Source organism: Melozone crissalis, unplaced genomic scaffold, assembly GCF_028551555.1.
Source record: "Melozone crissalis strain CALT ecotype California unplaced genomic scaffold, PUWL_Pcris_2 ptg000016l_1, whole genome shotgun sequence".
Classification (NCBI taxonomy): Eukaryota; Metazoa; Chordata; class Aves; order Passeriformes; family Passerellidae; genus Melozone; species Melozone crissalis.
Genome location: NW_026535794.1, coordinates 9,090,967 through 9,379,324, shown reverse-complemented (window position 1 = coordinate 9,379,324; position 288,358 = coordinate 9,090,967). Strand labels below are relative to the sequence as shown.

Here is a 288,358-nt window from a genome sequence, read left to right as displayed (position 1 = left end):
CTCGTGAGTTCAATTTACAGCAGAAGTTCCTCTGATGGCTCCCCTAAAGCAGGACACTTTTGCACAATGGAATTTGGAGCCAGTTTTTGATTCCAGCACTTTTTGTTATTCAGTACTTTCTTTGTCCTGGATATTCAGATCCCTTTCAGTATCAACAGTGCCTCTCAACTTTTTACTTTTGACAAATTCCTGATGTATGTGTCAGGGTCATTGAAAGAAAAATTGCACAAGAGGAGCCCCAGGCTGGACAGGTGCTAGAGAACATCTCTGGTGACCCCTCAGCTTAGACAATTTCTGCTTGACTGAAGTTTTTCTTCACTAAACTCTGATTACAGTAATCTTAAGGAAAATGCAATGTTGCAAAGCAGACAGATTATGTCAGACAACTTCCTCTTGATTTTTTCTTCACCATCCAAAATACTGTAAAGCCTAAACATGAGGGAAAGTTTAAACAAAAATAGAGTAAATATATACAGGTTAAGTGCAGTCAATTACTGTACTGCTTTTGCTATTTTCATTTGTTTGTGTGAAGCTTTTTAAATCGGGTTTGTTTCCAGGGTAGATTGTCTTTGGAAGGCTTCCTGGAAAAAGTATATTTAAAAGTTAACTTTCAGTGAATAGAAGGTCATGAATTTGTTTCAGAAGGAGACTGGCCCATGGAGCTGATCTCCTTATTGCTTAGAATTGGTGTTAATAATTTTCAGGTGAGTATGGTATTTATTGTTATTTATTTGGCAGCCACCAAAATCCCCTGTCTCTTTATTTATTCTTAAGTCACAATGACATGGCTTGTTTAACATGGTTGGGAGTCACCAGGTACTACACCACAGATAATCTTCAGATATTTACTTACCTGACTACAGAGATAGAATAATGAGGTCTTGAATATTAGCTAGTTGCTAGCTGTAATTACGTTATTTTTAGAAACTGCCATGATGATTTTTCTTCCTGACTCTGCACTAAACTGACACAATTCCTAAACAAATCTCCTGCCCTCAGGAGCCACAGAAGCAAACAAAACACCCTGGGATGCAAAAAATTACACAGCCTTTGAGATGCATTTGTTGGCCCTGCACTGTACACTACCTATCTAGTATGTCAAACTGACAAGGGAATCACATTTTTAGGGATATGTTTAACTTTTGAACTCAAGAAAAACTCTTTATTCAGTTTCAGACTGTTCCTGCTCAAATGACAGTTCTGCAGAGCAGTCTTATGCTGTACTTGATATGCTACAGCAAAGTGTCACTGCTGATTACTAATTTACTAAATAAAGTATCTCTGGCAACAATTTTCCAAGACATGACATCTTCTATAGATTGTGTTTTGATTTTGAGAACATTAATCTCAAGAAGTCCAATACCAAGGCCTGATGGAGAATAACATTTTCCATAGCATAACCTTGGTCTCTAGGAAAATAAAATAGCTGAGTGAATACAAGGAACATATAAGTATATTCAAAGAGCAATTATTGCTGTACTTGCATTAACCTTGCAAGTCTCCTGCCTACAATGCCTATATAATGTATTTTGCCTGGCATTTCATAATGAAATATGATGAGCAGATCTCTGTAGCAAAGGGTGATCAGGAAATGCTCATGGGTGACCAGCACTGCTGCAATATGGAAACAAAAAGTAAAAATATACAAAGTGACAGGTAAGGAAAAACAAGGCAAGAGGGAGAAATGTCAGGAATTCAGGTTATTTTGATTGTGGTAGATCATTCAGAGGCATCCTGAAATTGGTATTTTGTTTTTCAATGAAAAAAAAGCTTCAAAAAAGCTCTGGTTATTGGTGTCCAGGCAACCAAGTGGCAAACACTTTGGAATTAAAAGAAAATAGACAGGTGGCTGGTATTTACAGCAAAGCTAGGTGATGGCATCATTGAAATGTAGTTTCTAGTCATAGTCAAATCCACACAGAGAAACTTTTAATTTACAGGGATAATGTCTTGAACTCAAGTTGATTAGGCCACTGGGGTAAAGAGGCCAAGGCAGCCCAGTCCACACTCAGCTCTTACACAGCCACAAGGAAAAGTGAGCCCAGAGCAGTTCTGTTCAGCCAGGGCCTCCTTACAAATCCTCCAGGAGTCCAAACTGCTTCCATGCTCACTAGGAATGAAGTTGCTCAACAGATCAACTTTTACAAGTGCCATGAAACATAAAACTTGTCTCTGTTGGAGAAATGAATAAACGCAGAACAATATTGACACAATTTGAAGGTTAGTTCACAGAATAACTCAAGTGAAGCTAACTAAAAAAAACCAAACCTATTGTTTATAATAAAATCTGTTGCCTCTGTAGTGATGACAGTACTAAGATAAAATTAATTCAAAGCTGTTATGAACATTGGCTTCTCCTATTATCAGACCATAGCTGGCAAATGATGCAATTTTTCATCATCCAAAAGAAGTACCATGTTCATCTTCAATATTTAACATTAAAACTGGATTAATTAATTTAGCTATTCAAATTTAATTCCTTTACAGTTGATATTCTTCTTGTGCTGAAAAAAAAAATCAAAGACTTCATATTATTTGTCTTGTAAAATTGATTTCTATGACAAGATTACAAATGGAGTTTTGGAGGCAGCATTTAATTGTGAAACCACCAAAATGTTTCTCCACTGACAGTTGAATTGAGATATGACCTTAAAACAGGAACTTAGTTTTTTTTATGCTACAGAAAGTTGTAGCTAACTACAGTAAGTTTGCTGAAAATTTACAAATGTGCTTTTCTAGAAGCTTGTATAATATAAGAAAATCAAAATTTTATTCTGGAGGTTTCATTATTTTTCTCTTTATTTTTAGATGATTTGTATATAAAAATATTTTTTTTTTAAAGAGGGTTTGGACATGTTTACCCTGTACTGAAGCATCCATATGAAAAGGACTGTTAAAGGTACAAAAATATATTTCAGAGATTTACTGCTGTGAAATCTGGCTACTGTTCTGTAGCAAAACAAAGACTGAAGGTACATTCTGGTTGTCTGAATCTGCTAATGTAGCATCTCCAATTCCATGGATTTATTGTTCCTTTTTAATTATGTTCATGGCAATGGCAGCATGCTATTTTTAAATGTTGGCAGTTTCAAAATCTTATAAATTTGGAGAAAGATTGAAAATTCATTCACTAATATCTTTTTGGGCCTTGCCTCTGCAATCTGCAGATCATCATGTGGGTGTTGTCACTTAATGTTCCACTGATTACTATTTTAGAAAAGATGCTGTCTAATGTGACAGATAATCACAAATGGACCCAGGGTCTGGAGGATTAATGGATTTGATGACAAATATTTAAAAGGCAGCCCAGCACTTGGGTTTATATGGACATTTGTTTTTAAAATAGGAATGAAATTGTTTTCTAATACATGAATAATAAGATGTCACTGTCCCAAACTCTTAGTCATAGGAAGCTAAAAGCATTAGATGAAAATGTTAGATAAAGCCATTACATTATGTTCTAGCCATTTTTGAAACAGCTCCTTTGGAAAATTTTATTGGCAAAAAAAATTCTTCTTTGGATCTGTCTAAAGGTAGTTTGTGAAGTCTGTAGGTTGAAAAATGATCCATTTGTAAATTATTCTAAAGTGTAGGACAGGGACTATTTTAAGGTTTACTAATGTGTACATTTTGGCTTTCACAGAGTCACCACAGTTTCACATTCCAGAGCTTGCCATATAACAGCCTTCCCAAAATGTATCTGCTAAAAATTACTTCCAAAATTAGTTTGTAATAAAGTTTTTTCACGGCCAATAATGCATCACAAAGTTGGTTTTGTATTCATTACTTGTGAAGATAAGCTATGAACTGTATTCTTCCAGGACAAGCCACACGGGGAACAGCAGAGATAACAGATTTTATCAACTTGAGCTTTGCCAGTTGAGTGATTCAGCATTTCACTGAGTTTTAAACTCTTGGCCAAAGCAGCCCCTCTGCTACAGCCCCCTCACTGAGTCTGAGCCCCAGACTTGCCCTTTTTCTGTCTCCCTGCCCTGTCCTAGAGTGAGTGGCTCTGTGTGATTCCCATCTTTCAAAATTACAGCTCCCGCAGCACTGGAGAAAATTTGAAATTCAAATCAACAAAGGATGATCATTTTCTAGCAATAAGAAGTTCTCAACAGTTCATGGATTTGTTAGAATTTTTAAGCCATGCAAGGTCTTTCAAGAGATCTTTCTGAGTCACTCAGAGGAACATCTTCTGTTTCCATGGGGGGATCCTCCCACTGGGATTTGAGCCCATCATTGCTACAGCAACCTCATATAGCAGCTCCAGGGCCATGGTGAAGATGCTCAGCCACAGGTCTGAAGAAATGGATTTGACACCATGAGAAATGGATTTGACACCATGGAAATAAACCCAGGGAAATCCACCAGCAATCCCACTCCTTTCCATGAACAATCACTCCATGGTGCAGAGGGGCTGGTGCCAAAAATTCACATGGTCCCATCATGGCTTCTTCCAGTTAAGCTATTTTAGCTGTATTTGATATCTGACTATTGTACAAATCACTCTGTGGATGTGATTACCTGGCACATATGGAGGAAAAAAAGGAGGAAATGGTATAAAACAGTCTCAGTAAAGGCAAAGAATTATCCCTTTACACAAAGATTATCCCTTTACACAAAGATTTCCTGAAATTTTCTCTTTTAAAACTGAACTTGCATCCTTTTTTCATGACAAGGAAGGAAATCTCAGGCATTTATGCAATCTGAGAAAATTTTTTAGGGTATGCTATTATTTATTTTATTCAGACTACTTCAGCCAGCTCCTGGCTGGGTCAGCAACCCGTGGTGCCTTGCAGGTGGTGAGTCAGGACATCCCCAGAGGCAAGAGGCTGGCAACCATGGAGATGATCTGTCAGATGGCTCCGGGGACCCTTGGTGGGTTTGGTTTGCACAGTTGTTTTGTTGCAGTTTTAGGTGTTTGGTACTTGAAACATCAACTCTCTCTCTCTTGCAGACAGATTACACCCACCCTGGCACCTGTGATCAGAGAAATCACAGCACCCACCTTCCAAATTACCCAGCCCCATCTAGGAAAACCAGAAATGACCAATGATCTCTGCTAATTTTGAGGCAATAATGAAGTGGAAGGAACCTTTTATTAAAGAAACAAGACAAATTCTCTCAGTGCTCTTTAGCTGTTCTTAAGAGTAATTTTCACGTTGCTTCTAAAACACAAGATGGAGTAATTGGATGTTCTGGAAGCAGAGAAAACCCTGAAGAAATTATAGAGGTCATTTTAACAATCAAATTAGTTGTGATTAATAGTCCATACTTTTATGCTTTCTAATCCTCATAGAGGAAACTTCAAATGACAGAAATGTCTGATGAAAGATGGCCATCAGCTGGAGTTTCCTTCTCATCTACAAGATTTTACATGGAGGAGATTAAATTGGCCGGCTTCACAGCCCTATTTCCTCTTGAGCTCATTGCCCCATTCACTCACTCACTGCCCACCATTTGCTGCTGCTACAGCTGGGAAATTCCCTGCAAATTAACCAAAGATGGCATAGGAGAAACCCCCCAAGAGCCTTTCCTAAGAAAACCCCAACACCTAAGGTGTCACCCTGATTTTTTAAGATTTTCTAAGCCTTCTGATGTTTGCATTCTTGTAGCAAACTTTCTCACTCACTTTCTGTAAATAACTCATAGATTTGCATTCCTTTATAGAGGAGGAGAAAATTGATGGGCTGTTGGTCTGTCCAGTGTCATTGGAGAGGTGGCACTGTCACCCTCCAATCCACTGTCACTCTTGGAAAACTATAAATGTTGGAGTCAGAAAATAAACTTCCTTTTTCTTCACCTTGAGAGCAGTGGTGTGCGCTTGTGTTCTTTCATGTCCTATAGCGACACTAAAATACTTTTTAAAAGTATTAACTTTAAATTTTTAACTGGATTCCTCACTGATTCAAAAACATAAAAAACCAGCGATGAATGTCAGCATTCACCCAGAGCCCTCTGTCACTCTGGTGCTGACCCCAGGAGCAGAATTACACTGTAGTCTTGAATTACACAAGTGCTCTTGTGTTCCACTTGGTACCCACACCATGAAGCAGCAAAATGTGGGGCTTGGCCAGCATGAGGGGGAGATGTTCTGTCCTTCCAGACCTCAGATGTCCGTGAGATGAGATCCCCCTGTCCTTCAGGTGCCCATCCCCTTAATTCTCACTCCCCTGTGTTTAAAAACCCCTATGGCTAATCTGCACCCATGGGCATTTGCCCTGCATTTGCTGAGAAAAACTCATGCTGAGAGCTGTGGCCTTCCTCTCCCTATTTTATTTTGCCTTTCCAGGACCTGTCTCCAAAATCCTACAGCACTCAGCTGCTCCCTGTGTTGTCCTTGGGATCATGGGAAGCTGTAATAAGGAGCCAAAAGGAATGTTCCTGTTGCTCATGCTAGGTCTTGATAAGTTTGGTGGTTTTCCAATTGTTTTGGATTCCTTTGATCAATTTTGTGATAAAACAAGGCTTCTCAAATTTGGAGACTCTATTTGAGGCAACAGAGCCCCTTACAATGTAACACTGTCAAATGCAATAAGCAGGCTAAAGTTTACAAAATCTAAATTCATGGTTACAGCATTATGGTGGTCTGAGTTTCTTTTTTTCTGTTTCTTTCAGATCACATCTGGTACAGTTTCAAATTTTTTTTTCACCTGCAAACTATATGTGGAATTAGAATGATAATAAAGCTGCAGCTACAGAACTTGGGCTGATAATGAATAAACCAGAACAAGAATCCAAGAACCTGGGATGGAAAGCATTGTGACTTTGTTAGATGGGTTTTCTTCTGACTTAGTTCCCAAAAGTTTAGAAGTTGGGCCTCAGCTTAATCCAGCAGGATTTGGGTTCTTTATTATTTTTACTTCTTTTTAGGGTTGCTGGGGGTTTTTTTAAGGTTTTTACAGCTTGAAGCTGCCACTCAAGTCTCTGAGCAGTTTGCTTAACTCACACAGGAAGGGTGGAGGTATTCTGTCTGTCAGAAAACATCCCCAGCTTCAAAGAAGGTCTGTCTGGATCCTGATGGTCTGCTCTGCTTCTTTGTCAGAAAACCCTGTTTTTCACAAGGTTAAAGCACCACTTCACAAATCCTGTAGGTACATGATGATAGTACAAGAGGGCTGGATTAGCCAGCCAGGCTGGGCTGTGCTCAGAGTGCAGAAGGCAGGAGAACAAAGGAGACCTGGACACACTCATCCTAATCCTGGGGCACTCAGCTGTTCATGAATCCCAGCTGCCTGTGGCCCCCAGGATTTATGATTCACCATAACCCTGGGATTTTGGGCTCTATCCCTTTTCCTGGGAATTTATACAAAGGTCAGGCTAAAGCTGACTTCCAGGATCTTTGTGATGTTGAATTGCTAGAAAATAATTGCATATATTGCAAAATAAAATTAAATGTCTCCTCACAGCTCCCATTTGCTTTGATGCCTAGCGAAAACTTTGTGAAAGTTCTCATACCCTGGAACTGGTATTTTTTTGTGGTTCTTCCATCATGATTTTGTGCTTACCTACTTCTCCATATTCTCCTTCAAGTTTTGGGATTAAAACTGTCTTGTCTTGGGTTTGTGAAACACCCAGCACCTTGGGACTCAATAGACAATAAATAGCATTGCAATAATAATTAAAATCAGAGGCCAGTATCCAGTACAGATAGGGGGAAATATCAGGTGTTCCCATCCAAAGAATTCCTGAGAGAAAGCAAAAGCAAGGTCTTCTTTCTTGGCACTGAGTCACTGATTTGGCTTCAATTAGACTTTTCAGAAGCAACAAAGATCATGATATGAATGCAGTTTAATCAGTCATCTTACAGCAGCAACAGTGGCAATTAGAAGTGGTTTAGTACTTTTAGGTCAAGATTAAAAATGATGGAATTTATTGCTGCTGATTTAGATATAAGTGTGCCAATTAATCAATTACTCAACATAAAGAATTGACAATTCATTGACATTCTTTTTTCCAAAATGGCAAACTACTGTTTGATAGTTGAGAATTTAAAAATATATGGATCTGGTACAACAAGTCTTTTGGAAGAAGTGCAGGTGGGTAAAAATAGGCTAAATAAAAATAACATTGAGAACCTTGGCAATTTTCATCAACCTCTGTAGCCACAGGGTTATTGCAGAATGAAAAATGAGATGCAGCATTTGATTTTTGTGTGTAGGACACAAATATACTCTGCAGCAAACAGAGCTGAGATGCATAGGCAGCACAGGAGTCGCCTCCTCCCAGACCTGGTTCTGCTGTTGCCTTTCTTAAACAGCTGTCAGAAGGCATTTGGGGAAAGTGGAAGGAATGAATAAGATGCTAGGCAATCCCCCTTCAGTTTTCTCCTTGGGTTTGGCCATACCTTCCTTTCTTATTTATGAATAATCCAGCCTGCCTGTTAAAGCTGGGCTCCAAAACCAGCAGATGCCCTGTTGTGATGCCAGCAGTCAGAATTGCCTGGAAAGCTATTTCTGTTCTGCAAAAAAGCAGAGTCAAACTTTAAATGGTGCCTCCAAATTGGTGTTTGTGTTGGTGTTAGAGGAATTAGCACCAAAGGAGTTAGTGAGCCTTGGAATTTGTGTGAGAGGAATCTGCCCCTAAGTGCCAGTGTGATTCCCACCTCGCCCAGGAGGGATAGAGCTTGCAGTTTCCAAGGTGCTCAGAAATCACTGCCCAGTGGGTTGATGGGCTCACTCTGCTTTCTCTTGCCAGAAGATCCTGTCTCAGTAATCAGAACAATGGGGCTGCACAGTACTGTGCTACTCAGCCAGAAGAGTTGTCTTGGTTTGGAAAGACAGGAGTCTGCTAAGGAAGGCAGGAGCCTCCCCCGAAATGGAGAATGTAAACCCTCCCCACCCCTCAGAATTGCTATAAATTTTAAATTAAGGGACTTCTCAGGCAAAAATATGGGAGCAGGAAATAACAGTTCTTTAATAGGGAAAAGGAAAAAAAAAAGATAAAATAAACAATGCAATACACTAGAACAACACTGACAGAGTCAGAACACAACCTGACACCCTGTGGGTCAGGGTGTTGGTAGCAGTCCCATTGGAATTGTGGCTGCAGCCCTCCTGCAGTGTCAGGGGTGGTTCTGCTGGAGCAGGGATCCTGTAGAAGGATGTATTCTTCCTCTGAAGATCCAGTGGAAGAAGAGGCAGCTGCTGTTCCTCTGGGGAATCCAGTGGAGAAGCCGTGCTGGTGTCTCAAAACCTCTGGATTATGTCTGGGTAGGAATGCTTGTCTCCTCCCTCTGGGCTCACATCTCCCAATGGGATGCTGTAGTTCTTATCAGCCATGCAGTGACATTCAATAGCTGTTATCAGAGGTGTCCCCTCCTGAGGGAGGTGTGATTGTGGTCACTCAAAGAGAGAGATAAAGCAAACTGCCCACTTGACAAAGGTAATCTGCCATACAGATGGTAATGAAAAACAACTTGCATGCAATCTTCAACAAGAGTATACACCTGCATGTAAGGTGTAAATATTTGCATCTCTTTGTGTTGCAGGAAAGAGAGAAAAAGTCAAAGATCTCAAATATCCAAATTCCTTTTGATATGAGTATTCCTACATGCAGAGAAATGGTATAAATGCAACATGTTGTAGGGTTTTTTTGTTATTTGAATCAAATCTACCTGTAGGAAATGGATGAGCAAGAGAGAGCTTTTGCATTTAAATAACTTGTTAATGTCTAGAAACCAAAACAGTCACAGAACAGCAATAAAGAACCTCTTCAATTGTTACTGGAGGATGTCCATAAAGAGGATATAATGAAAAAGTCTGCCCAAATGTGCAAGGATAATATAGTTAATGTATTACTTCTTTTATTATTTTATCATCTTTCATTAATTGCTGGCATCTTTCCTGCAGAAGCTGGTTCCATGAAAAGGGCTTTTAGTCAAATGTCCTAAATGAAACAACCACTTAGAACCCAAGAACAAGGTTGAAATAAGGTTCACCTGACTTCTCTAAATCACACTGGAAGGGTGAGGGCAAGCCTCATCCTCATGGGTTTCATTTTTGGCATCCAAATGTCAAGACTGAACAGACCCTACAGAAAGGTGTCCCCAGGAGTACAGCTGTATCTGAATCCTGAAGTGACAACCAGGTCTGAGAGCATTAAGAGATGTTTCTACCCACCTGGGCTTGGGCTTACTTACTGTCTTTACTGAATTCTCACAGAATCAAGCCTGGGGTAGATGCTGGCCAGGTGGGCTGTAACATTTTTTACTCTTCCTAGCTCAATGGCCAGGCCACCACTGAGGCACTGAACAAGCTTGCTCTCTCCCCTGCAGCTCAGTTTTGACCAAACAAGAACAAGCTTTGCTCAATGCAAACATTTCCTCTCAGTCAAAAGCTACCAAAAGTCAACAGCTTTTCCAGAAACCCTCTGAGAACTTCACCAGGACAGGGGAAGCAGCCAGGAGGAGTGTCCCTGCTCCTACACACCTATAACAGGTAAATAGATCTCCAGGTGAAACATGGAGAGCAGAGGCTGCTGCTCACACTGGGAACATTCACTGAGGTCACTCCACCTCTCCCACCTTTCTCCAAAGCCAGCAGAGGCTGCTGTGCAAGGGTGCCCATGAAGAGCACAGGGCCTGGAATAAACCAGAGGCTCAGGAAATATTTGGAAAGGCCCATTGCAGTTCTGTGCCAAGAAGTTTCCACGTGTGGGCACTTCAGAAACAGAGCCCAAGGAAGGGCATGTCCTGCCTGCTCTGAGATCTGGGCCAAGTCCAGGGAAGTCTTCAGAAACATTCCCAGCCCAACTCAATGGGCTTTGAGTCAATACTTATCCAACCCCAGGAGGGTTTGGATAATTCTCTTCAGAAGCAGCAGTCACCACTCCTCTCCGTAGTTTTTAAGATCCACAAATACACTTCCAAGTCCAATGGTTACCCCCATTTCCTCACTAGAGAAAGGTCGTGGACTTGACTGCATCAGGGATACAGGAGTCACTGATCACATACAGATGTCACCATTTTTGACTGACTTATTTTTATTAAAACTCAGTGAGAGTCAGAGATTTCCCAGTGTTAAGCAAGGGTGCTTCCTCAATCACAAGCTGGCCATTTTTTGTTCCCATTGCAATTGTTCACTGTTCTTCTGCAGCAGAGACTTTTTTTCCAGCTACCAAACGTCCAGCTCACATTAAAAACATAAACCAGTAAGGATATTCTGAAATTTATGGAGAAAATGTCTAGAAAGAAACCCATTCACTGATACTGGAGTAGGCACCACAGAGACAACCCAGCAAATCAGAAGCAGCCAGGGACAAAAGAAATACTTTCTTTGTCAGACCAAATTTTATGAAAATCCTGAGCTTTTGACCTTTAGACCATAACAACTGATTTTAGTGGAATTGCTCCCAGGTTGCTTGACAATAGTTGGGAGGAGAATGAATCCATATGTCTTCACTTCATATTCATTTCTAACACTGTCAGGAGGACTAAAGGGCTGCTTTACCCCAGGCAGTGTGAGCAGAGCAAAAGAACAGCCCCTGACTCTTGCACAGGTTATGTTGCTGCTTTTGTTCAATGACTCTGATTAAGCTATACTCAGTTAACTGAATTTAACTACGCAGCTAAACTGATATAATTCATAAGGGAATTGATTATAACCATTGGGACTGCACCAGTTTGTAACCTTCTGGTTTGGGTCTGTCCATGCCCCAATTCTTGCTGAGTTTGGGGTCAGGATGCACCAGAAACAAACAGGAACTTTTCAATTAAATCCTTTCCAGTTAGCAAAGTCTTTGGCAGAAACACATCAGTTTAAAAGAAAATATTTCCTCGCTGCTGGTTGGAATTTTTGGCCAGAAAGAGGAACAAAAAAGATTAATTTCAGGACTCACCTGCCCCAAGAGAAAAGGGTCCTGGTCTCTCACCCAAGCAAGTGCTGGCAGCTGCCAGGTTTGGGTAACAAGGGCTGTGGAGAAGACCTGGTGCTTGTATCTGAGGCAACTGCTGTGCATAAATCACTGGTAAAGCAATTGCAATGTCACCTGAGGTAGCTTGAGGGCCATCAGGCATGTTAAGTTCATGGGATTCCGTCCAAACCCATTGAAAAATAGGAAAGTTAACTCAAGTCCCTTCAAATCAGGAAGCTGCTGTTGATCCACAGATAAGGCAAGTGAGATTTGCCTGCCACAGTCACAGGTAACATCCACTGTGCTTATAGAGGGTATTTCTGCAGAAGATAGAGGATTTGTAGACATCTTTTGCTGAACAAATTTAACTTTCTCTTTTAGTCTTTTGCAAGATCATTCAGAAATTACCTGGGAGCTGTCACTTCATAGGTCAGCAGTTTCAGCTCATGTTCACAAATTATAAAGTAATTTTTCATGGAGTATTTACTGTCTCTGACATGTGCCACATGGCTGACAGATAGGCAAGGTGAAATTTTGAGCAGGACAAATGTAATGATTTGCAGGAAAGGCCAGTTTTGGTAAAGAAAATGAAGCAAAAGTTGACCATTGTGTGGTGACTCTGAACAAGGGCAAAAATCAAACGTCCTCCTCACAGACACAAGCCACACACCATCCTGTCCCTGAAGAGCAAATTAAAAGTTTAAGTTGTTGAGATTAGAGATCCAGAAAAAGGTACTCTGGTTCCTTTTGCTCATTGACAGCAGCAACTCCCACTGTTAATCACACCAAACTGAAGCTTTTTCAATTCATCCTTTGGACTTGGTGAACAGGGCTGTGCAACCATCCTTCTCCAGGGATTTGATCTCAAAGCTTTTGCAGCTTTTTTCTTCATTGCATACTTTCAGTCATTGACAACTTTTCCTTCTTTTTCTCTCCACCTTTCCCATGTCTAGACCTGATGGGACATCAGACCTTCTTTACTGTTTAAGGGTTTGGCACAAAGCCCCCATTTTGATCCCTGTGGTTCCAGAGTAAATTCAGTGATCCTCCTCTGCCACAGCTTCTCTGTGCCAGTGTTCACAGGGGTCTTAAGCTGAGGGAAGATATGAAGATCTGACTCCATGTTTCAGAAGGCTTGATTTATTATTTTATGATATATACTACATTAAAACTATACTAAAAGAATAGAAGAAAAGGTTTCATCAGAAGGCTAGCTAAGAATAGAATAGCAAAGAATGATAACAAAGGTTTGTGTCTCAGACAGAGTCCGAGCCACCTGACTGTGATTGGCCATTAATTAGAAACAACCAACATGGGCCAATCACAGATGCACCTGTTGCATTCCACAGCAGCAGATAACCATTGTTTACATTTTGTTCCTGAGGCCTTTCAGCTTCTCAGGAGGAAAAATCCTAAGGAAAGGATTTTTCATAAAAGTTGTCTGTGACACTTCTCCTCTTCAGGAGTGGCTCCTTTTCACTGCTACTTTTTGCTGACTGTGTTGCTTGCTTTCTCAAGAGTTTAATAATAGTAGGGTTTGATGATTCTCTTTCCCTGCTTGCCAAAACCCAAAACATTTAAATGCTTACCTTGTCTTGCACAATGAAAAGAACCTAATGTGCTTAAACATGGGTTTGGGAGTCTGTAGGCAAGAGGAGATTGCCAGTGTTTTAAAGTCATTCATTTCCAAAACAGAGGGGAAAGCAATTCTGTCATGATCTGTATTTTATTATCTAGCTTATGATTTGTAAGCCAGGAGGACAGAAGGGACATTTTCTCTCTCTTGGATTGGCCAGAATAACTCATAGCTCATTTTAAAATCAATTATATTACATAGCAGATTTTCAGCAGTTCAGCCTGGAACTGCTCTCAGATCTTAGAAAATGGGATTGTCAAAGACCTTGAGAAGGCCTTGATTCAGCCCCCAGGGTGTCATCAAAAATATCTACATAATCTCTGATTGAACATTTGTTAGCCAGACCCACTAAAAAATATTTTACTGCATTAGATTTCAAACCCCTCCTGCTTCTGGATATATCCTGTATATATTTATATATCCTGCTGTACAGGCTGCTCATGCAGGAGAACTGACCTTCCTTATACAGCCCAGTCCAGGATCAGAGTTTGGATCTGTCCATCACCTTCAGTTCCCACTTTACTGCATGCCTGGTGTAGAAGGTTTATTCTTAAGGCTTTGGTTTCATTCAATAAAAGTGCAAGTCCCTGAAATATCTTTATTTGATGCTATGTAATTGTCTTTCCCCTATGGTTCAGTATTGGTACTGGAGGGTTCTGATGTATAAAGACTAGAGCTACTCTTAAATATTATTTAAACTTTTTTCAATATTTTTTTTTAATCAGAACAGATGATTTTGTTGAATCTGAAAGAACAACAGACAGCAAATCAGTAACCCTTTCAAAGACAAAATATCTGAACTCCTGGGTAAGCCTCCAGATCATTGCAACACTGCAGATGGAAAGTGGGGCCTGTTTTGCTCCCAACCTGGCTGTCTGCAAGCACATCCCATTCCCAGGAGCCACCTACAAAAGTTCTGACTGCAGGTTTAAGAAAAGGGCTGGCCTTAGTGATTATTAGTGATTATTACCTTTCCTGACCCTTTTATTCATATGGGTGGCATAGGAAGAGCTGACAGCAAAGACTGGAGAAGCATTGGCTGTCCGTCCCAAGTGAGGAGATTTGTTTGGGGTGAACAGTGAGGCCCTAGGAAATGAACCTAAAACCAGATATTTGGGCAGGAGGCAGTATTTCTGTGGGAGTGGGACAAGGGATATAGATATCCCAACCTCTACTTACTAACATCTCCCCTAAATAAAACTTCACCAGAAGCTTTGAGTGGCCATCTTTTTTTTTCCCTATTCCTTGCACAAGGCACAAAATTCCTGTGTTTAGTTAAATAAGGGTTCATTCAATTCCAGCAGTGAATGGCAGCAAAGGTGAAAATCTCAGCAGTGCCACTAAATGAAAACCAATCCTGCTCCAGGAGAGCTGCTCCCTTCAGCATCCCCATCTCTCAGTGTCCTGCAGAGGCAGCTAAAAACAGTGGTGGGGAGTTTTGCACAGGTGACTCTTCAGCTTTTCCCACCTGCACAACAGAGAATTTGCTCAAAAGTGGTTTGGTCACCAAGCCCAAAATACCTGTGTCTGTTTGTGTGTGAAATGGTCATTGCATTCCAGCCAGCAGTGCTGATAAAGGTTAATTACTTAGATAAATTGAAAAATCTATGTTCATTTACAAATGGATATAAAATGAAGTCTCAATTATTATAATTTATTTACACTGTCAGCTTAGATGACAACATATTCAAAAATATTGCTGAAAGCTGGGGCCCTGGGGCCTGATTCTTCAGTCTTACCCTCTGAGTAGCACCACTGGAGTCAAAATAGTTAAGAGAGAATAAGGTTTGTGTTTTGTGGAGAAATAGAATTTAACTTGTATGAGAGTGCATCAAGAATTTCTTCCTTGCCCAAAAGTCATGCATATTTGATTTGGATAGTCTGGAGCATTTTTGTGCTACAGTAAATTCATGGCAAGTATAAAAAGACACTTCCATGTATTTATTACTCCAGAGAGACTTGTAGATGGATTTCACCTCACTTACCATACCACAAGCAAATTATGTTGAAATCCTTCCAAGATCTGAAATGATATGTTTATAAATTCTCCTTATTGAACTCTTGGCCTCAAGTAACTTTATTATAATAAAACATTTAGGTGTTTATTTTATTTATTTATTTATTTTAATGTTTTCTGTTTACTGTGAGAGAGGTGGAAGCAGTTTGTAACTTCACATCCATCTGCTGAATTTTATGCTGCAAAACAATCATAAAGCAGAATGAACCAAATAAAAAAATAACACTCCAGCATATCAGATATGTAATGAATTTCTGTATGTGCTGTTGTTTTCATTATGCTGATTTACAGCCACTTTAATGTACCCAGCCTTCTTAAACAACTTAGAGCCGATTGTTCTGGAACTAGACTGTGATTCAAGATAGCACAGTGGCTCTTTGCCATCTTTTAGGAAAATTCTAAACCCCTCTGGGAGCAAACAGCCTTGTATTAAACACTTTGAGCTATTCAACATACAAATTATGTCCTAGCCACTAAAACTAATTGCTCAAATGGGGTGGAAGCAAAATCAACACCCCTGGAGGTGGAGACAAGCAAGCAGTGGAGGATTGGTGTCTGCAAATCACACATCAGTCCCTGGGTACTGAGAGTTCCCGGTGCACTCACAGTAATTTCACTTGAGGATTTGCCTTTAATGGCACAGGGCAGTTCTGGCACTGCTGTGTGTTATTTGTGTTCCCCTGCAGCAGCCTGGCAGGGTCCTTTTTGCCAGTGGCACTCTGGCTGGTGTGTGCAGGCAGGAAAATGCAGTGAGAGCCTCTGCAGAGGACAGAGCTCTCCAGCATGGTCAGCATTGCAGCCACTGCCCCCATCTCCAGAGGCTGCAGGAAGGAGATCAATCCTCTCTGGAATACAATACCAATGTACCTGCTGCACCTCCAGGAAATACCTGCATCCTTCAAACAGCAGAGAAAAGAAGGCAAGTCTGAATGTCCCAGAGACAAATCAATGGCACTACAAATGCTGCAGCTCTGTTAGGGGAAAGCATCATCCTGAGTTTTAATCTTCTGACCACTGCCAGTGGTTTAGCCCAAGGGTGGTTTCAATGTTGTTTCTCCATTTCCCATCCACCCCACCACAATGAGGTGTTGTAGATCCCCAGCTTTCCTGCTGTGGATGGGCTGTGCCAGCCCCAGCTCCTCCCTGCCTGCCTGGAGCCCAGGCTGACACAGCTGGAGCCTTCCTGCCCCACCAAGGGGCCCCTGCCCAGCCCCTGAGGAGGCAGGGAATAACACAATTCCAGGTTACAGGAATGCTCCTTCAGGGGCTGTACCTCCTCACCCAGATCAGCAAAGGCTGAGCCAAGACCTGCTGGTCACCACTGAGATTGAACCAAATTTGTGGGTTAATGGCAAGGCCTGGGAAGCCAGCTATGAAACTTAACTAGACAACAAAACAGAGACTTAGCTGGACCCCACAAAACCTTGTGAACCTCTCACTTGCAGGAGACCATGCCAGGAGGGGACTCTGTGTTTCCTTCCTTGAGCATTTCCCTCTATCATTGCTGTCACTGAGTTCCTCCCATCTCCCTCTGCTTTGTCAAGACAGCTCTGAGCAGCAGTCACTGATGTCACCAGCAACAAAATCTCTCTGGTTCATTCCCAAATCTGACTTTTCTTGCTCAGCACCCTCTGTTCCCCTTTACCACCCAACACCCTTGTGGGATCAGGCCCTGAGGCCACAGAGCCATGAATGCCAGCAGTGGCTGTAGCAGGAGTTTAACAAGAGCTGCACCAGAGCCTGCTGCCAGAAATGTCACTGAAATTACTACTACTCTTCTCTCTTTTAATCTTATCTCCTTTACAGGCCCTCTCATCAGCTTCTCAGTGAGCTATAAGCATTGTAAGAACATTAATTAGGTGTCCATTAGTATCACAGATATGACTTTTCATGCAGCATTACGGAGATACAGATTTATAAAATGTCAATATTTTCTTTCCCTGCATTATGTTAATCATGCTGTGAGTTGCCACATGAGCAGGCTCATGGAGGCTGGGATATTTATGCTGATTTAACATTTACAAGCCGCCAGTCTGCCTGGGCACTGTGCTCTGCACAAACACATGTGAAAGGCTAATGGGCTGCACTGAAATATGTGCCTGACTTCAGTAATTTTATAAACACTTTAAGCACATTAGGACACTTACACTGCTCTGCAGACACAGGGCCTGGTCCTATTCCCTGTCACACTGGTGGCAAAATTCCCACTGAATTCCCTGAGACCCAGGTCGCTGGGCCTCAGCTAAACAAATGTGCAATAAATGTGCAATAAATGTACAGTAAATGTACAGTAAATGTGGAAAATGCAGACTCACCTCCACCCAGAGCAGAGACCACCTGGAGTCCAAGATACACAGGGAATGTGCTGGGAGATGGGACCATGCACGGGCTGGGCTGAGCCTGCCATGTTGAGGAGGTGTTTACACAAGTGCAGTGTTTCAGCAGGGTTTATTCCTGCCCAAATTCCTTCCCAGAGTAGGTGCCTGCAGCAGCTGTGTCAGGTGAGAGCTGCCTCACAGATATTGGTGAGTTCTGCCATCCAGTTCCACATTTTGTGGTGCCTTTCTGGCTGGACTGAGTGGACATGGACAGAGCTCCTCAGCTGGGCTGCAGTGTTGGATGGACAGCTGGATCAGGACACAGCCAAAATTCTCCCCAAATGTCACACTGCCAGGAGACAGGATGATGGGATGTATCAACTCACCTCCCTTAAACATACTGATTACCTTCTTGAACACACACCTGGTTAGAAAAGGTCTTGGGTGGCTCCAACATCAGCTTTTCCTTCCCATCAGCATCACCTTGCAAACTCCCACTCCAGTCTCCAGACCCCTCCCCTTATTCCCTGTGACCCCATGAGTCCCCAGAGCATCACCCTCCTCATCCTTCACCTCTCTCCTTTGCACACAGAAAATCCAGCAAAGCAGAGGCTGCTGCCCCCACGTTGCCCATGTATCACTGAGATATTTTCTGAAAAATCCCTTTGCCGGGATTTTTCTCCTGAGAAGCTGAGAAGCCTCAGAAAAGAAATGTAAACAACAATTATCTGATTGCTTGGAATGTAATTTGAAAGTTGCTTACCAACAGGTGTATCTTTGATTAATTCCATGTGAATTATTTTTACTTAATGACCAATCTCAGCCCAGCTGTGTCAGACTCTCTGGTCAGTCATGAGTTTTTCTTATTCATTCTTGTCTAGCCTTCTCATGTATCCTTTCTCTTTCTTTAGTATAGTTTTAGTATATAATTTCATTTCATTTCATTTCATTTCATATAATATAATATAATATAACATTACATTACATAACATAACACAACACAACATAATAAATCAGCCTTCTGAGAACATGGAGTCAGATTCTCATCTCTCCCCTTATCCTGGGGACCCTCACAACACCACTACACCCATGTTGTCCTTTGGACTCTCCTTGCCATGTCCCCCTTACAGACACCTGCTGTCCCCCTCTGTGGCAGCTTTCTGAGCCAGGAGGGGTTGTGCAGGTCTGGGTTTGCTCAGCCCCAAATGCTGCAGGGATTGATCCACCCCAGGAGCTCCCAGGCCTGATGGAGCAGGAGCTGCTCCTGCTGCTGTCAGGGTTTGTGCTGGAGGAACCTTTCTTTCTTTCTTTCTTTCTTTGTTTTCATGAAAGCAGTTGCTGTTGGCATTGGTTGTTTTGAATGTCAGCATCACAATATCCTCATCTTGCAGCACTTATTTCATGTAGTCCTGACATGATAACTATATCCACTTAATCTTGCATGGAAATTTCTTTTCAGTGTCCATTGGCATGCACTGATTTATGCAGACACTGCTTTCTTGTGTCACTGTGAACTGCTCTCCATAGATTTTCTGTGTCATTGATTTGCCATCATCTCCACAATCCAATACAATTTTCCTCCACTTGCATTTGATATTCTTATGTTGACACCAAAGACCTGCATCACTAATATTGTATTAACATCATTTTGACATGGGAGGAAACCCTCACTCTAATAACATTTACTGATATTAACTCACCATAATGCAGTTACCAGTAATTTGCTTCCAGAGGATTGGAACATCTTTGGACTTGATGTTCACCCATCCTCTTCAAAGTGCTCCTGATGGTTGTACCCTGCAATGCACTTTCCTCTCTAAATTAGTATTAATAATGCAACAGCAATAATCTGATCAGATTTCCAAAGACACTGCAAGCATTTAATTCTCACAACAACCTAGGCAAGAAATACTCTTCCTGATGCATACAGCAACAAGCTGGAGAGGGTTTTAGGTTTGCTTTATGAAAACCCAGTAGATGATTGTTGGGTTAAGGAATAGCCCAAGGGCTTTGTGAGTTGTGTGAGAGACTCACAGCCCTTCAGCTCCTCTACCTGACCCAGACAGGCTCCAGATGGCTGCCCTGACCTGCTGGCCATTCCCCATCCGAAGATTGCATTTTTTGTTACAGTCAGAGATTCTGGCTCAGGCCCTAGCAATCTCTCTCAACAAAATTTAATCAGTGCTGATATGTTCCCATGAAAAGTTTCAGTTTTAATAAATCAGCATTTTCCAAGAGAAAAACATCTGGTTGGAGAACTCCCAGCCCACTCACATCTCTGCTATCAGCTACAGAAAGTCAATATTATTCTCCATCATCAGGACCACCTCTACACTCCAATTTTTTAAGAAACTAAGGTCCTGATAAAGAATATGATTTTTTTTAAAGGTGCCCAAATGATGGAAGACCCCAGCAATTTCATAGGACTCCTGTTCCAAAGTCACTCGTAAGCTTTTGAAAATCCCAGTTTAAATCTATCATTTTGAAGTGCAGCTTGATTTTTACAGTGTGGGGTTCAAAGACATGGCAAAAGCTAAACCAAGTTTTTTTGAGACCACAGAGCAAGATGACACAGTGCAGAGAGTGGTGAGAAGGGGAAGTTTTGAGCACTTCTCTCTCTCATGTGTGGATAGGGCAGCAAACCTGGGCTCTTTGCAGGTGGAGACAGCTCTTTTTTCTTTTTAATAGCCATGTTTGTCACCTGGCCTCAGTTCCACTCATTCACCAATATCATTTGAAGTGTCAAAAAAAAAAACAGCCAGAGCAGGGCCCCTGGCAAAAGGGAATATTGGAGCCATGACCCACAGGTACCTTTTTGAAAACTACACTGGGCTCAGCCAGCAGAAGCTGTGGATGAAACCATGTCAGAACCCAGCACATCCCTCTGGCTGTCCTGAGCAGCCAAGGCCCTGCCAGGGGGCTCAGAGACCCTGGCACAGAGCCCAAGATGCCCCTGTGGTTTTGATTATGACCCATGGAGCAAATTACCAACCTTAGATGAAGATCTGCAAGCCACGACAACTAAGTGCAATGATAGTGAATTTATAACAGGGTGGAAAAGTAGATTTTGGGGCTTTTAGAATGGGGGTTCAGGGGGCAAGATGGAGGGATCTGAGCGTGTCCAGCCTTTCTCCTCCTTCTTCTTGGCCTCCATCTTCTGCTGTGATGTTGGCACTCACAGATTGGTTTAGAGTAGCAGCTCACTGTCTAACATAGGTGATAGGTGTTGGAAAGTAATTGTAAACATTATACACGTAGTTTTTAGTATAAAGACATAACACTGCCCCAGGGGCAGGCAGAGTGCCTGGACTGTCCTGCTGAACAGACCTCAGCTGGACAGGAGAAAGAATTTTACAGATAAGGAACAATAAACAACCTCGAGACCGAGAACTGAAGAGCTCTGACTCCTCCTTCGAGCGCCAGGCTGGGAAAAGAGACTTTCTAACATTTCTCGGGGTCACTGTGACCAGCGAGAGGCCCCGAGACAAAACCAAAACCACTCCTCTTGTATTATCCATTGTCAGAGTCATGGAATCACAGAATCATCGAATGATTTGGGTTGGAAGGGACCTTAAAGATCATCCAGTCCCAACCCCTCAGCCACTGGCAGGGATTCCACCCCCTATCTCAGGTTGCCCAGGGCCCCATCCACCCCAGGCCTGAGCACACAAACAGCCCAGTTGTAACTCCCAGTAGCAATCCTGAGGCACTCACAGCCCACTGAGAAACTTTGGGGGAAACAAAAGGATTTTCCAAGTTGCCCACAGCCCCTCTTCTACTTGCTGAAACAATCTATTCAGCAGAGAGCTTTAGGAGAGCTCAGTATTAAATTGTCATTTTGTCAATAAAATGTCATTTCATCAATAGTACGTCCAGGTGGCCAAATGTTTCTGCATAATTAATTCAACTGATGCATTAAGGAATGTTATACACAACATTAATCAAAAACTACTGTCAATATAAGGACCATATATAAACCCAGCTAAGAAAACTACAAACCTGTTTGAAAGCTGAGCTTTTTTTCTCAAGGTGATCCTTCAATCTACAGAGATGGGGATTCTGTCATTGAAAATACCTTTAAGAAAATAGCATGACAGTCCATGGAAATATATTATTTAATTTCTCAACTGTTTTGTCATCAGAGGGGCATTACTGAGATCTGAATTTAATTGTACCATCTGATACCCAGGGATCACAGAGACAAGAGCCTTCAAGGAAGCAGCATTTGTGGTCCTTGGGAAACTCTATAATTTTGGCATTTGTGTTTGTTCTGAATAAAAGCAAACTGCAAATGTTGTATAGCTTTCTGAGAAAACAGAGCTTTGAGAATACTCTGTCAAGCCAAGAAAAAGCATTTTCTTGCAGTGTGGATTAAAAAGGTTTGCCATGTCAAATTTTTTTGCAAAGTTGATTCTGCAGTGAAAATGAGATTATTTAATCCCAGGACTGTCAGGAATTCACTCCTCTGTGAGCAGCTGCTGAGCACAGGGGTGGCTGATTGCAGAGAGCACTGATCATCACTGACCACCACTGACCACTACTGACTATCACTGACCATCACTGACCACTGCCAACTATCACTGACTACCACTGATCACCACTGACCACTGCTAACCATTGAACCACCACTGACCATCACTACTGACCATTGCTGTCCACTACTGACCATCACTGACCACTGCTGACCATCACTGACCACCACTCACCATCCCTGACCATCACTGACCATTGCTGACCATCACTGACCACTACTGAACATCAATGACCACTGCCAACCACCACTGACCACCACTGACCACCACTGACCAGTTCTGACCATCACTGCCCATCACTGACCACTGCCGACCATCACTGATCGTCACTGACCATCATTGACCACTGCTAACCATCACTAACCACCACTGACCATTGCCAACCACCACTGTTCACTACTGACCACCACCAACCATCACTCACCACTGCCAACCATCACTGACCACCGCTGACCACCACTGATCATCACTGACCACCACTGACCACCATTGACCATTGCCGACCATCACTGCCCATCACTGACCACCGCTGACCACCATTGACCATTGCCGACCATCACTGACCATTGATGACCATTACTGACCACTGCCAACCATCACTGACCATCCCTGACCATTGCTGATCATCACTGACCACTGCTGACCACCAGTGACCATCACTGCCCATCACTGACCACCGCTGACCATCACTGACCATTGCTGACCATTGCTGATCATCACTGACCACCACTGACCACCACTGCCCATCACTGACCTCTCCCTCTTTGCCTGGAGCTCTGCAGGCGCTGTCTCTCCCTGCCCCGCCACCCCTGCTGTCCCTCCTCACCTGCCACCACCTGTCCCTCCGTTCCCCCAGCTCCAGCTACTCCGTCTCTGTTGTCCCCCAGCTCTGTCTCTGGTGTCCCCCATCTCCAGCCCCTCTGTCTCTGTTGTCCCCCAGCTCTGTCTCTGTTGTCCCCCAGCTCTGTCTCTGGTGTCCCCAGCCCTGCAGCCCCGCAGGTACCGCAGCGCTCCGGAGCATCCCTGCCCCGGCTCCGCTGTCCCTCAATCCCGCGGGAGGCACAAAACCCAGCGGCAGGGAGGGAGATGCTGCTCGGAGCCGGGCCGGGAGCGAGGGCAGCCCCGGGAGCCGCTTTGGGAAGTTCTGTGGCTCGGCCAAGGGCTGGGTTTGTGCCGTCGGTGACCGGGGCTGGGTTTGTGCGTCGGTGACCGGGGCTGTGCCCGGTGCCAGCGGCCGATCCCGCCGGCCCCGCTGTAAATCAGGGCTCAGTGCGAGTACAAGCATCCTCACCGGGAGACCTTAACCCCGCTGGGGAAACGAGATTATTTCTTAAAATGGGTCCTTGAAATGGCTGAGGCATTTTAGTTTAAAAAAAAATGCAGGCAGATATTTCAGATATTCGGGGATTTCAGTCCACTCTGATCAAATGTGTGTAAACGGGAGCAAGAAAAAACAGGTCCTAGAAAGGGTATATTATATTTATGCCTAAATATTTAGGCATATTTATTTACAGACAAAGGCAGCAGCTCTGCTAACGTCAATAATAATTCAGACAGGGAAAATACAGTATTGTTCTCACTCTTAAGAGAGTCACCAGTGTGAGGCTCAATGAACAATGCAGCAGCATCTACGTGAGCTGTGTTGGATTTTATATTGACAATATATATTAATATTTTCAAAAAAAGTCAATAATTTTGTTTGCATCATTCCACCACAAAAATAGCTCCACTGTAATCAGCTGCAGAAGCAAAGCAATTTAATTCTGCTCTTATAATTAAGCATTTTATTCTGTAGTTAACAGTATGAACTTCAAACGATTTTCTTGCCTTCTATAAACAAGATCATGTTCTAGAAAATTTCATCAGAGCTGTTTTTAATTTCATTAGCTCCTTGTAATTATTTCCTATCCTTAACATGGGAAAATTTATTCGAGGTTGTTGTCTGTCCCCAGAAAATTTTAGGTGTCACAAGTTGAACAGTTCTGCACAAATAAGCCACTTAACCAAAAAAACCACTTAGATTTATCTATTTTATTTGTGTCTGATATTCTCAGTGTGTCTGCATTTTAAATGTATTTTAATGTAAAGGTTAATGGAGTTTTAATAAAGGGCAGATGGCTACTCTAATTGCAGAACACACAGCATACTCTCTTAAAAACCTCTTTAGCTGGCTAGACAGATATTAATAATTCTGAATGCCATTAGAAAAGCAGAGGTTTGAATCAAATTATTCTTCAAAATTACATTTATTATTAAACCAAAACTGCAATCATTGCATACATTTTGCAAAGAAAAAATTGTATTATCAATATATTTCCCATCAAGTAATTCTGTGAACTCTCTATTGTCTATTAAAATTATTTCTATTAAAACACCAAGTGTTCAACTTCCTATTACATATTGTTTTTCATCCAGATGTCAATTTTCAGCTTTTTTTCCTTTAATTCTCTAAACATTTTGCTAGTTTCTCAGTCTGCTTCCCACTCCACTAATTTGATTTTTTTTTTCTTTGCAAGAGCGTGATTCCTGGCTCAAATACCATTATGCATGCACATCGCAATCCCTGGTATGTGTCTTAAAAAAGAGAAGAGAAAAGGAAATAAAAAGCATGAGCTATTTTGTACTAGGCCCTGTGCCAAGGAGAGCCTCCTACCTCCAGAAAAAAACAGTGAAAGCAAACTGGATCTATGAATATCTTCAGAGCAGCCAGTTCACTGGGAGAGGAAGGTGGCCAAAAGCTATGCAGAAATCAAGAAGCCACAGGTAAAAATACTGTGGAGGCTATCACCAAAACAATTTGATTTTTTGAGCATTTAGAGACAGGCATTTCAAAGGGCTGATTAAATCCTCAGGAGCTCTGATGTGAATCTGAAGGCACAGCAGAATGGCCATATAACACCTAAAATAATTTAAACCGGACAGCAATTTTCTGCTTTGGAAATAATTCCTCTAACCTCTTCCTGCCCCTCCTGCAGACCCCTCAGCACAGGCCCATGTACACCATAACCATCCCCATCACCCTCTGAAATTAGCAGTTACATTAACAAGGTTTTGAATTATTGGCTGGGATGTGGTTTGGGGCTCTCCAATGGAAGAGAAGTAAGTTTTATATCATTTTATGAACAGGCATTAATCAATGCTAAATCACAATGAGAGTCTTATGGAATCACATATTACAATCTCCTGAATCACAGGAGGAGCTCGCTGTGATTGATGTGACTACAGTGGCATTTGGTGCCATCAATAGTGACAGCAGCTCACGTTCAGGTTTTACCACATTAGGGGCTCTTTTGAGCCCACCATGGATGGCAGGGACCTTTGGAGCCCTGGCCAGGAAACTATGGTATTTGCCACATTAATAATCTACCCTTATGATTCATCTTTTATCCTTCCTGGCATTTGTGTTGTTCCTCTGGATGCCCAAAGAGTGCCAGAGCTGAACAGCCTGAATGAAGGTGAAGAGAGGCTTCATGTAAATCCTGGAGAGGTGGCAGGTGTCCCACTCTCCATCCACATGGATCTCTTATTTCTCCAAATAATTCCTCTAAAATAATTACAAGAGGCTTTGCCTGGTTGGAGAGAGGGTCCTGTGGAGGCAGGGCTGGAGACGGGAACCACCTAAATATGGAAACCCAGGCAGCCTCCAAGATCTATGGACCCTGTTACATTCCCTTTTGGAGAGTGCAGTGACACCAGTGACAGCAAAGCCCAGCTCTGCCTGCTGCAGGAGGCACTCTGTGCACAGCTTTTCTTTGCCCAAGCTATCGTGGACAGGTCCAGAATCACCCCAGATGTGGGTGGGAGGCAAATTCTCCTAGGTGGTGTTTAAGCACAGATCAGTGAAGGTCCACGCAGGAGGTCCCAGTCACTGTGTGCAGGTGCCTGAGACACTCAGCCCCACTGTGGCCCTCAGGGGCTGGAGGGTGGGATGGGATGGGATGGCATGGCATGGCATGGAGCAGGGAGGAGGCATCAGCTGAGGGATGTAGCAGTAGGAGCCCCAGGGGGACAGGGGAGCAGGAAACAAAGCGTGTCCTCCACAGTCCCACGTTGTCACAGCCCGGCCATGCTCACCTGCCCGTGCAGTGTTCCTGGCAGACTCCCTGCACCCACTCCCTGCTCCTGGGGTCTGCTCCCTTGGCCTTGTGCCCCCATGGGCTCGTGGGGTCCCCTCAAGTGTCACAGCGTGGGGACAGAGCCAGCCCAGCTCATGGAGAAGTTGGGGCTGCCGAGAGCCTGTGGCTGTTCAGGGAGGGGGGACTGAACCAGGGGTAGGATGACCGTGGGAAGGACTTAAGATCACCCATGTTGCCCAGCCTGTGTTTTAGGGCAGCTCTTCAGGGTTTTTCCTGCACAGGAGAGGGGAGCAGAGAAGGTGAAAGCACCAGCCCCTCTCCAGCTGCTTCTGCCACGGGAGGGACACACATCCCCCTCCATCCCCATGCCCATCCCACCCCTTGGGCAGTGCTGTGGGGCAGGACCCTGCAGGTCACCCCAGCCAGGAGAGGGCTGGTTATTTAATACCCTATTACACACATTCGATGCATATTTAATTCCCACTGTAGCTCTCAGTGTTAGTGTTCAAAAACACATAATCACAGAGCGATTATATGCGGTGCTTTTTATTAAGAGCTCTGGGAATCGGGGCATATTCAACCCAAATCTGACTCCGACCATACATCCGAAATGATCATGTTTTATACTCTATCGTTACATAACTTTCAGGTTAATTATTAAAATTATATTGTTCTATTGTATACATAAATTTAGCCCCTCTCTGAATTTCCAACATAGTTTCTCATTATTCTTCTTATGGTTATATAATAATTACATTTAATTACTAAACAATCATCACATCTAACAATTATATTATTTATCATACTGCTTACGCAGGTGCAGTTGATCTGGGAAAGCACAAAGCCTAACATTTTACATTCTATCTTTAACTTTTTTCCAGGGCTCCACTATCATCAGGACAGGAGCAAGGGAAGGAGGTGTCCCTGCACATCCCTCAGCAGGGGAAGGAGGTGTCCCTGCACATCCCCTCAGCTGCCAGAGATGGGGGGACGGGGGGGGGGAGCCCCAAACGTGTTCTGCAGCTCCTGGAACTGCGCTGGAAAACAAAGCCAAACAAAGCAAAACTGAGCAAAACAAAGCAAAACACAGCAAAACAGAGCAAACCCTCAGCTTTCCCCCTCACAGCCCGGTTTGCCCCAGCGGCTGCGGAAGGAGCAGCGCAATTCCAAGCGATTTTCAGAGCCCCCGCGGCCACGGGCGGAGCGCGGAAGGGGCCGCGGGGCCGCCGCTCCCCGGCGCGCAAAACACGCGCGGTGTTTCCCAGCGATGCGCTCGGCCAGATGTTTAAGACGTATGAGAGAAGAGTAGTTAAAACGCACATTATATAGTTCTGCCTAGTCTAAAATCGCACGCGCTGACCCATATATTTTAAACTGCAAACGGACTCCAGTCACTTAAAATATTGCAACGTCGATAGGACTAATTAATTGGAAATAAGAAACGAAAGAATACAATTAAACGAGGAGAGAATCATTTTCTAATTTAATGGCGGGACATTTATAAAGATCACAAGCTAAAAGGCACGGAGTGATCCTATCGACGGGGGGTTAAATCAGCGCTGCTGGAGGCGGGGAGCGGCCCCGGCCCCGCTCCCATCACCGCCCCCGCGCAGAGCCGCGCCCCGGCCCGCGGAACCCCGCGCCGTGCCCTCAAACACGCGGGGATGTTTTATTAGCCCCCATTTCCTAACGATAATTTATTGCGATAAAACAGACACACGAGGTCCTCTTAAATTGTCTTTTTATAATGAATAAATTTAAACTGGCTAATTAATATATAAACTAAGCCGATTTGTCAGATTGATTTGTATTTTAGTTAATTGTGAAAGTAATTACCACACGGGCAAATTAACAGCTTTCTGGAAATGACCAAGGCAGGGTTTTTATTTCCTTCCTGGGTGAAGAAAATTCATTTTTCCCAGCTCTTGATGTGATGAATAAAAGTCATAAATCTGGGTGATTGGTGCAGGCAGAGTCTAAATGGCTTCATATTTCATTTTAGGTTTAATAGAAATATTCATGCTCTGTTTTAATGAAATTAAATTGAAGGGGGGTGGACTGAGAGGCTGTCGGTCGGGCTTAAAGGGGCAGCGCACTCTGGGTGGGCTTTTTGTTGTTTTCCTGTGGATGAACAAAACCTGTCCAGCCTTCGTTATTCCAGACAAACCGCGACTGATGCGGGAATTGCAGCGGTAGCAGGAATAAATTTTAAATTTTTGTTTCATATTATCTGAAGAGCAGGTCTAAAGCAATCCAGGCAAAACTTTGGAAGATGGCTTGTAGGGAATAAAAAAAGGAAACAACCAAAAAACATCTAGGTAAAGTACCCCGGGCTCCTAAGGCATGGCCAGGTTTTTTGTCCAGATGTGGGGTCTGAGGTGAAGGCAGGGCTTTGCAGACCGGCCCCTCTCTGCAGCTCGGAGATTTGGAGTGCATGAAATGCCCTTTCCCGGGAGGGACGGGCGGACACGATCGCCCCCCGAGCCCCCAGGAGGGGAAAGGCGCTGGTGGAGACCCAGAGCCTTTGGGACCTGCCCGGAGCCCTCCCGGCAACCCCAACTTCTTTGCCGGACGAAAGGAACAAGTTTGCTAAGGCAGAGGCATTTTCCAAGTGTCCGAGGATGCTGATCCAGCTGATCCCAGCCCCTCTCCCCACAGCAGGGCCCGGGGCAGCCCCGGCGCGGGAGCCGCCGGCAGCCGGGGCCGCTCCGTAATGGATCTGATCTGTGACTTGTTGATTTCCCCTGAGCAAATACGGCTTTGATGCAGTCCCGGCGAGAGTGGTTAGCTGATGAATTGACAAAAACTAATCAGCTTTATTGGGAAACAGGTTAAGGGCAGCAGAGTGTCAATAATTCTCCGCCTGACCCCCTCATCCATTAGGAGAGGCAGCTGATTAGACCGAGAAGACCCTATGCTTTTTGCACTGAAATTGCTTTCATAAACTCACCATTATTAGCAGCCAATGCAAGCGGCTAATTTAGAGGAGACATCCCGAGGATGTCACATTTATCAGGGAGGTTTATGTATCATTATCTCATTTACAGAATGTCGCAGTGTAATATGTGTTTTTGGCAATATCGCTGGCCCGCGCCTGCGGTTTGTAGCGGATCTGGGGAAATCGGGGGAGTTAATTCGGAAAAATTTGCGACACCCCCATGGCAGGGTCCGCTGTTCCCACCGGGATTTACCCCTGCGAGCACCGCCCCGGGTTTTCAAAAGGCGAGATAGGATCTGTTTGCCCTCGGCCGGGCAGCGGGGGCTCTGCTGAAAGGGACCACCCGGAGGTGTCGGGCAGCGAGCTCCTTGCGCTATCTCCGAGATAACCGCGCATTGTTGGCTCCCGGGCAATACACTGGATCAACACAGGTGCGGGAGCCGCGGGGAGTTCAGCGGGCCCGGATGCCCTGCGGCACCTGTGGGGACAAACACACGGAACGGAACGGTGCGGGGGAAGGAAAAAAAAGGCTTTAAAAATTGCGAAAGGAAAGGAAAGGAAAGGAAAGGAAAGGAAAGGAAAGGAAAGGAAAGGAAAGGAAAGGAAAGGAAAGGAAAGGAAAGGAAAGGAAAGGAAAGGGATTTAAAAATTGTACTCTTAGGAAAAAAAAAAAAAAAAGTCTGAAAATCGAAATTCTTCTCCAAACACTAAATATCCATCAGCCAAAAGATGCAACACCCGGCCCGAAGGCGCGGGGTGTCCAGACGGGGCGGCCGTCCCAATCGCGCCCCCGGGTCGGTGATGTACCGGGGTCAGGGGACCATGCGACCCCGGTGCTCGTTCCCCACCAGCCGGCCTCGCCTTCTGCCCCATCGCCGCCGGGAGAAGCGCTCACGGCACCGCCCACCCTCCAGCGCTGCCAGCCGCTCATCCCTCCGGGACCCCCGAGCGCAGCGCTGCGCCCACGGCTCCCTGCTCACACCGGATGGCTTCCCCTGTAGGTCGGGCCCTCGTCCCCAAAACTGTCCCGAGAAGGGGCTGCACGCTGTGCCCAGAGCAGTGTCCCTGCGTGCGGGACAATCCGCAGCCTCCACGGGCCCGACAACACCGACCCGGGCATCGGGAACCGGCACCGGCCCTGCCCGGGGCGCCCGCCGTTGACAGCCGCGCCCCCGTGCCCAGCGGGGACATTGGAGGGGGTGGCCCTCACCCCTGCGGGGCCGGGGCGCGGGAAGGAGGGGGTGCGGGTCCTCCACCCTCCTCCTCCTCCGGAATCTGTCCCAGGGTCAGGGGCCGGGCACTCGCTGCTCTGGGGCTGCCAGTGCGAGGGGCCAAAGTGACGCTCAATGGGAAACGCGGGGCCGGTGGGGATGCCAGGGGGGACGGCCGCGATCCCAGGTCCGGTCCCTGGGGCCTCCTCAGCCCCCGGACAAAACCGAAGCGGCTCATTTAAACCATCCTGCGACTCGATGTCCCCTCTCCATCCCAGCGAGCGGGGTGCACTGAGGTTTGTGCGGCTGCGGGTCTCGGCCTCAGCCCCCGCGGTGTGTGCGGGCTGTGCCCGCTCCTTGCTGGGCTCTCCCGGGCGGCGGCGGCTCTGCGGGAGCATCCCCGGGGCCCGCGGGCTCCGTGTGTGTGTGTGCGTGTGTGTGTGTGTGTGTGTGCGTGCGTGTGCGTGCGGCTCTGCCGTGCCACGCGTGTGCATTGTGCCAGGCCCGTGCACGGGTGTGCCCGTGTGCCTGCTGCAGTTGTGTCTGCATGTCTGTCCCGCTTGTGTCTGTGTGTCTGTCTGCCGTGCCAGTGTGTCCGGAGGCTCTAGCGAGGTCAAGGTGGGGGGAAAGTGCAAGGGAAAAGGGGAATATGAGGGCACTCAGCAAAGGGTTCCTTGTCTGTGTGAGTGCACACCCCTCAGATGCGCTCCGGGCCTCCCTCCCACGGAGCAGTGTCAAAGAGACAGAGCCAAAGTTGTCAGATATTTTGTTGGTTGTGTCTGACTCTGTTTCTCTTCTCCATTTTCCCCTTTCTCCTTTTCTTTCCCCCTTTTCCTCTCCTCTCTTCGTTGCTTTTACTTTTCCCACCCCAGGGGCAGGGGTCGGGAGGGACAGGACACCCTTGCTGTGGTGTCCCCGGCCCCCCTGGGGCACAGCCCCACTGCCCCCGGTGCGGAGCGGCCCCTCCCGGGGATGGAGCCGCGATTTGGGCATTTCCCGCGGACGAGACCCCTCTCCACGGGGGAGAACTTTGAAAGGAGAACGTGTTTGTCTTGGCAGCGCTTCGTGCCGTGGCCTGACCTTTCGCTCACACTGCCGGGCCCCCCCGGGGAAGCGGGACCCGGGTAAGGAGAGACCCCTCGCCCCGCTCTTTCCCTTTTCTGTCCCAGGCTGTTTGCCTTAGATAAGCAGGTGTAATAAGGCTGTTGACAGACCCGGGATTTGGTGGCAGGGTGACTCCCTGACCCGCAGGTGTTTATTCTTTCCGACTCGTTAAAAAGCGGCCGGCGGCGCGTTTACGGCAAATATTTACCGGGTGCGGGAACGGTGGGAAACTCTCATTGGACGCACGGCGGAGCCAGCGGAGAGCCGCACGTTGCCGTGCCTGGGAGGGTTCTCTCCGTGGGGAGCAGCCGGCTCCCCATGGGTGTCCCGGGCTGTGCCCCTCGGGTGTCCCAGGTTATCCTCATGGGTATCCCGGGCTGTCTCCTCGGGTATCCCAGGCTGTTCCCCACAGATATCCCAGGTTATTCCCTCGGGTGTCCCGGGCTGTGCCACTCAGGTGTGCCGGGCTGTTCCCCATGGGCATCCCAGGTTATCCCCTCGGCTGTCCCGTGCTGTCCCCCGTGAATGTCCCAGGCTACCCCCTCGAGTATCCCGTGCCGTCCCCCATGGGTATCCCGGGTTGCCCTCCATGGATATCCTAGGCTGTCCCCCATGGGTATCCCAGGCTGTTCCCTACAGCTGTCCCAGGTTATCCCCATGGGTATCCCGGGTTATCTCCTCGGGTATCCCAGGCTGTTCCCCACGGGTGTCCCAGGTTATCCCCCTCGGCTGTCCCGAGCTGTTCCCCTTGGGTATCCTAGGTTATCCCCTCGGCTGTCCCGTGCTATCCCCTCGGGTATTCCAGGTTATTCCCTCGGGTATCCCGGGTTATCCCCTCGGGTATCCCGGGCTGTTCCCCGGTGCCGCCGCCCGCAGCGCGGTTCTCGCGGAGGGGGCGGGCGCTCGGCGGTGACGGGTGTGCGGCGCAGCCAATGGCGAGCGAGGCCGCAGCGGCGCGGGGCCAATGGGAGCCGCCTGCGGCCCTTGAAGGGGCGCGCCGCGGAGCGCGGCCGCACTGCCGCCCGCCGCCGCCGGGAGACGCGGCCGGCCCGGGGCAGCCGCACGCTCCCATGGAAAAATCCAAAAATTTCCGCATCGACGCGCTGCTGGCTGTCGATCCCCCCAAGGCGGCGGCGGCGGGGCAGAGCGTGCCGCTGGCCCTGGTCACCTCGCTGGGCGGCAGCGGTAGTAGCAGCAGCGGGAGCGGCAGCCCTCCGTCCTCGTCCTCCTCTTCCTCGTCCTCTTCATCCTCCTCCGAGCACCCCTCCGGCGGCCCCGCCGACTGCCTGCGCACCGACAGCCCCTCTCCGCCGCGCCTCCTGGCCGCGCACTGCGCCCTGGTCCCCAAGCCCGGCTTCCTGCCCGGGGCGGGCTCGGGCTCGCACCCGCACCACCCCGCCTCGGCGGCCGGCATGGCCCTGGGACTGCACCCCGCGGCGCCCGGCGGGCCGGGCATGCCGGCGCAGGCGGCCCTCTACGGGCACCCGGTGTACGGCTACTCGGCGCTGGGCGGGCAGCACCCGGCGCTCTCGTACCCCTATTCGCAGGTGCAGGGAGCGCACCCCTCCCACCCCGCCGCCGACCCCATCAAGCTCAGCGCCGGCACCTTCCAGCTGGACCAGTGGCTGCGGGCCTCCACCGCGGGCATGATCCTGCCCAAGATGCCCGACTTCAACTGTGAGTATCTGCCTCCCTCCGCACCGCATCCCTCCATCCCCCGCCCTGCCGGCAGCTGCCTCCTTCCGAGGGCGTAGAAGCCCCTCCTGCCCCCCTAAACAAGCTGCGGATGTAAACCGGAAGAGACGCTTTTATTTTTTGGCAAAATTTATGTTAGAAGAAAGAAATAGCGCTCGGCGATGGGAAACGGGGGTGTGCGGTCACATCGCCATTCCCCGCCCTTGAGGAGTCCCGGACAGCCTGGGCAGGTTAAATGGGAAGGTGACAAATTGCTCCCTGCCTTTGCAAATGCCCTTTCCCGCTGTTCCTGGAGGGTAGAAGCCGCCGGGGAGGGGAGGTGGGAGTTGGTCAGGGGCCAGGGCAGGGGCAGGAGTCCTTACAGTGTCCCCAAAACCCCACTCTCAATGTAACCCCCCAAAAGAGAGGTGGCAGGTCGCACCACTCACTCACCGTTCTTAATTCTATTTCTTCTTTATCAGAAATGGGAGTATAATAACGATGCCAGGCCTCCCAGGCAAAGGGATGTTGGGAGGATCTGGGATCGGCCAAAAACTTGGGGTTCTGCGTTCCCTGGAGACAACGAATAGGAAAGAAGTGCGGTGGGAAGGGTTTAGATCTGGGCCCAGGAAAGGCCGGGAATGCTGGATGGAGCCCCGGAGTCCCAGCAAAGCGCCGTGCCGAGCTCTGGGCCTCGCGGCGATGGGGAACTTGCATCTGGTTTAAGCAAAGATCATTTTCGGAGGTGTGAGCTCTCGGTGGGAATGGCCGGTTTAACAATACCGGAGGTGTAGTTTTACGAAAATCATGCCAGGAAAAGAATTGCGATTTTTTTTTTTTTTCCTCCCCTTCTCCTGCTCGGCACACACATTCGCAGACAAAAAAGTCCATTGTTTTCTCTCGGATTGGGATTGTTTAGACTGGAACATTCAAGAAGAAAAAATAATTAGGGAAGCTGTTAGAATCCTGCCTCTCAAACAAGGGGCAGAGGGGAATAAATAACCAAGCAAAACGAGCCTCGGAAAATCGCACCGCGGTGACAAAATCTCCCGGGCGCTGCGGCCGGGAGCGGACACTGTCCTATTCTTCCTGCAGCTTTAGCGAGCTGTCTCCAACCGTGGCCGGGGAGCAGAAGCCGCCCTTTCTCAGATTTCTTTTATTTTTCTAAACCGAATAAGCCAAAGTACCCAAATAATTTGAGAAATGGGCAGTAGCGCTGCCGGGTCGCATGCCCAGGGCTGTCAGGGCCTTCAAAGAGGCTCAGTTCCCGCTTTCTCGTGGATGAAATTTTCTGTTTTGTTTTGCTATTTTTCCCCCTCTCTAATAAACTCTTAGTTTTAGTTATTTTTTTAATGCGGAAAACACGCTTTTTTTTTTTTTTTCTCCCCCCGCCCCCGTTTCCAATACACTTTTCTAGTCCTCGCTGATGATTTACGCTCCGAGGGGCAGCCGGTGCAGGGCACGGAGCGGCCCCGGTCTCGGTCCCGGTTCCGGCCTGCAATCCCGCTAATTAAACGGATATGGGCGGGCAGGGAGTGCGGCAGGTTTAACTAAAACATTAAATGGAGCAAATTGCCTCTCCCCGGAGAGCCCCGTGCCCCTGCGCCGCGATCCCTGCCTTGGGTTTATTGTCTCGCGTTTGTTGGGCTCTTGGGAAATCAAGAGACATATTTTCCTTTATTTAAAAGATTTAATTTAATTCCTTTTTTTTTTTGGTCCCTGTGGGCGATTCCCCTGACACGGCGGGAGCCGGGAAGCCCCGGAGTCAGGGAGGCGACCCCCGGTGGATGGTGCAGCCTCGCTCAGCCTTTCCCGCTTCCCGGGGGGATGCGCGGCCGGGGCTGGGCGGCTCCGCGCTCACCTCCCGCTCCCCCTTGTCCTTCCCAGCCCAGGCGCAGTCCAACCTCCTGGGGAAGTGCCGCAGACCCCGCACGGCCTTCACCAGCCAGCAGCTGCTGGAGCTGGAGCACCAGTTCAAGCTCAACAAGTACCTCTCCCGGCCCAAGCGCTTCGAGGTGGCCACGTCGCTCATGCTGACCGAGACGCAGGTGAGTGAATGTCCCCGGTGCCAGGCTGGCCGTGGGGGCAGCCCCGGCGGGCGGTGGATGAAGGGGAGTTTTGTGTCCCGTGTCCCCCAGGTGAAGATCTGGTTCCAGAACCGGCGCATGAAGTGGAAGCGCAGCAAGAAGGCGAAGGAGCAGGCGGCGCAGGAGGCCGAGAAGCCCAAGGCGGGCGGCGGCGAGGACAAGGGCGATGAGGAGCTGCTGCTGCCCGCCCCCGAGAAGAGCGCCGGCAGGAGGATGCGGGAGCTGCCCGACAGCGAACCTGAGGACGAGGAAGACGAGGAGGAGGAAGAGGAGGCGGCGGCCGGGAGATGCTGCCCGTACCACTCCTCCGACTGCTCCGAGGCGGACGAGGAGGACACGCAGCCCCGGGCCCGGCACGGAGCCCCGGCGCAGCCCCAGTGAGCCCCGCGGGTCCGGCTCCTCCGGCCGAGCCGCCGCTCCCGGCTGACACCGATCCCGCTCCCGCCTTGTTCTGATTTCTCCCTGCTTGGAGAGGGATGGAGAAGAAGATCCTCCGCATGCCGGGCGGGGAAGAGGATTTATCGTGAATACAGTGTTATTATTGACTGAAAACCAGACAAAACTTGAGCTCCCTCACCCCCCACCCTTGCCCCCTGGAAGCGCGTTCCTTTCGCTGAGTATTGGAAATGTTTTGTTCTTACTATATATCGGGAAATCTGTTTATGTCATGAACGTTAAAACTGCTGGGAATCTCAATACTGTCTTTATTTTTGTATATCATATTTATAAAAAAAAAAATTGCCTCTACTTATGCATGCTAAATTATTCCCCAGGTCCTCCCACCCGTGCGACGGTGGGGAGAAAATAAACGGCGTTTTTTACTGGAGGTGTCCGAGCGCTGTGTGAGGGGAGGATGCTCACAGGTCAGGGTCTCCTGGTGCTTTGGGAGGTGCCAAAAACGATCGGGAGGGAGCCGGGAACCGCTTCCTAATCGGAATTTAGCCCGGTGCCACAGCTGCCGTGTTATGCCTGATATTTAGAGGGTATTTCCGAGAGGAGCGCCTCAGAACAGGGTGAGCTGCCCCGGTTACAGCGCTGGGGGTGCCGGGGGTGCGGCGGCGCTCCTGCCCTGCGATGCTTTGGGAGCTCGGGGAATGGCCTAGGCATCCCCTCCCAAGGGAATGGGGCCTGGAAAAGGAGGGAGCAGCGCTGCTTTCCCGGGGAAGCTCGATTCCCAGAGGAGCGATGCTCTCCCGTGCCCGCCCCGGTACCGAGGACGGGAGCCCCGGCTCCCCGCCCCGCCGGCGCTGGAGCGCGGGGGTTTCGATGCCCGCGCCGTTTATCTCGCCAATAAATTCGCGGATCAATTAATCCCTGTCACCGCGGCTCTTCCCCAAATCAATTATAGCGAATTTAAATATAATCACTGGCTCATCCCCACCAGCTCAGGGCCACGGCTGGCAATTCATCCCCGTGAATGAATTACAGGGAGGCTCCGCTCTGCTCCCGCGTAGGGCCGCGCAGGGAAGGACGCGGATCCCGCATCCTAGCCCCGGAGGATGAGAATGAGGAGCTCTGAAACACAGAGCTTTCCCACCCCCGTGCATTTTAAAAATAAAACAATAATAATTTTAATAAAGATATTTTCTTCAAAATCGCGTTAACCTGTCCCGTGAGGCCACAGCGTGGCCCCTCCTCACGGCTTCTGTAAAAATCTGCCCAGTGAAACTCAGGCTGGGGGGATGCATGAGATTTTGGGATGAGATTCAGGAAGGAAAATTGTTATCCCTCACGGAGAGCTTCAGGTGCCTCGGCTGGAGGTGGCATCCAGGCATAACCAGCTCTCCGGCCCCGCACCCCCCGTGCCCCGGGGCGACACGTCAAAAATCACGGTACATCAAAAATCTGAACAGATCTCATGTGTCAAAAGACTTGATCGGGATATTCTTGATTTGAGCTTGACCGATACCTAACCCCTTGAAACGATCGCGTCGGAGGCTCTGATTTAAATTTCTAAACGATTTTCTTTTGGTCGCAGGCTGTGGAGACTTGAAGGCGATGGAAAAATAAAGGTGTTAGTGTCTCTGTGGTTTTTCACGCCGCTGGCTGTGGCTGCATCCTCGTGGGTGAGCGGCCGGGCAGGAGCGCGCAAAACCCGCGCGGGGCCGCGGTGGCTCCTCCGCCCCAATCCCGGCCACACGTCCGAGTTACGGTCAGCAGGATTTACCTCTTGCTTGTACCTTACAACGTCTGAACCGTATCAGTCTGGACGACACCTTATGATCTCAAAAAAAAAAAGAACAAATTAAATATAATGCATAGTTTTTATAACAGCACCAATAAAAACATTATTATTATTATTATTAGTAGTAGTAGTAGTAGTATTAATAATAATAATAATAATAATAGTAGTGCCCGAGATCACACCCCCACCAAACAAAAAAGATCCTCCCCCAGTCATTAATTTCCAATTAAACACCCGCTAATTAAGCTGGCAGACGTGCCCCACCGGGCCAGAAATATCCTGTATGCTCAAGAGGTGTGTGTCCAGACTCGCCCCAGCCCCACGGAAACCAGCCTTGCGGGTACAGGCAGCTATTCACGGCCCCGGTATCAAAGTCCTACCGGTGCATTGTGTCTGTCTCAATAAAATTAATCTCTTTAAAGCCCAGCGTCTCACAAGAATACCTTCAGTGTTCCAGACTAAAAGGGCAAATATGTTTTTCAGATTCTGTTTTTATGGACGGATTAAAGTTTATTTTCCATAATAGGGCACCTAATAAAACTCATAAAGCTCTGTCAGTCTTACAGCTGGTGGCCTCATTTAACACTTTCACTTCGTAAATCATTTTACAACTTACCAGGTGTTTCCAAAACTGAAAGGAAAGGAGGGGGAGAGAGAGAGAAAGAGGGAGGGGGAGAGAAATTAAACTCACTTAAAATATAGATACGCTCCTTTAGCGCTGGGTGCGTTCGCATTGTCGCTTGGAAGGGCTTCAAAGAAGGTGTCGGTCCCAACGGGGGAGAAAAACCTTTTAATCAGGATTTCCCACGCTCTTTTGAAGTGCGGAGGCTCGTCCCCACGTGCAGGGAAAATCAAAGGCTCGGGGCGATTAGCGGGGCCGACACCGTGTGCGACACGCTCCGAGCTCCGCGCAGGGAGCGCCCGGCCCGGGGGGCTCCGAGCTCCGGGCAGAGAGAGCCCGGCCCGGGGAGCTCCGAGCTCCGAGCTCCGCGCAGGGAGTGCCTGGCCCAGGGAGGCTCCGAGCTCCGCGCCCGCTCTCGAAGCGTCCCGGGCGGGGATGGCTCAACCGGGGGGCCCAGCCGGGAGGCACCGAAGGGGCCCCGATATCAGGCACGAGGCAGCTCTGCCAGCGGCTGGGGCGGAGTGGAGCTCCCTGGCTGAGCCTGCAACAGGGTCCCCCCGAACAGCTCCGGGGTGTCCCCGCACCCCCGCCCGCATCCCCCGGCCCCATTCCCGGCCCTCGCATCCCCGGCCTCATCTCCATCCCCGGCCCCCGCACCCCCGGCCCCATCCCCGGCACCCTCACCCTGCCCCAGGAGCCGCCCGCTCCCCGCCTGCCTCCCCCGCACCGACCTTCCCGCCCCCAGCCCGCGGTGCCCCGCCGGTGTGGGTGCGGTTGCTCTGCCTCAAGACCCAGCACATTTAGGGCTTTAATCTAAACTGCTGTTTGTAATTTCATTGTTCGGCCGGTTCCTTCCCCAGACGCAGTAGGTAAGAAACCTCTTAAAATTTTCATTGCCGTACTTGAGAAGTGGTAAGTATGAACGCGGAGCTTTGGTAGACATTTTGCTTTTAAAAGCAGCGTGGTTTTAGGCATGGATGTCATTAACTGGCAATTTCACAAGCATTAAGTGCTAAAACAAAAGAACCAAAACAGGATCCATATGTTCTAGGTAAACCTGCTAAAAGTCTTTCAAATGGGAAACCATAAATATATAATCTCCCCTAAACTCTCCGTGAAAGTGCTGAGAATGAAATACTCAGCTAGCACAAAGACTATTCATTATTTCGGGAGTCCAAAGTGTTAGGTCTATCCGAAACTAGGACATTCATGTTCGATTTCTCAGTGATTTCCCTGGCTCTCTAGCGGTTCTGTCTCACACTCTCACACATTCCCTTGGTGCCTGCTGCTCCCGTGGATCCTCCCAGCCTGGTTCCTGTCCCAGCTCCGAGTCCTCTGCTTTCCACCAAGGCCTGCCAGGTGTCACCAGAGATGCTCCAGGACAGAGAATCTTATCGTAGATGCCCTTCTTCCTTTCCCAAATTTCCCCTGGTGCTGAGATAACCACCCTGTGCTTCAGCTGTGAAAGCAGGAGCAGAATTTGTTAATTCATTGTTCCAGGGAGCTCCTTGGTCGGCTGTTTGAATCCCAGGAGCAACACACAGGACAAACAGTGGAAGGGATGAAGCTCCCAAGCTCCTTGGTCTCCCTTGGGTGTTGTGTAGTGACCAAATTACAATCTTTTCTGTCCCCCAAAAATGGTCAGGTCTGGTCTGGCCAGAGTTAAATACCAACTGCACATTTCTCTGAGAATTTCTCAGCAACTGTGACAAAGTTTTTATTTTTCACCAATACTCACGCAACCAGAATCACAGCAACAGTGGATTGAGGTTGCTCCATATTAAGAAGAGGTGGTTTTGTCTTTTCTGAGTATTTTTGCTCAATTTTTCTTGCCTTGAGGGTTGTGTAATATCTCTTCCAAACAGTTCTCTACAAGGGCAGTGGATCCAGGAGGTATTTACTGTCTTCTCCCTACTCTGAGGACAGAAGAACATTAATTTAACGAAGTCCTAGATGGAAATGGAGGTGCCTGTATGGAAATGGGATCACCTGCAACATCCAGGAAATCAGAATGGTTTTTCTCTCTTCACAAGCCACTATAAAATTTGGTTTTCCTCTTCCTTTTGGAGAAAAACCTGCATTTTGCTGAATTAGTCTAACTGGGACTGGTCTCTAAAATGAGTAAAGAAAAATGATGTTTTCCTCTAGTACAACTCAGCAGAGGCAGTGGTTTGCAATGGATTTTTTAGCTGCAAGGCTTAGCTCCATTTTACTACCTGCAGGATATTTGCAAGCAAATCACAATTTCCTCTAATTAATCCACTATTTTAAATTATTATTCACTGGACTTCTGTGAATGTTCTTGGCCAATGGAGCCCTTTGGCAGGTGGGACTCCTGTCTGGAGAGGCAGTATGGATGCACAATGCAGGAGTTCCTGGTCCAGCTCCCTCCTCTCTTCCCGCTCAGAGGAGATGGGGACAGAGAATTCCTGTCCCCATCCAGCCCTGCTTGGCTGTGGGTAATAATAACAATAAAATATCCATAAATAATGATAAAAAACCAGCAGCCAGCATGGATTTTGATATAAGGCTGGGGCAGGGGAGTGATCTCAATTTAGAACACCTCAAGGGATGGGGCAGATTGTCCATTGCTTGGTATCCCTGGATGGCCTTTCTGGAAAGGACGTGGAAGCCAAGCAGGAGCTGCTGAGCTGCCTCCAGGGCTGATTTCTGCAGTGTAATAGTGGCTGGCAGAGTGCTGGGGCCTGCCTGGACCATCTAATGATTCTTTCTGGACTTCAAAATGATAGATCTATAAAGCATGTATTGCTGTAGCAGCTAGGTGCAATTTTAGAAATGTTAATGAGTAATTACATAAAGGTTGTCCACAGTCATCGATGTTAATCACTGTTCTTTTGCCAGGGGTAATTAAGATGACACTCCAGCAGCATCAGCCAGTGGTTTCTGCTGTCTGGGCTGTCTCCTTTTCCCCTCCCAGCTCCTGCTGCAGCTCCCACCCTCCTTCAGGGATCTCCTCTCTCCCTTCATTCCTCCCTGGCTTTTCTGAAGGGCCTTCTCACCACAGCCTGAGGATTTTTAAGCTGTTTAACAGCATTTCACATGGTACTGTGAGGGTGAGCTGGGGGTGCTGGGGGAAGCAGATTTGGGTGATGTGAGCAGTGATCTGCTCCTGCTCAGAGCATCAGGGCACTCCCCTCCATAAATGATTTGCTCAGACAATGTGTGCAAGCTACTTCACCTTCCTTGAGCCTCCACCTCGGGAAATGGCTGGCCTTCACACCTGGCTTTGCCTATTTGTGTGTCTTGGAAACTTCAATAAATGGCAGTGGAGGAGATGGAATAACAGCTATCTAAGTGTGTGGTTTGCTGTAATAAACCCTGTGAATTTTATCCACATTTTCACTCTTCAGCCTGTGCTCAGATTCCCCTCAGTGTAACCCCTCAGGTTCCAGGTGATGGAAAGGCCATGGTGGAGGTTTGAGCAGAGGTGAGATGGTGGGGGTTTGAGCAGAGGTGTGATGGTGGAGGTTTGAGCAGAGGTGTGATGCCTTGTCTGTGCCTCTGAAATGTGCCATTCCTGCATCCAAAACCCCATGGGTTCCCCTGGCTTTGGGGTGGGAGGAAGAAATCTCTTTCATCAGCTATGGATGGCAAAGTACCTGAACCCTCCACTCCTTTATTCCTCCAGATCTTCATCTCTAGGACTGATAATTGCATCTACAGGTTAGATTAGAGGGCAGGTTTTGGTAGCAGAGGAAAAAGGGATGACATTGAAAAGTCATAAATGTGCTCTTCTGCAAAACCTGTAACTCCTGTGCCTCTGACAGCTCCACCTCAGCTCTGGCTCCTCCCTGGACGAGGCCACTTCAGGGAAGGTATCACTCAGCTTCAGACAGTGAGGGTGTCAAAAACCTGACCAGGAGTAAAGGTTTGCTTCTCCAGCTCTCGGCAGCCTGAAGGCTCCTTAAACTCACAGCCCCAGTGTGAGGCTTCTCAAGAAGCAGCCCAGAAGCATGGATGGGTCTAGGGTCCCTCCAGATCTGATTCTCACACAGGTTTCAGACCAGAGATAAGAGATTTGAACTGATTCAAAACCCACAGCAGCTTTTGATTTGATCTATTGCCTTCTGCTCAAGCTCTGGAGTGCTGGTGAAGAGCTCCCAGGAGCCTCCCTCCACAGCTTTTACCACCACAGGAACCATCCAGGATTCCCAGGTGCTGTCCCTGCCTTTCTGCACTGCTTCCTCATCCCTGACACACAGTACCTGCATCATCCCTGGCTTAATAAACATCCCCAAGGGACCTACACACAGTTTCAAACCATTTAGGTAGGGAAATTTGGAAAGTAAATACCATCTAGCCAATATTTTAAGGGTGATTTGAACTACAGAGTAAGGAAAAAAAATCCATTCAGAATCTAAGGCTTTGGCTGAAGAGGAAAGATAATGTTTTGAAGATACAGACCTAGAAAATGCAATCAAGGTGACTTATTTTTCCTCAAGGATGACACCAAGCATATCTTGGATTATTGTCCCTATATTAGAAAAAAGTACTGTTCTGTTCCCTGACTGTAACCAATGGCTGCCCTCCAGTGAACTTCAGTGCCTCCAACAATATTCCTGCTATTCCACACCAGAGCCATGAGGGCCTGTGCACCCAGGAGAGATTTGAGGGTACTCTTATCATCAGAACTGTAAAAGGTCCATAATGGAGTTTTTAATGAAAAATGTATAATGCTTGGAAATCTTTCACTTATGAAAATGAAACAACCATCTCACTGTAGCCGATAAAAGACTATTAAGGAACAATTCAAAAATGGTCTCTGCTTTAATTTTGCTCTGTACCTCTCATTCTAGTTCCATTACTCAGCCATTTTTAATTCACTTTGAAATGAATTCCACTCAATTCACACAAGGTGAGCTGGTTTTGGTGTGTTAACAGTTTTGTCCTAGGACACAAGTTTTAAGGATTTTTTGGTGCCAGCTGGCTCTTCCTAAGCTTATCCTTGATAGATGCTCATTCATTTCCTTAAAATGTTATTAGGGAAACCACGTGGTATCCAGTTTGGAATTGTGCATGCATCTAAATTAGGAGAAGGCTACTGTAATTAGCTTTAAAGCAAGGCTGCAGGTCACACCAGAATTTCGGGATGGATAGCACAGCTGTTTCAGACAGGCAGCTTTGCTGTCCATGCCTGCAATCCTCATGCTAAACTCTGCTTTACTGGAGGGTGAAGGAAAGTTCCTCCAGGAGATGAAATCACAAAAAGTGTCATATAGTAAAAGAGTCACAATCCCTGAAATCAGTCCAACACAAAAAGTCTTGGGTAAAACATACACTCAGCCTTTTAAAAGTGACCCTAAAGGATCAAATTGTCTCCTGAAAACAAAATTGCTTTATCAACCGCAGGAAAAAAAATCACAAACTGACTCACACACACGGGATGTAGCTGGGCACTAAGCTGCAATTACGATCAGTGCAACAAAAATTGGAGCATTAGAGTTGCCACTCACACATTTATTAAGCTGAAATCACTGTCGTGCACCGGCTGTGCCGCCGGGCTGTGGCTTTTCATGTGCGAAGTTCACGGGCAGAACAATGGGAATTGAACGATCCCAGATGTGCTGTGAGCCCCGTATTGGGTTGCACACCTTGGGCAGCAGCAGGCAGGGCAGCCCCGCTGCTCCGCACCTTGGGAGCACCCCTGACATCAGCCCCTCATCCCCGGCCTGCAGGACAATGGAAAAATGTCAAGTGAAAAAAAGCCCTGCAGATACTTGGCTCGTTCAGGTGCGGCGTTAAAACCCTGCCAAAAGGACTTGTGTGTGATTTATCAGCGCAGCACTCCGGCCAAAGCTAAAAACCAGACTTCACCGCCCTGTTCATTTTGATACAGAAAACAGAGAAAGTTTCAAACGTTGCTGTCCAGCTTGAAAGAAAACAAAAATCGAAGCTGCCATAATAGCTGTGAGTGGATCGTGCTGTTTAAAGGGGGAATTGAAATTTTCTGCTACACAGCTAAAAAATCAAACATCCGGCTTTTTGTTAAATGCATCTAAAGCAAATCACACCGGGTTTTCCACGGGTCTGCTGGGAGTAAGGATTAGTGTTGCAACTGTAGCTGCTTGGCTTTCCAGAATATTGTATTTTTACCAATCCAAAATCCTTTTCTTCTCATTAAGTAACTCTTCCAATCCTGCTGTATGGAAGAATTTGGGACATTTTAAGTGGCATCTCCATTACTGGAACAATCAGGGACTATTTCTCACAGGAGTTTGACAGGGGCTGCCAGACTAATACTCAACAGGAAGAAACCTCAATGGGCTGTATTTGCGTGTGTTATTGAACACTTATTCTGTGCAGACAAAGCAGAATGTGTCCCAGCCAGGTGTAACTTCCCCAGCAGCCTCTGCTGGCAGGCAGTGCTTAGTGTGCAGTCCTGGAGGAAGGCAACTGTTGCAGACACCTTTTATGGAAAATCCTTTCCTTAGGATTTTTCCTACTGAGAAGCTGAGAGGCCTCAGGAACAAAATGTAAACAATGGTTATCTGCTGCTGTGGAATGCAACAGGTGCATCTGTGATTGGCCCACGATTGTTGTTTCTAATTAATGGCCAATCACAGTCTGCTGGCTCGGACAGAAAGCCTGAGACACAAGCCTTTGTTATCATTCCTTCTTATTCTATTCTTAGCCAGCCTTCGGAGGAAATCCTTTCTTCTGTTCTTTTAGTTTTAATGTAATATATACATAATAAAATAATAAATCAAGCCTTCTGAAACATGGAGTCAGATCCTCGTCTCTTCCCTCAACCTGAGACCCCTGTGAATACGGCCACAGGCAACTGCCAGCATTTGCTCTTGCTGCTCTCACAGAGACCTCACAGCCCTGCTAGAAGGAGGAGAGACTCTGGCAGGGCCACCTCTGCTGGGACAAGTTCTTTTCTCCAGGGTTAGAAGTATGATACCTGCAAAAAATTCTTGTGTATACTTTTGTATACACATTGTGTATAATATATGTTTAGACAGGAAGCATACATGTAGAATACCTATAAAATACATTGTGCATATATATTTTAATATAAATACACATATAAATAAGTACAAAATCCTCTCTGCTTTCCTTTCCACACGTGCTTTATATCCTTGGAATGTAACAACAATTGAAACAACAGCTTGCAGATGCTTCTGTACAGCAACAGCAGAGTCTGCCAGGCCTGCACCTCTGTTGAGCTGTGGCAGTCTGGCCAGTAGGAGCATGGAAAGAGTTGTTAAATATGATAAGATCCAAGACTCAGGAATTCACACACATCTTGGAATTGTCAGATTTCTGTCAGACTCACTGAATCACAGTGAGAGGATGGGACTTGTGCAGAATCACCCACAAAACCCATCATTGATGTGACTACAGCACTGTGGCTGGCAGTGTATTTCTGCTGCTTTCCTTGGAAAGTGTTTTGTTTGTTTGTTTGTTTTTTTAATGATGTTTATACATAAATCTGCTGAATGCAAAATCCCAGGCAGGTAAGATCTGTTTTCTTCACAAACAAAACAATGGCTCTGATAACACTAATTTTGAACAAAACATATGAGCTCTTTGAGAAAAATAGTAATTCATGCAAGTCTCAGTGTGGGGGAAAAAAAAAGCAATTGTAATTCTCGACTGTAAGGTTAAAACCATCTCCTCTAATTGCACAGCAACACCTGCATTGCACCACCTCAGGCAGCTGCAGCAAGGGAATGCTCACACCCATCAAACACTTGGCAGTGCTGCCACAGCAGCAAAGCTGGTCAGCTCCCAGCACCAAGCACAGCCCTCACACCAGGCAGGGAGAGCCAGCCTGGCACCTCTGGGCTAAGGAAGATGATTCACAATTTATTTCCAGCAGAACAGTCCCCTCAACCTGCCTGCTAGAGCAACAGGTTTCCATTTGTGTGTTATTAAACCACCAACATGCTGAGATGTGGGTTTACCTAAACTCCTGCAAAAAGGGCAATTTAGTGGCTGCTGCAGTGTAGGGGGAACAATTTTTACTTAGAGAGTTCCATATGTTCCACAGCAGCTATTTCTAGGGGCTTGCACAGATTTTCTCCTGAGTCCATACTCCAAACTTCATACTCTAAGTTTGCCACGGCTGGCTGTAAGGGGAGATGTTTACACACACTCCCTAAAGTTGTGACTTTTAAAATAGCATCAGTTGTGTGTGTGTTTTAAAATAGCATCAATTCTGCTGCTGCCCACACTTTGTTAACTGGTATGAATTCTAGAAAATATTGGAATTAATTTTATCACAATGAATTTTTATGTTTTGTACACTTAAAAGCTGCCAGTGGTATGAAACAGGCTGAAAAAAACCAGGCTGAAAAAAGCATCTTGCTTTGTTATTTTGATAAAAACCTCTTCTGCTGTTACTTTGCTGTGTAACCCAGGATTCTGAAAGCAGGTCTCTCTGCTCCCAGGACACCTTTTTCCCTAAAGCTTGCCCTCTCCTCTCAAAGGAAATGTGAGAAAAAACCAAACAGCTCCCTGGCTGCTGGGGGAAGCACTTCTGCACCTGGAAACAGAACACCCGAGTAAGCAGAATTTACTACTTTTAACAATTTGATTAAAAAATAAATTTTGCCAACAGGGAAAAGGCAAATTGGGAGGCACCAGAAGTCACTGGCCCAATGGACATCAGAGGCAAGTCTGGCTACAGAAACAGGGCTGACAACTCCAACACAGGCAGATCACAGGTGCACATTCCACACAAGAAAGTACTTCCTTTCTCCACCCAATTTCAGGTCATTCCCTTCCTGGCAGGACAGCCAGAGTAAAGCTAACACAAACACCAAAGCATTTAGAAAAATGGCAGTTTAATGTGTAGTGGTAAGGTGACAAAAGAAACAAACCATTTATAGAGTGTTACAGAAAGAAATGTGCCTATTTTTTATTTAAGCATCCAAATGAAAAATGTGAGCAAACTCTTAAGGGAGGTATTCTCTTCTTAAGACTCATATTGATGATATTGTTTAAGTGTAGAAAAATCTGATTAACACACGTGATTTGGCAACTCCAATTCTAAAGCTGTGAAAAACAGGCTAAAAAAGCCATAAAAGTATGCTGCGATCTCTAAACCCAATATAATTGGGCAAAGACAGATCTTCAAGTTGCTTTGCTACAGCTTTGAATCCAACTGAAGATCTTTTCCTGACCCACAGTCAGGGAATCAATTCACAGAATTAGCAAATAACTTCCAACACTTTAAGAAAAAAGTCGATTTCTTCCCCAGCCGACTCACCAGTGCTTGTGCCATCTAGTGGCCCCTTTCTTCAGGTGAGTACCAGGGCTCCTTATCAAAAGCCTTTAGTTAGGCTGCTTCTTTTATTACTTTAAATGAAAGGCTAGAACATGCAATGCAGAACACCACTGCTGACCAAGTATCACAGAAGAGAAATTCACCCTCTTCTCCAGATACCAGCCACCAACATGAAGTACTTGTCCCAAAAAGGGACATGACAAAATGACATTTTCTTTTTCTTTAAAATGGCCTTGTATCCCCTTCAATTAAACCTCTAATTAGCACATAGAGAGAAGTAACTGTTTACATAAATAAAATGGATTCTTTAGAGTAAAACAGTTCTCCTCATTCCCAATTATTTAGGTCTGAAAGACCCCAGCTTGCTTTTTCTGTATGTTTTATTAGAAAAAAATATAACTATAGCTTCAATTTGGGTTCTTTTGCCTCTAAAGCCTTGGTTGCTAGTTCCACTCTCCCTTTTAACAAGCCAGCTTCTTCAGCACTCTTTTGGGCTTGGGCATGTTTCAGTAAGAAGTGGGTGAGGAAGAGTTTCAAGCCTTCCCGCAGCATTTGCAGCTTGGGGTTGTCAGATATCCTGTAAAGATACAGATCAAAAACATCATTTAGTCTTCTCCCATTTCAGAAGTTTATCATCTTCTTCAAATAGAGCTGCAGAAAAAAATCCAGCCTATAAAAGAAGTTTTATTGAAGAAGCTTTCAAATTACCAAGTCTACCTTGGTTTGGCAAGCAGCCCAAACACTCGACATACAACTGGCCTCACCAATAAAATGGAACATTGCAGCCCAAGGCTTGCTTTATGTAAACAATTACATTACAGCAAAGAACAAGGCAAACTCCATGTTCAAGCCTCCTTGTGCTGCTACATGACAGCTGAAACATCACCACCTGATTTTTTCAAACTTTATGTGATATTGCAAGTCTTACCCACTCAAGTCCTAAGCATCTCTAAGGATGGAAATTTCCCAGCCTCTCCAGGCAACTCTGTCCCATATCAAAAATAAGATTTTTCAGAGAACATTGATAACAAATCCATTAAAAACACCCCAAACATTTGCCTCTTTAGTACCACTTTCCTTTTGCTTTTTAAGATACATCCTAAAAATGTGAATCCCACCCAACACAGGTGGTAGAGCAAAAAGGGAAACAGGGAATTACAGAGCTCTGCTCATGAAAATCCTATGACCAAAATGATACACTGAATATCTGGAAGCCTTATTTTGTATTACACAGCTGCATCTCTGTCAGAACCTGTACCAACACACACAGGACACACTGGCCCCACTCAGCCAGGAAGAGCTCACACTTTAAGGGATGGAGGGCTGATATGTGGAAAAGGCACAGTGTAATTCCAAACAAAATACTTCTTATCTTCTTAATTACTATTCAACAAGGGCTCTCTGGAGATGCCAGTGATCACTTACCTCATAAAAATGTCAGTAATTTCTTCCTCATCTGCTTTGGTTAACAGTGTGCTTAATACTTGTCGTAGGAAACGGACTTTGGGTTTGTCCAGTTCACTGAATTCAATTACCTGGCAGACAGACAGGGACAATTAGATTAATTCAAGTATTTCAAACAGCTGCTCTTCTCCCCTAAATGAAGAACTTTAAGCACACCAACTGGCCTCTGCATACACTGAGCCTGGAGTTTAGCACAGAATAATTGCCTGAGAAGGCTGCCTCCAAAAGCCAATCAACAATGAAAGCAAAGAATCTTCTAAGGAATGGAAGGCTCCTGGTACCAGAATACCAGATGTCCTTTCTCAATTAGATAAATACTTTGTAAGTACCTGGCACAATCCATTTAATTGCCTGTTTAATACATTCCAGTTACTCTTCTAATAGAATTCTGTGGACTACCCATTCTGAAATCCAAGAAATCTACTCAGCACTTTCTTGTCTAATAAAAACAACATCAGCTAAAAACCATAGCACAAAAACCACTGGCAAAGCCTGCTAATGAAGGGGCCTCAGCTCTGAATACTCTAAAGGAAATAATCTCACAACTGCTCTTGATAAAGAAATGTAGAATTTCTCTATGCCTGGGTCACCACAGGTTCCCTTCCCCAAATGACAGCATTACCATAATCAATTGGAACAATTTAGTAATTTTAAAACAAGTTTGTCTTAGCATAATCAGCTAAAGCACCAGATAAGTAACAGAAAAAATATGCCTTGCATAGAACTAGCAAATGCAGGGAAAACACAGAAGGATTTGAAAAGAAAATACACCAACCTTGAGAACTGAAAGTGGCAGTGATTTTGTCCTTATTAAGTGAGCCAGCAGTGAAACCAAGTTGGAGATGGCAGCAGCTGACAGATTTTCTAAGTCTCTGATTTTGTCCCAAATACTAAACTGAAATGTCACCTAGGGGTCAAAGGTAAAAAAATAATCCTACAAATCAAGTGGCTGTTTAATTGAGTAACAACATAGCAAACCTTTTGACCTGGTATTCTTTATAAGCCCTCCTTTAATTAACAGAAATGCTTGATCAGACCGTTCCAATTATTTTAAAATGCATAAAACAGAAAAAATAAAACATTCAGCATTTCATTTCCTATTCAAATCTGACCATGAGTATGCCTTACTGAATGCTTAGCCATACCAGCAGAATTTTTCCTTGGGATCAAGATCCTAACAGGCATGCACCCACTCTCAGGTATTCAGTAAATCTTTTCCTAACCACAGTCATGACACAAAACCAATGAAGCAACAGATTTGTCCTTACCTGAAATCGTCTTTCATGCCCACAAAACTTGTTAGCCAAAAATGCATAGAAGGGGTTGAATGTCTTCTCCTGCAAGCAGCAGTAAAGGATGACATGAACTATTTCTCTCTCCTGCTGGTCTTTCAGTCCAAGCCTAAAATTCAGCAAGAAATTGAAAATCATTTTGTAAGGAAAAACTTGCTGACACAAAGAGCTACAGTCAACATCTGAGAGTAATACTTTAAAACCTCACCAAACATCACATTAAATTTTACTTTTTACAAAGTACCAAGTCTTTAAAACTCCTAACAGACTCCAACTTGTTGGCTAAACAAGTATCCTGGTATGGCACTGTGGAAATGCTGAAGCATTATGGGTAAAGGAGGAGATGCAAAAGCAAGACATCAAGAAACAGAAGTGGAATGATAAAAGTATTATCATTGCCCAGGGAAGGCAAGGAATCCCACTCCATGTTTGCAGCTCTCCATGAACAGAAGAGAGGGCACAGAGGTTCCAGCAGTAGCACTGCACCCACAGGCACCACTGCAAGGGTTAAACTGTGAAACAAAGGCTAAATAGTGAAACAAGAACTGCAGGGTCCCATTGTGATCATCTCATGCTTGTACTTATGGTCATGGGAGGAAAACCAGCCTTTGGATCAGTGCAAGCCTATTTGGAGAAACATTTCTAGGGACTTAGTAGGGATAAGAAAATATTCTTAGATGTTTTTCTTACTTGGTGATATGAATTTTTTAATCTCTGAGTCAAATCCATGCTACTTGATACTTGAAATTAATTTTTGTTTGATAGCAGCCTAAGAGGATACAGTCAGTGATTATAAAGCACCTTAAAAAAAAAGCCTGGAGAAAACAGCACCTATCTGTCTATGTATCTATCCATCTTATGCTGGCTTCTTCAGCATGAAGGCCAAGGACTGAGCAGCCTTCCCTCTCCAACAGCTGAGCAGTGTAGAAGAGGGCTGAGACACTCTAGCATGGAATGGTGACTAACTCACAATGCACCTGGTCTGTGAATAATATGATTTAACTTCCAAATGCTGCCAAATGCTTGGCAGCATTAAAACCAATTAAAATGAAAAATGCATCAAATTAGAATTTGAAAAATCTCAAACAAAATTCTTCTCATTGCTTCAAGTTCAAGTTTCACAGGGTATTAGTACAACTCAAGAGAACTTTCTAACCAAGTTTAACTCCACTGGAACTTGCCTTACTGTCTGTAGGGTATTTGGTCATTAAATGATGCCAATATCCCTCCTTTGTACACACCTACAGACATCTGCATTGCATGTGACCACAGACACCCCAGATTAACAGAGAAAATTGAGCCCAAACTCCCTAGAATTTAAATTTTACAGTAGGAAAATCTGGGATGATTTCTGGGCTAATGAGCAGTAAAAATTGAGAAGTCTGCTCTTCCAAAAGGGGTCAGTACTAGAAGTGCTGTGTCTGTGCCATAACCCACCTGCTCTCCCATCAGCCAAGTTCCACCTGATTTCAGAGCAACAAAAGGAATTTTTACAAATGTACAGGGTTTCAGCCATCAGATTTGTATTTAATAGATGACTTGGGAAATTACACTGCAATCACTGGTCTGGCACACTCTCCTTTTACTTGATCATCATCACTCCTATCATGACTTGCTTATTTAGGAAATACTCATATTGCCAGAGTTGTAAACAAGTGACAACACTTGGATATTCAAGTTTCTTCCTACCTTCACTTCTTCACAGAACTAGAACTCCTAAGCATCTAAAATTTAAGAGTCTGGACTCTTTCACTGCTGAGCTTCACCATAAACCTGTGTAGATTTAATAAGCCTGATATTCTTTGATAAAGGATGTGAAACCATTCACTGATTCAATTATTTATGAGTTACATTTACTTGTATATTTTGATCCTGCTGTAAACGGGATAACTGCCTCTGAAGCAGGTTATTTGTCACCAGCAGAAGCTGCCTCCAAGTAGGTTAGTTATCATCAGCTGAAGCCCAAGACTATCAATGCCTTCAGACCAAAAAGAGCAACTCTTAAATCCCCTTTTAAGTCAGTTCAAATTATATTAGTAGATACACTCACTTTGGTAGTGAGTATTTAGCAAGAAATTGAGAATCATTTTGTGAGGAAAAACTTGCTGACACAAAGTTATCCTGAATGACATATCTCACTCCAATAGGATAGCTGAGCCTTTCATGAGTGGCTCAGCTTTTCTGAGATGTGAAGTTTCTCAAGTTCTTTATTCTTCTACAAAATAACTTCAAAAATTGCTTCTCCATCAAACTTAAGCAGCACTCATTCTCTCTCCTGAGTGAAACTGTGGTTTGTGAAGAAGGTGTGGCCTTTCAACTGATGAAGAACATCCAGTCTCACTCTCTTTTCTGCCACCAGTGATGCTCCCAGCCCTCTTCACTGACACCTCTGCAATCACTGAGCCACTTCAGGGAGCTGTTCTGGCTCCAAACTAATACTTTCATCTGCAGTAAGGAGGAAAGGGACTAGAAAAACAGCCTAGATTTCAAATAGTTTCAATCATCCTTTAACTCTGCCACAGAACTAGCAGCAGATGAATCAACAAGAGCAGTTAAAATATTTCTTTATATGCTCTTCCTCATGAGACATCAAACATACAAATACAAACTCCCATACACTCTGGAGCACATGTTCACACTGAAGCTAGTTCCTTCACTGACAATTATGTGTATTTTCCATTACACTCTGCCAGATGTGGGCAGATTTAAGAATTCCTCTCTTTGAGTTTGCTGTATAAACATCAGCACCAACACACAGCAGGCAGCCTGCAGAGAGATGTTCTGCCAAGCCTGTATGTATTCAGATTTGTGTATTAGCCTAAATAGCACAGATGAGAGTCAAGTCCAATTTGCAAATTGAGCTGCCAGGTCTTGGCAAGAGCTGCAGCAGCAGCTAATTTCTTTTAATTGAACAGGCCATATTAAGATATTGGAATGACTCCATCACAGTCTCAAGTCCAAGTTGTGTTTTGCAAAAGTGGCATTTAATCAAATATTAGTTGACTTTATTACAAAGTCTGTTTTGGTTTGGTAAGCAGATTTAAAAATTGCATGCCATCCTGGTAAGACAATACCCTTGAGTTACAAGGCTGAGACAGAAAAGTTCAGACCTGATCTGTCCCCTCGCAGTTCTTACAGACTTACAAATCATATTCTGACAAACACAAGGAATAGCTTAGTTTGAGCTCTTCCCTGATCACATCTTCTTCTGAAGAGCTGCTTGTCAAGGGGTAAGGGAACTGGTCTTCATGTGAAGCAAACCCAAAGCTAATAAATTCTGTAAGAGGGAAGTGGAGGTGCTAGAGTACAACCAGGTCATGCAAGTATGGGCAGAGATGGCTTAAGAGGGTGGCAAGAAGTCAAAGAAGTGGCAGTAGCATAGAAACCACAGCAATCCAGCAAAAAACCCAAGAGATGTTCTGCAGGGGCTTCTGGTCTGCCTCTGTAAGGAAACAAGCCTGCAGCAGCCTTCCATCCACTCTGCTGGGACACACAGGCTCCTCACATCAGAAGATGCTGCAAATCACAGTTACAGCCAGGAGCAACAACAACAGGGGCTATTCCTTTCCTCTGACTGCCAGTCAGTTCTGCCTGCCCCCATTAATCCTTACACCAGGTTCTGGTTCCTTCTCCTGCCCTTTTACCCCGTGTGGATCCCTAGCTATGCACTTCTTTTAATTGCATTATCATCTGAATGTTCTTAAGCCCAGACCAGAAATGTTGCATTTACAACCTGATTTTAGTTCTGGGCTGATTTCTGTACTTACTTCAGAAGTTTTTCAAAGGCATCCATGAAGTCTTCACTTGTCATCAAGACACAAAAAATACTTCTCCTGATATCAGTGTTCATTCTCAGCTTACGAGCAAGCTCCATTATTTTTGAACTCACCTGAAAATAAAGTTATATGCTATTTTATTTTTGTTTGCCTTAAAAAAAAGCTATTTCTGTACAGCCTTAAATAACACCATCAGTGAAGCTCTCCAGTAAACCATGAATCACCAATCCAAAGGTCCTGAGCTTTTGTCCAGAGGCACAGGCATCATCAGGAGCTTTTTCAACTACGGAAATACATTTTAATCTACAATAATTGTGCCAATTAATTTTAAGACATGCTTCTTTAACATAAGTAATTCACCATGACCATCTCATCACATTACTTTTGGAATCACCCTGGAGATATGCCACAGACAGACACCACAACGTGTCAGAATTTCTTCTAGCAAATCCACTGTTGAATCAAGTCTCTTCTTTCACCTTAGCAATTCCACAGGGTAAGAAAAAACAAGCTATACCATATTTGTAGTAACAGCTCTTATGAAGCACATGAGTATATGTTTTAAAAAAACAGAGAGCAGAACTGACAGTCCAAAAGCTTGATCTTACAAGAGCATGTGAAGGATTTTTGCTGTGCTCTGAAATGAACTTCCTGACAAATCTTCAAGGGATCACAAACACTTAAGACTTTCAATTTGGATTTACCTTTCCTACATGCAGCTTTTGCTGAGCCTGGCTTTTGGTATCACTGATCATTGGTGCTCCACTCCACGATGAGCCCACGATCCACCAGCGCCCGACCTGGTCAGCGCTGAGCAGAGACTCCAGGGACACGCGCAGCTGGGTGTCCTTTCCTGAACCACTGCTGTGAACCTTGAATGGCAAACCAAAAGTAAAAACCAACACAAGAGCTTTCATTTCAAACCTTTTTTCCTCTCTTCTTACATAAACAACAAGTACTTTAATTACTTAAAATTGTTTTTAAACAAAAACTTCAAACATATAAATTCATATCTTCATAAATGTCTTCCTATGTTTCCTCCCTGACCTTTGTTTCAATCAGCAACCTGAAAAGAATTTACAAGTTTCCCATATGATGTAATTTTTAAATGCATAAAGTTGCATAAATCTACGTGTAGAAGCTCTTGGGCTTTTTATTTGAAAAAAGAGATACTAACCTAAAAAGTAGACATCTTCCAATCACAAAGTCTGATTAGAATTCAGAGGATGCTGACATTGCAGCATCCTCTAATCTGGTCATGATTTCCCTTTTGAACACTTGTGACTACAAATAATGACACAACAAACTGCCTTATGTGTTGTACAGCTCAAATAACAAAAATTTTAAACTCTGAACAAAGTAAGAATTTTCAACAACAGAGTCTAGAAGTGCATCAGAAAGACTGCAAAAATTTAAGAGAGGAAATCCTACAGAACTAGGTTACCTAGCTTGTTTTTGCCTGGCCTCTTAAGCTGATATGCACATCCTGCACTGACAAATTACTTTCATCCCTTTAATGCTGGGTTGTTCTAGACAAAGTTCCCATTCTGTCAAAAAAAACCCCAAAAAAGACACCAACAAAAAAATCCCCAAGAAAGCTGAAATGCAATACAAATAATTACTCCTGGATTAAGGATAACAAGGCTACACCAGCCAAGCAAGTTCTCACCAGAGCTCTCTGCAATTTGCGGAGTCTTTCAACTGGCTCAGGATCATAGCCAGGGATCTTCCTCATGTCATTGTTCCTGAGGGCCAGCATGGTCTCCAGCATGAACCGAACCTGTGGGGAAAAGAAAACAGTTCTGTCAATTGTAAGCTGTGGGTTTATTATATAAAGTACAAGAGTGCACTTTGAAATTCCTATTCTGTGAGAATAAGCAGCTCAGCTGCCAATGTACACCAAAATTTAAATACAACGTGTTTGCTTTTATCCCTATTACACTAATTTGTGTACAAGATTCATCTGCTAAACACCTGACTGTTTTTTGAAGTGTACAAACTATCATGAAACACAAAACCTGTCCACTACATAAGACACAAACCAGTCGTGTCCCACCCATCATGAGCATTTTGGCACCTGTGTCCTAAGAACTAATGAAGAAAAACAAACAAGAAGAATGCAAACAACTGAATGTCACACTAATGGTAATTTAGAACCTGAATAGAATGTAGCAGAAAATGTTCCTGTAAATTAAAATATGTATCCAAGTACTTATTGCAGGCTGTTCAGAATATGAAATCTTTAGAACAAACACATACCCTTGTCTGATCCTGGAATTTCTTCTCTGCTGTGCTTGCTTTCCTCTGGGCTTCAGTGATCAGTTCTTTCAAAGCCAATGCATCATCTTTTCTTAAGGAAAAGCCCACATTTTTCAGAAGAAACAAAATCAGCTCAATCTCTTTTTCAGTGAAAGTGCTAACAAGCTTTTTCAGAATATCAAAGATCAGCAGGCAATGAACCACATGGAAGTTATACAGATGAGCAATCAAGGCAAGCAGATTTTCACATTCCTTCCCTTCAGCATCACTTTTACAGAGTTCATCAAATTTCTTCACCACAGCTTCCAAAAAGTGAGCACCGACCTGGCAACAATTCCATTAGGGGAAAAAAAAATCCAGCAGTTAACTCTAAGCAGATTTTACAGACATCTGTAAAACTCATTTTTGGGTCACTGCCACTATTAATTTTAAAGAAATACTGTTGTTCCTTTCAACCAATAGGGATGTTGTACATTTACATACACAAATATTTAAGTGGTGTGACATTTTTGTAGAAGTCTATGTTATTTACACCTCACATTTGACATCCAGTTGCCTTTTAAAGCCTGTGCAAGAAAAACAAATATTATGAACCTACTGTACACATACACCAGCATTTATTTACATAATATTCATGGACACATATTAGCATCTTTCCAGCTGTCAGACTAGCATGCTGTTACTGCTAGTCATTCATCCAGGAAAAGCTGCATGTCAAAAAGCAAACACATTCCTGAGTGTGGCATTCCAGAACAAAATCCTTAACAGAAGGATAAAAAATAATATTGTGAAAAAAACCCCAAAATACCAAGTTTTCACAGTTGCTGAGCATAAGGTGCAGTGGTACAGCTGGGAAAAGAAATTTTGGAATATATTTATTTTTGAAGAGTGAACTGATGCTAAAGGCTGGGATTAGAAAGCCTACAGGCTCTAAAACACAGGGAGGCAATGAATACATTGCTGCTAAGTAAGACCCTCACCCATTATTATTGTGCTAAAATCTGCTGACCTTAAGAAAAACCAGAAATCCAGCAGCAGTACTGACCTGCATTACAAGCCCTGACCCAGCTGGGGTGTTAACTATCCAATGGTGCACAAATTTATAAACACAGGGCAACTTCTGCATTGCTCAACCTAATCTTCAGTGCAGCTGCACTGTCACACTTTCATGTAATGCATATTGTACATTTATTTTACAGAAACATTGTATTTGCAGTCAGAACTGCCTTTCAAGCAGCAAAGAGGGACAAAATAAAAGTTTAATGCCAAGGCTACATGGAGAAAGCTGCTTTAATTGCATCCATCTGATATTTAATATGGTTTCAGAGCCAGCATTCAGGTCACACTATGACAATTTGAAAAGCTTGCATTAATACATCTTTTGTATTGAGATGTAGGGGGAAGAAAAAAGAGTAATCTAATAGGAACACACTGCTGAAACAACTTTGTTTCCTCACAGACATTTCATTGCACTTAGCTAAAATATTCCCTTTGACATCAGGAGTTTCAGCATCAGTTTGGGTAAGAGGGATTTTACCTCATCCATCAGGCTTAAAAACACAAAACAAAATCCCCTCCAAGAATTGCCATGCCTTTTGAAGTTTTTAATATTCCATGTTATAACTACTTAATTTCACTAATGATTTGCATTATTTGCTTAGAAAAGAAGTTTATCCACCATTGTAAAAGGACTCCTGCATCTGCAACACTTTTCATATCTGGATATAGACAGTTGAAAAACAATACCCTCATGTATCCATGAAAACAGAAACAGATTAATGTATCTAAAGGGAAGAGAAGCAGAAGGTTAGAAACTCTGAAGGTTAGAAACTTTGAAGGTTAGAAACTTTTCTACTGGTTGCAGAAATATTGTGATGAAAAAAGGATGGGTTTATAACTGACTAGTGATAACTCATGGAGGAGATAAAATCAGATAAGCAATGGACTTAGACCCTTTCCTTGTGGAAGCCTTACAAATAAGCCACAAAATACTGATGAAACTCAACTAAAGATGCTTGTCAGCGCCACACAGTTAAAAATTACAAGGCAATTAACAGAATGTTAATGAAAACACTCTACAATGTGTATTATTGTAAAAAATTTGTCCCAAGCACAAGAATTACCTCAATTCCCACATTATGATGAAGGATGCTGACCAGGAGGACGTGCTCCATCAGGAGTCTTGCAGGCATGGCAACTGCAGCGACACAGGCATTCATGAGAATGTCTGTCAGGGTGTCATTCATGTCCTTTCTGCTGTTGGCCATGTACAGCTCTTCCATCTGCCCACTGATGGAGGACAAATTTGGTTCACTCAGCCTATGGAGAAACAAAATCCAGTGTTCACTTTTACTCTCCTTACATGGTTCCACAATTTTGAGTTCACCCAACAAACAGCTGTTCTTTTTAGAGAAACTAGCTTGACTTCAGGAGAAAAGACTGAAGATTGATAAGATGACAGGAAGGAACTTTTTGTATTTTTTTTTGTGTTTAGTAAACTAAAAAAGTATAGTACATTTAATTCTGGTGTAGTTAAATATATGTAAAAATGTGTTAACAACAGTATTTACAAAGCACTGTCAATCTGCTTACTGAACAGATTTATTACACAAAGAGACTGGTTTGAGCAGTTTTAACTGTGGCACATCACAGTCTTTGAAGAAGTTAAGTATGAAAATAATTCATACTTTAACATATGGTATATCAAATTTCAAATGACTGAACAAACTCTAGTCTATGTTTTACAGGTAACAGATGAAAATTGCCAATAGATTTCTGATTTTAAAAAAACTCTGAAATGAATATTAATTATTTTTTCTATTCTGCAGTACTTTAATCTACGAAGGGTTGCTCCCCTTCATTTGTAGTGTTGGAGAAATTTAATTTATTAAAAAAACTCAAAACAAACCGAAACCTGTTTTCTTCTGAGTTTTTTTTTAATAAGCATACTCCAACTGACACTTAGTGAATTATACCTAGCACTTGCAGGGAACTGCTGCGTGGAATCCAGCCCAATCTTAAATTTATTTGCTAGATTTCTCAACATCTATAATGACTAACTTTGAAGAATTTATACCAATAAAGATAATTATTCTTAACAATAACAGACATGATTGCCAACTTAAAATCAGTTTGTGAAGAGAAAAGTCACATCCTTGCCACCTGGGCTTGAATGATGAGCAGTGTCACATTGATCCAGAAAGATTAATTACTTTTTCCTCATTACACTACCTATTAATGAGGCCATTCACCATTTTCTTCAGTCTTCCCAATTCTTCTCTTTTCTTGTCATCTAGTGTCTCCTGTGCTTTCCTTATTTGAGGAGGAACATACTTAGTAGCACCATGATTATCACTCTTAGGAGGAAAACAAGAAAACAAGGAATCAGATGAGACCAGTATCTTAAACACTTGAACACAAATATCCATTTCTATTTAAGATTAAAGTACCAAACTTTTAGTTAAGGATATATCTTACCATCTAATAATCAACACCAAAGGAACAACATGAAGAAGTAGGCAAAAAATTACCCTTTATGACAAACTTGATGACAGCAAAGCCCCTCTTCCCTAACTTTCTTAAAGTTATGGTTGTTAAAACCTGGCATCTTAAGTCTTACTTGGTTTTACTCAAGTTTTATTTAGGTCCAGAAATGCCCTGTGTGACCTCCTCTCCTCCACCCATTCAACAAGACCTAATACTGGCAGAACCTCTAAGATCATTCACAAAGTAACATTCCAGTGTGTAACCACTGCTGATTTCAACACAAGCTCTCTCTGCAGAAGGGCTTGATCATATTCCTACACTCTAATGCCAGGGCAGCTCCTTTTATTGGTGGATTTCACACACAGCTCCCACATGCCTTGTGCTCTAGGGTATTCTCTGCCACCAGCCCGACTTGGTGTGGAAACCCAGGGCACTGGGAATATTTCTCTGTCTGCTCTGGGAATATTTCTGTGTCCTGACCCCCAGGGGAGCACTGACTTTGACCCTCATTCATGGAGAAAGTTTCCCAGACTTCAAGATAGACCAGAATCCACAAAAGTGTGAGATAGATTACAGAGAGTAGTGTAGGTGTATCACTTGGTGAAAGAGGTTTTGGGATTTTTAGTATGTTATGGATGGAAGCAAGATGGAGGGCACAGGTGTTGTCCTGGGTTTCTTCTTCATTCTTCTTCTTCATGGGTTTGGGTGGCATTTTGCAATTGGGCAGAAAAGTCCACACTGGGGGCTCTGTGGGATCAGTTATTGGGTTAAATGGGGAAATAATCTAAGTGTCAGTTCTTAATTGGATAGTTTAGTCTTAAAAGACCTTGGAACACGACATTGTTGGCCATTTTGTGCCTTCTAATGAAAAACTGCTGAACTCGCAGTATTGAGACTGTTTTACTGATAAGAAATAATAAACACTTGAGTCTGAACACGAACTACTGTTTCAAGTGCCTTCAATCCAGACCCAGAGAAACCCACGACTGATACCCCGGCAACTGGGACCCCCACAACTTGGGAACTCTCCCTCCACGTCTAACAAGTGTCTCCAGGACCTGGCAGACCCCTCAAGGCAACAGCGTCGCTTGGGCCCGGCTGTTTAGAACCAGGACAAGGCTCCACGTGGCCCGAGTGGACAGCGAACATCTGGGCTTAAAAGCGGCGACAGAACTCTGCTCTATGCTCAAGAGGTGCTTTGGAAAGCAGGTCTGTGCTATCCGAGGCGAACATCCTACCTCTGCCTCCTCCTCCTCGCTCGAGGGCTCGCTGGCCTCTGGCACTCCGCCGTCCTCGGGGAATGAGCTCTCGCTCTCCCAATGTCCTTCCACATCATCCGCCTCGGAGGGCTCTGAGGCGTCCTCACCATCCTCCTCGTCCTCATCTTCCTCGTTGTCGCCATCCTCCTCGTCCTCACCATCTTCCTCATCCTCGCCATTCTCCTCGTCCTCCCCATCCTCCTCCTTCCCTGGCGGGCGCTCCCGCGCTCCCGGCTCGGTGTCCTGCTGCTCGGTCTCGTCGTCGCTGCTGTCGCAGAGCTGGCTGAGCCCGGCCCGTGTGCCCAGCGCTCCCAGCACGTATCCCAGGCCGTCCCGCAGGAAGCTCTGCGGCAGCCGCTCGGCCGCGGGCCCCTCCTGCTTCTTGCGCCGCTTCCCGAGCCCCAGCTGCCGCTCCAGCCGCCGGATCTCCTTCTCCTCCTCCTCGTTGGCTTCCAGCAGGGCCCGTTTCCGCGCCGAGGTGGCTGCGGCGGCGGAGGGGGCCTCAAGGGCTGTCGGTGCCGGTGGCGACACCGGCTTGGGCCGCTGCTTCCCAGCGGAGGGCGAAGCGGGGGCTCCGGGGCGGGCGGGAGGAGCCGGCTTGGCCTGGGCCGGCTTGGCTGGAGCGGGCTTGGCCGAAGCGGGTTTGGCCTGGCTCGGCTTGGCCGGAGTGGACTTGGCCGAAGCGGGCTTGGCCGGGGCGGTGGGAGCCTCCACCAGCTCCCCGCGCTGGAGTCGGCGGCGGCGGCTCCGCTTTAGTCTGCGCTTCTCCTTCCTGGCTTCCCGGCGGCTCCGGCGATTGTACCTCTCCGAGTCTTTGAGCAGGGCTAGCGGTGGCTGGCCGCCGGCCGCCTGCACGTAGTCCTGCACCGCCTGCCGCAGCCGGTCCAGTTTCCCGCCGCGGCGGCCGCGGGCAGCCGCCCCCCGCCTCATCTTGCCCGCAGCCACACCGCGCCTGAGCGCCGCCATCTTGGAGAGGGGCCGGGCTGCCGCTTCCGGCGCGCGGCCGCCATGCCAGGCACAGCGCCCCCTGCTGGGCGCGGGCGGCCGTGGCGGCTCTGAGGGGACGGACCCTGGAGTGCCGCTTCTGAGGCGCTCGGTCGGTAGAGATGCCCTCGTTTGTGCGCATGTATTTAAGAATCACAGAACAAATTAGGTCGGAAAAGACCTCTGAGATCATCGAGTCCAACCTATGACCGAACACCGTCGCGGCAACTAGACCGCGGCATTAAGTACAATGCTTAAAAAACACCTCCAGGGACCGGGGCTCCACCACGTCCCTGGGCAATCCATTCCAGTCACCCTTTCTGTAAAGAAATTTCTCCTGATGTCCAACCTGAACATCCTCTGGTGCAGTTTGAGGCTGTGTCCCCATGTCCTATCACTTGTTACCTGGGAGAAGGTCCTGACCCCCACCTGGCTACAGCCTCCTTGCAGGTGGTTGTAGAGAGTGATAAGGTCACTCCTAAACCTCCTTTTCTCCAGGCTAAACAACCCCAGCTCCCTCAGCCACTGCTTACAGGATTTCTGCTACAGACCCTTCACCAGCTTTGTTGCCCATAAGAAACTCCAGAAAGAAAATACAAGGCTTGTCCCTCTTACACCAAGGACTGGAGCAATTTGTCCGACACAGCCCTGGCTGTGATCACAAGGCTCCTGTCACTATAGGATATGAAACAACACAAGTGCACACACTGCTGCTCTCAAGGTGAAGAAAAAGCAAGTTTATTTTCTGACTCCAACATTTGTAGTTTTCCAAAAGTGACAGTGGATTGGAGGGTGACAGTGCCACCACTCCAATGACACTGGACAAACCAACAGTCCATCAAATTTCTTCTCCTCCATAAAAGAATGCAAAACAATAAATTATTTACAGAAAGTGCATGAGAAAGTTTGCTGCAAGAATGTAAACATCAGAAGGCTTTGAAAATCTTAAAAAATCAGGGCAATAGGCTCCCATAGGGCACGAGGCTCTTGCTGATGCCTCTTGAGGAGCTGAGGGACACCAGCCCCTGGCCACCCCTCCACCTGCCAAGAGCCACATTTTAAACCCCTTCCAACACTGCCAAAAGCTCAGATGTCTCTTCCTGAGTGTGCCAGAGCCAATATCCACGTCCATGGTCTTCTGTAGAGGGGGTGCAGATGGATGAGAAGCTGTTCATGAGGCACCAGTGTTTCCTTGCGGCCAAGAAAGCCATGGGATCCTCAAGTGCATTTGGAAGGGCATTGTCAGCAGGTCAGGGAGGTGATGCTCCCTCTCTGCTCAGCTCTTGTGAGGCACATCTGGAATGCTGTGTGCAGTTCTGGGCTCCTCAGGACAAGACAGACATGGAGCTCTTGGAGCAAGTCCAGTGGAGGGTACAAAGAGGAAATAAAGGACTGGAGCATCTCTCTTATGAGAACAGGCTGAGGGAGCAGGGCCTGTTTGGTCTCTAAAAGAGATGAGTGAGAGGGGACCTCATTAATGTATATAAATGTCTATGGGAGGGTGTCGCAGACATCTTTTCATTGAAATCCTTTCTTAAGATTTTTCCTGCTGGAGCTGAGAAGTTTCAACAACAAATGTAAACAATTGTTATCTGCTGCTGTGGAATGCAACAGGTCTACCTGTGATTGGCCCATGTTAGATGTGTATAATTAAGGGGCAATCTAGGACCCAGCTGTCTCTGGGACAGAGTTGGAGAGAGGTCTTTTGTTATCATTCTTTTCTATTCTTAGCTTGCCTTCTGAGAACTTTTCCTTGTATTCCTTTTAGTATAGTTATAATGTAGTATATATATCATAAAATAATAAATCAAACCTTCTGATCATAGAGTCAACATTTTCGTCTCTCTCTCATCCTGCAAACCCTTGTGACCACGGTCACAGGAGGGTGCCAAAAGGATGGACCAGGCTCTTCTCAGTGGTACCAAGCAATAGCACAAGAGGCAATGGGCAGGAACTGATGCACAGAAGTTCCACCCTGTTTTGTGGGTGACCATGCTCTGGAACAGATTGCCCAGAGAGGATGTGGAGTCTCCCTTACTGCAGGAATTCCAGAAGCATCTGGATGCATTCCTGTGCTGTGTGCTCTGGGATGACCCTGCTTGAGCAGGGACATTGGCCCAGATGACCCACTGTGACCCATTCTGGCATTCTGTGACTGGTGCCAACTTCTCTTGGGGCATTTCCACTCTCACCAGAGCTCAGGACAAGGTGATGCCACTGCTGGGGCCTGTGCCTCTGCAACAGGCATGCATCCTCCTGGCTCTGCACAGCTGGTGACAGCTTGTCTGTCATCCATGTCATCAGAGGAAATTAAATGTCCCATGGCAGTTTACTGCTGTCAGCAGGACAACCAATTGGTCAAGCTTATTTTTAGTCTCTGCTGTGCTCCGGACTTACGGAACCTGCTGGGTGTGTGCCAGTCATGTCTGGCACATGATTGGAGTTCCCCAAAACACAGATTATTTTTCCCAAGTTTCATTGAAAACTGGGCAGAGGAAAGAATTTCTTGGCTGTACAAAGAGCCTCAAGATGAGCCTAGACATTAGCAGACATGAGAAAAACACAAATGAAAGCCAGCACACATGAGCCACTTTCAGAAAAGGAGTTGGTCTTGAACCTGCTGTGGGGGCCAAATCCAGAGGAAGCCAGGTTCCGTTTTGTTTGTTGTGGTACTCCTGGATCTCTTTTGGACAATGAACTACTGCACAGGACTTACATTTTGCCTGACAATTTATTATGGCTTTATTACTCAGAAGATTATTTTTGTCTTTCTATGCATGTTTCCATATTCTCTGATTACATCATATGTCCTAGGTGACCCATGCCTCAGAAATTCAGCTTTCTCAAGGCTGATGCATAATGAATCTTTCATCCTTACTGACAAAATATGTTGCATTGATTTGTCAAGGCATTCCTTTTGCTACATTTTAAACTATATATTATGTTGTAATTTATTGCCAGGCCACTCTTTATTCATGCACAGACAGCTCACATGCATTTTGCATCCAATTTTAGATTTATTGATAACAGTAATCCAGCAGCATGCCAGAATGCAAGATAAATACAGCTGAATATAATTTGAGAAAATATTAGGTGCTTTTAGAACCCTAAGATTTGCATCTTCCTTGTGTCTAATAATGTAATTTGTTAGTCAGGAAAAGAGAGCTTTCCAATAATGGGAAATTTCATGTATCTTCAAAGAGAGAAAATGCCATTATTTGCCTTCTTCAATAGTTCATGTCACAAAGCAAAATGTGAAGAGCATGTATTTTGCTAAACTGCATAATCCCAAATTTGGGCTAAAATAGGCATGTTACTTTTGCAAAATGTATGGATAGAATTATTATTACCTGTTTTTGAAGTAAAAATACTTTCAAAGAACTAAAACAATATTTTAGACAAAATATAAATATCATAGTGAAAAAAATGTAATATTTAAAGAAATACTAATCTGCTTAATAGACTAAGCCAGCATTCAAATCTAGTGATGCCTTATCAAAAGAAATACATTACAACAAATATTTCAGATCCTATCCCAGAATATTGTGGTTTATTATTTTACATTTACCAATTTGGCTTTGAGTAACTGGTAAATACAGTCTTCTTTAGGTCTAAAATGTGAATAAATTATAAACTCCTGCCAAGGACTCTTCCAACATTCCTGTGTTGTCTAAATACCAGAAAAGGGAGGAAATCCAGTTTCCATTTCACAAATTTCACTTTTAGATCTCTGCATCATGTGAGCATCACTTACCAAACAGGAATTTGGAGCTGAGGGAACATTTTGTAATTCTTCTTTGTTTTGACAGTGATCCCACACCAGAGAACAAGCCACGAGGGCAGGCTTCACATTTGCAATGAAATTGAGCATAATGGCATGATTCACTGGAAATGAAAGTTCATATAGAATTGTCGCTTCCTGCTGAGATAATCTTTGTTAGCAGGTTTCCTTTCCTATCACTTTATATTAATGGATTATTATTTCCCAGCCCTCAGCAGAATGAGCAGAATACAATTCCTTTAGCTGCCTGTCTGCTATTGTGTCCTGATCCCCTCCCACATGCCATGAAAATGTGCCTTAGTGACTACATAATGCACATAGGTGGGTTCTGGCTCTCTAGTAATTTGCAGCTATTGAGAATATTTATCACCACAGGAAATATCCAAGCAGCACCAGAAAGACTTTTAGACTGAGCTCATAAGGGTGGCTCTTTGTTCTCATCAATGGAGAAAACAACCTGACTAAGGTAAGAACATGGCTTTAAATGCAAAGCCTTTTTTGACTCTACAGAATAAAAACTTCTGGCCAGAATGAGTTTATTCTGAGGAGAAAGAGCCTCTGAAGAGTGCAAGTGACACTGCCATGAGTACCCAGCACAGCATCCATCTACTGCCCCTCCCCATGCCATACTGTCACCACTGGGATCAGCAGAACTGAAATTTGGTCCATGGAAGGGCACTTTTCTTCTGGAAAGCATTTTCCAGAGTCTCAAGGCAGTACAAAGTTGCTGGTTCTTCAGATGTGTTTCAGTCCCATCTATTGCAGAAGGTATTGGTAGGTGAAGAAAGTGGTTTCTGTAGTGTTTTAAAGATACATCCCTGTTGCTCAGAATCTTGGTGGGTTTTTTTTTTTTTTTGGTTGTTGGTTTGTTGGGGGTTTGTTTATTTGTTTGCTTCTGGGTTTTTTGTTGGTTTTTGGTTTGGTTTGTTTTTCATTTTTCCCCAGGGTGTATGTGCTAAGCAATTCCTGCAGTCTTGATCTGTAGACAGCTTAGCCAGGCATGCTGAAGATTGACTACACAAAGTCTAGAAAAATACCTGTTCTGGCACTTTCTCCCACATTTCCATCATCTTTGTACCCAACTTTGGGCTGGTCATTTATCTTCCTTCTGCTGCCTTTGAGTACAAAATGAGCTTCCTTCCATCATTCTGAGACTAAAGCCACACAAGTGGATCCTTGTGGATCTCCAGGTTTGTTGGCTGAGGAAGTTCCACCCACAGCACCTCTCCTTGAGGTGTAATTCCTGCCTCTTCTCTGAGGCTGCCCCAACAGATGTGCTGACTGAAAGATTTGCTGAGTTTTTAATGTAATTTCTTTCTTTTAGTCCCTGAAATCAATGGCATTTGAGTCGGTGCTCACTGGTGATACTCTTTAGAAGAGATCTGCCATTAGTTTGAGCTCATTTAGGCTGTTTAATTGAGACAAATTAGAAAGTAACCATGAGTATTTCACATGAGGATGTCTGGAGCTTTCCCTCTCCCCTCCAAAAAAGCAGAAGATGAAAGTGGAAACCTCAGCTGGCAAAACTCAAGTAGGGAGCAAATACATATTCACTGATTTAAATCATTCATATATTTTAGTTCATTGGAAGGAGGGAGTGGGTACTAAAGGTTATTATTTAGATAAATGATCCAAAAGACAAGCATAAAAAAGACAGATATGCTGAGTGAAAGCAGAAACCCATTTCCCCAATCCATTAGCATTTTTAGTTTTAAACTATAAGGAGATTATCTAATATGTTGCACAAGGATGACTGAAAAAATGCAATCAGATTACTTTCTTGCTATTGAAGGGAAGAGGTAAATTTCAACTAAAATGAGCTTATAAATTAGTGTTTTTGTGCCCATCACAGTTTAAAAATAAACAATTGTAAATCAGACTAGCACCATTGATCAAAGTCCCACATTATGGCACTTTGCATTTTTCACACAAAATTTATATAATCAAAGCTTCTGTGCCAAGAATTGTCTCTGTGGGAGACTTAGTGCTAAACACCAGCCTTATCTAATGAACACTTGTATTGTCATTTAGAAGGCAGCTTTCATCAAAAACCTGTACATACATACCAAGGGATCCTTTTCCCTCTGTTCTTTCTCCTTTGTTGTTAATTACTTAGCTTTAACATCCCAGCTGGAATTCTGTTCCCCGAAGATCAGTCTTTATTACCTATTTCTTTAATCCTGACAAGGCAACTTCAGAAAAAGAACACTTAGAGTGACACTCCAGAACAAATACCTGGGAAGGCTTGAATTCAACAGACAAATTCCCTAAACTTAACAGGTACTGTCACTTTGTTAAAGTCGCCTTTTACCTGTTTGTTTGTTTGTTTGTTTGTTTACTTATAAGAATGAAGACAGTGACAAGAGTAGGTGCTGTGCCACTGACACAGCAGCAGTGGCAGCAGTAGCAGTGTGCAGTGCTCCTGTTCATCCCCTGACGCTGGTCCATGGTGCAAGGTGATCATTTCCAGACAATGTGCAGCAGCTTTTCCAGCTCAGTGAGGTGCTCCTAGCTATTAACAAAACTCTTACTGCATTTTTCCTGAGGCTTTGCTAAACATGCAAAATATCATGTGTGTCTGAGTCAAATACAGTGAAGCATTTGGAGGTCTCTCCAGAGTGTACTGAGACAACGATATCAATTCATACATTTTGGCTGCCATTCTGTATTTTAATCCCAGTTGTTATAAAGCATGATGTTATTATGTATAATACAGTATTGATTTAAGGTACAGTTGATGACCAGGAGCTCTACTTACATGACCATAAGCAGAGTGCAGCAGTGGGCTGTGCCTGCCACATCTCTGGTTACAGACCCTTCTCTCAAAGTACTTTGAAACAGCCACACTGATCTAAACCTGACAGACAGCAGAGACCTTCTCCCTCAGTTTAGACAGACACCTGCAGCTGAGCCAGTCTCCTTGCTCTCTGTTTTTTAGAGAAATAATGACTTTTAGAGAAAAAAAAAACCTCATCTAATTCATCTTAGGCTTCTGCATCAGGACAAGAGGATCAGTGCCTTAGACTCCCTCAGCCCAGGGTGAAATTATACACAATATATTGTGCCTTCCCTGACTGGCTTAGCTGCAGGCAATGGCCCTGCAGATACCTCGTTAGGTGACTCATGCAAAGGTCAGGGCAGCAAAACAAAACCTCACATGACCTTAAACAACGTCGTGTTTACACAGTTTGTGTCTGGCAGTATGTAAAACTAGATACCACCCTGATCTACTCCTTCACTTGATGACTTCCCATCTTTCAAACCTGCAGTTTTGCAGCTACTTTAGGTCAACCTCAATCTGCCATGAATTTGCCCAGGTAATGCTTTTCCCCATGTTAACACCAGGAGTCACAGCATAATGCACCAAATTCAAGATTTGATCAGAATGAAGTGAAAAAGTTTTTAAATTGGACTGGCTTAATTTTGATATTCAGCTACACAGAGAAGTAGCTAGCTGTGAGAAAGGGAAGAGAACTTCTTCTGTAGCAGCACAGAGCAAGATCACTCATCATCAGTTAAGAAACAACACTATTAGCACATTACAGAAATTACTGTGTCAGAGTTACTTCCCATGCTGCTTTAAGGGAGAATTCATTATTCAACACCTACAGCTGGCCCTTCTGTTGGCCAGTCTGAAACAGGTTTTGAAAGAGAGGTGAAAACAGGAGCAATTACAAAAACCTTTTTTGTGTAATTACACTGTCATGAAAGAGTTTGTCTTCTTTGCTTTTCTTAATAATTTTCTAAAAAGCATAGCACACTAAAAGTAAGTTAATGTTAAGAATAAAGCCTACACAGCTGTGTGTGTATGCCTAGGGAGATGGCTGAGTCTGTACAGCTTGAATTTTTGTTTCCTCAGTGGAAATTTCCTCCTTGTTTACTGGTGGCAAAGGTAAGAAATCTATTTTTAGGACAACCCACATTTGTCTGGATGCACTTTCAGAATGGCAGTGTTAAACTTACTGCATCCTATTCCTCTAAGTAATCATGGGAAAACACACACTTAAAGTGAGGCACATGTTAGTATCATTTAGAATTTTATGATTACAGAAATCAGCTGAAGAGACAGTTTTATTCTTCATCTTATAATTGCAGTTGTAAATTCTTAACTGCAGGTGTGATATTTTCATTAAGTGTTTAAATAAATCCTCACAATGTGGGGCCCTCATCCCTGATGTGGGACTCCTGCAGCCCCATAATGAAGAAGAAACAACAAAACCAAGAATAAATAACTGTGCTTTTGCTTTTAAGGCACGTCAAGGTGTTGGTTTGAATTCTGAGCTCTCTAATTAGGCCTGAATCCTGCACTTGAGTGGTTCCACTTCTAAGATCTGTTACCTTTGAGGTGACACTTCTGGCTGGTTTTGAGCTCTGCAGATGAAAGAGGAAGCTTGAAAGGAAGAGAAGCATAGTAGCAATTTGGCCATATATAATTTTTTCTTTTCCTAGAAGAGGAGATAGTTAATGCATATTAATGCATGGCACTAGTAGTGATGATGATATCTGTCTATGGATGAGCTGCCCATATGCAGGACTTGTTTTCTCTTCTGGCATTCACAGAAGGAGACAGCACCAGCTATGTGATCCTAATGTTCCTTTTCTTGGTAAATTGATCATGGCTTCTTTCTGTTTCAATTTGGCTATTGAAAGAAACTTGATCTGCACAGGACCAAAGACCAGATGTAACTGAGTTTCAGTCCTGATGTAGTAACATCCTCTTTGTAACCTTGGGCAGGTCACTTGATCTTTGAATTTTACAGCTTCATATTTTGTTATGCAAATTAATGATAAAGATGTTGTGGTGTTAACTTGAGCTGCATTAGTGGTGGGAGAACTGTTCAGATGTTCTTCCTACAGAAAGGTGAAGAGGACGTTGTGCTACGCAAGAAGTGTTATGAGAGATACATCTGAGTAGCAAAATTCAGATACTGAACCTAAAGATGGGAAAGCACCGTGAGTTGGGGTTCAATATGACATTGACTATTTTTTAACTCACAGGATCAGGCAGTTGACCTGTTTTGTTAAAGATTGGAATTTTGTGTTTTCCATACCTTTCACATGCCTAATTTCAATTGCTTTCTTCCATCAGCAGGAAAGGTCATTGTCATTAGGAGACAAATAAGGCAAATTGGATGCATTCAATTTGCATGTTTGAATATGCGAATGAACACACTTCCCATTTTTCTTCCCAAGGACTGACCTCTCAGACAAACAGAATTTATTCTACTCTTAGCTGAAAGTGAACTTCCATACAATAAAGATGGCTGGGAGTCACAGGGCATCTGACATATTTTAGCTAATTATGATTCCAGATATTTGATGGCAGACAGAAAACCTGTGGCCGGATTTCACAAGAATGAAAAATTACAAGTCAGCCTAGATTCCAGTTTTTGTGTAGAAACAGAGGTGATTAAGTGAAATTATTAGACTTGTTCAAGGCCAACATCAAAAATAGTTTTAGAGACTCGTGTATAAGATTGATGTTATCAGCAGCCTCTTGATGCAGACTGGGAACACAGCCATGGAACAATCCCAACCTCCAGCAGTAAGGAAGCAGATTCAAGGTCACTTGCAAGCTGAGATGCTTTAAATAGCACATCTTAATGCTTGCTTACATTCTGCACTGACCAGGGGTTCTTGCAGTACCAAGGATTGTCCTTTTATTAGGTAATCACTATGAGTGATTATCAGATGAGAAAAACCTTGCCATCATTATCTGTGATGGACAATACACCATTATTCTGCAATAGAATTTCAAAGTATCACCACACTTTATTCTTTAGTAACTAGATTGAATAAGGGTGTGATCCAGGATTACTCTCCAGTTCCTTCAAAAATAATTACGCACTAAAAATTGTAATACATCAAAAATTTAATTACACTAAAAGTGCTTACTAATGTTTTGTTATTACTCTGTTTAATCTTGGCATCTGCATGCCATCCATTAATTTATTTCAGTAAAACTATAGGTCACATTGTGGAATTATTATTATATTTCTATATAGTCAAAACTCCCATTTTTTTCCAGAGCATAGTTTAAGTGAAGACATTGATTTGAGCTACATGACTTTGTGCATGCAGTGATGCATCTGACGGGGGAAGATAACAAAGACAATGCTTTAGTTTGTGTATATTTCAGATTTGTCTATAATAATTTATTTCAGTTTATAACACTTTAGCTTATTAGTTCTTGTTTTATATTAAGCAGCCATTTAAATATTTTGTCCATTTTAAAATAAAGAATTTATTTGGGGCACAAACTTCAATGCTTCTCTTAAGGAAATAAAATATAAACTGCAGAATAAAAGGAGAAGCTGAAGAGGGACTGCATAACAAAATGATAAGCTGAAGAGTCACTACATAACAAAATGATAAGCTAAAGAGGCCCTCCAACAGTAATTAACCTATATTTTTCTTTCATATAAATACTCATACAAACTCACATGAAAGAATAATATGAGCTGCTGCTTCATTTTAAAGGCAAAAATACCATTTTCAGAAAAGTCACTAGACCATGATTTTGTAAAGGCACCAAAAAGCTCATACCCATACCTTTCTTGATGTTAACTCAGCATACAAATTATGTAATTTGGCTCTTGTAAAGAAATTCTCTAGAGATCACTACCCAATGATCTCTTCTGTACAAACTTATTTTAGTACTATAGCAGAGTAACTATATTTTGGGGAATTTTAAATAAAAATAAGCACATACACCACATATAGAGACATAAATACACAGACTCACACTATGTGTGAGTATGCATACAATATATAAATTCATTCAATTATGTGAAAATGTACACTTTAAAATCCACTGCATGACTGAGTCTTTGAACAAACTCTTTAAAAATGCAATAAACTTGTCCTGCTGGCATTCTGCATATGTATTTCTTATTCCATAGCCCAGGACAGGAAGAACTGTGTGAAAATTATTGGTCTGTAGTTATATCTGGGCTCATAAATCCTTTATGAGGATTGTGATTACAGAGCAAAAGGACAATATAGTTTCTCATATTTTCTATTACTCTTAGTACTAGAAATGGCATTGGTCAAACAGAAAAACATATTTGTGGTTGTTTTACATGTACACTGAAGCTCCCAAGCATTTCTACAACAGTGATGGCTGGAGTAGCTCTCTGTGCTCAGTTTACATCACTCGTCCTGCTGTGTGAATGCAGAATGAACTGGCTCAGAGAATTCATTCTGATTAAATATTTTATTTTTGCTCAGTTATTTTCCCCAGGTCTGATCAGCCACATATGGCTGTGCCAGTGCTGCTGAGGGGTAGTGGGAATAAATTGAACAAGAACAGAGCTGGACAGGGTCAGCACTACAGCCCAAAAAGTACTTGTTTGAGTAGTTTTACAAAGTGCTCAAATGAAATCCTCACTTGGGTTTTTCAGAAGCTCTGTGGAGATTATTAGTCTGCAGTAATATAAAAGTCAATTAGATGTAGGGAACTTGGAGTTGTGCAGTGTCTGCTGCAGGATTCATTCCCAAGTGCTAAATTATGTGAAAATTTTAGAACTTGAATAGACAAAATAGTTTTTGATTCAGAATTTCTAGAAGGTGCTCTAGGGCACAGAGGATGAATCTGAGACTTCCTGCAAAGCTGTTGACAGGAAAGCTAATGTTCCCTCAAGCCTGGCATGACTCAAGGTCCATTGAGAAAATATGAAGGGATGCATCAGCAGATCCTGCTGGTGTTAAATATGGGAGTCATGTGGGGCTGCAAGACAGAGGAAGGCAAGGAGCAGGGCTGGAATTTCATCTCACCAGGGTGCTGCTGGTGATTTACTGTGGGCTGAGTAAACCTGGAAAGATAATGAGCTCACTGGGGTGGTATCTCTGTCACTACAACAAAAAATCCAAATGTATGTCATAGCCCATAGTGTTATTTAGGACAAGAGCAGTGTTCAATAATTAATTCCCTAACATTTGCTAGCAGCCTGAATGCATTCCAGACTAACTATCACATAGAGTTTAGTTGTTTTTTTACTTTGTTGATGTTTTCCAGGTGTTAATACACAATGAGACAGCAAATGGGTCTGAAAGTATATTCTAATTATGCCAATTTTGGGGCATGTGTATATAAATGCACCAAAGGATGCTGCAGGCTAGGATTTAAAGGTGGGGATGATGTCAGGCTGGCATATGCCCAGGGTGCTTGCACTTGGATACCCCCAGGGAAGGCAGGACAGAGTGTGGGGTAGGGAGATGGGATGTCAGGCTACAGAAACACACATGACTGCATAAACAGCAAAGCTGTCATGTGCTATGCAGCGTTAATGGTACTGCAATGAAAACTACTTCCTCTGCAATGCTTCACCAGTGACTACAAACTGCAGAGTTACTTCCCATGATTTGTTGCTTTTAATATTCAGGATGAAGTGACCCTTTTGTATTCAGGATTTTCCATGTGCCTTATAGTGACTTCTAATGTACTCTTTTAATTTATGTTTAGCTGTTGGCAAATTATAAACCATGCAAAAATATTGTGTAGAAGCAAGTAAGTTTTGAGGTATCAATACATATGATGTAAAACACTATGGATATATCCTATGAAACTTTGTTGACTTTGTACTACCTCTGCAATTTAAGTGACGTAATTACTCACTGTGTAAGATGAAGTATATGGACAATAGTCTTTAAACAAACCTTGGATTCAGAGATTTTGTAGGACAGCCAAATGCTTTTCTGTATGTTGTGTAGATTGACCTTTCCTCTTGCCCAGGCCAAGGGCTACAACTCAATGAAATGGGAAAATAATCAAGGGGCACAGTGTGGTAGTGATTTTCAAAGAAGTGCCTTATGGAATGGAATGAGGCTGTGTCAGGGGAAGTTCAGACTGGACTTCAGTTAGGAAAAGGTTCTCTACTGACAGGGTGGTTGGTCACTGGAACTGGCTTCCCAGAGAACTGATCATGGAAAAGCTTGTCAGAGTTCAGAGAATATCTGGACATTGCTCTTAGTCTCATGGTTTAGTTCCAGGTGGTCCTGCAAGGAGCAGGGAGTTGGGCTTGACAATCCTTATGGGTGCCTTTCAACTCAGAAGATTCTGGGATTCTGGGTGACACACCACATGTAAAATGTGGTCAAATATCACATAAGGGCCTTGTAGCACAGGCAGAGATGGAGGATCAGCATGCAGCATCTCTGCAGTTGCTATCACTGGCAGGGTGGGTATCATCTGAGTTCAATGTATGGTGTACAGGACCTAAAATTAGAAAGATGAAAATATTTCAAAGAGTTGGATGAATCACAACCTATTCCTTGTTCTGTCCTCCTACTGTCAAGTGGAATGAAATCTCTGGAGTCCTCCATTCAAATACTTAGATATACCCAAGTGACTAGAGATGGATTTTGCTTTTATATGAGGGCCAGAGGACTATCTATCATCCCAGGGACTGAGGAGCCTGCCATTTTTTTTTTCTTTCTTGCAGGTGTAATTACTGTAATGTAATATCTACTTGAGAAAGGAAATTAAACTCTCAAGAACAAATTAGCTAATTTCACATTAATGGCATGATTTTTGTTAAAAGGCCTGCTAGAGCTGAGTCCAGTTTCTGAAAATAAGTATTGTCTTATGTTATAAAATAACTTGCTCTCTTGATGTCAGCATTTTCTGATAGACCACTGGTGGAATGGATGGGTGCCATGTCTTCTGTGGATCAATTACTGGACACTGGAGCTCTATGAGGAGTGTAGCCTTTGATGGGATAACTGCATAAAATTCTCCTAGTTAGGAGATCACACCTGACAGATTTTTGGTTTTCCAGCCTCTGGTGGCTTTTACAATGGCAATAATCTTATACAGCAACTGGCAGATGCTGTAAAAGTGCATTTTATATGTGACTGTTGCAGGAAGGAATACCTGCTGAAATTTATTTGCTGTGTCCTTGAACAACATTGAATTCCCCAGATTAGGTGGTGCCTGTGGAGCAAACCTATTCATTTTGCTAATGAGACAGAGGAGGAAGATAAAGATTTAAAAAATGCCTGGCATCATATTTTATTAGTCACCCAATATAATTATTGACAGGGATCGAGGATGTTAAGTTCCAGAAAAGGACTACTTATTATCTTAACACTCCTGAGATGCATTAAACACATTTGAATTTAATTAGAAAGGAGTATCCATGATTTAAGAATAAATCTTGCACCTATTAATTTAAGAAATTAAGATGATTAATTTCCTTTAAAATTTCTAGCATTTTGGATAAAAGTCCTTCATAAAAGGTGCATGGCTTACTTTCAAAGACTAAATTTATACGATGCGATTTTTGTCACCCAGACTGAAAAACGGTTGTAGTTAATACTGGATAGATTTTTGAAATGCCTTCCATGTGGTATTTAACAGTGCAAGCATCTTAGTCATGATGAGTCAGATGCTGAATTTAGAGAAAAAAAATTAACTAATACCAAATGTTTTTTTTTTTTTTTTTATTATTATTGTTTAGGGACTTCACAGTGCAACCTCTCTTCTCCAAAAATGGCAAAATTCCATTTCTCAAAACTATGTAACTAACAAAAATATAGCTTGAGGATAGTTCAGAGTAAGCACAGATGGCCCAGCAGATTAATGATTTAATTTTTTTTAAAGGACGATGATTACAGCCGTGTTAAGTAGTCAGGAACTGATCATACGGGTGGATATTTGCAATTTCGTCATTTATAATACAGCTAATGCATGATCACATCTTTCAGAATCAATAGCAGATTGGCAGACTCAGATGTCTAATGCAAGCTGTTGACTGGCCCACAAATCAAAGGAGAATATTCTGAAAGGACAGAGAAAAGCTGTAAGTAACAAGGTGAGTGATCAGCAAAGCTGGTGCAGGAAGCCCAGGGGCAGAGTCTGCAGCTCTGTGTCATGGTGCCATGTACACAACAAACCAAAGGGCAGCAGGGCCTGGGGTCATCTGAAATGGGACCACGTGGGCTCTTCAAAAGTGGGCATTAAATTGAAAAGAAAGCAGAGTGAAGAGAGCATCTCTCCTGGAAGAACAGAAGAACCGTTTGTGACACTTGGGTTTCAGAGCCACATTGCTCTGAAAATTGCTCTGGTGCTGCAATTCAGCCAGTGGTAAAACCGCATTAAAGCTTCTAACAATTATTTGCTAACACAAATCATATTGACTTCACTCTCGGATAATTCTTTTAATCCCCTTATGGTGTTGCTATGGAACCAATCCATGATCTTGGCAAAGTCCTGTTACATATGGGCAAACATCACACTTGCAACCAGTACAATAATTATTTTATGTACTTAGTACATCAGGAACTTTCCAAAGATGAGGAAAAAAATAGTAAGAAAAACTTTAAAAAGCCCCACAGAGACAGTAATGACATTTTTTAAAGGATGTGTTTATTCTGGTTGACAAATCACTGCTAATGCTACTTGCAGATAACACAAAAATGCTGGCAAATACTGGAAATGGGAGTGGTAAATTACAAAGGATGATCTCATCATACAGAGCAATCTGAAATATTTGGGAAGCAGAAAACAGAAGAGGCTTGAATTCAGTCAAAAGCCCATGAATGCGCCAGGAACAAGGGGCTGAGGTCCTTTCTACAGAACTAGGGCTGTATCTGCAGGGCAGTGATTCAGAATAGAAATTACAGATTGCTGCTCATTGGTATGAGTGAAGTTCAGAGGAAACCACTAATTTCTGTGTCAAGGAAATGATTGCTATAGCATTTGGATTAAAATGTCCCTAAAATTGGCCTTACTCTCTGTGAGGAAGTAAGTGGACATGGCAATCAAAACCACAAGGCAGCCTTTTACCTACAGCCTCTGACAGTAGAGAGACAGGAGTAGATACAAGTGTCTTCAAATGCACATTCCATTTACTTCTGGGAAGCAATCGTGTGTTTCACCTCTGAATCTGTGTGCTGTTTTCCTCTGTAATGATTAAATGGTCTGTAACAAAGCATAAAATAAGGTGATTTTACATCTCTTCATAGAATTGCTGAAACTGAGCCTAGAATACTGCTTTCAGTTCTCGTGTCTGCATTTTAATGAGAAGGTTAAAAGTTTGGAGACAATTCAGGGATGAAAGGAAAAAAAAGAGTTCACGGTTAAGAAAAATCTTCAAAGGGTAAATTTACTTAGAGTAAATCTTTTTAACTGACTGAAAAGGAGATTTTGAGGAGAATTGTGATTAGCAGGAATTAAACAGTGAGCACACCATAAGGAGAAGTAATGAATTTTCACTGTTTTCATCCATCTGCTCTAGCTGAATGCCTTTCAGAGGCTGATTGAGTCTAACACTAATTTCTGAGCTAAAACCAGACATAGACTGGTGAAAGGGACACTTATTTTTTTTTTTTTTAATTTGATTTAGTTCTTTGGTTCTTCTGTAACAACACTGACCCAGACAGCAGTTCCAGAATTTTACCAATAAATACCTGTTTGAAGAATCAGCCCAAACAGCCATGGCCACAGAGCATGGAACAGATGACCCTGGCCTCATTCATATCTGCACAGCAAGTGAACTTTGGCTGGCAGATGCAGCCGCATATCCTTGAATATTACCTTTCATTTTATTCCTAATCAAGTTGAGGCTGCAATGTGGTGTGAGTTTTGCTTTGTTTTGATTTGAGGACATGAAAAACCCATTAAGGGTGAATGGAGGCAAAGTGAGCTTCCAGTCACTTCATGCTGCCTAGATATGGAAGAGAAACTGTTCTAGCTTCATGATGTGACTTATGCTTCCTTTACCTGACAGCACTGAACTCCTGCAGAGTTTATGCCTCCGACCTTAATAAACTCTGCAGGTTTTCTGACTCTAGGCTCCGGTCAGTGAAGGAAACTTAAGGATTCAAAGAGGTTTTATTCATTCCTAAATCCAGTTCCTTGTTATTGAAAGCAATCTCACTTAGTTTTTTACAAGTGAACCAACTTTAAGTTATAAATGGTGTATATTTTTACTAAAATGTTAATTTTAAAAGCTTGTTCAAAATGGGAATACTTTGACTGTGCTTTTTTCTTTTTTTGGGGGGAATATATATTCATCAATACATTTATGACTATATATATATAAAGTCCAGCGCATGCCTATGTGAGTCTATACCAAACTAGTTTATATCCTCTTTTTTCATGCCAACATTGTAATTCTTAATTTAAATTTCTTTCCCTTTGCTGTTTCAAAAAGTTAAAATAAATATATTGTGCTATAATACAACATTTATCTGGGGAGTTGTTGTTACTGGGTTGACTCAATGAAAATATGGGCTGGAAATATTTGGAACCAAAAAAAGCCCTCCTTTTTTGTTCTAAAAGACCCAAAGAAATAAAAAAGTATAAGATATTAATAGAAATGAAATGTCAGTCAGCAATATTTTAAGCTGAATCCAGATATAAGACTGAGTTGGATTTCTAAAGTTATAATGCAATTCTTGCTATGCTTTAGCTTACCACATATAAGACACTGAAAAAAAATCACCTAATAAGCTTAATGTACATAATTATGATAACATTTTGTTTATTTTATACCATGATCAACACCCTGGAGGACTTTTAACCACTCTCTGGTGTAAAGTACCACAGACTTGCTTTGGTAGTTTTACATCTAGTATGCTTCAAATTACTACTTTTGTACTCCCATCAGATCAATACATGCATCAGTTTGCAAGAGCTGCCTACTTTAGACTGAATTTCCTGTGGTATAAATAGATTTTGCTATGGTGGCTACTCTGACCTTCCTTTGTGATGTAGATACCTCAGAACTGAGCAGTAACTTCTGCCCAAGAAAGGATGGAAGCTATTTCCACCCCTCCCCTACCTTTTCAGTAAATATAAATGTGTATGTCGTTTCTGATGATTCATCTGCTAGAACTGGAAGAAAGAACTTGACAGTCTACAGTATGAAACAAATTATGTACTATATCTCCTCCTTACGTTTACTTCAAATTCAGTAAATTGAAAAGAACACATATTGCCCACATGGGAGTGGAAGCTTCAGGTGTTCTAAATTTCGATTTCTATAAGCTACCAAAATACAGTTAATTTTCCTTGCAATCTTCCAGTGTTGAATATGTCTGCAGGCAAAGTTAGAAATGCTTGAATTGCTGTTTCTTGGCAGTGGCTGAGTCATTTCCCAGGTAGCTCAGGAACTAACCCTCCCCTCAGGCTTGGACTGCTGGCTGAATCTCTGGTTGTTCCTGTTCTTCCTCTTTGGCTGGGCCATCTGCTCTCCCAAGTTCTTAGAGTGGCTTTGCTCTGGTGTCAGCATTTCTCTCTCCATCACAAATCCATTGAATCCATCCTGTTCCTAACAGCCTGACTCCAATACCATTGTCATTTATTGTGTAGGTTTTTATATGAGATGATGAGAGCTGGGATCCTGTCTATTCTATTCCAATACTTCTATAGGCAGCTCTAAGAGAATTTGGTTTCCCTGGGGTCAGGTTTGCACATGCCAGACAGTTGTCTGCTCTTGCCAGCTGTGTTTGTTATAATAAAAGAGATTTTGTCTACCTATAACCTTGCCCTGACTGCTCAGTCTGGACCAGCTCCTGAGCAGAGAACAGCACTAGCCTAATTCTAGTCAAAATTAGAACTAGGCTTCAACTAAAAGCTTAATCCTTTGTCAAATTCATCTTGGAAACTAGAGATGATTTCATCACTTTCAGCATGTGAAGAAGAAAAGGAGATTGAAGATAAATGGGAACAGGCAAAGAAGAAAACCCCAGACAAGTAATAATACCAGACAGAATCAAGTGCTGTGCAGAAAACAGCTGTAAAGTAGGACAGCTTTTCCCAAGAAGCAGCTCAGAGACTGCTCCCTGCTCCTTCCACTCTGTTTTTAATGGTATTCTGTTCCTACAGCCACAGTGAACACCTAAAGTCTCCTTCCCTGAGCAGTGAGCTTCAAGAGGAGAGAGCACAGGAACATTTCTGGCCTGTCACACCCCTGGTGTGATTGTGCCTGCAAATACCTTGTCTGTGCCTTCACAAGTGTCGAAAGAACAAGGGTGGGACTGTGGCCATACTGAAGCTGCAGGACCTTCTGCATCCATTCAGGACTACAAGGAATACATTAATCAAAGATTACTTTTTCTAACTCTAACATTTCATAAATAGTTTACCATCTGCTTTTAACCAAGAAAATGGGCCAGAGACTGGGGAATTAATATAATTGGAATTATAATTGGCGTTGACAACATGTATAATGTATCAATAGTTGTAAATAAGCCAAGAATTAAGAAAATTATGATCCTTATTTTTGAAACTTCTTTAGACTAATGATATATACCTGGATTGAAATAACAGTTTGAGTTGCTAAATCACAATCTATAATTTATAGTATGTCCTAGATTAATAGTCTTCCATGTGTATTTAGACAATTGATCTACTTGCAAACTCAGAAGATTTCCCGTGCATGTAGAGGGAACAGGGAATAATGAGATTACCCATTGGAATGGGCTGCCCAGGGAGCTGGGGGAGTCACCGTTCCTGGGAGTGTTTAAGGAAAGACACCGCGGTCCTTAGTGCCACGGGCTAGTTGACACGGTGATGTTGGGACATAGCGCGGACCCGATGATCCCGGGGGTCTTTCCTGCCTGAACAATTCCCTGATTCTGAAACCCGACCCTGCCGTTGAACCAGCCGCGCCCCAGGCCCCGCCCCCTCCCTCCAGCCACGCCCCTTTCCCGCCCAACTCCCGCCCCCCTCTCCCTTTGGCCCCGCCCCCGGGTGTGACTTCGCCCGCCCTTTACTTAATCCTAAGCCACGCCCCCCGCGGTCTGACCCCGCCCTCCCCTTGCCCGCCCCCGCCGGGGTCGCTGCGCGGTGACGCAGCAGGAGGAGCTGAGGCGGCACTTCCCGCCCTTCCTCCCTCCTCCTCCTCCTCCTCCTCCGCGCCCGCCGGACAGAGCAGCGGAGCCGGGGCTCCTCAGCCGCTGCCGGGGCCCGGGGGAGCAGCCGGGCTGCCTCCGGCCATGGTGGCCCGCTCGTCGCCGGCGGGGCAGGAGCAGGCGCGGCGGCGGCGGCCGCCATTGCTCGCGGGGGCCGCGGTACTATGAAGGATGGAAGCGGACGAGGTGACGATCCGGGAGCAGAACTTCCACAGCCAAGTGCGGGAGTACACGGTAGGTGCCGCCGCGGGCCGTCCCTGAGCTGTCACTGCCCTCTGCCCCAGCCCTGTCCCCGGGCGGGCTGTCCCCCTCTGCCCCGCTGTCCTTGCCCGCCCCTCGCCCGGTGTCCGGCGGCACTCGGGGGCCTGTCTCGGTGGGCAGAGCGGTGAGGGCACCTTCCCTGAGCTGCCCCGGGAGCTGGAGCATCCCAGCTCACCCCCTGGAGGGTTTTCCTCTCCGAGTGCCCTCAGCGGAAGATGGAGATGCGGTGTGTGAGGCAGGGCACCGTGTGTTCCATGGGAGGGCTCTCGGAACAGGTGCCGGTGCTGCAGCCTCCTGAGCAGTGCTCAGCTTCGGCAAGGGATGGCTGCGAGCGGACATCATTCGTGTGCACAAGGATCTAAAGGTGAGGCACCCAGAGGATGGACCAGGCTCTGCTCGGTGGTGCCAACCACCAGGAGATGAGGCAATGGAAAGAAACACCTGAACATGAGGAAGAATTTCTTTACTGTGCAGGTGACCGTGCACTGGAACAGCCTGCCCAGAGGAGCTGTGGCATCTCCCTTCCTGGAGGTATTCAAGAACGCCTGGATGCAATCCTGTGCTTTGGGATGACCCTGTTTGATCAGGGAGGTTGGCCCAGATGACCCACTGTGGTCCCTTCCACTGGGATTGTGTGAATGCCTCAGTCCTCAGGTGCAGCCTTGTTCCCATCAGGTGTGCATGGGATTTCAGGGTATCGCTTGTCCTACTGGGATTCTCCTGCCTTGCTGGGCTGTTTTCAGTGCTGTGTGTAACTCAGGTGTTTCCCTGACCCCTCATGCCCCGTGCTGTCCCAGTGGAGCACATGGCAGTGCCTGTGCTGTCCCCTCTCAGCCCTGCACAGGCAGGTTCAGCACTACACCCTGCGTGCAGACAGAGCAGTTCCAGTTTCCTCTCCGACAGCCTCTAATTGTTCTTAGGACTGTTCAGATCTGATAGAGGTGTTTTGATGGGGCTCATGTCTCTCCTGCTTCAATTCCAGGAAGGAAGCACAGGCTGAGCAAGGGAGATGTGCAGCAGGGTGTCCTGTGAATGTGCTGTTCTGGCTCAGCAAGTTTTCTTTGCCATCCCTGTTGTCTGGGAGGAAAAAACAGATTTCTTGAATTAAAATAAGATTTCACAATTCAGATTTAAGTGTTTTTTAGCCTTGTTGGGAGACTCTAAAAATACCATGGTTAACAGATTTATGTAGCACTGTGGCTAGGTCACTTGAAGCAGACTTGCTTGGAATGTGTTGATTACTCTTCTATAGTATACAAATCCATGTTAAGACCTTTCCTGTGAAATATTCTATTTCTGGGACCTTTTTTTCTGAAGAGTGGAAAACAAGGGTGTATGAGGAGAGCAGCTACTTTATGGGATTTTTTTGGAATTCTCTTCTGTGGGCATGGATGTAGTGGTGTATGTCCTGGAAGCCATGACTAGTGGAGGGGCACTAAAAGTAAAATACTTCTTTGTAAAGAGGACTCTAAGTATTATCTTAATCACCTTTGTGGTATGAAAACATGCATGTATGTACAAATCTTTCTTTTCCCTCATGTCTGTTTTTCCATTTGTATTCCATTGTGTGCTAATTATCTCCTAGTTACTTTCACCAGAGTCTTGTTCTGATAAATTGGATGTTACATATTGTGGTTTCATTCAGTAAGAAACAAGAGTTTTTCAGTCTGAAGGAATGGCTGTGTGCAGCCTCTCTGGGTACCATTACAAATAGTGAAGTCTATTAAATTCTTGAAGAACTACTTCATTTGTACTGCAGGTACTTCTCCACAGTTACAGGGACTTTTTCAGCCCCTCCAGAGCAATTGGTGAATTCCTACTGGTGTAGTCATGTGAGAAGTCACACATGAGAAACTCATATATTAGAGGTGCAGTGTTGTTTTGTTTGGACAGTGGACTCAGAGTATTCTTGCTCTTGAAACTTCACTTTGATGTTAATATTGATCACAGGCCAGCTTTGTTGTTGTTTAATCAGGAGGAATAATAATAACAATGTTGCCTTCTAAGTCACACCTTGGTGCAGTTGTGATCTTTAATTAATGTGGAGCACCACAGGGTTTTATGAGGGCATGGAGTGCTGCCACCCCCACCTGGGTGTGCAGCTTGCTGGGGCTCCCACGTGGCTGCAGGAGAATTTTGGAGCTGTGAGTGCATTTGTGGTTAGTCTGAGCGTGCTGGAGCACACAGAGCATGCTGCTTACATGTGCAATTATGTTCAGTCCTCTCCTTCCCAGTCCTGCCCTTGCTGCTCATGAAGTTACATGGTGAATAGAATTTCTTAAAATATGCAAATACATGGTTATTGTGTAGGCAGTGGGTGTAATCATCAGCCCTCAGCTGGAGCAGGGAACATGTTCCCCTCTGACACATGCACTAAACCCTGATTCCAGCTGCAGGTGGGCTGGGGGCAGCAGAGCAGTTCCAAGAAGCATTTGATATTTAAATATGTAGTGGTTCTAAACTGGGTTAGGGTAGGTTTAGATTAGATAGTAGGAAGAAGTTCTCTGATATGAGGGTGGTGAGGCCCTGGCACAGGCTGCCCAGAGAAGCTGTGGGTGCCCCATCCCTGGCAGTGCTCCAGGGGCTTTGAGGTACCTGCTCCAGGGGAAGGTGTCCCTGCCCATGGCTGGGGGGTGGGAACAGATGTTATTTAAGGTCCCTTCTGACCCAAACCATTCCATTCCAGTTGTGGAATATTACAGCAGAGGTGACCTCTCTATGCCTGGTAGGAGCAAGAGAATTTTATGTTGTCTATTAGAAGTTCCTTTGAAGAGCTAGTTGTGTGGCACAGCCTTTACTGGAAGCTAAAAGGATACAGTCATGAGAGAAGAGAAATCAAAGTAAGCTGATGTAGTTGAAAAGAAAATCCTTTTCACTGTTCTCTTACAAATATTCTTTGAATACATACAGAATTTCTATATTGTGCTCTCTGATGGAATCAGAGTCCTAAGGGCACACTGAGTTTAGCTGCAGTGCAATGCTTTATTTCTTTTTCATGTATTCTCTGAACTGGCAAGCTACAAAGTTTTCCATAAAGTTGTGTAACATTAAAAAAAAATTCAAGCCTTGTTATGCTTTTGCTGGTGGTGCCTGTCTCTTTCTGCAGGTGCCAACTTCTGCTAATTCCACCTTCAAAACCCAAATATTTCTGACACATGTTTATAGATTGAGCAAGGGTAGTAAAAGATTATTTTTTTAAAAAGACATCCTTCATCTGCTTTTGAAGTGACTCAGTGGTTTAATGCTTAATTTAACTCAGGCCTGTTTGCTCTTGACCTCATTTGGAGTGTCTGTATGGCACCTGTTTTTCAAGAGGGTGCTTGTTTGCAACAAAATCATCTGCCTTGGATTTTGTTGCTTCATGGGGATGATCTGTGCTGCTAGAAGGTGTTTAAGTCCCCAGGCAGGCATGGCTCTTCAAACATGAATCTGCTCTGCAGAGGAGCTGTTGTTTTGGGCAGTTGTTGAAAACACCAAGGCTCAGACTTAGTCTGGGTCTGAGCTTTAAAATTCAGATGCAATGAGGTGAATGTGGAGACTCTGAACTGGTGACCCAGTGCAAGAGATGGCAGAGCCAAGAGTTTTCTTGGAGTCAACTTTTCTTGACCTCAACAAAGCCAGAGCCACCTTAGTTCTGGCTAAAGGGAACATCTTTCTGCAGAGCAGTTTTAGCTGATGGCAAAGTACAGAAAAGGGTTTGTGTTCTGCACTTGGTCAGTATTTGTGTGAAGGAGTTGAAAATGCCAGACAATATTCTGTTAGTTTAACCTTCTTGGTCCTTTAGACTCATTTATAATTGCTGAGATCTTGCACATCCATGGAAAATGTTTGAACTTCTAGGGAGCTGCTTTTCCCTTGGGTCCTGTTGTTATGCCTGTTTATAAAGTGTTCCACGTTCAGCTGGTATTGTTGTGAACTATTTATTCAAATGGAAATGGAACAAGTGCAGTGTTTGAGCCTCTCTGTGGTCCCCTGGGTTTACTTTTTAGAATATTAACTTCCTTTTTTTTCAGTTTGAGTCTTCTATTCTGCAGTATTAGCTTGTATTTTTAAAAATACAAGCTAAATTTTTTGTTCATTTTCAGCTTAAAAAATGTAGGATTTTGAGTATTTAAAAATATACACATACACCTGGTGATGAGAGTTCTTTGGCAAAATAAACACAATCTGCTTGCATTTGTAATGTGGGGAAAACTGTGGGAGAACACAACAGAGCTACTAGCTTCTATTATTAGCACCATATAATTATTAGTTAGGAATAAACATAGTATATTTGGAAATAAGTTTATTATATTAAATATGTAATGAAAAGAAATCAGTCCTGGTAGAATAAATTCAAATACAAAAGTGCTGTTATAACTTCTGAGTGTTCCATGTGAGTTCAGGCAGATGCTGAAACTGGTGTAATATGGGGTTTTATGTTAAGTGTGATATGCTTCCATTTGAAGGACTAAATGTTTTCAGGGGTGCAGGCTTCAGATGCTAAATATTCTGAGAAACTTAGTTTCCTTATTTCCTCTCTTAATTCAGTGTGGCTACAGCTGGCATCTGTCCTCTGCCAGGCTGTAAAATGAGGGAGCTGTTTTGAGCACTTCTGTTGGTAGTGGGCTCTTGTCTGTGGCCAGTTGTGCATCCTTAACAAACTGAGATTTTCACAGTCCCTTTTTTCTGCCAGCAGTGATGTTCTTACAAATCACCCGTGCTTCTAATCAGAATAAACTCATTAAATACTGAAGTGGTTTTGTTTGAATGCTTATGCAAGTTTCTCTTTTATTGAAAAAATTGATGCCTTTCAATTTTTTTTTTCACCTGTACACTGAAAACTTGAGGACTACTTTATATCTTAAATGGCTTCTCGTATTTCAAAAAATAATTTTGCCTAGATTTCTCAGTATTGCTTCTTTTTTGTTCCCCTTAAATATCTTGGGAAAGATTTGTGACTGAATAAAGAAGTATTTGTAGCAGTGATGTGAGACGTGAAGCTGAAAGATTGGTGCACATTTAACATAATTAAATATATAAAATGTTGGCATAATTCTGTAATCTTAAAAGTTTAACTTCACTTGTAAACAAGGGTGCTGTAGTGAACTTTAGGAAGTGATGAATCATCTTCTGGCTGTTGGTCCTGGGGATCAGCACTGTGGATCCATCTGGAATCAATAGCATCTCAGAATACTTGGCATGGACAAGTGCAGAGAGATACTTACTCCCAAAACAGAAACAGCTTTTGGAGAGTTCCACTATTTCTGTTTACATAAAATAGGCATGACAGGCTGAAGTGTAAAAATTGGCAAATATTAACAGTTCAAAATAATTCCTTTTGAGTTACTGGTGTGTTCCTTTGGAGGGGCAACACACTCCATGGAGGGTACAGGCATATGTTCAAGAGAATTTTGTATTAAAGTGTAACTAGACTTGAGAAAATCTAATGAAAAGAGGAAGAATTGACAGCAAACAAAACCAGCTTTTTATAATGGGATCTAAACCAAGCATATCCATCTTGGGTTTTGTTTGAGTGACTGGGTGTGGGGTAGAGGGACTGGGTGAGATGTAATAACAGCTCAGTCTTTGCTGAGAGGAGGTTGCTGAGTGTTCCTGAGTTTATTGGCACAAGAGCCTCTGGAAATACCTGGAAACACAAAACACCTGGAAATGGGTGTTTTCAGAGGGGTTAAAGAGAGTTGAGAGATGGGTGAGCAGGTGACCAGAGTAGCAGAGGAGGTAAAGTCAGAGTGGAGAGAGAATCTGAAGCACCTTGCCAGTGACATTATGATAAATTCAGGGCTCAGTTATTTAGACATACATGGAATATTGGGTTGAAGAACACTAAAGAAAACATTCCATTCAGTGTAAGTTTACTACCTGTATTTGGAGATTATGCAAGTGTTTTTTTCTTTCTTCTAAACTGAAGCACTTTCTCCTTTCCTGTCTTTCAGCCTTTCCTATTTAATTGGGTATTTATTCTCATTTAGGAGGGCAGTCACAACTTTTATTGAGAAAATCTTAACTTCTGCATCACTCTCTACTCCCACTCTCCCCCTTCCCTTGAAAACCACTGACTCTTTCATGTGTGCTGTCAAATGACTCGGGGCCCTGCCTTCTTAAGAACAATCTTGCTCAAGAATTTAAACAACTTCTAACACAGGAAGAGGAGAGACTTTGAAAGTCATGACTGGAGTTTGTTTTTATGCCTGCAGTGACAAACAGCCTTGGTTGTTGTGTCACTCTGGAGGGTGACAGGCAGGTAGAGGTCACCTGGAAGGAGCTGCTGCTCTGACCCCTGATGAGGTGTGACAGGTGAGATTGCTTCAAGCTTTCAGCAGCTTTGACCTCTGCTCTTTGGGACCCAAATGACCCTCAGAAAGATGTTTCAAAACTCATGTTGCTGTTTTATCAGCTGGGTGTTGAATATTTGTGTATTATAGTGTTGCTCCCCATACGGAGGTTTTTAGTTTTTTGATTACCTAGATATAAAAGTTGTCTCACTACCATCAGCATGATTTCAAAAGAGAGCCCTGGGCTTTCTACTGTTCTAATATTTGAACATTAGAATAATTTTTGAAAATTTTGATTAACTGGAAAATACAGAACAATATTTCAGTTTCTCCATTTCCAAACCCTGTGTGCCCTGCAGCAGGCAGTGTGTACTGCACTGATGGCACTGAAGTTTGCACATGGCTGGGTTAATGTACAGAGGATTGAAGCAGTGTATTGTGTGTCATTTTTCCCCTTTTACCTTCTTGTGTGGTTTCCAGGATAGGCTTCACAATTGTCATCAAAGCATGGTGCTTCAGTTCTACTGTTGATTTTAAGTGCCTGTTTAGGCCTTGATTATCCAATTTTTTCATTATCTAACTGTAATTTCTGTTTTTAATGTGTTTATGGGGAAAATTGGTGCTGATGAGTTTTAGTTGAATTTGACAATAGGAACAGGTCTCAAATATTTGCTGAGTTTCAGACTGTGGTAACTTGTGGAGAGTCTGCATAATTGGTGAGAATTAGGAAAACACACAGCTATTGCAGTTAAAATATGTTTGTGTTTTGGTAGTGGAGGTGCCACTTAAAAATGTTCCAGGATATATGTGTGAGAAGACAAGGAAGAGTATTTTTGTGTTGGGGCAAGAAAGTTTATTAGCTCTGTCTTCTAAGATCTTCTGCATCTTGCCCTGAAAATTAATATTATCAAAGAGGCTGTCTCAAATAAATTGTTTACCAAATCTATATTAATGAAGCTTTTGAGGTTATTTTTACAAAAATGAATTTTTAATGTATGACTCTGGAGTTTAAATATCACTGATTATTACAGTGATATTTAAACTGACTTTCCAGTGTTGAATAATGCCTCATTCAGGGACAGAATGTTAGAATGATCTAGGTTGGTGCTATTGTGTTAATTCTAGAGAGTGTTTTTAAATCTTGGACCTGTGCTGAAAGATGTTTTTGAGTGAAGGGCTTGTAGAAACTGGTTTTTATCTTCAGCAGAATTTCTAGTACACAGAAATATATTTAGAACATATTTATAATTTATATTTATGTTTGTAATATATTTATATATATTTATAAAATATATTTTTTGAGTATTTCTTACTTTTCATTGGATCCTGGATGTTTATTTTGGATGAGCAAGTCTAGGCACCTGCCTCTGAACCATTTATAATTTCTTCATGACTTAGGAATCAAAAAAAGTGGGTCAACCTCTTGCAAATGTTTTAAGCCAGGGAGGAGTCCTGAGAAGAGGCCATACATGGAGGGAAATCCTAGGTATGGAGAGCAGTGTTAATGAGCAAAATTAATCTGTGGTCACAGACAGTCATAGAACATATTTGATATTTTCTCCTAAGATTAAATTTAGTGTGTCATGCCAAGTGTATGAGGCTGGCTGGTTTAGAGTGAACTTGATCTAACCACAGCAGAGTTCATGTCTCATTTGAGAAAAATGAGATTTCCAGAGCAGATGATACAATGAATGCCAAGGTCAAACTGAGACCACAGACAAAGATTTCACTTTTCTTTAGTGTATTTGTTGGTTTGTCACTTACTGTGCACACATCCAAAACAGGTGGAATGCCTTGTTTGCTTTTTAGGTGCCAGTTAAGTTATTAGAAATAGACCTATTTCTATTAGAAATAGAATTAAGTATCAATTGAGTTATTAGAAATAGACCAAACAGAGCTGCTTGTCTCCACCTGTACTTTCTTGCTGTTTATTCCTGCCATCTTTTCTATGAGTAAATAAAAGCAATTGCCAAGTAGGACAGTAGGAGGAAGCTTTTTAGTTGCCTTGTGGTATTTGAATGCACATTAAAATACTTCAGCAGCATTAAGAGATGGATGTGTAATGGTGTGTTTGTTGTTCTCTATTACAGAAATTAAAATCCAGAAGGGCAACACTGTTATTTTCTGTAGATAGTAATCACAGGCAAAATACTGACTGTTTCATTTTCAACACTTAAACATGTAAATAGACATATTCTACATGGGGATATTACCCAGAGTGATCTCTGCCTTCTCTTTTCTCTGTGCTGTTTTGTCTGTTTAGAGATAAGGACACATTCTGTAAAGTAGCAGCTAGAAGTGGAGATGTTGTGTCTGTAGCCTTGTTTTGTGTATCATTTGCATAGAAATGCTTGTGGATGTAATAGCAGTGACTTTACTTTAATACTGACACAGCCACTTCATTTTAAAGGTATTTCCTTTCTTCCCTTACATTTTGGAGCTACTTTTTGGAGTTTCTTGATCTTTCATTTCATACATGGCATAGTAAAATGTTGTTTGCTGCTTGTCCCTTGCTCCTCCAGATTTTCCCTGTTCTACATGCTAGCATGCAATCAAGTTGGAGGAAGCAATCACTTCTTTGCTTTGATGCTTTTCAAGTGGAAATGAACCTGTGTTGAATCTGTGTTTCGTGCTTGAAAGTGTTGTTAGGTTAAAGAACATTGCTAAGTGTGGGACATCTCTCTGTGAAGCAGTTCTATGGTGGTTCCTTGCTGCTAAAAGTTGCTCTGCAGGATGTCTGGCTCTTTCACAGTGGGAGGACATCCCTGACACAGCCCTACAGGGGCCTGTGCTTACACTTAATAACACATTCATAAATGACCTGGAGAAGGGTATAAATTATGAAGTGACTAAGTTTGTAATGATGCTTGTTTAGTCAGGAAAGTAGAAAATAAGGCTGAGTGCACTCCAGGCTCCTGCTTAGGGGAGGGTCAGCCATGGTATCAGACTACTTGGGGCTTAAAATCCTCCAGGAATGGAGATTTGTAGCCTTGCTGGGCAACTGATTCCACTGCTTGGCTCTCCTCATGGAGGGGATTTCCTCTTAACTCAGACTCATCACCATGGTCAAGAGCTCAGCTCTTTTTACTGACCTCCTCATAAGGAGTGGCAAGCTGCTGTCGGATCCTCCTGAAGCCTTGTTGTCCCCAGGCTGAACATGAGGACACCAGGCCAGTGTTCCAGCCTCCTGACCATTGGTGACCATCCTTTCTGTAATTGCCAACTCCTGAGCTGGTGGCTCAAAATAGGCAGGGTGAATGCTGCTTGGAGAGAAAGAGAATTACTGCCCATGATTATTTGCTTTGCTTCAGGTAATCCAGCCAGGGATGCCCTTTAAGGTGTGTGCTGCCAGGGCACACTGACTGAGAGGTGATGAACAATTACTGGAAAAGGCACCTAAATGCTTTTTTTCCAGTGTAAAATAAAGCTCCCTTACAACAGTTTGGAATAATTCCATGTTGTATAATGGATATTATATATAATGGAATCCTGTACATAGAAATGCAGCTTTTAATGCAGCACACTCACAAATTGCAGTTGTAAAAGATGGTTGAATCTTGTTTGTAAGAGGGGGAAAAAAGAGAACCTTAGACTTTTTTGAGCATAGTGTTTCTTAGCATGAAAGTGTAGCTCTTAGTCTTGTAACAGAAGATGCTGCTTTCCCAATCTGAGGCATGAATTCCAGTGCCAGAGTTTTAAAGATCTTCCACACAGACAAATGAGTGTCAGCTGATCTTCAGTAATTGCCACTGGGATAGCTACAACGTGATTTGACCTGGTTCAGGCTGTTACTGCTTGTGTAACCTTCAGTGCTGGCCCCTTAGAGGCACAGGGTGTGCAGGTAATTCTCACAGGAGCTGGGAGATGTGTGGCACAGATCCAAGAGTGTGGTGTGGATCATACTTGGATGCCTCTGGATGAGAGATCCAAGGGTCTGACAGTGTGGAAGAGTCTTGTGTCCCTACACAAGAGACACAAGAATGTAGTGCAGGCTCCAGAGGCAGATTCTCCAGGTGTGTCATCTAAGCAGGAGCAGAAGGCACTTCCTTTCCTGAATAAAGATTAAGGGCTTCAGGGGAAGACAGGTTGCTTTTTGCTTGTCCTACCAGAAGTTGTGTTTAGTTTGTGGGAAGAGATATAAATGAATTATTTGCTTGATGTTTGAAGATTCCTTAGTGTGCCATCTGTTAAAAAGGAGCTCTGGGATGTGGCACAGAGTCCATGTGTCTTGTTTGCAATTACTGAGTGCTGTGGAGGGGACATGCACACAAAGACATCACAAATTATAAAGAATTCCTTTGGATGACTGTTTGGCTATAACCATGAAAAAGTCTTGAGCTCCTTGTAATTTCTTATATATTTTGATCCACCTGGTTGAACATGGACAGTGCATTTCCCCTGTAAGATCAGAATATACTCTAGTTGTGTTTAAAGTAGCTTCCCTGTCTAATTATGGCAACAGGTCCACAACTATTTTGTCCCTCAAATTTGGAATGAACTTAAGGAAATAAACTTTAAGATAGAAAGGTATTATTTCTTGTGAAGTGGGGAATATCAGCAATCCTTATTCTTCACAGTTGGGTACATTGTCTGCACAGTGTCTTGACTGTCTGCCCAAGTAAAACCTGGAAAAGTTTCATTTGAGCTCTGGTGAAAAACTTGCAGAGAACTTGGGGATCTGAAGAATACAGCTCATCCTAGATTTGCTGTATTTGCAGCATCCTTTTGTGAGCTGTTATGATGGCATCATCATAACATCATCATATCACTGCTTTTTGGTTGGAAACAACTTGCAATATAATTTGGATTTAACATTGTATTCCAGTGTTGCCTCCAATACTGACACACAGAGTAGTTTCTGAAGGAAAGATGGAATTAACAGAATAAAGGCTCTTTTAAATTTTTGTTTTTACTGAAGATATCAATGTAGTTTTGTGTATTATGTTCTTTTGTGACTAGTGCCCTGTTTCAGTATGATTAACTGTGCTTTTTAATGAGTGGTTAGAAATGGCATTGAGAGATGATTGTATGCAGTGTGACATTAAGGTGTGGTTTAAAAAAAAAAAAAAAGAAAAGACATGGTGATGAACTTGAACCCTAAAACCAAATTTCTGCTGAAACTTGAGAGCTACTCTGCTGTAAGCAGTTGGGGAGAACAGTGCTGGATCCAGTGGCAGGAGGTTAATGCTGAGGTACCGGTGTGGCTCTCAGGCTGATGCCTTAAGCAGCTGGAACAGAGGCTAGACAGAGTTAAGGGGAATAAAGAGAATATTTACTGTAGAGCCTTCAAAGGCCACACCCTGGCAGTACCAGAGCCACAGCTGTGGCTCTGCCTGGATGGCTCCAAGTTGGAAGCAAGAGAGGGCTTGGTCACAAAATCTCACATTTTTAGAAGTTTTGGTCCATTAGCATATTGGACAAATTGTCCAGTTACAACCCCAGCCCATGAAGTCCCATCCTTCTTGTTTTTCTCTCCTCAGTCCACATTGTTTATACTCCTGGGCCTGAGATCCAGATTGGCTGTCCTTGGGTCCCCAGCTGGAGAAGGAATTGTTGTGTCTGCCTGCTCTGTGAAGAGAGCTCACCATCCCCTAATGTGAAACCCAGACCTGAATCTTGCCATCCCCTAGTATGAAACCCAGACCCCACCTTACCATCCCCTAGTATGAAACCCAGACCCCACCTTACCATCCCCTAATGTGAAACCCAGACCCCACCTTACCATCCCCTAATGTGAAACCCAGACCCCACCTTACCATCCCCTAGTATGAAACCCAGACCCCACCTTACCATCCCCTAATGTGAAACCCAGACCCACACAGCAAACCAGCACAAAATCAGAAAAAAGAAAGAAAAAAAGCTAAAACCTGAGGTATCAATGTGAGTGTGGAGAAGCATTTTCAGTGCAGCAAGGAGGACTCAGTGCTGTTACCTGCAGCTGTAAAATCTTACCTGGAGTGCTGCATACAAGCCCAGCCACACATAACTGAGAAACTTGAACTGAAACTACAGCAAATACAAACAAGGCTGGATGGTTTCTTTTCCTAATACAAAAATATCCTGAAACAAACAGCAGGATGAGGAATAGGAGCCCAGGGTTGCAGTGCTGACAGGACAGTGGAGCCTATTCTTCAGCTATCATAGGCAACACATTCCTTTTCCCCAGCTTAACTGAGTTCTACTCTAAAAATAGTTGGGATGCTGACTTGAGCTGCTTCCTTTAGAAAGCTGTTCAGAATGCATGGTTAGAAACAGTTCAGGATCAGAGGTTTCACTGACTGGAAATTGAGACTGCAGTAATGTTTCTGAGTTTGCTGTTTAACTTGTTTTGGTCAGTATGAAGGACTTTTCATCTGAGCTCTTTTTTAAGATCATAAAGCTTTCACTTAATAGAATTTATTTTTTTGCCAACAATTTTAAAATTTTGTGAATTTTCAATAGTAAACTGAATCAGACATTTAAAAAGTTGTTCTCAAATCTGACAGAAGTAAAGGGAGAATTACACCAGGCTGTAGAGTTAACCCTTATTGCTGGGTACAGAGTAGCTGTTATCTAAGACCAGAAATGCAGCATTTGACAGTTTGTGTTGCTGGACAGCTTTTGTCTGCTCTGCCCTCAAAATACCTCAGTTATCTCAGTGGTGCCTTGTAAGTACAGACCCACATTTTCATTGGAACCTTGCTATCACAGATAGAATAAAGGTCAGCTGCTCTATTTGGAGGTGTAAACAGGACCACAGTAATTTTTATTCTTGTTTGAAATAAAATTAAACAAAAAATGAGCTTAATTTTTTAACTATTTTTCTTTTACACAGGTTACACCGTGTTATTTGCATCTGTCAGATTTTTAAAGATTTCCCTTACCCTGTATATGTGATACCTGATTTTCAAAAGTGGGTGCCTAAAATTAGATGTCTCTAGCTGTAGCCTTGGTCTGGTTTTCAGAGGAACTGAAGCTTAGAGAAGGATTCTCTTTCAGCACTGGCAATGCATTTTCCAATACTGACAGGACGAGCTGTGTCAGAGGACTCTGAAAAACCAAGGCTGTTCTCAGCTTGTTTTCTTCTTCCTGTTTCAAAAATAAACCAACTTCTTTTTTATTTAATCTTAGTAACATTCTTTAGAATGACTTATATAAAGAACTGAATTCTTTATCAAAACAATTTCTTCTTTGAGGCATCATTAAAAAAGTTGGAGTGGTAAGCTCTATTCAGATTAAAGATTGGAGTTCAGAGATCTAGTTATGAAATCCCATTTTCAGTGCCTGTATTTTGGGTGTTGCTGCTGTGTTTCCTGCACAGAGAATGAGCTGGGTTGCCACTTTCAGACTTACAGCCCTGTTGTCCCAGGGAGGGACCTGGAAGTCACCCAAATGCCATACTCAGATACTTGGCTATACTTGTTTTTTAAAATCTGAAGTGTCTGACTACACCAGAAACCCTTTCACTTTATATTTATCAGTATTTCTTACAAAGTCTGTCTTTCATCATTCTCCACTGTGATTTGCTGGTTTGGATGCAGTATTGTTATTTAGATGCAGATTTATCTATATCTAGGGCTATGATCACTATCTTCACTTTCACTTTTCCCTTTCTGTTAGGGTAGCCTTTCTGCTTTTGATTTGTTTAAAGACAGTGAGTCTTAAAGGCAAAAAATCTACAAATGATAGCTTAAAGGAATAGGTCAGCTATTGTCCAGTGGAGTACATTTCCAAAACAGAATGGCATGTTTGCTTCTTGTTGCATTTCTGACTGACTCATGTGTTTAATAGGCATAGGCATCCAGGATTAAGGCAGCAGTGTTGAGCCACTGATGCTTTATTCAGGAGCAAATAAAATCTGTGGGGTTTGTTTTTGTTTTTTGGTTTTTTTTTTTAAACCCGTAAAGACTTGGAGGGCTAAAACTTTCCTGCTGTTCTATTCCCTTCCTATAGTTATTATTATTATTACAGTTATTATTTCCAGCATTTTTTAGGCATTTTGGTCTTATCTTATTGTACTGTTAATGTAGTGCTAAATCTTATAAACAGCTTGGTCCAAGGCGTTGTGGGCTGGAGGTTCATCTGACCTAAATAAACCACCAACCTTGGAGAAGGGAAGTTGTGCCCTTGGCTCCTGACTGTGAAGGAAACCTCATGTTTGATGAGCTCATGCTTGGACATCCACTGTAGGCACGAGTTTTCTGTGTGTGTTGTCACCTGGAATTTGTTTGATTCAAGGCAGGATGCACATAGTAAACATGTTTGTTTCTTTCCACATGTGCTGACAGCACAGCCCAAAATAGATCCTCAAGAACCCATTATGTAAAATACAACTCTCCTTAGGGTACTTTTGAAGGGGATACAAAGCCTGATAACTTTTACAAATCAAGTGGATTCAAAATTCAAAAATCAGTCCATCCCACTCCACTCACCTTCCCTCAAACAAAAATCAGACTGTGAATAAGTCTTTTCTCTTAATTTTAGAGTAAAACTTGGTGACCATGTAATTGATACAATACCTGTTGCTCTAATCAAGCTGTTTTAATGGGTTTAACTTTCTGTTAATAAGATATAACAGTCTTGAAATTTACATAAAATATGTTGATATTGATCTGAATTCCATTTTAAATTGTTTAAACTAGTTTTACTGCTTATTATAATCGAGGCATTTCTTCATAACCTAATAAATGCAATTTTATTTTTCCAGATCTGTTTTCTCCTGTTTGCTGTTCTCTACATTGTTTCCTACTTTATAATCACAAGATACAAAAGGAAAGCAGGTAAGCACAGAATTTTTAATATGTCAGAAAAAAAATTGTTTTTCACAGAAATAGATGATTTTTTTCCTGTCCATCTCCACAAGGAAAGTGGAAAAACAGAACTGTTTGTTAGGTGCTGGTCTATGGCAGCCTGGATTGACCTGGTTGTGTATGGCAGCCTGTGTGTTAATTGTTTTGAGATGGAAGAAAGGGGTTCATGTCAAAGTAGGTACTTCTGCCTCCCTTGCCTTGAGATCCTGTTGTTCTCCTTTCACATCAGCTTTTCCAGATAAGTATCTTCAGCTGTGTTTTAGCAGCAAAATCAGGTTCTGAACTTTTGCTGGGAAAGGGAAAGGTTCCCAGTCCTACAGAAAGGAAGTAGCATTATTTCTTCAAAAAGTCCTGGTCTGTTCAGGTACAGTTATTATTTCAGCTGTCTTAACCTGTTTGACTTCACCACTGAAGTTCAGAAAATACCTTGAGATAATATTCTGGTTTTTTTTTTCCCTTTGGGAGCACTGTCTAGTTTCCATTCTAAAATTAGTCTGTAGGAAGCTCTGTCATTCTCTTTGATATTTTTTCTAAAGGCAGGTAGCATAAAAATCGGTATAAAATCACAGAATCTTTGACTTTTGACAGCTTATCTGGGACCTTGCTACTTGATAATAGTCAGCCATTAGAAACATTTTTGTGTATGGTGATCTTGGTGCTTTGAACTTTATTTGGAAACTGTTTATTGAGTGACTTATGTTATGCCAGAGCTGCTGTCGTGGATGGATTTGTGTTTTAAAAAGTAAACTTTTCATGGAATTTAATTACTTGGAAAAAAGGTACATCTCTGTAAACACAGGGAGACAGGTACTATCTTCTGATCCTGATAGATATTTTGGACATTAAAAAGCTGCTGCCATTTGGAGATGGAAAGAACAGGAAGGGGAAACTGGTTTGGCAAACACTGTTGGATGCAAAGACACTTTTCCAACCTTTTGTTGGCAGTTATCTCCTCAGCTGTAAGAGGAACTGCTCTGCAGCTGCCCTGGCTTTGTGAAAGCTCTGTGAGCATGTACTTAGGCACACTTTGTAGCCTGCTATGATCTTCCTGATGAGAAATGTTTGAAGAGTTAACTCAGCTGCAACTCTTTCAGGACAAATTGTTCGCTGCTTTTCCAAGAAGCTTTTTAGCCAAAATGATTCATAAGAGACCTTTACTTAGTCTTTCAAAACACCATGAGGTATCCATCAAAAAACCAACACCTCCAGGTTCTTTCACAGAAGAATTTCAAAATAGCATGAGGTTATTGGCTATGTGTTCATTTCAACTGTGTGCATGACTCTTAAGAACTTAAATTTATTTCAAAATTTAAGAATAAAGTCAAAGTGTTCTATCTCCTAAGGAAAATAGAGAGAACTTTAGAATGCTGAGTGTAAAATTATTTCAAATTCAGAAATTTTTATTTCAAAATGCCTGCATTATTTCAAATTAAGAAATGCTTACATTCTTCTGCTTACATTCTACTGATGTGCTTAGAGAAGGGTGTAAAGAATAAATGATGTGTTAGTGATTCATCTGAGTTAAATGTTGATATTGTTTGAAAAATATTGTTTTAGTGAAGTATTAAGTGGAGGAGTAAGTGAATAAAAATGGTCTAAAATGTGAAGTATCAGAAGGAAGTCTTGGTATCTTAAATCCAAAACAAATAACAAGAATATAACCACCTCTCCTTCCTCCTCATCCCCAAATCCCAGGAGCTGGGAAGAGGGGTAAGTAAAGGGAAGCAACTGAGTAGTCATCACTGTTGTTCTGGGTATGCTTTCTTGTTTTTAAAAGACACTTATACTGCACATGATTTCTAGCAGTATGCTGACTTACATGGACTCTTGGACTTCCCTGCAGCTTGCCTGCTCTCTGTGGTTCCAGAGATGCCCAAAGGGGCAGTTTCTAGCAGAAGCTGTGGCTGTAGCAGTCTGAAAGCATGTTTGCCATTGAGCCCTCTGGAAGAGGTCTCCAAGAAGTTTTGATCTGCATATTTAAGTAAATAACTTTGTTACATTGAAAAGAGTTTGACTAGTGAAAAAACAGGGTGAGAGTATTCATTTTAGGAAGGAACCTTCTTAAAATATTGATGCTCATGAATTGTATCAGTACATCTGAATTTGAATTGTAAATTAAATTTGTTCCTATCTATATACACTTTAGCCTGAAGAAAGTGAGTATTGAATATAACCTGATGTCATTTAATTTTCAGATGAGCAAGAGGATGAAGATGCCATCGTTAACAGAATATCGTATGTACAGCTCTTCTTGGCACAGCTGCTTTTCCTGAATGTGTTATGAGAGGAATCTTCTGTGCTTCCAAATACATTTAAATATTTCAAATAGATTCTTGTTTATCTTAAATAGATTGCTAGAGGTTCAGGGAAAAAGATTTGGCATAGTGGCACCTTGAGTTACGAAAAGTGTTGTGAAAGTTTGGTCTAGGCCTTTTTTCACCTGTAGTTCTGCTGGCAGGTATGAAGTTGGCCAGAACATTGCATGAGGACCTGGTGCAAGAGATGGAATTGAGTGCCAGGCCTGCATTTAGGTCTCCAAACGTAGGTGTTTTGATGGGGAGGTGTTTTAAGTGGCTGCAGCAGTCGATGGAAGGGAGGCAATGGATCCTGTGAAGAAAATTAGCTCTCTCTGAAGGTGGTGTCTTTGATCAGTGTAAAAAAGCTGCAGAAAGGTTACAAGTGGCAGGCCAGCACTTGCCAGACCTACTGGTCTGCCAGCAGCTCTCTCCTTATCCTCTTGCTGTGTGAAGTTAGATATGAATATCTCCTGTTTGAGAATGCCTCAGGCTGTGCAGAGCTGCCCTGGCTGTTGCTGCCCTCTCAGTTGGCTGAGCTGTGTGAATTGGCTCCTTCTGTGTTCCAGTGTTCTTGGCTTCCCTGGTGCTGCTGGCATCCCCTTGGAAGGATGGGCTTGGAGAGCTTGGAGAAAAGTGTTGTTGTAAATAGAAAATGTTCTTTTTTCTTTCAGCCTAAGCTTCTTTAAATGTCTTTTTTTTTTTCTAAAAACAATAATTCTCAAACATATGTAAATAGATTTTTCTTCATGTGGCATAGTTGTCAGGATTTGAGTGTGGAGGGATGAGAAAACAAATGCCAAGGGCTGGAGCACTTTGCTGTAGTTTGTTAGGTTTCCCAGTTCTGGCTTAAAATGCTTAAACATCCTTAAATAAAAGAAAAAATCTCAGAAGCCAGCAACAACAATAACATAAGAATATTTTTAAAGTTAAAATTACTTACTCATACTTTCTAAGTATATTATGAATGAAAAATGGATTTGTAGACTATTAAGGAAAAGTAAGCTTACTGATGCTACTGTTGTAGGAATGTTCTATTTGTTTTGTCATGCAATTTTGCACTGAGAATTATTTCTAGTTTTATTATAGCATTGCATTAGTTCTGTAAGACAGTTTTGTTGATCCTATTTTTTTTAAGGACACAGTTCTTTTTAATGCCAGAAGATGGCATTTGGTGTAAGTTGTAGTTGGGATCTGAAAAGCGTAAGCCTGAATATTGAAAGATTTCTGACAATTTCTGTATGTTGAGTTTACATCTATGAGATGAGAAGTTGAATAACTCCCTTGTGAAAAAACCCAACTTTTTTTAGTTTGGTGTTCAAATATTTATTTATGATTGTACTCATGCTTTAGTTGTTAGAACGTTGCTCTGCTTTTAAAAATCGTGCTAAGAATGTAGAAACTGAATATTTTTTTGTGTATGTGTCTATGTGGGAAATTAAAACTGACAGAGGAGACTTGTGAAAAAATATTAAATGAAGTCCAGTAGTTTAACCTTTGTATTATAATGGAATTGAGTGCATGCATGTGCCAAGAGAGTAATCACAGTAGTTGGTAAAAAAAATTATTTATGTTGAGTTCTGTTAAGTATTTTAAATTTGCTTTTTGAAAGTCAAATGTTTTGGAAATCCCAGTTTCTCCTGCCCATTTACAATATAAGAATGTATTGCCTTTAGACACTGATTACCAGGTAGTTTAATTACTTTTTTCCTGCTGTTCAGAGCTTGTTGGTGGTAACAGTGGTACATTTCTTTAAATTTCAGGCTGTTCTTGAGCACCTTCACTCTAGCAGTTTCAGCTGGTGCAGTCCTGCTTCTACCTTTCTCAATAATCAGCAATGAGATCCTGCTTTCTTTTCCACAAAACTACTATATTCAGTGGTTAAATGGCTCACTAATTCATGGTTAGTACTCAGCATAATTCAATTAAAATGTCTTCATTATACGTGCACAGATATGTTCTTATTTTTAAACTGATAACTCATTTTCATTTAATATGCTAATTGTTAATGTGCTGTTGGCTAGTTGGTTTTGCTGCTGTGTGGTATATCACAAAAGTCTGTCTTAACTGTTCTGTTTTAAAGAATTATGCAGGCTTGATGGAATTAAACTAAATTCACTGCTTTGAATATTAATGTAAATAAGAGCTACTAGAAGCTAACTTGAAACATGCTGTTCACACTTCTTTATGTTAATGCAAGATTGTGCCTTTCTCTTTATGGTGATATCTATAAATTTATTCTCAAAATTAAAAAATGTTTTAAGAAACTTGCTAGCTGTTGTCAGCTCAGACGAGGTAGTTAAATTCAGCTGTTGGTGATTTATGTGCAAACAAGGAAAATTGTGTAATATAAGTATTGTCATAAAGATGTGCAATGAAATAACTGGGGAAAACAGGACATTCTTTTCTAGTTATTTCTGCAGAAAGTATGTTCACTGTATGAAAATATTTAATCTGGTACAAATAATTCACAGATTAACTGTGGAGTTCTCTTTAGTTGTGTGAAGAGAGCAATTTGGCTTTGGAGGAATTTTCTCTGAAAAGTGCATGCTTTTTGCAAAATGTCTAATAATATTCACACATAGCAAATTAATGAATTTCCAGATCCCTGACTTGCAAGGATCTTTTCTTTTTTAGTTTGGATTTTAGTTTTGTTTGGTTTTTTTGCGAAGTGAGAAGTGATTGTAGGACATAATGGAATAATTCTTCACAGCAGGGATGGTTGAACAGTGAAAAAGGCACTGGGAGATCCTGTAAGTTTTCCAAAAGTCAGGTGGCCAAAGCCCTGAGCAGCTGATGGCAGCTGCAGTTGGGCTCTTTAAGGGCAGGTCAGGCTAGGTGACTTCGCAGGCTCTTTCTAGTTGAGTTATTTTATGATGTGTTTTGTGACATGGCATGGAGAATTGCTAATTTGGTATGTCTCCTACATGGGAGAAAAAACCCAAGCTAAATAACTGTTGTTACATGGATTTACTTGCTCAGACATTTATATTCTTTATTCCCAAACATGAGGAAAAAATTATCAGAAGACAATCCTTCCTTCTGTGTCTGAATCATCTCTGGGAAAAGGGCAGTAAAATCCGTCAGAGACTGAAAATTATGTAGTAACCATTTAAGAAATTTTTGCTGTCACTTGTTACTTCAGAAAATTTGGGTCAGTGAGAAATCGGGGATAGGAAAGCCTTTGAATTTGCTTGCAGTGACCATCTCTTAGTGTGCTGATGTTTGAAAATACCGCTTCATGGACACACAGTATAATTTTTTTTGGTAAAATAGAAGTTCTACCAAATAGAAATTCTATCACTTGTTAGCAGTGGCTCACAGGGAGGGAAGTTGAGGATTTTGGCGTTTCCAGGTGCGCATTGCGGAGGGCAAGGTGCGGCGGGCTCCGTGAGCTTTGGGCGGGCTCGGCTCGGGGCCGTTTGCCGGGCTCGGGCTCCCCCTCGTGGCCGTGGCCGGGATCGCCGCGCTCGGGGCTCCGGTGGGAAACCTGCGCGGCTCTGAGGGATCCGGCAGCGGCACCTGAGCTCAGAAACGCGCACAGCCCCCTCAAACTCTGCTGCACAGCCTTCACCTATGGTGTGTGTACTGCCGTGAAAATCTTGTCAAATCGGAGCGCTTTTGTTGCATTAAAACACTTTATTTTTCTAAATTTCTTTTACACCTATCATCTGATGTACTTGAAGCTGACACCGGGAGTTTAATTCCGTAGATTGTTACATTCCATCTGGCAAATAAACCAGCAGAAAATACATGCCTGAAAGTTTTGAAGCTAGGCAGAAAGGCCAAACCTGGATCCAGTATAAACACACTTAGCTAATTAATACATGCTGAACTAATCCAGGATGAGTTCTGACAGCGGTGTTCCCTTGTGCTGCTTTTGGGTACAGCCACCAGGTGGGGGTAAAACGTAATGAAACTGCCATGAATAAGAAAAATGGAAAGTTGCTTAGGGTCTAATCTGTTTGTGAAAGACTGAGAAATTGTTAATTTTTATGTTTTATGAACTTGTTTTATGAGGGACAGTCTTAGGTCACTACAAATGCAAATGAAAAAATTCTAATTGACTGCTTAAAGCTTTTCTGTATGTTGATGTCAAGTGTCTTATGCAATTTTATGATGCAGTCTGTATAATAGAAAATAATTATTTTTCTGTGTCTATTTTAATTTGATTTCTGAACTATCAAATTCAATAAGAAATAGAGAAGATCCTTACTTTGAGGAAGGTGCACATGTCTGTCAGCAGCAGAACAGCACTGCTCTTCTTTCCTAACTGTATGTGCATATTGTAGCTCTTTAGTTTAATATTCTGTAAATGTATTTCCTATATACTACTAATATGTAAATTTCTGGATTTTAACTTTTTAAAAATTACCCTGGATGTGCACCAGTCTCCCCTCCTGTCAAATCCTTAATGTTCTCTGCAGTTCCTAATCACTGTTTTCTGTTGTAAGATTCTCATGTAATAGAGCTGCTGAAATTAGGAAAAGCAGGTATTCAGCTTTGCATTAGGTAACTGAATGCACTCTGTCTTCAGTGAGAGGAAACTGCTGAAATAAGACTCCTACCCCCATCAAGTTGTATTTCTGCTCTTCCTCTGGTGTCTTTTTTAGGGGGGAAAGAAAAAAAAGTGCAGACTGCTGGAGTTAATGTCCCCTTGTAAGGGCTGTTAATGACATTCCTGCTGATGTTGCCATGCCTGAATGTTTCTCGAATGGTAACAGGAGCTTCCTGGCAAAGCAAATTGAAAAGGAAAAATCCCCCTCTTTGTTAACTGGAGTTTAGCCACCTTTAGGCACTCTGTTTTCTTTAGCAAATGAGTGTTATATTTCACGCATCTTTTGGAATTTTCTTGTTTTGTTTTCTGTAGCCTGTTTGGCTGAGTTTGGTTGCTGGTGTCCCACTGCTGTCAATTGCTGAAGTTCACTTGGCCCCCTGTTCCCCTCCACCTTTTATTTCTCCTTCACATTTAAATGCTGTCATTTAAGTAAAAAGGAAGTTTATGGTAGAAGCATTTTTTCAAGAGGGTACAGGCAAAAATCACTGCTAAGTTTTTTACACTTGGATCTAATTAAGAAAGTTCTCTTGATAATGAATACTCTGGACATCCAGTAAATGTCTTTTTCCTTTCCTATTATTTACAAAATGTCCAGTTTCAAAGAGGAAAAGGAACAAGCGTGTACATGGGAAGAAGTAAACAAACAAGGCTGTTAGTTCAAATTTATTATGGGGGAATATTATTTTTTGAGTGATACTCAGGTTATACAATGCAGTCCTGCAGAATTATGGAAGCTTGTGTGGTTTGGGGAAGGAAACCTGTTTTTTTCTACAGACTTTTTTTTTTTAGGATTCAGCACATGTGACAGTGGTTAGACCTGTTAGCTACTAAATGACAGATAAACTTCTGCTTTTATAAAAAAGAAACACTGCATCCTGCATAACTTCTGATGGGATGATTGAGGATGGATTCATGTTTAGGCACCAGAAACTGGCTGTTTAGAAAGTGTTCAGCTTAGAAAATCTTAATGGAGCAGATAGCCTAACAGAGATTAGTTATCACTTCAGCTTGTTTTCTAAACCCTTTCTCTTCCTGCAGATGTCACATGTGTGTTACAGATGTCCTTGTTGTAGTCAGTTGTTGATTTTTCACATAAATCACAGAATGGTTGAGGCCAGAAAGACCTCTGGAAATAACCTGCTCCAGGCAGGGTCAGTCAGAGAAGCTGCTCAAGGCCCTCCACTTTTAGCTTTGAGTATGTTGAAGGATGGAGATGACAAAACCTGTGGGCAGTTTGTTACATTGCTTAAGTACAGTGGCAGTGGAAAATATTTGGGATTTTTAGTTTGTTTGGGTTTTTTCTTTCCTTTTATGAGTAAGTGAATTTTCCAGTTTTTCAATTCATGCTCATTGCCTCTCCTCAGTTCATTGGCTACCACTGTGAAGATCTGACTCTGCTTTCCCTTCTTCCTCCCTCATCAGATATTTATGTACATGGATAAAATCTCCCAAAGCCATCTCTTCTCTGCTCCCTGTCCTTTTGTCCTGCCTGTTGAGGTTCATCAGAGCTGCAGGACACTGCTCCCCATTTTGTCTCTTGAGCAGGTTTGCTGGGGTGTGCCATCACCCAGGTTCCTGATGGTGTTTGACCCACCAGCAGCTCCCCAGGGTGTCCATTCCACTCTGCCACAGCCCTGGGAGCCCAGAAGCTCAGCCACTGTTCAGTCCACCTCAGAGTCCCCTTACCTTGCCCTACCTCATTAATTAAGCTGTGAGGGGGGTTCATGGGAGGTGATGTTGAAAGCCTTATCAAATTGAGATAAGATCTGCTGCTCTTCTTTTGCCTACTGAGCCAGTCATCCCATTGTGGAAGGCTGCTGTTACCATGATGTCTTCTCATTTGGGGATGATGATGGCATTTATGTATTGCTCATGTTGAAATCCATGGTTTGCTTGGAGAAATATGGGAGAAAAGGAGTATACAGAGCTGGATTTTGTGAAATTCACTGAGAGTAGTAAAATACTTTTGTCCTGAGAACTTCTGCAGTGGTTCTCTAAAGAGCCTTCAGTGAGATTGTGGAAGTGGTACATCTGAGCTTGCAGACTGTCTCCCAAGGTTTCAGACATTGTTATTGAAAGGTAAGATGTGTCTAGGTTTTGTTGGAAGATCATTATGCAGAGAAATGGATATTTTTCAGCAGTGACCTTTAAATATCTATATCCATAACCCCCTGTCACTTATATTACATTGTTGTATGTGAAGGAGGAAGGTGTAATATATTTAACTGTGAAACTTACAATGTAAACTTCTTGTCTGTTGCAGGTTTGTGGAATCTTGCCTCTCTTTTTTCAAATCTATGTTTATTTGTGTTGATGCCCTTTGCATTTTTCTTCCTGGAATCAGAAGGATTTGCTGGCTTAAAAAAGGTAGGAAAACACTATTAAATACAGAGTAATTGCAGTGTACACTTAATTTTCAGCCCTTGTTTCTGATAAAACTGAAATTACTGATTGAGGACGACTTGGTGCTGGCATGTGTGTGCTTATTGAAGGTTAAATACAACTGCACATTCTGGCACAGGCCAGGTACAAAGGGAGAAAAAAGACTTCTTAAAAGCCATGTGTACTAAAATAAATAAAATTATTTTTTTTCTTTTTTAAATTAAATGATTCAATCAAGGTTTTATTTTTTGGATTCTGTTGTGATGTTAAGAGGAGAGAAAGTTCAAGAAATGCACTAGAAATAAAATAATAAGAAAAAGGACAGGTTTATTGCTAATGGGGAGGGTGGTTAAATAACAGATGACCCTGAGAATGCAAGCTTGATTTGTGAATTTTAAAGGTTACAGACATCCCAAAAAAGGTTCAAATATGGTCAATATTAAAAGTGATATGTTAAAAAATGTCTTAAAATATTCAACTTAGTTGAATATATTCAGGTTGAGAGGGCTGAGTATTTCAGTGAAGCAGGGAACTTGGCAAAGCAGTTTTTGAACAATAAGGTGATAATGATTGTAATAATACATGAACTAAAGAAATACAGTGAAAAATTACTATAATGGGACACACATCAAAATTAATTTCAAATCATAAATATCCAATAGATTAAACTGGAATGACTGTCTGGGGACCAGTTGTAGCACTTTTCCATTAAGCTTTATCATCCACATGATTACTCTTTTGTTTTTAATGATACTGCACTTGAGGGAATTCTGCTCCCTTTGGACGACAATTGTCACAAAGCAAAGGGGCTTGGAAAGTGATCTTGAAATCTGCAGAATAAAGTGAATTAAAGATGGATGCAAAAGACTATGAGTCACTGAAGCACGGCATGGAATGTAAAGGCACAAGGGGATAATTGTGTTTGGAAGGAAAACATCATTCCTGGTTGCAGTGACAGGAACTGGCATGAAGGCAGTGAAGTTACCATTTTGGTTCTTGGTGGGATTAGGGAAAACTCAACTGAAATGCTGCTTTCACGTTGGGATTTTTGGGCTCACTTGAGAAAAAAACAAGAGGACAGCAAAACAAACGAAAAACAACTTAGGAACTACTGTGTGAGGGAATATTTTAATTCACAGAGAATAATGTGGAGAAAGAGACTTTATTCCACAGCAGAAGGCACTGGTGGATTACAGCCATGCAGCTTTGTTAGAAAACACCTGTAGGGCTGGCCCAGGTGGTGTGTAAATGTGTTCTGCTGTCACCTGGGCTGAGCTGATGCTGCTGCAGCTTTGCTGTGCATTGCCCAAACTGCAGAAGTGGCCAGGTCACTTCACTTGTGAGTTTGGGTGACCAAACTAATGCATTCAGCTTCCAAGGAGTTGGTGATGGGCTCCTGTGTTCAACTCATCCATCTTGGCTGGAAAACACTTTCTGTTCTTCTTCATTCACTTCAGGTATCTACAGCTGAGAGGTTTTAGCCGCTCTGTCTTTGCAGTCTTCATGTGGAGGCCACTCCGTTTTCCTTTTGACACTTAAGTATCTAGCCACAGCTAATATTTATCTTAAAAAATATTAACTGATTTCTGTGGGGTTTGTGTTTCCTGCCATCCAACAAAACCAAGGATTCTCTCCATTAGCATACTGCTAAGGTCCTGCTGCTGATAGAGCTCTGTTGGCTCCAACACATGCTTTGTGTATCCCAGCTACATAAAATTTGCACTTTATATGAAACTTTTCATAGTTAATGTGTTACTTTCTTATGGTAGTGGCTATCAATAAATCCCATTCAAGATCAATCAGATCACCACTGCACATTTATGCTTGAGAGCATTTGTGAGATGAGATGAGTTAGATAGAACCATAATGATTTTTGGTACTTTGAAGCTTGCTTCTTCATGGGGGTAGATGAGATCAGATTTTTGTATCAAAATCCACCTATTGGAGGGGAGGAAATTCCTTTTGGAATGTCCTTTTTTTTTTTTTTTTAAACTTAGAGTTCTGGATGTTTTTGGAACATCCCAGAAGCCAAGTGTGATTCCTGCTACAAATACTCCAGGCCTTTATGTAATGTCTGTTCTATCTCACTGCTGTGTTTAAAATTATCCAGAATGGATGAAATTTTTTTGCCTGTTTGGAGTGAGCCTTGAAGCTGCTGGTCAAGATTCAGGCATGGTTGGATGTTGTAGTATGAGCATAGCTTGTCTTTGGTTGCTTTTCTTGGAAAGTAAGTGGCAGATGGCACTTCTGGACTAAGGTGATAGTTAAAATTAAATCTGCTGCTCTTTTCAGATGCTGATGTAGATAAAGGATTCTACTTGTAATAATTGCTAGCTATGTTTTAAAAAATTACATCACATAATTGGGTGATTAGAATCTGGGACAATTCATGATTAATCTAATTCATGATTACATGTAAAGTTTTTAGTTGTAGCATCTGTGAAGGAAGGATATTTCCCATCAAGTTTTACTTTCAGGAGATTTTTGGCATGTTTCTTACCTCTTTTCCAGGAAGATTTGGAGACCGTGATTACTTTGTAGAATTTTGCTACTTGAACAAATTATTTTGTGTACATTTTCAAAAAAGTCTTATTTTGTCATTCACCACATCAAAGTAATGGACCAGAGAGATAAAACATTGTTCAAATGCTATTACTGTTCACTGGAAAAATCAGATTTTAGTGATCTCAATTTGAAAGAACATTTCATACATTTGGCAAAACTTACAGCATTTGAGAGAAGAATGATCTACTGTAAATGTGAAGACATTCAGTAAAGAGGTTTGGCATAGATCTTTACTCTTTTGGTTGGGAGTTGGGAAAGCAGTTGGTTCTAGATACTCAGTTCAGATAAAAGTTTGGATAAAAAGACTGTTCCAGTGGAAGCTTTTATGCAGATCATTTTGTCATTGAATTGCCTTCATCATGATGATTAAATAGGTCACTTGGGATATAGGTATGTGCACTGAAGATGTCTATTTGAAGGTCTTAATATGTCAATTACTTGTTGGACTTCCATAAAAGTTTTGAAAGTGTGTAATTACAAGAGGTTCATTCCTGAAATTGAAAAGATTTTTTCATTTTTTAATGGATGTCTTTGCTCAGATTAAATAGCAACAGTAATTTTAGTCATTATCACATGTGGGTCTGACTCCTGAAGGTTTTAGCAATCTGTTTGTTTATCACAGACAGTGCTATGAAAGTTGATTTTGTGTATTGATTATAATGTGATTTTTTTTTTTTTGCAAGCTCTGATATTTCAGATAGCTCATAAGTTACTGTTGTGAGCTTTGTATAACTTTTCATTCCATGTTCCTGAGTGATAGCATTGCTCCTTTAACTGTTCTGAATCAGAATGGGCTTGATTAACCATCTTCCAATTTCCCATGGCCATTTTGCCATTTTCCCTGGCTGCTGGTGTACTTGCTAAATGGCTCATGGCCTCTTTTAGAGGCTCACTTGGCTTCCCCAGGGCAGCAGTTTAAAACAACCAAGGCCTTGCATATTGTGCAGAAGAGAGAAATAGGGAAATGAGTGATGGCCACGGATGGATGCAGTGCTGCACTGGAGCTCAGACTGATTCTCTGCTGGTTGTTCATGAAATCCACTGTGGGAACTCAGAAAGGGCATTTGGGGCCTGAGGGGGCTGGCCATGCCCTTCTAAAGAGCTTAAATGCTGTTCTTTGCTCATGTTCTTTTCCATTGAATGGCATTTCAACAATTCTGATGCCAGGATAATAATAATAATAACAATAATAATAGTAATCCAGCCAATACTGGAGGTGTATAATATACATATGTATAGATATGTATGTCTCTGTGTATCTGCCATGTGTGAATGCATGCACACACATTTTTGTGTGCACATGTGGATTGGATTTTTCAAGACTTTGAATCATAATACATTGCAGCTTAGCCAGTGCTGTTAACTGAGCTGTTGGTGTACCTGAAATCACTTAAATCTCTTGCATCAGTATTAAAAACTCTTTTACATCTTTCTCTGTTCTTCTTGTCTTCTTTTGTAGAGACTGTGCATTAAGTTATGCTTCCTGTTTAGGTAATCTTTTAGTTCTTTGTCACTGATATGCTCAGATTGTAGTTACGAACCAAAGTTGTCAACAGTGTTTCTTAATGTCAGAATTAACCTCATTCTTTATCATTCCCTCCAAAAAAGAAAAATTGTGCTATTTTCAGTTGAGTAGGTCACAGTGCTGATGTTTCCATGTGTGGTAACAGACTGCAACAGAAAATTACATGTGTGCTGCTGTGTGAAGGAGGCAAACATTTTTGAGGAGATAATTGCCATACCTTTTCTTGACCTTTAAAATATGACCTTTCTCTTGATGTAACTTCAATGGAAATTTGTATTTATTTGAAGTTGACAAAGAGAAGGATGTTTTGGAGTAATTTCCTTTTAAGAAAATACAAATAGTGCAATTTACTACTGTGAGAAACTGGAAAAACTAGGTATTGCATAATCACAAGTGTAGTTTTAAAAAGGCTTTATGAAGTATATTACCTTAATACTGATCTTTGAACTTGTACTCATAGCATAAAGTTTAACATGAGCGACAGCAACATCCTGACCAATTACCCAAATTATCCAGACATCCCAAAATGTTCAGAACACAACACACAGAGTCTGTGGATTAAGAGGTTAACTCCTGGAACATCAAAAGAAGTGCATGATAATAAAAACAAATAGTACAAAAATTTGAGGTAACTTCCTTGCTTAATTAATTAGGTAGGCCAGGTGGAAGCGAAGAGGCCAGAGCTGGTGCTCAGAACGTCTATAAAGCTGAGCAACATGACAGCACAATGGAGGAGGAACAAAGATTTTTTTAATATACTTCTATCCTGTGTCACAGTTTGAAATTGTCCTGGTTTATGTCCCTTTTGGCAAACTTACATAAAAGTGACCCTGTACTGTATTTTATGACCAGATGACTTTTTTCCCAGTGGCTAATTTGTATCAGACCCCCATCTTAAAGAGACGCAGAAATGAGTAGGAAGTCCAAGCCGGTTTGTCTCAATGAGCTTTCATTGCATGCTTTCATTATTTTTGCTCGTTTTTGCCACTGATCATCCATAAATTGTTGGAAATGAGTGATTAAGGAAGTGCTGCTTAGTGTTAGTGGCACATGCACGTTCTTGGTATGTTTTTTGTGGGTGAGAGGAAATCGTGTACTGCACAAACAAAAAGGAAAACTCCTGCTGGGAACCTTTCAAGGAAATTTAACTTGCGTAATGTTTTGATCTTGGTGTTTATTACAGAAAATAAGAGTAATATTTCACCAGCTATTGTTATGTGTCAGCTTGCCTCTCCATCTGCTTGCCTTTTCCTTGATGGCTCTTCCCAAATTCTCAGTTTATTTTAATAAAAACACCACTTAAAAATGTAGCAGTTTGTTGATATGCTGAAGGCAGGTGAGCTGGACCAGTGCTCAGAACATTTATTGTGTGGTGCTTGCTACTGTATAAAGATTTGGCTGTTGTGGCTGCAAAGCCCTGCCTGTGTCAGCAGCTGCAGCTTAAACTGAGCAGGGGATGCAGGTTCCTCACAAAATAGTGAAATGCAGGGGTTTCTGCTTTTAGAGGCAGATTTCTTCCCTTCATCTCTTTTAAAAATATGTTTTGTAAGTAAAATGGCTTATTTGGGGAGAGGGTGAAAGTTGAAGCATTGCAAAAACATTATTATTAACAATTTTCAAACTGCTTTTTTTGCTGTACTCTGTTGTTAGCTTGTGTATGTCTACCATCTCCCCAGTATTTTATTTTATCCACTTTATTAATAGCAATTACTTTTCCTAGTCATGGCACTATGAAATAGGGCTGAACTGAGCTTAAGTTTCTGATGTATTGTGTTGCAGTGCATTGTATGTGCAAATTCCAAGAAACTAAACACAGGAATAAATACAGTGAAAAGTGAACATGCTGCATTTTTATATCTTGGTGTGTATGAAAATTCTAATTTCTGTATTTTTCCTTACAGAAAATCTGTACTCCCAGCTTTGCTATTTGTACCAGTAGAACTTTGGTACAACTATAGGTGTAGACTACTGTAAAAGACATTTTACAGTGTGTGATGACAATGTAGGAAGTATGTTCAAAGTTAGTTTTGAATTATTTACATTTAGAACCTTTTTCACTTAAACAGATTTCCATGGAAAGGAATTGTTCCTGTATTGCAAAACACTAGAAAATACATGGCTTGGAAGTTCTTTCCAATATGAAATTATCTCTAATTAAGATTAGTTTTTAAAATTTGCCATGATTTTTCTGTGAAATGGATTTGGAGAGTTCAAGAATCTTGAACATTGTTTGCAAACAGTATTTGATTGTGCTTTATGCTTACTTCTACCCCTGATTGCAATACCCACAGGCCACTGTGTGTATGGCTCACCAAATAGTCTTGAGGTGCCCTGATGACAGTGGATGTTTATTTGGCATTTAAGCTCATATTTATTTGTCTATAAAATCATTTAGCATGAACTGAGACTTTAGTGCTCTGATCTCTATGAAATGTTTACTGGTATGCTACTGAATTATTGTACATTATGTTACAACCCATTTACTCATTCCATTAGTAATGCCAGAGACAAAAGTTGTTTTTTCAGTTACATCAAAAGCAGCTGTTTGGGTTTGTATTTTTGACATAAGTTAACATGTTAAGTTGAGATATGAAGTCCAGTTTTTAAACTGGAGCCCTTTAAAATGACACCACTTAAAATTTATTAGAGTTTGTTGTTGTTTAGAAGCAGATCCTGATGATTCTGGAATTTTGATTTGGAAAGTAGCATGATCATAGTTTTTACTTCTCCTAATTAAAATAAAAGTGCACTTAGCTGACAGTTGTACAAACCCATAACATAATCTGTAGGATGTAAGGTGCACAGTTAAGGACTGTATTTAACTTTAAATCTTGCATTAAGGATGGTGCCTATGCTGAACCTTTGTGTGGTTGCTGCTTCCACCAAAGTCTCAGAAACAGCTTGTGCATGGCTAAGTGTAGAATGTGTTTGTAATTTGTCATGTAGAGGGCAGCCCCATCTAATACTAACAATGAGAAGAGCTTATAGAACAGCTGGGAAGGGAAGATGAGAAGGTTTAGTATAACTTGTTAGCATGTAGCATTGACAAGTGTCACACTGAACTCTGAAAGCATGGTAAAATTACAGCTTTACCAAGTCCTTTGCTTGCACTTCTGCAGAGAAAAAAAAAATATTCTTACCTTACAGGTACATATATATTAGCAAATTAGAGCTTGGTGAGTGTTTGGCTTGCTTTTGTGAATCTGTGACTGGAATCTGTAACTCTACTGTAGATTAGTATGAAAATACCTTCCTAGAAGTGATGTCTGTTGTCCTTTCGCAATGGCTGTAAGAGCATGAAAATTACTACAGGTAAGTCAAAAGAGATTGGGAATCCTGGTTGTGTTATTTTTTTGTATTTCAAAATCTTGACTTCAAAACACATTCTTTTTTTTTTGGCCTAAATGTCTCTATTTAGACATTTAATATCAAAGGCTGTGCACGACAGGTAAATAACATCCATGTATTTGTCAGCTTAAGGCCATACCATGTTTCACTGAGAGTGAGATAAAAAGAAATTCAAGAAGCAGTGGCCAGGAGAGAGAAACTTGCTAGGTGAGGAATAATGGCTTAATGCGAATTTGGTTTTGTAGATATATAAAATATTTTATCAGGTTTTTATAAGATTTCTTGCTAAAGTCAGTATAGGCAAAAATCTGCCTTTTGTATATTAGCATAGGAGCTTGGTGGTTTGTTGAATATAAGTAACAGTTCTGTATCTGGGGACAGCTGAGGGGGAAATAAGGGAATGTTGGTTGTTGCACACATTGGATCAAGATGTGATGAGATGTGATCTGTGCTCAGTTTCATTGAAGTAGTTAAATGTCAGTTGGTTGCTTCCATAAATTAGATGGTACTTCGTTTAAAGAGGCCTCATGGAAGGTACAAAAAGTAGGCTACCAGGAGATAAAATGATGGTAAAGTTTATTTGGTGCAGCTTTTCTGCACTGGCTGCCTCACTGGCTTCGTTATCTGTGCAGGGGTTCAGCCTTTCTGCAGCTGTGAATGGGGTTGAGATTGTAATTACTTTTTGTGACCAATTCTGTAATGTAGATAGAAAATCAAAATGTGACAGGTTAGTTTGTGTTCTGGCAGTGTTTTAATGTACTTGAGCCATGGAAATTCATAGTTGAGCTGATGATGTGTTTTTATCCCAGTGCTACTAACAGCAAGATGAACCTAGTGTTGTTAGTAATATTGGGATAAAAATACTGCACAAAGAAAATGGTGGTATTTTGAGATGTGTTTTTCTGACTGACTTCTCTAGCATGCTGTGAGAACTGCATTAGGTGACACATTATGAGTAGATAGAGGCATCTGTAAAACAACTCACTTTTGGAAGCCTACACTGGAGCATTAGTTGTTCCACCTCACCCCAGGCAGGAAGGGGCTGCATTGCTGAACTTTTGTGCTTTCCCCACGCCTACATTGCCCTGAACTTGCACATTTGTGCTGTATGTAGCAAGTTTGTGCTTTGTAGAATTTCCACAGTGTCTGTTAACAGCCTTAACATGTAGCTGGAAGCCTGCAAATGGAATAAGAGGAGAATATTTTCCTCTGCTGTTCTCTTAGTGGATAAATTGAGGGTTTTTTTGCAGATTTTATTTGGTTTTAGGATAGCCTACAGAGTTCTGCACAAGCAAAAATGTTTAAACATGTTTAAACATGTTAAATACTTCTACTTGTAAAGTGTACAAATGGTACAGCTACCAATGCTAAGCTTGAATCTCTTATTTTATCACTGATGTAAACTGAAGCATGGCTTCTAAAATATTCTTCTTAAGATGCTTATTTTTAGGCAGAAATAAGTAGCTTTTAAATTTAGTTTGGATGGAGCATTCTTAATACCCTCTATAGACCCTTCTGTTTGTAGTAAATGATAGCTGTGTATCAAAAATCTAGAGATGTTTTTTTTTTTAAATTATTTTACTTATCAGTTTATAGTAAAATTCATGTAAGAATTTAATTCAAAACTGAAGTGTTTCATGGAAAATTTGTCATCCATTGGGAAGGAATTATTCACACATGCAAGATCCCTGAAATAGCTGTGATCCAGACCCCTTTCTTAGTCAATGGAAACAGGCAAAGAATTTGGCATGTCTGAGTTTGGCATATCTGAGAAGCACACTGCCTTCAAGAGGCAATGTGAGCATCTTCCCATCTCAGTGTGTTTGGATTAATTTCAATAAATGGTCAGAAACATTCAATTGATTGATTGATTCAATTTGCTGTTGGTTTTAGTTGGAGGATATAATTTATTTTATAAAAGTGGCTGGTTTATGCATGAGGACTGTCTTATTAAGAATTGAATATTTAAATGTTTCCACATTAGTCAGGGTCTTCATTTGAGTCTCCATTGACATCAAGTAGTGGCTGTTCAGAACAAGCAGAACTTTGTCTCTCTTTAAATCTATTTATGCACTTTTGTTGCTTTATAATAAAATCTAAAAATGCTTTACAGATTTACTATAATTGTAATTATAGTAGAAGAAAATTTCCAGGGAATTTTATATTAAAAGTTGAAAGGTTTAATATAATTGTCTTAATCATTGAAAGGCAATAAATGTTTTTCTAATGGATTTTCATTTATTAAATGAAACTTTACTAGACAGATACCACTTGTCATTCCTTCTCTGAAAGCAGTGGGTTTTTGATCCTTATAACCATGTGATATTTAGACCTGTAGTCTGTATTTTTTATTTAATATTACTAAAATTACTTCCTGTTATGGATTGCTCTGTATTAGGAATCACTTATTCTGAACTGACAAGGAAGGAGCTTACACATCTGTAGTTAAAATCTGTGAGGCAGACAAGAATTTTATTTACAAAGGAGGAGAGGGGGGAAAACCAGAGACTTTCTCCCATCCCTGTATTTTGTTTTTTTTTATACCTTTTTCAAGAGTTTCCCAGCTTATTAATGGGAACTTCCAGCATTCTGGTGCTTTGGCCAGTTCCTAGAAGTTCCTTTCTTCTTGGGCTTATTCACCCTCTCAGGGCATTAGTAATAGACATGACTTCAGGGGATTTACTTTTGTTTTCTTTATTTATTTTAGAACATTAAAAGTGACCTTTGTGCTTGTACATGTCATTTGCTTTTGGTAACTGTCTTCAGGGTTTCATTCTGCCAAAACACAATCACAAATTCCAAGTCTTAATGTTACTTATCTTAGTGCTCTGCCAAGCTACAAAGAAGTTGGAAAGCATCTATTTGTCTTCCTATCAGGCCAGTCTAGCAGGAAAGATTCTTTCTGATCCAAAAGTAAATGATTAGAGGGTGACTCACAGTGTCAGAAATCCCACAGCTCCATGTTGTTGTTGCAGGTGGCATTGGAAAGTCTGGGAAATTTGGAAGGTGGAGGGAGTGGATCATTTCAGAGCTAATTAGTGAGAGCTGGGCTAGTAAATGGAACAACAAAACAAATTCTGAGGGAAAGGGGTAACACTGGGACAGTGACCATTTTACTGTGATTATCTTTTCATTTCTCATTTCCCTTCTCCCCAGAAGGTTTGGGTTGGATGCTCACAGCTCTGCATCCATTCCTTTTAGGGTGGGCTGCAGCAGGGTAGTTGTGTGCATCTCACAGCCGCAGGTTGTGATTATTTTATTCCAGTTAGTGTCTGCTTGCATTTTGGCTGCTATTCTGTCTAATTTTTCCTCATTTTAAGAAATTGCTATGTATTTGTATTCTGGTATGTATTTGACACAAAATTTGTAAGCAATAAGACTTCAAATGTACTATTTCTCTGTTAAGTTTACAAGAGTGATGCCTAATGTGGAAGAGCATCTTTGCTTGAGTTATTTCAATCCATATATTTGAAACAGCACCTTAACTGCTAGGCAATAAATGAATTCCACCTAGTCATTCTCACTGGAGTCCATCTTGCATTGGATAATTAAATAGATCCTAGGGAAAAAAGTGAAAAAGTACTGGTTTTTATTCTGATCTCAAGGACTCAAGTCTGCAAGTAGTCCTTGGTTCTTAGGTTATTTCACTGAGTTATTTGTGTGCGGTGGTGTCAACAGGATAGTTTGGACCCCAAACTATGCTATAACATTGTGGTTTGGATGTTCCTCTGGGACACTGAAGAAGGGAGCATCAGTTTTTTTGGCAGAGGAGTCACTGCAGAGAGTGTACTGGATCCTGAATAGGTGGCCTCCTCCCCAGGCTATTAAGTAAAGAAATCTTTTTCTTGAGCTCTACTTGAGGAATTTTTGGTCCTTCACTTCCAACTTGGCAAGCATAACTCTAATGCTTATTGTTACATGTCTTTAGCCAGTACCCAAAGAGATAATTTTGGGTTTTTTTCCAACAAAACTTCAATTTTTCTGGATTTTCAGAATTATCTGGATTTTGTTACTTTTCCTGTGTGGCTGTTAAGTTTGATTCAGTTCAGTGTTTTGGCTGCCTATTCTTGCTCCATTGACAGCATGGTAACAACTCTGAAACCATTAGAGAAAGGATACTAACAGAAAAATCAGCTGAAAGTTACTGGGAATGTTTTATGACTGAATTTTTCATGTTTGTTTTGTGTAGAAAATAAATATAAGCTTTAAAATACACTTGTGATGAAAAGTGCTCATTTTAATCTTAAAATCCCTGTAGGCTGTGAAGATTCTGTGAGGGAAGAGGAGGTGTGGGGGAAGACACAGTCAGTGCTAGTTATAGTGTGAAGTATTTGGTTCTTGTATGGGCAAGGGAATGTTGGTTTTCTTTTCCCCTACTTGAATCTGATACCTGGATATATTATTTCTTGATTAAAATTTCTTAGCTTGCTTCATGAAGGTTCTAAGTCATTACCAGCTACATTTTTAAAATGAACTGATTTTTCTTAAAACTACAGCATCTGTTTTTGGCTTAGTAATTTGTGTAGTCTCATGAGGTAGTGACCCCTTGACTAAATATCAGTGTGCTAAATGTAGGATGTGTTTAATGCTTCCTGATGCAAAGTTGTTCTACTTTACTTATTAAAATCTTTGTGGACTGCCTTGAATAGGTCACAGCAAGGATTGCTCCAATTCTGGTGTCAAACCATAGAAAGGGGTGAAATGCTTGACACTCTTCACTAATGCTAACAAATTGAGAAAAAGGGGGTGTCACATGCTAAAAATGTAATTTGGGTTAATATATAACATCCCCATCCTCATACCCAGTGTAATCCTCCCTTCTTTAGTGCCTCCACTTCTCCTGCAGATGTTATCATGTGTGTTTGTTGCCATCAGCCCCTCACTGAACAAATCTGGAGGTTACTAAGGCTCCTCTCTTCACGTGAGAACAATGGGCCTCGTGTGTACTTTAAATGTGCCATGATTGCAGAAATGTTTCCCAGGCTTTCCCCATGGGTCAGGGCATGGTGTAAAAAGTGGTGTTTACCTACCTTGCAAGAGGTCAAGATGTCCAAGCAGAACTGTGTTCACATATTCAGCACCATAGAAACTTACTTAGCACTCTCTGGTTTTGTGTGTAACATGTAATTTTTGTTTCGTTGATGATAGGGTGTTTTTCTTTTCCTGCAGTTTGCAGCTAGGTTAAAATGTGGAATTAATAAAAGCCATTCCGTGTCCTGAATTAGCAATGTAGATCCAAAAATGTCCATTTTATAGGAGCTAATAATATGTTCATCAAAATCTCTATAGTCAGGTAATGGTCCAACAAAGAAATGCTTTTTCTTAAAGTAAGGATGGAGCTGGGGTTCTTTCACTTTACCAGGAATTTTGCCTCTTATAAAAAGAGATGGTAACATTCTGAAAGGTTTTCTAATAATTCATCAGCATTAAAACAACAGAACTCTTGGTAAATATCTCAATGTATATGTTAAAATCCATATAGCATTGGACAGCATTAAAAACTACGCTTAAAATTAGAATAATATTTTTAGAAGAAGAATATTTTTCCTCACCATATGTTTCTCCTCACAACTGGCAGAGCAAAAAATCAGCATCAAATGGCTCGATTGCTTTCATTTATTTAATAATTCTTTAATGAAAAGTAACATCTTGTGATTTTCTGGCCCAGGTTGTGCCACATTACCTTCCACAGTGTCTCTCCTGGAATATGGTGCATGTCATGTCTTAGCTTAGCATTGCTAGAATGGCAGTTGTCAGAGTTAAACTTTTAAACTTTTCAGAGTTTTCATGTGGCTCTTGATGGGGAGAGGGGCAGGCAGGAGGTTTCTTGCCCTGTGCCTGTGAGTCAGGAGAGATCCCTGTGCCCTGCTGGTTGTGAGGGGCCTGAACCTGGTGGACAACCAGTGTGCAAGGCAAGGTCTTCACTTGTTACTGGTGCCAGATTAATGGCAGAGCATTTTGTGTTGTTACATTTGTATAATTCAAAGTAATTACAGAATTTTAAATGGAGAAAAAAACACCCAACACTTTTGCCTCCGTTATCAAGAAATTTTTCTTTTCCTTATTGAAAAGCTCTAAGGACCTATCACCACATGTTATGTTCTAAAGTAAAAGCAGTCTCTAGGTGTTATGTGTTGACACATATAGCAGGAAAAGCCTTAATGTGTTATAAGTGGCATAATAATCATCCCTCAACACAAATGTACTGCAGGGAGAGGTGGTTTCCTTGGTAATTATGCTGAGTTGCTTGTCTGACATCTGTTATTCCTTCAGGACTGTTGTTGCCATTTGTACTTCATTGGGTTTTTCAGATGAAGAATTACCTTTTTTGGCCATGTGCTGTTTTTTAATATCTTTTGGCTATTTGTCATCTGGGATGATTTATCTGTGTTAATCAGAATAGAAAAGAAACATGGTATGATTTTGATGATTGAGAGTAGCAATTAAAAATTTGTCAGGACACTTCTAAAACAATTAAAATCTTTCCTGCTAAAATTAGACTTTTCTGGAAACATGAACCCTTAGGCCTGGTGCTCCAGGCAGCATAAGTAGCTCAGGATTAAACTATAAAAATTTCTGATTGTCTTGACAATTGAATTTTAAAGAATTAGAAGTCTGAGAGTCAGGTATCTCTAAGGCTGTACAAACCACAAGATCCTTAGGATGTGTTTGTAGGACAGCTTTTATTTGTTGGCAGGCCTTGAGAGCTTCAAATGCTTTTTTTTCCCCACTCCCCCCATTAGTGCAGAGAGAAGAGGACAGATATTAACAGAGCTCCTGGCAAGTTGCAGTCTGCTGGGATTGATGTGTTAAATATCTTTCCTTTAATAAAATACTTCACTTGCTTAAGTGCTCATGTTAAAGACCTTGGTGGATTTTGAAAATATGCCGTGAGTGAAAGTGTAGGTGAGCTGTGTGGACTCATAAGCTATGAAACTTTGAAGTTAAAAAAAAGAATTTGGGGGTTTGAGGGTATAATTTGTCAGTCCTTTCCCCCCAATTTTCTTGATAAATAGCTAAATTACAGTTTCTCTTGGATTAGAGTAATTTGCTTCCAAAAGTTTTTATCGTATTTCTTTTTATCTTCCACAAGACTCCTTTAATGTGTCAGCCTGGAAGGTGTCAGACTTCTGCTTAGGGACAGCAGGGAACCACACAGGGCATTGACTTGCAGGAGTGGCTTTTGCTTTATGGATGATCTGAAACTCAGCTGGAAGAATTTGTAAGGTGTTGAGTGTGTTTTGTTTTCCTGTTCAGAATTACCAGAGATGTTATAGGCTTGTAGTGCAATGATGGTTGATGCTTTATTCAAGACACTTTCATGGAAAAAGTCATTAAAGTGGAGAGCTACTAAAACCAAAAACACTGTTGAGAAAGAGAAGTATTGCCTTCCTTGAAACTGTCAGGTGTTCTTGCTTCCTAAACTCTGATCCTGAGTCCCTTTTGGGAATGTGTCCCTCTTATTTACTGACATGCAGGGAAGTTGATGTATGAACTGAAGACCAAAGATCAGACTCTTTTCAACACTTCTGCCTTTCCTTTTAGCACGCATTAGTTTTTTAATAATTTTGTTCTTTGTGATCCAGGTCATCTCTCTCTCCCTCTTGGTGTACACAGCCTTCACTCTTCTCTGCATGTCCCTGGAGAGTAGGAATAACCCCAGTGTGTACAAAAGTGAGGGTGCTTTCTGAAACTCTTCTCTCTGTTCATGTCACTCTTCCTTTTTTTTTTTTTCCCCTCTGATACCTTCAGGGAGTGTTTGAAGAACCAACCATGCTTTAATTGCTTCATCTGTTTCCATTCATGAAAATGTGTCCTGGTTACAGATTCAAATTTTCTGATCTTAGAGTGATGAATAGTCTTTCTAATAGTAGGCTTTGTTTAGACAAGATTTTTTTAAAAAGGATTGTATTTTTCCAGGTCTTCTTACTTCTCTTATTTCTTTCCCACCCTTTTCCTCTCATGCACAGAAATGTAACCTGAAGTCATAGCAGTATTCTTAGTGTACAGCAGGGGGTGTATGACAGCCAACCACCTTAATATGCATTTCCATTGTCCACTTAATTTTATGATGTTGAGCTTAATTCCATTTTATGTATTTTGTGACTTTTTTTTTTTTAACACCTCTAACTTAATCAGGATCCCAGCATTATTTGGCCAATGAAAAGTAAATGTCAAATGAAAATTTTACTGCCTTAAAATAGAAATACTTCAGGGGCACCTTGTCTTACTGAAAATGAAGTCAGAGGTTGTCCAGAGGGATTTTGGCGTCTCCAAGCTTGGAGGACTCAAAAGATTCCTGGGCAACCAGGTTTTGGTGTCTGCTTGAGCTGGGGGTGGACCAGGTGACCTCTGAAGGTCCTTGCCAACCTCAGTCATTCTGTGGTTCTCCAGAGGTTTTCTCCATGTGCATGGGGGAAAATTCTGTACCTTTCTTTCCTTTCAAATAGCAGCTATTTGGCGAGTACTCTAATGTATGTAAGTATGAACTAATGTGCCTGGAACATCAATGTTTTCACAGGGCACAGCCTTATGGGTGCCTAATTGAGATTAAGTATTTACCTATGTGCTTTAAGTGTCTTAATTTCTTTTTTATCCTGGACCATTACCAAGTATTCATTAGTGTCTATGACAGAATATTTCTATTTATCACTTCACTAAAGTTCTTTAAAGTATTATGATTTCACTGTATTTAAATGAGTGTGAATCCTAGTCTGTGTGTGCTGTGCAATATAAAAATTCTTCTGCCCTGAGCAGAATGGAGTTGTCAGTGGTAATCTTGCTGTTCTGCAGAGGGCTGGTGGAGGAGAGGAACTGGGGTGCTACAAGAGATCAGTGCTCATGGTTAGGATGCCTGGGGTCCTCGTTCATGGTTGGATGCTGTGATTATGTAGAGAGCATAATTTTTAGGGTAAATGTCATATAAAGATTACCCTTAAGTAACCCCCTAGTTAAGCAGCAAGGGAAGATGTGATAAAAATAGAAAAATTAATAAAGTAAAACAAATTTTCTGCTTTTAACTATCAAGTAGTCTTTGAAATAAAGTATTCCCAAGCTGGGGTGAACCTGTATGAAAAACAAGTTGGATTTTGTACAAAGAAAAAAATAAAAGTAAAATTGTTATTTAAATATGAGTCTGATGGTGCCTTAATGGCGTGGATGCATGAAGAAAGCATCCCAATCGCTCTATTACTCAAAATTAAATTAGTGATATCATTAAAAAGTAAATCAGATATTTTGGTGTTATTTGGTGTTACTTTTTGGTTATTTAGTATATTATATGTACCCATATATATATATATATATATACCCATATATATATATATATATACACACCCATATATATATATACACCCCTATATATATATATACCCCTATATATATATATACCCCTATATATATATACCCCTATATATATATACCCCTATATATATATATATACCCATACATATATATACCCATACATATATATATACCCATACATATATATATACCCATACATATATATACCCATACATATATATATACCCCTACATATATACCCCTACATATATACCCACCCATATATACACCCATATATATATATACACCCATATATATATATACCCATATAAATATACCCATACATATATATACCCATACATATATATACCCATACATATATATACACCCATATATATATACCCATATATATATGTATACACCCATATATGTATATGTACCCCATATATATATGTATATATACACCCATATATATATGTACACACCCACAACATTATATACTTAACATTATATACTTAACATTATATATTTTTATATATATATATATATATATATCTGCGAATGTAGCTTGAGCTGTCGGAGCGTTGTTCCCTTTTTCGGAGGTGAGCCCTGCGTGTGCCCGGCGGGGCCGTGCGGGAGCGGCAGTTCCGCAGCCGAGCGCTGGAGGGCTCCGCAGACTGACGGCTGCCCGGCGATTTCAGGGGATTGCTGCATTGTACTTGCGCGGGGTTTAATGCTTGCCGGGCCATTTGGCTATTTGCCATAATTGGCTTTCCATTCCCTTGATTGGAATCATAGATAAAAATTTGCTAATCCACTTTCTTTGCTGAAAGTATTAGAAAAGTAATCCATCTTTTAAAAATGCTCGAACAAAATCATATGGTATAAAGAGTACTTTGTGGAATAATGAGATTAATGAGAACTGTAAGGCATATGCAATTTAAAACGTTTTTCTTTGGGTTTAAGGGGAAAAATGCAATCTGGGCACTATGAAGCCATAAGTACTTCCTTTTTTATGCACTACCTTTTAAATGTGCGTTACATGTTATGCTTTTGTCTGTGATAAAATGTGAGTATGTATTCAGGAAGAAGGATCTGCTATTTACTTGTAATTTTAAGAAGGTTTGAAAATACCTGATTCAAATTTCTTGGCTGTGTTTTTTTCCTCCCTCTCCCCTCTTCTGCCCATAGGGCATCAGAGCAAGGATTTTGGAAACCCTTGTAATGCTCATTCTTCTTGCACTGCTTATCCTTGGAATCGTATGGGTGGCTTCAGCACTCATAGACAATGATGCTGCCAGTATGGAGTCTTTATATGGTATGGAATGCAAAAAACCTTCACCCAGTTTCATTGTAAATACAGAAATGCAGGTTTCCAGTTATTTCTAGTATATGCTATGTGAGTATTGCACAAGTTGTGAAGGAGGTGTCTTAATTCAGTCAGCACCATTTTGATGTTAAATTCTGTGACATAAGTAGCCTCTTGGTAATTAGCTAACACTGTGCTCAATGTTTTCTTTACAGACCTCTGGGAATTCTACCTCCCATATTTATATTCCTGTATATCACTGATGGGATGCTTGTTACTTCTGTGTAAGTATTTTCCTCATTATTCCAAGAGATGGATGGTGTTATGGTGGGCGATTTTTTGTGTATTGTGTTCAATTTTTTTATGGTTAAAAAACCAGTTTTCATTGTGAAAGTTCAGTGGGATTTTCTTTTTTTTTGATTAAATTTAAATTTAGGTGTGAATTTGTTAGGTTTGAGTTCTGAAGTTTAAATAAATGGTCCCTTAAATTTTCAATTTTTGAGAAACTTTCCAACTCACCCAATTTTGACTAATAACTTGTTAAAGCAGGTGGTTGAAAAATAGGGACTCTATTCTGCAAAGAAAAGCACAATTTTTAAATGAAATGTCTGCAGGAGGCCGGTAGTATGGTGAGAAAATTATTTTGGAACATTTTGTCCTATATTCAGTAAACTACCATTCTTCCTTTTGTAATTGAAAATGTTGCTGCATAGGCAGGAGTTGGAAGACTGCAGCCAGATTTCATAATCACACAGCTGGGCTCTGGCCAGTCTGCAGGGCAGTTACACAATTGCATCTGAAACAAATGCAGTAAAAACCCAACTTTACACTGACTGCTCCTAGCCAGAGTTCAGTCATCCATGTTCAGGGGAATAAGAAACATGATGGAAGGCTCCAAATCCCACCTAGAATCTCAGCCCTTTCCTTGAATAATTTCTAGAAAATTGCTGAGAGGAACAGAACATCTCCCTTTCTAGATTACTGTGGTTTCATCCCTTCTCCAAGCTTGACAGGTTCAAAGCTTACATGGGGCTGTCACTGTGGAGAAAGGGTGGGGAATGATAATTTATGATATCCTTTAAACAGATCTATGAAAGAGACCTCAGTGAGTCTCCTTAGGTTCTCAAATCCACTTTGGAGGAAGGTGGGAGGATTAAACAATGGGATTCTCAACATCTTGTGCAGGCTGTTCCAGGGTGGCACTCACAGAGGTGCTGAACACTTTAATGGGAAGTTGGTTTGCAAAACTTCAAATCTGCCCTGCAGTTTGCTTCAGTAGAGCTGAAAACTCAGCTTGCTGAGTTCTGAGGCTGTTGTAAACCAGTTCACTGAAGTTATTGTGACCAAATGCCAGGTTTTGGAGATGTGTAACTTAAACAAATCCCTGAGGTGAAGGCCCTCCAAGCTGTTAGTTCTGTGTAGCTGAAAGGGCAGTATACAGCAGTGGGGCAGCTGCTGGGGTACAGCTTTAGATCTTCAGCTGGTTTAATTGCTGAAACAATGTTTGAGTAAAGCTTTTTGCAGTGGTGATTTGAGCATCACTTCATTTGGCTTTTTCTGCAGGATTCTTCTACAGTAAAGGCAGACAAGCTTAAGTTCAATTTTTGAATACTCTTGTGTTTTTCTTGTAACATGCAGTAGCTATAGTGAAACACTAATAAAAATAAATGCAATCCTCACAATAAAATCTTGTCTTTTTTTTTGGCAACAATGTTTTATTATAATGGAAACTATAGATCTACATGCTCATCCATATTGTTATAAATTCTTTTATCTCTGACACAGTCAGTATTTGAAGGCTGTTTTCCCTAAACTGTTGTTTTCTGCTAATAATTTTCTATTATCATGGTTGAGCCTTTGTCCCAAGAAGCAGACATGCATCAGTCCTGAAAACCATCACTGGCTAGGATTAGAAAAGGCCCAGTGTTATTTCACAGAAAGTAGTCTAAAATCTGGTAGCTGAGCCTGCTCTCAATGGAAGTTGAAGGATAACTTTCAGCAGAGCAAAGCAGCTTCAGGATCTCTTGGCCTTGCAGCTACGCCTGTGCTAAAAGATGAAATGTGCCTGAGATGTTCTCCAGTGCTGTGGCCAGCCAGTGTTACTCCATCCAGGACCTTGCAGTTGGCAGGTGCCTGTGCAGCTTTGGCTCATGATAATGGTCCCTGGGCTGCCTCAACTCCAGAACTGCATTGAGAATTGTTTGGGAAAGTGTTAACTGGCCCAGGGTAAATCATGCCAGGAATAGTTCTAACAATTTACTGGTGTAGGCAATCCAGTCTTAGAGCCCAGGAATGCATCCTGGCACTGCTGAGTTTACTGGTGAAGACATAGCCTCAGGTGCCACATGCTTTGAATAAATAATTAATTAGTTGAGCAAGTTTAAGATCTCCAATTATATGGTGTTCCTTGTTGTCAAAAAAGTCACAGTTAAGCTCTTGGCGGGGAGAGATGTTTGTCTTGATCAAAATTCACGTGCGTGCAGTGTGCTTGAAGGTTCATGTTGGAGCTTTGAGCTCTTGCAGTTCTTTTCAAAACCAAAAATGGTGATATGTGGAATAGCACACTAAGCATCCAAATAAAAACACCTGATCTTTGACTTAAAAATGATGTTTTGCATGCTCTTCCTCCCCTGCAGTGTGCACGCCAGTGGGGCTCTCGAGGATGTTTACAGTAATGGGTCAGTTGCTGGTGAAACCAACAGTAAGTGCTCCCCAGTTCTGTCCTCCTGTGCTACACAATTCTGTCCTCCTGTGCTACACAATTCTGTCCTCCTGTGCTCCCCAGTTCTGTCCTCCTGTGCTACACAATTCTGTCCTCCTGTGCTGCACAGTTCTGTCCTCCTGTGCTACACAATTCTGTCCTCCTGTGCTGCCTGTGAGAAGGTGGAATGGTATTTGGGTACTTTCATCTAGAATGCTTACACTTCTACAGAACTCTTCAGTTCATCACTTTCTAGAACCACTATTTATATACTCATCTCACATTTTTCATATAGCACAAAAGCCTATTTTTTCCCCAAAGCTTTTCTTATAATAATACAGACTTCCTCTGATTTTTCAATTTGTGTCAATGCTACTAATGTTATTAATTACCAGTATTTCATGCTGTGTTTTACCTGTGCCTGAAAAGTGTGGGCATATTCTGAGTTCAGTAGCAAAGAACACAAGAGCAAACAAAGTCTGGATAACAGTAAGGGTACCTGGGGTATACACAGATAGGTGAAATGTGGGTAGTTGTCATCTTTAAGAGCTTGTTACACACAGATGCTCTTTGGTTCATGGTCTGAATGCTGTGAGGGAAGGGAGAAGTTTGTACCACATACAAATGCTCTAGTGACTTCAGTGTCACATGTCCTAGTTTGTAGTTAGTAAAGTTTGGGTGCACTTAGATCTTGCTTTCCTTTTCATTAATCAGTTCAACCCTGGAAATACAAAGAAAATACCTACTGTTTTTATCTGTAGTCTCAAAGCACCTGGTAGCTGAGATAGACTGACTTCATTTATTTGGTTTTAGCTTATAGCAACTTATATTTTCATGAAATACTGGCTTATGTGAAAAGTTGCTTTTTAATACTTTTTTTCAAAATCTTTAGTTATTTCTGTTTAAATTGAATGTGAAGGTTGATATGATTTGAATGTAGGTCAGACATACTGTTTTGTCTCTTTAGATTGAAACTGAACATAAAAGTATTAACTCAAAACTTTAACTTTGCTTACAGTAAAGATACAATTGTGTAGCAGAATGGAATCATCTTCTGTGAAGTTCTTATTTGTGTCATTCTTGTAAAGTTGTAGACTGTATATTTAAAGTACAGGTTACAGGAGCAAAGTGAATCTGATTATGTAAGTTCAGTCAGGAAAACAAGTGCCTCTGTTACTCAGTTCATGTTTCTGTTTGCAAATACAGATCCTGGAAGACCTAGATGAGCAGATGTATATCATCACTTTAGAGGAGGAAGCAATTCAGAGGAAGCTTAATGGTATGTATGCTATTCCTGTAATGGTACTGCTTCAGATACAGTATTTAGAGTGGTTCTGGTCAGGAGTTTCTGTTGGTCAGCCTCTTCTCTCAAAACAGAAAATTTCAACATCTTAGCCTGTAACAAATGTTACAGGTGTACATTTCCTCACCAGGTTTTCCAAGATTGGTTCTTGTGTATGTGTGGTTTGGTTTTGTTTTTGAATTGTTCATCAGCTGTCTAATGTGGGAATCTCCTGAGCCTGAGAGAGCAATTGAGTCATTGTCCACCAGACCAACCTCCCTTTCTGCAAAATAGCTTGGATTGATAAGTGACTCTATTTCAGCCTTGTTTGAAGGACAATGAACTTACATTAGCAAGAGGCTTGACTTCCTGCAATACGAGTTTTTATTTCGAATTTGGAGGATTTTTTGTGTTTTCGTTGATTGGTATTTAAAATCATAGGTGGTAATCCATTAAAAATCAGAGCACTCCATTATATTCTAGGAGTTATTTGGTGAATTTAAAAAATAAAAACATTCTATTAATAAGTAAGGAAAATTAATAATTACACAAATGTTTTTATAATTACTGTATTTAAAATTTTACTTAAAATTTTGCATTTCTTGATAAGGTTTTTGTTATGAAGTGTTTAAAAACATGAAGTATGAAGCAAAGTACGAAGTTTTGACTTAGAATAGAAAGGAGTGTTTCAACAGGCAGGCACCACTTATGGAAAATTTATTGGTTCTATAAACCTGGAGATCATGTTGTACAAATCTTCTGACTTGCTTTTAACTGCATGGATAAGCCATCCATCCATAATTTATGCAATTACTGCAGTTTTGAAAACCAAGGAATTTTCATGTAAAGACACAGCACAACAATGTATGGGTCATGATGACTTATTTTAGCCCTAATTTTTAAAATTTCCTGTTTTTTCTCTCCTGCTTTTCAGTCTTCTGTCATGTATCTTAAGCTTTCCTTCTCTAAGGTCTCATTAAGCCTCCTTTCAAAATTGCTTGGTCAGGGGAAGTACCTTTGATAGCAGAGATCATGATGGTCATCTTTACTCCAGGGCTTAAAATTTCTGGAGGAGTAGTGATTTCCTCTCGCTGAAATCAGCCATCACTTCAGTTTAAAAGTAACATTCACTTTTTCAGGTGTTTATAATGACATGCTGTGTGTGCATTTACACACAGACACACAAAAAGGTGCAGGCAGTGAGTGTCTTTGAAGCTGTGATGGGGTGATGATAATCATTCTGTGTGTTTGATGTTAGCTGGGAACTGTAAAATATTTGTTACTGAATATTTTATGTTGTCATGGTGATTCTACTTGTGTACAACACAGAGCAATGACCCAGTAGTTATTCAGGAATCTATGGGAAGCAGCGTTCAGATGGGGAACGTGATTATTTAGGTGATGCTTGGCTGCTCTTTTTCTTGCAGAAATCTCTCAAGAGTTGCTTATATTGCAGTGTGGTATCACTTGTGGAGTGGACCTGGGCTGTTTGTAGGTGCCTGCTAACTGGGTATGGATTTAGGATGTGTGCTGGGAGCACCCCTAAACATCAAGCTAGGCTCTTTGTAGGTGCCTACTAACTGGGTATGGATTTAGGATGTGTGCCAAGAGACTGGATTTGCTTTCAGCACGTGCATTGGTTTTCAGTGAGAAGTGGAGCTGAGCCCACCCATATTCCATGGAGCACTCACCAGCCTGCTCTTGAGCACTGAAAGACATGGGGTTTAATGTCCTGAGACAGGAGAGGAACTGGATTCCTTCTGTTTCAGTGCTGAGGGGATGACATTGACACCCCCAAAAGGAATGCTTGAAAACCCCTAGGTTGATGTACAGAGAAAATCAAAGGACTTAAGCTGAAAAGTAAATGAAAATCTAAACTGCATATTGCATGGAGTTGGGGCAAGGTGTTATATGTGCAGGAAGATAGTTTGCAGGATTTTTGTAGTAGTTTTTTAGTAAATTTAAGCCCAGTTCTCATTATGGTGAGCATGGAAAACTTTGTCTTCTCTTCCAGAAGCCTTTCTATGCCAGAAGCATTGACATCATTGCCAGAACTATGAAGGGTCATGTTTACCATGTTTATTGTATTTTATAAAGTGTGTATAAATGGGGATGGTGCTAATTACATCAGTAAAAGGTGTCTGTGATGTTAGAGGCCATAATCTATGTTTTAGCACACAGATTGTCACCATTGCTGTATCACAGTGGATATATTCTACACACTTCCTCTGCCTTAGTTGTTGGAACTCTCCCACCATGTTGGTGGTGGAATCCGTGGTGCTTAAGTAACCCTGCTGGGCAGGTTTCCAGAAAAGTGCTCTGAAATTATATACTTTATTTATATGTATAACTAAAGAGTTGAATTTTGATTAAAATGAAGAGGACCAGAGCAGAGGCTTAAGTGATACCTGATGATTGTAAAGCTTTTCATATTTGAAAATAAATCTATCTGTGAAACTGTAGATCTTCTTTGTGGGAACTAATTTTCTTCCTCCTCAGGTGTCTGCAGTGTCTAACTGAAAATCAGAGGAGGAGGGAGGGGAAAGTTTGATTGTGTTATCTACCCCAGTATTTTTTATCTATTGAAGAGATACTGGGCTTTGGGAAAATGTTTGTTTCCAGTGTATTATATTTCAGTACCCACATCACTCCTACAGTTGAAAAATAAAGCTGGGACTTTTTTATATTAAAAGAAAAAAGTTGCCTTCAGCTATTAGTTTTCCTGAATCCAAAGAGACGGGTGGAGTAGGATCAAAAATACTTACTTGATCAAAGTTATTGGCTCTGAAGGTATCCTTACCTATGTAAGAAAGATGAAAGGTGTTGTTTTTATTGCACACTAGTAACAGTGTAATTTTGAACTAATTGGTGGTGAACTGCCAATCACCTTGGGGGAATGCAAATAGATACTCTTACAATTTCCTTTGAGGTACTGAAATCTTATGTCGGGGCTGGAAGAAAAACAGAATAATACCGTTAAATTGACCTTAAATGAGCTGCTTTGTGGCTTTCTTGGAGAATCCCTTCTAACTTTTCATTGCTAGTCCAAACAAGTCTCGTCTACCAATTTGATTTATTGGCTAGACAGCGCTGACATTGAACTTTGTGCGTGTTTGAAATAAAGCTAATGTTAGAGAGCTTTTAAGAATTTAGCTGCATCCTTTCCAAATACTCTTTTGACTTATCTGAAACCTTGCCTCTCTCATAAAATATCCTTTTGTGTAGCAACCTGTTGTTTGCAACTGTTTTTAAGGAGGAACTACAACAGCACTTAGATATGATTCAGAATTTCTCCTGACCTGTCTTAATGACCTTCTGTGATGATGCTGATTTGTTGGATAGACTCCCATGAAATCAGTGTTTTCAGCTCTGGAGTTTTATGTTGAGGGGAGAAAAAAACATAGATATATATTGAACTGAGCTTTTCCTCAGAGACTCCTAAATCAATTACAGAAAAGAAGAAAACACCAGATGCTGACTTGAGTTTTCCTTCTTGTTCAGGCACTTCCATGAAAGTTCTTTTCCCACTGAGCTCTATTGCTCTTCTTTTTCCCACCTAACAGTAATTAGTCATTCCATAAAACAGATGTTTTAGACTTTTCTGGGGGAAATGCATCATTACAAAAGCTTATTTTTATAGTGATAATTAGCTTGGGTTTTTTAAAGACTTTTTCTGAAAACCTGTGTATTATGATTAATTTTTAAAAAACCAGAGAAATGGAACTGACATTTGTATTTCAGGCACTTCAATTGATAAGATGTTGTAATGGAACAGTGTCTGTAGGTCTTACATAGAATAGTAAGAATAGTCCTGAGATTAGAGTTATTTATATATTTGAAGCCCTGTAAATATTATCCCATATTCATTATGTCACTGATATTCAAGATAAAAGTTTAGAGAAAGCACAGAAGTTGCATGTTATATGCAAAAATGTGTGTGAAAGAAACATTCAGTTAATTCAATTAAACATTTAAAATTTTTAACAGTTGGATGTTTCATTGGTGATTTGACTGCATTGAACAAATCAGTATTTCATAGTCTGCAATAAGAAGAGTCACCTTTTTTCTTGAGGTTGCTGGATGGATGAGGAGACAACAGAAAATAAGGAAATAATGGGACTGGACTACAAAGTAGTGTTGCTGTGCCAGCAGCCTAAGTGCTGTTTAGATTTTGTAGGCAAGTGATCAAGATATCAGATAAAAGCCTGGATAAGAATATTAATCTCATATAAATTTATTAGAGACTGTTTAAGAGGAGTCCATGGAACATGGTGCTCTTACAGGTTAGCCCATGGCCAGAGGTGAGGCTGAGGGTAGGGAATGGCCAGCAGGTGAAAGGTGTGAATGTAAATCAGCAAAACAACAACAGAGAAGACTTTGGGTTTAAGACCTTGAACTGTCACTGCCATGGTGTATTATTGCAGAGTGAAATTAGCCTGGAATAGACAGGGAAAATATGAGCCCTTAACTTATTTTCAGGTGAGATTGCCTCACTTTCATCCCTTTTACTTCTGGACAAAGGTGAGTGGAGAGTTTCTAACTTATCCCAGGTAGAATATTTCCAGGTTGTGATTGCAGAGAGTGAAAGCTAAAGCAGAAATAATGGGATGGGAACTGAAACAGCAGATTTCTAGTCAGCATTGCAGAGCTGTGTCAGTGCCTGAACATTGTGCAGGGCTTGTAGAGGAGCTGGCATCAAGGAGGGAAACCTCGTTGTGCTTGCACTGGAAAAGAGGAGTGGTTGGAAGAGAATGGAAGATTGAAGAGGAAAAGGATGGAGAGAGAAAATGTGCTGGGTTTCCTCAAGGCTGCCTAAGGATAGGAAGAAAAGTTAATGAGCACCTTTTAGGCAGAAAATTAGTAGGAGAAAAGGGATTAATATTATGGTTGCCAGGGCTAAGCTGATGTACAGGAGAAAGTCTGGGGAGTTGCACAACAAGGACACATGTATGTTGTGAACTGGAAAGTGGAAGAGGTTGGTCTCACGGTGGCTGTGGGAATATCTGACTGTGGCATGGAGGGACAGAGCAGGCACTGGTATGAGCACAAGACCCATCAGCAAGCAGGTCAGCAGTGTGGAAACTGAGCTTACTGAGGAAAGGGAGGGAGGGAGGGAGGGGCAGAAGCTGAATCTGGAGCTCTGGTCGTTTTAAAGGCAAAGGTCTACTTTTGCTAAATAATAGTGCTCCTGAAGGGCATCTGGGGATTCTTTACATCTTGATACCAGAATCCTGTAGGGAATCCAGAATGAGGCATTTGAGACATCCTGTCTGTCACTCTATGGCTGGTCATTGGACTTGTGTGAAAGTTCAGCATCAGCAAAAAGGCTGGGATCACAGGAGATGGTGCTGCAACCTCTGTGCTGAACTCTTCTGGGTAGACTCTGCTGTTTTTGAAAAGTATTTGAAGAGTTTCAAAGAAACACCTGCAGCTTAAAGTCACAAGTGCTTAATGTGATATTTCCTAAATCCAAATTGTCACTGTGTGCCTTGCAGTCACATCCAAAAGAAAATCATGTCTTTTGTTTTAAAAGGTGTCTCTTCCACAGTGGAATACCAGACAGTAGAGTTGGAACGTGAGCTTGAAAAAGTGAGAAGCAAGAAAACAAATCTAGGTAATGAACTTTCTAGTGTTTCATGTAGATTGTAGTTTACTAAATGACATTAAGGTGCTGTGTTTAGTTTGGAGCAGTTGCTTGATTGATTCCAGTTTGTTCTTAAATAAATTTGTGCATTTGCAAATATGTTAGATGAAATCATTGCACCCATCCAAGAAAAAAAAATTAAGCAGGGAGTCTGATTTGGATCTTATTTTAACATTATTTTAGAGAAATTGTAACACTTCTTTGCATGTAGCTTTTCATGTATAATATGCTTATGAATATTTGGGCTAATTGATGACATTACTTTCCTTTTTGTGTTTGAGTTATTTCTGTAAAATTCAAACAGGGTTTTCTTTTCTTTTCTTGCACATGCTAATGATGTCCAGTGAAGTTAGTTCTGTCTTTCCTGCCTTACAGGAGGAAAATACTATTTAAATATCTGAAATTCTGACCTTTAGATCATGCTAAAATATACATGTAAACAGTGTAAATTCATCAGATTTTAAACTTTGTGGAACTGCTGTGTGCTAGGGGAAGAAAAAGGTTAAGGGGAAACATGCCTCTAAGAAAAATCTGCTTGTCTGTCTCCCCAGCCTTTCTCTAGAGAAGTTTCATGTTTTTGCCATTGCTTTGTAGAGCTGTACAGGTGGATGTTCTTATGAGCTGGTTGATGTTTGCTCCAGATCAGGATACTGTTGTTACTTATATTTATAGTGAGCTTATGGGTAGCTGAATGATTCTTCCTTGTTTTATTCTAAGTTGATCTATGGTATTAGGCTTATGTTTTTTCTCTTCTGAACAGAACGTAGGAAAAAAGCTTCTGCTTGGGAGAGGAATTTAGTTTATCCAGCTGTCATGATATTGCTCCTGACTGAGACAGTAAGAATTTTCTTTTTTTTTTTCCCAGCAAAAAGTATAAAGTGTTCTTTGGTTATTTGAGAAAATAGTTTTAAATTTTTTGAGTGAGGATTGTTTAAGCAGCAATCTTGATATTCTGTTCTTGACCATTTAACAAAAACCAGACATTATGGAGTCTGGTGAGGAGGATAAATTTGAAGATTAAAAATGTGGAATACTTTTCAATAACAAGACTGTTTCCTCTTTTTTATAGTCCTTTTCAGTTCTTTTAGTCGCTCTCAACATTCTTTACCTGTTGGTTGATGAGACTGCAATGCCCAAGGGATCAGGGGTAAAGTCATCTTCTCTTACAATTTTTATATTTTTAGTAAAGCTTTGGATGCCTTGCAGAAGTGCAAGTGAGAGATTTTGCTTTAATAACATGGAAACCAATGAGCCTTGACCTTGACTTTGCTTCTAGGTTTCATTCCTGTGCCCACACAAACATTTATTACGTGCCATGTTGTAGTGAGTGCTTACTAAAATAGTGCAGAAGCTTTATGTAGATACAATGATGTGCAACAGCAGATCAGTAATCTGGAGTTTGCAGTTCTGTCTTTGCAATGCATTTCACTGCAGATTGAAAGCTGCTGGTGCCATTGCATGGAGTGGGGGGACTTGGAATGTGGGACATCAGAACCCCCCTGAAACACTGAATTGAGAAAAGGCTGTATCACCTATAAGATGTTACATGTTGTGTTCTTGGTAGAAATTAACTTTATGAACTCTTGCTTGTATCTTTTATTTAATTATGCAAAGTGTCTTTTTCCTTGTAGGGACCTGGAATAGGAAATGCCTCCTTATCCACCTTTGGCTTCGTGGGAGCAGCACTTGAAATCATTTTGATTTTGTATCCTTTCTGAAGGAATTCAGTCTGTTAACAAGTATTCTGTCTAGTTTTCTGGGACACTGATAATACACTAAGACACTGGCTTGGAAAGAAGAAAGATAGGTCAGTCCTTCTCAAACACTTGTTTTTGTTTCTTTTTTTCTTTAGTTCTTAAGACTTTTGGGAGACTGCTGAGAACTTGAGTGAAACTTGCATTCCTTGGGGGTTCCTTTTTTCCTTAATTCTCACAGCTATCTTATGGTATCTTCTGTCGTGGGCTTCTACAGTCTTCGTTTTTTTGAGAATTTCACTCCCAGGAAGGATGACACAACCATGACAAAGGTAAGGTACAATCTGGGATGGGCATGGCCCCCTCCTGGCTTTCTTGCCACCCAAGACAAACTGACTCTCTTAGTAATTGCCCTGAATGGCTCATTTGCAGTGATCGGTATTTGTTTGTAAGCTGCGTAAACACAAACTGGAAGATTGTCAAAATGCTGAATGAGTGGGAAAAAGGATGTGCTCTGTTTAGTTTGGATGGCATCCATTCACTTGTAAAAAGCCAGGAATGGCAGAGCTTGTTAACTGGCTATAGAAAAGCAAGTGAAAGAACTTCCTTCAAAGGGAACTTATTGCTAATGAGTAACTTTGATTGTGTTAACTGTACTTCAGGGACCTTGTTTGAGATCTGAACAACGTGGTTGCTAGAAGTAATACAGACAAAGTAATTCAAATTTGAATAATGAAACTAAGACTGAGGACAGCTATTCAGCAACATTTTGCAATCTGAAGCTAATTCGACTTTCTACAATTTAGCACTGGCTTTAGCATAACCAATGCTGTTTCCTAATTGGGAGGAACATGCCTAGGTTTTTGGCAAAATATTCCCCCAGCTGACATGGGGAAGTGATCAGTAACCAAGAAACAGATGTTGAATTTAATTATTTTTTCAATATGTTTCATTGTTTCTATATATTTTTTTTATTTAAGTAATGGATTAAGGTACTTTTACTACAAATTGTTGGAAGTGAGAGAGTGGGTATGCACACAGAATGATGAGAGGAATAAGTAGTAGAGAGTTGGAATGTTCTTAATATTTCCTATTGATTGTTTACAGTACATCAGGAATAGTGTGGAGATAAATAGTGAATGTACAAATGTCTACCTACTTTCAAGTTCACTTTTTTTCCTTTTGGCTTCTGATAGAACTAGACCTGAAGAAAATGATCCCTTGTGAAAGAAAGTTTCAATTACTCTTTTTAAAGGCTTTACAAGAACAGAAGAAATCTAACAGCTGTGAATTTTTTTGTATTATTTAAAGTAGACAACAGGCATTGAATTGAAAGGAAGCTCTTTGTTGTAATTTTTTAAATAGTGCTAATCCTGCAAGCAGTTACATCCAGGGCTTAAGCTGATGTATGTCATCCATTCTAAGCCCATGGAATTGTTCTTTTATAAAACATTCACAGGAAGTAAGTAAACAGTTGATGCTTTGCAACATGGTTGTTTTGAATAATTTTGGATCTGAGCATACACAACACTTTGATTAGAAGCACATGAATACATATTTGATTTTTTTTCTTGGAATCATTTTTGTCTTGTGTAACACCATGTGGAGAGGAGTGACAGAAGTCAGCAAGACTAACAGTATGTTACAGTAAATTGCTTTAGGTTCAATTTGAAGAATGTGCCTTTTAAGAATTACTCTTTTTCATCTTGACCGCTGTTTTTCTTTGTGTTCCCTTCAGCAATCTCATTTATCATTTAAATGCTGTTTGTCGTTTTCAAACAGATAATTGGAAACTGTGTCTCAATCTTGGTGCTGAGCTCTGCTTTGCCAGTGATGTCAAGGACCCTGGGTAAGTGAAATGGAAGTAACATCATAATAAAGGATGTTTAATTAAAAAAAATACAAGAAAAAAGAAGAGCCTGTACCTGTATTTTTCATAATAGGTATGTAATTTGCCATCGCTTTCAGATGAAAAAACATGTATCTGTGACCTTCATTTCTACACAAACATTAACTGTTGAACATACATCTATGTACATGAACTGCAGAACATGCTTTCTAAAAAGAAAATGATGCTAAGCATTTTTTAGAGAATGGATTATTTTAAGAAGGTCAGATTTGAAACTTCTTAAAACAGGAGATTGTCAGATGAAAAGATAGGAAAACTGATTGTCCAGAGCAGTCTGAAATAGTTTCATGTTCACTGTGAAATTAGTGCTTAGTTCCTGTCAAGAAATACATTTGGGATTTGGTGTCTGAAATTCAAGGTAACACTGAGTGCAAATGGCTTTTTAAAAAGAGTTAATGACTCTTCATTTAAGTTTTTTAATCAGCAGTGATACAGGCTACTTTAATTTCCCCTACAATAACATGCTTGTATTTTTTGTTAACTTCTTTTTTCAAATTTAACAATCTGGAGTCTACCATAGCAGAACTGAACAACTCCTGATTTTATTGCTAAGGATTGGCAGTAGCATTTGAAGTAGTTAATCTGTTATAAGCAGTTGGAAAAATGTGTTGTATCTTCACTTTAATTGGGTAATCTTCAGCTTGAATTCTTGGAGCTAAATTGCAAGGCTATTACATGTTTTAAGTAGTGCAGAATCCTTGTAACTAATGTGAATTTCATTGGGAACATTAAATAGAACAAAACAAAAATCTTCACCTCAGGCTGTACAAGTCTTAAGTACAAGCTTAGAAGTTTGAGCTCAGGCCCACAGACCAACAGTGTGTGCTCTGTAGTTCTCTAGCTGCTCTTCCTTTGAGGGAAAATACTCTTGAATCAAGAGTAGTTCGTGGTTTTCCAGTATTATACTGGATATTCTCATGCTGTGTATGAGGGGATATTTTAATAAATTATAAATCATTTTGATAGCAAATAAAAAAACCTTCTGCAGTGCATTTTGGAGAGTTGAATCTTAAAGTAAGCATTCCAGAACTTAACAAAATCGGTTGTAAAACTTCACAAAAATTCAAAAGGGTAATTCAAGTACTTAAAGCAGTGCACTTTTAAAATATAACCAGTATAATAAAGGTCTAAGAAGTAAAATAATTTTAGCATATGGAGCCATAGAAAAATCACTGTTTTAGAATAGAATTGTAACATAAGTTTGTGTCCACTAAGTTACTGCATTCAAGACTTGTTTAAAAGAAAACAAAATTAATTGTTAATGATCCATGAGATTACCAGTTGATAATAACCAGATTCTGTGGGAGCAAGTGTACACGCTGGGTCCATTGTTGTCTCATAGGAAACAGATTAATGGTAAAACTCACTTAAAAACCAGACTAACAAGTGAAATTCCTGAATAGTTTGCCATAGAGATAAATAAAAGAAGAAAAAAGATGGAACAATTAACACACAGCTAACAAATGCACAGTCACAGCTGTCCAAACAGGATTAATAGAGTGTATTAGAGTACAGTGAGTCATGTGGTGCTTTTGCAGAAATATCAATGTGTGTTGCACTACATGTCACCTCCCTGTGGCACTGAATAGATGAAAAGAAATAAATATGTTAAGCAGATTCATAGTCTTTTCACTTTATTAAAAAAGCGAGATTCTAGGCTATAGAGAAAAGACTAGACTTTATCCTTATGGGAAAGGTGAAAAAGCAAAAGTTATCTAATACATGCACTGACCTTTTTCAACTTCTAAAAATGGAAATAGTTTCTTCTTACATGTTTCATAGCATTCTAATTAGATATGTAGGTGGTGGATATGTCTAATCTGTCATTCTTCTAGAACTCCAGGAAAGTTTTAAACTAAAAGAAATGATTTTACTTAAGTAAGTTAACTCATATTTTCCCAGAAGTTTTCAGCCTTTTAGTAACCCTTCAGAAATGTTTCCCACCAACACCATATTGCTAATCACAGAGAAACAAATTAGGAACAAGGCTATTAAAGTCAAGAATACAAAAACCAGAGAATTCCAGAGAAAATTGAACTTTCTGGTGTATGGAAGTTTTTCTAGAATTCTACACTTGAGTATTATGTACAAGTAAATGGGGATTTTAAATTTATTTGTGTGTGCTGTCTAAAACCTACCATTTGGTTTTTGTTTAATAGTTTATTTGGTAAAATTTCACCAGCTTTTGTGTGTATATATTTGTGCCACTACATATGCAAGTTTTTGTTCAATTACTGAAGAGTTATTAAAAGTCTTGTTTTTTTCTCTGTGGGCTGAGTAGATAACTGCTTCTGTAAGAAGGACATGAAAACCTTTTTAACCTTTTTCTCCCATGAGTTTACAGACTGTTACTGTGTCACTTTTCTGATGAGCAGTGACTTTTTCTGTTTGTAAGAAGAAATTGAATGTAATTTATGGACAATAATTTTCCCACCTACTGTAACAGAATTGTCAGGGTTCATTCCTGTTTGTCCTGGTGACACTGCTCCATGGCTCACTGTTCTTCTGGACCTCTGTCAGTCCAGGAATGTTTTTCCTTTCCCAGAGAACTCCAGTGCTCTGCCTGTTTTGTTCCTTTTCCTTTAAAGTTTTGGGAGCCTGTACATTCAAACCTGACTTTCTTAATTTTCAAGTGGCTTCACAATCTGGCCAAAACACTGCTGCTTTGGAAATGCTAGGGACACTGTTTGCCTTCAAGCAGGAAAGCAGCTCTGTGTTTATTGTCCTTCATCTCTTTACCAGTTAATTCAGTTGTTTTTTTCTTTCTGTGCTAAGACCTTCTGTGCTTTTTTAGTATTTCTCCCTGCCTCTTTTGCTGTTTTGATCAGTGATTGTTTTGTTTCATCCTTTGAAACTTCTTTTCATTTCAGTATTTTTCCATTAGGTACCAAATTTAATTTCCATGTTTTAATTTAAATGACAGATGCTGAGTATAAGAAGTGTGTATATTTAACATTGTGATAACTGCCTTGCAAGTCTTGGGTGTGCAGATACAGTGAGATTCCTAAGTGTCAGGTTTGCCCTTGGAAGAAGTGCAGCTGACCCTTAATTCTGTCTCTTCATTTGTTATCACTTTTGAAGTCAGTTTTTAAAAGTCCCGAAACACGTTCAAAATAAGATAATAGAAAATCAGGGGCTTTCAGGAGTTTCAGAGCCAGGGCTACTTTGTGATTGCCTCATTTGCTGCTGCCATTTTAGTTCTGGGATAGGGTCAGCTTCCTGCTTTTGCACTGTTGTGAGAGCGCACTTCCCTCTGACATCATCTGTGCCAAAGGTTTTTTGGGAATAAAACAGCTTTTGAATTCTAGATAATGATAATGTGGCTGTCATTTCAATGTTCTGCCATGTGTTCAGTATTCCATGACACCTGACAAAGGAATAACCTGTGGTTCTTCCTCTTCTGCCTTCTGCCATGGGCCCTACACCTTGTGGATGTTTCCATGTTTCAGAAAAATGTTGTTCACTTAATTATTGATTGACAGGCCTTTGATCAGCACAAAGCCCCAGTGTCAGGGTTGGAGGTGCCCTGTGAAGGACACCTGTCAGCGCCACCTTTCAGCCTCTTTTCCTTCTGTGCAAATGCTCCATGGCTGTAGTGGTGGGTGGATCCAGGAGAAAAACTGCACTTGGAAAGATGTTTTTAAACTTTGGTTTCAAAAGCAGCGCTCTGGAAGAACACTTTAGAGCTTAGTGTTTACCATAAGATGTTGTGGCTCTCACAGAAAGGCTGTTTGCTACCTGTATTTTTTTAAAAAAAAGCTCAAGGTGGATTTCATTTTTTTGTGGAATCAGTAAGGATTTTGTCAAAACTGAGGTTTCAAGCAGTTTTCATACTAAAGCTGATTTTTTCCTAATTACATTTACTAATATTATAAAAAGAGTTCTTACCTAGAATGGACAATTCATTTCAAATCCTATTATTCAAGCATTTCACTATGAAATTTAAAAAACATTTTGATAAAGGTGTCTTACAGTTTTATAGTGACCAACAAACATTGTCTTGTCTGTTTAACCATATGTCTTCTGGTGTGCTAGCTGTAAGAATTTTGCATCCAAATGTAAATGTAATAGAAGGAAAATTTTGTGTTTCCTAAAAAAAATGTTACGATTATTTTGATCTAAATCTTGTATCCAATTTAACAGGAATCACCAGATTTGATCTCCTTGGAGACTTTGGAAGGTTCAACTGGCTGGGGAACTTCTACATTGTGCTATCTTACAACTTGCTCTTTGCTATCATGACAACGTTGTGTCTGGTCAGAAAGTTCACGTCTGCTGTGCGAGAGGAGCTCCTGAAGGCATTAGGTAACACAGCCCTGAAAATTCACTCTGTGCTTCAGCATCCCTTTCTCCACCACTGACACCATGATGTGCTACTGCTAAAGTTCTGTCACAGCTTACAGAATACTTTTTTTTCTGGAAATTTCTCTAAGTTTAAGTGTGAGGGTGAATAACGTGTTGTTTTTTGAAGAGTCCAGAGCTAAGGTACAGTGTTGATTTCAGTGATATGCCTGTGGCACTTACTGACCTCCAGTTGGATTTGCAGTCTTTGGAGAGCACAAAACATTCTCATTGCTAGGAGCAATTATTCCACATTAAAACTTCATCTTGTGTATGGGTCGTCTTTCTTTTTTGTATAAATCAACTTAGTAGTTCCCTATAAATAGTTAGCAGAGATCTCAACTTTGTTGTCATACTTTTTTTTGAACATCTATTCAGAAAATCGTTGTACAGAATGTACAGAACCCTAGTAACTGGCTGAGTAAAACCTGTACTTGATATAATCAAAAATTCAATCAAATTTTGCATTGATGTTTCTTGACCATTGAAGAAAGGATTGAAACACATTTGAGACTAAGAGCATAAAATATTTTTTATTTTTTTTATTCTTGTCACCCCATCTTATCTTTACTAATTAACAAAGCTCCTCTCTCTTTAGATCCCTAGAGTAGTATTTGCTTAAATTGAGAGGATTAATGGTGAAACTTTAGTGTTTCTTTGTAGCTGAGGATTCAGATAGAATCATCTAGAAGGTACTGATGTTAGTTTTCACTGTTTGAGTTGTGATGCTGAAACAAAATCCAAGCACTTCCCAGAATCCCCGTGGAAGATAAATTTAAAATTGTTGTTAAATAATTAGAAATAAAGTGTTTAATAAAAAATTACAGATGTTGAAGGCAGATTAAGAAACATAAAATGCAAGCACAGTAGGGTAATGATCATTGGATTTGACACAAATAGGGAGTCACAAACCCTGAAATGTGCAGGTTCCTGGCACAAACTGGGTTTGTTTTCAGTGCTGTATATCACAAACCATGTCTGCTAAAAACTGTCCCATGGAATTCAGAGAATGAGAACCAAAATTGGCTCGTGACCAAAAAAATCACGTATTAGGACTATATTATAAGTAGTGCAGTCAGTTTTGGAATTCCAATTCCAACAATGCAATAAGTTTAACTTTTCACATCATGGCACTTCAGTGTAGTCTACACAAAATGAATAAGAAACTCTTCCCAGGTTTGATCCCAGCTTTAGAGAACTTGATAGGAGACTTTAGAGAGAAACTGTACCAAGCAAGGAAAGACTGACTTCATGCCTCTTTTGAATAAAATATGGCTAAATTTGCCATCTTTCCTCCTGTCCCTCCCCCTCAAAAAGGATAATTTAACTGCTTGCCTGGGGCAGGATGTGACACTTGAATTAGCACTCACGATAGAGAATTGTGCAATAAGAACAAATGGCTGGAAACAGAGATAAATCAGTAATAGTGTAGTATAAAAATGTAATTTGACATATAAATAGTTTAGAGAAGTGATCTGGTCATCACAAATGACATTAAGATCAGCAGTGGGTGATATACAAAAAAGATGTTATAGTTTAAAATAATTAATAATTAATTATCAAATTAATAAAATGAATAATTTTAGGTAATTATTTAGGTATTTTTAGGCAACAGGGTAAATTATTGCCAGTCTTTTCTTGGTTCTTAATATCTGAGTCTGTGATTTAAGCAATGGAAAGTTAGGGTCCTCTGTCTGCCATGCTTTTAATGGATTTTCTCACTTAAACAACACTGAGGGAATTTCCCAGAAGCAATTCTTACAGGAGGTAGAACATCAGTTCTGGTCTTCAGCAAATGTGAAGTCTGCAATCACAAAGTAGGATTTGGGTTCTCTGTGTTCTTTTGAATGCCTGTGTGCATGAAACAAGGGGGAGTCTAAGTTCTTCCTTATTCTGTAATGTTTTGCAGGATTAGATAAACTTCACCTATCAAACAATCCAAGAGACTCGGAGACAAAGCCTTCTGCAAATGGCCATCAGAAAACACTGTGATAACAATCACCTGCAATCAGCAGAGCTGAAAACATCAACCTCATGGCATTCCTGTCATCTCATCAGCATTTTTATATTGCCTTTAGTTGTTAGTTAGGGTCGAGCCTTGTCTCATTTTGATGCTGTGTGCTTCTGAGGAAGTTAGGTGTATCAGATTCTTCTCTTTCCAGTGAACTTTTGGTCTGCTTGTTTATTTCCCAGGAGGTTAATGCAGGAGGTGCCTTGAAGACTGGAAGCTGAAGAGAAAAATGCATTCCTTTTTATTTGTTGAAAGTCTCACATCTTTATTTTCAGACTTGCTACCATTTGAATGCACAGTACCTCCTGTGTTATACAAACACAGCTGTAAAGAATAACTTTGGGACTTGATTAAAATAAAAAAAGAAAAAGAAGAAAACATACACTTGAAGGCCAATATGACCCTCACTGGAAATGCAAAGTAGCTGGAGTAGGTACCCATGACAGGAGATGAACAGCTCTACTGAGAGTGAGTTAAAAAGGACAGGAGAGATCCCAGTGCTGGATGCAGTAGGCTGTGTCATGGTGCCTTCTCAGCAGGCCAGTGTGTTTTCAGCTCTCTGTCCTTAGCTCCAGATGCCAGCTTGCTTTACTGGCGGTCAAACAATGTCTTACAGAAGTCCAAGATGAAGATTAACTTCAGTGTTCAATCTGAGCCTAGTATGCTTTGTAAAAAGCTGTGTAGACTGTCTGTCACAGCTCTCAGTTCTGTGAGCTGTTGTGCCCTGGAGGTCCCTTTCCCTACCCAAGACCCTTGTGAAATTTTTGATGAGCTACTGTGTGTAAGCAGTACCTGGAATCAATGCAAGGAGCACAGGCCTAGGAGGCTGCAGTTGCAGTTTTCTACAATCTTTAATTTGAAGTAAATTTCTCTGAGTTTATACTTCAGTTACCAGGATTTCTGTTCAGTGGCATAACCCAGTTATCTGTCACTAGCCTGTTTTTTAATGTACACATGTTCATGTATATAGGCCTGTATGTGTAGATATCATAAATTAAGTTCTAAGGTTGTAGAGATGACAGTAGGTGGTTTGGTAAGTAAAACATGTGTGTGCAGTCTTGGTAGTTTGAATTGCTGAAGTGTTGAACTGCTCAGAGGCCTTAGATTCAAGATGGCATCAGTGGGTGATAATGTCCTTTCTTGTAGCATTTCCTTGCAGCCTTAGGAATCCTTTAAGCAGTTTATAGTAAAGAAAAATACCAAGTAAGTATTCAAAAGTCTGGTTGCACTTTTGTCCTGCTCAGCCACAAGTAATCTCCAAACAGACTGGAATGGGGACACCTTCAGTGAGTGCCCCTTCATGTGGGGAGCCAGAAAATTTTCCTGTTCAATTCCTATTTCTGTGAAACAAGTCTGCCTGTCTGTAGTTTGAGGTCTTATATTCATTGGTGACAACTTGGTTTCCAGTGTGGTTCCAAAATAAGGTAAACCTTGTGTCAGAAACTCTTTGGCTGTTCTCTTGAGATGACTGCTCTGGGCTGTAGGCCTTATTGCTGTGTGTGTGAATGTCTGCTTGTTTTTGTTTCCCCAAAAGTGCTTCAAAAATCATGCTCCAGTACACATGAGGATTTATCATTTTTCAGCTGCCTTTTCTGACTTGAACTGGGGCATAATGTAAATATTTCTGTAGTAAATATGATGCTAGAGGATTACTTTTTTTTGTGTGTGTGTGATCAGTATAAATTCAAGGTTTATTGAACTGACTATTGATGTGTTGTATCAAGTCTTGGAAGAAAAAGTAAAATTATTTGATTTCGCTAAGATTTACAAGCATCTTTTCTCTTGTTTAGTGCTGACACTTTAGTGAGAAATCTTTATCTGAGTCAAAGTTCTGCAACCATTAGCAGAGAGCTATAATTCAAAGTTGTTCTAAAAAGAGTTTATATTTAAAATATTGGGAGATATATTATTAGGGGCATCAGCCAGGTATTCTCAGAGCTTGTAGCCTTATGTATTGGCATCATAGTTAAAACTCAGTGAAATATTTCCACTTTTCCATGCAAGTCATTGTATGACCAAAATTGTCCTCATGTCTTAACGGGGTGGTGAGCTGTGGTGTGTGAGGCCAGTTGGCTTTTAGATAACAGATATTTCTGTTACAATGCTAAGACATTTAATATACTCTGAAGAAATTAATATTAGGAATAAACCTAGGAGTATGAACCAGCATAGGTCTTGCTCTTTGTGCCTTTGGAGGGATGTTTGTCATGGCATCAGTGACCCAAGAACACAGAAAAAGGTGGATTTTAACGTGTGTGTGGCTTCTGCAAGTGAGTTGGGCAATTACTTCAACTGAGCAGGGGCAGTTCCTGCTGAGAAGCACTCAAGCTTCAGGCAAGACTTTAAAATTCTTTTTCAGAACAAATGTTAGGGCCTTGACTGTGCCCTCCCCTTCTGCTGGATTCTGCAGGCAGATGCGTGGGTTAAAGCTGCATTAGGGAAAACTTGACACTGGACTCTGTGGGATGGTTGAGCTGCTGTGTGGTTTCCAAGATGGGTGAGAAATTCAGAATTACCCTGGCAGTGTTGTGTTTTAAAATCAACTGCTGATATTGTGACATTAAAATATGCCTTTGGCCTTGAAGATGACGTGCTTATGCAAAGCTTTGTCACTGCATGCAGGACACAGGTCACTGTATACTTCTCACAGAATCATATGGTCACTTAAATACAAACAACTGGTAATTCATTAATGGATATTGACAATACATTCCTGTATTTGACTCATGTAGAGTCAGGTGGTCTATACCTTCAAGGTACATACAGCTGATCTTAGTAACATTAACATCTGCCTCACTTCTTAGGAGGCAAAAAGCACATCAATGCTTCCATCTTCAACTAGATACCACACAAGACCAAAAAATAGGTGTAAACTGAATGTTTTTAGGTTAGCTGTTTTTTGTCTTTTTTCTGTGTTGGTAGCACAATATTAAATGCAATTGCAGAACTGTAATATTTGTGGGATTTCTAAGCATGAAGCACACATGCTTATCACTTTAAGCTAAAAAATAGTAGTATTGGTTACTGTACAAGTGACAGTTTTGCATTCATAGGGAGCTTTGTTTACTGTCTGTAATGTGCTGTTTATCTTTGGCCCTGTTGCTCTGATCCCTTTGACCTTGTTGGCTGTTTTAGTGTCATAGAAATTAAAAGATTTGACAAGTGGTTTTCCTTGTCTGATTCCCAAGTACCCCTGGAGCACCAGTGGAGGGAGGGCTGGGCTGCCCACACAGGCAGGGAGGAGCTCCTGCAGCAGGTGCTTGGCAGAAGGGACATGGTGAGAGATCCTGGGGACACCAGGGGTGTCACATCTCCCTTGTGTCACCAGGGGTGTCACATCTCCCTGGTGTCACCAGGAGTGTCACATCTCCCCGGTGTCACCAGGAGTGATGGGTACCAAGGCCCTGCAGCCCCTGTCCCTCCCGCCATGTCTCTGCCACTCACCCCTGAGGCTGTGCAGCAGCTGAGGCTGCTTGAGGTGCCCACATGTGCCCAGTGCTGTGTAGTGAAGACATGATGGGCCTTTTCTTTAAGAATTTGCAGTCTAAATTGGAAAGGGATAAGGTAGAAACAGAAAGCAGTTGGCCTCTTCCTGCATGTGGCTTTCCTTGAGTTCTTGTAGCATGCTCTAGGTTATTTCCCATCTCTTCTCCCTCTCCCAGAAGTGGGGTGGTGATGTATGTACAGCAAATGAGCCTTACCCTTAGTGGACTGGCATCTAAAATTTTGAAGTAACAAATACAGGAGAACAGCTAAATCCTGTTTAACATATTGTCTGATCTTGAAAATAGCATTTTTTTTAAAACCAGGGGGAAATAATCTAGGCAGAGACAGGACGTTAAGGCCACATAAATAACCTCTTCAAAAAGAAATGTGCTTAGTTTTGTTTTAAAAAGTGTTGATGTGAACTGTGAAGCTTCAATTGCTTAAATGAAATAAGATTCCCTACCTCCTAGTATTAGGATTTTTGTTGTTATTTTAGTGCTGAGTTGAGACAAGATTGCCTACACTGACTTCCCTCCCCAACCCATGAACACTGAATTTGCTATTGGTAAGCTGGTAGGTTATTTCAGTCACATTGTCAGATTTGAACTTTACAAAAATGCTACTTTTGAATTTATCCCATTCAGCAAGAGCAAACTAAGGCCACAGCCACCAGCCACACAGTGATACCTTGTCTATCCCCTTTTCTACTTTGCCCCCTTGAGATAGACAAAACATGAAACAGCAGAAGAATCCACATAGATTTGATTTATGCACTGTAAGAAAACATACCAGAAGGCAACTTTAATGGAAGGCTTTTAAAATATTTCACAATTGAAGGACCTAGAACTCTTCTTTCAAAGAGAAAGAAATGGGTATCATTAGTATACAAATGTCAATTGTATGTTCTCTAAATAAGCCAGTAATTCACTGACACTGAAAAAAATTTAATCGCTTCTTAAAATCTCCTTTGTGATTCACAGTGAAACAGTATCTTGGACTTTAATAGAAGCCTGTGGACTTGTGAAGGTATCTCTGTCTTGGCAACAGAAACCTTAGGATGCTTGCTATTTTGTGTTAACTGCCATATTTTATCAGTCACTTTTTAGCTTCATTTATTGCTTATGATTTTTTAAAATATGCATACCATTATATGTTTTGACAAATACAGAAGGTGACTCCAAACAGTCAAAGAGTGTGAGAAATATCCTGTAAATGCTGATATTCTTGACACACTGAATTCCAAGCTATTTAGAAACTATCTTATGAAGGCCTTACATCAAATAGAAATTAGGAAATCCTAATTCTTAAAGGCTTTTAGGTATCTGAATGTTGATATGTACCTACTTGAGCACTTTGGAATGCTGCTTCTGGATGGTTGTTGATCACTGACCCCAAGCACTGCTGTTGCTTTTCTCCCTACCCCCATAACATTGTTTTATAGTCAGCATCACTGGATGAAGCTCCTTTCTTGGGCTTTATTTTGCATTCCTCCTCTATTCCCTGCTTCCATAGATAGCAGCTATTGAAGTATTGGGGCACCTGCTTTGATTTTAATATATTTCTTTTTCCACATAGAGAGATATTCCCTAGTTAAAGCTTTTCTTCCACTACAAAAATGTTCACTTCTATGAGTTTGTTTTTAACCACTAGATTCCATTGAAGCAATCTTGTCACTAGAGGGTCCTCTAACAAATTACCAAGAGCTCAAGTCAGTTTGGATCATGAGTGAGAGGGTTTAGTCATTGTATGTATTTGTGCTTTGAGCTTCCAGGGCTATGAGGGTACAGCCCCAGTTCTCAGTGAGGGGAAGGAGCTGGTGTGGCCACGGGGAGCCCTGGGCTGGTGTCACTGCAGGGTGGCTCCTGCTGTGCTCCTGCTCTGCTGTGGGGTGTGCAGAGACACCTCCCTCAGTGACAGGTGGGCACACTTTGTGTCAGCTCTCAGCAGGGTCAGCCTGTGAGAGGTGCTGAGCTCAGGCTCTTCACCTTTCTCTGATTTTTGTATTTCATGTGTAGGAGCATGTTTTGGGCCTTCTCTCCTCATGTGAATTGATCATTCAGAGAAGTGGCATGATGGTGATACCTGTGCAGTGGATTCAGTGGGTGTGTTTAAATGTTTAAGAAGAAAATTGGCTGGTGCATGATTTCCTGTTTCCCTCTAACCATGAGTTTTTTTCCAGTCTGGACCAAAATTCTTAAGAGTCGCAAAATCTCTCTTGAGTACTTTCTCCTCCTTGGCTTTATATAACAAAAAAAATTCAGTCACTTTTACTTTCTTAAAGGTAGCTTTCAAAGTATTTTTGCCTTATTTGGTGTGATTTCTGTTGCTTTAAGGAGAATTGGATAGAAAAAGAAAATGTATTTAGGTATGGGATTTGAAATATTGGTGTGTGTGTATGAAACACATGTACACAAAATATTTCCTTTCCTGTGGGGTTTGGGCCCAACCCCACATTACCTAAGTAGAGATCATGTGTTGCTCTTGTCTCCACTAATTTTTGTATTTAAAATTCCCAGTGAGGACACTGGGGATGTTCTCAGGGTGCTGCTGGCCCCCTGATCGCTGTCACATGGAATTGGCTTCATGTGTGCTTGGGTGGCATGACCTTAAAACCACAATTCTGAGCTGGCCTTTCCGTGGCTGTTGATGCTTCTGGCTGGGCTGTGATGATGGCAGCAGGTACCTTCACTGTGCACATTCAGGGTTTCACTGCAGTGTTCCTGGTTAATATCACAGTTTACAAAAACAAAAAGATAAATTACGCACAATCTCTGAACTGCGTGAGGCTGGGAGGTGCTGAATGGAGCTGGTGGTCCCCTCTTGGTCTGATTTGTGCTTCAGGTTTTGTAAACTCCACAGTCTTGAGCAGCTGACTTTCACATGGATGTATCTGACCAAGGTATAACAAAGCTGAAAAATTGTGCTTTGAGTGTTACTTTAATCCCAACAGTTTGGTGTAGATACCTTCTCCCCATCAAACCCTTCCTGGTTCATTTTAGGTCACCCAGAATTATGGTTTATAATGTTCTCTGTTGTGGGTATTTTGTTGTGTTACAAAAAAAAAAAAAAATCTGCTGCCTTAGCTAGGCTGATATTTTTGTTTTGTTTTGTGGAAAGCAGTGGTAATGTTTTTTTTCCTTTGTTTGAAATGTTACACTGAATGTTTTGTAGGACAATTTTTTTTTACTGTGTTTTCAATAAAGTGTGATTTATAGCAGAGTTTTGTCCCTTTTTTATTAGAAGCAATGAAAAAATAATCTGTGTCATTCTAAGTTATCCTGTCTGTAATTGGTATGAATAGTTGTGTTCTCCTCTCTTCTTCTTTCTCCCAATTTAACCTGCTTTTGAGATTCTCAAACGGTTGCATTTCTAAAATATCTGATGTAGGGAATGTGATGGAGATTCCTCTACATTCAGAGGCATCACAGCCCTGTGTTTTAAGACAGGTGTGCAATTAATTGGAATACTCTGCTTTAGGCCAGTGGGGATTGTTTATAGCAAAGTGTGCTCATTATGTAATTTGTAAGTAATTTGCAATTCCTTAATAGTTTGACTGAAGGGCAATTTTTACATGTTAAACCCCTGACCACCATGCTTCCTAAACTGTCTGTAACTTAAACAGCTTCAGACTTTAAATTCCATTTCACAGGAGAGTTTAGGCTGTTTTTAAAGTTCAAGGATCACGTGGCTGGAAGGGACCTGGAGATGTTTGATCCATCCAGCTGCACAGGATCAAACATAGCTGCATTATTCCTGGTATTTAACCAGCCTGGCAGGGCTGTCTGTGATGGGATTGCTGGGCTGTCTCTAGGCAGTATATTCCACTGTTTAATTGTCCAAGATTTCATAAATGTCAAATGTGAAGGGCCCTGGCCATGCTTTAAGCTTTAATTTTGTTCTCAAACATCCATAGTAAAACAAGTCTTTCTGCTTGCACTGCTTTTTCCATGCCTGAAAGGTTACATTTCCCTTTATTTTCCACACCTGAAAGGTTACATTTCCCTTCATTTTCTATATGAGAAGTGACCCCAATTCCCTCAACAGTTTTATGGAGGCCTCTTATCATCCTTTTTGCTGTTTCTGGGGATGCTTATGTATTTTTGGAAACACAGAGCTCAAGTGGACACAGACACCTCCAAGCTTGAGCTCTGGCATTACATCATATCTTCGGTACTTTTTTCTTTGTATTTTTTGGGCTTGGTTGGTTTGGTTTTTTTGACAGACAGTGGGAGAAGAGGCATCTCAGGTGTTGTCCTCAGTAGAGATTTTTATGCGTTTTTACTGCCTTTTGAGTATGTTTCTGCATATTGCATATAGGACTGGGCAATGTCATCTTCATATCTGAAGATGCTCCCACAGGGAACTCAACAAAATAAATACCTAAAAGGATTGCTTTTCTTGGATTTAATCATCTTGAGTGCAATCCCAGCTCACTGTGGCCACTTCCTCCTAATGTACCCCTGTGTCTGAAAGCTCTGCAGGGATTCACGCAAGTCTGTGTATCTCTGCCCATAAATGTGTGCAGCAGTTTTAAGGGACATTTTGGCATCTGTATCATGACCAGGCAATGTGAGCCTTTCTCTCCATGCATTTCCTGTGACAGAAAACATGCTAGGAAAAGAAGGAGCCATTTTTTCAGGGAGTGTGGGTTGGATAGTGGGAAGTGAGGTGGCAGAAGGATTGAGCTCAAGGTCAGACAGCCTCATGGCACCTGAACACTTTCTTACTGTTTTATTTCACTTTTTCTTTTGGTAGCTTTTCTCCACCAGCACACCTGCTCCCTTCCAGCTGTGAAAGTGACCCTCCATAGCATATATCAGAGTATTTAAAATGAACTTTTCTAGACCCAAAGAAGTTGAGAGCCCAAATCTCACAAAAATCCTTCAGAGATGATGTGGAAAACTCACTTAAGAATTTATATAAGCTTTGAGTTTCCTAAATTTTCTGCTAACATGATCTTATTATTTTGATTCTGTGGTCTGATTCACTGCTGAGAACTGTTCTGACTGTGTTCCCAGATGATCCCTAACAGAACAGGATATTGAAAAGATGTATCCATTTGTCAGTGGAAATAGGATTTGTTTCCTTGTTAGTAAATGCTGATTTAGCAATGTACCATAAAAGTTTCCTGAGAGCCTTTGTATTGTGGATGTATTTAAATCCCAAAATGATGGGAAAAGCAGCAGCCCCTCCCGTACTCTGTGAGAGAATTCTGTGTAGCAAAGAGCAGGTTGGGAACCTGGTGCTTCCCCTCAGCACTGCTCAGTGCCAAGAAAGAAACATCCCAGTCTCTTGTTCACACTGACCTTCGGTGGTATGTGTAAAACACAAAACAAACAACCAACAGTCCCACCTCAGGCCTCCTCCAATATTTACACTTTGTGGTCTCCAAACAATCCTGACTGGTGACACCATGTGCTCTCTGAATGAGAAAGCATTGAAACCTTGCTTGTATCTTTAATATTTTAATGGGATTATGTATTTAATTAATAACAGCCCTGGTAAGTTTTACCTGACTGTTGTTAGCTGGGTTCTAGAACTCAATCTCTGCATTGCAATTGTAACTGTTGTTACTGATTTCATATTAAAATCTGACTTCAGGAAGAACAAGGTAAGATTACACCAAACTCATATAATTTGGGGTTTCTGTTCACCATCAAGTAAAGGTTGATCACTTTAAAACACTTCTGAGTTATGCTTGGTCATCATGTATAGTGGTATCAGACTTGACCAGGCCTGACCTGGTGCTGTAAGCAAGTGAGCATCCTTGAGCTGGAACTGTAAAAAACAAAAGAAAACGTTTCTTGCATGAGACAGATATCTATGAAGTTCCTCTGCTGCTAAGATACTATCTTTGAGCTACTCCTGGATTTTCTGTAGTATGATCTGACCAAATTCAAATCCATCAATCAGTAAATAAAGTCTAAGGTTGGGAAGAAAAAGAAGTGTAACTGAAATTTAACCCAGAATTTTGGCTAAGTGCTAAATCAGCATGAACTGTCAATGTGAATGGAAAGGAAATCAGCATTTTGAGTAATTTATTGTCACGTTTTAGGATGTAAAAATGATATTTTAATGCATAATACTGAATAACTTTTTTTTAATCCTAGAATAACTGAAACAGAGCAATTGAATTTATTTCTGAAAACACCATACCCTGTCCATTTTATGTCTGAGACTTCCTAAAGCTTGGACAGAGTGGCAGAGAGTGACTGTGCAATCCCCCATCGGTATGCAGAGCTGCATCAGTCATGTGTACAGCAGCCCAGGACTATGATAAAATGAAACCATGAAACAAAGCACTGAGGTGAACTTTGTCCATGGGGAAGCCTTTTTAAGTGATCCAATGTCAGCAAATTGCTTACTAATGTGTTGACTTATGGCAACCCTCAAAAGTAAAATGAAAAGGCTGGAATTTACAGCATATCAATGAATCAGTTGATAAGCTTTTACTGGTTTAATATCCTCCTAGTTTTGCTGCTTGGAGCCACTTCAGGTTAGCAACAGAATGTTTACCATCTCTGTGTGATAAAGGAAGTCAAATGACTAAACAAATTCCAGGACCATTATACTGTTTGGTGAGATTTAAATTAAAATCGTTGGGAGAAATCATGTGGAGGGGGGAGGAAGAAACTAAAGTCAACTGCATCATTTCCCAGTGACTTACCTCCTGCTTCCTAAACAATGGCAGGATTTTTAGCAGAGCTGGAGATAATGTAATGCATTAGAAAAGATTTAATTGCACTAATAAAAGGCTATACCACAATTAAATGACATGCAGAGTGACATTTATAGGGAGGATCAAAGAAATTCACTACCTAACATGCTGAAGCAACACCCTGCTCTCTGTGTATGGGAGTGCTAAAAAGTAGCCTACTTTGGTTTCAGTGACCTTTCTTATCTCCTTTGATCTAGATTATTAAAAATTTTAATGCCAGGTGTAATAAGGGCTACTGTAGCACCCTGAAACAAGCAATATGTGGCCTTCCTAGTACTAATATTTCAGACCTTGTTTTTTATTTTCTGATATTTATTTAAGCATATGAAACTTGACATTTAACCTTTGTGATCCTTCCAAAGGTGGCAGGGTTATTAAAAAAATAATTGGGTTTTTTTTGCTATTGTGATGCCATTTGATTATGCTAATGTTTAGGGAGTGGCATTTTAAAAGCACAGCCCAATTTTGAGAAGCAAATTCTATTTTAGAAGAGCTTTTTAGTGCCTGGAAATGGATAGCTCCTTGTGAAAACTTTCTTTAATGTTTTAATTAACCAACACTTTAAGAGTGAACAGCAGGAAAACTCATCTACAGTTCCCACTTGAAAGCCACTAAGGAAAATAAGTGCAGGTCCTTTAATCATGACTTGCACTGAATTTATTCAAACCTAATCATTACGAGAGGACTTTATAAATTTATTCTTAATAGAAGGTGGAAAAGGAGTCCCCATTTTGTTCCCTGTTGGATGAAGATCTTCCTGTGGCTTTTTGAGATGTGGGCAGCCACGTGCCAAGGGCAGGGACCCTAAAGCCAGCCCAGGGCAGGTGGCTTGGAGGGTTTCTGCTGTAGCCATCTGAATTTCAGTGAGAGAAATTGTGACCACTGACATTCAGCTGCAGCTTTGAGCACATTTAGGAGCCTTCTCCAACCTCCTGTTGCTGAGACCTTGTTTCATGGCTTTGCATGGTGTCTTGGGCCCATGGGATACTGGCAGCCTTCTTGGGAAAAATGCCTATATCTGCTTCCTCAGACTTTCAAACAGCAGGAAAACCCAAGGGTTGTCTGTTCTAGTGTTGCTTCTTGAGGACAGTCACAATCCACTGGCAGGTTAATTTATTCCAAATTAAGGGCTTGAGCACTTTTGAGTGGAACATGGAACATCAGTCACCTTCATATTCTTCAGTCACCTTCGTATTCTTCAGCCACCTTCGTATTCTTTTTCTCTGCTCCAGGGAAGGATTTTGCATTGGTTCTAAAGAGGATGGAATGAGCAGACTGACAGAACAACAGTGGTGCCTGTTCAGTGTGAATGAGAAGGAATGAGTGAAAAGGGAGGGAGGAAACTCCTGATATTCAGGAGTTCTGGTTTAAGGAAGCTGAATTGCCCCAAGGAAAAAGACCAAGGAAGCAAATACAGCAAAGCATTTTTTCAAATAGTTGCTTTCTTAATTTTCTATCCATAGGAGGCACTGCTTCCCTTAAGTCTTTAGACTCTTTTCTAGCAATATATCCCCTCCAGGAAGCTTAAATTCTGTAAGACAATTCTGCTCAAAAAGAGGAAACTTGAATTTTTATAATTTAGTTATTTATATGAAACAATGATTTATTACTCTTTTTTTTAACTTTAACTTTTGCAGTGCATACATTCTGTCTAGTTTCTTACTAAAAGTGTAATGCATTTGGAACATTATTAAGAAATAAATATTGTCTGGTGACACACCTGTAGCAGAAGTAAAGCTTACCTAATTAATTCAATTTAACTAAGCATGCCCCATCATGTATTACTCTCATCTGATATTGCTCTTTTCTACACATGGGACAATTTTTACCTGTAAATTTCAATTTCAGGTAAATAAATTTCAAAGGTTTTCAGGCATCACTGAAAAAATAATTACAATTACTTGCAATATATTTCATCTCGTTGGTACAGGTGAAACAGGCTAGATTACAGAATGTAAAAACAGTTAATTAATCAATCCATGAACACTCTACAATATGCATGTTTTTAAAATTAAAGCGTTAAGAGAATTTTGTAAGTCTCCACATATTCACATGAAATTTCATGTATTTTCATGTATTAAATTATTCCAGGTTAGAATACTTCTGTGTAGCTCAGTTACAAATGATGTTCTTCCCATGTGCTTTTAAAAAAGGTTATAAAAAAGAATAAAGTGCTTCATCATAAAATAGCTTTAAATTATATTTCTTACCATAAAAATCTGGACTCAAAATTCCTTTTCAAGATGATTACATTTAATTCATTAAGATATTCACTTAGGTAGTTTAATTAAAAGACTCATGTATTATGTGCTTGAATAGTTATATAAAAATGTACTCCCTTAATGGACTACATGGGAACATGAATGCAGCACCTGTTTTTTCAAAGGAAAGAAAACAACCCCAGAACCAAACCTGACTTTAAAGCATTCTAACAGCTGAAAAGGAAAAAAATGCTGACAAGAAAAATTCTGAAAGGTCATCAGTTTGCTTCTGTGATTACTGCACTCTTTTGAGTGAAAACAAAATTACTTTGTGAAATTGTGAATTTTGTGTTAACAGCACATGGGGTGGCAGAAAGGAAGAAATGGCAACTGCTACTGGCTGAAGGAACAAATGATAAACCAAACATTTAAAATGAAATCTGATTAATTTTCCTCCCCTTTCCCAACAGAGACATTACATTTCAAGAGGTGATGCACATCAAATGCAGCGTTTCTCACATGCAGTAAAACAAAAGAGAAAGAAAGTTGACAGGCTACAAGAAAAATTCACCTTTATCTGACCTACACTCTCACCAAATGCTGATGATCTCTGTGCTGACAAAAGATACAGAGTTGGACAAAAAAAGCTGTTGGCTCTTAGGAGAGGGGGAAGTTGGGGAAGGAGTGAAGCCCAGAAGAAGCAGAGGATTAATGGCCAGCACCAGCTGGAGGGAGAGTGCTCAGAGCTTTCACATACAGTGGATTTTCCCTTAAAAAAAGAGCTAAGGAAACACCAAGGACAAAAAGAATTCCAGAGGCATTTGCCTTTTTGTGCCAAATCTAAAGTAACCTTCTTAATGAGTGCTGTCTTTTGCTCCCTCTTGTGAAGTTTCAGACTTTCAGGGTAGCCAGAAATTGGCAGATCTTTCCAGACCTCTCCCATTTGTCTGTGGACAGTTGTTCACCTCCAGCTAATGTTGATATAAAAAGGAGCAATAGCCCTGAATCTAAGGTTATTCAAAGACTTGATTCACAACACACACTTGTTTGTGAAAAGTCTTTTAAAAAAATTTAAAAGGGGAACAAGGAGAAAAACTACCCTAAAATGCACTGTGGAAAGGAACTTTTAAGCAATTGGGATAATTCTTCTAATTACCATCATCACTTCTCTGAAGCAGCTCTCTGTTCCATCAGTCACTTGTCTCTTTTGCTTAATATTTTCAAGATGATGGATTAGAGAATGTAATAAAGCAGGATGTGTTTATGCCCATGCTACACACGGGCACTGAGCAGGCCATCGAGGTAAAATGCAGGCATTTCATCAAATAACCTGAGGAAGTGACTGTCTGGCATTGGGTGTACACCTGCTTTGTTTCCCAAATAGAAATAACTGTTGTACTCATCTGAAATTAACAAAGCCTTTGAGAAGACAAAATCCAATCTTGAATTGTACAAACAGCAAATGTTTCCCTGATGAATGAAGGCCAGAATCATATCTATCAGGAGTTTACTTGAAACAGCAAATAGCCTATACTTGCTTTGCAAGAACAGATAAAAAGGCTTCTCTACTGTCATAACATCAAAAGTGCACAAATGCTACCACTCTTCCTCTACCATGTCATGTTCAAAATAATATCAGAGTTGGCCACTGAGTTGGTCCACTTACTAAAAGTAGATTTAAATTTAAAGTGTTATAAAGAATTAAAAGTAGAATCTTTTCTTCATTTCTTCCTCCAGCTGATGACTTTCAGCAGTACCTCAAGAAAATAAAATAAGTAAATACAATTGTGAGTCCACACAATTATTCAGTTATATTTGTACCCTGGGTCAAATTGCAAATTCCTTCCTGAATATTGGACAGCACTGTATGGATTTTCCATGCTGTGTGGAGCTCTTTACCCATTCTTCAGCATGAAATGAAAAGGAAGGGTGCTCAATTACTCTGGGGTTTTTTTTTTTTTGGTTCAGAATGAACAAAAGAAAAAACCCAGAGAAGCTGTGGCTGCTCCATCCCTGGAAGTGTTCAAGGCCAGGCTGGATGGGGCTCTGGGCAACCTGGGGTAGTGGAAAATGTCCCTGTCCACTTCAGGAAATGGGAGCTGGATGATCTCTAAGGTCCCTTCCAATCTAAACCATGAATGGATTTGCAATACAGTAATTATCAGAACCTCTTTTACATACAGGATTTAGACAGGATTTTTTAAATGTAAATTTATATTTGCTGAGTAATTTGAATTTATTTTTATACTTTTCAGAGCCATTAAAATGGGATTAACTAAGGAATGTAACAACATAATTTCAAAAAAATCAGTACAAATAAAATCTCAGAATTGTGATTTTTTTTCTCAGCATTGCATTTATGCATTCTTAAAAATAAAAATTAATCAAGTAGTATAATAAAGAATAGTGGCTGCTGCTGAAAAATTGTGAAGTTTAATGAGACTGTGACATAAGAAAGAGAAATAAAGAGCATGAAGAGACAAAGAGATGGTCACAAGAGGCCAGTGCTACTGTCACTGTTACAGCTGAGCTGTCCATCTCCAGCAATGAATGTGAGGTGCCTGCTGCACGTAGATGTGAAATCTCTGCTTTCTTAAAGAAGGAATCATTGAAATTCCTTACATGTGAAATACTTACAGCATTCCTGCCTGCCCCCACAAGTGCCAGATAAAGTCCAGTGTCAGTACCTCAGCAGTAAAATCCCTGTGCTAGCAGAATATAGAAATTGATCACCTTTGAAGAGCAGCAGAAGCTGCTTGTGTTGGTTGACCAGAATCCACGGAGAAATGTCCAAGGTTTGTATAACAAGCCAGTAATTTGTGTAACCTGAGTCCATGGTGAGGCTTTACTGGTGTTTGACAAAACAAGAAAGAGTGACATGCAATAATTGCAATAATTACAATGCAAGGTGATGACACCTAGGTGAGAGCTCAGTACTAGATGGGAAGGAAAGGGTAAACTCCTTCATTCATACCAGAATCTTTGCACAAATCTGACAGTACTATGCAGCACGTATTCTGTGTAAGCTTGCAAACCCCCATCAGGCAGCTTGTGCATCCAAACCCATTTCTCATGAGGAGAAAAGGAATCCCAGCAAGTCATGGGGTTTTGGTGATCCCCTTGCTCAAGTGTCTCATTATTCTAGGGCAGGATTTGTTAATTTTTGAGGCTAAAATTCTCCTTCTGAGCTCATCCATCTACAGATGTATATCGTTAATCATTTGAAATTTGCACAAACTGCCTTTGATCTTTTAAAAGAACTTTTGAGAGGTACTAAAGGATCTATCAGGAATACTGCCTTCCCTTTAGTTGAACTATCTGCCTAACCCACTTCCTTGTGAGGTCATGACATCCTTCGAACATAAATCAATTTCAATCTGTGTTTTAGAGCAAGGGCTTTGAGGTTTCAACTGGGTCAGTTTATGCTTTTGGAACAATGTGGGGAGAGATTTCCCTGCATGTGTTTTGGTTCACCTAGACCCCACCTGGTTACTTTTGTTATCCCATTTTGGTGGCTCAATCTATAGAGTGATGGCCTCTGTGATGAGAAAATCTGGGTACAGGGGGAGTGAACAAGAAAGCAAAGCAGGGACAGCATGAAAGACACCATCACAACCTAAAAAAAAGCCTGATCTTGATTTCTTTCCAAGCACTGTGGTCAGAGAATGTTTTAAGGAAGAAAATGAGATGGCTTTGTGGAAAGCCTTCTGTATACCCCCAGGGTAAGAGAGAATTCTTATTTAAAGCCTTCAAAAATGGTTTATTTAAACTGCCAAACAAGAAGAGATTGGCAGCAAAGCTGAACTTCTAAATAATACAGACCAGATGGGACACTTGTGAGAGACAGGTTGTGCAGGTGTTTAGAAGGAAAACTTTTATACAGCAGAGTTTCTGAGGGAAAACTGGTGGCAGGACACACAAGGAGGGACGTGTAGTCAAAGAAAAAGGCTTTGTGGAGATATTCTCAAAGCAACACTTTGAAAAGATACAAGCAATGAAAAACTGCATTTATCACAGCTCAGGACATCCAAGAACTTTTATCCTTATTCATCAAGTTTAAAAGCCCAACCCATTTACTGACACGCCCATTTACAACCAATAAAATAAACCTTATTGAAGCATTTACATAAATTAACCTTTAAACTATTACTGCTGGATTTTAGGAATCAAAACCCTATTGAAAAAAAAAGAATGACACAGACCTCTTAAACTTTCTTTTATTACCCATAAACTCAAGAAGAAAATGTTCCATTAAATTATGTTTTCAAAGTTGTTCTGCAGTTTTAATTTTTAAACCACATGGTCCTTATTAAGGAAGAGAAAGTTTGACAGATGCATTTTGAGATAATAATATAATAATATAATATTATTATTATAATGATATGAGATATTATATGATAATATTGGTGAAATAATATGACAATATTGGTGAAAATACTACAAAGTATTTCAGCACAGTCTTTTGAATCCCTTTCACAAATATTTGTGTGGGAAAACTCAGTCAGTGCTGTGATTTAAAGAGAAAACACTTAGTCTTTCTAATAACAGCAGAAAACATGCTCACACCTGGGCTGCATTTTTTCACCTCAGCCTTTAGCTTCCATAATCACTCATCACTGATGTTCATTTTAACCCCACTACCTCTTCTCTGTTTTCCCCCCTGCTATCCTCTCTTCAGAATGAACCAAAGAAAAAACCCTGCCCTCTTTAGAATTATAACCATGGAAATACAGTGCTAATTATCTCATCCTATTAACCTTTGTCCTGCCACTGGTTACACTCCCTTGTTGTGCACTGCCTGAAGTGTCCCTCTGAATTTTCAGCAGATTTCAAAGGCAGATGTGCTTGGATGGAGCATCCCTGGTTTAATGGGTTCCCTCTGGAGCTGGGACTGCTGTGACAGCTCCTGTGGCAAAGCCAACCTGATCTTCAGGGAGGCCAAAGGGAGTTTGCATGAAAAAGATTAAATAAACCAGCTATTAACGATGAAAGTTTGTTATACTCAAAACTGCAAAATTTGGAGCCAGAAGGTTCTTTGAGTAGTGCCCAGTCAAGGCAACAGAAAGGATGGACACAGGAAGATGCTTGTGGCAAAAATAGTGTGGAAATCTTTAGAAAAGAGAAATACAGAGAGGCAAGAAGCACGTTTGATCTCCTGGTCCCTTAAGATGCTCCCTGGTTTTGTTTTTCTAAGCAATATCGTCTGTTGCTGTTCCACAACTGTATTATTATAACACTATTTAAAAGTGAATTTTCTCACCAGGCATCATTCCAAGCCCTCACATCTGTGACTTTTATCTTGCTGCATGTTTGCTTCTAAATTTGAAAAAGGTATTTAGCTACAGGTGTTAATTCTTCCCTGGTTTAGCCCCAGGACCATTGTATAAACGAACCTTTTTAACTTTGAGCAAAGCTGGGTATATATTAACAAAGAATACATTTCATGCAACTTTATTGTCTTTTTACAGAATAAGGAATAAACCAGATCATTTCAAATAGACCTTAAAAAAAGCTTAGTGCTAGAACCTGTCCCCAACTAAATACAGTAAGAAAATAACCATTTCTTTCTTAAAATAAAATGTAAAGATAGTTATGACATTCAATAGACATTAAAAGTACTTATTGCTTCTAATGAAGAATATGTCTTCATCAAAATGCCCTAGTTTCACCTTTTTACATTCATTGTCACAAAAATAATGTTATAAATGCATTTCAGATATGAAAAGACACCATGCTGTTTGACATTTAATCATCTTCTGAACTCAAAGCTTAGCCTTCACATTTTAGTTTATTTTAAATAATAACAAAAGTTAGAAATCAGAATGGTTTACCTAAATTCAGCTGTGGAGCACTGGGGTCAAGAAGATTCTCCTTTTTTGCATCTTCCTTGCATTTGTGCTCTTTTTTCTTAGTCCAGTATTTGCTATTACGACGACTATTTCTTTTATTCATGGGATTTGTAAAAGTTGTTGGTATTCCTTGTCCTTGACTTAGAATGTTAAAGGATCCTGCAGCTGATGATTGTGTATTATATGATCCTGTAGAGCAACTGCAGAAACTGCTCTTGTCTCTTGTTTGGAAGAACAGCCCTAAAAAGCAAAAAACCCCCAACCAATCTTGAATAATTATTGTTATAAATTATTTAAAACCATACAGATTATAGTAAATTAAATGAAACTCTGCACTTAGCCAATATTTTTCAATTGTTAAAAGCTTTTATACACATACAACTCCAGTAGTTGAAGCCTAACGTGCAATTACTGTAATATGAAATTTAAGATTGATGTTTCTGACACATCCTAGTTTTAACTTATAAAAAGTCAAATGAAATCTTTGATTTATCATTTATATTAAATAAAATAACAGCAATTTTAAAGTTTTAATTACTGAGCTCATAATTATTATATTCAATAAACTCATTATGAATTATAAAAGTTTGGCATGCCCAAACACATTTTAATTTCATATAATTAAAAACAATCCCAAAGGCTAATTTTGCCTTTCAGAGTCCTGAATATAAACAAGAATGTATTATTTTTATACAGGGAATGGGCTTATCTACCTGTTCCTCCATTTCTCCCCATGCTTATGCTTTATTTTAGGAGAACCCTGTAAAATCATGATGTTGCATTGCTGATCTTTAGCTGGTTTGACAAGAATAGTGTTCCTTTACATGCAGACATGTACAAGGACTTCAATAATATTTCTCAGGAGAAGCAGCCTCCTCAATAGCAGATAAGAAACCTACAATTTTTGTTGTTTTCTCCTCAGGATCCCATGGGAAAGAGCTTAACATCTGTTCCAGGCACAGAAGTTAACTTTGGATCCATAAATCACCAAGTCTGTTCCCCTCCTGGCAACCTCATTTCACCCTCAGTGGCTGCCAGCAGTGTGCAGGGAATGGACACAGAAAAAATGGCAGCAATCACAAATTTCAGGCTGAACTGACAAGATGTGGCTGCAGCAATAAACCCCAGAACTGTTCTGCAGGATTGGCTTGTTGTAGAGAGGGAAGGCAGTGATACACTGGGCAGGGATGGTGTTGGCAGCCCCTTTGGGCTGGAGCTGCTCCTCTGAGGTCCCAATATCCCCCCTGGTCCAGCATGGGGATGTGACTTGGTGCCAGGGTGGAGGTGCAGGGATGAGTGAGACCCCTGAGCTATGACAAACAGGAGCCACTGCCTGCAGGGCTGCTCTGGTTCACACCCACAGCAAGGTTTAGTTTGGAAGGGGCCTTAAAGGTCACCTTGTTCACCTCCCCTGCCATGGCTGGGGACGCTTCCCACTATCCCAGGTTGCTCAGAGCCCCATCCAACTTGGCCTTGGACACTTCCAGGGATGGGGCATCTACAGGTTCTCTGGGCAACCTGTGCCAGGGCCTCACCACCCTCCCAGGGAAGAATTTCTTCCCAATATCTAAACTAAATCTACCCTTTCTCAGTTTAAAGCCATTTAACTCCTTGTCCTATCACTCTGTTCCCTCTCCTGCTGTCCCTTAAGGCACTTGAAGCTGCTCTAAGGTCTCCCTGGAGCCTTCCCCTCTCTAGGCCGAACAGCTCCAACTCCCAGCCTGTCTCCATAGCAGAGGTGCTCCAGCCTCCTGACCATCTCTGTGGCATCCTCTGCACTCACTCCTCCAGGTCCATGTCCCTCCTACTCTTGAGGCCCCAGACCTGGATGTTTCCGTGTGTGGTGGTTCCACAGCCAGCCCTGCTTCTCTCCGCTCACAGCTCAAGATGGGGTGACCAGAGGGACTCTGTCTGTGCTGCAGAGAAGCTGTGCATGTGGCACTTGGGGACATGGTTTTGTGGTGGATCCGGCAGTGATTAATGGGTTGATGGTTGGACTCATTGGTCTTTTCCAGCCATGATGATTCTTGTTAATTTTTTGTCCCTTTTCCCCCAGCCCCACAGGCTCGGAGGGAAGGGTGGCAGTGGGAGATGTTTCTCCATTCTCCTCAGAGGGTGCAGTGGATCCTCTCCTGGCTTGATACCAGTTTCTGTCCATAGGGAAGCCCCTGGGAATGATTCCTTTCTGGTTTTCCCTACCACTCACTGTATCCCACTGCCTCTAGGCAGTATTTTCCCCTTTAGCTTTATGTATGTGGGGTAATGGGGAGGTTAGTGAGCATTAGTTGTGTTCCTCCTTGTGCATTTGGATTTGAAGACATTTTTGCTGTGCTTTTAAATTTTTAATGTGTATTTTTAAGCTGGCAGGTAGTAAGATGGGAGGAGGCCCTGTGATTATCATAGATTTATAGAATAATTAAGGTTTGAAATGACTTGAAAAATCCAGCCATTAACCCAGCACTGCCAATCCACCACTGAACTGTCTCTCTAACTGCCACATCTACAATTTTTTAAAACACTTCCAGGCCAGGTAATTCCACCACTTCCCTGGGCAGCCTGTTCCAGTGCTAGACAACCCTTCCAGTGAAGACATTTCTCTTAATTTCCAATCTAAACCTCCCTTAAGTCAACTTGGGGCCATTTTCTCTCATCCATACTGTTTGTTACCTGGAAGAAGAGAATGCCCCTCACCTGGCTACAGCCTCCTTTCAGGTACTTGTGGAGAGTAGCAAGGTCCCCCCTGAGCCTCCTCTTCTCCAGGCTCTCCATCCTCAGCTGCTCCTCACAGGACTTGTGCTCCAGAGCCTTCAGCAGCTTCCTCACTGCCGTTTTGGGTGACCTGTGTCTTTGGCAAGTCTATAATAGAATAACCATGAAAAAAAAGGAAGAAATCTTTAAAAAAAGGACAGATGAACAGAATCCATATGGATCAAACAAAGGTCTTTGTCCCCTAGTATCCTATTTTTGTGCAAGGCTCAGGGACATGGTAAGGATGTGTTTAGTAGAGCATCAGCTCCTTCAGGGACTTCCCACATTTTAAAATGTGGTTTCCTGAACCAAAGCACTGCCCATGTCTTTGGTTAGCACAGATGTGTTTCTTTCAGATACAGAATTGTGTGGAATCCACTAGAAAGAGTGTGGGCTTCCTCTGGCCATTTCCCTGGTTATTCTCACTTGGTGGCCCTTTATTTTTCATGAGGAGAACAGGCACAGATGGTGCCTCAAATCCAGGTGTGCAATTTCTTTGATTTTTTTGGGTTTAAATACTTGTCAGAGTCCTTCTCAGCTGCTGCTGACTTGAGAGATTTGTTTTCCTGTGGAAGTGACATTTTCTGAGCAAAAGCAGTTAGGCTGTCCTGAGAGTAATCCTTTGAGCAGCATATAAATGGAGTGATTAATCCACTGGATGCACTTCTCTGTAATTACAAGTAATTACTTTAAAGTCAAATCTGCAAATGAGAATACCTCTCTGTACGGTAGGGGAAGATGGAAAAAGCAGCTGAAGTGGCTATCTTTAAAATGACATTAAATCACTGATTGTTTCCAAAGGCAGGAATTAAATGATAAAATAGCAGTTTTTAAAGGAAACTTGCACATTATCCTGACACCAAATGTGATGAAGGGATATTTTACAGTATAAACTTTTAAAGATTTTCAGTAATAAATTTAATTAGGAAATAAAGTAGAAAACTCGATTTTCTGCTGTCTAAAATTTAAATGAAAGGATAAATGCTGAAATATTTTCAAAAGCCAACCCACTGATGTGTATAAAAATCGCTGACATGTATAATTTTGGATATAAAGATGCTGAAAATTACCTCTCTTGTGCCTATTTCAGTTTCAGTTTTATGCTTGAACATGATTCAGCACTCTTATGTCTTTTCAGTATTGCATTCAATTTTTTTGTTAGAATCTATGACTGACTTTCCTAAAGTGGCTAATAAGCTTCTTTTCAAATAATGCTTGCCATCTCTTCTATTTCTGTCATACCTCATTAAGGTGATCCTATACACATGTATGCTTAATTAAGGCTTTTCGTTAAAATAAGCCTTTAATCCAGAGGTGCTGGGCCTTAATTGAAACTCAAAGATTAGTGTCCTCTCTCATTTTGGTTTTCACTTTTACCATACTTCCTACTTCTTCTAAAGTAAAATGCGTTAGCCTTAGCTGATACATGGCCAGGAAGAAATTAAAATTCATACTGCAGTCTTCTGGAGAGTAACATGCCTTGGTAATTGCCATTTCTTATTAAGTGCCACCTTTTACCAAGAGCCTCCACTTCAAATGCAGAAGGTTGCTTTAAACACTCCAAGGACATTAACATAATGAACACGCTGCCTGTTTTGAAGGTGAGTAATAAGTGACTAATGATACCTGGTTTTATCCATCTGTATAATTTTTAAATGTTAATTGTATGTTTAAATAGTGCTGAAATCTCAGATCTGTCTCGAATGACTGACTTTTACAGAAGATTTAGGAAAAATGAGGATTTTTAGCTGCACTCAGGTGAGGTACTGTACATTGCAGTAAATTTTAAAACCTTTTTGGAGGAGTGAGACACAGATTCAACATCTGGTCTTCTAGAATGAAATGCATCAGCTGAAGAGCCAATCTATTTTCTTCTTGTGGAGCTACAACTGGGCATGGCACTGCTAATTAGCAGAGGCAGGTGGCCTGCTGTCATCAATGGCAGGAGAGCAACTTTTCAGGAAGAGCTATTAAATTGTGTGGGCTGAATAAATCTGATACAGAAACAGCGATGCTGGGGAAAAGGTTTGAAGCAAACTTTTTAGTGTAGCAACTGTAATGGGCTCCACTGATATTGTGTCTTTACATCATGAAACTTGCTGCCTGTAATGTGTTTTTACACCTAAATTTGTTTAAAAAGTGTGATAAAAATATGAATGTAAATGAAAGGAAAGCAGTACTATTGCGCAGGTTGGTGGTTTCTAAAAGGATGTGTTATAAAAGTGTGTATTGGCACAATAAATGAAACCTGTGTGCAGAGAAGTAAGCATGGTGAGGGCTCTACCTGCCCTGGGCTAATCCCTAAATGGTTTTGTTAGGTAGGATGGTCCCAGAGATGGTCCCAGGGATGGTCCCAGGGATGCTGGGCTGTGTCCCTCCCTCCCAGCCAGGCTCCAGGGTGTAAACATTGAGCAGGATGAATAAACCTTTGCCTGTGTGAACACACAGATTTTTTTCTCCCACTGGAAATCAGGACATTTATGCTTCTGGAAGCCTACAAGCCAGGATTTCTTCTGAGAACCAAGTGCACTGCTGTCATAAACAATGAGAGCCGAGGCTGAATGCATTAAAGAGGAATTCCAGCTTGAAATACTTCTGCTGGCTAGGGAGGGCAGGTTTTGGCAAATCTGCACATGTGAGCCCTGCCTTTGACTCAGCAAGGAACACTGTGTCACAGACCTTTGTAGTTGCCCTGTTAAAGGTTGTTTTAAGAGATCTGAGTCAGACATCCTTAATTACAAAAATACAGTGTCTGCCCTTTCTTCTCAGGAGTTTGAAAATGTTTTACTTCATTTGCTCTTTGTTCACATATATTAAATACATATTTGTTTGTACATGGGCATACTCTGTATTTGTCATTGTTGTGTTATTTTCTTAGTGTTTCCATTTTCTGTTAATTTCTGTTAACTTTCAGCCATGTGCTTCCAACTCAGTGGGAAAGCTGAGCAATTTTAGTTTGTAAGGGTAGTAGAGATGTTATTAGGTCTCATTTAAAGCCCTTACAAGCCAGTGAAAAGGTTGTCACTTGTTCCTAGCTGAATTAAAAATCTGCTCTGTTAAGTAAATATTGCTTCCTTCTCAGGGAGAAAAAGTTTAATTTAAGGATAAATTTGTACTTATACATTATTGGATCTAACTAGATTCCAACCAAAACATGATTTCATATATGACCACTGATTTTTATTGAGCATATATCTTATGGAAAATCTTTTTTACTCCAATAGTGCACATTTAGTAAGGATTTATAGATCTAATGTGCTTTATAGTTTTGAAAACATTAAAGTATTTGATAAGAGTGCAATGGCAATTGCTTAGGTAATGTTGCCATTAAAAGAACAAAACATCTTGTTTGCAGTATTTCTGATGCCTGTGCATTAACCATGTGTGGTACAAAGCTGTGTAATGTGGTAGATGTAGGAATGTTTAGTTTTGGATCTGTTTATGAAGTGCTGAGAATGTTCTAATCTCTAATTTCCAGTCAGATTAATATTTGCTTAATGGAGACATTTTTCACTTTGTGGGATATCTGTTTAATTGTGTAAAGGGGGAAATTTCTGCAAATGTGTAGAGTGCAAGCCTCAAATTCATACCATTGTCACCATTTAATGCACTGAAATTGTTTCCTCCTTTCTGTTTGTCTTTGGAGAGGTCCTCATTCCTTGGGGATGAAGTAAAGCTCTGGTTCCATCACTGCAGCCTTCAGAATTAGCACTGAAAACACAGGATTCTTTCCCTGGATTGATGAAAGTAATTTCTTGTTTGCTGTGTCAAACAAAGCATGCTATTTGTCACATTGTGGTTTGTGTATCTTTTAAGAAGCTTTCAACTTTGATCTGAGCCAAGGTACACTCAGTAGCACAGATGACAGAAGTAACAAACCAGTGATGTGCATTGTCATTCACACAAACTCTTAAAGTCAACAAATACTGAGACTTAGATGTAGAAAACCATACTCTGCTTTTGAGGGGGCTTGTGCATTCTTGTGAGAAAATGAAGACCTTTGCTTTTCTTGTTTCAGACAAAGGTGTGGAACAATTTATTAGTTGAGGATTCAGTTCAGTGTCTGCAATCAAAAGGTGCCTCATCTAGTCCAGATTCTGGCCCTTGCTGATATTTTCTGGGTAAACAGCTGCATTTAAAAGACATTGTGGAGATGGGCTCAGTAGCACATAAAAGCTGCTTTCTTCAAACTGTCATCACAGAGGTTTTCAGAGCATGCTTTTAATACTTCCAGAGCTGCTGTTTGTGTCTTTTTCTCCCTTACCCCCCCGCTCTCTCTTTATGTTAAATGCTATTTGAAACAGGAGTGTTTTTTTAAATACAACTTTCACCTGCTTTTTACCTGATACGTCTGAAGGGAAATTAACCTTTTGTGGAGCAAGATTGAGGGCTAGAAAACTGTTTCACAAACGTAACATTTTAAGAAAATTAAAAAAGGGAAAATGATAAAAAGCCAGCAGTATTTATGAATGGTTGCGTGATTCTGGAAGCTGCCACATATTAAAACTTTCAGGTTTGAGGCACTGTTTGATCACCCACTTTGGCCTTCTAAGATTGTGCAAGGAATTTTATGCAGTTGTTTAGAACTTAAACCGTTTGTTTAAATCATGTATTTCAGAAAGACATCCACTTTTCATCTAAAAATTTCATAATGTGGAGGAGGTTGTTTGTTCAAGTGATTAATCATCATGACTGTTACTCTTTATTATATCTCATTTGAATTTGTCTGGCATCAGCTTCTCACCATTTGCTCTTTTTATGCCTCTCTCATCTAGGCTGAAGAGCTCTTTATTAACTGGTATTATTTGCTCCTTGAAAAGATACATTAACGATGTCATCAAGTCATCCCTCAATTTCTGTTGTTAATCTGAATAGATTGGGTTTGTCAGACCACTTGAGACATTTGACTAGGCCTAGAATATTTTACTGTCTTTTTGCACCCTGTGCATTACACAAATTTTCAACTTAAAAAAATTAAGATACTTGAAAAATATAGTATTCTGTTCTTTGTTTCATCAACCTATACAAAGCAAAAAATATTTCTTATTCTTGCTTAGTGTTACACATTTCCTCATAGAGCAAAAGTGTATGCAGCAAAAGCCAATCTTTACAAGAAAGGGTATTTTCCTAAAATTTTGCTTTTCTTCTCTTGTATTTGCAGATTAAAATGTTCCATTTCTTAAAGGCTGCTCAGACCTCTCATCTTTGCAAAATACACCCAAGAACAGAAGACATGATAAACAACTGCATCTGTGGTGCAGCAAGGGGTAAAAACACCTCTAAAGAGGAACATTTCAGTAAAATAATAAAACTTGCAAATACTGATATAAGGAGCTTAAAGGAAACTCTGAGTAGGGCTTAATGTCTGGCATCAGGATAATGTAGGTATAATTTATCACTTGTGAAATATGGTGCTAAGTTAAAAAATCAATGAGGGGCAATAATTCATTTCTCTGTACTGAGCAGGAAAGAGATTGGGATGTGGAAGTGGGAGGCTGCTCCATAAATCCCATAGGTTTTCTTTAGACAAGAAAAGCGAAGAGTTAATAGGACCAGGAGAAAATACATGGGCTAAATCCTACCTTGAATAGGTTATGAGTGACAGTAAAGAGCACAAAGCAAAGACTATTTTCTTCTCTGATGGGGTTTAAGGCAAATATGAGTAAAGATAGATGAAAACATTGGTGTGCATTGTTAAAAAATAGGGGTTTATTATTATTTCAGAGCCATTTGCTTTAAATACCAGTGTAATTAAACTCAAATACTTTAGAGGAAATTTGAAGAATGTTTGTAGCGATAATGTGCTCAAAATACACGAGGAGTCACCAAGGCACAGAGGGAAGAAACTGAGAAGACAAAGAGCATTTGCAGAAACAAAATGTTTTGGTGGCTTAGAACTTCAGCAGAGCAGATCATAAGGAACCACTTGCCTTAGAATTTGCTATTTACAAAGAGCAAGTGTTGCCAAAAGCAGTGATGTATATACAGGGTTTGCAACAACCCATGGAATTAAATGACAGTGAAAGTCAGAACTTGTGGCATTCGTCCAAGAAATCTGAAGGAGCTAAAGAATTGCTAACTGAATTCCTATTAAAACTTAGGTAATTAATCAGGAAAATGTGATACAATAGAGGAACACTGGAGGTAGCCAGCTTCATACAAAACCCTGTTGGGATAAGTGGTTCTGAGAATGCTTCCAGGAATTACAATGGTGAACTTTTTTGGTGTCAGGAAACTTAATTGATAAAGTCATTAAAGATAAAAGACCCAAATCTACAAAGAGCCTGGATGGAGTATAATTCTAAGGAAAAATAACCCTGATTGTTGCAACAGTATGTCTTGTTGCTCCAGCCTTACAGATTATTTCAAAGATGAACAATTTAATGGAGAAGTTTACAAGTACATATATAGCTTTATCAAAAGGGCATGAGTTCCACAAAAAATACTAGACAAAGTTTTTCTAGAGAAGCTACTAGCACAGCTCAGCATAAAAATAAAAACTTAGTAGTTAAGGTGAGACAAATAAAGCCAATGAGGGGGAAAACTAGGCTGATGATAGAAAACAAAAGGTTTTCTTAGAAAAATACATCAGTGGGATATCCAAGGATCATTGTAGATGTGTTTAAACTGCCACAGGGACAGAGTAAGTGCCTCCTCTTTTTGTGACACAGCAGGTCCAGCTCCTGAGCTGCCCTGTGTGTGCCCATTCCTGCACCTTCCCAAACCATGGAGGTGTCACAGACCTTTCTGTGCTGCACCCTGTTGTGAACCAGATTTTGGAGGAGAGGCCAGAAGTGGTGAGTAACGACATCCCAGTTTGCTGACGAAACAAAATAAAGCATTTTCTCACCATGTTTCTAGGATAAAAACCCAACCTCAAATGCAGGAAGGGTCAAGGGGGAAAATGGAAATGATTAGAGGCATGTGGGGAGCTTCTTTACAAGTAAATTAGCAAGAATGGTCCAGATTTGCAGCTGATGAAAATTGGCACAGTTCCATCAGAATCAGGGCACGTTGCCAGTTTACACCAGCGGAGAACCTACCCCAATATGTTTTTAATATGAAAACCAGGGTGATTATAGCAGAGACCTAGAGCAAAAGACTGACATAATTGTGAAAGGAAGGTTGTGCAAAGGCTGCAGGGTGGGTATTTAGAGGTGTGGGGTTTTCTGCGTGCTGGTTAGGATCAGTTTTTGCAGTCAATGCAAAGTTGCTTTCTAATTTTTGCTGTATGATGCAGATTTCTTCTGTCATATCCCAGTCTGCTCCAGTCTAGTCCTTTCTCCTACCTTTTCCCAGTTCTAGTTCTGGCATCAGGGAGGCTTTTTTAACCATGCTATGTAGGCACCACAGAGCAAAAGGAGAGCACTGAGAATGCAGTAGGCAGTTCAAAAGTCCATCCAGCTGTCAGAGCATTTCTGCTCCTCTGCCATCTGCCCAAATTGCCTTCAAGGTGAGGGACTTGCCTTCTGCCTCTACCTCTGCATCACACAGATGTAGTGGGAGCTAGAAAATCTTTCTGGAAAGCCAAGTTAACCCTTCTGTGGGTGGCCCACATTGAGCTCAAGGCAGGCTTGGTGATGTGGATAAACTGCCCAGGTTGTGCCACCAAGCTGTGGATGCACAGGGCTCAGGCTGTGTAAAAGCCACAGTTTTTCTAACCTAGGTGCCTATGTCTTCCTACACTGGTGCAGAAAATATTCTGTATAGACTACTAGGATAGAGGCTGATCAACTTCTGAGGGTAAAATATGTTCAAAGTTGTTCCATTTTTAGAGCTCTGGGAAGATAGAACATATTATCCAAAGGCAGAGGCTTTAAATCTGCCAACTCCACCAAGACTCCCTTGAGCACATGTAGCAGGACATGTCCCAGTTTTATCTCTTTTTCTGCAATTACCACACCAGCAATATCTGAGAAAGGAGTAACTGTCTTGAATGTAGACAAAACAGTTTTTCCACTCACATGGAAGACTTTCACAGAAATTTTCCAGAAAAGTTTCTTCCTGAGACAGAAACCTGGCATGGAAAACAAGTCAAGTTTGGCAAGGTTGTGAGCAACTGAAAATATGCAATAAAGTGGTGCTAAACCACTTAATTATAAACACAGTTACCAGCTAAATAATTTGTGGAGTGAAGATGTGCTTGATGCAGCTAATTGCACTTCCTGATACTACCTGAAATAAAAGGTGAATTAATGAGAGGGAAACACAAAGTTAATGAGAGTTAATGAGGCAAAAACCCCGTGCAAAAAGTTCCATCCACATGGGGGAGAGAGAGAACCAATCCCTGTTATATCTGCAGGGCAAGCCACTGCATGGAACACTCATACCTTCTAGAATTTTGGGATTGGTGTTACAAAGAACAATTTCAGATGACGTCATTAATATCCAAAATTATTTGTTCCAAGTCATATTGACTACTGTTCCATCCAACTTCAGATAAACCCAAGGTTTTCTCCTAACACTGTTTTGCACAATAATAGATTTTTGAAGGGATTATTTCTTTTTCTAAATCAGAAGTCACTTAATATTTTAGATACTGGTCACTGGGCTATTTGTGCATGTTGATTCCCCAGTATTTCTCATTTAAAAATAATTTTTCTCCCTATTTTTTTATTTTAGATGCCTGTTTAAATGTGTATGTATTTTCCAGTTTAATTTTTCATTTACAGAGAGTAAAATTTCCTAATAACCCTCATATTTCTAATTAGAATTCATCTCAGAGGTGAAAGAACCAGCATAATATTTGTTGAATAGGAGACACAAATGCTGTTGCTAATGTGATGGAGCTATTGTGCCTGTGTAAGGCTTATGTGCAGGAGGGAAAATAAATATTTATTCCAAGTATATCTGTTAATTTGACAAATATTATTAAATCTCTTTACATACATCATCTCTCCTAAATAGAGCTTTGCATGTTTTTTTTCTAAAATTATACTTTGGATTTGGAAGAATGAGTAAAATCAGACATTCTGTCAAAAATATGCTAAATTTTATGGTAGTCCATACAATTAAAAAAGTAAATTGCCACTCAGGTTTAGTGTTGTCAATACTGATGGAAAGGTTGCTGAGTAGTTCTTGTTGAATGAGATTTTCTCTAATGTTTAAGCCACCAATAAAACCTCCAGTTAAGCCCTTCACAGGAAACTTAAGAATTGACTGATGGGAGTCACATGGTTAAATCAGTGCTTGTTATTCATAATTTATTCAATGGTTGATGGAAAAAAATTGTCCAATTATTTGACAAATACTGCTTGGCAAGATGATTTACAGAGAATAATGCAAGTATTTGTTGAAGAATTTAAAGTGACAAAAACTGCAAAAATTACGGCCTTTATTCTCAATGCAGTGATTAGAGCTGATTGAATGATATTCAGACAGTTTGACTAATTTTGAATAGTCCTTACACAGGCAATATTCCCATTGACTTCAGCTGGAATTTTGCCAGAGTAAGGACTGCAGGATTGGACCTTTGAGTGTAATGTCTTGAAAGGGTCCCTTTATAAAGCAGCAGCTTAAATTCTGAACTGCAATGAAAACCCATTTTCACTTTCCTCTGCTGCTTTGCCTGTTCTGTGGAATTGCTCTGTATGAATGTTAATCCCATTCCCTCTTTATCAGCAGAGGGTGCTATGGGAGTTTTGTGCTCTCCAGTAGCCTTTTGTTTATGCACAGTTCAATCTAATTTAAGTTGAACTGACCATTTCAATGGGAGTCAAGTGTGTATTTAAATGGTGTGTGGGAGAGCCATAGTTTAATGGCAAACCATTTCCCTAATTGATCCAAGTTAAAGAAGGGAGACATTTTAAAGTGGATATTTTCAGATTCCTGGCCTCTACCCCCATATCCTCCTAAAGGGGTCACTGAACATGGTCTTACACCTTTGCTTGATAAATGATAACATTTGCATGTGTTTTTGAAAGGCAGGTTCAGTATTCCAAATTACTAGAAATGTATAACAAACTAATATTTTTGAATATAATATTTTGTGACTTTTGAAAGTTCCTTATTTTTCTAAATGTTAGTAGGACTCCAATACAAAACAACAGTGTTTACAAGTCCCTGATATGGAAGTGCCCGAAAGAGGGAAAATGGTTTTTGCTAAGTCAGTTTATTATATGCTTTGTTACAAGAGTGTTAAGGTTGTAAAGTCAAGTGTAGGGAAAACAGAAAATACTTAGACAATCTTCATTCTGGTTATTTTTTCAATTGCTCACCATCATCCTGACAGGGATATTAAATTACATGATTGCATAGCTACTTTTTCCTATGAGATGTCTGTGCCTTTAACATATACAAAAGAGATGGCTGAATAGGAGCTTTATGAAATGTTTCTTTTTATCTGAATTGCTCAGAGTTGTTGCCACTGAGTTATTTGCTGCACACCATTCTGTCCAGCACTGAATGCATGATTATCAACTTCCTCAAGGATCTTTCTATATAGTGCTACCATAAGAGGGTAGTTTATTAATTCTTTGGTTAATCAGTGTTCAAACGGTTTTTTGCTATTTAATGCTTGGGGACAGAAAAAAATGGTGAAATATATGTTAAAAGTGATCAATTTTATGAATTCGAGACGCCTTAAACCTCTGGCATTTCAGAATACACTTCTTGTAGGGAAAACACGTCTGTGGCCAACTTCTGCAGTTCTGGATTCCCAGCTCTTTCATAAATCAGAACTGTGATTTCAGGCAATCTGGATTTTCAGAAAGTCAGGGCTGGACAGTCAGAGTTCAGCAGTGCAAAGTTCAGGGCGATCTTTTTGGCGTCATATGGGTTGTGGCCAAAACTGACCTGACTGCAATGCTTGAGGATTATATTCTTTTATTTAATGACCTCATTTCCAACTTTCCTCATGCACTGCCCATCTTTCAACTCCTGTTGTAAGGGAGAGTAGGTCTTAAAGATGGCATTCTCATTTCGAGCTGTGATGGGCTCCCAGCCTGTTTGGGCTCTTGGCACACAGAATGAAATGGCCTAATGTAGATTAAAGGTCCAAAACTGCTGAGGTGCTGGAGCAAAGTTATGGAGGGATTCTGGAGTGCTGGGATTTTTCCAGACTTATTTTTCGTAATGTCATCCTGTGGAAGGAAGTGAGATTCCAAACTTGTTGGGAAGGTGGTTGTAAATCTGCACATGTTGATTGCTTGAGACACTGGCAAAGACAAAATCCTTGGAGGCACTGGACAATCTGCTGCCATTTGTTGTTCTCCACCATGTGGCTCAGTTCCCACTCTGAACTTTGTAATTGAACTTCTTTATTCAATCACGCTTAAACTTTTCTGCCTGATTCTCGTTCTACTGGGATAATTTGCAGTGTTCCTTTCTAACCATGACCAAGGAGAGGGGAGATAGGACAGAGGCAATAAAAGAGAAAAGAGGGAGAAAGTATACAGCTTTCATTGCTGGTGGGCCAGGTGGGTGCACACAAAGGCTCACCAAGCCCTGCAAGGGGATGGACCTGTGATTCAGGAGGATGAGGTACACACACACACTCTGCCCCAACAGGTTTCAGTGGCTCCAGCTGTGCTTCTTATTTTCTCTACAGTCAAATGTTCCGCTCAGTCTGTGTGGGCAGATGTGCAGAAACTCATCACTTGGCTGAATTTGTGGACATTTTCACAAGAACAACAGAATATTGATGCTATGGCAACCCCTGTGCCATGTTTCCAAATCCTGATCTGAGTCATGGAGGGAGCCGTAGCATCTCCACCAAGCAGCTGTAAAAGGTATTTTTTACTTGAAATGTAAAAGGTGGGGGGAGAAGGGAACAGGGAAAGAAGTGTATTCATCTTCCCAGCCCTGAGAAAGGGCAGAATACTTCTAGGTCAACATTTCCCAAAATTTTCAGCCTTAGCAATTTTCAAGTCTCTCAGCCCAAATCATTACAGTTTGGGGAAGATGTGAACTCCTGTAAAATGGTATTTTAGTGGGAAGTCTGAGACAGCCCTGTCCGAGAGCACTGCCCACTGTAGATAGCATCTCCTCTGCCAAAATCCACGGTCTTCTGCTGATGAGAAAGTTTTGTTCATTGTTTTTGTCGTGCCTCCTAACCACCTTAGAAATACCTGTTTTGATTAACTCCAGCCCTTGCACAGATTAATTCTGCTTCCTCTGGCATCGTCAAAATAGTTTTTATGTTTGTTTTTTGGTTTTAAATAGTGCTTTGAAATCCAAAGGTGATGCCTGTATTGTTTGAGGCTGTTGCTAGAACAGGTGTAAGATGATGAGTTTCCTGAAAGTGGTTGTAATAATAGAAACAAAGGTTGAATTTCTAAATTAAAGACTGCCAATTTTTCTTTTGTTCTTGTTTGACACTGTAACTAACCAGGGAACTTCACTTCCAAATTTTGCTTATTGCTCATATTCACATTTGTGCTCTTAGGACTTACAGTAGTAGAATTTTCTTGTAGGTCAAATTAATATCTTATTAATTAATATTCTTCCTTACTGATCTCTAAAAGGTGGTCTTGCTCTCTAACTGCTAAGGAATAAGGATTTTACTGTTAAGGATATTTTTACTGTGGCATGTCTCTTAAGTAAAAAAAAGATTTTTTTTTGTATTTAGGTGGCTATTTATGAAGTAATATAATACTCTTCTTAAACCTAGTGCTAGAGGAAAATATTTGAGTTGCTGTTAATTTGTTAATTCTGTCATTGAAATAGTATTTTAAGTAGAGGTCTGTACTAGAACAAAACAGATGCAGAAAAAGGTTTTCTTATATCCACTTAGAGGTTTAAGTGTAGCTGGAGATTTGTCTTTGTATGTAAATGTTAGGATGTGTATGTGCTTTTTCCACTGTTCTTATTCTCTTATAGAGAGTGCTGCTGAACACTGAGACCTAAGCAGCCAGGAGAGACTAAACAGATGAAATGTACTTCTTCATCAGGAGGAGCTTTCTTGCCAAGTTTTCCAGCACATAATGTGTTTTGTTTTATTAGTTTTTTTCTGTTGTAAAAGTCTCTTTAACCTCTTTTTATGCTGATTACAATAAGGAAGCTAAATGCTTTCCTAGTTTGTTCAGATCACTTGTAAAATTATTGGTGCCAAACTCAATATGGCTCCAATTTTTCTTTATTTTAATTATTGCCAAGCTCTTCTGCCATGCTGTGTGCTCCTATTTTATGTTACATCCAGTTTGAGTGAAACTGTCCTTGTATTGATTCTCGTGGTGACCTGCCAATCACTTCACTTTGCCTGCACTTCTCCATATGGAGAAGTTTCTTTGATATCCACAATCAACAGCTCTTCCCAGTTCCTGGGATGTTTAACTTTTAGATTAGGCTATCAAAAGCCTTTAAATCTCAGGCAAATTACATGCAAGTATGTTTAGTATAGATGTTTCTCAAATTCACACTTTTTTCCATTCTGTGTCTCAATTATTTCTGATTGCATCCCACTGATTTTGTTTCTTCTTCAGGCCACAAGTAAAGAAGATTCCCTATTTTCAAGAATTTTCATTATTTTTATATGGTATTCTTGTGTTGAAAGCATTTGAGCACTCTTTCCAAGAGGGATGAAAAAGGAGGCACTACAGAAGGAAAGACTAACATGGGAGAAGGAATCTGAAGAATGAAAGAAGAAAAGAGAAAGCAGAGAATTCTATTGATGTCCCATAGAAATATGATTTATAACTAGAAGTAAGAGCTTCATGTGAGTATTTGGTCCTTTATTACATAGTAAATGCAATGTAATATCCTTTTTCCAGGTCAGGATACAATATCTAAAGTATACCTGTAAAGTATTTGTTTATTAGGTATCTGCATTTGGATTCAGGCTTAATCACCAAAGTGACCTAGAATATTTTGTTCATGATGATCCAAAACCTGAAGGAGGGCAAATCTTCCCAGTCTGAGTCACTTAGATAACACAAGAAAATAAAAAGCCTGGGGTGTTCAGAAGGCAGAGCACCTACAGGGTGAATTGGAACAGTGCAAAAGTGAGTGTTCCCCTTCTGGAAAATTTTTATGAAGGAACATTTTTCAAATGAAACAAAACAAATTGGAAAAATATTTTGACAAAAAAAAATATAAAAAATTGGAAAAACTTGTGTTTCTTCAGATGGTTTAGTGTGTTCATTATTTACCTGCCATGTTCAGTCAGGAGGAACCAGGAGACATACGCAAGTGTGATTGATCCTTATTTGCAATAAAGAACCAGGACTTAAAATTCCAGATTTCACTGATCTGCTGTTTCTTTTAGGCAGATTGATTGGGAACTCCTAAAATATGCCCCATTCAGTATAAAGTATAGGAAATTCCAGTTCCTCCTGCTTAGGAAGCTTAGTCCTGGTCTGAAGACCACCTGAGGTCATTCTGTATTACATTATCTCTCAGTGCCTTTATCCAGGGAACTCCAGGAAGTCATTTATTTCATGGTACAACAGCCTTTGTCAACAGCTTGTACCCTTTGTGCAAAAAGCAGATAATGGGCAGTACCAATGATATTGTCCTGGGAGTATGGGCTGTAAATCCCTTCCAGAAAGTTTGGCAAATACTTGGGTATTTGGCATGAAGAGTACCTGAGCAAACTTCGTTCAGGACAGGCTGTGGATGGCTTTGTGCATGGCACTGGCTGTGTGTAGATCCTGTGGCAATGCACATTATTATGCTCACTTTTCCTTATTTATCTAAAACCTCAAACCAGTTCAGTTTCTGTTACTTTTCATTTATGCTTGTAGACCCATTGGGAATGACTTTCCTGGAGGTGTCAGTCTCAGCTGAAGGAGTTGGGGAGGAAAATGCTCCAGAGGGAAGGGATGGTGTGCTGCACTGCACAATCCCTTCCCTCTTCCTCCAAGGCTTTATTTTAAAAAAGCCCAGGAGAGACACAGTATGGATCTGGACATGGAGAACCTTGATTCACACAGCCTAATCTGCACTTATTTGATGCTTTCTGTTGCTTGAGATTCCTTGGAAGCTCTAAGGTAACATACAGTTGCAGTTCAACTTCAGATGGAGTTTGGGCTGTAAGAATCTGGACCATGAGACCTCAGGAGCTAAGGAATGACCACCAGAGTGTTTCCTAGAGATGTTGGTATGAATAGTTGGGAGTAGAGAAGCTGTGGGTTTTTTTTTGTTGTTTTTTTTTTTTTTTTGTTAATAACCTGAGGCATGTAAAATACTTGAGTAGTAAGACAGTAACAGCTCTTGATAGCATCTTGTGACTTTAGATTGGAATGGCCACCTTAGAAGAAAAGCTCTGTATTTCTTCAGACTTCGGGATGTTACAAGTATATCCTGCTAACACAGTCTGCTCTTTATCAGATCTTTGCCACTATGTTCCTGTTCATCTTCTGTAATGAAACTCTTAAATGAATTGAATTAACTGGAAGGCACCTCTGAATAACATACCAATTTTTCTTAAGTATCCAAATCTAAGACTCCATGGGTGGGAAATGCGTTTTTAGGTTGTCATTAGGAAGTGGTAAAAACCTGTGCAGTAGAACTAGGGTACAGTGTTTCATGGTAGTTACATTCTTTAATGAAACAAAAAAAAAAAAATCATGTCTTTGCAACCTGCCCAGCACCTTTAGATGGATTTTTTTTTGGGTAATGAACATTTTCTGTATGCAACCTTTAAGCAATGATATTACATAACATTTTATGTACATAACATATAACATTTTATTGGCAGGCCTAAAATTTTCTGTTCTGGAAAGAAACTTCCCAGACCATATTCCCACAAGAAGTAAGTTTTAATATGTATCTCCCTGATCCTTTTTTTCTTCTGTTCAAAGAAAATGTCAGCTCTCTTTACAATTGTCCAGGAAGCATTTGCAAGAGGTTAAGTGATACTACAAGTATTCCTTAATTGAGTTTAGATGCATTCCATGCATTTTTACACCAGCATCAAAGAAAACATCTTCCCAAAGATAGGCAGCTTCTCCTCATATTTCAAAAAATCATCACGTATTTTCATCAAGCTTTCAGGAATGAAAGCTGCTGGACTGCAGTGTTGTCATAATAAAAAAGAAAGGTGCACACAGAGGTTCTGTGATCCAGAGGTGACAAGTGCTGAGCAAACAGCCCGTGAAGGCATCTTCCTACCTGACAGCATCCATCTCCATCCCTTATTGCTCTTGTACGGGCTCAGATATGTTTGATCAACTTTCAGATGATTGTCCTGGCAGCAGCAGGTGAAAGCAGCCAGGATACTTTGATTCAGAGTAAAGTACAAGGCAGTCTGAAGGAACCTTTCATGAGCAGTTGCTGCTCTGCTGACAGTGAGATTTGTTTGGGGAAACTGGGATAAAAACAGTTTCCATTTCCCTCCTTTCTGAGAGAGGTTTGGTGAGGATACTGTGTGTGTAAGGAATTTCTGCTCTCTGACTTGAATATTAACACATCTGATATTCAGATTTATTGCTGCAAGATATGAGTCTGATTTGCCTGCACCTGATATTTCCAATTTAGTGGCTGGGTTATTCTTTCACTTTAGTTTTTTAAAAGCTGTTTTGAAGCACACCCATTCCTGTGGCACAACCAGTGCAATTCTCTGTGAGAAATATGGAATCACTCAAATTTGAAGCAGCTCAAACTGAAACCTGACCTGAACTTGTCCAACAAGGAGTTGGTTATATTTGTAGCATATATTGGTACTTTGGGATTGGTTACCTGATGATGGTTTTGCTCTCTTTGCTCCCCTGGGATGATGCACATCCCAGGGTGCTCACATCAAGAATGACTCTTTGAGATATTCTCTATTTATGCAGCTGAAAATGAGTTCAGGTAAATATGCAAGAATGAAGAATAAAAAATTAGAAATCTATTTAGTCTGAATAGATTTTGGAATATGAATGCTACTTTTTTTTCCCTTTTCTGTATTTAACCAGTTCTAGTGTTAAATAATTTAATTTTACTGAACAATAACATTTAAATTCTCGTCAGCACTGAAGCAGATGAAGTCATGCTAGTAAGTCCAGTGAGGTTATGGATTTTTAATTTTCTTTCATTCAAAGCCACATTAAATAAACAGAGAGGCATAAAGACTCCATAATACAAATGAGAATCAGGCCAGTGATGTATTTTCATATTCCTAATATCTGTGCCTCTTTTCAGCATTCTTGTACCTCACATCCTACCATTTTTGTCTTTTAATCTTCATCACCTCTGAAAATTTATAACATTATTTGACCTTAAACTTTGAGTGCCATGACCTGGCTTAATCAGACATTAATTAAACATTAGCTACTAATGTTATCTGCTGACAGTTTTTATCCTGTACACATTTGATAAAAGAAATGCCTTTTGGATTATAGGTGTTTGCATTTCACTTTAGCAATTTATCAAATACTCATATTTTTCCACTAATATAACCTATTAAAATTCTCTCCTCTGTTACAAGGAACTGTGATTTTTAAAAATAAACAGATGCTTATGCAGGCTTTAGCGATTGCAATCTTTGCATTTCTTCCTCCCAATTTCCTCCATGAGGAAAACTCCTCAGTTAAATCTTCCCTGAGCCCTGAATGATCCAGGGTGAGGTGAGATGGAACCAGGCTGGTGCATCATGAGAGGAGAAGGCTGGTTGGAGAAATTGAGCTGTGAATCAGAGTAGGAAGGGTACAAATGGCAACCAAAACAGTTGAATGGATTTTTTCCTGTGCTAGATTTACAGAGTTGCATCAAAATATAATGAGCTCCTCACATGAATAAAAGATCATGACATAATGAAGTAAGATTCTGCATGTCTAGATTCTACAGGTCCTCTTCTGCATTTTTATAATAAAACCAGGAACTCACATGAATAATTTACCTTTTCTGCAATACCTTCTCAGCTCTTATTGCAATTGAACAAAACTTACCATAAATCAATGTTTAATTACTTATAAAATTGTAAAAGGATTCCATACCTAATTCTGCGTGCCTTGGCATCACATTCTTTGATAGGCCTGTGAAAGTGACGTTCTCTCTGGCAGAAATAGATACAGTGAACTCAATTAACTAAAATATTCTTCTGCACACAACACCTTCAACCAACCATTCCCTCAGAGACAGAATCAGGAGCTAAAGGGTCTCAATTATCCTTGGGACTGTTTTGGGCCTGCTCACCCAGGTTCACCGTGAATGTCTGACTGTGAGCCCTGATGTGTTCAAAGTTTATTTTCTTTGGCATCCATTTTTATGGTCTTTGCTCAGTGCACTTGTAAATACCCTCCTATGTCCTGACAGACTCCTTTAGCAAAAAGAGAAGTGAACAAGAAAAAGTCTTAAGCAATTTGTCTTTTATTTGCTGTAATAACAAGCTGCATTTTTTACTTTCTTTCGTTTTTAAGTGAAGAAACTTTGTTCTTACATTGCCTGGTCCTGCTGTGGTGCTCAGGCCAGCTGCTGTAAATTAAGCATACAGCATTTGCCTCATAGGGGATACCTGGTTCTTGATGCAAAGGACAGGAATAAATGAATAATCTTTACCCTAACTCTTGATGCTGACAATTTCTGACTACACTGACAATGATTTTGAAAATAATGAAAAGCTTCTTAAAATAAGAAGAATGTGTGAGGCACATTTTGTGAGGATATTTTGAATGTGAAATAGATTTAGACACAAGAAAGTATGCACTGACACTGGAAATTTTCAAATTCCAAATGCCTAATCCTTTTTACATGTCACAGGGTTGGGTTGGTTAATTTTTCTTACATGGACACATTACATAGAAATTGAGAGTCTTTGATCCATAAATTTTCCATATTCACTCTCAATGCTAAAGAAAGAAATAATAAAAAGTCCAAAGGCAACAAAAAATGCATCCATAAAACTTCCAACCATTAAAAGGCTGAAGAAGATGGGGTGTTCCCAAAGAAGCAGAATTTTTAATTCCCACAATGGATTTACTGGTTGTCTTGCAGGTTGAATCATTTCAGATTAAACTGAAGCAGTAACAGCAAAATGCATCACAGATTTGGGGACCCTGGCTGTAAGGGAGGTTTTCCTTATGGTGACATTATTTCTTATTCCTTATCCATTATTCCTTATCCATTATTCCATCCTTATTCCTGCCATGCAGAAATCTGACCAGTTTCAACTGATTTTGGGTAATGGTGAGACACTACAGTGAGAGTGCAGGCATAGAGGATTCTTGCACTAAAAATTTGTAAAAAACAGCAAAAAGCTGTTTTCTTTCACCTGCACTTGCTTCTGGCATATTCTTTTGCCTGCACAGCTGAAGTGATTGCTCTTAATTAAAACCCAATAAAACATGTCCCATTTCTCAGTGTGACATCCAGCACTTCCCTGGCTTTGGGAGAGGTTATGTTTGGAAAATGCCTGGTTGCTCCTGTGCCTTTGGGATACTTTACACACTGTAGAATTCTTCATGTTTAGCCTCTTTTTTTTTTCTTTATTATATTATGTCTATTTTCCCTAACTGAGTTTGCACCCAAGGAACTTTTTTGGCCTTTCTCTGAAAAGAGGAGGACACCCAAGGCTTTTCTTACTGTTTATATGCATGAAAGTGTGAAGAGAGATAAGGCAGAAAATTTAAATGCCACCACTTGCATAGTCTAAAACTGTAAATCCTCACAAAGTCAGGTTAATTAAAGTCCCTGTCTTCACCAACAGACTATTCATACTCTGCCTTACTCCAAAAATGTTATGTACCTGGGGGATTAGTGAGTGTCTGCATTATCCGATATCTGGCATCAAGTAACCAGGCAAGATGTCCAAACTGCTGAGATTCACTGGAGCTGTTTCTATTTTTCCAGCGGGGGTTAGGCATTCATCAGCTCTGGGAAAGCAGGGAGGGAAGCACACCACACCTCCAAATCCCGTTTACTTTCTCCTTTCCCACAGGAGGGAACCACTTTGTTGAGAGACAAGGTGGTTAGGAGTTAATTGCAATCTAATTGCCCCCTGTGTATACTTTTGCAGCTAAAGAGAAAGACAGCCTCTCAGTTAGTATTCTCATGCTTCCAAAAACAGCCCAGTGGGGCTTTCACAAGAGCTCTGCAACGCTGGGATGCACATTTTACACCTACAGCCAAGTGAGTCCCTCGGTCCTGCTCTCACAAATGCCTTGAGGCAGCAGGTTTTGGTTTGTTTTTTAAGGATGTTATGTCTCTGATTAAAATGGTAAGACTTCTGAGACCAAGCTAGAGGTGTCCATCAATCCATGAGCACAATATTAATGAAAATATTGCCAGGATTTTATTTTCATTATTTCTAAGATTTTGACAGATAGGATACAGTGCTATAAAAACATGAAATAAAAAGACAGCCTTCCTTCAAAACCACGTAAAATCTTAAATAATAATTTAAGAGGAAATTTTCAGATAAACCTCTGAAAATCTAACCTATTCTGTGGCCATGGTCTTTTTAAAATATAGCATAATTGCTAAGCTGATAAAGATACCTTCTAGCAGCTCTTTATTTTGCCATTAACGTGAAATTACTATTATTTTCATATGGTTTTTATTATTGCTATCAAATATTGTTTTCACAGAATGGGGTGTAATTGAGTTTTATAGAAGCCTCCACAGTGAAATTCAAATATTTGTCCGATTTCAAAAGCATGCATGTTGGCATAAAACTGCAGTTTACTCAGCAACCTGATACAGAGGCAGAGTGAAAATACAAAGTTTAACAAAGCAAATGTTAAACCAAACATTCTCTGGAGAAGATTGATGTGTGGTAGATACAGCAGAAGACTGAGATTCAGGAATCAAGTGCTGCTTTTTTTTGTTGTTGTTTTCTTTTTAAAATGTTTTAAATTCTTGTGTGAAAAGGCCTATGTAAATGCTTACTATTGGCTTGTTCCCATTTCTTCCATGAGCTCCTTGTTTAACCAGGACTAATAATCACTTAGCTTTTGTGTGCCTGCATTTACTCATGAGTGTAGTCACCATGAGTATTTTGACAGAGGTGTCTTTATGTTACATTCCTTTTTGAATCTGAAGATAAAAGGCTTTATTTTAATAATTGTCTAATTCCTGAAGCAGCACTGATATATTAAGTAAAATAGTAAACCACTTTTATACTGCCTCTTAAAAAATGCTAAATCCTGAATGCATTTTACAAATGTATATTTTCTCCCTCATATTTAAAGAAGAGGAAAGATGGATGCTGCTAGAATTTTTGAAATACAAAGAGAGCTGGGGGTAACATGGTACATCTACAGTGTTCCGCAAGGCTCTGAACCCTGGACTAATAATTTTAAATGTAAACTACAAAATTTAATCTTTGTCACCTTACAGGATAGTTTGACATTACCTGAACAAAGTTCTCAGGCAAAGTGACAAGAATATTACTTTGTATTTGCAATTCCTTTTGGCTGGAATTGCTCTTAGTGCATTTTGCAGATGGAGAAATTGAAATGCAGAGGAAAGGCAAGGCTTCAGTGCAATGAGACAATAAAGTGCATCTTTATGATGAATGATTTTTCTTAAATATATGGCCACATGTTATGCTGGCTTGGGGCTGAATTGTTTATTTGAGCTGGTACAGCAGGCAGTTCCAGAACTGAGACTATTGGAATCTGTAGATTCTCATTACTCTTTTTTTTCCCCCACTGGATTGTGATTAACATCAACGGAAAAGATGAGAAAATGCAATCAGAAAAGAATAAACCTGACCAGCAGGTGGTTAACACTTCTACAGAATAAGACATTTTCCATCTTTATTAGCATTAAACAACCAAGTGACACCAGTGGTGATGGAAGAGAATATGCAAGAAAAAGAGGCATTCCATATGCAGTTCAGGCCTATATGTGCATTGAAGAAAGAACATTGAACTCTCCTGAGTAGTTTTTAGAAATAGTGTGACATTGAGAGATATTGTGGTGATTATTCTCTTTGACATTAATCCTCATGAATGCTAACTCAAGTTTTGTGCATGCAGCTCTGTGAAATAAATGTGTGCATTTGCCATAGAATTCTTGCAGATCAACAGCATTTTTCCCCAAGAAAGCATACAGTGTTCAACAGACACTTTTAAAATAACATATTTTCCCTGCTTTTATAAAGAAGATTTAAATTGTTCAGTGTGTTTGTACAGCTAAAATATTTTATTGATATCACGTTCCACAATGTCCGGCTTTGGGCTTTGGAAGGGACCAAATGGTTTCTGAAGGTTTGTTTTGTTTTTTTTCTTATTTTTTTGAACAAGATTAAAGAATGTAAAAGACTGTTTGTATTAAACAGATTAAGCTGTTAGTAAACATGTCCCCTTTAAATTAAGTGGTGGTGAAGACAAAGAAAGTGCTTTGTTGTTGTCACATGGATTTGTCTTAAGTCAAATGGGCAAACAAGTTAAACATCAGTCCTCTTTAAATCCCTAATGGCTGTGCAGATTAAATCTCTAAAGGTCTGTAAAATGAGTAAAAAAATTAAATTGCTTTACTTCTTCCTGTCATTTACTTTGGCTAAAGCATTTCTTCTTCTTCCTTTTCTTTTTTCTTCTCTTTTTTCTTCTCATCCAGCCTTTGAGAACTTTGTTTTCAAACTGCATTAGCATACAGACACATATTAAACAAGAATTTCACTTCTCTGCAGTCTTGTCACTTGTGATGAATACATCCTTGCTCAGTAAGTGCTGGTGACACATCATGGTGGCAGCTTCTGCCTCTCAACAGAAGTATAATTAATCTTGCTATCAACACTCCTAAACAGAGGTAGCAGGTTCAAAGTTTTTATTCCATAGAGCTGCTTTGTGTGGGGCGGGATTCCTTCATTTGAAATGTCTGTCTGTGAATTGTGGCTTTTCTGTGATTAGCTTTTCTTTAATGCTGGGGGTGTTGATCTATGTGGGAACAACAAAATGAGCAGGTTTTGTGCTGTTCTGACCTGGAACTTTTATTCCTTAATAAAGAGGGTGCAGAGAATGTACCAAGTGCTAAGGTGGCCTCAGAGGAGTGTGAGAGGGAATTCAAGGTATCCTTCTACAGATTCTTCTTCCATCTCACTGCCTTCAGTGGGAATTTGGATGGTTGGGTTTCTGCCAGGAAGACATCTGAAGTATGTTGCTTACACACCCCAGATATGGGTGTGAAAATATTTTCTGTACACATCCAACAGCTGTCAAGCACCAGAAGTATTGGAGAGGGGACAGAATGCTAGCTTGCCATGCATTTAAAACTGACTATTCACCACTATTGCCCCCAAGAATTTCATCATCCCAGCAGCTCTGTAATGATGAAAATCAACCAACAGAGTATTTGCTCGAATTGGATTTTCATTCAGTTTATTAATGATAAAGAAACTCAACTTCATGCATATTAAAAGAGTGTTGATTGAAGGTCACAGAGGTGTTAGCTGTGGTGTCCTGGCTAAATTCCAGTTGGCTAATTACAATCTGCCTTCCTAAAACTCCCTTGTAGTTTCATTATTTAGATCATTATCTTTTTATATTTAGCTCCAAACTCCTGGTAGAATGGGTCTGTTTTTGTTAAAGGGCTCTCACTCTTGAGCGTGTTGGGTCCTGGGAAGGGAAATGGTGAAGGCAAATTTCTGCTCCTTGAGTGCAGTATTGGTGGTATGGATATGGGATTGAAATGGGAATATATCTAGCTCCAGCACAAAGGAACTGAGGACATTTTACAATATCATGTCCCACTCTGTGACTGTCAATTGTTGTTCTAGAATCAGAGGGCACCCTATGGAAAGATGTATCTTCTAGCTATTGACTTCTAGTTACCCAAACACATAATTTGATGTGATTTCTCCCCCTAGTCTTTAATTTTCAAATTGTGTGCTCCTCACTCCAGCTTACCTGATACTTTCTACCTTTCTGGAGGGTAGCCTTTACTTTTTTAGATAGGTTTGTTAAACCAAGCGGGTCAAATGGACAATCCTTTTTTCTGACTGTCTCATTTTAGTTGTTTTTTCTCAAGGCATGTGAGCTGACTGTGGCCTTTCTAAAGGGGTTGTGCTGGGAAACACAGGAATATATTTTCTGTTTTATGGTGCAGAACACGACTGCCCTCCACTCCAGACAAGGTCCTGTTTGCTCAGGCCTCTCAAAGCCCTCTGTAGCAAAGAGAGGGGTTCTGTGCTACATCACCCACTTGGTTCTGTACTCAAGGATCCATATTGCAGCCTGCAGAGCTGATCCATAGGCTTAGGGGGTAATTTGCTTTCAGCAGTATTGTTTTCACATTTAGCAGGGGTCACACATCCGTGGTGCTGCCTGGCAGAAGCAGGCTGAGGTCAAATTTGGCTGTGGTCTGTACTGGCTTCATCACCACTCTCCATTCGTGGTCTTTGACGGCTGAAGGTCCACTGTGAGCACTGAGGAGAAGCAGTGAAGCAGCTATTTAGAAATGGGTTCAAATGCAGTTGAAATAATTTGCTCTAGAGATTAGGCCCATGCTCTTAATTGAAAAAGGAAAGGAAAATGATTTATCAATTATTCAGCATGTTTTCTTTGTACGAAACACTGAGGGTTTTTGTAAGTATGTGTGTCTCAATATAGTGTTTTTATTGAACTATTAAATGTAATTAGAAACCAAAGGTAAATGGTGTCTCAGTGAGTCAAGAAAGCCACAGAGGAGCTGAGTGGTGTCTGTAGCTTTCTGAGCATTGTCAGTTCCCCAGGAAGCCTACCTAAGGGTGATTAGCTCTTTACCCAGGCTTACTGCAGCTTGTTTCTAACTAATGATGATTTACCATTTAGCTAAATGCTAAGCAGCATTTGTTTGACAGAGTGCAAAGTGAGGGCTCAGAGAAAAGCAGGTAAGGATTCACTACAAAGGGCCTGTCAAAATACTTCTAACATAGACTGTCACAGCCTTAAACAGTTTATTAATAAGCCTATTAATACCCAAGGATTTTTTTGGTGTGTGTGTCTTGAGGTTCTGTTAAAAACATCAGTGTTTAAGATGCTATCCACACAGGCTTAATGCCAGAGAAAGCAATCCCATTAAATTGGACCTCATAAATATTTCATGAGGTCCAATTTAAAATTAATCTTGGCATGAAGCCAAACCAGGCAGTATATTTGCTACTGTATTAAAAAGAAGCAGCAGATGAGGTACTTTTTCACAATAGTAATCTGACTGGATTTTTTGCAGCATCCTATCAATATTTTTAAGAATACAGCTGTTAGTTTTGGCAGGAAGAAAAGCATTTCTTTCATCACCCGTTCACGCACGAATCATACTGCAACTAGTGTATTTTAAATGTTGTCATTCTAGAAAATTATTTTATTTTCCTGGTGATGAAATCTCTGTTTTCTGAAAAAAAAGTCACCTTGTTACTTGAAAGAAAATAAATAGTCAGATCTGTAAATTAGCAGGGAGAGTGTAGGTTTCTTTGGGAAAGGGCTATGAAGAAATCAGTTTTCAAAAGAGATTTAGGCAGGTAGGATGTTTTCAATGTGATTTGAATCTGAAGTACCTTGGTCATCTGGGGAAATGAAGTTTAGGTTTTTAAAGGCCATTTAGATTGTGAAATTTACTTAGTAGGCAAATTGGAAGAAATGGAATTTGACAGCAGCTGAGACTCAGTAAAAATATATCCCCAGGTATGCTAGAAATCTTCTTGGGAAGGCTTTATATATGTTTTGAGACAATGTGTCCAGATTTTAATGCCTCTTTGAGTCATTCAGGACATGGAATCTGAACACATAAGACACAAGCAGAGAAAAGAGAACTCATTTACTTTGCTCATTTAAGAGATCAGATGGTTCTGGGGGACTGACTGATGGGAAAGGAATTCAGGCTGCAAAAAAATTACTGCAGAAAGAAAAAGTCTCCTTCTCTTGGCAATAATCCTCAGATGAGGTCTCTAAATATTTACCAATTTTTGACAAGAATATTAGAGACTTTCTTTTCTGTCTTTCATATATTGCTTGTTTTCCTAGTCTTTGTCCAAATTCCAGTCATGAGAATTTCTTTTATATATTTGCAAAACACTTATAAATGTGTGTGTGAGGAAAGGGAATAAATAATAAATACAATGACAATATAAAAGCTTGAGAAACAGTTTGTGTTTTATGGCTTTAAAGCTGGTGTGAGGATGAGGAAGAAAGCCTTTTATGCTGGAATAATTTCTGGGAGACACTGGTAAGAAACAAGATTACAGGGTGTTTAGAGATGTGCGTTTCAATAAGGAGCAATCACCATTCATATGCATACGTTTCATTTAAATGCATTATAGACACCAGCAGATTGGGAGGCAATCCTGAAACATCGAACATAATTTATTTGGATTTGAAGAAAGCCTTTGCTTTTGTGCCTTACAATGGATTTGATTTACTAAGTCAAGAGATACAGTGGAAGCAAATTGAAATGGACTTGCATTTGGCTGAGGAGAGGGGAACAGTGGTTATGTGAATTTGGAAATGGACAAGGGAGGTATGGAGGGAATGCCACGGGGTTCAGCACTCCTGACTTGCTGCCTGAAATTCTTGTTTAGATGTAATGGAATAAAGGGGGAAGGTGAAGCTTCTTCAGGTGGTGACTTGCGCCTCCTGTCCAAGAGAATTGGATCCTCTTGTGAAGTCCTGATCTGCCCCATTTACCAGAGATGGATCCTGCAGGTCCATCTTGGACTAGGAGCCTCGTGAAACTAGAGGAGGTGAAGGCCAAATTGTTCTTTCCTATAGGTGTGACTTGTCTTTTTGCTTGATTGCAACGAGTGAGAGACTTAAGTGGCCATTTGATTTATCTAGACTCTTCCCTGGTGGGTTTTGGATGGGGCCCTGTGGAAATCCAGGAAGGAAATGAAAGGAAGGAAATGAAATGGAATGAAAAGGAAGGAAATTAAATGATTCCTGTGAAGGAAAAGTGACTTTGATCAAACACTGCTTACTTAGAGTGGCAATACTGGATGGGTTATGCAGGGCAGGAGTGAACAGCTGGGGATTCACTGAGCAAGGGTCACCTCCAAGCTGACGGTGAGAGCTAACCCCAGCTCAGGAGTGAGCTGCATGTGTCCATGCTGCAGCTACATGTAATAGTCTCTGGGATCTGCATTCCAGAGTCTGTGAGATATGAATAAAAGGGCAATTAAGAAACAAGATGGGTTTGGTCCTTCCAAAGACAGGTTTTCCAAAATGAGGAAGTGAAAGATGCAGGCTTTTGAGAAGTAGGGATTTCACTACTTCAAGGAACTCTGGCCAAGAGATTTCTATTGTGTAGCAAAATTTGGCCAAAAATTTAGTCCTATGCAGCTTTCAACTTACTTTACCAATTATAGAGGATCAGACATTGATTGAGGTTGGAAGGCACCTCTGGAATTTGTCTGGTCCAGCCCCTCCTGCTCAAAGCAGGGTCAGGACCACGTGAAGTTGAATTTTGAATACATCCAAGAATAGAGACTTCTTACCCTCTCTGAGCAACCTATTGCAGTGATCAGTCACCTCTACGAGGTAAAAGCTTTTTCTTATGTATAAATTTAAATCTTTGCTTGTATTCCTTGTTCTCTTGGATACCGCTGAGAGGAGTCTGGAACTGCCTTGTGCACACCATCTCAGCAGTAGCACATGCAAGGCCATGGTAAATTTGAGTCTTGTTTGAGGTAAATTTGAGACTTTGGGCATTCTTTCCTGCCCAATCAACATGTAGTTCACAGTATCTTTCTCTAGATACCAGATTTAAGTGCCCAAATACAAGAATTAAGTTGTCTTTTTGAAGATAATCAGCGTTTTCATATGCTTTTTTCTGCTTCTCTCTTTCTCATATCCTCTCAGCAGAAAGAAATCCTGTTTCCTTTTTGGCCAGGATGTAAATTATGAACTAATAATGAACTTCCTCAGTTATGCCAAAGAATGGAGAGCTTCCAGTGATTAAGAGTGAAGGTGAAAGCTCCTGTCTTATAAAAGAAAGGGTATACTGGATTGTGATATAGGTATCTTAGCTGGGTGTATAAGAAGGAGAGAAAAAAAAATAAATAAAACATGATGATATGAAAGCAGTTAACAAAAAGAAATTGCTGTAATCTGGAGGCTCACCCACACAAAATGACAAAGAGGGTAGAAAGTCTGGAGTCTGGTAGCTAACAACAGGATGGCTGTGATTCACCCAAGTGACTGCAGAAAAGGCAAATGGAAAGTCTCAGACTCAATGTTTCCAGTAGTGATAGAGACTATTAATGCCACCCCAAAAGGCACTGTTAAAGCCTAGGGTTGTTTAGCCTGGAAAACACTGCAGTGTAAGTGGATCTATCTTCTCTGTACACCCAGCAACGGGGGAAAAACACAGGGGCTGGTGGGGCTGGAAGATGTTGGCATTAAAGAAATGGGCTTAACCATCTGTGAGTAAGGCTGGAAACATGAACAATATTTGTATGAGAAAGAGCAGGTAAAGTTCTGGGGCCACCTCCCATTAGAAACTGTGAGGAAATAAGAGTGGAGTGTGCTCAGTCTGTAAAAGAATGTAATGTAGATTAGGCCAGCTCTGTGTCCCAAGAGCTTTTCCAGTCATCATACTGCTAAAATCACAGGGGGGCATTCAGCTGCCCAGCCACAGATATCTAATGCCTTTTGGATACCTTAGGGTGTCCTGGGTGTCCTTCAGGTGCCACTCCCGTGTCACATCTGATGCTGCAGCATCTCTGAAGGATCCCCAATGGCACTGGATCCGTGTTTGGGCAGCTGAGCCAAGCCCTGACTGTCCATAGAGGAGAAGTTGGGAAAGTTAAACTCAGCTGTGCTGATCTCTGGTTTGGTTTGTAGGGCTGGTGAAACATGAGCACACAATGCTGATACATTGTGCTCCTCCATCAATAGCTTTGATATGTGTTTAAGGGATTTTTTAATGAACTCGATAGAAATGAAGGAATTAAAACTATATGAAGCGTAGTTGGTGAGTTATGAAAGAAATATCTATTGTTGCTGACTACTAAACCATGCTGCAGAGGACAATTTAGGAGCAGCAACAGGTGATTCTACACAACACAAACATGTTTATCACTGTCTGGAGTCTCCATTGTCCCCTTGTCTTCTGGAACTCTTTCTTCAGTAACCAGTGTTCTCCCACATTTTAAATTGATGAGTAAACAGTGACATCTTCAATCTCAGTTATAAGTGTCAACTTCCCGAGCTGTCATTATACAGCATTTGTAACAGCAATTATTTAGGATATAAGCCTATTTTAGATCTTTGGTACCAGGGAATTTGCCTAAAAGTAAATATAAATATAGGGTGACTCCCAAGCCTACTGAATGAGCAAAGTCAGTTGAATATTATATTGATTTGCTGAGACTTAGGAAAAAACCTATGCATATGAAAATAGAACTAATAGGTTTCTGTTGACTGCAACATAACCAGAGCAAATTCTCCAAGAAGAGGTAGAGGTGCTCTTAGAAGTGGGACTGGCTGATATTTAGTGAAACTCTGGAGCTGATGGTAGATAAGTCTGGCACTCTACGAAAGGAGATCAGCATTCCATTCAAGTTGTCATACTCCCTGTTCAAAAGTAGACTTTTATCTCCTGCCATCAGAAGGAAAGCGTGTGATTTTTGCAACCAGGTGTTTCTGACCATAAGCCAATATAATAATATCAACACATTAATAATATTATTAGGAGATTATCTGCTGTGCACATGGAGCTACACAACATTTGCAATTTTGTATGGTAATGAGTGTTTGGAATAAGCTGGAAGTTGAAGTAGATTTGTATCTACAATTGTGAGCAGGATCCTGACAACATGTCACTGTTTCTGCATTATATGGGCTAAGATTTATACCAGACTACCAGCACTCAAGGTTGCTAGCATTATCTTTGGCTATATATTTTATAGAGGATTTTGCTGAATAGAAGGAAGTTGCTTGATTCTAGATAAGATTTTCTGTGGAAATTATGGGACCACAACTCAGGTTAATTCCATTTGTAAACTACACCTGGAAAAAGGGAAAGAATTTGACTGGATGGCATGATGATGTCTACCTATGATATCTCAAGAATGTGTTTGAGATGCAGATGATGTACCCTGTAAGATCAGAATTTTGTTTTTGGAAGAGATTTGCTGTCAGTTCTGGCAGTGCTTTACTGTTGCTTCAATTAATTATATGGAGTTTTGGGGATGAGACCATTGTAGAATTATGAGGTTTACAGCTTTGCTAATCTTGGTCTACATTAGTGATCTAGATATTTAATCCACTTGTGACCTGAAGATATTTTAGATTTTTCATGGCACATCCAGATTCAGCTAACCTTTTCATCTTGACTGATTTTATGGTGTGGAATTTTCTGCACCTCTGAAAGCTGTTGAATTCCTCTTCTCCTTCCCCCCTTTAAAATAAACCAATAAATCACATGGGCTTTAGACTTATTTCCTCTACAGATATGTTTTATGATTGAGTGGTGTTACCTTATTATTCCTTAACTTGCAGTCTCCTTTGCTTCCCTTTGTAGTTAGGGCATTTTAATGTGTTTTGATGTATTTACATTTTCATATGCTCTTTTTCCTTTCTTAGAATAAATACTGGGACCTGTCTTAAGGGACAAAGATTTTAATTCAAGTACTTACCTTCTAGAATACATTCTTGATTTAATTAAAAAAATAAGTTCTCTTGTGCAAAATCCACAGTTTAGTCTGGGCTGAGTAATCATGAAATGTTAAAGCATAACAGTAGGAAAAGCCAATTTGGACCCATATTTTGCAGAGAGATCGAAATACAATGTGATTACAATTGGGATTAGTAGAAAACAAAACACTGCTTGCATAGACAGGCTTAGGTTACAGCAGAGGAGCGTTTCTTACCCTAATTTTATGGAGTTTATGTACTAGAGATAAATAAGACTTCTTAAGTGGAGTGAAAGATCTTTTGAACTCTCTCTGGAATCTCAGAATTGAAATTACATTGTTCTCCTGGTGTAGATGGGTATAGACAGGTAACACAAGGCCAGGTGAAATGTATCAAGGAGGCATTTTTATTAATTTGGCATACTTACAAAATGCTTTTAATCTGGATGGCAATCAAAGCCCTGAGATCTGAACCAGTGTCAAACCCTTAGGACAACCTTTGGTATTACCACAGAGCATGATGCTTGTAGAAAGCTAAAGAAATCTAGCAAGTATTGTGTGTTCAATGAGTTTGGCACACCAGAAGCATTTTTTTGGATCCTCAAGGGTAAAGTTCTGGGGAGAATTAGATGTCCATCTTTACAAATATGAATTGGTACAATGCTTGGCTCTGATAAAGGATTATCTATGGAAGCAAATTTTAAATGTATCTAGTTTTAAATGTTGCAGGGATCATGAGAGACTCCATTTATGTGCTCAGAGGTAGGATTTATTACTTCTTAGATATGGCTTTATTATGAAGATCAAGATTTCTTGAAACAGAACTTTGTGATTTACCTTCTTTAAGGCCACATCAGCCATGGATACTTCCCCAAACATCAATTGCATGTTATAAGATGTGATGTCCATGAATTTATGCGCTCATGCCAACCCAAGGGGCTTATATGTCTAGTAAAGGTGAAGTTTTTATTCCACAGATGAAGAAGGAGAGCGAGAGAATTTGATAAATAATTGAGTTTGTTCCAAACAAATTGGGTGGTGCAAAGTAAGGAATATACATGAAAGGTGGTGAAGGGGATGAGTTTGCCAGAGCTAAGCAGTGTAGGAGGAGATGAAAGTAGAGATGTGGCTTTGAAAGAAAGCTTTGAAAGAAAGAAGAAACATGGATGTGGGAGATTGGAGCAGATACACTGAGAGAGAGGGGCTACAGAGAGCTGAGTTCAAGTGCAGCTGAGCTGGGAGAGTGAGAATGTGCTATGGAAAATAGGAAATTTGAGTCACAGCAATGAGGATGACAACTGAAGACACAAATGGAGATGTAGAAAATGGAGAAACTTCAGGGTCTGCACGGGAAAACAATGGGAATTTCATCAATAAAAAGGCTGGTGTTATCAAACAAGTAATAAGGAAAATAAATATGATATTATTCATGCTGGGCCATATTTTCTGTGAACTAAATGGACTTCACCAAGAGATTTGACCTACCAGGTGCACTATGAAGAGATCTTGAGGATTAATGATATAATAAAAATATAGACATTTTAGGATTAGAATTTAGAAACTACAGGATCTGTGGAACGTAGGGAGACAAATTTCAGGGTATGACAGAGGAGGTCACATAAGAGACTGAGAGAGGTAATTAGAGTGGAGGAAATTGTCTGAGAGAAAAATCAAATTAAAAGCTTCAGAATGCAGCCTGAGAAATGTCACTGTTTTTTATCAATTCTACCTCTCCTTAAAATTTATAAAAGACATTTATTGCACCAAGCAGTTGCTACTGGTGGAACACAGATGCAGGAACAGAAAGATTGGTGTTTAGAACAAGAGAAATTGCTTCTTGAGAAAAAATGGGTGAGAGTCTGCCCATTTCATCCTGTTTTAAAAAATGGATTAAATCAATTTGCATCTTCCATTGAAATAGAAATAGGATGAATCCTAATCTCATTTTATCAACACACAGATCTTGGAAAAAAACCCCCTGATTCTGCCTAAACTCTATTTTGAACCAGCATGCATTTTGAGAAACCCTCATAGCCAGGCAGACAGGGCTGCATTTTTGTTTTGTTTTACAAAGTGTGTGTGTTTGTTTGCGGTAGATATGTTCAACTATTCTTTTGAACCACCACATTTCAGGAAGTGATCTAGTGTAAATCTCATAATTTCTATTCTCTGTATTTTATAAATATGAAATCACTGACTGTGATTTCTTGTGAAAAGAATGTATTGATGTCTTAAAAGTAGCTAGAGAGTAAAGATGCTTAAAGAAGGGTTGGTATTTGGTATCTTTTGAGATTCTTGGGGTGTCCTGCACACAGCCAGGAGCTGGGCTCAATGATCCTCAGGGGTCTCTTCCAACTCAGTATACTCTATGATTCTTTGATTCTAACTCACATAATATTTTTTTTTTGCTTCTTGCACAGGTTTCATTTACATTTTTCTTCCTCAGGATTAAAAAGGTATTGGAAGAAAGCTGATGAGTTTTTGAGGACTTTACTGTATTGCCTGCTTTCTATAATTGCATTGACTTAAATCAACTGATTTACTCCACTCTGAAACTAAGTAAGCCTTACTCAGCCTTATCACACATATTTATCAGCTCTGTTCTGTTATGAAAAGTTATTGGCTGTAGCAATTACAGTCTTCATAATTTATGATATTAAAATATAAGCTCTTTTTTGCCTGGAGCACTAGAATTTATTTGTATTTTTATTTGCACAGCATATTTATTACTTATTGAAGAGGCTCCAGTGGTAATGCTGAAGAGTAACACGTGGAATGCATGCACAGATGAGAAGTTTTAAGGTATTCACCATCTTTTTTGAGATCCTCTTTTGAAGCTGGCTGTTCCAAGTGGCATCCAGAAATATTCATTCCTTTCTTCTTTTCCAGTTTATTCCTGTTTCAGTGAACCCCTACACGAATAGCATGTTTCCAGCATGCTTCCTCTGTGTGTCTGTAGCATTTGGACTTCTGTGGATACCAACAGGACTATGGCTCAACTTCAGAGCATGCATCCAGAAACACACACCCGAGAAATGGAACCATATAGGAGTGTGTCTGGTGTTTGTGACCAGACTCACTTGCTGTTTGCTGCTTTATAAACGTTCCAAAGCTGAGCATTTAGAGCTGTAAATCCTGAAAATTGAACCAATGGTTCTTGATTCATTGCTCAATGCCTCCAGACTGCTGATTTGACCATGTAGATGTGATCAGTGCCCCTTCTTGCTTAAACTTTCTGTCTTACGAGACCCTCACTGTCATATCTGGAATCTATAAGCTGAAGGTGCTCCATGGAATTTACCCTCTGTTAGCCAACTAGATCAACATTAAGTAACAAAGAGGAAAGCAAAGGTTCTGCTCTTGCCCTGAGGAGCTTAACTTCTATAAAGGTGAAAGGTTGTAACTGAATTTAGTAAAATGGCTCCCAGAAAAGTAGCTGGTGTCTTCAGGCTTGTAATAGAAGACTGTGTGTGATGTGAAACTCATGCAAGTCTGCTCCCATGTTTTAGGATCATCTCCTTGCATGTAGGAGCACTTTCAATGTGTAAGTGTGGTCCCAGGGAAAACAGCAGGAACACTAAAATGGACAATGGTTCTCAGGTGGAGTCTCTGCTTACAGTAAGAGAACTGGGTGGATCCCAAAGCATACAAAAGCATGTCAATACAAAAGAGTGTGGTTTCTGTGGGCACATCATCATAATGAAAATCTTATGCTTACTCTGTATCTTAAATTCCAGTGGAATATCAAGAGTTCTCAAAATGTGATCAATAAGGTTCTCTTAAAATATGACATATTGAAATACAACAGAGTGTCTTGCTTTTAAAAATGAATGGGATCAATACATTTTGTTTAGATGTCCACAGTCATGGAATTGATTAATCTTTAATTCTGAAAGGTAAGTGAAAGTGCCTGAGATGTTTAATATAATAATAATAATACATTAAGACATTCACTATAAACACTGTGAGTCCTGTGCCCTGGAGATGCCAGGAAGGAACGTGGTTTCCATAGGCAATGCCTCTTGCTCTGGATGCAGTGCTTGCTCTGCAGGTCATACAATCCAGCATGACACATTAATGGCACTGGGTGTCCTTTTAGTGCCACTGCTGCGTGGTACTCAATGGGATTTTGGCAACGTGGTGTGTCATGGGCTCCCACAGTCATGCAAAACTTGCAGATAAACAGCAATAATTGAAGCTCAGAGTGGAAGTGCTGGCATTGTGTTTGGGCACTAAAACTTTACATGGTTCCTTGCTTTAAACAGTGGTGGCTGCACAGAAACGTTTTAAGAATGAATACTTCAAAAAATAGCAGGCTCAACTTGAGAAATCTTCAGAGGCAGTTTAGCCAACTCTGTGCCTATCAATAAATAAGTTGAACAGTTTTTAGCAGGAGTTTTTATTTTTTTTCTTTTTCCTTTTTTTTATTTTTTGGCAGTCAGCTGTTAGGAGACCCAAGGCCAGTTCAGTCAGTGTCTGCTGATGTGGACATGAACTTCCATGTCACATGAGTATGCACTGCAAAATATTTCACTCATCCTACTTATATAATGGAAGAAGATGGTCCCACTTCACAAGCAAACTTCCCTTGGCTGTAAAGGTTTCTGGAGCACTTTTTGTCCTGATGTGATGTTATATCTTCAGCTGTAGGTGGTACAAAATTATTTGTTCCACTCTGAAGCCAAGGTGGTTAAAACCAACCAGGTAACATTAGTAATAAAAGTGATGTCCCAGCAAAGCATGTCTCTACTATAACCTTAATAATCCTTCCATTGCCTTCTAAACATTATATCTGTTTTGAAAAAATGTAATTTTGGGTGAGTCAGAAAAATTTGTGAATATGGGTTGGAGTAAATATGTTTTCCTGAAGAAACTATCATGAAAAAGAACATGCTTCATTGTGATTATGCATCCATGCCTTATACAATTTGCAGTACCCATGCCAAGATTCAAGTGGTTATTTGCTAATTGCAAATGAATATGCCAGTTAATTAATTAGGAACTATACACCCTTGATTATATGCATCTATTATACTGATATAATTTATAGTGATACATTTGTCTGGATAATTTGTCATCCATGGAGGGACTTAACCCATGCTGTTTATTTAAGGTATGTGCTAAATCACACCTAACTTAGCTGTGATTTAGCACACCAGGAGTTAAGAAATTCAGTTTCCATGTTAGGGAAGAGGAACATGCACCAATTCAAATCAAGCTCATCTGGACACATGAACATGCTTCTGGTGGGCAGCAGCAATGAAATGAGAGTTTATCTTATGAGACAGGATCAGCACTAATCACTAAACAGTCTCATGCATTTCCAGGGCCTTGGATACAAAGTTTTTTATGTGTTCATGGAGCACCTCAGCTCATTCTTTCTGTTTCCAGCTAGTTCTAGTGGAGTGACTGTCCTTTGTCTACAAAGTGACAGTAATTTGTTTTGAAAATCTGATTCTTGCTTGCTGAAGCTTGATTGCAATTTTGTACTTCTTGGGATAATCGTTGGTTTGTTTATTTTCTCTCCTGCATCATTATCTACATGCCACAGGAAAACAGGAATCATCTGTGCCTCAGGAATTACTGTAATTGGAACATAGCAATGGTTTGGTATGTGTGTATATATCTGTATGCACATAGTTGATCATCTAGGTATAAGGTTAAATATATGATCCAGGACACTGCAAAGGCAAAGTGATGTACATTGTGTGACTGGTTTTAATACAAGGCTTTTAAGAGTTAGCAATTTATGAAGGAACAAGGCAGGATCTTAAGTTTTTTTCCTATGACATGTTTATGGCTTAATAAAGATTTCTAAATTAAATTTTTTGCTAAACTTTGGAGGAGTTTCTCACTTACAAAGCATTGCCCCAAACAAAACCAAAAGGAGACAAACTATAGGTACCCATACAGGAAAAGTGTACATCCTGTTCTAATAACTCTGTTCAAAGCTCACTAGGAATGCTTGTGGTGTGCTTGTCAGAATATATTGCTGCCCAATGACACGTAAATAAATAACAAATCATGTCAATACATTTGAGAGATCTTAATAATGTTAAATAATTGATTACTAAATACATAATTTGATGGTTTTAATTAATAATATGCTGTAGTGTGGAGTTCTGTCACGGTGACCCCAAGGTCAAGACCTGTAGTTTATGGACTATTAATTAGCCATTAAGTAATTCACTCATCTGACCTGCAAATCTATCAGACTGATGGATAGCACAGACCTTTATGTTCCTAATAGGTATTCTATTTAACTTTCAAAATTTTCAAGCAAAGTTTGATGCCTGAGTAAAATGAAGTGAGAAGAGAACTTAACAATTTTTTAAGGCTATTTTATCGCCTTTCACTTGAAAGCAGATATTAACTTGAAGAATGCCATTGCTGTCTTCACTGTTCTCCCAGGACTACTGACTGAAAGGTACAACCAATACCTTAATTTTGCTCCTTTAAAAAGAGGAAATCAAAATGATTTTTACAGATCTTTTGAATGTGTAATATCAAGCATAAATTTTAATTGCACTTCATTTACTAAGTGGTGCATTACCTCATCCTTTGGTTTTAACAATGGATTTTCTATAAATCTTCATATGGTTAAACATGATAAACTGCTCAACATATCATGGAACATGGCAGTGCTTATTAGCACTTGAGAAGTTATCGATTGCTTATCTTGATTAATCTTTTATGGGTCTCTGTAGTATTAATTCCACAGAAAAGGCTTTGGAAGTTCTGTAGCATTAGTCTCCTCATTCATACATTCGCTTTCAATTACATGGATTTCTTTGACTGCTCTTGCTAGATTAATTATAACCTCTTTGTCACCAGATCTTGCTTTCAGTTTATCAAGAATTAGAATTTTAATGAAAAATGCATATTTAAAAATTCTAAGAAAGAGTGGCATTAATGAGATGAGATGTTTCCTGCAATTTGGTAAAAGGAAGAAATTCTTAGATTGCTGACATATAAGGAAGAGAAGTTTTAGAGGTACAGTTTATAATGCATGGGTTTTGACAGATATTCTGCTACTTCATTTCAGATACAGCCTAGGAAGTTTCCTCTCGCCTATTTTTAACTTAATTACAAAGCTTTTCTAGGACAAGCAGCATCAGCTTTATCATAAAGCAGAGACAGACTGCCTTTTGCTCACCAGTTTTATCTTCAGGAAGGCACAATTCCTATGTCCCAGAGAAGTACCTGCTCTGCTCAGCTTTAGGCCATTAAGTGGAAATCTTGGTATGTTTGCATCTTCTTCCTGTTGAAGAGTGAAAATATATTCTGGGATTCAAAATTTCATGATGTCTTTGGTCTTGGACAATCCTAAATCAAAGAGCAAAATTCACTGGTAGGTAAAAGGACTTGGTAAACTGAGGTCAATCTGACAGAACATCCTAAGAAACTGCTTCAACCACAAGATCTGAGAACTTATTTCAGTTCTAATTTGATAGAATGTCATAATTTCATGGTTCACTGCTGATGAATACTTGGGCCCTGTGGCTTTGCCATCACCATCCTGGTGTATTCTTGGTCTCACTTTTTGCCCTTCTTATATCCCAGTTTTTCATTCACTGGAAATATACATTAAATGAATGTTGGGATTCATGGAGGAGGGGAATGCAAGGCTTTGTAACTGCTAAGTGTCCACACAGCAGCTGTGTGGCAGCATTTTGGACTTTACATTTGCTACCTTTTGTGTGAAGGCACAAAATAAATTTACATTTGTTACTGTTATTGTTATATTATTTATTAATAAATTTACATTTAAAATCTTAAAGGATTGCACAGTCATGGAGGAGTCCTAATCTGATGTTGTAAAACAGCAACAGGAGGGTGTGGAAGTTTCCAGTGATTTACAGTGGTGTTGATCCTACTCCAATTCAGGAGAATGGAAAAGCTGTCACTGTCTGGAATGGACAGGGGTCAAACCAGTGTCACTGAGGCATTACTTGTAATGATCTCACTTTCTTATGGATCTAAACCATTGGCAAGAGCAACAGAGCTCTGAAGCAAACAAACAAAACTCCCATAGCAATAAAAGGTTGGCTTTATTCTGAGTTAACAACATATTGAAGGACTAATGAGTCATCTGCCTTATTAATAATGGGCAGATTTTCAATACCAGCATATTTAATTGTTATCAATCCCTGTTGCATGTGTAGGAGCTGGAGTACAGCCAAAAGGAGAGGAGGAGTAGAAAGGTCCCTTGGTTTCATAGGTTAAAAGAAAAAAAAAGAAAAAGCAGATGAGCTCAAATCCTGTTTCTATTTAAGTTGCAATCAGAACATCTTTTGACCTTGAAAAGGCCAATCTTCCACCCTGAGTGAGGACTTTTCCCTCTTCTGTAACATGCTGTGATATGCAGTGCTAGTCCCTGAGAGCTCCACCATCCTCACAGATGTGCTGTGGGAGAGGCTGAACTAATCCTGGTCAAGGCCTTCCCATGGCAGGTGCCCAAAGAATGCAAATCACAGACAGTGTTGGTGACTGTCTGAGTGTGCATGGACATCTGTGAAGGAATTTAGACATAAATGATATTTACACATCCATTCCTAGGAACATTTTGTATTATGTTAGTTCTGAAAGCTGTTGGGTGTTAACCATTGAATATTACATTTACAAGGTCGCTCCATAGGCAAGCCAGGTCACTTCTCCAGAGACACTGAGCAAAGAAATGGACCTATGGTGTCTTCCTGTCCCTCACACAATGAGAACAAAGATTTCACCATACAAATCCCTTGGGTTTCATGTAGTGTCAGAAAGGGCTTAAATGCAGATTTTTTTATTGTATGGGAATGTGCAGGATGCACAGAGAGAAAGCAACCTGCTATGACCTGATCAGTAAGTTGGCATAAAATAGGATTTATACTTGGGCTGTAAACTAAATGGATACATTAACCACAAGATCCCTGTAGGGAAAGGAAGTGGGCCATGACTCTGGTGTAGCCGGAGGGTCGTGGCAGCAGCTGCAGAGCAATTGTTCTTTGTGTCATGCAAAATGTTCATCCTGTCTTGTTTCCACATGGGTCTCTACAGAGGGAGAAAGATTCTGTTTTCTAATAATATTGAGGAATTTATACCAATAATGTTCAAAAGGTTAACACATGATGTTTCATATTAGGATATACTGTCAGTGGAAAAAACCAAAACAGCAGTCTGAAAGAATCCTCAAGTTGGTTTAATTTTATTTTGAAATAGTAAATCAGAGAAATACCTTCTAAAATCAGGATGGTCATGTTATATCTCTAAATTAGTCTCAGTATCAAGGTTATATGAAAAGAGTTCTGTTTTTCAAGTTGGCTTTCTGAACTTAATAAGCAACTTTGATAAATAGGTAACTGAAGTGAATTGCTGCAAATGCATGGCATGTCCGTGTGAAAAATGTGGAATTTGCCCAGGGAAGAGTTTAATTTAGAGTTTGGTGAGTTGGTTTAAAGTTTTACTGTTTATCTCTATGATATTTTGAGGTAAGAGCCTTCAGCTTTTACTTTGACTTACAAAAAAAAAATATGCATGTGCCACACAAGTATGTTTCTTCTGCTGGACATCACTTGTGCTTTCTCACAGCCCTTTACCATCTGCATGCTCAGAACATCTGCAGCATATCCCAGCCATCCTCTACCTTATGGTGCAGGGTCCCTTTAAAATCAGTTAAGGAAGTCATGTGAAATACTTTGCGATATTTTCTGTTTGAGTTACATGGTTTTACTATGCTGCACTGTGTTTTTATTCTTTAATGAAAGGTGCTTTTACTTGAAAAACAATTATTTTCTTGGGGAGCTTTTTTTTTTTTCAAAAACGTGCTACACAACATCAGAAATGAACATGTTAAAAATTAATTTTCACTTACAATCTCTTCACTTAAAGGGTAACCCATAATTCTTATAATACTCACTTGAACTTAATGTTTTCCTGTCTTCTAATGGACAGTAATTGAGAGGGATCCATCATCTAAATTATACTCCAGTGCAGAGAATCACTTAGAAAAATGGTGCTATAAACTGGAATCTCTATGGTAAAAATCAATCCATGGAAGCTGGTTAGTTTTAAGGAAAGATATTACCTGTCTATTAGACTTATATGTAGCTTTATTATGCTTATATTAAATTTGCATATGGAATGTAAGTCCATTGTTTTTCTAGTATTAATTACAATGTTGGCCCTCATACTAATTTTTTTCTTTTTTTTCACATGCTTCCATGGAAGTCTGTGTCTTCTTCACTGGCAACATTTTCAGGTTGTCTCTAATTCTAGGTGACTGCATTCACTGAAATGAAAATCTTAGGAAGCAAAACCTGAGGTAAGAGCACTGTTGCTCTTCCCTGCTGCACAAGGGGAACCTCTCCAGCTTGAATTCTTCTGCTTTAGCAGGATTCGGTCCCTTTCTAGTGAGAAATCACCAAAATTACTGTGGTGAAAGACACCTGGAGGAAGCCCCTAACTCATGGGTTGTCAGATGTTTGAGAGCATGTTTTTGGGAAGGGATCACTTTGTACCAGCCCTGTCCTTAATCCTCCTCTTAATTCCAACTCAGGGCCTGATATCAATGATATGTGGATGCCCCCCTTCCCATTTCTCACTTCTAGTTTAATGAGGGACAGAGGGAGGTGCATGCCCAGGGCTCTGCTTCCCCAAATTCAACCCCCAAATTTGGTGCAAACCTTCCAGCTACCATCAGTGTCCAAAAGCCTTGCTTCCCAAGGGGCTGAGAGCAGCCCTAGGAAATCTGTGGGAAGACCCAGGGATAAATGCAGCACTGGATCCCAGTCCAATAATTGAACTGGAAAATATCTATGTATTGTCTTCCTGTCTCTTGTAAACTCCAAGGGCCAGTAGGGTTAGGTGACAATTTAGCAATATGTACTGGATGCCATATTTTAAAATTATTAAGAAATACATCATAAAAGACAGAAATTAGTCTCCTCTGACCAGCTCTGACCTTGAAATATCCTTCTCCCCTGACACATCAGTTTTTGCTTTCAATAGCTGCGAAGCATCTTTCTCCAAGAAACTGTGGCTATTCTTTTTGCCAGTTTCTAAGCAAGACAGCAATTTTAAAAGCTGTCGGCTTTTAATGACTTCTTCAGGTTAAAAATACCCTTTGTTTTTCCAGTAACCACTAATATTTCAAAGCACTTTCATAAAAATCTTCTGCACTTCAGGGAAAGGCTAGCTTTATATATCTTTATTGGAAAAAAAACCACCAATAAAAAAGCTCCCCAAATCCAGGAGCCTTGATAAATGAGGGATTTCCTTTTTCCTTTAAAAAAACTAGTACCGCAGCCTCTATTTTTACTTTTTTTTTTCTCCTCCTACATTTAGAGAGAAGCAGACTGATGGTGTCTGGTGCTATTCTCCTCCTTGCCACTTGTGCATGCCTGCTCACAGACTATGATATCACAGCCCATTAATCAGGCAGCAGGCTGGCTGTGAGTGAGATCAGAGCATGGGCCAATGCCAGTGCTCCCCTCCTCTGATTCATCAGGTGATTTTTTTTTTCTTTCTTAGTTTGGTCACAGAAGTGTATAAATAGGAACAGTATTCAATATTTTATCCTCAGGCTAAATTTAAAGGTTTCACTGAGATCAGGTGTATAAGGTGGGCTGAGCATCTAAAGCAAGTCTCAAGCAGATACATGAGGTGACAGTGCTGAAATACTGTTTAGCTAGAGAGGCTTTGTTTAAGAGCATGTAAGGGAGGCTATGCCAGATTTTATAAAGAAATGTGTAAATAAATAAGGAGTCTTTACTTGCTTTACATTCTCATGCAGGGGCCAACCTATTTTCCCTGTTTTTTTGTTAGTGAGCAGGTCACTAACCAATGTCCAGATCTGCTACCAGGGTCACCTGAATACAGAGAGAAAAGCCAAATAGTTCCAAAGTCAGGCAAGAATTACCCTGGACAGATTATTTAGGAGTCTCTGTGTTTTTTCTTTAACACTATTATGTTACTATTTAATATATTTGGGAGCATAATCCTAAGGATAGGTGTCGGTGCTTAAAGAAAATAAGTTGTCTCTGAAGGATGGCAAAGAAGTTCTGGAAAAGAAATGCTGCTGGTTTAACTTCATCTTGACACATCTTTGTGTGCCCTTGCAAATGGGGAGAAGAAGATGAGCAGGTGACTGAATTCATGCCCTTTTTCCAAAAAATTATTAATCTCATTTCAGGCAGAGCATCTTGGCTAAATGAGCATTCAGCCTCTTCTGGGGGTGATTGTTCTGCTCCAACACGACCAATCACCCCCCAGCAGTGACCTAGCAGTGCTAGGACATTCCTTTCCAGGCATTCACTTCAATTTTACCTTCCTCTGAGCAAGTTCTGAACTGTAGGAGAGCACAGTCAGTGTTTAGGGACTGAGCTGGAGCTGCCTCCTCTGCAGAGCAAAGGCTCTCAGGGCAGATAAGGAGCACAACAAGAGGAGCAAAGGAGTAAAATCTTGCCAGCCTACAGATGACAATCTGCAGGCAGCAATGTTTGAGATAGCACAGAGAAGAACCCTGCAGGTTTTTTTCACTTTTCCAATGACAGCATGATTTACAGTGGGAATACTGTGCCACTGCCAGCAAGAGCTGAGACGATGCCCTACAAAGTACAGAAAAAATGCTCATAGTTTTAAATTAAAAATGTTTGCTCTCCAGGAATATCTGGCTGGTCCAGGCTACTATTTTCACAGAGCAAAAGACTATTGGTTAATAGAGAGTGACTCCTGAATGAGCTTTTTGTTTTCACTTTGGTGGCAGTAGTATGGCAGCAGCTGAGCTGCAGGAGTTGTGTAAGAGGGAACCCAAGTGTTATCCAGTGGCACAGAGGGTTCATGAATTGTGCATTTGAGGATAAACTGTTATAAAATCATCTAGCAACCCAGTTCTCAAAATAAACCCCTTTTATTCCTGCACCTTGATTACTGTGAGCTTTTCTGTTTGTTTTTCTACTTATTATGAGGGTTTTGCTTTTTTCTTGTGCATCCTGTTTCTTTGTTGCAGCTGCTGTAAAAACCTTCCTTGCTTATCTTTCCAGCTTTTTTATTCTTCAAAAAGCTCATTCTTTCCTGCTTCAAAAAAAATAAGCAGGATTTTCATTCAACCTTTTCACACCTCTGTCAGGACCAGTCTGCCTATTCTTGCCAATGATTTCTTCAGTTTCTTTTGAAGTCAGCCAAGTCCATTTCCCTATGTGTCCATATTTTTATTTTCTCTTCTCTGATGCAAAGAATTCTGGTCTGTATCTCTCTGTTCTTTGTGACTTAATCTCTTTTTAAATATCTATTTCTGATGTGCACCTTTCAGGGAGCTAGCTCATAAGCTTTGAGCAGAAGGTTATAGATGCATAGCAGTGTTTATGTCAGCATAAAAAATAATTACGTGGACTGGCCAGTCTTGTCAGTTCGAGCCTTTGATTGTGCATTATATTACTTCCTTTCACTCCATACTTGGTTTGCCTGCTGTCTCAGATGCTAAGCACTTTAGACAATCTAATTAAAAATATTTGTATGGCAACTTACCCCAAATGCCACACAAGGTCAGCCTGGCCTGACAGCAGTACCAGTAGCTGTCTCATACCTCCAGAATTTGGAATTTCTCTTCCTTTCCCCACTATGTCAAAGTTAGCTTCTCTGTGTTTACAATGATTTCAATCAAAGTTAAATTTGGCCCAAATTTTGATATAACATTCTTCTGAAAGTATTGCAGTGTAGTCAATACTCTTACTGTTTCCTGCTGTGTCTTTATTTGCATGTTAATGGCAGATTATTGTTGTCTTTTCCAGTGTACTTCCCCAGAGACTATATGCATGTTTTTATTGATTAGTTCCTCTTCATTTAACATTTAAATGGATATTTTCAAATTGGTGCAAAATTATAATAGTGTGTTTGCTCAAGGCAGTTAACTGTGGTATTAGCAGAGTCATCCAAGTCTGCTGATTATGCATGCTCCATACAAAAGAGTTTCAGGACTGCAGTGCAGACCTGCAATTAGGTCTGAGTTACACAAGCAAAAGAATCCCAGGCCAAAGCACCCATCATCTTATTTATCTTCCCCAAATGTCAGGACAGGTGGAGTATGGAAGTAGAAAGTACATGTTATAGTAAGAAGAACATAAATCTGAATTTGTAACCTTCAAAAAAGTTCCTATTACTATTTCAGCTTATCTAACTGTTGTATTCCAATCTTATCCATTATCTAAGTTATCTCGTCCTGCTGTAGAAATTCAAGGTTTTATTATTTATGATCATGCATGCACTTACTCCATGCAGTAGTGAAAATTTTTGCTGCGAGAAGGTGCACTGTGATGATTGGTTTGCAGCTTTAAGAGTATGGGCTGCATTCTCACCAAATTGCACAGAATTCATCTGGCCTCGCTGATATCTAAGTAGAAGAAGCAAAAAAGTAATAAAATAAATAAGAATACTTTATTTATCTAACATTAAGGGGGCAATGTAGAAGTATTTATGGAGAATACTGGCCTTACAAATTTGATTTCTTCATTGTTTCTGCAATACTGTTTCCCTGTTGGTTTTGAGGCCTGAGGATATGATCATCTTTGCTTTTTGCATCCTGAGTTAATCCTATTTCTAGTGCTCTTTAGTCTCAGATTGGTATTGGGTGCCTTCAAGCAGATCCCAGCTGACAGTTCTAACCTGTTGAAAACCCATGTGACACTACAGACATTTTCACAACAAATAAACCCAGCTTTTCTGAGTGAACTCATTTTCATTAATTAGAAACATAGAATCATTTAGGTTGGAAAAAATCATTGACTCCAAAAGTGTCAGACACTGCAGCCTCCTGTGGTCTTATTTTCTACATTTGTCTTCCTTTCCCTCTGTTTAGGTGCAATAAATATAAATGCTCTGCTGAACACTTTCTCAGTCTTGTCCAAAAGGTTCTTTTGGGCTGAGTAACGAGTCCTGCTTGGAAAGCATCTTGGTGCCTGGGAGAGGTGCTACCTCTGTCAGCAGTGTTATATTGGTGTGTTTCTTCCCTCTCAGGAAGTTTTGCCTCTCCTGTTTAAGCAGGTTGTAGATCTGAAACTCAAAGTTATGAAGAATCCTAAAGTTATGACAGAGCAGGTTATTTGTTCACCTGCTGTGAAGGAGGTAAATCCAAAGCTCTGAGTGATTTCTGTGTGATGAACTGTGACTGAATAACCTATGCAGGTAATTGTCTCTTGGGAGAAAATGAAGGTTTTCACCCCATTCTGTGGGATTGGTGTAATTTACACTGGAACAGTTTTTTACAGAGCAAACCACTTCATATTTCAAATAGAATTTGAATAAATTTACTATAACTGGCATATTCCTTGAATGCCTCGTCAAATGTTCTTTAATGCTGACATTGCAATGCACTGTGATCATTTCAAGGGTTGCTTCTCTATTTATTAGGACACTCAAATGACTGAATCTCAGTCTTTGGTGGCTGTAAGGAAAAGCATCCAGAGTCCTTCCTGAGCTGGGCTGCTCAGGGACCTGCAGCAGGAGGAGGGAGAGGGGTCCCAGACCTTTCCCTTGTGCCAGGGAAAGAGGCAAACACAGAACTGTGGGAGGTCTCTGTGGTTCAAGAGGACACTGATAATGTTCCTTCATGATTTATAAAAGATAATCTATCTTTTAGATATCTATCTTTTATCTCTTCTTGCTGAAGATAGTTTAACACAGTTAAACACAGCCTAGAAAACTGGGGCACTGAAATCAGGCTGTAGCTGGTTACTGTGGCACAAAATCACGTGCTGCTTACAGGATCTGAAATTAAGTCAGGATCGGTTAAAAGTTGGGTTTTTTGCCTTTTAACTGTGCATTTCCTGGCTGTTGTCAGCTTAAAGCAAGGCCTAATGTTATTTTAATGTAGTTTGGTGTGTGGAATGCATCAAAGTAGGTTATATATTGATTGCTCAAACCTCAAAGCTCTGGAGGTAAATCTCTACTGAGAAGTGCCAGAACTTGAGTTAATACACGAACTGATAGATGCCACTACTGTGCTTACTGCAGAGATAACATTTGTGCTGAAATTTTAATGCCCATAATGTTTAGTCTTTCTAGATTATGGTGAGCTAATCAAAGAAATTGCTCTGGTATATTAATCACTGCACACTACTGAAAGTTGTAGACAAGATAAATCAAGATTTTCGATCAATTCAGTCAAATAATTTTTTTCCAGCAGCAGAGAAAATAAAGTCCATGTTGTACTCACAGTTTGGTAGCAAGGGGATGTATAACATCAAGGCTGGAGATTAACAGCGACAAGTTATATTGTGGAGAATGTGAAATGGTGTTTAGGCTGAAATATTAATTTCTAGATTGATGTAGAACTTCATAAGTGAGGCCGTAAATCAGTGCAAAAATCAACTGGATTATGCATCATCTCAGTTTATGCTCTAGGTCAACACATTAGAAAACTAGTCCACAGATTTAAACTCTGGAAATTACTGTGGGAAGGTAAATCTGTTTTTGCACAATTATGTTATATTCTTGAACCCTGGTAGCATTCACCACAACAGCAGAAAATTTTCTAAACTCTTCATTTTCACAGATTGTTTTTCTTTTTCTAAAGACTTATGAACTGTTTTATTTACAGATCTGTATCCAATCAATAAAGGAGGTGGTTTATTTGTAATGAACACCTTATTGTACACTTCAGTCTCTTTTGCTGTTTGTGAGTTATCTGCACATAGTTTTTGACCTTCAGCATTTGTTTATTTTATGGCAAGATTTATTTGAATACATTCCAGCCTATGGACTTGAAATCAGAGGTTATAATTGCTGCTGTTTATTCTGCATGATTGGCCACCAAAGGCATGTGATTTGGGGTTTTTTCTTCCAGTTTCTGTGCTGAAAACCACAGAAAGCTTTTAAGCTGCAGCTGCTTCTGCCTGAGAGCTTAGGTCCACAGTGGATAGTGAAGTACAGAATAATCTTCATTAGTTAAGTTGAATAATCATATATAGATAATATAATATTAAAACTCAAATCTTCTCTGGTATCAATAAAGGAGATGTGTCCAATGTGGGCTTTTGCAATGATACCCAGAAAGGAAAAGTGTATTTTTAAATAAAAGTTTTTACAAAGGAATTTATCACATATTTGCCAGCAAAGGACTGCATTGGCAATCTGTCCCACATTTAGGGGGAAGTTTGTCAATGCGGAGTTTGTAGTGGTCAGATCTACATTTCCCAAAATGCAATTAATAAAAAAACCCCTCAAACAACCAAAAAACAAACCAAAAACCTACCTCCAGTCATGAGCTGGGAAGGTGCATGCTGGGACTTGTAGTATTGGCTGTCAAAGCAGCTCTGCATCAACCTAAGGGTGCCTTTACAGACTGACTTATCAATTGTGATTGCTTTGGGTTATCCCGTGAAAGACCTTTGGCCAACCAATCTCTATATGAAGTCCATGGGACAAAAAAAATTGTGGATTCAGAGATAGCAAGTGATGAATTTCCCTTCAAGTTAGAGGTGGTTTTCCAAAACTGATGAAGTGAAATGATTGTCTGTCCTGGGTGGACAACTAAGAAAATGCATCATGGTTTTGGCATGATGCATTTTGGGCAGATTAGAAAACACTCTGCTAATCAGGGGAATTCCAGACGTGTAGAGGAAGCAGATTTCAGTAACCCATGATTATGCTGGGTTTCGTGTAAAGATATTTGCTTGGCTGCCAAAGTGTTTTATGGTGTGGTGCCAACTGTAATATATTCAGAACACAAGCTAAAAAAAACCCCTCCAAACTTTGATGTTGGATGTGTTCATGGGATGGGAGCACAAAGAACCTTGAAAACCTCAACATGAATAATTAAGGTAAGTAGACAGACTTTGTATTGTGATTAAAACATAAGGAACTTTTGGGCATCACAGAGCCATCTAGAAATTCAAAACTTCTTAAAACAAAAGCATTTGCTGTAGTATCTCTATTATCTGACTATTACACTACATTTTATTATGAGCTGACCTGCCTCTCCTTTGTGGAAGGAGTACACTGCCATTCCATCATTACATCCAGCCTCAGAGAATTACTGTCATCCTTTGAAAATACATTTAAACAAAAGTCACTGGCATGTTAATATTTTCTAGAGAATCCTTAATAGTGGATTAGAGGTGGAGCAAATGATTCAACAAGTTATATTTTTGAGTATATTATATGCACTTAGGAGTCTATAGCAGAGTTTTGTAAGAATCATAAGCTGTAACTGCATAGTTAAAGTGATATGTGGAGCATCCAGAGTATCCAAAGCTCTTGGGAGGAGTGAGATTTTGATAAAAGGTTGTAGGGGGAAGAAATAAATAAACAGCAATGAACCTGTGATACCCAGCAACAGAACTGCAGGTGATGGGTGAGGACTGGCCAGAGCCCCAGTTCAGGCATCACTATATAAAATCCTGGCTTTAAATCACTTAAAAACATTTTGGGGCAAATTCCCCGGCCTGGCTCTGGTTGCTATCACTGCCTGAGAGAAGTTTCCTGTTTGGGTGCACCTGGGTGATCGCAGACTTTCTGAGTCCCCTGCCAGGAGCTGCTCCCACCCCACTGCAAAGGGCTCTGGGGAAACGTTGTCAGCCCACAAACCCCAAAGGTGCAAAGAGGCAACAGAGCTGTGGAAAACCAGTGAATTCCCTTGGACTCTGGTTTTGGAGGGTGGGACAGAGATGGCTGCCAGGTCTGCATGCGTCAGGGCTTCATCTCCTGACCTTTCCCAGGGCTGAAACCTCCCCAGCCCGGGATGGGAGCAATTCCCTCACAAGTCACTCCAGGCGTGTGCCAGAAATAAGAGAGCAACGGCATCTGCAGCCCCTCTTCCCCCGAGCCCAGCATAATGAGCGTGGCAGGGGAAGGAGGGTGTGGTGTCAGCCAGCTGCCAAATTAATTAATTGGAAGCTGGAAATACATGGATTGACTCAAGGGCTGCTTTGGGGTGGGCACTGGGGGATGGATTTGACACTGACCACAGCCAAGGAGCCACAGCCTGGGCTGATAGCAGCTGGCATGACCTTCTGAGATACCACTGAGGGCCTGGCTCCCAAAATAGTTTTAATAGGTTGCAAATTTTTGTCATTGTTAATTGCTTTGTTTATAATCCAAATCTGCAGGGTCGTTTTGTTTTAATGAATCCATTGTTGAACAGCAGCTAAAACATTAGTGTGGTGTCAGGTTTCATTGCCTCTGCCTGGGCTATGGTGTAAAAATGTAAATAGCTATTTCCTTGCTCCAGCCAAGGATCTGGGGAGCACAGGATTGTAGAACAAGAGCAATCTTAGGTCTAAAAGACAGGAGCTGTGCCTCCCTCTTGCCTCCATCATAAACTTCTTGTTTGGTCTTAGTGAGATCATTTGAGCCCTGCACAGCTGATCCCAGGATCACAAACCATGGAGGGGCCATAGGACCAATTCTCCTTGTGTCAGGCCCTCCAAGAGAAGGTGCTGTAGGAAATGAAAGAGATTGTTTTTATTTTATTGCGTCACTCAGCACCTAGCACTGGAAAAATCCTACTGCTGTTTTGCTCTCTGCAGAGGTTGAATCTCTGGCACGGGGATGAAACAAATTCCTAGATAGATGCATAATCTCGTGGGGATGGGACTCACTAGGATAGTAGTAGCTAGAATATATGTTTGTTGTTTTAACCTGGTTGTTAAAGGTTGTTTTAACCTGTGCTGGTTCACCCACACAGCTGAGGACTGGAGAAGCTCTTGTGCTGCATGAACAGGGTCATCTGCATTGCAGGGTCTTCAAAGGGAAGCAGCAGAGGATGGACAGGGAGATGTGATCTCCTTGCTCTGCTTCTGAGCACCAGGAATGGTGTGTTTGCTGTCCCTTTTAAATATGTGGGTTTTGGTCCAGTGCAGTTGGAGGCAATGTGTTGGGTGGGAGCAGTGACTCCGTGGCCCAGAGTGCAAGCACACGTAGGACTCTCCATGCCCTGGCTCTGCTCCTCCCTGAGGCACAGAGCAATGGGAGGAAAGACCCAGGCCTTCAGCTCTTCCCCTAAAAACAGGTGATTGAAGTCAGAAAGTTCCTAGAAGTGCTCCAAAACTAGAAAATCCCCAGTTCCTGCTGCCACCTTTTACTTCTTGTGAAGATCCCTGTCCTTGGGTGAAGGCTGGGGCGGATGCCCACGTGCCAGCTCCTCAGGAGCTGCTGGGGATCAGGTGTTGTGCTCCAAGGATTCCAGCTGAAGTGGCCATGCTGGGGGGAACAGTGCCACTCTCTTGTCCACGGAGCCCTGAGGCCAGCTTGGACTGTGCTGGTGCCAGAGCCTGAGATCCTGTGCAGAATTCCCAAGTGCAAAAACAATCTGCCTCATCCAGGGCAACAGGGTGAAGAGAGGAAGAGAGGTGATGTGATAACCCAGATAAAGATGTAAGGTAGATAATGCAAAGCCTTCATAAATTAGGGCATGAGAACAAGTTTAGTATTTCTGCTGAGACAAAAATTCACTTCTTTTTAGAGAATAAGAGCAGCGCTGGTCAGAATAGTGCAAATTGTGCCAAAGTTGACAAACATGGAAAATTGCTCCATCCTTTTATTTGTTCCTGAACCTTGACAGTATTTCAGTTTCTATGGAAGTGCTCTCTTAGGGATTAAACCCTTCTCATCTCAGGAGGGTCATGTAAGGCAGGCTTGGGAGGAGGAGAGGAGAGGTGGATGATGAGGTCCCTGAGGCCAAACAGTTCCTTGAGCCACAAAAAAGCTGTGGGTTGGCCCCAGGCTGGAGAGGACCTGGCAGTGGTGTCTGTGATCTGCCCCATGACAGAGCCTGTCCTTGGGTGGGTGGAGGTGAGCGAGGGGCGCAGGCAGCTCCTGCCAGAGTTCCAGCCACTGCCTGAACATCTGGGCAGCTGCCAGCAGCATGTGCACACTGCGGGCCACTTGAGCCTGGAGCTGTAGCACTTAACTTCTTAGGACATCGTGCACGTTTGTGTACCTGCAATAGCCGTTTATAATTCACTTGTAATCCTGGCGTGCTCCTCAGCCTGCAGATGAAAAGGGAATTTCAGCCCAAGATGGGGTTTGCCACGATGTTGCAATAATTGTTCTTTACCATTTTCTGTAAGGCTCTGTCAATCAGGGAGTTCAATGTCTTCATTATTCTGTAGGTGCACGTCAGGCTGGAGGGGAACACCAGCAGGCTCAGTGTTGGGACTTGCCCTGAAACAGCTACAGAGGAGCTTCCCTGAGATCCGACAGGAGCTTATCTGCACTGCAGGCCTCCTCTGGAACGTCAAAGGAACATCTCGAGTTCAGAAGCCCTTAATGAACACAGCAGACCAAATTCTGCTTCATAATATGCAAGTGCGGCTCCTATTGAAGTGAATGGGCGCTCTGCCTGCGCCTGAGATAAGGATCTGGCTCGTAGCAAGGCTTAAAGGGGTATGCACTGGCTTTTAATGGACTGTCACCTACAACAGAATGGATTTTTAAGCTATTTTCAGTTATTTCTAATGTTGCAACAGATTATCTTTTCTTGTTTTGATGCTACATCTTCTGCATAATGGTTTAATAAGGCATAGAAATGGAAATAAAGCAATCCGACCAGAGAATTTATTGTGGTTTCTTTAAGGCAATGTCAGGATATTTTACAAGCTTGCAAAATTACGTTTATTACACTCCAATCATCTGGCAGACCATAAACACTCTGGAATATTTTTAGTTGGAGGAATGGCAATTTTAAAAAAAAAAACCTAGGTAGGGAATATGAGTTTGTTTGAAGAATGAGTGAATTTACCTAACATCTTTTCATTTTCCTTTAATTTGGCCTGCTTGGCCTTTAAAAGCTGTGCCTCTGACATCTGTTTTTTCTTTGCTGACACCATTCAGGCAAGTAATCAAGGGGAAGTCTGCCACTGCTTTGGCTGCCTTAAAGTGTGTGTGTGTGTGTGTGTTTGGAAATTTCAAACCTTTTCCAGGGAGGAAAATGGTGAGATGTAGGAAGAAATGATGAAACAGGATTAACAAGGTAACAAATAAAACAAATTCTAAAGGTAATGCATCAAAATAATGGGTGATAAGACTAGGGAAAAAACCCACAAAATTTTAAATGTTATAAAAAAGAAATATATGTAAAGAAGCAACAGTAAACTGAGAGGTGTGATTCCATTTTCTTTCACAAAACCTAAGCAGAGGACTCTTTGGGACACCATATCTGTGTAGAAAGTGTGAAAACTGAGTGTGGAGCCCAGCCACTGGTCCTGCAATGCTGCATCCTTCTTTTAATGCTTTTACTTCATGGGATGCCAGTCTTTCTCATACAGCAGAGGATTGGCAATTCTGACCCAGGTTACTGTCCCAGGTTTCCCAGCATTGAAATGCACAATTCATAGGCAAAAGTTCTGAAAAATACAAACACTCACACATGTTGGCATGATGGAGCAAGCTTGAGATAATGCAGACTTTCCTATGCTTGTATTTGGAGCAGCCTCTGACATGAGTAAATAACAAATGAGCCCTTCCCTAAAAGGGAACTCATAGTGGGAATTCTTAAATTCAGAGTTCACGACATTTATATGAATGGGATCAGGTTTAATCCACTGTCAGTCTGTGAATGTGCCAAGTGTAGATTGGGTATTTCTTCAGGACTTATGGGAAATTGTGGCTTTCTCTATAGAGAGTGTCAGTTCTATGTGATAGACCAAAAAGCAAAAGAGAGAAGGGGAGAGAGAGAGAGAGAAATCTCAACTCACAAAAGACACATGCATGTATAATTTTGGATCTTTATAATTTGTAAATACATCATGCCTATTACTTTGACTTGTTAGAAATACTGTTTCAGTAAAGTTATAAATCCTGCTCTACTGCAACAAGAGAATGTATAAAACCTCTGGGCTGGATAAAGAAAAGGGCATTTCAGTTCTTATTGTCTGATTATGCTTGGAGAATACAGCTCCACAATATTCCAGAAAAGACTGTGCCAATCGCATGTAGTTGAGCTAATGAGGAGCCAGTGATGGGAAAGAAGTTGTTCCATCAACAGCAGAATTTACAAGGTCTAATTTATATTATTTTTTATCTTGTACATTGAACAATCCCATCTCTCAGCTTGCTCAAGCAAAACTGGAGCTTTTTCTTCAGTAGGGCATTTAAAATACCTCCCTTTTGGGTTTTCCACCACTATAATTGTGCTGAATCTTTCCTCTCAGTGAGAGTTGAAGATTCATTCAAGTACCTGTCCCCAGGGTGATTGCTCACTTTCATGAAGGCATTTATGAACCTGGCCTTGCTGAAGCTCTGCTGCTCTTTCAGATAAAATTGAAACTTTCCAGCAGCTTTAGTGGTCATGAGGAACTGGATAAACATTGTTTACTTCATACACTGGAGTACAGTAAAAGAAGAAAAGCCCAAGCCACAGGAACACAAATTTTTGAGCTGAAAAAAAGTGTGAGTGGAGCATCTTTACGAAATGCTAGAGGAAGGAAAAATGCTTCACATGCTGGGCTTACAACTGAAAATTCTTCAAGGGAAACAAGCATATTCTCCAAAGTGCTAAAAAACAATACCAATGAATGCCCTAAACCAGCAGGTGAATGTTACACATGCTGGAGTCTATACATCACAGTTTTCAGGAGATGAGCTGTGCAAACAAACACAAAGCATCCCAAATCATGTATTATTTTGGTAACTCTGCTATTATCAACACAGTTAGACAGAGAGCACCCCATGCCTGTTTTGAGATCAGATGGAGAGAGACTGGTGAGCTGTGATTGCAGAAGCTGTGGGTGGTGGCTCTGTGTTTTTCACTCCAAGGGAGAGACATTTGTTTGAAAATGCTTCTGGAGTAAATATTGACAGACATAAACACACTCAAGTTCTCAGAACTAAAATTGTACTTCTCTGCAGAGCACTTTACTCTCAAAAATATAATAGGGATGATTTAGAAATGTGATTATCATTAATAAAATTCAGTGAAATAGAGTTATACAATAACGTTAACACTAGCAAAGCTTCAAGTGTGCCCCAAGTAAAAACTTAGAAAATGTGAGCAAAGAAAGAGTTTAGCAAGATATTTGCATACTGCAGTTAAAGACATGGAAAGGAAGAAAGAAAAAACATTGTGAAAAATCCCCTCATCCCCTCTCACTGTCCTGTCCCTGCCTCTGAATGATTTTTGAGAGGGATTTGGGGTTTCAGTTACGGGAAGTTTTATCCCACTGATTCTTCTGTTAATGTTTCAAATACAACCAGCACAAGTTCTTGCAAGGACCCTGAGTCCTAAGCCAAACATTGTTACCTGCTTGACAGCTTAATATTCCCAAGCCTGGGACTTCTGCCAGGAGAACATATGAGTGAGGTGGGGATGAGGATATTTGTTATTCATCTGTGCAGAAAGTATTTCCATCAGAACTTTACAAACTGAAAGCAAAATTGAAAGAAAAGGAGGAATTAGGGAGATAAAAAGGGCAGATGAAGTAGTCAAGGGGATTTTAGGAATGATCATGTTGAGTGTAGCAATTTTGGATTTCTAGTTCTTCAGGGTCTGTGATGCCTGAAAAGATTGGGAAAAATGCATATTTTTTTTGTCTTTGTAAAAAGCTCTGCCCTAAATATGGCAGGCAGCCTGGCCTGTGCTCTGCTGGTCTCAGCTGGGTAAATTCCAGCTCTGGAACACACTCTCCAGGAGACACCTTAGCATTTGCCCACCACTTTCTGCTGAAGCTTACCACTTCCAAGTTTCATAAACTTTCCTTCCAGGTTATCCCTGCCTCTGCTCTGCTCAGGGGGAGACCCTGGAAATTTCAGCAACTATATAAAATAACCTTGTGGGAAGGCAAGAGTGATTCTTGAATATTATGTCAAGGAATTTTGAAAAAGGATGGTTTTGGCTCCAAAAAAATTATCTGAACCCTAGTTTCCTCTGTTAGAAGGTTAAAAGCAGCAGGGAAAAATATGTGCTCACCTAGGCTTTAAAAATAGATCTGGAGCAGGAAGCAAGGCTGTTTTCCTATCTACAGTGGTTTTTTCCTGCTGTCTCATTCTGGTTAATTGGGTAACTCTCGTTTCTTTGAAAGCACTTTGATTCACCATATGAACACTGGAAGTATAATAAAATCAGGCTGTTTAAGAGTGTGTCTGGAAATGGTGATAAACAGTCCATTTTCTGCAGTTTCTTACATCTATGGATCATGGTGAGTTCTCAGCCTCTGTTAGATCGCAGTGGGCAATAACATTGCTTATGGAGGTGTTGATTATTCATTATTTTTCTTGTGACATTTGCAAAGTATATAAAATTAAAGGGATTGTGCAATGTAAAATCAATAAATAGAAAATTGCAGTCACATGACAGAAAGGATTGTTTTTTCTCCTAGCATCAGCTTCAGACAGTCTGAAGTGGGAAAGCAGAGAGGGTGAATCTGGGATCTGAAGAGTTTTGCTGTGCTCAGGACATCAAATAAAACAACACTTGCTAAAAAAATTTAAGGAAAATTGAGAAATGGAAAGCAGTGCCTGGAAATTCCCTTGTGCTGAATTATAACCCTGTGTAAGTGATGGGAGGAGAGATGGAGTGGTGATGCAGGTAAAGGGCAGTGAGATTGTTTTGGATCACATCTGTGTTTGGACATTGTGATGTGTCCTAGAATCTACCCCTGGTACTGAATAGCTCAGGGATATGACAGTGAAACAAGAAATAATAGGTATTATTGGTGCTAAAAGAGTAAAAAGTTATGGAAAAGGCATTTTGGGGATATGTGTATTTTCTCCCAGTTTTTCCAGTCCTAAGTTGAACCCTTTGTGCCTCAGGACTTGGTAGACCATGGAGGGTTGTTCTTTACCCCAATGTTATCAGTAAGGTCTGATGTGACTTTATTTGAAAAAAACACTCAAAACCAAAAAGAAAAACAGCAAGGCATTATGCAAGAGGTATCAGGAGCTGGCAAGGGCTGGGCCATGTGTTTTTCTCCAGGCTGCAAGGGCCAATGTGGGAGAAATCTCCTGGGTCAGGATGGGTGCAAGGCCCCTGGCAAGGGCATAGAAGCACCATAAGCCTGTGAGGCTCCACTTTGGTACCACAGAGCCAAATCTCAGGGTAAGGTTTTTGGGTGCTGCATGTCTAACACTGCTCAGAGCCCTTTACAAATCCCAGCCTTTGTGTCTAAGTTAACAAACAGCTCATTGGCATTTTGCTGTTTAGAGGAAAAGTGCAGAGTGGACGTGGTTACTTGATACTAATTATTTAGCAGGTATAAAAGAGTATTCAAGTCCCTAATCTCCTTTCTGAGCAGGCAGGCATGCTCATGTTCAAATAGTTGCATAACTTGCCCATCTCCAGTTGACAAACCCTTCTAACTTTGTTTTCAGATCTGATGCAACCCCACCCCCAGACAAGCTGTGTGTGTAGCTGGCCTGGAGTTGATCTTGCTGTTAACCTCATCCTCTTCTTTTGCTCTTTCTGCAGTTTTTTGCCTGCTTTCCATGTATGTTTAAAATACCAGCTGTTGAGGAAAGCAGCATTTGCTCTGGGCCTGGGCTTTGTGTGGCTGGACTGGTGTTCAGGGCTTTTGGGAAAGCAAATGAAAAAAATCAGGATTGGGTTTTTGTACTGACATTAGATGTAAGAGAATTTCACTGCCAGATCACTCTCTGCCTCTTTGTGCATCTTATCTGTAGCACCTATATCTGTCTGTATACATCTGTTTGTGTGTGTGTAGCTCTGAAGAGCAGTATATGATAGCAGTACATGGTACCAGAGGGACACAGCAGAGATAATGGGTGCTGTGACATGGACACAGCTCGATGCTGATATGAACTGAGAAAGATTTCTCATTGCCAGGTCTTTTCCTTGACTCTTCATATTTTCCATTTGATGAAAACTGACCAAAGTCAGTGGCATCACGGAGGATTCAAATCAAAATGAAACCTGGGCTGAGCCTGATATCGGGAATTTTTGCTGAATTAGGCATAAATTAGATGTTATCTTCCAGCCAGTTGCAGTGATACCAAAAACAGATACTTCAAACTATTTACAGCGTGTGAGAGTATCTAATCTTCTTTCATATAATTTAAAAAGGGACAGGGTTGTGGTTTCAGGTTGTAGATGGAACAGACACTGTATTTATCTGCGTACCAAGGAGGTCAAGGAAATAAAGCAATCTTCTTTCAGCTCCCTGCATTATTATCACAAACAATAGCCTGCTGGCACAAAACAAGTTTTAATTGATTGTTGTTATTGATTTTTCAGGAAGCAAAGCAGAAGGAATACAACTTGATTTTTGTAAGCCAGGGTGACCTGAAAAATACAAAGGAGAGAAAGAGATTATAAAGCCCTCTCATATTTTGCCCACTCCTGTGCGTTTGAAGCTGAGCACTCCATAAAAGCCCTCTCCATTAATTGTATATTTATGTTTTTTGACCATATTGATTTTCTCTTTATATAATCCCTATCTGAAAGTTTTATTCAGGTTGTTTGTTTTGTGCTGTCACTTCACAGATCAGATTTGCTCTTTATGGCCAGTCATTTTAACACATCTCTTCCTCTTGTCTCCTTCTACCCTCCTCAAACCCACATGAGGAAGAAAAAGCTGCACATAAAAGTTTTAGGCCAGCATTACTCTCTCCTTTCTGCTGATGATAATTTTTTGGAGCACTTCCATTTCAGGCTGAGCCCTGGGTACAGGACATTTTTCTGTACCTGCTGCTCTACCAGAGCCTGAGTGGGAGCAGAGATCTTGGTCTGTGAATAATCACAGACTGCCTGAAAAATCAGTGCAACCCCATTCAATAGCCCAGGTGGGCTGGCTGGGGCTCACTGGGGGGACCTGGGCTGGAGTCAGACTTTCCCTGGAAGGGAGGAGATGGTCAATTTCATGGGGTGCTGCTCAGGGGATTCTCCCTTTGCCCAAACTTTTCCTGAGCTCCCCTTGGGCACAGATATAGAGGCAAAGGGGGCTGAGGGAGATTTTAATCTTGGTGAACAACAATATTTTGCAAATCATGAGTTGAAAAGAAGAACTTTCTCACTGTTCAATCTTATATGCTAATTTTATGGATTTTGGGGAAGGTGTGTGTCAAGGAGAAGTTGAAGGGAATAGCAGGTTTTGGCACTTTCAGAAGAGGAGCCAGTGATTCCTGGACTGTACATATATACATGGAATTAATTAAGTCACATGGATAATATCATTCTGCAAAGCTTTAAAACGATTAACAACACAAAAAATGTTATCATGGATTTTACAATGCTGATTATGAGCCTAATTAATACTATTATTAATAGCGTTAATAGTATTATCAGTTTATCCTTATCTCTCCTCAGGGACTGTGTAAAGTGCCTTCCAAATGCAGAACATGAAGAACATCACAGCCAGAAAGATCTGCATGCTGGTGTGTCAGTTTTCCTCTTTCCTTTCTCCCTTGTTACATATGATTCTTATTTTATTGTGACTTGGAGTATTTATGTAACAGTAGTAAAAAACTAGAGTCTTGTTTAAATTTAAATTCTGGTCTTTACTCCTTTTCTTACATTTGCAAGATTTTTATCTTGGCAGCAATAGCTAAAATCTTCTTGTCTTCCAAAAATAATAATTGAGAGTATTACTTTAGAAGCTGGGTTTTGAAGGAAAACATTACATTTCTACACACTCTGTTTTAAACTAAATGTTTAGCTATTTATAAATTATTTCAGGTAAAAAAGAATGATGAATTATTATTCACATCCCAAAATGAAATGTTCTGTGGCACTGCTTTGTTCAGACAGACCTGGTATTGCTATCCACGGCAGCTTGGCAGCAGCAGTCTTCCCAGAATTATATACTGGGGGGAAAAAAAAAGAAAAAGGATTTTTTTTTTTTTTTTGCAGTACCTACCCAACTTTCCCACCAAGTGATCTGTTGTTAATGTGCAGGAAATCCCAATGAATGCACATCATTTGGTGAAAGAATGACAGCAGACACCACAGCTATCCTTAGCAAGCATCCACCTGCTCCCGTGGTGTCTTTTTAAAGCAAGTTCAGCTTACCTCTTCTCCTCTTAGTTTTCCTTTGCTTAATTGCAGGTGATGATTCCAAAGAAGCCTTCACCTGTTTGAGTGTGCTTTCATCTTTCTAGACAAAGCAGGCTTGGGCTTGGTGCTTGATCTGTGGCATAGTTAGGGCCTTTGGTATTAAAGGCGTTGGGATCACCCTGAGGCTTTTAAGGTTTTAGGGTTAAATTGATGAGCGTGTATAAAATGTAAGCTTTGTTGTTTGGCAGCGTTTTTCAGCATTTGTTATTCTTTTTTTCATTAAGAAACCAAGGGACTACACTGCATTCCTCAACTGCCTCTTGCCTATTAAAGTGTGCTGTCAAATGGAGACCTCCTCAACTTGCATAAAACTCGTGATTCATTGTACTGCCTTCAATCCTCACCAGGTCCCCAACTTATTTGAGATATCCAGGAATGCCTCTGCACCAGATCAGGGTATCTGTTTGTCTCCCCATTTAATTTGTGCTGTTCCTTCTGGATGATAAGTGCTTGGTACACTGTGGAGCTGGGAGATGCATCAGCTTCTGACCACAGAGCCTGCACTTTGACTCCTGTTCTGTCTTTTTGCTTATGGCTCTCAGCATGTGGGAATTCAGAATTGTCCCATGTAAAATCCATAGCACAGGCCAAACAGTGCACAAATAGCCTTTTTTTGCTTGCTTGTTTGTTTGTTTTTTCTCTTATTTTAGTGTAGGGAATTAATTGACCAAAGACTGAGTGGAAGGTAATGCCCTGACCTTGGCTGTTGCTGAGGAGATTTTCTGAGTGCTGCCCACTGCTGCTAAAGATGAAAGCTGTTGCTTCTTGAAAAATGTTGTTCCTGGGCTGCTGGCTGGGATCCCAGCCTTGGCTGCTTCTGCTGTGAAATGATTCACCCCAGCCCAACAAGCCCTGGTGGCAGGAGTGGCCTTGTGAAGGAAATTGCTGTCCCCTGGCTGGAGGGAATGAGTAGTGGCTTTAGTGGAAAAAAATTCAGCACAATTTGCAAAGTTTTAGCAGAGATTAAAAACTTGGTAAAATGATGTTTTCTCACTTTTGTTTTTAATCTTTCCTCACCCATTTGTAATATGTTACATAGGGGAATTTACTTATTTTCTTAGATGAGATTTGAGATAAAGTTTCCTCTGGGAATTCCCAGAGGTTTGGATGCCTTGCACAGTGTACCATGGGTGATGTGCCCATTCCAAACTTTCTGCCACATCTTCACATGCAGTTCTGATACCAAGGCCCAGGAAAGCTTTTGTAAAACATGGTTGGACAGACAAATTATTTCAGTTTAATACATTCCTGTTGTTCACCCACAGCAATTGTGAAATAAACTCAGAAAATAAACTACCATATGTGTTTGGTTTCATAGAAGTTTAAAATAATGTTTTATTTAATACTACTAGTACATTACTTTAAAAACATACATTGATACACATATATTTGTATATACATGCACAGTTTTTGTGTTTTAGGTGATTGGTGAAAATCTGTGAAACTTCAGTAACCCAGCAGCAACTTTCTCTTCATTAAAGCAGGAAGGGCAGGGCTGGGAGATTTCTCCATGTATACAGATGAAAGGGAAACCAGTATTTTCAACAGGGAGTAAACTGGAAATCAGGGAAGATGTAGGGATGCAGGTGCAAGAAAGGACAATGTGTAAGCTCTGCTGGTGACAACAGCAGAGGCATTGTCTGGCTTTGTCACTTGTCCCTTGTGCCAACATGAGCCAGCAGTTTGGGGCAGGTGGAACATCCCAGGAGGAAAGCAAAAGTCTTCTCTGGGCTGCCACAGAGGTTCTGGCCACCTGATGGATACCTGGTGACACTGGCTGCTTCTAGCATGACCAGAAGGGTAGAGCTCCTGTCTGTGCCAACCTCAGAACTGCTTCCTATCAACTACCTAAACTTAATACCCGGATAGTAAGGGTAGATATTGCATTGCTGTCTGTATTAGACATTCATGTGTATTTGTATTATGTTATTGTCTTCTGAAAAAATCACCTCATTCTAAGGCTATAGATTCGTAGACTCTGATTAATTTAACTTTACAAAGTGAAGCCCTCTGGGCTTCCTAATTAATCCCTTAAATTATTTTTGTGGCCCTGCTCTGAACCTTCTCCAGCTGTCTGTGTGTGGACTGTAGAAATGGTTCCAGCATTTCAGCAGGAGTCTTTCTCAGTGCCCCCTTACCCACCCCATAAAAGAGGAAAGTCAAGAATTGTCTGCCTAAGTTTTGTGTCAGAATATTTTCTAGGATATGGTGCTTTTTTGTCTGCACATAAGCAATTAGATGGACCTGTCTGAAAGTGAATTTGACTGACCAGCTAGCACCCAGAAGGGCTCAGCTGATGGGGGTCTGGAGCTGGGGCACAAAGTTTACAGCTGGGCACCAACATACAGGCACCTGAATTTGGAGATGAGACTCCCTCTGGTTCATAGGTAAATGTATGATTGGCAAAACTGTTGAATATATATTTTTATATATATATACATATATATATATATATATATATATATATATATATATATATCTCAATATATATATCAGTATATCAGTGTGTGTATATATATATATATATATATATGTATATGTAAATATGTATATATATATACACAATATCAGTATATAATATATAAATCAGTAAATTCTTTATGTCATAAAAAGTGTACTTTGAAATAATTACAAACTTACAAACTGTTCCTGTTTAGGACCAGTGTCTGCAAATCTATGAACAAGATGAAAAATGCCAGGTTTCCCTGACCTTCCTAGATGAAAATTGTTTGGAATCAAGTTCTCCTCACCCAAACTTATACCCTTCAACTGACTTCAAAGGAAATAAATGAGGCTCTCAGCAGGGCAGACCACAGGCTTGTTATTCCTGTAACACTTTCTATGTCATTAACACACTTTTTCTTATCTAACTCTTCTAATAGTCAAGTAAATTGTAAGTGTTTATATACAGTTGGATCATTATTATTTTTTGCATTTAAAATTTGGGAAGGGTATTTTTCCCTTCCCTTCTGTTTATATTTACATTTTCAGATAGTACATATACAGTCTAATCACATCACTTTGAAAGTGATATAGAAAGTTGTGCTCTCTTACTCAATCAGATCTAATCAGTTTGGATGGGTTCCAAACACTAAGCATTAATCTCACTTAAACCAAACCCCTGATAGTTCATCTAGCCTGAGTATTCATGTCAAAGACATAAAACAATCTCCTTTAATGCCCACAGTACTTTTTAAATTGAGCTTTCACCATCTGTTAATAAAACCTGCTTTGTACTGCTGGTTGTGTTCTGTGGAATGTGTCAGGGGTGAATTTCTTTCCCTCCTATTCTTAAAGACTGCCTTTTTCTTTTTTTTTTTTTTCCCAAAAGTATATGAAAATTATGCAATATAGTTACAAGGAATTAGTCACACCTTGGCAGAATCTCCATTACCTTGGCTCACATCAAAGGGAAGGAGAGAAGTGTGGTCCTTACAAGCTTAGAGCATTCCTTTGCCTTGGAGTCCCACTCTGTGATGACAACTAAATTGGACACTGATGCTTACTTATTTTTCAACACGTGGGTGTAAAGCACATTGACCTTGCAGTTGACTTTTTTAGAGCACCTTTCATCATGGGCCCAAGCTCACAGCATGATGCAGAGCTCTCTGCTGCCTTTCAAGGCTCCCTGGGGAGGATTATCCAGAGGCAGAGCTGCTGAGCTGAGGTTCCCCTGTGATTGCCCCCTGGATTTCAACATCTCCTGTTATTAATCCTGGGAAAGGCACCGTGGTGTTTCCCTGTCAAACTCTTACAGAGCCCATGCTCCAAATAAATGGTGCCTTCACATGACATTTTGCATGATGCAGCAATTTAAGGTCATAATTTACAGCAAAAGGGGAGTGAACTACAAATTGGAAAGGGCAAGAGGAAGAATTCATGTTCCTCTGGGGCAGACTTTTCTGAGCACAACACTGGCTCTACAGGCTGCTGCTGCTTCCAGGTAGCAGCTCAGTGTGTCAGATTCCAGCTTTGCTTGGGAAAGCAGGTGAGCTATGTGCATTAGTTGGTTTTAAAAGTCATTACTAGACTTGTTTTCTATGATTCTGCATAAAAAAGAGTGAAAGTTTTTGTTGATGTTGATATAAAAAGGGGTGGATTTCAAGGATGCACCAAATTTCGTTTTTGAGCAAGAACTACTGAGCAAGAGACTTGATTGTCAGCACACTCAGTTGATGACACTGGGGTCTAAGCAATGAATAGGCATCCAGGGACACATTTAATCTCCTCATGAAAGTGGCATTGGAATGTTCTGGAAATATTTTGCAGCTAGGAAAGCAGAGGTTTGGTCTTCTGGCTGCCTCAATTCAAGAAGTATTTCAGTGCAGTCTCAGAGGTTTTGATGGTTACAGGATAAGTGTAGGAAAAGTGTGAGATGTCAAAAGACTGCCACACTCAACTTTTCCCTGGTGCCAACTCTTTCTTTCCCTGAAACCTGCTTTGCTGCGAAGTGCAGAAATGGTCCCACAGCATCTCACCTCAGTGCCAGTCTGAAGGTATCAGCCAAAGCTCAAGCAGAGGATGCTGTCCTTGCTTGGTGCAGTAATTAATTTGTTATTTTAGTACTTTCTTTAGTGCAAAACTCCCAGAAAAGCACTATGGCCTGCAACCCTGCAGGCTGTGCAAACCTCTGCTGTTTCCATGTTCACCCCAGGACATCCATCCATGAGATTTGCTTTTGAGGCACACTAAAATATATCTGAAAAGCATGTAGAGCCATGTGCATCTGCACCTCTCACCTCACAAGCCTTTGCTGGGATTCTGCCTTAAAATAACTGGTAGAATTACACTGAGGTGGCAGTTGTGATGGTGATGGTGATTTTATGATTTTCAAAATGTAACTTGAACATGGATTTCACTTTGCAGATGTGTTAAATAACAAAATCCACCCTGGAATTCAATTTGTATTTGATTGCACAATAGGTTAATTTCTTCGGCTACTTTTTCAGCTACTTCTTAACACTTTTGTTTTTACTTGTAAGTTTTTTGTTTGGATATAATGAGGCTTTGTGTCTCCTGATTCCTTATCTTATGTGGGTGGTAGAAAAATTGCTCTCCTGATTCAATATTTGTGGTTGTGTGGGGCAGGTGGCTTCACGCAGAACTCAGCAAAATATCTGTAGTAAATTAAAAAAAAAAGATGTATGAGTTTCTTTGCCTGAGATTTCTTTATCCACCTGGAACTTTTGCTGCAAACCCCAGGGAACCAGCAGAAGAGCTGGTTTCAGGCATGGAGAGGCCTTTTTCCAGCCTTTGCATCTTCCACAAACCTGGAGCTGGTTTGGTCTTTTGTTGGGTGTTGCAGGCCAGCCTGTCCTGGAATCCCAGCTGCATCCTGCATTGCCCGGGGGTCCCACTTCTTCTCTCTCCTTTTGGGCTCCAGGCATCATTTTGTTCCACCCTCCCCCAGACTCAAGCATGGAATGGGTCCAGACTAGATCTTTGGAATGGTGCTCAAACCTGAGATGTGGTGTAGGTCTGAGTGACCTGATAAACTCTGCAGGAGCCTCGGTCATGTGGCTCCTTGCATGATGAGCATGCTGAGCTCTGCTGCCAGGCACAGCACATTTGTCAGCTGGAAATAAAGTAAATCTGTCCAGGGCAGATACTCCACTGGGTATTGCTTACAGCTATCTGGGCGGGACAGACGAGGTATCTTCAAAATAGGTAATGTCTAGGATTTGATGTTGCCTCCTAAGGACACTTAGGAGTAATTTAATCCAAATTTATTGTAGTGGACCGCTCAGGAGAGAGAGATTTCATGTGCTTGTTGCTCGTTGCTAATGGACTCTGCCATGTGGATGTCCATGTCAAAGAATCTGTAGGGTTTGAAATTCACTTTTAATGGACTTACAGGTGTCTCCTGAGCTTCGTGCAAACACCTTCTGGAAAACAGTGAGATCCCACATCCCACCCAACATACCTGCTGCTGTGCTGTCTCATCTGTTGCCACTACAGCAAGGATTTATGGACGCCTGAAATCATGGATCCTGCCACTTTGCTCTGGGTCTTGGATGTGCACTAGGGTGACAGTTTGTGTGAAGATCCTCCTGCACAGAGTCATATATGCACTAAGACATGCAACATTTGCTAGAACTATTTAAATCCTTGCCTTTATGAATGTATAAATGAATCTTTATATAATATTCTAAATTATTATAAATTCTGTGTACAGAATTTATTTAAATTATGATTTTTAAAAACCAGTCATCTGATATTTCTCAGACAGCAAGACAAGGGAAGGACTGTGAACACTTGCATGGTATAACTTCAAGCTGAGAGAGAGATGAGATTTTTGCTTCTGGACTTCAGAAGGTCAAAATCAGTGTGGGAACATTTCCCAGTGGTGGCAGCTGCAAATGTCAGGGAGAATTGCTTTTCCAGCAGCTTCCCAGGACAGATTTTCACAGTCAGAACGATTAATTTCTTGTGTGCTGTTGGAAAACCATAATAAAAGAAACCAGGATATCATTTTGAGTTTGAGTTGATTTTGGGGATGAATTCAGAGGTATATAAGCAAGGGAGTGCAAGGAATATTTTCATTTCAGTTATATTTGGTGTGTTAATGAAAAGAACACCCAAAGCGGGCACTGACCAAACACGTACTTATTTAAAAGCAGAAGACTGGAAATTTGAAAGGTCTGTGTGACATTTGTGATAATGCCATGGTCCTAAATATGACTGTTAATAACATGAGAATTTATCTACGACAATATCAAATTTAATTTGCTGTAAGCTGTGTAACCCAGGTGTATAATGATGTGGCACATATATTCCACAGCACAGCAAACACAAAGCTGTATCCATTTGATAAACTGCTTAAGCAGCTGATGTGCTGCACTTGTTATGTATTTTTGAGGTGTTCATGGATGGTCTATGCCAGAGAGCTGACTGGAGACTTTTGAAGTGAATGGAAATGGAAAAATGGAAAAATGGAAAAATGGAAAAAACATCTCCACAAGATGTTGTTGATAAATTGAAATCCCAGAACAAATGCAACAAATTCATAAACAAGAGCCAGACTGAGATGTTTCAGTACCAGCAAGTCTCCACTTGGGTGATCTGTCTCGGTACCCCTGCTCCCCATCACAGTCCATCCCACACATTAGCAGCTTGAAAATAGCTGGTGACACAATGCAGAATAGAAAGGTTAAAGCAGCACCAGGGAATCTTTTAATTTTTAAATGTTAAAAAGATTTAAAAAAAAAATTTAAATTTTTTTTTTAATTTTTTAAAAATTTTGTTTCAGAGACACCTTAACTGGTATTTTCTCTTGCTGTGGCACCTCAGGAGGGCAGATGTGTGCTTATCTGAGCAATAGCCCAGCCATCTGCCTTCAAAGGGAAGGCTGGGTAAGTTCTTATGTCTGCAAGAACCAGGGGGTGGAGAAACTGCACATTCACACATATGGCCCATTTTTTTGATGACTAACACCTTCATTTTCTCCTTTTAAAAAGGCCAGAAGATGGGAGTGAGATTCTCTTGCAGTTTTACTGGGGAATTAAAATGTTGGCATAAGTAGGTGGCAAAAGGCAGCAATGGTAACACCACCATCACTTCTTTCACTGTTTGACTTCACTTCCTTAATGTTTTCTATTTCCAGTGAAGCGACTTGGACAAGTTGAATTGCCACAAATTTCCTTCAGGGCATGACAGCCTAGGTGGAAGGAGTTGGTGGTTTGTGTTTGGAAGCTGTCAGGTTCCCTTGGAGCAGGAGATTTTCACATCCCCTGTAGAAGACCAAGCAAGTGATTCTGTGTTAGCCCGTGCAAATTCTCAACAAATCACACAGATCCTCCTCCTGGAGGGCTCCCTCACAGGCTGGTGAAGCTCTGTATCCCAGGGAGGGTGGTTGCCCCCTTCAGAAGCCCATCAACTTCAACCCCACAGGTACCAAAATCTCTCCAGATGATCTAAGAGCACGGGATGGATGCAGATCTGGATGCAGCCTGGAGCTTAAACAGGACAAAATAGCTGTGTAAGAATAGAGTAGTCCTACATTTCCAAATTTTGCAATCTAAGATTCATACAACGTGCATTAATGTAACAGAATATTATCATCAGTGAAACAAAATGTTCTATTTTTATAGCAAATGCCAATAAATATCTCACTGACATCACATTTCAGTATCAGAGAACCCTACAATCATAGAGTAGTTTGGTTTGAAGGGACCTTAAGATCATTTAGTTCCAGCTCCCCTGTCATGGACCCTTTATACAGCAATATTTGTACTTTAAAGTCTCTACAGCCTATCTTATGGTCCAGTCCAAAATGTTTCTGAACTTGTGCATTTTGAATTAAATGCCATTGTGGATATTTTACATTAAATAAAAGAACTGTGGAGCTTCTGAGGTTCACTGTGTGCTTAGTATGTATGTGACATTGTGGCATAAAAAATAATTACCTCTAGGAAACAAAATTAATCAGAAAATACTGGCAAATAACATGCTTCAAACATGACAGAGCTTTTTCTAAGACAAAAATAACTGTTAGATGAACTGGTATTAACTTTAAAAATGTCTTTAAATTTTACCCTAAAGATAGGTTATACATGGCCTCCTTAGCCTCCCTTTCTTGTAGCTTCATATGTGATCCATATGAAATCCACATAGGCTTGATTTTCCTTCCCCTGATTGTGCTGCAATTTTCACATGTACACAGAGAATTTTAAAAACTGTTGGTCTGAACAAACACCCACAAACCCCACTTTTCACCTTTCTTGCTCAGCTGTCTCTGTCCACACCAGGTCAGAGGCAGCAGAGCAGCAGAGCTCTTTGCTCTGATTGTCTTTTCCTACATACAAAAAGGGCCAGGACAGGCACAGGCTGTCCACCTGGGGATGCTGGGAGCATTAAACCCCAGCTGGGAGCAAGCCTCAACATGCTGCAAGTTGTGCTAAGGTTGCTAAGTGACTTAAATCCACTGCACAGAATAGAACCATATAGGCTCAAAACAGCAGAACCTGACTTGGTTTCTAGTAACTCATTAAAATGACTCTACAATTCTTTTGATGTTCTGTACTAGTCTGGTCACATTCCTTTCTGTTTTATAGCATGGTAATAACAACATTCTTGTAAACAGCCATATAAACTCTAACCTTCATATTGCTCTCAACAGATGATCTGAAACCATTTTCACATCAGGATTTGGCTTTCTTACTCCCAAAAATCATATCCCACACCATCAAAGGAGCAGGGGGAAAAAATAGGGATGCACAAGTTGATTACTGCTTGGTCACTTGCTCAGGGCAGCCATGACATCCCATGAAGGCTGAAATTATTTTTGCAAATATGGCTTCTATAAATTTACTGTTTAGAGCTATTGGGGTTTCCATTCTCTTTCAGAGGAAGCTCTGCTGTGAACAGATAGACTCCTGCCTGGATGTTAGTGCCTACTCTTTATTGATTATCAGCCTGTGCTCTCTCCATTATTATCAATACACTGTCATCATCTGCCTGGATGGAACTACAACCTGTGGTAATATTTTCTGTGAGCTTCAGTTCTGTATCACACAGCTGGCAGTGGAGAATTACAGAAAGAGAGGAGGCCTAGGAGGAAAAAAACAAAGAAGCCACTCTGGTTTAGCCATGCTTGTCCACTGATAGCAGCAGATAAAGGAAAGGCAACTGGCTTTAGCTACAGAAGTGTGCTGCGAGGAGGACAGGCAGCAGTTTCCAGATGTCTCTGGCCAAAGGCTTGGCACTTAAGCATTTGCTCAAACAAAAGGGCCAAGGATAAGGGACTGCACCCTTTGCAAACAGCACAGCACATGGACATGCACTCACATGCAAAGAATTTCCACCGGCTGAACAGTTTTCCAGGCAGTCAGTAAATATGACTTATGCCTTCTCTTCCTCCATCAATTGTTTAAACAATCTGGAAGCAAAATGAGATACAATGATTTTCCCTACACTCTAAATGACAAGGAAAGATTTCAGAGATTTTAACATGTCCTCAGCTTGCTTGCTTTCTTTTCTTCCCTTCTATTTCTTTCTTATGATTATTTTTTTTATCTTATCCCAGACAACTTTACATTTTCCTTTGGACTGTCCAGTTAGAGCAGAGAAACAAAGTAATATACTGTGAACCTATCACAGAGCATGAAAAGGAAACTGTAAATGCTCAAGTGAACAAATTGTGAGCAATTTCTAAGTAAGCAATGTGCTACACTTCATATCTGCTGAAGGCTGGCACATTTATAGTAGTTGCAATCTGCTGGAGAATTTTTTGCAAGTAGGGGAAAAAAAAAGTAGCTAGATTTGACAGATAATTTTTTCACAGTGTTACCCTTTGTTTATAGACCTTCTCTCCTTTTAATGTACCCTAGAGCAAATCTCTGCCTTTTCAAAGGGCCAAGCCATTGTTCAACTGAAATGCTATTATTTCTTCTCTCAAGTTTGATTAAATTACTTGGCACTCAGACAGGAGTTGATAATAACACAAACACAGTGATCAAGGTGGCAGATGTGCCGTTATTCTCTTAATGGCAAGTAACTAATTCTTCAAACTGGGGCTGTGCAGTGTTAGAGCAGTACAGGGGCTACACAGGGAACATTACAGCGAATTTCACATGTGTTAATTGAAATGGGATGGAGAATTTATTGGGGGACATGTAAGTAACTGCTTTTCTTAGCAAATACAGCCTGGCTGTTGGTTTGTGGATGGTGTGTGTGTGGAGATTGCAGAGACTGGGGCCAGGGAGGAAAGCAGGGGTTGGAGGCAGCACCAGGGCTCAGCTGCCTTGCAGGAACTTGCTCCCATACCTGAGCCCTGGGATAAAAGGTGTATTTGTAAAGTGTGCTAGATAAAATGTTTTAGTTAACACCTGTTTAAGCCCTGGAATAAGCAGCACAAGATATTTTCTGTTATATGAGCTGATGGAAAAGTGGCTTAATTAGGTGGAGGGGTCCAGGGAAGAGTCAGGACATCAGGACACCCTGGTCCTCTGAAAGGAGCAAGTGGTGAAAAAGGGAGTCCTGCATCTTTCCTGGCAAGATTAAAGCAGCCACCGTTTGAGCCAGGATCAGAAAACAGAGATTTTAAATATATTAGCTCAAATGCTTGAGCTAATAAGTTTCAAAATAAATCTTTTCTAGACTACACAAGCCCCGAGGGAAGAGCAAAGAGATTAAGGTAAAAATAGAAAGCATGAAGTGCCTAATAATGAGCCACACCTGTTTAGCAGAATTTCCCTATCTCTGGTCTGCTCTACACCCAGGGTTTGTATCAGTAGGGCTGGCTTGGCCAGGAAAGTGTTTTCCTAAGGGACTGGGAGGATGAGGAGGCTGCCATGAGGGAGCCGCAGTGGCAAAGGCCCTGAGGGAAGCTATGGACTTCTCTGCAGAACATGTTCCCCTCTCACTTGCCCCAGTACTGGAGGAGCTTTTGGTTGTGTCATATGTAGATAAAAATAAGGATTTTTTTCAGATGATCTAAATGTGATTTAATAATTTAATTATTTAATTACTTGGAGGCAAGTGGTTTTAATTTACTACAATGGATCTCAGCCTTGTTGGCCTCCAGGCTCTATTGTACTGTAAATATTATTACTCATAATAAAAACCAACCTAACGTTTTTCCCCAAAACTCCAGAATTTGGTCTTCAGCTGCTGATGCTGGCTCAAGGTGGAAGAGGAAGTAGATAAAAAAAACCCAAAGAAACTTTCTTTGAGATTTCTCATGTTATTTCAAGGACCTCAAAGTCTACATAACCTCTGGAGAACTACAGGTTAATACCCTGCAATGTGCCAGTCTTCTCCAGTCAGTCTTTTTTGTCTATCTTGAGAGCTGTCACAGCATTTGAAGACTTTGCCCATGGCTGTACCTTATATTTCAGTGGGGGAGCCCATGTGCAGGACATACTGGCTAAAACAGCAGGTAACTCATAATGTTACACCCTTTATTTTGGAGTTGTATTGTGGTTTTTTTTTTTAAATTATAATGGGCAGGAATTCGTAATTCTTCATGAAAAAATATTGAGATCAACTAAATGAGATGTTGAAGATTAAGCTCTAGAGTAGGGGAAGCTCAGTTTTGAGATGTGGCAATTTGTGTTGTTTGTGTAAAACAAGATTACCTTTCTCCCCAGTCCATGACAAATTATTTATTCAGTAGAACCTTACCCCCAGAGGAGTTACAGGAGCTTGGGCATCCAAGTGTCCAGGCTGACAACTTGATTTCCCTGAAGTCAGCAGGAGATTTTCCGCTCATGTCTCCTCCTTAGAGTTTGCCCCAAAGCCTGTCAGAGTGGGCAATAATCAGATGGAACAGCAGGGCAAAGGTAGTCACAGTATAAATAGAAATATAAATGATATCTGGGGTTAAGAGGCACAGCTGGATGTAGCTTAAGTAGCTTCCATAACATAGGAAAGTTACCAGAGAGACTCTTTTTCCTTACACCTCCTCTTGTCTGTGTCTCTTTCTCCTCCCACCTATCTATTTAATATTGCTAGGGAGAAAGGTGAGGAAACATCTATTCACTTATTCTCATTTTTAACAGTTTATTACAATATATTCCATAGACTCATCTCAGCTGCCTCTCTGTCTGATCAAGATGGAGATGTAGGCTCCATCAGCAGATCATTAGAATAAATCTGAATTTGGTTATGTGTCAACAGAGTGACAAGGCTTAATCCCTCAGTTATAAGTGAATTTGGTTACATTTACCTTACTAATACTCATAAAAAACCCTACTGAGAGGAAAATAATTGCATTTTCCAGAACACTTTTCTGATATATTTAAACCTAATATAGTATAATTAGAAAGCAAATGAGGCAAGTCAAAAGTAGAGGAGAGAAGGAATCAGGAAATTGATATGAGTGATTTTTATGCTCCTATTTTCATGGCACGTGGCCATTTGATGATTGCTAACTGTGAGATGACAGCTTGGGCTTGGTTTTGTGAGCAACTGAACAGAGCTGAAGAACTGACCAAAAGGAGAGGCAATTTCCCAACACCTTCTATCTTTACTAATTTTTTCCCTATTGCCCTTTTTTGTCCTTCCTTCCTTCCCTTTCCCAGATGCAGACTCCCAGTGCTTTGACACCAGCCTTGGGACAGTTGGATTTTGCTATAAACCAGTTAAAACTCATTAACCCAGCAGAAATTTGTGGTGTTTTTTTTTTTTTTTTTTTTTTTTTTTTTCCTTGTGGAGTCTATTTTCTGCCATGCATTGAGGTGGCTCAAAGGGTCAGTGACACCAGAAGTGGAGCCAAATTAATAATAGCAGTGAGGGAGGATGAGGGACTGGCTGAGGAAGAGAAGGAACTTCCCTGTTTTGGTGGCAATGAGCTGTCAGAGTGGCTCCTCCTGTGTCATTAAGTTGTAGCTTGAATTTGCAAGTTCACTTCTTCTGGAAAGGTCACTTCTGATTTCTTCTGTACTCTGGATTCCTGTAGATTTCTTCTAGTTTGGTGAAATGTAACTGCTCATCCTAAAGTGAGAATTTCTGACACAGTGTGTTTGGGGGGAAAGGAGAAGGAGGTGTCCTTTGTGGCAACGTGCCTCACCAAATCAGCAAGAACATTTAACTGCACCCCAAGTGTCTTGCCCAAGACTACATGGGAAATCTGTGGCAGAATGGAAAGCTGGCCCTCTCTCTTGTAACAGCAAGAAAATTCCTCCAAAATCACAGGATCTTGATGCTGCTCCAGGTAGGATTAGGTGGTATTAAGGAAAGGGATGGTTCCTCACAGATGTAGGATAATCTACTTTATCCAACTTTTCAGCACATCCTACTTTCTGCACACCAGAGAATGTTTTAAACTTGAAAGCATGGGATTATTAGACCTATCCATATTCTTCAGTAAAAATGGTTGCTCTGAAAAGCTCTGACCCCAGAATTATCTGAAAATTTAATGAATTTTGCTACATTGTCAGCCTGGGGGATGTCCTTTCACAGTCAGTTCTGCAGGCAGAATAGGTGAAAAATTCTCTTGTACCAGTTTTGATTTTGCCATATCTTTATTTCACTGGACACTCCCCACTCCTTAGGCTTTCTGGCAGCAATAATAAATTTTCCCAGCTGCTGCACTGCTGTTGAACTGTGAGCCCCGAGCTCCTGCCTCTTTCCGGGCAGGGTTACAAATCAGGGATGCTGGATGCGCTCCTGGATGCGCTCCTGGCTCTGTCCCCCCGCGCTCCGGCCGCCATCCCAGCTCGGGTGATGCTGACTCCTGCCTGCCTGCCAAGGATGATTTATCCCGGGATGATGGGGGGCGAAGGAGGGTGCTGGAGGTGCCTGTGGCCATGGAAGGGTTGTTTGTGTCCCGGGATCGGGCCGCGGCTCCCGGCGGGAGCGGCGCCCCGGAGCGCGCAGCAGATGGCGCTGCGCCTTTAATTCCTGGGATATCAGCACCGCCGCCTGCCCTGCTCCACTCCCACCTGAGCTGCAATAAAAACACCCTGGAAAAATAGAAAAATACATAAAACTTATATTTTAATAGTTTTACCTATTTTTTTCCTCTAAAGATTTAACGCATCTCCCTTCCCGCAAATGAAAATTTCCAAAACCCACCAAGACACCATCAACCACCATTTCTGACCATGGAGACTGAAAAGTGCCATGCCAAAAATTCCAGTTTGATTTGTTTTTCTTTTTTTCTTTTTTTTTTTTTTTCTTAACCATAAATACACAGTACATATAATTCCTGAACATAATAATAAAACCCAGGAATGACATGGCTAATTTGGGGTAGTCAAAGGGCGCTTTCGTAGAGGTATTAATAAGATTTATAATTATTTACGTGTTGTCTCCAGGGAACAATGGGAACTGTTAAACAATTTGCTCAAATACAGGCAGGACATGTATAATGTGAGAGAGTAAAAGAGCTCTATTTCCTTCAGCCCCAACCTTTCATAAGTCTGTACTGCTGTCAATGTTCCCATTTCTAGATTATATGTGGAATGATAAGAAAAAAGGGAACGCTTCAAGGGGAAGGGACTGTTCTATCCACATTGTAATTGTCATAGTCCTGCCTTAAAATGCAATTTATCTTTATGGCTCACATAGAAGTGATATATCACCTTGCACAGTAAATAGGCAAGGTGAACTTTGTGGTAAAGTTTAAACTTACTATAACATTTTCTTGGGTTATAAAAATGTTCATCCCTATGGCACCTTATTTAGAGATTAACACATATCCTTTTCCACACAATATTTTCCATGGCATGGTTCATGAACACCTGCTTTTTATACCTCTCCTTTTAGTGTTGGAGCTTGGGAACTGCCAAAGGAATGAATTGTAAATACTGTATTTTTTTCAGTGTATGTAGGTTTTACAAACCCTGTTATGTTATGGAGACATCACAGAGAATACATAAAAAGATCCAGAATATTGGAATGCACAAGCCATGGGGCTGTGCCATTGCATTGAGCTCCAGTGTGGCCTGTGGAGCTGCATGGGAAGAGTGAAATGTATCGAGGGCTTGCTTTTGGAATTGGGGTTTTTCCTTTCCCCTAGTTTGCCTGGAGAAGGGCATGGGAATTTATAGATAGATAGAAGCAATATATTGATAGACACAAACAATCACTATGCTTTAGGAAGGGAAAAATACCTCCGGTTCTTGCATTCACCTGAATACCTTGGCCTCTCTCCTCATGGTCTTGGGAAACTGGACTTGAAGGTCACAGGTGAAAGGAGCCCTCCCCTCTGCCCAGGGGTGACACAGAAAAAGCAATGACCCCATGGTCTGGAAATGCAGCTGCCACTGGCAGCAGATAGAGACAGATTTAGGCTTTCACCTGTTTTCTGAAGATTTGCTAAATGTCACCAGGTTTGCGGCTGGAATTGACTGTTTGTTGAGACTGGATGTTCCAAGACTCAGTCCTGTGGTTGTCAGCCTCTAAAAGCTCCTCTGGAAAGAAAAGGATTCAGGACAAATCTGTGGGAGTTGTGTAGGGTGGGAGCTGAGGCTTGGGGACATGAACCCCTTTGTGTGAGTCCCTCTGGATCAGGAGGTGAGACAAAGCCAAGACACTCATCCCTTTTCACAGACCCTATCCTGACTCAGGGTCCAGGTTAGCACAACTCATTCCTTCCCACTGGGGGAAGGGGCCAGTGGAGGCTGGGAGCAGCTGAGCTCCTGCATCTGGTCAATATTTGGTCAATATTTGGTCAATATTTGGTCCCTCAGACAGGGTTCAGAGAGTTTCTTGTCTGCTGCTGGCATGGGCCATGGCACTGCTCAGCCCTCCATGAATGGAGAGACATGGAAATGGGGAATTGTGACTCTGGGGGTGTTTTACAGGCCTAGAGGTTGGTTGCCAGTGCCAAAGATCAAAATGCCTTTCAATTTCTCTGCACCTAATCCTCTTTTTTTTTAAAGTGAGGTGTTACAGTCCAGCTCTTTATACAGGTCTGTCCTTACTCCTAATGAAGCTAATGGTAAAACTCCCACCAATAGAACCTTGTCCTGCATTTAGAAGCAGCCAAAGACTGTTGGAAGCTGTAGTTACAACCACTACATTGTTTGCTATAAAAGAGAAAATTAATTTTTAAAAGGGGAGATAAACTCTCACTCAAGGCACTTCTCTCTTCAAATTTATTCTCAAATCAATTAAAAAAGTTTGATTTTGTTCCTGTTTCTAAATACACACCTCATACACCACTAAAATCCACAAACATTCATATATGTGGCAGTACAAGCACTGCTTTTACAGAGTTTATTTAAGAAGCTCCAAAATAAATCCAAAGATAATCACACTTAGACCAAAGACATAGTTAGGATAAAATAAAAGCACAGCCACAGTAGCTATAGTCTAGGAGTGACTGGGGTACCATAAAGTATAGTCACAACTAAATTATGTCTTGGACTGAAGTAGATACATAGCATTAATTGGATGAAGGCCCTTTAACCTTTTTGCAGGAAGCAAACTTGATATCTAATAATTTTTGTAAAGATGAGCTCTCTGTGCTTCCAGTAATATTTCTGGGCTTTGAAAGGATCCTGACTTTCCCTTCAGATTGTTTTGATGAGACTGGCTCTAATATTTCAGCCATGCCAACTGAGCAGGGAAAAGGGAGGACACAGAGGGATGGAAGTTTGATTGCCTTATTCAAGGGATACAAATACCCTGCTGGGGCTGTCTGTTCTCTGCTGTGGATCCTTTCAGGGTATTTTGTTCCTAGACATTTTTATGGATGTGAAAATTTGTGGCAGAAAGGAATGTTAGCTAATAATTCAAGTATCTCAACTTAGAAATAAGAAGTGGTTTGTTGGGAAGAAGACAGTGGGGACAACAGTGTTTTACATTATACACAAAACTGATCAAAATTTCATTTCTCTGTTATGTTCACTGCCTTTCATTGCCATTACCAGTGTCCAAAATAAGGTTCTGAATGAATCCTTCTACTTTTAAAACAAACAGAATTACCTAATCCTTCCTTCCAAGAGGTATCTCCTTTTTAGCAAACTATTTAAATTTTAACCCCAAAGCAGTGCTGACTTCACTAAGAGTAAAATCCTAATTCAAGTTGACAAGCCCACATCTACAGTTTAAAAAGTAGTGGGTGGGTTTGTGTGACTTGCTTTTATTGTGATAGTCTGTTATGAGATGCCAGGAATGGACCTCATCTTCCCAAACTCTTGCTCTGAAGAGTTTTGGAGAAGGCTGAAGTGCTCCTGATGTGCAGTTTGCATCTGTCTAAAACGATGAAAGAAGTCTTTCCTCATTCTGCCTTGCAGAACTGTCCAGGAGGTGATAATGATGAGCAAAGTAGGCACAAGCAGCTGCAGAGATGCTAACAGCTGTCACCACCATTTCTTCAGAGAAGGTTTGGCCACGGTCAAAGAGGATTAAGGTACATCTTTTACCCTAGTAACTGCAGTGGGCTAAAGGAATATACATACTTATGTATAGGTCATCTGAAGAGCCAAGTTTTAGCAGCCACAGGTCATAAAAACTGAAATCCTGGACTGGCTGCAGGCAGGGAAACCACCACACACCCACCAGTAGCCTGGATAAACATTTGCTATTAATTTCCTCTTAGTGCAGATGCAGCTTCATCCTAACAGCTGACGTTTTATGAAGGATCAGATTTTGTTTCCTTGTAAAAAGAATTAGAGAAATGCTTAAAAACCAAAACAAATCTGAGTAGTGGAGGGTGATGACATCTAACAGGTCTGCAGGAAACCACTTCTGCTAAGCTTGGGCATTAACACACTGTGTATAGGAAAGGAGGTAAAATAATAATTTTTTTTGTCTCTGTCATTCCCATCCTATGGACAGATGTGGCACCAGGGGTCAGTCTGGAGGTGCTGAAGCTGCTGAGCACAGTGGCCTGAGGCTACCTGACCTACAACAGCCACGCCACCACCAACTTCTGTGCCAGGGACAGTGCCCTGGCAGGGGGTACCCACCAGCAAGGCACAACGGGCTGGTGAGGAAGAAGAGGAGGGGTGGCACAGTGCCTGGCTCAGGGGATTATTCCCACCTTGTGACACAGGTGTCATGTCCTGGGTTTGTGTCACCAGTGAATGTGCTGAGGAGGCATCTGCCCCGTCACCCCAGTTACTGATGAACAGGTTACACAACACTGGAGCCAGTATTGAACCCTGGGGACTCCACCAGTGAGAGGCCTCCAGCTGGACCTTGTGCCAGAGATCCTGACCCTCTGGGATCTGCCATCCAGCCAGTTCTCAACCCACGCCACTGTCCACTCATCCTGTCACTTACCCCGAGTTTGTGGATGGGGACGTTGTGAGTGAAAGTGTTAAAGCCTTGCTGAAGCTGAGGCAGACAACACCCACTGCTCTTCTCTTGTCCATCCAGGTGGTCATTTCATCATGGAAAGCAATCAAGCTGGTCAGGCACAATTTACCTTTAGAATCCATGCTGCCTAATCACCTCGTTAAGAGATGGCCCTCAGAACAAGGTGCTTCACCACCTTATCAGAGATTGAGGCTGGCAGGCCAGTAGTTCCTTGGGTTCTTTTTGCCCTTTTTGAAGCCTGGAGTGACTTTTGGTTCCTGGCAGTCCTCAGACACCTCTCCTGATCGCCACAAGTGATAGCACATGAAATGCAACTAAATGTTCCTGAAGGTTAGGGCAGGTGCTGTGCAATCATTCAGTCTTTTACTAGCTGTCAATGCCTGTTTGTAAGTGAGGTCAACAAGATGTTTACTGTATGGTTGAATGGTTTATTTGAAGTAAAAGATGTATGATCTTTGAATGAAGATATTAATGATGTGACAAAAAAATCCTGAAAAAGTACTTCTTTCAATAGGATCAACAGTTAAAGTCGTGTACTAACAAGCTAGATGCCAAAAGTAGCTGCAAGGAACGGAATAATACAGATTTTTGCTGTGAAAATATAAAATAGGAAAAGCAATAAATCTGTTAATCTACTCAACTTTTAAAAACTAGATTAGGATGTGAAGTTCTAATTATCTCTAATTATTGTAGCTAATGATTTTCTTAATCAAATAAAACTTTTTTTTTAAATTTACATATTCTTTCTAAGTACAAATTATGTTATTTTATCAAAACTTGATTTCTGTTTCACTTAAATCCTGTTCCGCAAGTGTCCCATGTGACAGTGCAAGATCTGCTATTAGGACAAATAATAAAACAAAAATTATAGCTACAATTGAAGCTGAGAGCTGGATTAAAAGAATTTATATATTTTTTTGTATCATAATTCCAATTATAAACTTCAGTAACTTTAAACCATTAAATTATTTAAACTATTATTGTAGATAAAACATGCAGAGTTAAAAGCCAAACATCAGCCTTCATCAAAAGTGTGTAATCTAATTTGTGAAATCAAGCCATGGAAGTCAAAGAATAGCAGAATTAAGGTTACCTTTGCAAACTCATCTTGGTTACTTTGGGTGTAATGACTGGGTCACAGTTCTTAATTATAGATCTGTGTGTTGCTCCCATTACTTCTCCTCCTCTTGCAGTCCACAGACTGGGCCATGTTCTGTTAATAAGTAAGTGGTATTTAATTTTCTTTTTGGCATTCATCGTGTGATCTCAAGTGTTCTCTTGCTCCCTCCTACCAGTTCCTGTACTGAATTCAGCATAATTATTTTTCTTAGGCTTTCCTGTATCTTTCAGCTCTCTGGGAGTTTCACAAAAAGGAACGGATTTTTTCCTGCAGCAGTCCAACAGATGAGATTTGGCCTTAGCCTGACTGAGGTGAGGCACAAGGCAGGCCAACATTGTTTGCTGGGTTTGAGTGCCCAGTTTCTGCTAGTTAGAGCTTGGCTTTGCCCAGCATGGAGCCATATTTTATGTGGGAGTTGGCTGTGAGTGCTCAGCACTTCTGCAGCTCAGAGACCCCACAGAATCCAGCCAGGGACCCAGCAAGCGAAGCTGTACAATTAATAACAGTGAGAGAATGAGCTGGTTGAAACTGCTTGCCTTGCTTTGCATAGGAGATGAGCAGCAGAAATACAACCAGCTCCCAAGGGCAGCAATGAAACCATCCTCCCTCTTGTGCTGAAGCCCTAGGAGCAGGTTTAGTGGGAGAAGCTGTGAGCTGTGACCATCTCCTGCTCCCTTCCCTGACCGGATACCTGCAGTCCAGGTCATTGCTGGGGAACAGCTGTGCTGCACTGCATTATCACTGCACCTGAATCCTCTTTTCTTTTTGTGCTATGATGAGACATCCCCACCCCATGGGCAGCAGCCTCCCTTTGTTACATCCTCCCATCCATCATCAGCATCGTCCATCTCGTGCCCAGCAGGAGGGAGCAGTACATGATCATGCCATTAAAGATAATGCCTATGCAAAAAAGGGATTGAATCAGGGCTGGAGAGGCAATTTGATTCTGGCACTTCCTCGCATCTGATTGCAACTGCAAGATTCTGTTCACACAGTTTGAGGTGTGTAATTTCACATACTTGAGGGTGGGGGGAGGGAAAAAAGTAGACTGCCAAAATAGGCATTTCATTATGCAGGGTCACAGTGAGTCCTGGGAGAGGCAGCAGGGCTGGAGTCTGTGCTGGCCACTGAAAGCTCTGCTACTGCAGTTAATAGAGTAGCAATTTTAATAATCACCAGATACCAGTGCCCTGCTGAAGGCACTGGGAGGCTTGTTTGCTGTAGGGCAGGCTGGACAGTTCTTAGTGGATCTTGCAGGTATTTCTGGGCAGCAGGAAATGTGCAAAGCCCCTAAACCATCCTTTCCATGCCAAGTTCAGGAGGGAAGTTTGACACACTATTTTTCTAGATTTTCCACTTTCACTGTGCCAAACTAGACTGGGACAGGAGCATTTAGCTACTCCTAACTTGCCCAACCACACAGATTTCCCTGTTGCTGGGGAAGTCCCAGACTTCTTGCTCTGCCATCTTTAGTCCCTCAAGTCTTCTAGTTTTTGTGCTGTTTCTCAACCATAATTCAAGGTTCTCTTCATCACTGGCTCTACAGCATGCTCCCTCACACCCTTCTGGCATTAAGCTCTGGCCTCCCCATGTCTGTTTTCTGAAACAAACATCAGGCTGCCCTTAGATTTCTGGCCAGTTCTGCAATTTCATTTTTTCATTTGCCTCTGTTTTCTCCCTGTTCCTTCCCCACTTCTGAATCAGAGACCTATTTCCATATTCTTCACCAACGAGGTTGAAAGCACGGGTAACCCTGTCCTTTAGTGTTCTCCAAAATGGATGGAAATAGCTTGTAAGCAGCAAGGCAGTGTCAGCTCTCTTTATCTCAACCCAAAGTACCAATGTTGTGGATGCACCTTCAGGGAATGACAGGTCTCAGAAGTCCATGGCTCTTGTGTGACCTGTGGTTTTCTAAAGGTTGCAATAATTCCTTGGTGTAGTTTTTGTAGATTTGTACAGAGGTAATAAAGGATGTATTTCAGGGATAACTCTCATCTGAGTGCCAAAATTCAAGTATGTTTTCCCAAGCATTAAAGTTCTGAAAAAAATGAGGTTACCACATGGTTTTAACATGGACAAAGCAGGTATTTTTCCATGGTCTTGTTATTGGCAGTAGGTGAAGTCTTTTGGCTGAAGTTTTCAGGAGAAGATTTTTCAAGTTTAGACAAGCGTCTGACATGTCAGCGTTCAGCCAAATCATCAGCTCTGGGACCCTAAAATGGGAATAATTGGGTAATCTCAATAATAGTTGGTGTTTCCAGCAGTGCCTATGAAACTCCTCTGCACTGGGCCTAATTCCACTCCTCAGGGCAGTGGTCACAGCATCAAACCTGTCTCAGCTCAGGAAACCTGGGTTCTTGAATTGTCCTGCTCGGTGGCAGGAGTTGGACGCAGTGATCCTGATGGGTCCCCTCCAACTCAACATATTCTATTCATCCCACAATAATTCAGTCTCACATTTATGCAGTTTTATAATAATCTAAATCAACAGAAAAATGGGATGATGGAACTGTGGAATACCCATTACATCTGATTGGTAGGGATATCAGCCAAGGATGGAAAATGATATTTATGCAAAAATGCTCAAGATTGAGAATGGTTTGTCTGCTTAAAAGAATCCCTGAATTTATTTATTTGAATCCCATAGACATTTTTTAAACCTAGACTAATCTTTACAGATGCAAACTTCAACAGTCATCCCAGAGCTAGGAAAATCTATTGTCATGCCTGTAAATAGTATCTGCTGATGCTATTTGTTTCCTGAATAAGTAGCTTGGTAAGAAAGAACACCATAAGGCTAGTAATGGATTATTCTCCATTTTTAGTCTCAATCACACTACAGTCAATACTACTTAAAATTGAGATGGAAACCTGGTTTACAGGTTGGAAGAGCTAATTTTGTATAAGGTGTGGATAAAAAAAGCTTTTCAATTGAACAAAGTTATTAAGATCACAAAGCACAGCGTGTCAGCCCTTCTCATCCTCACTCATTAAAACACTTACTCTAAGGTGTCTTTCAGGACAAACATGCTGAATGTGTTTGAAGAGCTTCACATAAACCCACCTCTTGTTTCTCTGCATGCTGGGAGCATTTTGCATTACCATTCATCTATTTGCCTTAGATCATGAACGATCTGAGGATTCATAGTCACAGTCAAATTATGGGAATCTTACAAACTTCTCACCAGTTAAGCAGCAACAATGGCTCATGTGCATGGCCTTAGCCAGTGGCAAATATAAGGATTTTTCCCACTCTGAAAGAGAGTTACCTGAGATAATGTGCCTTGCAACTGGCTTGGGATCCTGAACCTACGGGGCACTGCCAATTATTTTGACTTGGCTGATGTTAAGAGGCTTTTTAAAGTGAAAGCTTAAAGTACTTTGTGAGTCTGATCCCTTTGCTCACTCACAGTCCAGGGTACGTGGTAGTCTCACAAGTCTTTAAAACATTGCTCCAAAAGATAGGCTGCTTTATATAATAAATTAACATGAGAACTTTGGAAAATCCTAAATAATTTCTCTGAAATTATGGGTGTCTTATCTATCTCTCTGTAGATGAAAAAATATCTACTAATGACTTTGACCTTTTGCTGACAGTTTTTTTTCTGTTGACTTGAATATTGTGGGAGTGGCAGCATAGTTAAAGTTGGAATTTCCCACCCATTTTTCCACTGTTTCTCCCAGTAGACCAACAGATGTTCCTCATTAACTTTCAGCAGATAGATTTCTCCTTGATAACTCTGGTTATTTTTTATTGCACGTAGGAAGATGGGAAGTGCCTTGCTTTTAAAACACATCTCCATGCCCTAGCATTTCTCACAGAATTTTTGAAAAAGATTGTCATTTCAAAGGATAACGATAAGTTTTGTTGGTGGGGTTTCCAAGAGTATATTGAAGTTCTAAAATTAAATGTAGAGTTTTAAGAAGTTTTCTGATTGACCGAAATTTCATGAGTCTGAATCCTTCCTTGATTTTATTATCAATTATAATTTTATTAAAATGATTTGAAAATTTGATGCTGGAGGATTTTGCAAAATAAAATTTACTGGCTCATGTGTTCCTTTATCATATAAGGAGGAAGTTACCACTTGAGATCTTTTTTGCTTGAAACAAGTCCTGCACAGAATCTTCTCAGTATATCTCTGATCCCAGCTGTGACTTTGCATTTTTAGGTAATTTTCTTGGCAATGAAAATGCTTCTTAACGAAAAATTTAATTTTGAAGGAGATAACTAAAATTTTTTTCCCCTGAAATCTTCCATAAGAAGACAAATATTTTTGTAATAAAACTTAATGTTTCTTTCTATCTCCATTAATATTGAACCACAATGAATGTCCTGCTTGTAGATGAAAGGCTGCTGTCATATTTATTGCACCTATTTAACTTGGGTGTTATTCATCTGTCTCATTTCCTACATGTAAAGAATCCTGGTGGTTCTGGGCCTTCTGTGTGTTATGGAGATGTATAAACTATAAATGCTAATACTTACCTTTATCTTCCTTCCAGAGCTGAATATTTTCACTGTACCAACAAAAATGCCATCAACTCTTGGCAGTTTAAATTACATTGAGGGTAACAGAGTCACTGCTTTGGCTAATTAATAAAATTACACTATTGAAATGGCCAAAGAAACTGTAATGTTTGATACATAATTACTCTCCAAGCCACTGTAAATGAGAAATTGTAGTGAATCCCCTATTGAAGTACAAAAATATTCACACAGGACATACACTCTGAGGTCACACCACTACAAGTGCTCAGTGTTAGAGAGGTTTAAGACATGACTGAACATCTCCTGCATGTACCTGGGCAAAATGAACATTATGGGTGATTTGAGCTCATCTGTGACAACGTGTGCAAGGTCCTTCTCTAGAGAAGGGGCATGCCAACAACCAGTCAGCATTGGAGCAAAGTGAGTCACATCTGACATGAGAGAGGGGTTTTTATGCAGAAGCATCCTGTAGCCAAGTAGAGTTGGCTCAGAAAAAGCTTGGTGTGTGTCTCCTCAGATCAGCCTTGTCCTCCTTCTGCTGCATTCTCCTGCTTTGGCCGCGTCTCTTGAGATTTAATGCTCTCCACATCCAGGGCTTCCAGCTGGAACCTTCCCTGGCATCTGACAGAGGGGGCCACTCTCTGCCCTGGTCCCTAGCTAGTTGAATATCAAACATCACTAATAAAAACCTGTAACAGGCCTCATCCTGATCTTTGGTCTTAGTGGAAGGCAGCTCAAATCTAGCGACATAAAATTACTTCATGTCTTTTGTTACACAGGGGAAAACCTTCCTCAAGAAGCTCATAAATCCCTCATTTCCCCCCATGTTTCTTACCCCACCGTAGGTCCCTGACTTCTGAAACCTGTGAGAAAGCAATTTGCTGAGAGGCAAGTGTCTGTGGGGATGGAGGATCATTTAGTTACCACCTCAGGCGTTCTGGAAAGGCTCTGCTACACGAGGTGCATTTCAGAGCTCTGACTGTGTGCTAAACGAGTCCTGCATCCCTGCCTCGTAGCTCTGAGAATGTTAGGCAGGTAATTAAGAAATCACACAGCACAGGTGTGCCAGGTGAAGTTTGGTAGCTTGCTTTTGATCTAAATTGAGATGCTCTGGGGATTTAACTTCTTAAACAAAAAGGGCATAAATAAATAATCAGGTTTTTTTTTTAAGGTTGGAACATGCAGGCTATAAAATTTTGTCTTGGATGTACACAAGTAGGCAATGCTAGAAGATTAAGGCTAGAGCTTTGTTTTACATGGGGGTGTTGTTTTCATTAACTTGGGTCTGATTAGTTTTTTCACTGGGAATTTCCCCACTGATATAAACAGGAACAGTGTTTGGTTTTGGGAACTAACTCAGGAATAAGCTATGAAAGCATCTTTAAAACAGACCTCAAAAAACCAACAAACCAACCCAAAACCTAGAGTGTTAATTATAACACAGGAGTGATTCAAAGCATTTCTTTTTAATATTCATAATTGAAAATGAGAGAGCTTTAAAGTCAGTAATGAGTCCTTCAGTGTACCACACTCTAGTTAAAGCATTATTTCATAGCTGGAAGCCAAGAAACAGGCTGACAATCAATTCTTAAATTATTCTAAGCCCACACAATAGCCTCTTGCCACAAAGTTTCGGCATGGTGCCTATTTTGCTACCATGTGGGTGGGTGAGATTGGGATAAACAAGAACACAACTGCCCACTTTTGATTTTTCATCTTCATTTGAGTTCAGTCTTGCACAGATGGTTTCTGTAAGTTTGAAATGTTTCAATGCCTCTCTCTTCTTACACAATTCCCCAATAAATATGAGACAAAAAAGTTATGTAAAAAAGGGGTCTTGTGTTTTCCAGTGTAAATAAAAAAAGTGCCAGGAAATAAGGGGAGTATCACCCTGAAAGCTCTAGCCTGGCTCTTTGGTCTTCTGAAGTAGGAAAGCTTTCATATACTTTCTCCAAACAAATTGGGTGGCTATCTCTGATCTATCAGAGTGCCCTTAAATTACTTCTTTTGATACCTTGGGGAAGGGAGATAGTGCAGGTGATGTCACAGGGCTCCTTCCAGCCCCACTGTGTGATGCTGGCTCCTCTCCTGTGCAGAGGGAACTTCAAGGGAGGGCAGGAGGGCTGTGGGTCTGGAGGGGGCTCATGCAAAGCAAAGGTCTTCAGGACCCTCTTGCAACACTGCAAGCATTGTGTGGACAATTTCCAAATGTTAATTTTATCCTTGCATTTCAGTAAAGCCACAGGCCTGTTCACGTGCTGGGTTGAAAACCCTTTTTATGAAGAGTTTGATGGTGGATGTGATTTACAGCCTGAAGTACAGTACTGGAGTAAAGCTGAGATTGCAGTGTAGCTGTGTAGTGCATTCTAGAGAAATGCCTGTCTGATGGACACAGGAATGGATGGAGGAGTTGGTCTGGAGCTCTGAAATCAAAGCTGAATATAGACACTGATTTTGTGAAGCATGGATTCCTGGTTGGGTGAGATAAAGACAGAAACTGAAGTAGCAGAGACCTCCTCCAAAACCATTCTTCTTTTATTTGGTAAGGTTTGGACCTCTGCTTTAACACATCTCCTGCAAGAACAAAAAAAAAAAAAGTTCTTTGCTGTGTGGTATCCTGAGGGGATAATTCATTCCCATACAATATTATCTTACAGTTGCTGATTTGTTTTCTGCTGATATGTCCTCTACTTTCACCCATTAAGCTTTCATAAGAACAAGGTTCTTCTCTCGCTCTTAGCTTAGGAAGTCTGGAACATTAACACACATTTCTCCCATCTCTCTCACTCCATCACTCCCTCCTCTTAGCAGCCTTTGTCTAAAATATGGAGATCAAAAATCAAATATTTTTGTTTATATGCACTTCAAAATATTATTATCTTCTGAAAGTTAAAAAGTAATTTCCCCTCCTTAAATATTATCTAGAATGAAACACCTTTTATTCCATTACCAGCTGCAGTTCAGGGAAATTCTGGTCCCTTCATGCCATCCTTTCCTTCAGTCAGCAGAATACAGAATTTGCCTTTATTCCTTTTTCTTTACCAATAACTCCCTTCCAATTACAAGACGTGTCAATTAAAAAGAAAGGGGAGTGTATTCTCAGTTAAAGACCTCAGTTTTGGATTTCTCCAATTGGTGAATTCCCCTCACTGGGCTATTGGGTTTTGTCACTAGAACAAAGATGTTCTGATGTTTTGATTTTGAGGAGATCTGGAATATTAATGAGAACACAGGAAATAGGGGGAAATCTGGATTTTGAGTAAGCTCAGCCTGTACTTCACTGCTGTCCCAAGCATGAGTCCCTTCTGTTGCAGAAGATTGTGCATTTACCACCCTGCTTGTGGCTCCATGAGAGATTAGGTAGACAGCAGGTCCCAGCTAGGAAGACAACACTCTTCTCCCAGAGCTGAAGAGCTGCTTTCTCTTAAGCAGAATTTATCTCAGTCATGAAAAAAGAAGCTGGTGAAACAACTTAGAGCACCTCAACAAAAATAAACTGGGCACACTGGACAGGAATTTGACACATCTGTTCAGGCGGATGTTGCTGACCATTTCACCATGGCTCTTCCCTTGATTCAGGTCAGTGGATGCAGGGAAACTTGGGACTGGAGCTGCAGGGAGTAGCTTCACTCTGACTAATAGAGAGTCTCAAAAAGTCCTGTAAGTGCAGTCTCAGTGATGAGCTGGATACAAAAGATGGGTCCCACCAGAAAACCAATCCAGTCCCTTATTGCTGCCTTCTCATGGCAAGGGTGGTTGGGTGTTCTACTCTTCACAGGGAAGGTTAAAACAGCCACTCAAATGCGTAGATTGCAAGGTTGTATGTTGTAATTGATCCATTCACAAAAACAGGGAACCAGTGAGTTTATGGACTCTTATAGACCCTTCCAGGGTGAAATTCAGGCACAGGCTCCTGAGAGCTCAGTGCTTGGGCTCAGGCATGGCAGACTCCCAGCAGTGACACAATCCAATGTCTGCTTGCACCATGAAGTCCAGGAGTGACCACAAATTCACCTTTGGACCAGACTCACACTGAGAGCCTTCACCCCACCACCTCAGCCTGCTGCTGCTGCTGTGGCAGCATAATTATGGCCAGGGAAATTCCACTTCTTGTCCTGCTTAAACAGCAGGGGCTCGAGTCCTGCCAAACACAGTGGGAATTCTCCTTGGTTTCAATGGTCTCTTACATCAGAAATATGCTCAGCAGTTGGAAGGGATTAATCTCCCATTTTGCAGATATCAAACTGAATCTCAAAAAACTCGAGTGACTTCATGCTTTCATGGCAGCACTAGTCCAAAGCTCCCTTTCCCCCCATGAAAATGCTGTTTCGAGGATTGGATAGGCTGGTTCTGAATTTAGAACTTATTTAGGTGTCATATTTATGAGTATATGAAATGTAGAGGCTGACAGTAGGATCTATGGCTCCTTAAATTTTGCATGAATATATGCATCTCACTGTTTTCAAAAATATTTATGCAGTATGAAAGATTAAAGAAAATAATTTAATTGCTTTAAAAATGCAACAATTGATCTTTTGATGTTTAAGTGTGTAGTTGAGCTTTACTTTTAAGTAGGTACTAAAACTAGTTTGCTCCATTTATTTATTACTGAGGCAAATTTGCTACTTTATAGAACAAAAATATAAATAAACAAAATTAGCAAACAAAAAGCACAACAAATATGTTGCTGACTTATAGTCATATCTCCCCCAGGTAAAACACTTATTTTCTTCTGTTTTGAAAATAAAATCTTTATCTCATTAGATCTTGGAGGAAAATAGCTCTGCTATGTTTTCTGTAGGTAAAAGGACTTGCTTAATGTTCTTTGTTTATGTTATTGTTTTTACAGTAAGCAATAAAATTTATTAGGGCTATTTTGCATTTATACAATCTGTTTGACAATGGCTTTTGAATGAAGTCTTAGCTCTTCTGGACACAGGTTAAGAAAACACAGTACTACAACAACACTGGCTTTGTCAATAGGTCTGAAACATGGGAACATAAATTGATCTAAATGCAAGATATATGGCTATTGATTTTAGTTGCAGACCAAGAATTGTGTCTTGTATTTATGTGTTTCTACACCCTAATTTCCCTAATTCCTCCATCAAAACACTTTTCTTGTCCGTCCATTTTCTGGCGAACGTGGACATGCTTGGAGCTATACCCAGGAGTGCTCTTCCTGTCGACTCCTCCTTGCAGTGTCCATGGCTCAACAGCCTGGCAGCACAGCACCATGAAAGGTCAACGCACAGGGCAAGTGGGGAGTTCAGAGATAAAAGATTGTACTTGGAATTACATGCAGAAAGAGACTGAAAGCAGGTGCAGGCTCCTAAGGGCTGCAGCAGAGCAGGTCTTGGTAACCCAGGTGGAAGGAGCCAAGGGCACGGACAGCAGAGCTCACATGTGAGAGATCTCGTCTCCACTCTGTACTGGAGTGAAGACAAACACAGGGCTCACTGTGTTTGTCAGAAAATCCATAATTTTTTGGTATTTCTGATATTTCTGTATGTTTCCAGTTTTGAAGACATGGACTGACAAAGGAGGGACAGCTATCAGGAAAAGGCCAGCTGGTATGTGCCGTTGGGTTGTGCCTTGGTTGGCATGTGCCGTTGTGTGGTGCCTTGGCTGGCATGTGCCATTGGGTTGGATCATTTCCCTGCCTTTTGTCAGATACCAAAGAGAGGAACCTTGCTGATGCATGGCACTACAGTCTCTGGATACAGACTGAAGAGAGAGCCAGCTCTGTTAAGTTCACTAAACCAAGACCTGCAGATAATCCTACATCCACTGTTGTCCTTGTGGCCTGTTTGCTGAGGAGAGTCTTGCATGGATCATAAATGCCCTTGCACACCCTCCCCCTGAATCAGACATCTGCTTTAGATGACCTCTAGGAATATTTACAAGTACTTTCAAAGATTCTGGAGCATTCATGAGATTAGGGTATTATTTATTGGCTACCTTTTTTAATTCTTATATAACCCACAATATACCATTGGTCTAGATTGTCTAATGAAACAACAGAAAGTGACAATCAACAGCACCATTTCCTGCAGCAGAACACTCCTTCCTAGTATGGCAGGTTGGAAAATCATTGTGTAGCTTTCCCAGTCAGGGATTGGGAGTGTGTCAAGGAGTTTTGTGCAGCTGTTAGGTGGAATACTGCATCTTATAGAGAACTGTTAGAGATATATTTATATATATAAATTGTCAGCCGCTGGGTGTTTGTTAGATTAATGTCCTCTCCTTTACATGAGTGCATGGAGGCAGACCATGTGATTATGCAGGTATGGTAATTATCCTTCAAAGAGTTGGAAGGCTTTGACGTAACCTCTGTGTCCCAAATGTGCTGGTTTCAGCACTCCCTAGAGGGAAGAATAAGGACTTGAATCTGCAAGCCTCTCCCATGTGACAATCTGGTATTGTGCCTTATAAAATCTGGCAAAATTGTAGATGACAGTAACCTTTATAAGCATGAAAATGACTTAGCAGAGTTTGGCTTTTTTTTCCCCCTGATAAATAAATTCTCTGATGTGCTGCTCCAACATGCAGAGACATGCATGAGCTATTGTAAGTACTCCAATTTATAAATGCTTCACAACAGGCCACAACAAGCTAGCATCAGCTTTTAAGCATTTTAAAATTATTTTTTACATGTCTTTACAACATGTCATAATGCATCTTATAATAAAGCAATTTCTCTGATGAATATTAATTATTATTTTCCAGCTGTATCTCACAGTGCAGTGACACTTGACTGGGAATGTGAGGGCTGAGTTGGCCTCCCACAAGTTCATCCAAAGAGGAGAGTCCATATTTCTGCATCACTATTCCAGAATTTGTAGGCAAAGACAACAGACATCCAGCATCCAACAATCCTGGATTCTTTCAGTTATTTTGTTTGGAACAGATGCCCACTCTGTTTCCCTAACCCATCATCATTTTAACTTGCATTATTTTGGCCTTGTTTTAGGTTGAAATAGGTGTTCTTGCCAATAAAGCAGTCACCTGGCTCACTAGAGCTGATCTGAGATGCATTTTTTGGTCTATGTCCTCACATCCATCATGGAAGATCAGTTCACAGATGAGTAGTTCATGCCTGGGTCTTTTGGGGGAGAATTATCACATGTATCAGATGTATCAGGTTATTAAGTTTTTCAAGCATTTTTCCATAAAGGAAGCTGTTAGGAGCCTGAGGGCTCTTTACTGCTCCAGCCCAGCCTCCACCCACCCTGCCCTTGGCCCAGGAGCTCCACCTCACCTCAGCCTGGGGCTGTCAGACCTTTCACAACCATACCATAGGACTGAAATCTCCAACTCTTTCTCTGACCCTGTGTCCTTCTGCTCCTGGATGGATGCCTTGGATGATCCCTGGCTCTGATCCTTGCCTTGGGGTGTCGGGGGCTGGCACCACCGAGGAGGAATGGGACTGAGTTAGATCCTGCTCAGCTCCACAGTCCCAGCAGCGCAGAACCATCCAGATTTTGTGGCATTTTCTAGAAGGAACAGCAAGCATAGTGCTGAAGTGCTGAAGCGTAGTCAATAACATTAGACTTGTTTTCCAAGCTTTTTAGGGACACAGAATTTCTTTTTCAAACAGAAATATCTACCTTTCCCCAGGCCCCTCCCAGGTCTGCGCCTTCTTTTTGTACTTTTGGGTCTGGCTTGTATTCCTAGGAGAATCAATTGATCTGGGTTTTTATCCAGTAAGAATGTTCTTTTTAATATGATGTCATACCAAATCCAGACACTCTTTTCTTTTTGTTTTCACAGAAATCCTTCCCAGCTGCCAGCAGACAAAGTCCAATCCCTTTGTACAGCGGAGGTGCTGTGAACTAATGTTAGTGTCAAGCCTCATTGTCTACATCCAAGGAGAAAAATGTTAAGTTTTCAAGATCAATGAAGATTGTCTACTTTCATGATGCATTGTTCTCACTAACAGTGACGTACGGGAAGCACCTGAGAGTCAATCTGGAAACTTCTTTGGCCAGGACACAACAATATCTCTGGGTTGTTGATGCGTGGTCTGGCAGCTGTTGCTGCTAATCTGGTTATCAGGGCCTGCAGGTGTATCTGTATTTACACAAATGGCTTCTAAGGACCTACATTTATCAAGTCATGATTTATACTCCACAGATTGCTTGGGTTTTTAAATTCTTTTTTAATATTTTTTATTGAACACCGAGGATAAGAAAGAATGAGGGAAGCCTTGCCTTATTTTCATGTAGGCTCAAGGTTTATTAAATTCCCCTGCATCAGTTTACATTCCTGGATGTTCCTGTCTGTGCTGAGATGAGTCAGTGAGGAGAGCTGGCAGCAGTGTGAGGTTTAGGTACCACACACAGCTGTAGGACCCACTGGAGCTCAGTTCTGCATGGGGCCAGTGCCACTTGCTGCAGGAGAGGATTTGGATGCTAGAGGCTGTGAATTTGGATCTCCTGCCTCCATGACCTGATATGGAATCTCCTCCTGGCATTGTCTGCACTGGGATGGTGCTGCCAGAATGGACATGCCCACTGCAGTGCCATCAGGGTGCATCCAGATAGATCAGCTTCCTGCCTTTCATTCCATGCTTTTCTCCCCTAGATCCTAGGGAAGGCAAGGGTGGGTCTGGCAGACAGTGCCCTGGGCAATGGTTCATTTGAGGAGTCTGCAGGGTATACAAATGAATGCGCCTCTTGTGTTGTACTGGGATAAGGAATAACAAAGCTACTGCACACCCTTTCAAATGCCACTAAATTTTCAGTAGCAAAGTGACTCTCAGTACTGTATTTAGGATGTACCAGGCATAATCATTTATCTGTCAGCCCCATTAACAGTGCATTCTTTCTTACCTTGCCCCTGAAACATCTTGCTTCAGCCCTAAGGCCAGATGTGAGATTATGATTCTGGCTAAACTTTCACTAATTTCATGGTACCTACGTGCTCCACAGATCACTTGAGATAATGACTGAAACTGTGTCTCTTGGAATGACAGAGTCATGATCCAGTTACCTGTGTAATGTGAAATTATTGTCCAAAGACACTGCCTTTTTATTGGTGTTTTTTGTAACATAATTTTTTGGTTTTGATGATAAATTCAATTGCCCTGTCATGTGACCAGACACTTCTTGGCAGGTGTCTATCTTTCATGTAAAAGAGATCGTATTTTCATTCATCTTATTTTAAATGACCTATAGACATTTTCATAACGGACCAGACTCACAGCCATGGTTTGCAGAGGAGTATCACTAGAATTTTTCTAACTCTCACTAGTCTTCTGCAGTTTCTTCTTTTATTTTCCCTTCTTGAATCTGTCACTGAAGACCTGACACATTTGTAATTGAGCAGAACATTAGTGGTGACTCTTCCAAAAATAAATGGTCATAAAAATGAACTAACAGGAGCCAAGCAACATCAAGCAGAAATATTGCAGTGGGTGCTAGAATCCATCCCAATTCATGGCTCTGCTCTTCTTGTATTCAGCTTAAATCAGAAATTATGTCAGCACTTACTCACTTCCACAATATTCCAATTTTGCATTGCTGCATATTTTAGATGTAAAGAGAACTATTGATTATTTCAGTGATGGAAAAAAACCCTTTTAAGTGTTTACCCTTTTCATCTTGCTTGTGGTTTCTGCTGAAGTTCCCAGGTCCAGCCCACTAGAGATCTCAGAATAACCTTGTGGCTGCTCAGTGAGTTGAGGGAACATGTCCTTCTTCATCTCAGTCTAAAAGGCTCCAAAACCTGGAGCTTGATGCTTGTGGGGCACAATCCTCTGCTTCAGGTGGGGCAGCTCCTGTGAGAGGGACTGACTCTGCTACTGCGCAGTCTTATTCTTGAAGATGGTCCTGATTAACCTGTTTTATGTGATGTGGAGAGGCAGAGGATTATTCAGGAAAGACAGATAATTATTTAGGGAAAGCATTGTTCTCCAAATATCTGCCTCTTTGGGACCACATTGATTTCTGTTTTGTAACTGGTGAAGAACCCAGGTTGTGGGACCCTTGCTGGATTTTATTTTATGGTGCTGGGAGGTACTGGTAGAGATTGGTGATTACAGCTTCGAAGGCTGTTGTGGAGTATCACAGTGTAAAAGCCCCTCAACAAGGCACATCTATAGGGACAATACATTGGGAGGTGTTTCTGGGCTGGGAACAACAATAATTTGATAATGAACTATTTGGGATACGATTTTGCTGAAGATACTCATCCCTGAGCTGTGGCTCTGTTCCAGGATAATGATAACAGGATAATGACTGTCACTTAGCAGGAACTGACTGTGAGTCAGAGGAGTAAAACCATGCTGCATGTGGGCAGCTGTAATTCTCCTTGAACCCCTGGGTCTGGGGAATAGCTGGAGTTGGACACCTCTGGAGGTCAATGAAGAGGTGATCTGGAAGATCTACTGAGAGCTAAAGGAACTGCAGTCGCCAGGAAGCAGTAGGGGCAGTATTCATTAGAGCAAGAATCTCTTAACAGGAGCCTAAGTAGATAAAGGGTTTAACAAACTTCTACTGATTCCTGTCAGTGTGTGCACAACACATACTCTGAATTGTTGCAAAGCAATTTTTGCACTGACTCATAATCCTCAATGTAAAGATGGACAGATCATTGCTTTCATTTATGTATGGGACAAACTGCCACCCCCTCACATCATAGAAGTGCCTGTAAAAAATAAAAATCATGTACTGACAAAAGTATACAAAAAATCAAGGTAATATTTTATTGTAGTGTTGAGCCCCATTTCCGTAGCAGAGTTCCCTCTTTCAGCTGAAATGGACCATTACTATAATACACTGCAAACTCTACAAAATTTCAAGGGAAAATAAAGGGGCATTGTCATCATATTGTCCTTCACTAGCAAAAGTTACCTCCAGTGTTTAAATAATATCCTTGGTCTTTGGCTCCATGCATTATTTAATAATCTTGGAAACTTCTATGACCTTTAAGCAATAGTAAACTGTGATTGCTTGACAAATAGGTCAATGTTTGTATAATAGTTGTGTCTTTGGAGGTACAAAAATATTCATCAGAATGCTTTGACTGACTTCCCCCACCCTTCCTCTCTTTGGCACTCTTCCCGCAGCATTGCCCTTTGTCAAACATTATTCCACTTCAAGGATATTTGCAGCACTAGGAAGCAGGCAGTATATTATGGTCCTTGAAAACACAGGCTGGGGGAAGTTCTGTGTCTCTGAGACACATTCACACATGCACACACATACATGCCATGAGTAGCTGCTGCTGCTGCTGGTAGAAATTATGCGTTGAAACATTCATTGAAATGATTGGTATATTGTGTGCTAGGCACCTTGGTGTAGACACTTTGGATTTACTCCTGGTTAATATGCACCCTGTTTTAGGGGGGTGATAAACTGGTATTTGCTGTTTGAAGGGCATACTTGAAAGCAAGGAACTGAGTTTGAACTTCTGGTTTTATTGTTAGCAGTGCTGGTTGCGGGGCCAGTTAAGCAAACATGTGGGCTCCTGCATGCTCCTCAGCAATACTTAAAGGGAAAGTTGTATTGACACATTCTCTATTACTTAAGTTTGAATTAGGGTGATCATAAAAGTCAGAAGTGGCCTCAAACAAGAATATTGAAGCATGCAATAACTTTGCTCCATGGCATTTTATATGCAAGTGTCTGTTGTTTCACCATTGAGTGCTGGATGTTACATGCCTTAGTGATATCTGTTTCACACTGGATACTGTGCCTCCCTAAGAATAATGAAATACCAGGTTCACTTAAAAAAAACAGGTGTTTTTCTACTGCAGTACAATACACATACACACAAATATAAATATAAACACATAAATACATATTATTAATATATATAATGCTTTGAGGGATGGAAAACTTGGAAAACAGCTCCAAGTTTCTAAACACAGCATTGTAAATATTCTGCCTCTTTTAGTCTCTCTTATGGTGCAGAGTTGTGTTTGTCAACATGCAGTTTTTGCACTCAAAATTTTGCCACACCACCTGCTTCTCAGAGAAGGAATCAGACACAGAGCATTTGATATTTGCCAATGTCTTTAATTGCAGCTGATAAGACATTTCAAATCCCACATGCTTTTTGAGCATCAAACAAAAGGCTAAGAAGATGATTTTGATAACTTTTCCAGAAAGCAACTAGAATATTTGGATTTCAAATAGCGTTGTGGACTGGTCCACAAGCATTATGATGACCATAATTTTGGGTGCATTTCCCCAGCAGCAATCTCTAGGTTAAGAGTTGAAACCCATTTTGTGCCTGGCTGGGGTGTGTTATGGTATATCTGAGGTCAAGGTCTGGTTCAACAATGAGGAAATCTTTGTAGCTTGGGGGAGGTTGCATATGCACTTGGCATATTTGAACTAAAGCATCTTTATCTGTTGGTTTTTGTTCCAGAGGCAGGAGCTCCCAGCCCTTTCAACTCCGAGCTGGGTGGAAGGAGCCGTTGGCATTTCGGTGCCATCTTTGAGCTGGGCCTCAAGGATAAATTCCTGCCCTCTGCTTGGCTTGCTCCATTATCAACACTCTTACTGGGACACTCTCTGAAGTAGCTCTGAATCAGTAGTTCCCCATTAATTAATTAGTAATCCTCTCTCTGAGAATACTGCCAGGTTACAACAGACACTGATAACTCCGAAGTATTTATTGCATTCAATAAATAGAGGCTTCAAAGAATGTACCTGGTAGTGAGGTGTGGGCTCTTTAATTATTTCCAGTGTTAAAGCTCTGAAAGGAAGCTGTAAGGGTTTTCTTATATTTTTTTTTTTCCTTGGACAATAATCAGTTTTAAAATATTTATCTTTATTTAATCTTTAACTTTGGGAAAAAAGTTTTATTGTGTGTTCTAGGTTTATGCTTTGGTTGGCAGCAAAGCAGAGCCACGTCTTAGCTCCCTTAAGATCTGAAATAGAAAAAGTTACTCAGGTAAGTGCTCTAATTGGAGTTGAGGTTGGGGTATATTAGCACAAGAAAATTAAACTATGTATTTATTCATTGGTAGTGACTTCAAGCTTCAAGTTATATATATATTTATAAAATACACTATTCTAAATGTTTATTGAAGAATCAGTCAGTATGAGAGAAAGGATCTAGATATTTTTGATTTCTTTTATCTCAAAATTTGGATAAAGATTAAAGACTAAAAAAAATTTTGAGGGGAAGATCCTCAAAGATACAGACAGTCTTAGACAACACAGCCTTTCTAGTTAAAAAAAGCAAAGAGTGCACAAAGTCAGGTTTGGAAGGGAAAATAGTTGTTTGCAAAGTCAGAAATGTTCTCCTCAGTGTCACTTTTTATAATAATCTAAAGTTACTGAGGATATCTACACTTACAAGAAAATTAGATAAAAACATAGTAAAGTAAAAGTAAGACTTTTAATAATTTCCCATTAGAACAAAAGTAAAATTTTATAATAGAGCATTTTTCATCCTCCTCCTCCTCCCCACTGTTCTGGTCTGTGATGTTTTCTTTTGCTCTTTCCCCACTTTTCCCTCTTTCATTCCTCTGAAGTTTCTACCATCTCTTCCCATTCTTTTCCCCCAATTTTCAGCTAAAACTTCACTCTCCCCACTCATCCATGATGTCTTGGAGCTGCTCTTGTTCACCCCAGCCATGAATTGACTTCTGCCCATGTCCAGTTTGTTTAACTCTGAGGCAATATTTCCAGTGTTAAAATGGTGAAGCTGTGTGGAATTTGTTCCTGTGCTCTCTTTCCAGTTCCTGTATATCCCAGAGGCCTCTCAAGGATTTCTCTTTCTAGCACATCCTCTCATTGTCCCATGTTCACTGACCATGCATGTTCTGGCTGGCCATTTCTCCCTCAGATTTTTTCTTTTTTTCTTCTTTCCTTCTCCATCCCCTAATCCACAAATGCAGACTCTTATTTTTATATCCATTAGAAATATTGTGGTAAAATTTTCCTAAATTTTACAGCTTTAAACAATGTAACTTCTCCTTTGTATATTTTTATTCCCTGTCTTTTCTGAATGAGATCTATTTTTCCTATGATAATTTTAATTCTTGGGAGTAAATTCTTATCACCTGCTGCAAAAAAACCCAAAAAAGCCAAAAAATCATTTTTTTTAGCATCTCTAAAATTAGGGTCTCTTTTTTCATGATACTGGTAAAATGGAGGTTAGGACACTGGTGTACAGAGACCTTCTGATTGACATTTCCATTTTCACTGGGTGCTTTTATCCTTACTTCTGTGATAAATGATGCATAGAAGAAAGTAAAGCAATCTTTTAGTTCAGTAGAAACAGCAACTGCTGCAGTGGGATCCTGTTTAATGTATCTTCAACATTGCCTTATCATTATTTTTCTTAGTGGATCATAAAATCATAGGATGGTTTGGATTTGAAGAGACCTTAAAGATCACCTTTTATCCAACTCCCCTGCCATGGTCAGGGACACCTTCCACCTGACCAGGTTGTTCCAAGCCTCAAGCAATGTGGCCTTGAACACTTCCAGGGATGGGGCATCCACAACTTCCCACATAACCTGTTCCAGTGCCTCACCAGCCTCACAGTGAAGAACTTCTTCCTTATATCTAATCTAAATTTAATTTAATCTAAATTTAATTAAATTCCTAGGGAAGCAAAGTGAAATTTTACCAGTTCACAAAAGTAAAATGGCACCTAAGTCTACTGCAAAATATTTCCCACCTTTGCATGCAGTAATATCAACATCTAATGGGTACTGTGTCAGCCCCAAACTCTTAATATTAGTAGAAAAGTCTTTTCATTATAAGACAGATTTCCAAAATAGCTAGATAGCAGTTTTATCAAATTAGCTAACATTGGAAGAGTGGGAGGATAGCTGGGAGAGTGTTTCAGGGGAGAGAATATGATGTCCTCCTTTCCAAGCTTCAAGTCCCAGCATGTCCTGAAATTCACAAACCAGTTCTGTTCTGTGCAGTGACCTCGTGGAGAAACAGCAGTTTGTCAAAAGGAGCTGTTGATTCATCATATTTAATACCAGCCTTCAGGATTCCAGGAAAATGGGTGCACAGTGAAATATCAGTTATGGCTTTTATGAGTAACATCTTTAATGTGAAAACCATTGCTTTTTAATTCCACCATGATTCATGCTAATAACTGAATATACCTTAAGCCATTAGTATTTAGCATACAGGATGGCAGAGAACAGCTCAAAACCTACACTAACTGAGCTGAAAGAACTAATTGAAAAATCATACCAAAGCAATAAATGTTTAGTATGTGATGGATGTGCATCAAGGTAATGAAACATTGGAAGCAGAGAATGACATTTTTCTGATATGTCTGATATTAGAAGTTGATCACTAGAAACAGTAATGAAAAGAAAATGCATTTTTTCCTCATATCTGTATTACTGCAAATTGCTCTGCTGTGAAGGAAAATCAATTGGTATTATGGCTATTGAGTGCTTTTTAATAACATGCGCTTTTATGCACAGCTTTTTGGTAAGCATTACTCTAAATTCAAACATCTTTGTAAATCTCTTATGTGAACTATCTTATAACTTAGATATGATTCAAGTTATGCTTGTAAAATCTCCACTTAAAATGAATCTCCATGTGACAGGTAATTGGCTTCAGTCCTGTTTTTTGTTATTGATTTAACTTAATGCCAATGTACACAGGTGTGTTGGCGGGTTGTTCAAGCTTCCAAGGCACCCACATTTGGCAGGACAATAAATTGTTGCATAATAAGATTATTTTCCCCCTTCAATCTTGAATCTTTTCAAGAGTTGTATTTTAAACCTTTGTAGGTATGTACGTGGGTGAGAGAAAAATACCCAACCGTGTTACCGTGGGGCATGTTTCAATTTATTGTGTGAGGCACTCAAGGAAACAGCATCATGTAGATAAGATATCTGCAAAAAAATATTTTTATATATATATATATATACATACATACATATATATATATATATATATATATATATATATATAAATGCCAGCTGAAAAGAAAAAAAACCCCAAACCCCTTATATAAATTAGCTTTCCTAATTTGTTGGTTTTTTTCCATGATATAAAAAATTTTGACATTGTTGTCAGACAAAATGGGTTATTTTAGAAATACAGCACTGAAAATATTAGCTGTTCAATGTGCTTTAAATGCAGACGGCAGATGTGATTTGCCCTTGCACACAGAAATATCTGCATCACAGACATCCAAACTGAGGCCTCATTTGAATACTTTGAGCAGAATCCTGGCTCTGTTGAAGTTGATGGGAATTTTTCCATTAATTTCAGTTGGGCTTCGGCTTCCTTCTCCAGTGATGAAATGTGTGGCAAAGGAGGTATCCTTGAGGAACACACAGACTTATATGGGAAGGAAAGGAAGAATTCCACAGCAGGTCACAGGTAATGCAAATTCTTGGGGGAGCAGTGACCTTGGAGGAAAAGAAGGGGAAGCACTGCTGAGAAGGTTTTTTGCAGAGAGGTGGGAGGAGATTTCACAAAAGGATGTGGAAGGATGTGTTGCAAGTATAGCAGGTAGCATGATTGAACGTGCAAAATTGTGAGGAGGAGAAAACACTTCTACTTTCACAAGCCTGAAGAAAAGAATGAAGTGTTGTTTCCAAACTTTAGAAGAGTATGAATTGGGGGAAAAGCTTTGTGATGGCTCTTTCATACAGATGTTTCTCTTGGGCTTAGTTCAAAAGGAAGGATTTGTTTAGCTTTCCAGATTTGTCCACTAATCTGTTTCAGAGGAAAGCTGTCCATCCCCTCACAAGGAGAAGGCCACATCTGAGAAAGCCAACTCAGGACAGGAGTGAAGTGCATTGCCTGGGTGATTCAGAGCAGCTGTGTTGCACTGGAGTAGGCATTCAGTCAATCCCTCTCCTGGGCCAAGAGCTGCTTCTTTTTCATCCTCTTTGAAGAAATATAATACTGTAAGCAAGCTAGTACAATAGCAAAGTCCCAGTGATGGTTTTGGAAGTAATGTGGTTCCTTAATATTTTTCCACAATGATTTCAAGGAGCCATCCTCCACAGACTGGGCTAGTTTAATAGAAGTGTATACAGCTGGTAAATATATAGCAAAAATACATTATGGCAGATCTAGTATATTTTATAATGCTAGAGCCTATCCATTGGCTAGAGCCAATCTTGGCATAAGCTGCAATGCTTCAAAGGAGCATTTGTAAGCATTATGGTGAATTGTGCTCTGAGATGCCTTAGGTTAAAAGTCATCAACACCTTGGATAAGAAGTTGTCTGGGTCTGTAGTGTGAAGCAGATGATACACATCCACTAAAAATCCCTATGAAATATTTATCAAAAGCTCATTGCTCTGGATGCCCACTAGACACTATTTAGAAATTAATATAACTAATGTATTTTATCTCCTGTTTAAATATCTGAATATTTTGTTGCAAAATATATGGTGATGGATTAAAACATTCCAAATCAAAACCTTGTCAACACAGACGTTTGTTTTAATTTAAAGGAGAACACAAACTGCTCAGAAATACCCTGCCTTTTTCTTTGCAAATGTTTCCATCTGAAAGAATGGAAACAAGATGCTTTGCATGTTTACATGCGAAAGATGAAGATGATGGAGGTTTGTACCTCTCAAGGAGATGCAGAACAAAATCAGAGCCAGGTCACTGCTTTCAAATGGTTTATTAACCTTGATAAACAGGGCTGGGAGAAGCAGCATCACAGATGAAAAATGGTCCCAGGTGCTGTGGTCACAGCACAGAGGCAGGTACTGCCGTGTGTGCTCTTGCAGACAGTGGGAAGCCCCCTCTCCTCCCCTCTGCTTTAAAACAAAACCAAACCAAACTAAAACAAACCAAATTTTCTTTGGTGCACACAAGAGAATGCCTGGCATCTGCTGCTGAGCAGCATTCTTGCTGTGTCTCACTATCTATCAAATGGCACGCTTGTCCCCTGCCAAGAAAAATACTTGTTCCCAATACTAATCATGCTCCCTGACTACCCTCTAGTGTATATTCTTCCAGGACTGCTATCCATCCATGCAGCCATTTGGAAGATATTAAAATTATTATGAGGAAATCTCTCACCTATTGTGCTGGCAAGAGCTGGGATGTGCTCCAGAGGCAATGCCTGCCATTCCCAGAGAGAGATCCTTATGTCTCTCTTTGTCCAGGGCCCCATCTAAATGAAGAGACATCACTGCAGAGCCTCCATGGGGAGTCACTGGCAGGGCTCTAGTTTACGGGAAAGATAGTCCAGGTAAAAACTCTTGGAGAAATGAAAAATAAATTGATGAAAATAGGAGTTGGTAAATAGATCCCAGAGCCTCTTGTGACTGTAGGCTTAAAAGGAAAAGGGAAAATGTCATTGCAAAATACCAAAATGTGTTTGAAAGGCAGCAGCTGGGAACTTGGTGGGAAGGTTTCTCTCTTTTGCTATTTATTTGGTGAGACTGACCCTCTGTATCCACACAGGCCCCAGCTCCTCAGCTACAACTACAGGATGTATCCCTGGTCAGATCCTTCAGGTAGTTTCTTAGGATAAGATTGAGACTGTTCTCATCAGCCTCTGGAGTTCCTGAGGTGTTAGTAATTTGTTCCTCCACCTGAGAAATTGCCCAGGATTTCTCAAGAAGAAAAGTGCTTGTTTTCTGATCTCTGCCTGGAAATGAAGCGTCCTAACTTGGTCCTGCATGGTTCCAAGAATGAAATCCCTTCCATAATCTCTAAAAATATGAGATTTGGCCCCCTTCCTAGCAGAAGGCTGCTTGTGACTGCACCAACAGGTGCCCTGAGACACTTCTGCAAGCTGCTGCAGCTGAGCAGCAACCAGAGAGCAGCCAGGAACCTCCTCACACAGAGCTGGCCGCAGCTAAACCACCTTCCTTCATTACAGCAAATTCTTCAGATGTTTGTACAGCAGAGGGTGGGATTTGTGTCATTTATCTTTCATCATCTACAAAGTAGAGTCTACTGCTGTGCTAATCGCTCTGGGTTCCCTTTACAGGCAAGGAAGAGCAATAAGTGCTTTTAAGGTGCAATTTGCCTGGCTCATTATAGACATTTACTCTGCGATGACATGAATCACACCCAAGGTTCCTACAAGTGCAGCCTGGGAGGTTCTCACTGACCGTACCCTCAGCCTGGGGTGTCTTAAATGCACATTATATTTACAATATATGTAATACACACATTTGTGTCCCTCTGTTTGGTTAAATGAGAAACTCCCTCTGCCTGTTACAGACCCAGCTTTGAGCACAGGGGATGTGGGCAGTTTCTGCAGAAGTAGACTGGAGCAAGCACTGGATCATCCTCATTCCATGAGCTAGAAGAAACATCTTTGTTCACAGAAGGATCATTTTTCACTAAATGTACAAGGATCAGATACAACAGCCACGTCTTCCTGTTCCCATCTCTCTCCTCCATGGAGGGGGAGGAGAAGAGATCATAAGCATGAAAGTTTGGGTGCCCCTCTTTTACAGGAAACTTTATGTGCACACAAACAGACCCAAATGAACAACAAAGCATAGACATTTCCTCAGGAGCCCAAAATGTTGCCTAGAAAAAGTTTGCAATGAATTATTACTGTTATTTTTCGTTTAAACTGCACCATGAAGGTTCATAATTTTTAATATAGTGGCGTTAATGAAGTCATGAAAGTTTAAAGATATGAGTAGTGCAAGATATACATATATATGCATATATATACATATATATATAAATATATACATACACACATATGTATATACACACACATATATATATATATATATATATATATATATATATAGGAGGAAGAAATAGATTTTACTGTCCTGATTGATGTATTGGGAAAGCAGACCAGCTTTAGGCACAAGGTCTGTAGGTAAACAGTAACAGGGAGACTCTGACCTCAAAAGTAAGTTAATGGATAGCATAAACTCCACAGGGATTGGAGACAGTACACAATTCTAGGAGGTGTTTGAATGGATGTTTATCATAGGAAGTTTTTAACAGGGACAACAAATTGATATTGGCTCACTTTTTGGCTTTTAAAGCTGCGAGGTGAATTAATTTTCCTGTATCTGGAAAATATTTTACATTTTGAAAGTGTTCTTGTCTGAACTGCAATAAAACCAGAAATTGCAAGAAGTTTATGAATCAATAATGAATAAATGCAATATTTTATTTGAAGTCTATGGCATATTTCAGTGCTCTTTTATTACTGATATTTTCCTATGCATTTACTAGCGTTTAAAAATCAAGCCATTTTGAAGGCAAATGAAAAATCTTTGTTAATAAATCATTAAAGAAAAAAAATCAGATTTCTTCTGCAAAAAAATTAGTTTTAAGAATATCTTTTTTCATGGAATGAAATAAAGCAATACATTTGCAGCTCTTATACCCACCTGCAGACCCACACGCACACGTGCCACACACCTGACACTCATCTGTCTTCTTCTGGCCCTTGTTCATAATCAGCTCCAGGTTTTTACCTGTAGGACAGTCTCACTCTCAGGGCTGCTACAAATCCCTCATCCTCTCCTGACTGTGTTGCTTTGCAGTTCTTTCTCCTGTGCAACTGTAGGCTTTGGTTTCACCAGCTTTTTTATACTCCATGAGCTTCTCCAAAGAACTGGGAACCCTTCCCCCTCTATTATTATGGATATCTGTTTTTCTAAAGCCTAGACATTTGCTGCATAATCTTACCCCACTGGGAATCAGTGGCTGTAATTAGATATGTCAAAAGAATAAATAGTATTTTGTGTTAAGGTTGATAATAAACATGTCTCCATTTGCACATACTGCTCATCACAACTGGTGGTAAAGAAAGTGAGCAGCTGATCTTGACACTCCTTGAATCCTGCTGCTCTGTCACAAGGAGACCCTGAAGCATTGTACATGCATAAAAAGAAAATTAATTGCTAAGAGATTTTTTTTTTAAGTAAGTGTGGGCTTGATCCTGGATCCTGAATTCATCACACCTTCCAAAAAATTTTTCAAAAGATTTTGAAGAATTTCTGCAAGTTGCATGGTGCGCCTGACCTTTACCCAGTCCCTTTTTTCTTTCCCTCACACAGAATCTCATTTTCCTGCTCAAACAGGAATATTCCTGGAGACAGGAGATGCCAGGACCTTGCAGCCTCTCCTCACACTCCATCTCAGAGGCACTGGCCATCAAGTCCTAGTCTGGCCAGAGCAGATGTGGTAAAAACTGCCTGGTGCTTTTGCTGGGAGAGGATTCCAACCATCACCAGGACTTTTGGGGACTCTTCCATCAGTAAGAGAATTTAGGAAGGAAAAAAAAATAGGATAATGAAAGCCCCTTTCAGATAGGTTTAAAATTTCAGCTGCGCTTTCTGGTCCAGTTGTACTAATGTTATTAAGACAAGAGCAGATATAGTTGAAAAAAATTATGCTAAAAAGTCACAATAGTTATTTTTAGAATAATCTAAGAAGTCCTGAATTAGATAAAATAGATACATTCAACATCCACAACAAAGAACAGTATTCAAACCATTCATAATCAAATACTGTCCCTGTCAAACTCTCCTAGACCCTCTCTCCAGTTTGATATATATTTTCACATGGATCTGAGAAAAATATGTTTTGAAGGATCTGATGAAAGGGAGACTGCTGCACAACTTTGGCTGTTGATTTAGTCATAAAATATATATTTATATACAGTTTTATTTATACAAAGTGAACCTCACAGCCTACAATATCTTACTGGAGCTCAGATGTAGTGCATGACACATTATATTTGTGGAAATAGGATCTATAACCTAATGTATTCTTGCATCAAAGAATAATGTCTCATAAATAAATCATTACAGCCTGTCACATCTATGGTTTCACACCATAGTGTATAAAATTATGTATTTTGAGATATGGAAGAATGTTTCAACAAAAAAAAAAATTACCCTGTGTTAATGCATGTGCTGTCTTGGAGGTGTTATTGCCTTACTACTGTTCATTGTAGAATAATCCATAATATCAGATGAAAGACAGCATTTCTGTTTTCAAAAACTGGTGCAATTGGTGTGCAGCCTTTCTCTTTCAGTAATTAAGAAATCAAATAAGCCTGAGTGAAACTATTTAAGAGGTTCTAGATATAATTAGAACACCTCATTCTCTCATAACTAATTCCTAATTAAAGTAATTTGTCTTTTTGCCCTTCTTTTCAAGGGTGAAGAGCAAGTGGTGATGAATGCTCAAAATCAGGAAAAGTGGAAATTGCAGTGTGTTGATTTGCAGTGATTGAGAATGTTCCAGTTTTTAACGGCCACCTTTGACTGAAATGGTAAATGAACCTGCAGCCTCTGTTTATGTTGCATTTGTGCTATCTGGTGCTCAACTAACAGTAGTATTTATATTAAAAAACAGCCACCAGCATCCAGAAAGTCTGAATATATAAAAGCTTCTTCTTTTTAAGAATAGCACATTTCAAGGAGGGAGGGGAGGAAGAGTTAGAGGGTGCACAGGAGGGTTAAAAAGTCTGAAATTTGTTCCATAGGGTAAAAATTGTCCTTTTAAAATTTTACTTGCAGCTGTGCCCAGATGATGATGGATTTATCGTATGAACCAGGGATTAGTAAACAATGTGTACCCTATAAAGAGCAAAACAAGTCCTTGCTCATCACTGAACTTAATTGCAGTGGTTATATCAAAGCCATATAAAATTTAATCATCAACCACAAGTAAGAATTTGCTTTACATGTGTGCTTGCTTCCCTGTTTTTCCACCTGTTTAAATGAAAGATTCTTGGAATATCACAATATGTAAATATTGTTTATGATGCAAAAATATGCTCTTTCATCTCCTGGCTGCTTTGATGTCGTGATATATAAAGCTTTTAGTGCCACCACCTACCTGACACACAAAGGTCTTATCTATTTCATAAACATGTGTGCCCAGTGCAAACACGCTGGATCCAATAGAGGATTTTTCTTTTCCTTGTAACGTTATTTTAAGAGGCAGAAAGAGAAAGAAATAGTAATGACAGAATCACTCAGGTGAAAAGAATATTTTAAGCATCAGGTAAAGATAAGCCTATTATGATAGAATAAAAAGATGTAGGTCAAGACTGATCCTGAGAGGTTAGTTATATATATAGGTATCTTGTAAAATGTGCTTTAAAAGCTTAAACTTTTTTTATAAGAGTTTTGATCCAAGTGGGAAATAAGTAGCAAGATCAGATGACCTCCTAAGAAATACAAATATCTCTAATTAGCAAGAAAAAAAAAAAAAAAAAAAAAAAGGGGAGAGAAATGCAGGAAGTAAGGTCAAAGCTGGAAACAGGACAGATAAAGCTAAGAAGGACATAAAGTGTAGGCAATATTTAAAATCTGTAGTACATTGATAGCAATTTTAAAGGAAAAATTGCTTCTTATTATATAGTATATGGTTTGTCCTATAAATAGTTATTTTTGTACCAATCTTTCTCTAATAACACAGTGGATTGGAGCCTCAGTCTTCCAGAGCCTGCTTTCCATGGGGGTGCTGTCTCCAGGTGAAAATGTGACAGACTCTTTGGGACAGGGGTGTCTACTGGCCAGCAAAGGTCCTCAGGGCTCTTTAGGGCAATCCCACTCTCCAGGTGAGCAGGGATCCTGAAGGACATCCTTCCCTGGCATGTGGAACAGCCAGGAGTCGTGGCTCTGCACAGCTCCGGCTGTCTGCACCCTCTGAGAGCAGATTTTGCCCTTTTAATGTCAAATGAACTGCTACCACTGCAAGGTTTAATGTAGTAATGTAGCTCCTCTTTTTTTCTTTTTTCTTTTTTTTTTTTCCCTCTTTTTCTTTCCCCACGTTTCCAAGAGCACCCTGGGAAATCCTTTGGTGCTCTTTATTTCCATCTAAGCCCTGGGTTGCTTTGAACAGCACAGGTAATTGTACGGGTGAACTTCAGAGGTTTGAAGGGATCAAACTTGAAAGCCTTCGACTGCAAGTGCAAGCTCCAACTGGAATCCTGTCAGGTGCTGCCAGACGGGACGTGGCGGGATGCTGCCACACCAGGAATCCCTGCAGCAGGGACAGCTCAGTGTGCCCCTCCCCAGCACAGCCTCAGAGGGCAGCAAGAGCACAACAGCCTCATAGCAACACTAAAAACCTATAAATTCATGCATGTGATTATGTGGCTTGGCTTAGGGCATCTCTGTGAATCTGCATTAGAGTGCGAGAAAAGCATCCCTGAGTTTCTTTTTCAGTACGCTCTGAAAGGCTTTCTCTGGGATCAGAGCAGAGCAGCCAAGGGGATTATGAGCTGCAGGTCCACATCTTTTTTTTTTGAGGAGAGTATGTTCCTTTGACTGGAAAATCCTGGAGGGTTCAATAAAAAAAGGTATCAAGAAGTGTATTTAATAGATGTTTATAGAAAATCTCAGAAAATAATAGAATTAGGCAAGTGGAATTTAAGAAAGTTGGTTGTTACAATGCACGGGTTTTGCAACAGGGTTATGCATTTTCCCAATTTTGCATGGCAGCCAAAGCACTCCAGATGTGTTACCTTCCTCTGCCAGGTTTCCTAGATCTTCCCTTGGAGTGCAGGTGAAGCTCCTCGTGTTCGAAGGCAGGGCGGGGTATGATCTGATTCCATTTTCCACACCCTTCTCATGCCATATCTGACTGTCATCACTGCTGCAATCCAGGAATACAGGAAACAGGAGGAAGCATTGGTGCTGCTCGGATTTTTCAGATTTTGAATGCCTTTTTGACACTTTGGAAAAGAAGCAGGCAACAACAGTAATCAGATAATTACTTTTCCCCACTGGATTTCAAACAACTGCAGCTCAAAAAGAAATGAAAATTGCATTTATTTTCTCTTCAATTAAAATATTTGTCTTGGCCAAGATAACCTGTCTCAGTAATTGCATACTGTGTCAACACCATCTGTCTTGTGACAATAGGCATCACAGTGGATACTCAAAGTTTATTTGAGATAGTGAAAGCCTGGTAGAAGTCTATTTTATTGTATTTTATTGTTTTATTCTACCACAGGGCTACTTGTTTACAGAATTGTATTTCAATTCGGTATTATTGGTTGATGTTCCCTCTCTTCACCATGGAAACTGTTTCAGCTTCTGAGTGGTGGTTTACTGATGCCTGGTAACTTCTCTGCAGGGAACACAAACCCAGAGATGCTGGTGAGCTTACTTGGTCTGCATTTTTTTTCTTCTTGACTGGTGGGTGAAAATCTCTTCTCTGCTCAATTTGCTGAACCTATATGTGGTTCTTGATGCTCCTGGTTCTTCAATTGATTCCTAAAAGGCAGAGGTGTAATGCAAACACCCCTAATTCAGATCAAATCCACACGAATTCTCCCACTTCAGCCCTCATAAGGTGTGAGCTATGGATCATTCCTACCTGAGCATCTCCTGTGCCAGAAAAGGAAAGCTCTGCAGTCTCAGAAATTCTTTTCTAGCCAGGACACAATGACACCTATTCAGACTACTCACTTTTCCTTATATAATTGGCATATAATTATGGAATTAAGTCTCTTTGCAAAGAACATATTATTATTATTAGCGATAATTTGTACTACAGCAGTGCCTAGAGGAAGGCGTGTCTTGCATGAGGTGCATGAAAAAAACATATATATCTAAAGCTCACTTTCACATTCAGCTACAATTTGGCTCAGCCAGACATGCAAAGACTAGGAGAGAGGAGCAGAAAGCCCTAGTACAAGTGTGAAGCCAGGCTTTGAAAGGATAAAGGAATTGTACAAGATCACAGAAACTGATTTAGAGAGGAACAAGAATTGTACGTGCACCTCCTGTGATGAACCATCCACAGAATTCCCTGTCCTCCCATGGGGCCATTTGCTGTGTAAAATAATGCTGCATTGCTGCCCAAACACACAGCACACTGACCTGTCATGTTGTGGGGAAGCACTGCCACACAGAAATGCTCAGACATCTAAAGAACAGCAATACCAGAGCATCCATGCCCTTTTACCTGCCAGGGTTAACACAGTGGCTTCTCTTCTGCATTTTTGCAATTCTAGTGACCTCAGCTAATGTCACTGCTAATGTCAGGGTACCCAGATGCCTCAGTGCCCACAGCACAGCCAGGACTGGCACTGCAAGGGGAATTAATGTGCCCCAGCCTCAAAGGGAGCAGTGCTGTCAGGCACTTGTGGAGGACAAGGAAAAATTTGTACTTTGCATTTGAGCCTTTCCTTGGCTTGCAAAAGGCTGCCTAACTGGAATGAGATGTACACCATGAGCTCAACACTTCTTTCAAATTCCAAACATACTTTGCTAACTCCACTTATTATGAAAATCATGATTTTTATCACTCAAGAGCACTAACAAATCAACAGAGAAGAAAGTAAGAAAGTTCTGCTGCTGAGATCTTGGCTTTGTTGTTCATAGGAAGTTAAAATGAAGGTATTTTAAGCAGAGCAAAGATGTTTAGCAGTCCTTGTGTGCTTGAAAAGAAAATATAAATAAAAATATTTTGATAAAAACTGCAGTTCTGATTGATTCTTAAAACATTAATCTCTGCCTTTGCACCTCATTGTTATGGCCATTGGGTGCTGGAAAATGGCAGGAATTTTGCACTATTAAATCTATATCTTGACTGTCTCTAGTATATCCAGCTGTAACAAAACACACTGGTCTGCATCTGGTGCCTAAATTATGGACACACAAACAACATGGAGAAGAGAAATTGAAGCCCCATCCACAAGGTATGAATGAAAGGACACCTGAGGTGCAAACACAATGATGAAATGGTTAGTTCATGTTCTTCATTTAAATTGCTTATTGTGGTGTCTGAGAGTGGCTTGATGCTTAACACCACACCAAACTTCAAGCAAAAACTGTACAATTCAGATCAGCTGCTCCCCATGGCTGTGGACCCATTTCCTTGTGAGTCAATGGAGAAAAGGAGTAAGGCTTTTACACTGGGGCTGCATAGACAGTAGTGTGAATATAGTTCTTGCATCTTTGCTGATTTTCAGATGATTTGTTGACCAAAAAAACATTTATTTTTGTGTTAGATTAACGACCTAACCATGCCCTGCCATTGGACACTTTGAGGACTCTCAGAGACATGAACCAACTCTTTTGAAAATTATGGTATTGTTTTTACTTCTCACCTTGCTGGGATAGCAGTGGAAGATGTGTTTTCAGAAGACATTATGGGTACACTTCCTTTCTATCCTCATTTTTCAACACTGCAGATGAGTTTATGATAACTGTGGGCATCACTAGGGGAAGATCCTTGGTTGCTGCACTCAGCACAAGTGGCTGCTCAGCCCTGGTTGATGCCAATGCAGGGTCTGTTTTTGCACATATTGAATGCATCATTCATATAGGTCATTTAATATGGCCTATAAAGAGGATGTAACTTCTAACCCTCTTTGTTGACTTTCTGTGCCCTAGAATGTCAGAGGAAAAATGGGTGTTATTTTCACTGCTAGGGCAGTGTTGGCTCTTTGGAAACTTTTGCTGTGTGAGATCACTTTGGTTCCCTTTAATCCTTCTTATTTGTTTTGTATTAGGTATTTAGAAAGCCTTGGCAGGTAGGCTGCATATAAATAAAACATGGTCTTTTATAACTATTTGGAGTAGGAGCAATTAGCTGGTGACTGAGTATTCTTAGGGAATGAATTTATCTCTTTGAAACTCTTCACTTATGTGTTCACCTGCAGCTCTTTGCCAACTTTGTGGTACCACAGGAACTGCCCAGGCTGTGTTATCACAGTAGTGATGGGGTCATGCTGGATAATGCCTCAGGTGCACTTGCAGCTTGTGGCAGCCACTCTCCTGGAGCTGCAGAGAGCCAGCCAGAAACACAGCTTTTACTGAGATCAATAAATAATGTCAGCCTCCTAAATGCAGTTTTCAAGAGGGTGAAATCACAATTTGTGTTCTGGATACTTATCTAGCTCTTCCTGATGCTTTCCCAAAGCCATTCCTTGAAGGGGAGTAGAAGGTGGCAAAAGATTTTTTTTGGCCATAATTAGAAATAATTGACTGCTAAAGGGGTTTTGGACTTGTGTCAGGTCAAATCCTGCACTACTCAGAATTAGTGAGACTGAGTCTGACCTCAGTGACATGAATACAAATTAGAGAAGGTGTGCTGGTTTTGAGATGGGCTCTGACCTGTGCCATGGGTGTGCTGCAGGCTGGAAGGAGTTAAACCCAACTCACCATGACTGCAGCAGAGTGTGAGCTCTCAGCACCTTGGAGCAGCCATGCCCTGTGGCAGGGTTGTGATTCTCTATCCTGAACCCTGGATTAGACAAGGAAAACCAAGTGACAGAGACAGGAAGAGGATGCTGACACCCAGGGTGTCCTCTTGTCCCCTGTGTGAGGACAAATGCACTGGAGGGGACAAGGGTTCCTGAATCCACTCCTAGAGCCAATGGTACAGCAGGATGGTCACCTCTGGGTGCCCATCTGCCACTGAGCACAGATGTGAGCTCTGAATGCTCCCTCTGTGCTCTGCAGAGTGGCAGTGTGGCCTCTGCTGTCCCCCAGGCTGGGCTCAAAGGCCTGCAGTTTGCAGAGGAACATGCAGGCCCTGTGGCAGGGTTGTGATTCCCTATCCTGAACTTTGGGATAGACAAGGAAAGCCAAGTGGCAGAGACAGGAGGAGGATGCTGACACCCAGGGTGTCCTCTTGGTCCCTGTGTAAGGACAAATGCACTGAATCCACTCCTAGAGCTGACAGTACCCAACATCCTCACCAGCAGGATGGTCACCTCTTGGTGCCCCTCTGCCGCTGAGCACAGATATGAGCTCTGAATGCCCCCCGTGTCCTCTGCAGAGTGGCAGTGTGGCCTCTGCTGTCCCCCAGGCCGGGCTGCAAGGCCTGCAGTTTGCAGAGGAACATGCTGCGTCAGGCACAGCCGGGCTGGCCCCACATAAAGTCAATACTTGGATGAAAACAAATAAAATCTTGGAGTACGAGGCAGAGGCTAAAGAATGCCTTCACCTCTTCCCTTCAAGCGACTATTTTGTTAACTTGAAAGACTGCACGGGCGATCTTACTCCATTCTTTCTCTACAGGTCAAATACTTGTCGTAGGAGACACCCTAGTTAATATTAAACTAAAAATTAATAGATTAGATAACTATTACATGCTTTTAGTGCCAATTAATTTAATAGCGCTTTTTTTTATTTAATTTTTTTTAACAGGGTAGGAGAATATAGAAGCACAGTTTACTGTGCCTGTGTGAGCTCTCAGATAGGTCTTTTGTGATACAATTACCAGCAATTGATTGGGCTGACACGTGTAATCCCCTCTGGATTGCCCAGTGATATGATGTCAGTAAGAAGTCCTTCAAACAGGGCTATTAAAAAGCACATTAAACAGGTCCTTATTGTAAGCTTTATGCTTACTGTTATGCTAGAATAACAGTGATATGGTGGTATTTGTTTGAAAAAGAAAGGATTATATGGTCTTTGTAAAATGAGGAATTTAGTATTGGGGGGGGCAGTGGGATGGTGATTTATTTTTTGTTTATGTTTCTCTGAATCCTTTGATATGTCAGCTTCTGTCACTAACCATTAGGCCACTTGCAATTTCTTGTATCAACGAAGATGAAATACATACTGCCTCAAATAATTTATGTCAAACATTGAAGGGCATAGATGGCAGTGCATATTGTGAGATTATAATGAGAATTGAATTGGGGTCTTCAGAAACCCATCAGTAATTTATTGTTAAAGAGCAGTCATGAATCATTCTAGCCTTTAATTGTCATGTGGATGCACTTTGCTTTCAGCTAGTGCAGGAAACAAATAGTGAAAATAGTGATACCTCTGAAGAGAGGTTTCACCATGACACTTGGTACTTATTAATATTTCTCCAAGCAAGAGTGTCATGTCTTCTCTTGGGTCAGATTCTGGTGTGGAATTGAAAGGGATGCTTGAAAAAACTTGAGTATATATATATATATATATATATATATATTCACACATGCACACATATATACACACACACACACACCCTCACATACACGTTACAAGCACAGGATAAGAGTCAGTAAGATTTGTGTTACTTACAATAAAGGACACAGGAAGACTTTACAGCACGATTTAAGTGTCAGCTCTGAAATGAAATGAGGCATTCTGGAGATTTGTTTGTAATGCACCAACCTCCCCATCACTCCTCTTCACTCTGCTCTCTTTTATCTTGCAGTGCCAAGGTTACCCTCTGAAATGATTTCTAATGATTTCTGTATATGTGTTACACAGACATGCTTTGTTAGCTCGTGCTGCTTCACACAGACAGAAATTTCACTGTTAGCCTGTGTCTAGTTGTAGAATATCTTTTTCAGAAAATCAAAGCTACCAGCAAGATGGTATAAATTATTTGCAGGGTCTGGTTTTCCTTCTCCTTTAATATCATGTAATCAAAGGACAGATTACTCAAAATTACTCATCTTGAGTGCTTCAGTGTAGTCATCACAGCACTCCTCTGTGACTACTTTACAATTTCTCATAATGCAAGAATTAGGAGGAATGCAGTGAAACAATGAGAAACAAGCTTAAGGTATACAAATATAAGGAGTTTTTTTTTAGGAAGCGTGATTAAATTTTGGCCCACCTTGACAGTGAAGTCTGTGGAAGCCAAAAGTATAAATTGTAAGAGAATTTAATATATTTGTGAAGAATAGTTGCTCTGGTGACTATTAAGCCATTTCAAGAGGTCCATAACTCAGAATGACTAGGAAGATGAATTATGCCAAGGAACAACTCTGTATTTGATCTACTCATACAATATTTACCAACTGACCACCATCAGAGACAGGACACTGGGCTAGACTGATTTAATACTGCATGGTTATTCTCATGTCCCATGTGACCTGAAGAAAACTCATAAAGATTTGTTATTATGAATAATGAAGTGTGTCTTTCTGTGCTACTGTTAGTAAAAATATTTCACATCACCCTACAATGCTTTGTATGTTGCAAAACACTGTGTATTAAATACTTCAGGTGCACTGTGCTCTTGTGCTGCTTTGCTCTGACTCACACAAAGCAATGTTCAATCAATTGCCCAAATCCAAAAACCAAAGCCCAAGAACATTGCACTGCTACTGCCTAAGGTGCAGCTGATTGAAAGCAGCAGCCACCTGTATTTCCACACCTGGGAATATCAGAAATGCTCTGGGGTTAATAATGACATCCAGCAAGACACCTTATTGATAGATGGTCATGAGCCCAGCCTCACAGGAAAGCTCACCTCTGGAAACATCCTCTGAACATGCCCAGCTCGTGGAGAGTCACGCAGGGCACAGCCCACCTAAAGGAAGAAGTAACACTGACCTTATTCTAAACCTCAGAGGCTCATTTAGAATGTGAGAAAACATGAAGTGCAAATTACACTTTTAAAGCATGACTCCCTGCAGAGTTGTAAAGGTGATGAGTTGAAATAGGAAACAGAAATGGTGGTTGGGAGCAAACTCTGGGGGTCTCTCATCCAGCCTCACACGAGAAGTGGGACTGTTGCCAGCTGGGAATGAGTTCAGCCATGGTTTTAACAGTCTTAAAGCTGCCAAGGACAGAGTTTTCATAACCTCTCCAAGCACCTGTTCCTGTGCTGCACCTCCCTCCAAGTGCACAATTTCCATAATGTCTGACCTGAACATGCCAGGCTCCAGCCTGTGTCCATTGTTCCTTGTCATGTTGTCTAGCACCATTGAAAGGAGTTTGGCTCTGTCATTTCTGTAATTCTTTGTCAAGTAGATGTCAACTGCTGTTATACTGCCCCTTATCCTCTTTGCCAGACTAAATAAACCCAACTTCTTTAGCCTCTCCCTCTGAGTCATGTTCTCTTGGCCCTTGACCATGTTGTCAGCCCTCTGCTTGGCTTTCTCCAGGTTTCCCACCTTCCCTGTGAGCTGTCCCTGTGCTCATGCTTCCATTGCAATGTGCACACAGTGCTGCCCAGGGCATGGATGGGGAGTATTGTGTGCATTTTGCGCAGCTCTGTGCCATGTGAGGGAAACTCATAACTGTTAATTGAGAACCCTGTTTTTACCAGAGATTAAAAGTGCAAAAATTACACCCTGGGAAAGCATCTGTCTAAATTCAAAAGGAAACTTCCGAGGATGCAATATTTGAGAGTGATGACACTGGGGATGATAAAGCTGACTTTTCCTGCCCTTGGTAAAATATGTTGCTGTGGTGCATAATGCTGAGGAGTCACCTTTGCTATCACAGGCTTTATGTTCATAGTACTTTATGATTTTACTCTTTAAAACACTTACCTTTTGGCAGGATACCTAAGCTACACAAGAAGATGTTATTCCAAGACCTGACACATTTGCTGACTGAGCCAACAGTTGTGCGACACTGATGAAGTACAAAAAGGCAAAATAAGCACCTGTGGACACTTCTCTGTTTCATTCTTGGCAAATTAATGCATCAGGATCCTTCAGTGGCACTTGTAGGTGGTGTTACAAAGCTGTTCTCATGCCTTTGTACTGAAACACTTACAAAGATTTACTCACTGATGTGTTGGGGTTGGCTTCTGAAGATGTGCTATTTGCAGCAGAAACTGATGTGTTTCTGTGATTAACACATCAGAGTAGGCACTCACTATCCTGTGGCTGTTTGTAGTGACAATAGTCTATGAAAAGCTATTCAGGGTTGTAGAATCATAGAAGACTAGAATTTTTTAGAACAGAAATGTCATCTAAGATCATTGAGTCCAACTACTTACCCACCACTGCCAACTCCACCTCTACACCATGTCCCTGGGTGCCACATCTGCACATCTTTTAAATACCTCCTGGGGTGTTGACTCCACCACTGCCCTGGAAAACTTGTTCCAATGCCTGACCACCCTTTCAGTGGAGAAATACTTCCTAATATCCAATCTAAACCTCTCCTGGTGCAACTTGAAGTAATTTCCTCTTGTCCTTGTCACTTTGAAGAAGAAACCAATCCCCATCTCACTACAGCCTCCTTTCAGGTGCTTGCAGAGAGGGATAACATCCTCTCCAAGCCTTCTCTTCTCCAGGTTAAACACTTCCAGCTCTCTCAGCTGCTCCTCATAAGAGTTATTTAATAACAACAAACACCTTCACCACTCTTACATCTGCTTCACAGACACAATAACTTACTGTATTCTAATTTAGTAAAGTCCCTGTTGAAGAACAATTCCTGCTATGTAAATAGGCCCAATGAAGTAGTGAAGATCTTCCCAATATCTTTTACTGTCCTGTGTGTTCCCAGCTTACCCAATTCTCTGTTGCAAAAGGTGCAGCTGACCTTTCTGGGAACACAAGTGTGCCCAGCTTGCCATAGTGGCCATGTCACCACAGTGTGTAGCTGTAGCTGAAAGTAAGATTTTCAGGAGATGGAGATAATGGCTGAAATGCCTTCAGAGGATTAGTCATCATCACTTTCCTTTCAAAGACCTGAGGGTCTGATACCAAAGTGAGAAAGGAGCATCTTTTAAAAATGAAAATCCAATTCTGTCGTCAGCAGATCCCCAAACTGCAGCTGGCACAGATGGAAAGAAAATTCTGTTCCTTGCCAAAGCCCCTTGGCATTGGGTGCTGAGTTGTCCTGTGCTGCCTGTGTTTGGTTCATGTGGGAATTATTCCCCTGCACCTCTCTGGGGTAGGCAGACGGCAGCAGGAATGCATGGAGCTGCCTCAGCTCCCACCAAAGCCCACGGGAGCTGGGGCTGAGCTCAGCTCCTCCCGGGCTCAGAAAGGGGCAGAGCATCTCTCCTGCCAGCCCTGTGCACTGAGATAGACTGGGCATTCCACATGGAAGAAAAGGTGCTCAGAGTGAGACAATTAATCTCCATGATTTAATCCAGGCTGCAGGAGAAAACAATAACAAAAGGGAAGACACTTAAAACAGAGAACCGGAAATTGCTTATAGGCAGCACGGGAGCAATTCAGGAGCCAAAATATAAGCACAGAGCATCATCTTCAATGCCTGAGGCCACCTGAGACATCCACACAGGAATGGCAGAGCTGACACTTGGTCTATGAAAGACCTGCTCCCTTCTGGAGCAGCAGCTGGGAGCCCGATGTGACACCCTAAGGCATCAAAATGGCACTGACACATCTGTTCAGGCAGCTGAATCCCACCTTCTGCTTCCAGATTTCTGATGAATAAACCTCTTTTTCATTGCCTCAGACTCAAATCCCAGGTTCTTGAGGTGCTTTCCCTAGGGCTCATCAGTGTGTGGTAGCACCAAATTTCATTGGTTTAACTTGGATAGAGTTGTTACAGCCCTTTGTTATGTATTTTCAAAATTGCTTTTAGGCTATAAAATCATGGAGCAGTTTCTGCTTTCATAGGCTCTATGCACAATTCAGGTGAGACCAAAGGTTTTTCCTCACCACAAGATGCTGATGTGATTTCTCCAATATACTTTGAGTACCTATTCTATCACAGCTCCCCATTAGGGAGCTGTTGTTAAATAGCCAGATTTATCCTAAATGATAGTGGAGAAGATAACCCTGCTGCACTTGTTGTCTCAGATAGTTAAGTGGAAGCTTAGAACTCATAGGAATATTCTGATTTTAAATTGAACTGCACAGATCTTCATAGCCCTTTGAATTTTTCCAGAATATTTGGTAAGGAAGAGATTTGACAACTGCTTACATCATGTTGAGGATAAAGAAGAGGAGGAACTGAACTATTTGTATGTGTCAGCCTGATGTGTGACGGGGGAAACATTGCTCCCATTCAGATTATGTGGTACCTTTTTATGGAAATATTTCAAAGAATCCACCAGAAAAGGAAAGTTTTCTAGGAAGGGCGTATTTTTACTGCATACCTCTGAATGTGGAGATTCTGGCTGTCTTCCAATGTGATTGCACAGTGCTGACAGTTTCTGAAAATAACACAGGTTTTTGGGGTGAGACAGGGGCTAAAATATTTATGTGTTTCCTAGGCTGATACATTAACATATAAGTAGACAGTTAGAAAGTTATACTGTTAACTCTTTAAAAAGTCTTTAAAAGTTAACTTTAAAAGTCTTGCTGGTCATTTTCTTTAATGATAACCTAAAGAAAAGCTGAAATGGGGATAGCTTGTAGCATGATGTTGGCTGTTATACCAGGCTTTGTCCTTGTCTCAGAATTTGGAGGGGAGGTCAGGAAGGTGAGCTGGGACTGGAGAAGCAAGAAGGGAACAGAGATGGGAGAAGAATTTGAGGAAAACATTTGAGGTTCAAAGGACAGGAATCAGCTGCCTGCCTATCTGTGGAAAGATGGATACATTGGCCATACAAGGCTGTATTGCATTACAGGAAAAGACTAATTAACAGTCATGAGATTTGGAATCTAATTTTTTGTGCGAACAACAGTCAGAGGGTATGAGAGACACAAAATATTTATTTACAGTACTCTCACTGTCCACTTTTCCCTGCACTGTCTTTCTGGTGAGCACAGTCTGAACTGTGGATTGTTCACGGGGTTCAATCTCAAGGTTGTTGCATGTGAAGTCCCAGTTATAGCTGCTAATAACCTGCTTTAGAGAGAGTAGCAGACAACTGATAGTGAGCAAGCATTCTCAAAAGTATTTCCAAGCAGTTACTGGAAAGCTTTGTGTTAACTTACTGAATATATGACAACACAAAGCAGTAAATGTATAGACATCCTTTCAAAATGATTTTATGTTGCTATACTCTTTAGTATGAATTCTCACCTGAGTTGAGGTTGTTCACACCTCTTGCTCGCTGTCTCCAGAGTCTAAGGAAAAAATCTAGATGCTCCAAGCTTCCTCAAGGAAGTCATAGCTCAAGGTCCCTCACATCCAGCTGCAGCTGCAGTGAACCCACAGCTGATGAGTCCCTTGGTTTTGAGTGAAATAAGGGAATGTGAAGTTTAACATGAAGTTGGCACTCAGACACAGCCCTGATATGCCCAGCTGCTTTGCTACTCAGGCACTGAACTGAAGGGCTGCTTCCAGCTCCTATTTATAACCATTTCTCTGAGCTCTTTGAGAGGCCAGCTCTCAAGGCAGGCAATGTGTGGTTGTTTGTCCTCACTGAGCAGTGTTACAGAGAGGAGTTCAACACAAGTTCCCTCTAGACCCAGCTCCTGCCTCTGGGCCCTGTAGGTCTGTTGAAGACAAGCTGCAGTTTCATGACTCCTTTAAGTAAAACTCTGTGCAGGCAGCTGCTGAAAGGTGCAGATTTGTCTTTTTCTTTCTCCAAATATGAATTCCTGCTGCCTCCTTTGTGCCCATACTCACACAAACCCCAAAGAGGGTTAAAATTTGCCCTGCTTCCCCAACTGATTTTAGGGAACTCATCCATCTCATCACTTGCATGGATGCATGGATGATGGTCCTGGCTCTATGGCAGGAGGGAGATGAGAGGGGAAGGAAGGAAGGAAGGAAGGAAGGAAGGAAGGAAGGAAGGAAGGAAGGAAGGAAGGAAGGACCATGACACACTGATCCTGTGCAATTGCTGACCCTGTGTCTGGTACAGCACTGCCAACATTTTGCACTCAAAATAGGGAGGGTGGAAATAATCAGGCCCCTCGATTCTACGCTGTGTTCAACCTCACATCTTCATTTCATCCTTCCTGGTGCCATTCCAGTCCCTGTTGGTGGCTGCAGAGCACAGGTGGTCTGGCTGGAATCACCTGTTCAGGGTTGGCGTTGGAAACTGGAGGCCAAATTGAGAAAAGTTGCCGCTTGCCCTCTAATCCCTCACATTTACCCATTATCTGTAGGGCTATTTTGGGGTTGCTGGAAACCTGGGCTGAGCAGCACAACCCTGCAGAGCAGCTATGACAATTTTACAGCTTCTCACTTACTGAAACTTTTCTTTTTACCAGACCTATTAGTAGGCTGGAGCTTCAGTGGTTTTAATTGCTTGACCTTTTGGCACATTATCTGTAGATGTGATCTTTACAATCACACAGGAAAGCAATTTCAGCTCTATGAACATTCTGAATACTCTGCCTTATTCTCTCTTCATTAAGATTTGACATACTCCTGATTGATCTCCATATAACCAAAAGAATATGAAACTCATTATAACTGAAAAGTTTTAGGTGTGGGCTGCTGAAAAAGTTCCTTTTTTTGCTGCTATTGTTTCTTTAGTGATGCCTTGTGTACACTGCCTATCTAAGGCGATGTTCTGTCTGCAAACTGTCTTGTTAACAGCAGATCTATTAATAGCCGATCTAATAAGCACAAGGAGGGCTGGTTCAGAGCTCATGTCACTTTGGGATCAGCCATTGAGCAGAGTGGTGCAAACTGGCTTTCCCCCCAAGATGATGAGTTCCCTAACAGTAGCCAGGAGTGCCATTGTCACACAATCCATCAACTGCCTTCCGTCCCTTTTAGCTGAACCCATGAATTAAGCAACTGTGGTTAAAAAGCAATAAAATTAAAAGTTGTAATGGGGAGACATTGACAAAAGGGTTACAATGAGCTGGCCATATATCTTTTAACTAGCTAAATATAACCATAGGTTTCCATGAGTTCAAAGAGTGGTGGCCTGGAGATGAATACGACTGTTCCAACTGAGTTCTGGGCTAGGAGCCAGAAGTTTGTTAAAACACCTTAGAACACGCTTATTCCCTCTTAGAACATTTTTTGGTACTTGCTCTATTAGTATGGATTTTATTTCCCCACCAAACGAGTTCTCTGCCTTTGAACCATAAACAATAATGGCACATCTGTCTCTAGGCTGCTGTACTTTGAAAACCAATGCTAAGGACACAGAGGGGTAGATTTTCAAAGCGTTGCGTGGGAGTTTGTACCAGGAGTCTAGCCAAATATTTTTCACTCATACTCATCCCTGAGCCTAACCTTTCCTCACTTGTTAGAATGGCTCTGTTTGCTCTGCCCACACTGGGACATTTCAGACAGCTTTTACCTCCAGGGACAGTGCTTCAGCTGGTCAGAAAAGCCTATAAACAGCATTTTACTAATGACCTTTTAAATACAGTAGTGGATCTTCCCTCTGATCTTTTTTATTTTACTTTTCTGGCTTTGTCTGTGTTTGTATGTGATTCTCAGTTTCTGCTGAATTATTTACCATTAGGCCACAATGCAACTAAAAATCCCTGACAACACTGAGACAGGTGGTGAGAAGTGATTGCTGCCTAAAAGAGATTGCAGCTCAAAACTGCATCAATGCTCACTGTGACCACCTGTTTTCTGTGCTGGGGAGTTTGATGACAGCCTCCTGGGAACCAGACAATTTTGTGCTGCTTTTATAAGGCCACTGTGATAAAGCAGCAGAAAAAAAGAATGAATTAAAAAAGCCTCCTTGCATCCTTCTTTGCCTTTATAAACCAGCATTGCTCAGTCCTGCATTCCTTAGAACAAGTGATCTAGCTCTGAGGATGCTTACCCACTGGCTGAGAAGGTAAAAGCATAACACTGCAAAAGCATAAGGAGCCATTACATAGGGACATGGACAGCTTCCAGTTGTAAAAATGGGCCAAACTGCTGGGAATTAATTTGTTTTTTAGGTTTTCTTTTTCCTTTTTAATAATTATCTCTGCTAAGAGGAATGCATACTTTAATGGATTTTTTGTCATATTCCAAGTGGCTTGGCTTACCATTCAGTAAAAACATACTGATCAGTACTGATCTCTGCTTTGGAAGGACTTCACACTGTGGTGGGAATTTTCCCCATTAAGGACTGTCACACAGTGTTTCTTTTCAGATGCAGCACATGGATATTTGCTATATCACAACAAACTCCCCTTCTAGTTACTACTGTTCCAAACCTTGTTTGATTTTGATGCACTACTTGCCATGGGGGTGTTATCATTTTTCACAGTTGAGAATCTCCTTTGATGAAATCAGCTCAAAGTTCTATCTCTGGGTGGTTTCCCAGGAAAAACCTTTTGGCTACTAGCAATCTTCCATTTAGAAATGTTTGCCATTTGAATCAATTAGTGTCCTTGGAAACTTCTTGTCTTTAAAGATACCATCATCCCAGGGTTTTCACTGCTGGCTCTCAGGCATCTTTCTGTGTTATCAAAGGTTGAGGCCAATAGAAACCACTTATTGAAATCCTGTTCCTTTTTCACAGAGGCACTGTGGTGTAAGGAAAGAAAAAACCTGCAGATCAACAAGGCAGTCAGGGTGGAAATGACAGAATCCTTGAAAGGTGTTTTCATGCCAAAGGAAAGCTCTGGATTTATAAACTGAATGGCACAACAGAGGTGTGACTTGGTAAAGCTGGATCAAGCTTCTGAAAACCTCCTACTGAGGAAACAAATGCTTTTGTGAACAGTGTTTGGCATGAATTAAAAAAAAAATTCAGAATCCAAACACTTGCAAAGTTCACTCACGAGCTCCTGGTTCCTGGACGGGAAAGGATGTGATTGCTCTGATTGCTGTATGCACTCACACAACCTGCACTCACCTCCTTGGGATCAGAGAAACAATTCTGTCCCATTTCAATCCTTGTGTTCCCTCCCCTTGTGCTCAGGGGTTCTCACAGAAGTGTTCCACATGTGTAGTAGATGATGTAAGATGGTTTAAGAATTGTTCCAGTCATTTAATCTCAAACATTTCTGAATGGATCCTCTATTTTTTTGACTAATAGACACATCTATCATTAAAATGTAAGAATGGATAATGAGCAGACCTTCAAATACATGAAACCCTCCATTTTTTGATGAGAGAACTCATTATATCTCCCAGTTATTAAATAAGTTCCAGAATAATATTTTAATATGAATAAAGATGCTGCGCCTCATTTCTTAAGAACTCGGGAAATTAATGTGGGCAGGGCATTAATGTAGTGGGGAAGGAAGGCATGTGAATCTTTTTTTTAATTATTATTATTAGTTTCTTTCTTTGCTACTGGTTGTATCAGTGCCTTATCAGTTAAGTGCAAGAGCTTAACAATGGGTTCTCTCAGCAAAGCCCTCTCTTTTTGCTGGGTGAGGTTAAAGAACAAACACATTGTCGTGAGCTTTTAAAAGCTCGATTTCAATT

At 40.8% G+C, this 288,358-nt stretch overlaps 4 protein-coding genes across 4 annotated transcripts; 2 read left to right on the top strand and 2 right to left on the bottom strand.

Moving 5' to 3' along the window:
* Positions 1-32,758: 32,758 nt before the first annotated feature.
* On the top strand, positions 32,759-35,830 carry MNX1 (motor neuron and pancreas homeobox 1). Its single transcript, XM_054274256.1, has 3 exons — positions 32,759-33,365; positions 35,250-35,410; positions 35,501-35,830. Exons 1-3 carry the CDS (start codon positions 32,759-32,761, stop codon positions 35,828-35,830), a joined length of 1,098 nt encoding a protein of 365 aa, XP_054130231.1.
* An 11,238-nt stretch (positions 35,831-47,068) lies between these two features.
* NOM1 (nucleolar protein with MIF4G domain 1) lies at positions 47,069-62,014 on the bottom strand. Its single transcript, XM_054273809.1, has 11 exons — positions 61,028-62,014; positions 59,535-59,659; positions 58,427-58,622; positions 56,304-56,627; positions 55,714-55,824; positions 54,749-54,916; positions 54,036-54,157; positions 50,245-50,377; positions 49,752-49,883; positions 48,938-49,047; positions 47,069-48,089 (listed from the first exon to the last, which is right to left on the bottom strand). The coding sequence occupies exons 1-11, from the start codon at positions 62,012-62,014 to the stop codon at positions 47,912-47,914; spliced, it is 2,586 nt and encodes an 861-aa protein (XP_054129784.1). The 3' UTR covers positions 47,069-47,911.
* A 19,723-nt stretch (positions 62,015-81,737) lies between these two features.
* LMBR1 (limb development membrane protein 1) lies at positions 81,738-145,600 on the top strand. Its single transcript, XM_054273480.1, has 17 exons — positions 81,738-81,908; positions 96,897-96,969; positions 99,195-99,234; positions 101,057-101,196; positions 106,115-106,218; positions 124,145-124,271; positions 124,478-124,546; positions 126,899-126,963; positions 128,170-128,242; positions 133,779-133,859; positions 134,650-134,726; positions 134,959-135,036; positions 135,521-135,594; positions 135,825-135,915; positions 137,366-137,432; positions 141,636-141,797; positions 143,743-145,600. The coding sequence occupies exons 1-17, from the start codon at positions 81,846-81,848 to the stop codon at positions 143,823-143,825; spliced, it is 1,467 nt and encodes a 488-aa protein (XP_054129455.1). The 5' UTR covers positions 81,738-81,845; the 3' UTR covers positions 143,826-145,600.
* Positions 145,601-153,022: 7,422 nt separating this feature from the next.
* RNF32 (ring finger protein 32) lies at positions 153,023-229,746 on the bottom strand. Its single transcript, XM_054273409.1, is given in 7 exon segments — positions 153,023-153,108; positions 155,464-155,592; positions 155,791-155,881; positions 158,071-158,153; positions 162,081-162,140; positions 162,143-162,338; positions 229,501-229,746. Coding segments are annotated over 7 exon segments (891 nt in total).
* Between the last annotated feature and the right edge of the window lie 58,612 nt (positions 229,747-288,358).

Coding starts and splice junctions, on each gene's coding strand:
- MNX1 (XM_054274256.1), top strand. CDS start 32,759: ATGGAAAAATCCAAAAATTTCCGCATCGACGCGCTGCTGGCTGTCGAT. Junction 33,366..35,249: donor CAAGATGCCCGACTTCAACT/GTGAGTATCTGC, acceptor TGTCCTTCCCAG/CCCAGGCGCAGTCCAACCTC. Junction 35,411..35,500: donor TCATGCTGACCGAGACGCAG/GTGAGTGAATGT, acceptor CGTGTCCCCCAG/GTGAAGATCTGGTTCCAGAA.
- NOM1 (XM_054273809.1), bottom strand. CDS start 62,014: ATGGCGGCGCTCAGGCGCGGTGTGGCTGCGGGCAAGATGAGGCGGGGG. Junction 54,158..54,748: donor AAAAGCTGCATGTAGGAAAG/GTAAATCCAAAT, acceptor CTTTATTTTCAG/GTGAGTTCAAAAATAATGGA. Junction 50,378..54,035: donor GCCTTTGAAAAACTTCTGAA/GTAAGTACAGAA, acceptor GCTGAATTTTAG/GCTTGGACTGAAAGACCAGC.
- LMBR1 (XM_054273480.1), top strand. CDS start 81,846: ATGGAAGCGGACGAGGTGACGATCCGGGAGCAGAACTTCCACAGCCAA. Junction 81,909..96,896: donor GCCAAGTGCGGGAGTACACG/GTAGGTGCCGCC, acceptor TTATTTTTCCAG/ATCTGTTTTCTCCTGTTTGC. Junction 124,547..126,898: donor GGGATGCTTGTTACTTCTGT/GTAAGTATTTTC, acceptor CCTCCCCTGCAG/TGTGCACGCCAGTGGGGCTC.